Source organism: Bufo gargarizans, chromosome 2, assembly GCF_014858855.1.
Source record: "Bufo gargarizans isolate SCDJY-AF-19 chromosome 2, ASM1485885v1, whole genome shotgun sequence".
Classification (NCBI taxonomy): Eukaryota; Metazoa; Chordata; class Amphibia; order Anura; family Bufonidae; genus Bufo; species Bufo gargarizans.
The window spans coordinates 140,644,727-140,933,084 of NC_058081.1; the positions used below are offsets into that span (position 1 = coordinate 140,644,727).

The following is a 288,358-nucleotide window of genomic DNA, read 5'->3' on the forward strand; positions in this document are numbered from 1 at the left end:
GAATGAGGGGCTGGAACCTCTTGGCCGTGGGATATCGTCAATACTGGTTTCCCTATCTTTCCAAGATTTGAGCAAATTCACATGGTACCCCTGCTCCTGCTTCCGCCGCCCTGGCTGGTGTACCTTGTAGTTTACTTCTCCAAACTTTTCGAGTACCTCGTGGGGTCCCTGCCACCTAGCCAGTAACCTACAGTCCACTTTCGGTACCAGAACAAAAACCCGATCTCCCGGGTTAAAGATCCGGACCCAAGCCTGCCGATTATACACCCGACTTTGAGCTCGCTGAGCTGCCTCCATATGTTCCTTTACCAGCAGCAACACTGTTTCCATACGTTCCTGCATCTGGGTAACATATTCAGTAACGCTTTTATATGGTGTGGGTTGTTGCTCCCACGCCTCTTTGTCTATATCCAACAGACCACGTGGATGTCTGCCATATGGAAGTTCGAAGGGCGAGAACCCAGTAGAGGCCTGGGGCACTTTTCGCACTGCAAACATAAGATAGGGCAGAAGAAGGTCCCAGTCCTTCCCATCCTTAGATACTACTCATTTTAACATGGTTTTAAACGTTTTATTAAACCTTTCTACTAGGCCGTTAGTTTGCGGGTGATAGACGGATGTCCGTATCTGCTTGATGTTCAGCAACTTACAGAGTTCCCACATGACCTTGGACGTAAAAGGGATCCCCTGGTCAGTCAGAACCTCTTTAGGTAGCCCCACTCTGGAGAACATCTCCATGAACTCATTTGCTATGAGTTTGGCCGATGTATGTCGCAGTACCACCGCCTCAGGGTAGTGAGGTACCAAGTGGTGTAGTCTAGGACTACCAAGATACTGTATGTTGGTGCCCTCTAGCGGACTTCAGTACTGGGCCTATGAGATCCATAGCGATTCTTTCAAATGGAGTCTCGATAATCGGGAGAGGCACTAAAGGACTGCAGAACAGGTGCTGGGGGCTAGTTGTTTGGCAGGTCAGGCAAGACTTACAAAAGTCATCCACCTCTCTAAACACACTGGGCCAGTAAAACAGTTGTAGTATGCGGTTCTGTGTCTTCTGCAGTCCCAGATGACCCCCGAGAACATGTTGGTGGGCTAACTCTAATATGAGTTTTCGATAAACCTGGGGCATCACCAACTGTTCAATGGGTTCACCCCGCAGCTGGTTTACCAGATATAGCATATTCTGGTTGACCACAAAACGGGAAAACATCGACTTGGCCCCAGGTTATTGGGGTACCCCATCAACTATTACCACATTCTCCTAAGCCCAGGATAGGGTTGGGTCTCGGCTTTGGGCTGTACTGAAATTCTCTCTGGAGACGTTGAGGTTTGCCAACTCAATTACCCCACGTCTCCCACCATTACCCTATGCAGGGTTGTCTCCCCCTCTTCCACCTAGGTGGCAGTCACCCCTACTGCTGGCCCTTTCTCGTACATCGCCAGGTAGGTTTCAATGTCGTCTGCGGGTGTCATTTTAGGGATTGCTGCACGGACTGTTTTTCCGGGCATCGTGGACGCTTGGGGTTGCTGGTGCAGCACAGAGGCAAAGTACAAGTTCTTGGTTCAAAACATCAGTGTTTATTTACTCGTGAAAGCAAAACAAAAATGCAAGTTGCTTGGTGATCCGTCAACACACATGAAAAGTTCATATACAAAACAGTCACCTTTTCTCCTGGGTGTTACTTCACACCCTGTTGGAAGTTCTGCTTTGTCAAGTCCACAGGCAGGTGTTAGGCAGCCTGTTCGCCCTTAAAACCGCGGATCCCAACACAGCCCTCAGATCCCAGCACACAGACCTTCTGAGCTCCATTGTCAGACGAAGGTAATCCTCTCCACCTGGCAGTGCTGGCTGGTTTTTATGCCTGGCAAAAACCGGCCTGGAACATAAGGAGTAGTCATCCACCCAGCACTTTGACTACTCTCAGTAAGAGCCATCCCGGATCAGCTATTACAGCCATACTAAGTATCAAGGTGTCAAACAACTGCTGCTGACTAGTGATGAGCGAGAGGTGCCATATTCGATTTCGCGATATATCGCGAATATTCGAGTGAATATTCGTGTTATATTCGTCGAAATCGAATATTCGTAATTATTTAAAGTTTTCGCATATGCGAATATTTTAATCGCGTGTTGCGATTTTTCTAGTATAATAGTATAAGGCAATGGTATTTTACGAAATTTCGTACTATTGCTCTAACTTCGTCTTTTAGAATATTACGAATATTCTAAAAGACGAAGTTAGAGCAATATTACGAAATTTCGTAAAATACACATATATATTGTAATTTAGCTAATATACTGCTATAATCATTTTTTTTTTCTTTCATTTTTTTTCCCTCTTCTGAACTTAAGCTTTGTAAAATATGTACACTGTTAAAAAAAGTTAATATAGCAGTATATTAGCTAAATTACAATATATATGTGTATTTTACGAAATTTCGTAATATTGCTCTAACTTCGTCTTTTAGAATATTCGTAATATTCTAAAAGACGAAGTTAGAACAATAGTACGAAATTTCGTAAAATACACATATATGGAATATAGCAGTGCGAAGCTGAAATTGCGATGCGATTAATATAACACGAAATAATCGCATGGTGATTTCTACTTAGTACTGCTATAGTCCATATTCGGCGAATATGGAATATAGCAGTACTATACTTCGAGTTATATTCATCGCATGGCGATTTCAAATGATGGACTATAGCAGTACTAAGTAGAAATCACCATGCGATTATTTCGTGTTATATTAATCGCATCGCAATTTCAGCTTCGCACTGCTATATTCCATATATGTGTATTTTACGAAATTTCGTACTATTGTTCTAACTTCGTCTTTTAGAATATTACGAATATTCTAAAAGACGAAGTTAGAGCAATATTACGAAATTTCGTAAAATACACATATATATTGTAATTTAGCTAATATACTGCTATATTAACTTTTTTTTAACAGTGTACATATTTTACAAAGCTTAAGTTCAGAAGAGGGAAAAGAATTGAAAGAAAAAAAAATGATTATAGCACTATATTAGCTAAATTACAATATATAAGTGTATTTTACGAAATTTCGTAATATTGCTCTAACTTCGTCTTTTAGAATATTCGTAATATTCTAAAAGACGAAGTTAGAGCAATAGTACGAAATTTCGTAAAATACACATATATGGATTATAGCAGTGCGAAGCTGAAATTGCGATGCGATTAATATAACACGAAATAATCGCATGGTGATTTCAACGTAATTCTCTAATCCGACAGTACATTCTAGTATATGGAGCGTCCCCATGGTGATGGGGACGCTCCATGAGCACGGCAACGGGCACTGAATGGAGCATTAAAAAAAAAAAAAAAAAAAAAGAATATTCGATTTCGCGAATATATAGCACTATATTCTAAATATTCGCGAAATCTCGAAATCACGATATTCGAGAAAAATATTCGCAATTCGAATATTCGCGCTCAACACTACTGCTGACACATAAAAAACAGCTCTTACTCTACAGAAGCCAGGAACCTCGGTGACACGTACCTATTATCCACAATGATTCCTTGTACCTCCTTACAGGCCTCATGCACACGGCCGTTGTATGGTCGCTCCGTGCATTGAGGACCGCAATTTGCGGTCCCCAATGCACGGGCAAGGTCCGTGTGGCGGCCCTGACTGATCGAGACCCATTCAACTTAAATGGGTCTGTGATCCGTCCGCACCGCAAAAAAATAGAACATGTTCTACTTTTTTGCGGTGTGGAGGCATGGACAGAACGGAAGCACTTGATGATGTGATCAAGGAACCTAATATTATATTTGTAGGTTTTCTTTTACTTATTTTTTAAAGGAAAACTGTCACCACATACCTGTAACTAATACCAACTGCATGTTTAGATGTGCACTTGTCAGCATATTTTAATGCTTTTCAGGGCCAGGCTTGAGTATGTCTATGCTGCCTGGCCCTGTCAGTCAAAGCGGTTGGGGCGTGATCAGCAAGAAAAATGAGCGGAGCCTCAGGTGCAACAGCAACATTGCACTAAGGGGCTAATTTGCATCAAATTAAAAGCCTATTTCTCAAAATTTGGGGCATGGGTAAGGATGGGACAAAGCATTAGATTATACTGACAAGCATACATCTGAATATTTAGCTGGTTTTAGTTACAGGTATGTGGTGACAGATTGCCTTTATGAAAGAGACAAGGACTGCTGCAGGTGGTATTGGAACTAGGGGCAAAACATCTATGCAGCAGGATGTCTCATATAAATGCCATACTCATCTAATGGAGCTCTCTTCCAAGATTTATGTCATACAAAACTGGAGTATAGGGATACTGAAGGGAAAACCGGGACAATCTCATTTAACTGCAGCAAGATGTAACATGGCTATTCTGTAAATGTAGTTACATTTTACTGCTGTTACATTTTTGCGAGGTTTAATATTTAATTAGAAGGCTGACAACACTCTGATTCTTTGGACAGTTCTCGCATTCAGGCAACAACTTGGTAGGATGGGAGAATTTATGGCATGGAAGCCCCCTTATTTTCTCATAGGACAATAAAGATGGGTGTCCATGTGATTGTGTGGATTTCAAAAGCTGCATAAACTATCGGCCTATCTATGAATTTGCTCTTTCCTTAAAGGGGTATTTTACAGGATAATGTATAGGTATTATATGGTGATCTGACTGCTGGGACCCCACAATTATGAAAGCAAGGGGTCCTGTGCCCCTAAAATGAATGGAGCGCTAGGTTGAGCAAATGCTGTGCCACTCCATTCATTCTCTATTGGACTACTTGAGATATTTAAGTACATTGCTAAGCTATATCAGGCAGATGAATGGAGCAGTAGTACACAAGCTCGACCAGCCTCTCCCTGAGGTCTCCATTCTCATGATCAGTGGGGGTCTCAGCATTTAGACTCCCACGAATCAATTCAATGCTGTAAATTGGTCCATGGATTGCAGGATAAAACTTACCAGGAAAGGTTAAAAGACCTTAATATGTATAGCTTGGAAGAAAGAAGAGACAGAGGGGATATGATAGAAACTTTTAAATACATAAAGGGAATCAACTCGGTAAAGGAGGAGAGCATATTTAAAAGAAGAAAAACTACCACAAGAGGACACAGTTTTAAATTAGAGGGGCAAAGGTTTAAAAGTAATATAAGGAAGTATTACTTTACTGAGAGAGTAGTGGATGCATGGAATAGCCTTCCTGCAGAAGTGGTAGCGGCAAATACAGTGAAGGAGTTTAAGCATGCATGGGATAGGCATAAGGCTATCCTTCATATAAGATAGGGCCAGGGACTATTCATAGGATTCAGATATATTGGGCAGACTAGATGGGCCAAATGGTTCTTATCTGCCGACACTTTCTATGTTTCTATGTTTCTATGTAAATAGGGTATAACTTCTAACTGGCACACTCTTTTAACCTCGAGCCAACAAAATGCATGGGCATGCTCTCATCATTTACTGACCACTGCAATATCCTCTTCAGTGGCCTTTGAACTAATACCCTACTATCTATCCCCAAATACATGGGCTTGCCCCTTTTTCATCTACCTCCTTTCTTCTCTGACATCCTCTTCACTGTCTAGCAAATTAATCTTATCTGTCCCCCCAGATACTGTATATCTGACTTTATCTCCAGCTATCCCCCCACACATATTCTACGGTCCTCACAAAACTCCTTTCTTTCTTCTCCTGTCTCCTCCTCACATCACCTCCAAGATACACCTTTAAAAGTCACTTAAAGACCACTCCTCTTTAGAAAGCTTTCAACGGTCATAAACCTGCCTGTATGACGCAACTACTGTATATAAGCAGCTTCAACCCTCCCCTACTGGTTCTTCCCTTTCTCTTGTACACTCTGCGTCCTTACAGACATGGCCCTCTTTCCTTCTGTGCCAGTCTGTCACTCAGTAAGATCATGTATCTTATCTTGTTTTTTTCATGTGTTAATATATAATCCATGTCAACTCCTCTGTATTTCTGTATATAGCAACCTGGATGTTAATACCCCTACAAGGTAAGTAATAATAGTAATAATAACAATCTATGGCCTCCCTAATAAAAAGGGGGTTAATCTCCATACAAATGAATGTGAGTTGTGGAAACTCTTGAGTGAAAACACTTGGTTACTGGTCCATTTTAGGATAGGATGGGGATCTAGACATTGGGATATGTTCTATTGACACAAACCATGTGTGTGTTAAACTTCAGGACCACATTGTGAAGCTTCATGCTGAACAAGTGGAGTAGGTGCTGTAATGTGTAGAAATCGTTACCAATCTCCGGGCTCTTGGTGAGAGAACATACAGTGATGCTGAGAACAAGGAGACAATGTAGCACTCCAAGAAATGGACACAAAGTAACTTTATATTTTTTAAAGTGAATGAACACATACACAGACAACAAATGCTGATACAGTCATCTCTAAATTTGCAAATAATCAAACTCCTGACTTACAAAAAGATCATCTTAAATCAACCATTCATAGTGAATCCTATACAATCACAATGAAAATGACACAACTATTCCGTCCCTGGCATTCAGGTGAATAAATAAATACAAAATATATATTTTTCTTTTCTTTCGTTTCACATGAAGTCATACGAAATATTGCATACATACAAAACACTTTACAGAACTTTTACATCTATTTCCGAAAAAGGACCAGCTATTTCGGTGCATGGATAACAAAGAGATGAGACAAGATGGTATCATAAAACACTGAGGGGAGAATGTATCAAGTTTTTACACCAGTAAAAAAGTTGCAAATTTTGGCACATGTGCTGATCTTGCCATTTACACTGCCTTCTCCACTTTTAAAAAGTGACGTAAAAAGTTTAGTACGTTAATTAGTTTCTAGATGGATTTATCATTACAACTTTTTTGAAAAGTGGCAATAAAGGTGCAAGAGTGCACCAGCACGGGGCTGGTGTAGGAAAAGTGGAGTGACATTTCTAGACAGTTTATATATGCGCCAAATTTATTATACATCATGCAACTTTCGCTAAATTTTGCGCACCTTTAGCCAAGTCAAATCAAAACTGAAAAAGTTGCACCTTGATAGATTCCCCCCTGAGACTGTGTACCAGAAAACACCATGTTACTGATCCATGTGTACTGCGGTTTGTCTATAAATCCCACTAGTAAAGCTTGTTTGGGTCAAATGAATGTGTCCACATCAACCTTTTCTACAAGTTCTAGGGAGAGCGACTAGGGCAATTTCAAGTGGTTTTAAAACTAGGAAGCGTAATGACCTAATAGTGCAAAGCATAATAGAAAATGCCATAGTCCCTTAGTGTAAGCAAAACTAGTGAGTGTGCTGTTAATAAGTATGGTATGCCAAAAGTATGGTATGATAATCACAAAGATATATTACGTAAAAGTTGACTGTTTATATTGTCTGTAATGTTGGTTTTTAACTATTTGTCTGCTAAAATGTTAGTCATTGTCATTTTTTTTTTTTATCTGTGTAGGAATTAACAAGCAGTTGTACGCTATTCTTACACAATGCATTGCATTGCATGTCGACACATCGAGGCTTATTGCAGTACTTACAGAAATAAAAGGAACCATGTGGTCTTGCCCTTAGGGTACAGCCACAGGTGGTGGGTCTTCTGCAGAATTTCCGCAGCGCAAAATCGACAGCATATATGGACTTAATACACAGCAGCAACATCCACAGCAAAACATGTGGATTTTGGTGTGGAAATGTTGCAGATTTCACCCTCTGCATTGCAACATAGTTGACACACTGAAGATTTAAAATTCACACCGCATGTCATATTATCTATTGATGTTGTTAAATATTTCTACAGTGAAAGAATGAGATTAAAAAAAAATTTCATCCATTTTTTCACTTCTGTAAACACTACATGTGGCCATACCCTTAAAGTGCAAGTTCAACTTCCTGAACTATTTTACAGCTTACATCAAGATCTTCATAAAAAGTTGAGTAACTTAGAAAAATAACTTGCTTTATTACATTTTTCTACTTTTAATGCAAGGTGATATGCTCCGTTCTAAGGGCTTAGCTGAGCTCATGTAATGCATCCCTTGTTACATTATAGAAAATTCGTTTTTCCTATGGAAGCTTAAGGTTTTAGTCACATCACTTCTTGCTGTTCTTTTCCAAAGTCTCAGCAAAAATGTGCATCAATAAACCCTACTGCAAAGTTCCAATGTAACGACTGCAGCACGAGACTCATCACCAAAACACGTTCTGTACAGACACTGAACCAGCAGCTACTCTGGGAGATTAGAGCTCAGAAACCTACAAACTGTAATTCTGAATGAAGCCATGAGAATGAGATATGAGAAAAGCTATGACTGAAAATTACATAAGCAAAGTGCTCCTCAACTCTGTATGTAGATTATACCTCAATATAAACTGTAAAATCCTGTTCAAACACTACCCAAGAGGTATTATCACATCAAGTCCTACCACATGCAGAGCTGTCAATGACATTTCTGCTTTCTGTATTGTTCTAGATGACCTTTTCCACAAATGGTGAGGTTAATTCAGTAATGTGACTCAGTTGTGCAAAAATGTTCTCATCCCTTAGCAAACAATTGCCAGGTAGAACGTGTGCTGCACCTTCAAGCCATACTAGAAACATAGCAAATACAAAAGTTAAATAATCACACTGGACTAAGATGTGTAACATAGGCTAATCATCGATGGAATCATCTGACTTTTAATGAAGTGTACCTCTAGAACTGTCATGGTAGAATTTTTATATGATCCCTAAACAAGGGATCTGACCATGTTGTCTGCAATACTCCAAATCTTAAAATTCAGTCTAGGCGTAAAATGAGAAGACATGGTGGTATTTGAGGAAAATGATGTAGTAGATTAAGTAAATCTCGGTTATCTATTCTATTTAAACACTGCTCTTTATAGTCATATATATCTAGGTTGCAATATTTGGTATAAAAGCTAGATGGCTACAGAGGGGACGTCTGTGGATCTAGACATAGGAATTCCTTTTCTTTAGTTTTCCCGCTCTAGAGTATCTTAATTTGTGTTCAGATGGGATGTTGTGAAAACATATAGATCTGTGTGGCAGAATCCTATTGGTTTATTTGTATTTTTAGGTTGTAAGGGTAACCCCCAGGTTTTTGCTAATAAGGAATCTTCTGCCAGAAGAGGAAAACTCAGATACTAACATAAATTATGTTTTTCCTTCTTTTTTTTTTACCCCTAGACTGAATTTTAAGATTTAGAACCTTGCAGATAACATGGTTGGATCGCTTATTTAGGGATGATACAAAAATGACTACTATGGCAGAATGTATGGTTTGTATTTTCCATACCCTCCCTTATATGTATATGTACAGTAGCTCTGGTGAATATTATGGTTATTTCCACTGAAAAGCTGCAGCTGTGAGGGCAAAAATGTAAATGTTCAGCTCATGCTAAATGTTCAATTTACCAAGATGCTTCAGGCAGAAGACTGGAGGAAGTCCTGCTGTCCATGCGAGCTTACAGAAATGAATTCCTACCAGATGACAGACACAACAGATCGGAAACACCACATCTTTCAGATGCTCAAGGTAAGCCTTTGGTCCCTCATCATGTATTTTAGGATATTAATATTAAAACATTTACTAGACAGACATAAAATCTTGATGTGAAAAGTTCTTTTGGCAGAAAATTGGTTAAAGTAGAGAATCCAGGTGTCACAAATAAAAATATTGAGGATTATGGCCTGTTTGATGCAAACAATTAATTTAAACCTGAACAACCCTATGGCCACCAAAAAGCAGAACTTGTGAATGAATACTGTGCAACTGCGTTACCCTGGCAGTATAGGGATGGCACTACAAGGATACATATGAATCCCCTAATTACAAATTGGAATTTGTAGGAATCATATTCTATGTGCTAACGACAAGTCCTCTTCAATGCTAGTGCGGCACTGAGCACATCGGAGCCTGGCATGGTGGGTACGAGAAGCCCATGGGCACTGATTCCTTTTGACAATACCCAGGTACAATGTGTACAACGCAAGCACACTCTGTGCCGTGTCAATGGGCGGAGAGGTTGTGCATTCTGACATGCTGTGCCAATGTCTGCAATCCTCCCCTGCCTGGGAATAAAAACAGTGGTAAAACTTCACCCGTCCATGTTCATAATTTCATTATTCTCTTCACAGGAAAAGGGACAACTTGGTAGATTTTCGAAGCCTCTGCATTTGTAACCAGCTTGGTCCAAATAGGTCTGAAATGTCCTTTAAATCCAACGAAAGCTAGTTTATCTGCAGACAACACAGGAATAGATAAGAATGCTGTAAAAAAACTTTAAAAGTTTCATAGTAGTAAAAATTTACATTTTTCTCTATATCTCTACATGATAAGCGATTTTTGGCAGGGTAGCAGTAAAATAGATGCAGTGTCATGGCACACATTCTTCATATACTTCTCATCAACATGACTGCATTTTTATATTATTCATAAGTACATCAACAAGAAGTGTATTTGATGAAATAAACAGGAAGCCATCATTTACAGAGTCACTCCAGGTGGAAGGATACGCTATAAAGCCAAAATTAGTCTTTTATTTAAAATTTTAAACTTTTTTTCCACTACAGCTTTCAGTTTATTTGCAGATTGTCAATTAGGAGAAGGCGGGAGTGTCAAGCTCGTGAATACAATGGACTTATAAGTAGGTGTCTGCTGTATCATGTCTTATAGCTTATATGCAAATGGGACAATATGTTTTGTGCTGTGTGGTATAATAAATAGCATAGCGGTCACTATAATGATGAGTAATATGCTGCCATTACATAAGGCAGCATATTATCATGATAGGTTGTGGCAGTGTTTGCTTTACTGAACCCACAAGCTTCAAGCACAATTCTAAACTTGACTTTGCCTCACCTTTCAGCTTTAGATCCCGCTCAGCTCCAAGTCTTCCCAGAACCCTGAGCCAAGGTCCTTTGTGGTAAAGTCTTCCTTTTGATACGATGACCACAATAGAGCTGTAATACAAAACTCATTGTCACCTGAAATGGTTCTCGATTTGATGAAGGGACATAAGTACAGGGGTACAGAGAATGCAGTCACACCTGGATCCTAGAGTCTGTATATTGACCACTTTGTCACATTACCTCTGAACTGTGACGTCACTGTATGCATTATTACAATACTGAGAAGTCACTGTTGGCATTTTGCTTGTATTTTGTGATTTTTATCCATGTACTGTGACATCACTGTCCTTGGCTATTAGCTGGGACATAATTAGGTTTATTATCCCTCTTATGTGACATCAGGTTTATTTCTATGACATCACTATGGCCCTCTTAGCTATCAGCTGTGACATGAATAGGTTTATTTCTATGACATCACTATGGTCCTTAGCTATTAGATGTGATAACAGTAGCTTTATTCTGTCTCTTCTATGACATCACCATGGTCCTTTGTGATTAGCTGGGACATAATTAGCTGTGCTATTATCCTTCTTCTGTGACATCACGCTATTATCCTTCTTCTGTGACATCACTATGGGCATTATTCCAATTTTTGACAACCCTGTGTGTAATAACAGTTTCCTATTACTTCTAAATGTGTTTATTATCCATATACTGTGACTCTTATATTGGATAGTATCACTGTGATGTGTTTGTACTATCCACGTGCAGAGATATTACTAGTTATTGTCTTTGCATCATGACATCATTGTTTTATCATCCCTGTATTATGGCTTCACTGTATTTTTATCCCTGTACTGTGACATCACTGCCAATGGCATACCTACCATGGAGGACCACTCAACTGCTTAGGGGGTACAGAGGGAGGGGAGGCCCAGCGTTGCTCTGTTTGTCCTGTTCCCGACATAGAGTCGCTGCATTTTCCTGCAGCTGTCACTATGGGGAGGCTAGTGCATAGTGATTTTACAGCTTCCACAAAGTAACTATAAATTCCTATGTACTAAGCTCCTCCTTGTGGTTGCAGCAGACAGCCATTTTTGTAATATGTGAGAGGAAGCAGTGATTTACCGCTAATAGGGGAGATTTATCCGTGTATTAATGCCAGTTGTCTGGTATAAATACATTGATATTCAGATTGGGCACTATATTTATTAAGCACCTGATCCACTTTTTACGACACATAAGTCCAGTAAAGTGGGTGAGGCAGAGCATACTTTTTTTTTTTAAATTAAAATCCTAAATCTGTCATAAATCTCACTGGGAAAGGCATACTAAGTGTTGCTATAGCGCCTTATGAGAACTGTTTACGCCCCTTGTCACTGCATTTATTCTGCCTGTGTTGTGACATCACTGTACTGTTGTGACTTCACCATATGTATTATTCCTGTATTGTGACATCATGGTGTTTAGTGTCCCTGTGGTGTCTTATAAATGTGTGCTTTTGTAACCATAAGAATATCAGTACTTAAAACCGCATGTAATGTTTTGCACTGGTAACCAAGAACAGATCACTTGTAAGTCGTGCACATGGTATACAGATATTGTGTGCTGAGAAAGCTACTCACTTGTCTTTGATGTTGGTCACATAGTTATCAAACTGAGCTGGGATTCCTTGTAGGATGGCAGTTTTGAAGCTAGCACTGTCTACAACTTTTCCGTGACTTCCATCAATCACAACCACTTGTATCCCATCGTCTGGCATGAAGAACTTTTTGTTATCCACCTGTTGGTGCAGAATATCCAAAACATATTTTGTGACGTTAAATCTTCATGTTGTTTGTCTTGCTAGTTGAACATGAATTCATAGACTTCAATAAAACAGCCCCCATACCCCAGTCTAAGTTTTTTGTGCAAATTATTTTGTGCCTTGAAGGTCTCTAGTATGTATTTGTCATTATGTATGGTACTCCACTACGAGGACATTTGTGTGTACTGCAATAGAGAAGGGCCTAGCTGCCACCCTAGCACAACCTGTTATAGTAACTACTTACATTCCCTATGTAATAACAATTCTGGAGCATCTATTCTTATGTCACTATATTGCCATTCCTCTCTTATTCCTTCTAGAATGCATGAATGAATTGCCAGCTGTCTGTAATAAAGGTCCAGCAGGGTGTTACCAGTTGGGAGGGTGTCCCTGCACAGTCTGACAATGGCAGCTCTGATTGGATTAAAGAGTTGTGTTTACCCCAATACCCACTGACACAAGGATGGCTGTCAATCATCCTATGTGGCCGCGGTAACCAGGACTCTGCTCCACATCATATAAACCCTACAGTATATATCACAGGACTCACATTCTCTCCCTCTATCATGTCCTGCTCTCAGATAGGGCAACAGAAATCACCTGAGAGGTTCACTTTAGGCACTAGGGAAACTACAATGTGTCTGCCATAGGGAGACTGCCTTGATGACTATAGTGTAGAAGGTACCAGTACAGTATTTAAAAGTAAAACTTTTGTCATGACATGCTTTATGTGGGACATTTGTCTATATCTCTTTCTTACCTCCATTTCTATCATAAAATAGTCCGTCTCCATTATGTGGGTTTCATATGTACCTTTAAAGGGGTTGTCCAGCCTTTGGGATTTTTTTAACTATCCCCAACAGAAACTCGTACCTGATGGGATCATGTGCACCTCTTCAGTCAAAGACTAACCTCAGCAGTGACGTTTCTCCAAGTGGCACATCACTGCTGGGTCAAGTGCCGTTTGGGTACACATCACTGCTGAGACGGTGCGCATGACCCCATCTATCCAGAAGTTTACAGGTCAGGGAATGTAAGATCTTCAAGCAGCGTCAGGTAGACAGAATGGGGTCACTTGTGGGGTAGTTATACTGCCCTGGCATTTTAGGGGCCCAACTCAGGCAAACCCCAGTGTGGACTAACCTCAGCAGTGACGTTTCTCCAAGTGGCACATCACTGCTGGGTCAAGTGCCGTTTGGGTACACATCACTGCTGAGACGGTGCGCATGAGCCCATCTATCCAGAAGTTTACAGGTCAGGGAATGTCAGATCTTCAAGCAGCGTCAGGTAGACAGAATGAAGAGGCAGGAAGTGAGTATGATTTTTTCAGCTGGTACAACATGTTGCTAGGAACAGTTAAAAAAGTTTAAAGCGGTGAACCACCCCTTTAACAACAGGGGACTGATTTATCAAGAACCGTGTGTACTATGCTGGTCTTGATGGGCGCTGTGCTGCCAGAACAGGCATTTAATATTTGATAAGGAGCAGACCTCATCATAAATGAAATGCTTTCAATAAATTGCAAAACTGGGTTTTGGATCTTTTTACCGCCATATCCAATGTGCAGGAGTATGATAAATCTCCCCCAGAGTGTTTTATTGTTTATACCTGTGAAAAGCATTTTCACATCTGTTTAATGTTCTAAGGACACAAAATGGACAGATAGTTTTTAGGTAACAGAAGAAAATAAACCAACATACAAATAAAGACTGCACCTGTGTTTGAGCTTCCATATTTTTCCTTGCTCTTGTGAATAGACATGATTTCTATAGGATCTAGTCCATGGGTTACCCATATTTTCTGTGTTTATCTAGTGACCGTATTGGGGGTCAGGAATAATTTGTCATGCTTTTTTGTGTATGTTTCGGTTCAATAGTTGTCCCAACATTTTTGATAATATTTTGTGACGTCTCTAAAAGTGTATTGCTATTCTTTGCAGAGCAGTCTCTCTTTGTACGTGGCTCTGTTTTCTACTATTGTTGATGGTATTACATGCTGACTAGGCTGATGTTTTACCACGTGGTGCCCGTCAACATCTAGTTTTTATATAGATTGCTCAATATACAGAAATAGTCAAGCGATTACTTACCTCAATGTATGCAAAGTCATCTTTCAGATGGTAGTATCTGGTGTTGTAGGACTCTACTTTGATCTCCAGTAAGTGATCATTTGTCTTCTCCTGGAACAGAAGTGAAGCAGTGTATTTAGCACAGCATCCTCCCATTATAGAACCCAAAGAGCAGCTAAAAGATCACAGAATATCCAAGCCTGAGTCACTTGGGTCTCAGCTCAAAAATCTTCAACCATATTATCTTCTGGTTTGTATTAATATTATCCCAGAAGTTCTTTAGTAAAGTGCAATGCCCTTCAATCAGCTGTACTGTATATGCTTCCAGTTTATCAAATTCTAAATGTATTGTATGTGAAATACTTAGCAATTGAACATCCTTTGTATCAATTTGGACCTTGTAATACGGCACCCACAGAATTCTATTGGCCCATGCCTTACCTCTATGTGCCTTCAATTACAATTTTTTTTATGTAACATGTTCCATCAAAGGCATATTATTTAGGCACCAGAGCACACAGAGTGCTGCACAATTCACCCATAAGGATGCTGTGTACCACCCTACAGGCTTCATACATGCAGAATTGCCATGTGAATGATCCCTTAAAGAATTGTATGAGATCAAGTGAATGGGGGTTTGCTGCAATACCTGACACACCACATAGACAAGAGGAGCACTGTTTCTGGAGGGAAAAAAAGCAGACCCTTATTTCTAATCTCATAAACCCCACTCACTAATCCTCTATGTATTTGATAATGTAATGTTTTAACGAACAGTACGGACAGCCACTCGATATACTGGCATGCCCCAGCACTGAATAGAACATTTCTGATAAGAACATCTCAGGGAATAATTGCTAGTATATTTTTAAAAGATAAGGTGGCTTCAACATTGGAGCCTCAGTTTACATTTCACGAATAGTTTTTGTTCAGAAAATGTTCCAGCCCATCACATAAAATATATCACAACATTGTGTAAGAGCTTTTTCCCTGTACACAAAGCTTAATTTTTATGATTTCTCCAATTTCTCCTCAGACAATATCATACTACATCACCACATAGCATAGAGCCCATTAAACAAAGATTGCACCCCACCCTTCATAAAACTCAACCATGGTGATTTACCGGATCATTCCCATTCAGTTTCTTTGGCAGAGGCACATCCACTATGGGCATTTGTGAATATTTGGGGTAGGCTGAAGCTTGGCAGTTGCTGACACCAGAACCTTTTGGGATCTCGGCTTTGATTTTTACTCTCTCGCAGCCCTTCACTGAGCAAAATGCTAATTTCTCTTTTTCATTTTGAGCTTTCAGCATTAAAAACAGCAGCCTGGAAGAAAATACTAAACATATTGAATCTGAAAGAGGAGAATGCGATATATTGAATAGACAATGGGAGCTATGTCATTAGTGTACGTGGCGTTCAAAAGTCACAAAATGTTATGCAAATGGTATTTTTCAGCAAAATTTGTGACTTTTTCTCCTTTTCTGCCACTCTCGCTAGTTTTACAAAAAGTGGGCAGAACATGAGCCGCAGGTGTCACACCCACGTCTTGACACATTTAACAATATATGTGACAGCAAACTGACACTTGAAATCTACAAGAACTCCATGTTGGCATAGATTTTATTTTCTGGTGAATGGAAGATTATGACTGGTCAGAATTACATCATCATACGCCGGCAGGTTTGTTATCAAAACTGGCATAAGAAACGCAAGTCTTAATACATTTCCCCATAGAATTTACACAATGCAAAAACAAATATGCACAAACGTTCATTACATTCGTAGCAACTTTATCAATAATTGACCAGTCATAATTGTTGATGAAGATTGGTTGTGCATACATAAAATGATCATCTGTCACATTTTTACACTAATCCTCTGATTAGATGTGTGTGCTTTGTTATGTTTCCTTTTTGGCTCAATACATCCCGAGATAAGTGGTGCAAGGTGACCAGCTTTAAAAAAAAAGTCCATGATTTTGTAATACTGTGAGGAGTTATTTATGCTATATGTGGCCACCCAGTAGGTGTGATATGAATTGCAACCTGTTGAGGATTTAGCTAGCATGTTGCAATAATGTACTTAATTTGTGAGCGTGTGTATTGTGAGAAATTAGAGTTCTTAAAATTCAAGGAAAGGAAATCTGGATACATCTGTACTTTGCTATGATGACTGAACTTGCGTTGGTACGTACAGTAACAGTACAGATGTAAACCTCCATCTTATGCTTATAACAATTTTGTGGATCATTAAGCTGTGGTGAATTTTAATGGCAACATGTAAAAGGCCTTGACAGCCTATAAAATCTGATTAAATAGAATAGAGATTGTTTTGGATTATGCTGGCATCCCTATTGTTAAAGGGGTTGGCCACTTTCTGATTACTTGTGACCAACTTGTAGGTACGATGATGATAGGTGACCTACTGATTTAGTCTTTGTTGATATTCTGTGCCTTTTGCTATATGGCATAAGCCATGCTCCCTTGTTAGGAAAATCTTCTGTGCTGTCCACATAGATGCCCTGTCCATAAGATGGCCGCTGATGGAGGGTCATGTGACTAGGCAAATCACCTCCATGTGATGTCTCCTTTATTAAAACACTCTGCACCTTCATTGAACTCCCACAGTGCAAATGCAGATGGCAGGTCCGGTGTATCTGAAGGGTCACATGACTCTCCATGAGCAGCCAATTTATGGACAAGACTTCTGTGAGGACAGCACAAACGACTTGGCAAACAACAAGGGGCATAGCTTGTAAAATATAGAACTTGGTGCGGAATTTCAATAAAGGCTATATTAATAAGTGCCATGTAATCATCCTTCAAAACACACTGGGCAACAGTAACCAGTGGCCAAACCCCTTAACAATTTAGTTTACCTTGTGGCAAAGTCAGCAGAAGACCTAGGCATGAGACCTAATTCATGCTGTGACACCATGAAGTGAATGTTACCAGGCATAGCCTTAAATAGAACTGTGTCCTCACATAAGAAATAAATGGAAGTATTGCCTACACTGGCCAGTCCCATGTCACCAGTCATTGTAATGCGGGTTGGAATGAATGCATAGAGCTACATGAATATATAGGAGTAAACCTCCACTTTCCTTATGTATAAAAAAGTTTTGTGTCATGGTTCATATGCACTGGAGTGATACCATTACTATGAATGAAATGCTATATCTTTTCATGGGAATTAATAGATTTGTCACCACTCCAATGAATAATGGAACATGGCGCTCTAAACCTTTACATATATGTTTGCAGATACGGCAACACTCTTTAGTGTACATTTGAAGAAAAAAGATAACCTACCCTGAATCCTCATCCCAATAATAATACCCTCTGCCAGGGTATGCCTGGTGCACTTTGTCCATTTGGAATGTGCGTACAAAGGTTCCCGTCTTGAATGTTTGCTTTGCAAGGCGATTGTGAATGTCTGAGAGGATGGAAAATGTTGTCCCTTTAGGATAACAAAATCCTACTTGAATCCAGTCATTCCTAAAATAGGAGAATCATGTGTTACCACAAGAAATAAGAACTTGGCATCAAATTTCCTAAAGAATCAAGTGGCCAAGAAAAATATTACATTTTGAGATGGCCATTTTTTCCTGGCTTGAAAGTGTATTGCACGATATTCTAGAAAAACACTTCAATTAACCCAAGGAAACCATTTTATAGTGTCGGGAATACAAATAATAACATCATAAGGAGCATTTCAGGTTAAATGTTTTATCTTTCAAATTTTGTTTTATGAATCATATCCGAAATGTGAAAATCTTCACCTCTTATTGGAGACTAATGTTCTCAGGGGGGCAATAACTTAGTAAAATAGTCATAATATTGCATGAGGGAAATGTTCGTGCTACTTAAACCATGGCTTGTTATCCTCAAACTTTGCTTTCCATTCTTGTTACTTAATAGTTCCATTAAACAGATGTGGCCATACATATTCCTTGTTGGCTATTTTAGATGATGAAGTGTTGTAACAGTTTAAGTTCAGTGAGAATTATAGACATAAATGCAAGACCTACTTTTGGAAGTTAATAAGCCAAAGAGTCAGCTCCTCAGGGGCGGTCATATCCCAGTGTACTGTGTAGCCTTTTTGCAGAGTGATGACAGGCTGATACTGTTGATAATGGTTGCTTTTTCCAAGCGCTCCTTCTAAGTGCAATGGATGCTCAGGGTACTCATCTTTAATGATTGTCATACTTGCATCGGCTGGTCTTCTTGCTTGGACATAGATCTAAAAAGAGCGTGACAAAAAGGTTTTATTCAGACAGCACCAAAGTAAAGAATGAATGCTGGGTAGTTAGTGGATAGATTGTTATTTTTTTCATTGCTAATGTTTGCTGAACTGGGAGGTACCTGGGCATAATTGCCACTGCAAATTGCTCCCTTCCAGTCTGGAACATCTAAACAATCAGGATGTCTCAATAACCAGTTGTCTTCTTTCACCAAAAATGCTCCTGGATATTCTGACACTGAGCCATCTACGTCATGAAAAACTGTGGTCTTGTCTCCATCCATGTTCATATGGCTGAACCATGGTCCAGGCTCTCCAAAGAAAACTCGTGAATGCATCTGAAATGACAGCAAATTATTAAGTATTAATGACCTAGATGACAAGACGGACACAGTAATGACCTGTACAGGCATCCAATCAGAAAACATAGCACTGAATCATCACTGGTCAACATACTGTTAAAATTTACACATGACTTACAGTAGATGGCATTGATAAGGCGATGAAGGCAAATTGTTAACAAATTGCTGCAAATTGTTAACAGTTGTCATGTCAGTAACATAGGAATGAGGATGTGCGACTTAGATTCTCTCTATATAACATGATTTGTATATGTTGTATCTTCTTTCCCCCCCCCCCCTCTGAGTCAGCACTCCTCCCCATTTGTCACAGGTACTTTTAATTAGCAGTAGTCTGCAAAGGGTCAAATAATTCCTACCCCATCTCAGTTGGAGTTCCTGAGAAGCTGTGAACAGGTGATCCCTTTGCACCAGTTCCCATGCTTCTGTGCCGTGCTGGTGGAATGATGGGATCTGAGGCCTAGGTGGCTCTGCCTCACGGTGGGGCCGCGGTGTGGCTGCTGGATCCCGTTGCCTGCTTGAGCTTTGTGGAGGCGCGGTGCTCGCCGCACGGCGTCGCGCTATGGTTAGAGTAGGTCCCCACTTAACAAGAGGCAACCTTGTCGCGGTAAGTGGGCATATGCTCTTTGATCAAACTGTATACTAATGCCTCTTAATAGTGCACAGCAAATGATTGATACTTTTGCTGTATAGCCATGTTTTATCAAAAGAAATGCTGCAAATTGTTAACAGTTGTCATGTCAGTAGCATAGGAATGAGGATGTGCGACTTAGATTCTCTCTATATAACATGTTGAAGGCAAATGAAACAGCATCTGTCACCCTTTCATTGAGTTACAATTAATATTATATTACAATATATGCACATGGGAGAATTTAAAGGGGTTGTGCCACCAATATAAAAGTTTCCCACCCTATAGATATCGCTATTATATCACTTTCCCCAAATACCACCATTTATCAAAACTGCCTTTTCTAAAACTTATTAGCCTACCAGTGCACCCTGTGGCAAATCAGTTTCAATCTTCAGTAGCTGATGGTTAAGTCCTGCTTTGTCAGGACACATCTCACTGCACTAAGGCATGATGGGACAGCAGTCATATCACAAACCAGGAGTAAGCATTTAAGCAAGGTGGATAAGAGAAAACTGCAAATAAGGCAAATTTGAAAAAAAAAAATATTCAAGGAGGAATGGGAGCTAGAATAATTGATGAAAATAAACTTTGAAGTGAAAAGTAGTTTATGGTGCAAACCCTTTAATTATATGACACATATACGTTTTGTCATATATGAGCAATTTATCAATGACTTTGACTAGGAGTGGAGTCTAAGAAATGTGTCTATTCTGAATGAGTCTATAAGTTGCAGCTTCAGAGGAGGTTTTGACCAATTCTGTCTAAGTTCCCTATCAGAATGTCTTTAAAGTGTCGGAGGAAACCAGAGTACCTGGAGGAAACCGACGCAAACACGGGGAGAACATACAAACTCCATTAGGACCCCAGCTCTGCAAGGCACCAGTGCTAACCACTGAGCCTCCATAAAATGGAGCCTAATTATATATTATTAGAGGGCTATACAGTGTTGAAACCTCTAATGAATGTCCACAAGAAACAGTTTTGATTAAAGGGTTCCTGTGACCAGATTTAACCCTATTAAGCTAGCTGACATTAGTGATGGCTAATGTCAGCTAAACCTATCTAGCCTATTCCTACTTTCATCTATGCCCCCGTTACGGCAGAAATCTAACTTGTATAATATGCTAATTAGCCTCTAGGAACAGGTGGGAGCGTTGTTCCTGCTCCTAGAGGCTCCGTTCTCCCACCTCCTTCCAAGTCCTGATTGACAGGGCCAGGCAGCGCTCCCATCCGTCTGCCAGCCCTGTGCTCTGGTGAAATCCTGCACCGTTCAGCATTCCGCGCAGGCGCGGTGAGGGAAAGACGCTCGCAGGCTGCCAGCTTCCTCACGCGCCTGCATCGAATACTTAATAGGTGGGAGAACGGAGCCTCTAGCAGCAGGAACAACTAATTAGCATATTATAAAAGTTTGATTTCGGGAGTAACGGGGGCACAGATAAAAGTAGGGATAGGCTAGTTAGGTTCAGCTGACATTAGCACATCGCTAATGTCAGCTTGCTTAATAGGGTTAAATCTGGTGACAGAAACCCTTTAAGAATCACTTATGACATTCTGGAAGATCATTATATAAGTTATATGAAGAAAATACATTACAGTACAAAAATATGTATTACATCATCCTAAAAAGGGTACGAGCAAAACATAGACTAAGAGCAGTCTGAAGACAGATGCTTTTTTAAAGCCTTCTGATTACTGATCTAGACCTGCAGGTCATCACAGATTCACGGAAAGCTTTCCACACAGTATACTTGTAGAAATGTATGAAGGAACCAATGAATCATCCTAGAGCTGATCTATCTGTGATTGGTATTCCATTTTCCTTCATAAACACGGATTAATAAAGATAACCAGATGACATCAGTAATTTATACAGATAATGTGAGCGTGAGTCAGAAAGCAGTGCGTGCTGTTTATCTCTGTGTTTGGAACGATCCACCATCAGCCATTATTACATACTGTACAGCCTTAGCTGTATAACCTTGTGTTGATTTCTGATGGATCTGTACAGGAGACATGTAGGAGTGATGGTCACAGCCCATGGCACTGACAGTCTCTATAACGGTCTAGAATTTGGGGACTAGGCTTAGTGTTTTTATGGTTAATAAGATTTGACCACAGTTTATTGATTAGTATGTATCATGAGAATGGAAAACTACATTTTTGTGATATCTCATGTAAAATTTAGGTTTGATCCCATTATCCTTACAATGATGGGGCGTCCTTTGTTTTTCCGTGCACAGCAATATTCCCAGCAACCCACATTTGGGAAGTACAACACAAACCCATTAACTTGCATGTGCTATAGCTGTGTTGTAAGTCCCTGCACATCAGGTAGCCGGGACCGCTGCAGTGCAGGAAGAAGGGCAATATACTTCTGTCCCTTTTCCACCATGGAGATCGGCAATAATACTAAATGATGAGAATCCTCCTCCAAGCTGGCCATTCACATGCTGGATAGTTCTGCACTCAAATTATGTAAATGTTGCGCCTAAATACAGAGCTATTATTCTATGTGTCAATAATGTATGTTGCATATTAAAGGGGTTCTGCACTTTGTTTTAGCTGATGATCTATCCTCTGGATATAGATCATCAGCTTCTGATCGGCAGGGGTCCGACACCCGGGGCCCCACAGATCAGCTGTTTGAGAAGGCAATAGCGTTCCAGTAGCGCTGCGGCCTTCTCACTGTTTACCGCCGGCCCACTGACGTCACGACTAGTATCAACTAGCGTGGGCGGGGCTAAGCTCCATTCAAGGGAACCGAGCTTAGCCACTAGTCGTGACATCAGTGGGCTGGCGGTAAACAGTGAGAAGGCTGCGGCGCTGCTGGAGCGCTACTGCCTTCTCAAACAGCTGATTGGTGGGGGTCCCGGGGGTCAGACCCCCGCCGATCAGAAGCTGATGATCTATCCAGAGGATAGATCATCAGTTAAAACAAAGTGCAGAACCCCTTTAACAAGATGAATATACTTTCGTGAATCAATCTCCACGCCTTGTCTGATAAGTATCACGTAATATTTTGGTTGTAATAAGTAGTTAATAAAGTAACATTATAAAATAGAATTCGGTGGCACTTTCTATGACTTCTTGGCATGTCATCAGACGCTTGTGTAATTTCTTTCAGACTTGGCCTTAGGATCTGGCTGCAATACTAGTCTCTCTATCAGATAATTACTGTATGTCTCTCACTGGAATGATCAGTCGCAAATGTGACAGATTGCTTCATAACAGAAAAGGTTGAGCTGTAAAATAATAACAGTAGGGCATAGGTTACTGTGAAATCTCTAAAAACCAGGGGCTGAGGTCTAGCATTGGGAAAGGAGGCCTTATGTCTACATATGCAACTCAAAACTGACCTGTGCCACTGCAAATGGCAACAGTTTAATAATTACAACTTCAGGTTAATGGTTTGTCTGGTTAATGTCTGTCTGCTGAATACCCCTGATCCTATTTTATTATTTTAGCTTTTTAGAATAACTCACCGGCACATCTTCAAATGTAATTTTGGTCACATTGTTGTTTGGACAGCTTTGCCAGGAGTTATTAAGACGGAATCCAATTGCACTGGTGTGACGTCCATCTAGGGAAACATATTTGCGAAAAGTACAGTTTTCCACATTGATTGGTCCATCATAGATCTGTATGCCACGGACTGGAAAGTTCCTAAAGGTAGACAAGGCAATAAAGGTTAATACAGCTCCAAAGCCCAGATTATAACATAAAGAGAATAGTACAAAATGAGTAAATATTTTAGTACATACACTCCTCTTGGTAGCGTCCTCCCATTGTGATCAAATCCTCCAGGACCCCAAACAAGGTTGTCTGCCATTTCCGTTCCCACATTGTTACTTTCTCCAACAAATATGCTGTTTTTGACTTCTTGCTTGGATCCATCATCATCTGGAAAGGTCCCTCCACTGCATAAACAACATATTACATTAAGAGACAGCATTTAGAAGTTGAGAAGCATTTGAAGAGGTGTTTGTGTTTTATGTACATACATCTTAATCACTGCATAATGCAAATGATATATTGTGCTTGCATTCCTCACTATTGTCTAGATTTCTGTGTGCTCTGTGTTCAGGGGTGCACCATCAATGAGGCCAGGCAGCACCAGGTAGGGGCAAGAGAGGGGCAGCCGAGAGGGGCAGCCGAAGGGCCATGGGCTGAAGGGAAGGGGTTAGGCTAAGAAATTGGCATTGGGGAGGGAGGGGTGCCATTTCAGTTTTCCCCTCAGGCAGCAGAAAGGCTAGGTGCACCTCCGTCTGTGTTTATGCTTACATTCAGAAGCTGAAACCTATCCTTATCAAGTCCATCTGACTTAAAGAGAATCTGTCACCAGAAAATGAACTATTGTTTAAATCATATTTTTCTGTTCAACACATTTTTTAAAGAATTTTTGATTATCTTCTTTTTAATTTCCCATGTCAATATTTATATTTAAACATAAAATCCTGCATTTTTCACACTTGCCACTAGGCCTAAAAATAGGCCTGAGGTCTGTACAGATTACTTTATTGCAGTTATCTTACTATCATTATAGGTAGGTTCAGAATGACAGATAGCACCTCTGTATCTAGATAAGACAGGATCCACCATTCACAATAGGTGATGGTCAGAGCTTATCTATTCTTTCCTTGTACAATGAGCCCTACACAGGTCACAGAGCATGTCTAGAGAACTCTACCATAGAAGTCAATGAGCTCCCCTCGGCTGTTGTGTCTATGGCCTATATGGCCCATGGGGCTGCCATGAAGGAATTTTTTAATGCTGTGAAAATGCTGTTAAGAAAAGCCCAGGCAATATGGCCGCCGCATAATCATGTTCAGAAAACAGAATAAATAAATCCCCAATCAGAATATAAAAACAGATTAGAAAAAAAGAGGTGTGCCGCTATATGGTTTTAACTGGCAGAAAAAAATTGATGAACGTGTATAGCTGGCTTCATTTTGATACAAGAAAGAATGTGTTACACTTAACAAGCCATGTCCCTATGTTAAGTTGTTATTGTCTGTATGCAAAAAAGAATACTTCCAATCACTGACAGTAAGCTGTGATCTTCAAAATGGTGAAAAATTGAAGCGCAAAGTAAATGAGAAATTTGCATAGCGTTTTATAGTACATTAAATAAACAAAATTTACATAAAACCAGAAAGCACTGTTAAATAATAAAAGTTAACTAATAACTACCTGGCCAGGGTTAAACCAATTCCATTGTCAGAAAACCTGAAGAAAAAAAAAAAAAAAAGTTTATAGATATATTGTACTAGATATACTATACTATGCTTTTCAGTATATAATAGATATGGCAGAACTGAAAGGCTACCACATCCTTCACACTGCCTCAAATTTTATGGGATTTGTGTGTTTTTTCCTGTTAATCATTATCATCACATTTTAGTATTAAGTTTAATGAAATACCAATCCTTTATCAAATTTACAAGTGAATGCCAGTCCTCTGGAAAGCAGATGAGACTGTTGTCTATTTAGTTATAAGATTTAGCTTAGATATGTACATGTACAATATGTAAAAACATTCCAGAGGGAAAGGGAGTAGATCCAGTCACGTTTCTCAGGTAGAAGCCAAATAGATACTGTAGTCTGATGAAGACATTAATCCAGCTAGCTAGGCTTTCTTTCCCCCGGGGGCAAAGGGAAAAAGTTATTCACCGCCCTCAACCTTTATCTAAATACGGTGGCCCAAGTAGCTTGTAGCACATACCCCAGTTGCCCCCTACAGCGAGGCTCCTGATTAAGCAAATATACCCCCAACTCCCCACCTACAGTATTAACCAAATTGGAGGGTCTATAGCTCTGGAGGACCTGACAGAACTGCTTAATTTTTGCAAGACAAAGAGTATTATGCAATTGTACTATTTATAATAGTAATTTACTTTTATTATTTTAGTTATACGGGAAAAAGTAGTTTATTTTTCCACTTTTTTATTACTATGCATGTTATTCTGCTCTAAAGTATGGTCAAATAGGGACTTTATGGCAGTCCTGGAGGACTTTTTATCTTAGTAATTGGTACAAAAGGTTAGAGGGTCTTGCACTGTAATCTAAAAGTGAAGTGGACGGAGACTTAAGGCAGGTTTACATGGAACAGCCGATTTTTGGGAAGGAAGCGTTCCTTCTTGACAGTCGGCTGGTCTATCAGTGAAGGAGGCTGTTGCATCTACATGCAGCGATCACCTCCACAGTATGAGGACGAGTGGTCACTATTGCAATCCCTTGTCCCCATACAGAATCATTGTTTCTGGGCAGCAGATTGCTGCTTAGACCACACGATCTGCTGCCCAGAAGCCATAATCGGTGGTACCTGCATGAACGACAGGATCCCCGATGAATGAGGGTTTAGCTCGTTCATCAGCTGATTGGTGGCTGATGGCCAGACTATCGGGAGCGAGCATTCGCAGGAATGGTGGTTCCCGATAAGCTAGACGATTATTTGTACGTGTAAATCCACTTTTACAGTCAGGGCAGAAGCTGCTATTACTGTAGTATAGTCAAGGGCATAACATGTAACCATAGTAAAAGCTGTAATGTAGCCGCTCTCCACCATGACAGACTTCGGCAGAAAGTTCAAAATAAACTTGTGATTAGTTTAGTCTCCCTAGTAGTGCACAGACATAATGCACACAGTCACGTCCATGGTGAAATGCACACAATAATGTCATATGACAAGTATAAAGCTCACAGTTACAGAACGTGGACACAATAGAGGTCACCATGTACAGTGTGACATCACAGCAAATAGAAAAAAATGAGGTAGAACACACACATATCTCAGCACGTGATTAATGCAAGAAAGGCATATAGCAGGGGTAACTATGGGGCACCATGATACAACTTAGAATGGGGCCACAATACATGTTTTCCACCCTGTGTCATTGACCAGTCATCACTAATTGCATCTTATGTCTGAGTCTAAATTCCCCCCCACCACCACCTTAATTGTTGGGCCCCATAGCAGTTGATATGCCTGCTACCCTGATAGTTACGCCTGTAAGTATAGTGATGGCCAGGTGTTGTAGGTTGTAAGGTTTTCTGATGAGGTGGGTTTTCAGGTTGCTTTGGATGATAGGAGACGGCCTGCAAATGGACTAGATGCAAAGAGGACTGGTCCACCGAGGAGAAATACATGGCATCTGGATTTTGCATGTTTGCACTTACGCCAAACAATGACAATTATTTCATTCTCACTCCACAATATTTGGTACATCTTGAATTTCATGGCTGCCAGAGACCATTTACATCCTGATAGCTCACTCATAAAAAGAACAAACACCTACATTGAAAACACCCGCGGTTTTATGCATTTCTCACTGTTAACCCATTATAGATGAAACAATAAAATCTAAAATTTGCTTCTGGTTTATGTCACATTCTTTATTTTATTAAAAATACCATCTGCCAAGGGTTACTGTATCAGCTTATCTGAAATACTCATACAATAAACAAGAAGCTTGACATTGCAGGCTGTAAAAATTGTGAACTTACTGGCAGCCATCCAGCCAAACGTCTCCTCCCCGCAGCCAAGCTCCATGGTCCTGGTTCTTGTAAGCAATAAAATGCTGGATTATTGCAGGTACTCTTGGCTTGAAAGGATCAGCATCCTGATGCGGCCCATACCTGTTCAACCATTGAAGATACAAAAAACAGACTTCAGAGCCTGGGGATATTAACAACTGGGTGCTGCATGCATTTTAATAAACCACTTTATTGTTTTATTGCAAAGCAAGAATCCAGACGAGGTTTTTGATTATTATAATGATATCGTGCAAGTACTGGATTTGAAAGGACTACTTTTTGGCCTTTATGGAATTTCCTTCATTCCATGAGGCATACATTTAGATAACAGATAAAAGACACATACATATATAATAATAAAGTAGTAGTGAGTAGCAAATATACATTACAGCCAACTTAATAGTATTATAAGATTTGTTTGATACGTCCTAACTATATGTCTGCGTCGAATTAGCGTGCACAATGTAGACAGCTATACATTCATAAAGCTGTCGGACGAACATTTGTAACGTTTAGTTTTTCCTAAGCTCCAGTTAAGTCAGCCACACGTGAGATAACTTTTGACCGAACTGTCGGCTCCTTCAGCTGTCAACTATTCCCCCCGACTCCTCCATCCACTGCCAGATACCTCTAGAGGCTGTTAATCTTCTATCAGAACAAAAGGATCAGGCATTAAAATTTAACTTGCCAGATCCTTCTTTCCCTCAACAAGTCCCCCCATTCACATAAGATTTCAGTAAATATGACCTATGTTTGGGGCCTTTACACTGGATGATTACTGCAATAATGTGTTCATTTCAGAACCATCAGAATAAAGGATAATTGCTTAGAAATACACAGACAGTTCATTGTATTTAGATCGTACTAGCGCTGGTTGGATCAGTAAATGTAAATTCTGCTCGTAGCTACTTATACAACCATTTTATTCATCCTATTGCTCGCTGTATACTAATGATCCTCCACAGTCTACTCGGATGGAATTCCTACCCATGGGTTGCAAGGGTTTTATGATGGAAATGTCCATCAGGTCCTAGCAAACATTTTAAACCACTGGTAAAGAGACCTTTAGAGTGAAGCTGGCTTTATTTATACTTTTTAAAGATAAGTAGAGTATCTTAAATAAGAAGATTTATTATTTATTATTTAAATTGGATTGCACTATATTAACTGTCGGCTCCTTCAGCTGTCAACTATGTCTCCCGACGCCCCCATTCGCTGCCAGATACCTCTAGAGGCTGTTAATCTAGAGGTTTTAAAGGGAATCTGTCAGCATCTTTCACCATGCTTTGAAGTTATAGTGTCATTTGGAATTTTGTGTATAATACATATTTTAATAAACATAAGAACAGGAATCTTTCCTCAAAGCGGATATCATTAATTGGGATGTAATAAAAATTAATTGGGATGTAATAAAAATGCCACTTATATTTAGTATGGAATAAATTAGAACAAGCAATTACCGTGATCCAATCAGTGTAAAAATTGGTCTCTTATCCTTGGCTGTGGCTTCAGTGGTTTTGACACCATTATCAATGATCATTCCAGCCTAGATGTACAAATGAGAGATGTGAGAGGTGCTAAGGTCATGGAAAACTATTTACAGTCAAGCATCTGCACTTTAGAAATAATACTGACCTTTGAGATTTGCGCAAGTCAGATTAAGGCCATGGTGTTGGCTTTATATTCCTCAGTGCACCCATTGCCAAGAAAACTGTTGTTTTATAATATGCAAATCAGCCCCTAGATGCAATAAAAAATGTTGCTGTTGCACCTAAGTGCTCCGAGAGGGTCTCCTCGCTGTCCTTCGTGCTGCACCCCCACAGCTAAGACTGACAGGCCAGGCAGAATGATATTCTCTTCAGAATGTGTTCTGCATATGCGCAGTAAAGGGATGAATATTGCCCATCATTCTCCATCCCTTTACTGTGCATGTGCTGAATGCGTGCCAGCAAGGTGTGAACATGTTCCATGTCAGTCTTAACGATGGGGGTGCAGCATGAAGAGCAGTGAGCAGAGCCTCTGGGAGCAATGAGGTGCAAAAGCACCACCCTCTTTGCTCCCAGGGGTTCATTTGAATATTATCAGACAGCAGATTTCTTGGCAATGCGGGCACCATCATCGTAGCTGACTTATGCGCATCTCAAAGGTCAGCCAGTGTTAATGTTATATCATTTATATAGTGGTACATTCATCATTCCATGTTAATGATTTGTTGTAAATTCTAATTAAACAGTGTATATATATTATTATTATTATTATTTATTATTAAAGCGCCATTCATTCCATAGCGCTGTACATATGATAAGCGGTGCACATACATAATACAGACAATTGCACTAATCATAAACAAAATGAGTTACAAACTGGTACAGAAGGAGAGAGGGCCCTGCCCGTGAGGGCTTACAATCTACATGGTATGGGAGAAGGACACAGTAGGTGCGGGTTAAGTTGGTCATGGCGGTATAGAGGCAGCAGGGTCATTGGTTGTAGGCTTGTCTGAAGAGGTGGGTTTTCAGGTTTCTTTTGAAGGATTCCACTGTAGGTGAGAGTCTGATATGTTGGGGTAGCGAGTTCCAGAGTATGGGGGATGCACGGGAGAAATCCTGGAGTCGGTTGTGGGAAGAGGCAATAAGAGGAGAAGAGAGAAGGAGGTCTTGTGAGGATCGGAGAGTGCGTGTGGGGGTGTATCGGGAAATTAGCTCAGAGATGTAGGGAGGGGAGAGGTTATGGACGGCCTTGTATGTATTTGTAAGTACTTTGAAGTGAATTCGTTGGGCAATGGGGAGCCATTGAAGGGATTGGCAAAGGGGAGAGGCAGAGGAATAATAGGGTGAGAGGTGGATTAGTCGGGCAGTAGAGTTGAGGATAGATTGGAGGGGTGTGAGAGTGCTAGATGGAAGGCCACAGAGGAGAATGTTGCAGTAGTCTAGGCGGGAGATAATGAGGGCATGTATAAGTATTTTCGCAGATTCAAAGTTAAGAAAAGCGCGGATGCGGGAGATGTTTTTGAGTTGGAGACGGCAGGTGGTGGAAAGGGCTTGGATGTGCGGTCGGAAGGAAAGGGCAGAATCCAAGATCACTCCAAGGCAGCGGGCTTTGTTGACTGGGGAGAGTGTGCAACCATTGATCCTGATAGATAGGTCTGTTGGGGGGGTTGAACAAGATGGGGGAAAGATTATGAATTCTGTCTTATCCATGTTAAGTTTAAGAAAGCGAGAGGCGAAGAAGGATGATATAGAAGATAGACATTGTGGGATTCTAGATAGTAAGGTGGTGATGTCTGGACCAGAGAGGTAGATTTGTGTGTCGTCAGCGTAGGAGTGATACTGAAAGCCATAGGACTCTATGAGCTGTCCCAGGCCAAAAGTGTAGATAGAGAAGAGCAGGGGTCCTAGGACAGAGCCTTGCGGGACACCAACAGAAAAGGAATGAGACGAGGAGGTGGTGCGGGAGTGGGAGACGCTAAACGTCCGGTCTGTGAGGTATGATGTGATCCAGGAGAGGGCCAGGTCAGTGATGCCAAGAGATGAGAGAGTTTGCAACAGAAGGGAGTGGTCAACAGTGTCGAAGGCAGAGGACAGGTCAAGGAGAAGGAGGACAGAGTATTGTTTCTTGGTTTTGGCTGTGAGTAGGTCATTGGTGACTTTGGTAAGGGCAGTCTCGGTCGAGTGGTGGGGTCGGAAGCCAGATTGTAAGCGGTCGAAGAGGGAGCAGGAGGAGAGGTGGGAGGACAGTTCTGAATGGACATGTTGTTCAAGTAGCTTTGAGGCATACGGAAGAAGTGATATGGGGAGCGATAACTGGACAAGGAAGATGGGTCAAGTGAAGGCTTTTTGAGGATGGGTGTAATGGTAGCATGTTTAAAAGCAGAGGGGAAGACACCAGAGTTTAGTGATAGGTTGAAGAGATGAGTTAGGGCTGGGATAAACACTGCGGTGAGGTTAAGGATGAGGTGGGATGGGATTGGGTCAAGTGCACAGGTGGTCAGATGAGATTTGGAGAGTAGAGTGGAGAGTTTTCCTTCTGTAATGGTAGAGAAGTGGGTTTTGGGAGAAGAGGACCGAGCAGTTGTGTAGAGGGTCTGTGGGGACTGTGTAGTAAAGCTTTCTCTGATGTGGACTATCTTTTGTTTGAAATATTTGGCAAAGTCCTCAGCTGAGAAGAGAGGAGAGGGTGGGGGCGCTGGGGGACGGAGAAGGGAATTAAAAGTGCTAAAAAGTTGTTTAGGGCTGTGTGACAAGGAAGATATGAGAGATGAGAAGTAAGCCTGTTTTGCATCAGCGAGTGAGGATTTGAATATGAGGAGGGATTGCTTGTATGCGGTGAAATGATCTTTAGAATGGGATTTCTTCCATCGCCGCTCAGCAGCCCTGAAAGCTTGTCTGAGTTTTTTGGTCAGGTTGGTGTGCCAGGGTTGTCTGTTGATTTTCCGGATTTTGTTGTGTGTAAGGGGGGCAACAGTGTCCAGAGCTGTACTTAATGTGGTGTTATATAGGGTGGTAGCAGCTTCTGGGTCTTGGAGGCAACAGATGGTAGAGAGTGGGAGAAGAGAGTCAGAAAGCAAGCAAAAGTCAAGATTTTTGAGGTTCCTGCGGGGGTGTGCTAGTGTGTGGACTGGGGTAGCTGCAGAAGAGACCAATGAAGAGAAGGTGAGTAGCTTGTGGTCGGATAGGGGGAGAGGCAAATTAGAAAGGTTAGATAGGGAGCAGAGGCGGGAAAAGATCAGATCCAGAGTGTGACCATCTCTGTGGGTGGGAGCTGAAGACCACTGTGATAAGCCGAAGAAGGAAGAGAGCGACAGGAGTTTAGAGGCGGCCGAGTGGCATGTGTCAATAGGGATGTTGAAGTCACTCATGATGATAGTGGGGATGTCGGCAGAAAGAAAGTGTAGTAGCCAGGTGTTAAAGTGGTCAAGAAAGATGGTGGCTGGGCCTGGAGGGCGGTAAATGACTGCTACTTGAAGGTTGGAGGGAGAGTAGATGCGAACAGAGTGTACTTCAAATGAGGTGAGCGTAATGGAGGGTGGCAGTGGAGTTGGGCTGTAGGAGCAGGTGTCTAATAGGAGAAGACCAACTCCTCCACCATGTTTGCAGCCGGGGCGGGGGGGTGTGAGTGAATTGAAATCCACTATAAGAGAGTGCAGCAGGGGAGGTGGTGTCTGAGGGTGTCAGCCATGTTTCTGTGAGACCCAGAAAGGAAAGGTTTTGAGAGATGAACAGTTCATGAATGTACGAAAGTTTGTTACAGACGGAGCACGCGTTCCATAATGCTCCTGCAAGAGGAACCAAAGGGGCAGGGGTCAGAGGAATAGTAATTAGGTTTAAGGGGTTGTAGAAATTTGTAGAAGGAGATTTGTAGTGGGACATGGAGGTGATAGTGGGGATTTGCTGAGGGGGTCCTGGATTTGGAGAGATATCACCAGCAGTAAGGAGAAGCAGAGAAAGTGTTAATATATATATGTATATTTATGTTTTGTGACACAAAACTGATTTAAAGTGGAGGTGTCTTCTAAAACTGTGCCTTCTAAGAATATTACAGAGACAGTTTCTTCTTCTATTAGTCAAAATGGCATGCAAATATTGTCCTATTTGGCTAATAGGTGTGGTCACACAATAAGGGTCCATTCATATGTCCGCAAAATGGGTCGGCATCCATTCCGCAATTTTGCGGAACAGGTGTGGACCCATTCATTTTCAATGGGGCCGAAATGTGCTGTCCGCATCCGCATTTGCAGATCCACACTTCCGTTCCACAAAAAAATAGAACATGACCTATTCTTTGTCCGCAATTGTGGACAATAAAAGGCATTTTCTATGAGATTGCCAGTGATGTGCAGTCCGCAAAATGCGGAACGCACATTGCCGGTGTCCGTGTTTTGAGGATCTAGAAAAAACACATACGGACGTGTGAATGGACCCTAAAGCATAGACTCCAGATTCCACTGTGTACAAGAGGCGCCCGGCACTTCTCTCTGCCCCTTCCTGCACCTCACAATGGTGACTGACAGGCTGCTGTGTATTTAATGATACATAGCAGCCTGTCCATCCCTTTGGAAGGTGCGGGAGTGCTTTCTTCATGAATACAGTAGACTAATAACTATTTTATACATTTCTGTGGCGTTTCGGTTAATAGGCAAAGGACCTGTCCCTGTAATATGCTGCTATTACACAGGGCAGTATATTTAGATGACAACACTGTGCCACTTGATCTTTCCTTGCAATGTTAGACTCACCCTGTAGTTGGAGTGTGCACGATTATTGTGGAACTTTCCTAAGGGAGTGAGTTCAGATTTTCCAGGTGCATACAATCCCTCAGAAGGACCAGTAGGTATGTGATGAAATATGAACCAAAATCCAGTTTCCTGGAAACAAAATCATAATGTCAAGTAATGTAAAATATATCATTATTACTTCTGTTTTTTAACTGAAGGATATGATTATATGAAATCTGTAATAAAACATTAGAAGACTTTCTGCTAGGATTCTCCACTGGTATGGATTTTATACAAAGTACTTGTGGATTATGGTGCTGGAGCTATTTCATGCTTTTATGTCCCGTAGAGCTATGTAAACCATTTATATCTCCTCAATGGTCATAAAGCAGAGCTGTCCTGGCCAGAACATCAAGGTGAAAATTAGGAAGGTTAACAGAGCCTCTAATTATTTAGCATGCTTCAGTGAGCCACATTCAGCGGGAGATTGTAGCGGACTCCAAATGCAAGGTAACAACTAAACTATTCCAGATGGACCTCTAATTTATGACGGACTTTGCTTCTGTTGTATGATTAGGCTAGGCTAGGAGTCTTAAAGTTATACTTACTTCTGAGCCAGCTGCTGAGCAGTTGATGAGGTTGTTATTGGGATTGGCGATCCAGAAGGTGGAAACAGCACTGAAGGCAAACAGAAAACACAAGAGGTGGAAAATAAGTGTCTTACTTATGCCGTAAGAAAAAACGTGAAGTGAAAAACGGCTCTACAAGTGGTAATATCTAAGAAATAGTTAAAAAGAGGATAAAATATAAATTGTAGCTATAAAATCAAATATTGTTACACCATACGTGTAAGATAGTGGATAAGGTACACTAAGATTATTCTCTTTCTTGGGAGATATCTCTTTGTATATTTGTTTCCTATGGAGCATTGCAAATAAGTCACCATACCATGGTGTACTTCCAGTAAGTCTCCATACAGGACCGGACTCTTTAAGGAGATTCAGTGCCCTGACTATTTTTTAGGTGCTGAAACTGACCTGCTGCGTGGATTTTGAAATCTGCAGCATGTTTGTTGTTGTATGTTTTTTGTCCAGATTTCACCCTTTTCAATGGAAGAGTGAGATCTGCGGCAAAAAGGTATCAAATCCGTATCCAAAAACCGCACAGATTTCTTGCAGATTTTCTGCACACAAATCTGCACTGCGTCCAGGCACCGTAAAAGGCTAATATATGGTCGTTATTAACAAAACTGTTTTTCATTATTAATCATAATTCTAATATATAATAATGCATGCACATTGTGCTATAGATTCACTGTGGATTCCACCCCTACACAACAGAGGGTAGAAATCCGCTGTAAAAATCTGTGGCATTTCTGGATCATAATGAGCATGGTGCAAACGCAAAAATCTGCAGCATGTGTCTTTTACACTACGTTTGGATGGAGTTTCAAAACCCCATTCATATGTTTTGTACTGCAATTTGCTGCAGATTTATGGCGTAGAATTGCAGCAAATACACCACCTATGGGTATAAAACCATTTTTCTAGCAAGTTATCTGAAACAGTCAATTATTTTCGCTGACTTTTAATATATGACAAGTCTGAGCAATAGCTCAAATAACAGTGACGATAAGACTAGTTGCATCTAACCAGGTTCTGCATACTTACTTGCAGTCCTGCCTGGGTTTTGCCACATATCCTGGATAAGCTCCTTCGGTTATAGTCTTGCACATTTTATTATCTCTGTCAGAAGGCAGTAGGGTCCCAGATTTGACCAGAACACCTAGACAGTGGTCAAATGTATTGCGTTCCTCTGGACCATCTTCCGTGAAAAAACAGTGTCCTAGAGTGTCATAGCCCACAACGTCCTTTACCTAGACAAGAAGAGTAATGATATATTATAATACACTCATTGACAAAACAAATACCGCACTCAGATAGAAATGTCAATATCATGGCAGGGCTCCCAACTGGCATTTTTCAGCAGGACAACGCTCGTCCACCCACAGAGTAAAATCTTCCTCGGCCTGCCCAATCACATGATTTATTGCCAATTGAGCATTTATGAAACCTGCTGGGATCTGCAACCTACAAGTGTACAGGATCAACAGGACCAGCTGCAACATATGTGGACAGATATCCCGCAGGATACCATACCGAACCTGTATGTCTTCATGCTAAACTGTCATTTTGTATCCAGGCTAGAGGAGGCCCAACAAGGTACTAGAGCCTCCTTTCAATTGTACAGTTTTCCTTTCATATCCTTTCTCTCTAATGTTGTAATTCCTTACATGTATCATTAAATTCACACATATAGGGGGAGATTTACCAAGACTTGTGTAAAGGAAAAGTGGCTTCCCATAGCAACCAATCGGATCTCCTCTTCCCGAAGCTCCTCTGCAGCAATTAAGCCAGTTTTCCTTTACACAGTTTTGATAAATCTCCCCCATAAATTTTAAATTTGATTCCAAAATCTCCTTTTTGGTGCTTGTTTGTCAATGAGTGTATTTACAAGGCTATGTATGATAGTTATGATTTTTTAAAAAAATTAAAGAACCCCAACTTATAATGCACCTCAGCAGGTGCTCCTACCATATATTTTCAATGAACGTGCAACTCAAATTGATTAATGTACAATTATTGTTCTAAGGTCAAAAACACGTAACCGTGCAAGTCTGAAACAAGTCAATCAAATAGCAGACTCTTCATCTTAAGTATTCAGTTAGGGTTTACATACAGGTGAAACTTGAAAAATAATATCGTGCAAAAGTTTATTTATTTCAGTAATAAAACTTAAAAGGAATTGCATTAATGCAGCTTAAAATTAGAATTTTGTGAAAAGGTTCAATATGCTAGGCTCAAAGTGTCACACTCTAGTCAGCTAATTAATCCATACCCCCTGAGCAAAGGGGACCTGAGATTGTGACTTTGGGGTTTCATAAGCTGTAAACCATAATCATCCAGATTATAACAAATAAAGGCCTGAAATATCTCGCTTTGCATGTAATGAGTCTCATATGTTAGTTTCACCTTTTAAGTTGCATTACTGAAATAAATGAACTTTGCACAATATTCAAATTTTTCGCGTTTCACCTGTATATCAGTTGTGTATAGTCAGTTGCAAATAGTAATAGTATAGTCATAAATGATGACAAAAGTTGTGCACTTGGTGTACTTGTTTGGTGCCCATAGTTGGACAGATAAATATTGCACGACCGTACAAAAAAACTATGGGATCTGTCTACTCCTCAGCATCCCTGTGCATTTTTATTTTGCAGGAGGGGAAAAAGACTGGAGGGCCAGACATATGCGAGCCATATGGAAAATCAACAAAAATATAAATTTTACCTTTCGCTGACCCCAGTGATAGATTAGCAGTAAACACAAAACATAAGGCCTCCTTTATAGATAGGCAATCTACTGTCAGTTTACTGCTGCTATGAAGGGAAGATGTTATGTAAAGGATAGTCCTGATGATAATAGTCAGTGTAGAATTGGTATAACAGTATGACAGTGCTAGTGATCTCTTGATAGGACTGGTTGAAAATGCCCACAGAAGAGCATTTGCATTGTGTAATAAGTGATGTTCTGATTGAGACACAGAGATGGTCTGACTGAAAAACTTAAGTGAGACTGTCTGCCCTACTAACAGTCCAAACAAAGAAGGAAGTTAATGATCCAAAACAGGGAGTAGAATTCATAGAGTGACTTCAAAAAATGATATCTAGAAAACCATCCACCTATATTTTTACATAAAGGTTGTTAATATGTGATAAAACGTTTTGATGGAAGTGTCCCTTTAACACTTTTTCTTGTTTGCTGAGCTTTGATGGACTGAAGATACCTACCAGCAAACCATTGGTGCCATGAACAGTAACACAGCGAGAAAATGCATGATGTATGGAGAGATCTTTCACATAAGTGGGAGGGTTATAACCTCCTTTTTCATCCACATCACCAGCCGTGTGGAAGTGAACGGGGTAATGTCCCATTGATTGTTGTCCCATGTGTTTCAGTTCTATGCCTTCCAAGTGAACTGCCCTGAAGCCTTGGGCAATCTGAAATCAACAACATGAGCCTTAATACACATTATTTACAATGCAAGAGTTATACTAGACCACAATTGTGTATCATTTTTAAAATGCTCTGCTTATTTTCACACATACTATCTTATCTTCCACCATATAAGTATGAAGAGTTTATTAATCACATACCTTAACATGGCCTCCAAAAGTATCAAAGTCAAAGAATTTACACACAGCGCTGTTGTAACAACTATCTTCCATTTCTCCAAATATGACAATATTCCTACTGAGAAGCCCAACTTCTGCTCTCATATCAACCCCATCTATTTCTTCTCCAATATGGAGATACTTAGCTTGTCCTAAAGAATGAAAAGGGGATTTCCATTAGTTAAAAAAACACATTTCTTCTACAGAAATCTTCTCACCTCTGAATTGGCAAAAACATATTTGTAATCTGGCTAACAGAATCTCTTTGTAAATCCAATAACAACAGATGGTCTAATATTAACTTCAAGCTCGGCATTCACTTCAACAAATTCCAAAAATTTAACTTCTTCTAATATAACAAATATTGAGTTTAACAGATCTACAACAATAGCAAAAGGTCTTTCCTTTCACAGAGATGTTGCCATTCTGATTCATAGGTTGTGCCTGGTATTACAGCTCTGTGAATAAGGCCTCATGCACACGAACGTGTGCCGCATGGGCCTGTGCTGCAGCTTCACTTGAATGGGGTCCGCAATCCGCATCTGAAGGTCTGCGCCACAAAAAAGTAGTGCATGTACTTCTTTTTTGCATTGCGAAGGCAAGGACAGAAACCCCATGGAAGCACTCCGTGGTGCTTCCACGCCTCTGTTCCTCACCGACCATCCAGATTGCGGACCCATTCAAGTGCATGGTTCTGCCATTCCCATAGGGCAGTTGCCCAGTTTAAACAGAGCGCGGAACAGGGCCACAGAGCCCAGCATAACAGGACCACTTTTGGTTCCTCTATTCCAATTGCCAAAGGCTGCAGGATTTTTACCCCTTTTTACTCCTCTTGCATTTCCTTTATCTAGTGCGGCTCATCCAGAGTTCTGAAGAAGGCTAAATGCCGAAAACTTTTTATATTTTTGAACTGGAAATCCGCTTGCTTATAAAATACAACAATTAAAGCAATTCAGTGGAGTCCAGGAGTCTTAATCTCTATTTTATTAAAGAGTTATATTATAGTATTTTTGATTATTAGCAAAAGAAAGCATAATTGTATGATGGTATTAATGGAAAAAGTCACAAAATCGTCTTGTGTATGTCTGCCTCTAAAATGAATTTGGGAAAATATTAAATTCTAGATGTTGGCGGATGAAGTTTACAGGAAAAAGGTACATGTTTGGGTATTTGTAATTTTGAGGAATGCTGAAAGACACAGCAGGCAGGTACCGTAAGAGTCAGGACCTGTCTAGCCATTTCAGTTCTCTACCTGCTTTCAAGCTACATATCACATATGGTCCCTATTTTGCTCTCTCCTGCTAAAATTCCATTGTAAAATTCCATCGTCTATTAGAATCAGAGGATTACAAGACACAACATTCTTAGCCTGGTTGCGTGCAATGCTTGAACCGTCATGTCTGGGGAACACATAAATCCCTAGACTCTGCTCAGCACACAGAACACCTTTTATTACACACAGTAAAATCTTCAATTGAACAATGGTAAACTATTTAATGCAGACGCCAATAAAGTGCAAGTCTAGGTAACTGTATAAAAGAACCTACACATATCCAACGTGTCAGCAGAAACAAAGAATGCATGACTTAGGTTAATATTATACGTTTCCTATCCTTTGTAAATGCTGCTTGGTATTGTTCTTTTTTCAATCAATGGATTACAAGTTTTCTTTTCCTATCCAGATGCATGATATGAAAAGTGTGCACCCTATGTCTACAAGACTTAGCTAGGAACAGATGCCTTTTTATCCATCACCTAGATTCCGCATCCATCTTATCAAATCAGAATTCCATCTTCTTGTCAAATGTCATGAGGTGGAGGCTGCATATACAGAATATAAGGCATTTCTGGAATAACACTTACTGGGTATATTCACTGGCTTGTGGCAGAATATACTCAGACTGCCAAGAGCGCTACATTTTACAACTCCTAATGCCAAAATAATTAACATTTCTTTCACTTGGAGCTCTTTCTATCTTCAACTGCTAGACACATCTGACACAGAAATCTAGAGTCTAATTAGGCATAACGCATAGCTTCTCAATGAAATGCAGATGCCACACAGATTACACAGTGCTACATAGGCACGCTCCAGTTTAATACATTCATGGTGGCATGAATGTGTTTACATACATGAGGAAGGAGTGCAATTATCATTTATCTAAGGCTTCATGCACAATGCCGTGTCCACATTGTGATCTGCAAAAGATGGATCTGCAAAATACATATACCTTCAGTGTGCATTTCCCATCAGTAGAAGGAGCTATTCTTAGGGTACTTTCACACTAGCGTTAAAGTTTTCCGGTATTGAGTTCCGTCCTAGGGGCTCAATACCAGGAAAAAACGCATCAGTTTTATCCCCATGCATTCTGAATGGAAAGCATTCTGTTCAGTATGCATCAGGATGTCTATAGTTCAGTCCCTCTTACGGTATTTGGCCGGAGAAAATACCACAGCATGCTGCAGCATTTTCTCCGGCCAAAATTCCAGAAAACTTGTGGAATGCCGTTTTCGGCATTAATTTCCATTGAAATGTATTAATGCCGGATCCGGTACCAAGTGTTCCGGAAAACCGGATCCGATTTCACGGTCTGCGCATGCGTAGACCTTTAAAAATGTGAAAAAAATAAATACAGGATCCGTTTTTCTGGATGACACCTGAAAGACTTTTCCGGTATTTTAATGCATTTGTCAGACGGACCCGCATCCGGAAACAAATGCTATCAATTTGCATATAGATTTCCAGATCCAGCAGGCAGTTCCAGCAACGGAACTGCGTGCTGGAATCCTCTAACGCAAGTGTGAAAGTACCCTTTGTCTGCAATACAGGCAAAAGAGGATATGTTCTATAATTTGCAGAATGGCCACACAGAGTGCATGACAATATACATGGCAATCAGTGTGCGCTCCACAATAAACTGGGGGGATGTCAACTATATAATAAACCAGGAATCATTATTTAACAAGAACATGACAAAAAAGTGCCAGCGTGCCTAAAGCTATAACGGAGGCGATAACCAATACATAAGGTATACAGTATGCACTTATGTAATTATACAAGCAGAGCTAGACAGATGCCAGGGACAATTAAACTTGGGGGAACGCCCGTTGTAAGCTTGGAAAGCACGCTCAACAAGGCAGAAGACCCACTGTGCTTCTGTCACCCAAGGGCTATGCGAATATATGCATTTATGTATTCACATGGAAACCAGATACCATTAACATGACATCTATGGTACAGGCTTATGTTTATCCGCCAATTTTGGACAAGCAGAAAGCTAAGCACTGATATGGCACAACCGTGATTGGTACTTCCCAGCAAAGTAAGAAATGGGAGCATCGGATCAGTAGTGGAACATAGCAATTCTGCGTCAGATAATTTGCTGAGATTTTGAGAATCATGTTCATATGTCCTGAGATTGTCAGAGATTTAGCTAACATGCCAGCCACATCAACATACCAGGAGAAAGGTTTTACAGCAGCCATCACTGTACATATAGCAAACCATTTTTCCAGTAAAATAATTTAAGACTTTCCATTCTGGTCTCTATATACCTAGACATATGGCCTAACTATCGCACTTCATCTAAAACAGACTCCGGGAGAATTCACCATAGCTTTACATTCGCAGACAATAATACTCCAGGAAGAGTTTAAGATAAAATTAGCTCTTAGTTTCCTTGCATGAAATCTGAGTGAAGCTGAGCAGAATGACTCTCCTACTTGTATCATTTAATCATAATGCAGGCCATGCTAAGCTGTAATCACCCGAAAAAATGCCAAACATGCACAGTGGGCTATCTATATATAACCTAGCTCTGCAGACTTGGCTCAGCCCACAATGCTAAAGATATTTTGGAACATTCAATTTACAAAAAAAAAACTATTTTAATGATTCACTTAAAATAAGGAATGCCTTTCATTTAGAGCCTGAAAAAAACACACGCCTATACTAGCAATAGCAAGAACAGAGAGTTTCCATGAGCCTTCCTGCCAGAGCCGAACAGGGCTAGTATGGGAAAATTAGAGGTGCGACAAGAAAGAGTTGTATATTGAATCAGTGTAGAATAAAGAAAAAAAAGAGAAATTTACAAAAACGTATACAGTTTTCCATTGTTTCATACCTAGATCCACACATTATCAAGCTTTGGAAATACATAAGTGGACCTGTCACCTCTCCTGACATGTCGGTTTTAGTAGATATTGATTATGGAGCTTTTTTTTTTTTTTTTTGTGATGCCGGTTATTCCTCCTGAATATTTAAGAATATATTGACAACTAAGCATCACCATTCTACTTGTGAAAGAGGCCTGTTCCTACACAGTCAGACTGCAGCAATGCTTGGATGGTGTCAGAGTGTACAAGGAACATACGGTACTTCCACCTGGCAATTCATTCAATTATTTCTAGGAAGAATAACAGAGGCATAGCACAACTCAGTCCTAAGAAAAAGATGCTCCAGAATTTTTTTATGAGGAATGCACATAGTTACCTAAGGAGACATGTCAAGGATGGCGGGTTTTCTTTAACAAATACTCCCTGTGTGCTGAGTAATCCAAATTGGTATAGAAATAATAATGAGACAATGGGTTAATTTAAAGTATCTATAATGTAAAAATGTATTAGATGAGTTGTCATATTTTTCATCCCTAAGCTATTGTATGGGATGGAGTGTGCTGTAGGGGGACTTTTTTTTATTTCTACACATACTTAGCAATACGTGTGGGATTTATCTATAGGCATCTGCAGAGTCCACCTAAAATTACACATATTAGTAAATTAAGAAAGTTTGATAATTGTGTTTATTTAGTTACAGAGATACTGGAATTGTGTATTCAGTTGTGGTGGCCATATATACAAAAGTGACAACAGCAGGTGCAGCCATATTGCTTGTCACTTTTGAGGAAGCTGATGGCAAAAGTGTCAAAATCACAGATAACGTGTAGACGCTAAAATAAAATAATAAATCTTTATTAGGTAATCTAAATTAAAATGGGTGAACGGACCCCTATCAGACCCAAAAACTATATTAAAAGACCCTCGTGATGCCTGATAGTAGTGCCGAATGCGCTACCACAAAGAGAGGTGGTGTGCGCGTGTGCGTGTTTGTCTGTTTAATTCAAGGTGGCAACAATGTATGGGTGTGAAGCATATGGCTCCTGATGAGGATACAAAATATCCAGAAACGCGTTGAGCCATATTATAGCTTTATACTTAAAGCCACAGTAACACAGGGCACAGTTTACAGCTAAGATAGGGGCTTATACTTTGAATGTGTGTTGCTCTAAGTCTTGAGCACACATTGATAGGATAGTTGGAGGCACGCCATTAAGCAGGCGGGGTGTCAGCATTTTGAGGACTATCCTTGGTTAAGCCTCCATGGCTTAATCGTGTACTTTTGGACAAGAATATAGGCCTCTTCCGATGTCAGGGATTTTGAGGCATTGGTCCTTGTTCATTATGACCATGGTCCTTGGATGCTTGATCATTCTCTCCATATGACTAGCAAGGGGACGCCCACTGTTGAGGGGATTTGAGGTATCAGGCATCACAAGGGTCTTTTAATATAGTTTTTGGCTCTTCACCCATTTTAATTTAGATTACCTATTAAAGATGTATTATTTTCTTTTGGTGTCGACAAGTTATCTGTGATTTAGATCTAATCTGTGACGTATACCAGCATAGAGATATCGGTGATTGTTGGTAAAAGTGTCACATTACAATTCATAGACATAATGACAGTAGATGGTCAGTTTCTGAGGAGCTATTTCAAAGTTGACAATAAATATGGCTGTTTCTATGATTCTTCTTGCCAGAGTTGAGGATATATGTATTCCTTGCTACCTTTCAATAAAAATATAAAGAGGTAGTCCAAGACCTGAAAAAAATCGTGGATGGCCAAGCAAATCCACTTCCTTGGTGAACTCGTCCTGGTTCCTGTGGTGTGCTCCCGTCCCCACCTACATTCAATGTATCATGTTATCTTTATTTCAATGACTAGGGGAAGACTTATCATAACTGGTGAAAAGGAAAACTGGCTTAGTTGCCGACAGCAACCAATCAGATTCCACCTTACATATTTCAGAGCTCCTTTGCAAAAAAATAGGTGCACTTTGGTTTCTATGGGCGACTAAGCCATTTTGCTTTACACCAGTTTTGATAAATCCACCTCAAAGTTAGTCAATTCTGGACTAAGCTTTTTCTTCATTTTGATAACATGTCTTTCTTCTCCAATAGGTCCTATAATTCCTTAGACATGCGTGCCTCCAGTCTCTTCAGACTACACACCCCTACTGGCAAAGCATGTTGGGAACTTTGGTTTTGAAGCTGATAAAGAATAAAACTTCAAAGTTCAGTTCTCCTAAACGTCAATGCAAATTGAATATATTGTTTTAAGTTTCCAGATATTGCCACTCTCAGATGAAAAAGCTACACAAGACAAGTCCATTATCTGGTTCAATAACATCCAGTTCTACCAAGCCCTTCCTTATCCGCCCTTACTGTTATTTTAAGATTAAAAACAATCTAATCTTACACTGAAGTAACACTATATTATCCTAAGCTATATAAATACAGAGGACAGGAGGATACTTTGAGGAATTTTTCATGGACACAGCAAGTGTCATGTTTATATGAAACAAAATGTTCTTGCTACATAGGAGCAACATTGAGACAGTACACAATGGAATCATTTGCCATGTACATCCAGTACATGAAGTAATTTTTTATCAGTTCCTCTATATTTGACAATTTTGACGATGGAATGCATGGTTCATTAGTAATAAGAATTCTATAATAAGAATTTTCATTAACCCACTAGCTGACACGCTTCTTTTCAAATAGATTTTACATCAACCATTTTTTTCTTCTTAATTACTATATTTAATCTGATTCTAAATATCAACTAATTCTCCTTACCAGTTGCTGAATGGGTCTATTATACCTTTGTTCTGGTTCTTCTGAACAGAAGATTATCGTTTGCATACAGACAAAAGAATAGAAATCGTGGATCGCAAACGCAGGCATTCCCCAACCTGTGTACCTACAAGGTGCCTTGCATACTGCTCTCCAGCTGCAGATGCAATTGTGCACCACGAATGTTGAAGTGTTACTGAAGCTTGGCACTAGGGTCATCAACCATTTCACTGACAGTTCACACTAAGGTAAGACCAAAGACTTGGTTGTATCTTGGATAGATTTCTCTCTCAACCAGTTCGGCTCTACATCATTTGTAATATCTGAAGTTGGCCCATAAGCAAGAAAAGGTAGTGATAATAAACTGTTATCTATTATGGGCAGGATTAATGCTCTCAGAATGATGATCTTACTACATATATTGTATTATTTAGGTGTTTTTGCTATTACAGTAATTAGGAAAGATTTAGATCTACTTCAAAGGGACTTTTTAAGTTCATATAGAACAATAAAAGGCCAAGAGTGTCTAGGAAGGTAATGCTGATTAATAGAAGGAAGGGAGGGGGGAGGGGCTGGTCAGTTCCAACAACTATTATAAAGTGAACCAGGTAGCACAGCTCATGAGGACAAGTACAGTGACAGTAGGGTTGAAGTCATTGTGGGTGGATTTGGAGGAAGACTTGAATTATCCTTTGAGGTGTGAGACAGTGTTATGGGCATGGTAGAAACCTTAAAAAAAGAGTTTAAAAGAGAGTCCCAGTGGTGGAATGTCTTTAAATTTATGGGGAGAAATGAATAAGAGAAGAAAATTGAGGGCAGTAGTGTCTTAAGTAATATTTTTGGGAAATCATTTGTTTAAAACAAGGTTAAAGGAAGAGAATTGTAACTGGATGATAGGGAAGGGTATTGTGAGGCCAAAATGTTTATTGTTAGATGGGAAATTTAGATAGCTATTTTTCAAAGACGGATGTTCAGTTTAGAGATGTTTGGCTTTGTGAACAAGGTTTATGATGAAAGGGAAAGGCAAAAGAAACATGGCTTGAGAAATTATATATGCAGGGTTCTTTGGGTAAAGGTATGATTGCCAGGTTGTACTCTGATATCAATGAATTATAGAATGATAAGTGGAAGAATTTGTTCAAGTGAAAGCAGGATTTAGGAATTTACTAGACAAGGGAGAAATGGAATGATATAAGTGAGAAGTTGAGCAGAGGCCGTCAGCAAATGTCAGTGGTAGAAACAGCTTTAACACTGTATCATAGAGCTTATTTAACTCCAGATAGCTAGGGGATGTGGTGAGAAAGGAACATTAAAGCATATGTGTTGGGATTGTTTGATAGCTGGGGGATTTTGGGAGGAAGTAAGATGTTCGATAAGGTAATGGGAAGAGATGTGACAATGTCCCCTGAGAGTTGTCTTTTGAGAATGCATTGAGATAGAGTTTCCAAGAGGAGGAATATTCTGATTTAACATGTTTATGTAGCTAGTAAAGTGTGTCTTGCAAAAAATTGAAGAGTTCTGAGGGTGAGTTAGGAGGAGTGATAGAAAGAATAAACTTAGCTAAATGTGAAGAAAGATTAGATGCAATTAGATTGGATAAAATGTCAAAATTTTAGGTGATATGGGAAAGGTGGGATGTGTTTCTAGAAAGTAGATGAGATTCATGATGGGATGGATGGAGAAATGGGAAGAGGGAGTGAGAGGAATTTTTTAGCTTTATTTCCTCTTTTTTTCTTTTCTTTTTTGGAGGAGTGATGTACCATTCTTTTACTATATTTGTCTTTATTGAAGATGTGAAGTGGAGATTAGGAATTTTAAAAATAAAAACTTTAAAAAGTTGCAAACACCACGATGACAGCAATCTATGGCAGTTCCAAGCTGCCGTAGATTTCATACTGGTGCGCAGTCTGCTGGATGATGCTTACTAATCACTTACTAATATATGACATAAATAAGGCTTTAAAAATAAGGCACATGGGCCAGCAGTGCAGAAAAAAGCCAGTCTTTGATAATTCTCCCCCTAAGTCTTTCTAGCTGGTCTAGGTGTAGATCACATCAACCCTGCATATGTATATCAAGGAGGGATAAATCACTACAGATCTATGGATGGAAAATTGCATTTCCTCTTAGACCATCATCACCGATGGATGCATATACACATACATTACAAAACTGTAAATGCGATCTAGCCTGAGCAGTCTCTGACACTATTTTACTTTCCTGGATAACTCTGTGGTTCCGATTGTAGGGGATGACATTTAGCTTTAGATGGAGTCACTTTTAATCATTACTTCAAAATGTTAAAAAAAAATGGAGAAAAAAATATATAAATGCATAGTACTATACACTGTTATAGTTCTGATTTAATTTTGTTTTAATTTTGATCATTTCTGCAAAAAATATATGCATTATTTCTTAATATATTCTCTGTTAGCTCCTCAAACCTGTTTATTCAGCACAGGTGAGTGGCCACTTAATATCACTTTACGCCAGCTCTTGTGTTAGAACAACATATCTGTGGTAATCCTTCATGTTTCCTGTGGCCCCAAGTATCCCATTATGGTGAAGAACATGCAGAAGAATTGTCAGAGGGGTTTGAGTTGCAATTAGCAGTGGATTAGATATGTTTTTGGGAATCAAGGTCCTGACTCATGGCATAAAGATTCCATAAACCCACGCAGGCTTTTTATAACATCATTACAAATATTATTCTTTAAAGTTTCTTATTGCTAAGTGACAAGTGATTGAAGATGAGGTTATGGAGCTTGGACATGGGTTATTAGAGGTGCCAAAGTTTTTGCTCCATGTAATAAAGAACAGAGCCAGGTCAAACTAAATTTAGTTTTTGGGATATTCTAACAGATGTTTGCGAAAATGAATAGAAAAACTGGAAATATAGTTTATCCGAATGGCACACCATTAACTCATTCCTGTAGCCGAGTCTCAGTCCCTCAGGGAAGGATTCTTCTGAACTTGGTTAATGGTTTTTCAATAACACTTTATTATGATATCACTTTCAACATTCTTACCTCCTCGCATGCCCATAGCGACTGAAAAATAACACTAAATCTCTCATCACGTCACCCAGTATATCAATCTCTAAATCCATACCTAGTCTTTACATAACACATCACCTGGAATTACTAAATTATGTTAGGTAATTAAACTGTGAAAAGTAGTAAGAACAGTTTAAAGAGAATTTGTCAGCTCCAAAACCAAAAACTATAGTTAGTTATAAGGTAAGTGGTTCTGAGGTTATGTAATTTTTATCTTCATACTCACTTCCATTCTGATGCTGTGCTCCAACAAACCAGCAGTAAAATGCATTGAGGGGACTCCTGAGCTCCTGCACATAATGGAGAGAACTCAAAGAGGAGTCCCCTTAATGCATTTTACTGCTGATATGTAGGAGCACAGCATCAGAACCAAGTGAGTATGAAGATAAAAATTACATAATTGGAATCAGCATCACTTACACTATTCACTGCTTCCTCTAGTTTAGGGGTGTGTCAGATTCCCTTTAAAGGGGACTATCCACCACAAATTGCAGCGCAGTCTAGAGGCAGCAGGTTACAGAGCGGGAGGAGCTGAGCAGATTTGTAAAAAGTTCAGGAAAACCTGTAATTTATACATCTATAACTGTCCTCTGACTTTAGTTGTACATGGGGGAGATGTTATCAGTGATTGATAGGATTCCCTGTAAGTGTGTATACAGAGATATCTGTCAATCACTGATAGCTGTGCACAGGGGAGGTGTTATCAGTGATAATAGCATTCTCTGTGTAAGTGTGTATACATAGATAGCTGTCAGTCACTGATACTTGTACACAGGGGAGGTGCTATCAGTGATTGATAGTATTCTCTGTGTAAGTATGTATACATAGATAGCTGGCAGTCACTGATAGTTGTACACGGGGGAGGTGTTATCAGCGATTCATAACATTCTCTGTGTAAGTATGCATACATACGGTATATAGCTATCAGTTACTGATAAGACGGCAGTGATTTAGGGCTGTATTATACCAACAGGATATCAATTTCTGTTTAATCAGACCAATAGTTGGTAAGTATAACAGAAGATCTTTCCGTGTAAACAGCCATCTGACCAATGATTGGTCAGAAAATGGCCATAAACATAAGATGAATGCCGGACAAACCAGATTTTGGCTGGACCAGACGATGACTATCTACTATGTATAAGGGTATCCTGGGGAAAAGTAAAATTGGGCATGTTGGACTTCAAAATTCCCAATCTTTTGTTCTCTCAGGAAATAAGCTGCACCCGAGGTGTCAGAAAGCAGCTTATTCCCCTCTGTCCACTGAGAACACAAGCATGCTTGGCTGAGCTGAGAGGGCATGAGTATCGGGGGATCGAGTATTTGTCCGACAGCTACTGTATATATGCTATATGGCAATCTTAGTTCTTATCTGAGACATTATCTGAGTAGATAATAATGATGTAGTAAGATTAATTGATTTCACTGTAGAAAAACAAAAAAAATCAATACTTAAAATATAAAAAAACCTGATTAAATTCATTATATAATTCTATATATGGTATAAATCTACTTTTACAGCCATCCTTTATAGTGATTAATACGTTTCTAGCTTCCTGCTAGGGGAATTTAGGAGCCTCCTGCATACTGATTCATACATTCAACCCAATAATCAATCTATATGCACTAAGCTAGCAGCCCCAAGTAGCAGCTTCAGACAGTCAGAATCTTATGAACCTGACGACTGTGTGAAGCAGCAGTGTGTTTCTCAGAAAAAAATTACATCCTACTTCTATAAATATAATTTATGAAATTAATTCACTTAGAATTTTGGATCTAAAGACAAAAAATGTGGCACATTCTGACAACATCCCATTATGCTGGCTAAGAGAACTTAAGGGGATTAATCATAGATGATTTTATTATTATTTAACTATTCCAGTAATTACCAGATACCGAATATGACTGATTGCAACTTTTAAACAAGTTCACTTATATTTTATTCCTGTATCTACACAAAATCCCTAAACCAGATGTTTAAATCCACTTAAATCTCTTATTTCAACACAGCACTGCATAACCATTTGTTAGCAATCCTTCGACATGAAAAAATAAAGAAAGTATAACATACACAACATCTGTCTTGCTGTGATCATGGAGAAGTTTCTGTTCGTCATTGAAAACATTTTTCAAGAAATCGTGGGAGGATTAGTGTTAAAGATAGCCCATGCATAGATTATTACAAGACCCTGACATGAAAAGCTTGGCTGCTGACATCTCTCTGTGCCAGAACCTGTCTCAACAGCACAGACTGCTAGCGATCAATGGCCTGCACTGAGACACAACGGAATGGTACCGTAAATTTGCAGTTTACAGGCTCATCATTAATGAATACTATGGGAATGTTAACCCCTTACCGCTGCAGTCAATCTTAGCCTTTATGACGTGGCAATTTTTTTGTTTTCTAATCGCCATTTTGTGAGAGACATAACTTGTTTTCTTTTTTATCAACATGAAGGTTGATAAAAGAAGATCTCATAGGGCCCCCACAGCAAAACATAGTATAAGCCGCCGTGCACGACCATGTTTCCCAGTACGGGTGCGTCAAACACTCCGAGGCAACATGAAACACATAGTACAATATCTAAATTTTTTACAAATTTACATGTTTTATTAGGAGTCAATTTTAACTAAAAGAAATTGTAATAAAAAAGAGCAGCCCTCTAAATATGTCTTGGCTTCTATGTCCTAGTCTTATGTCTACAAATTCTATGTTGGAAAAAAGTGGAACAGGTGCTTCCAAAATACGGCGATCATTCTATGCCGATCTCCACCAGAAAAATTACATAAATGCACATTGATATCTTCCCTTCACATAATATATTATAAAACTACCTTCCTGCAGCCACCACTAGGGAATTTATACAGTTACCAATGAATGCAATGGAAGCTGTAATAATCTCTTTGCACTGAGCTCCCTAGTGGTTACTTCCTAGAAAATGCATGTTAAGAATAGAAGAAGGGATTTCTGGCCCAGTCCCCGTAGCAGACGCATTGTCTGCTTCCATGGAAGGTACCCCACTGGTCAGATGCTATTTTATTTGTTGTTTTAGCCATTGCAGTAATGTGTGGGGTTTATCTTATCAAATCAAAGCGTGGTACTTAGCGGCTACACAGACAGAACTTAGCGGTGGAGGACTGCCTCAGGTAGAAACCTATGTCCTACTTGAATTCTATTTCTCAAGATTCAGGAGTCTATAAAAGTAAATAGGTAAGTATTGCAATGATCGGTCTATACTGTTAACCAAATATGTTCAATATGCACTCTGTGTGTGCAGCTTGTGTGCACTATGTGCCTATTGCATTAAAGGGGTTGTGCAGCCAGTACATATTGATGACCTATCCTTTTGCCAAAGCTACTTGCTTTTCAAGATTACACTGCACAGTAATTACATGTGCTCGTCCCATTCAATCGTCCTATTCTGAGGACATCAATATGCACCGGCTGCACAACCCCTTTAATGGTATTTTTGTGGGGAGAATGTTCCATGTGTAAGCAGCTTGTGTCTCATGTGTCCAGCTTTGTGTACCATTTTTGGCATTGTATAACCTGGGAGACAGACATACTTCTTGCACAAAGGTCCTTTGATATCAGAATCCAGCACTGTTACTAACAGCATTGGATACTGGCACAGGTTCATTTATGATTCCCTAATGGGAATTAACTAGATAAGGATGTGACTGACTTTTGAGAATCCATTTTCCCACATTGAGACCCAGATTGAGTTTTTTTTACGAGATCTGGATCAATTATTTGGCCACCACTCATTTAAAACCATTGCTTAAAGTGGTTGTCACAGTTAAAAATAAAGCTTGCTACATGACTGGGAAGGATGTGGTTAAAGTAATAAAAACTTATATTTATTGGTTCAAACCCCCCCTCAGCTCCAGTGGTGCCTATCCAATCCTCCCTGCTGGTGTATCCATGATATCATCTTCTTGGATGCAGCAATGATGTTGTGCATCCTGTTGCAGCCAATCACTGTCCTCAGTGGTATCGGGCATGAGACTGCTGCGGTCACATGTGGTATACAGGCACATTGCCACTGCAGTCATATAAACAAGGTCTGGCTGAGAGGACCAGAGTTGTTTTATTATTTTAACCTCTTCCCTGCAATGTAGTAATTTTTATTTAAACTCAGACAACCCTTTTAATACCTAAACCCTCTCTGATTCCTTTACAAGATATACAGGTGAAACTCGAAAAATTAGAATATGAAACCCCAAAGTAAAAATTTTGAGGTACCCTTTGCTTACAGCCTTTGGGGTGTGCGAGCTGGGCGCCATGGCAACAGGGGCACTCAGTGGCTAAGTTGTGCCGACAACGAGGACTGCCTCAAACACCACACACTGTAACAACATGCAGGACGGCAGCAGCCTTTTCTCACCTCCCAGCAGCACCCTCACTACTTTATAGACGCCCTGCCTGTGGCACACTTCTCATTTATGAGATTCAAATCCAAGGCATAGTCATCTGTATTGTCATCCTCAGAAGAGGGAGTCTGCTGGGATTTGAACCCACAACCTTCTGTTTTAGAGGCAAAGCACTTACCCACACAGCTATAAGAGCTGCTTAGCCACTGACTAAAAATATATGAGACTTCTACTGTAGACTCATTTATAGCTTTGATAGCTAGTGTACATCCATACACATGACAGCTGCCCCAGTGCACTTAGCCTGGTATATCTCTATATATGATAGCTGCCCCAGCACACCCAGCTCTGCTACATCTATACACCTGACAGCTGTCCCAGCACACCCAGCTCTGCTACATCTATACACATGACAGCTGCCCCAGCACACTCAGCTCTAATATATCTCTATATATGACAGCTGCCCCAGCACACCCAGCATTGCTACATCTATACACATGACAGCTGCCCCTGCACACTCAGCTCTGCTATATCTATATATCTCTAAGTATTACTATACAGTAGATATATATATAGAGATATAGCAGAGCTGAGTGTGCTGGGGCAGCTGTCATGTGTATAGATGTAGGGGAGCTGGGTGTGCTGGGGCAGCTGTCATGTGTATAGATGTAGCAGAGCTGGGTGTGCTGGGGCAGCTATCATATATAGAGATATGGCAGGCTGAGTGCGCTGGGGCAGCTGTCATGTGTATGGATGTACACTAGCTATCATAGCTATAAACGAGTCTACAGTAGAAGTCTCATATTTTTTCAGTCAGTGGCTATGCAGCTCTTATAGCTGTGTGGTTAAGTGCTTTACCTCTGATACAGAAGGTCGTGGGTTCGAGTCCCAGCAGAAACTTTTCTGAAATACAGGCTAAATTAGAATACACAAGCACTGACTCCATATATGGACATAGAGGCCAGAAGAGGCCTGCATCGCATCGCTGACACGGAGGTAAGTATAAGTGTTTTTTTTCTTTTTTAAATACCCGACTGTTACTGCCACATGGGGGGAGCGGGAGGCACTTGATACTGGCACATGGGGGGAGGGGGGTTGGCACCTGATACTGGCATGGGGGGGTTTGGCACTATGATACTGGCACATGGAGGACAAGGAGAGAGGCACTTGATACTGGCACATGGTGGGGTTGGCACTATGATACTGGTACATGTGGGGGTGGGAAGGAGAGAGGCACTTGATACTGGCACATTGGGAGGGGGGAGATGGCACTATGATACTGGCAAATATGGGGTGTGAGGAGAGAGGCACTTGATACTGGCACATTGGGGGGGAGATGGCACTATGATACTGGAACATGGGGGGGAAGGAGAGAGGCACTTGATACTGGCACTTTTTTTTGGGGGGGGGAGATGGCACTATGATACTGGGACATGGGGGGGAGGCATTTGATACTGGCACTTTGTGGGGTGGCACTATGATACTTAGACATAGGGAGGAGGAGAGAGGCACTTGATACTGGCACATGGGGGGGTTGGCACTTGATACTGGCACATGGGGGGTTTAGCACTATGATACTGGCACATGGGGAGTGGAAAGGAGAGAGGCACTTGATACTGGCACATTGGGGGAGATGGCACTATGAAACTGGCACTTTGGGGGGGCGAGATGGCACTATGATACTGGGACATGAGAGGGGAGAGGCACTTGATACTGGCACTGTGGGGGGGGGGAGATGGCACTATGATACTGGGACATGGAGAGGGAGGAGAGAGGCACTTGATACTGGCACATGGGGGGGCTTTGGCACTTGATACTGGCACATGGGGGGGGGTTGGCACTATGATACTAGCACATGGGGGTGGGAAGGAGAGAGGCACTTGATACTGGCACATTGGGGGGGAGATGGCACTATGATACTGGCACATTGGGGGGAGAGATGGCACTATGATACTGGCAATTTGGGGGGAGCGAGATGGCACTTGATACTGGCACATTGGGGGGAGATGGCACTATGATACTGGCACATTGGGGGGAGAGAGGCACTTGATACTGACACATGATGGGGGGGCATCTATGGGGACACTTACTGGCACATTATTGGGGAGCATTATGGGGGTCTCTTTTTACTGGCACATTATAAGGCCCTTAATCATACCCAGTGTCACCCATAGCCAGTCTGCTGCCCCCCTTAATCATACCCTGTCACCATTGCCCAGTCCCCTGCCCCCCTTAATCATACCCAGTATCACCCAGAGCCAGTCCCCTGCCCCTTAATCATACCCAGTGTCACCCTTATCCAGTCCCCTGCCCCCATAATCATACCCAGTGTCTGTCATCCTTAATTTAAGGGGGCGCCACAAAATTAGCTCGCACAGGGCACCTGAACACGTGAGGCCAGCCCTGGGTATGGATTAATTAGCTGACTAGAGTGAGCCTAGAATATTGAACCTTTTCACAAAATTCTAATTTTAACCAGCATTACTGCAACTCCTTTCAATTTACATTACTGAAATAAATGGACTTTTGCGCAATATTCTAATTTTTCGAGTTTCACCTGTATACACTCCCCAGAAACTAACTTGTCATTTTTTTGGTTACTTGCAGATGTTACAAAGTTTGTGCTCTGATTTCACGGTGTATATGGAATTCTTATGAAATGATGATATTTGCCTCAGGAAAAAGGATGTCATCTGCAAGTGAAGCAACGGAGCACTGAACTGTCTTGACATGTAGTCCCTACCAACAAGAGACCATGCTTATCAGATTAAAGGGGACAGCATGTATATGTACCATAAATCAGACAAAATGAGTTTGAAATAAGAAAACACAGATGTTTAGGACCTAGCAAGGACAGCTTTAGGACTGAATCACAGGATGGTGAAATATAAGCTGCTCTTATACTAAAAAGCCTATTTGTAGCTGAATACTCATATGCATACGTTTCCATCTCTTTTAAGAGAGTAAAGGAAATGTGGTTGAAATAACTTATTGGTTTGCAGAATATTACACTACCGTATATATATAATGTGAGTACCCCGCTCCCTGACCCCTTATACACTAAAAGTTTATGCCCCTCTGGCTGAACTCTGCCTTTCGCTGAACTGCTTGCTTTTTATCCCCTCTCTGTTACATTTTCCTGACCGCTTCTATTTTCTTTGAAAAATGTCCAACCTTTCCCTTGGCAAAGCAACCCAAGTCACACCGAGTGGATACAATTATCCTGATACAACTTTCCACAAAGTGCAATACCCCCTGCAGTCTAGATACAGAAGATAAAGGTGACAAAGTCAATGGAGAGGAATGTTCCACTACTTATCAGTTTTGCCCATCTTTCTACAGGAAATATTTAGAAATGCAACAAGGTTTCTAAAGATGCAGATAAATAACAAAAAACAAATAAAAAACTCATGGAGCTGTCTGACACTGACTACGAGGAAATCACAGAGGTAATGCTTAACGGGTCACCAAAACACTCATTAGTAAAAGAAAGATTATTAGAGGTCAAGTGCCATTTCCCATTGTATGAAATGAAATAGATTCTATTAGTCCCTGAAGCACAAATATCCAATCCAATAATCCAGTACTATACATTTCCATAATACATCAGCATTAAAATATGTGATGCATTGGTCCTTGTGTCGTACTGTATCAGCATTCACTTTCTTGTCATTCTGCTTGTCTAATACAAATATGATATAATGTGTGCATGTAGAGGTACGTTAGCTTGTATAATGTATACACTTTTGAGTTAGGCTACTTTCACACTAGCGCTTGATCGGATCCGTTCTGAACGGATCCGATCATATTAATGCAGACGGAGGCTCCGTTCAGTACGGATCCGTCTGCATTAATAACTTAGAAAATTTTCTAAGTCTGAAAGTAGCCTGAGCGGATCCGTTCAGACTTTCAATGTAAAGTCAATGGGGGACGGATCCGCTTGAAGATTGAGCCATATGGTGACCTCTTCAAGCGGATCCGTTCCCATTGACTTACATTGTAAGTCTGAACGGATCCGCTCGCCTCCGCACGGCCAGGCGGACAGCTGAACGCTGCAAGCAGCGTTCAGCTGTCCGCCTGTCCGTGCGGAGGCGAGCGGAGCGGAGGCTGAACGCCGCCAGACTGATGCAGTCTAAGCGGATCCGCTCCATTCAGACTGCATCAGGGCTGGACGGAGGCGTTCGGGTCCGCTCGTGAGCTCCTTCAAACGGAGCTCACGAGCGGACCGACGAACGCTAGTGTGAAACTAGCCTTACTCTTAAGAGATCTAGACTAGAGCTGAAATATCCCCCATAATGTCATCCCCCTTCACCAGTTGATCGCTGTAAGGTTTTCTACTGGTTAGAGTGTTTATTGGACATGTCACAAAATGTTTCTTGGTCTATATATGTCAAATATACCACTGTAAAGCATTTTGAGCCCCATTATCTGATAATTAGCATTAATGCATATGGACAATATTTCTGGGGCTGGCTGCAGGAGAATGCAGGCCCCTGGAAGGAAAAATCATGGTGGATCCTTCACATCTTTGGTCTGTTTAATGGACAGCCACGGGCCCTCCAAGCGGAGTACACTCAGGCATAGGTACATGTTTGCCTGGTGCTGCTAACAGCATTGAATATTTTACATGATGAGAACTTCTATTATTATGGCAGAGACATTCCCCACCTATGCACTGACAATGAAAAGAACCAGAGACCTTGCAGGATCCTAGGATGGAGGTGGTTGTCAGGTGTTTTCTTTATGTCTAGTGTCAGTTGTATAGTGGTATATCACAGATTGACTTATAACAGATAAATACTATTTACTTGATTGCTTAAAGCTATAAATCAAATTCGTACCTGTGAGCAATTCAAGCTATAAATTACAGTCGCACCTGTGAGCAATGTAAAAGAGGTTTTTTTTACCTTCCACTTTGACTTGATTGGGAGCACAAGCCCTACAGGGTAGTACTTTGAACTCTTCTGCTTGATACATGCTATAGTCTGTGCTGGTCACCACAATAATATCGCCAGCTCTCCATGACCGGGCATTATCTGCCAAATGCAGGATGGTACTGTTCGCGTTGGTGTCAACAGTCACTGTCAGTCGGGGCTTCACTGTAAAACACAGAATAGGATAATTTCTCATTTTACTATGACCGGGAGACATTTTCTTTACCACTTGTCTGATACACTGTAGAAGTGGGCTTTTGTTCCTACAAAGCTACTCAACAAATCTTAAAATAACTTTTTGTTCCATAGGTATTCGAATGCAAGAAAAAAGCTGTCCCAGGGGCTGCATATGCTGTAAAAAGTTACTGAACTCATACTCACCGATTCCCCACCACTGCCGATACAACCGGCTTGGGTCCCCACAACACTCCACTCCAACTCTCTTGTTCTCAAGACAGTAGGAAATAGCTGTGAATGCTGTTCAGTCAATCATTGACTGGGGACAGTTTTTTCTTGTGCTAGAATACCCATTTAAGTTTTTATGGAGAAAACCCTTGAATAGACATTTATTGCACTGGAAGCTGCACTTTTTTTTTCGAGATTTCATTGTGATGGATTCATTGTAACTTGGTACTTCATGAGAAAATCTTCAGAATTTCAGCATAGCAGACACGATAATTATCTTAGTTTATATTATGACTACATATTGTAAGTTTTATTTTTTTACATACGGAGCTTACACTCTAATATGGAATATCCCAGCAAAGGTCAATAGTTGTATTACAGAAACATGGGAATATACTGGGCACATGGCTTGTTGTTACATAAAAAGTGGAACAGAATACTCATCTTAATAGAAACATGGACACAGAATTCCATGTGGGATATTCTAACACCCGTAACTAATAAATTTTCAGAGGGGAAAAAACATGATTTTACATTTAGCATGTGGTGAGGATGATGCAGTTGACAATTGTGTAAGAATGCCAATTTTAATGAAAACATATTTTCCAAAATACATGGAGTTAACTCATTCGGGCTTTGCCGCACGTGTTACAGTCGCTCTAATACCACAGTTGATAAACTTTTAGACTGTGCATATTTTAACCCTTCTTCTGTAACAAATGGAGGTGGACTGTGATACAGATGTATTTGGAGTCAACTGTTAAGATGATCCAAGAATATCCTTGGCGGGAAATAAAATGGGGTGGGGGTCTTGGAGGAGGGCATACTACATGTGCAGTTTCTACAGTTTGTAGGACATTGGGGTCTGCACAGGGGAGTGAGTGACATAATAGCAGTAACATAGCAGCCCCAGAGAAACCGCTTACGTGATTCGAATGCAAACTGCGTTCTTAGTCACTGCAAGTGGGATCAGCAACTACTTACTATTTAACACAAACCCAACACCTCACACCACGTAACTACGATGGACTAAAGCTATGGTCTATTTTCTTTTATTCAAGTGATGGATTGGCTTACTTTTTGCATCTACTAGGATCCGTGCATGGGAGGACACTGGGCCTGCAAAAGAGTCCTAAGATGGTATGTATTTGATATCTGTGCTAGTCTGCTAGACAGACTATGTAGGATTTGGTGGCTTTGTGAGCCTTGAAAGGGATCAGATGACATAATACAGTTGTATAATAGCCCTGTTTTTTACAGTATGTCCCCTCCTGGTGAATCTACATCTAATTCTAGTATAGATAGTAGATTATTGGTCTGAATTGATCAATCGGTATCTATTTCACTGTAAAAGTTAAAATTAAAGTACTTGCTGTACTTTTCTGATAGCACTTCTTTGTATAATGTGCTCATAACCCTGCCCATCCAGTCATCCAGGCTTTTCTTCATTCTTACTAGTTGAGGTTGTGTGGAATAAGTAATGCATATTGTTGTGAATATCAAAAAAAGGTGAAAATAAGAAACACTTTTGCTATGAAGATAACCACCTGGCTCTCCGCAGAGGAAACGAACTTTGTAGTTTGGGCACTGTGCATGAACTTTGTTGTTCTGACGACATTCAAACCTATAATCATGGCCTCCTTTGTAGAAGACCTGTGTTGGTATGTTTGTCCCATCAACTGTAGTGACCTGTAAGTGAAAGAACGGCAACAATATATCAAATGTTTAGCATAAAATGGTAACATACAGTAGGTAGCAGGACAAAGAGTAAGAAGTGTGAGCATGTGAAGTGACTATATTGGTTATTAAAACGTAGGTTTAGGGCTCTTTCACACCTGTGTTCTTTTCTTCCGGCATAGAGTTCCGTCGTCGGGGCTCTATGCCGGAAGAATCCTGATCAGGATTATCCCCATGCATTCTGAATGGAGTGAAATCCGTTCAGGATGCATCAGGATGTCTTCAGTTCCGGAAAGGAAAGTTTTTTGGCCGGAGAAAATACTGCAGCATGCTGCGCTTTTTGCTCCGGCCAAAAATCCTGAAGACTTGCCGCAAGGCCGGATCCGGAATTAATGCCCATTGAAAGGCATTGATCCGGATCCGACCTTAAGCTAAACGTCCTGGCTGCCATAGTAACACTGAACGCATTTTGAAGACGGATCCGTCTTCAAATGCTTTCAGTACACTTGCGTTTTTCCGGATCCGGCGTGTAATTCCGGCAAGTGGAGTACACGCCGGATCCGGACAACGCAAGTGTGAAAGAGGCCTAAGCTACTGCTTCCACTAAGCTACAGTTTCCACTGACAGGTGCTACAGAATACATGGGGGGGGGGGGGGGGGGTGCAGGGAACTGTCTTGCCATGTGCCCCAGATAAGCAGACATGCCCCTACACCTACCAGCACAGACAAGCCTGCAAACACTAATAGACCTGTCCAATTTCCCATGTACTCTGTACCTCTCTCATAAGTGATATATATTACACTGTAACTTTGTAACCTGCAGCATAAGCAGGCCATATACGACTAATGCAACAGATTTAACCAATATTTGCAAATACCCCAAAATGTTCTTGATCTGCCCATAATATATATTGAAAACCATATATATAATGAAATCCATTTATCTCATCTCATAATTTCCATCATATGCCACCAGTATAAGATCATAAAGAGTCAATCCCACAGTTCACCACTAGGTGTGCACTGGAGCTGTATAAACTAATCAACTGACCTCGTTTAATCTGTTCCAAGATAATATTTTTGTGAACTATACAATGTATGTGATTTTTCTTTTTCATTTACTCATAGTGTGGGCTTTGTCTGACGGTTTATGATATTAGCTGGTATTTTGCTCCCCTGGTGTTAAATGAAACAGCCTCAGAAATCCTCTCTGTGTGAGGTTGTTTGATGACATTCCATCTAATCCCCTACCTTGTGAGAAGTGAATGTAGAGGCTTATGCCACCTCTGTGGGGCTGTTTGCATTACATGCCAAATTTTACCTTTTGTAACAAACCCAGACGTTCAAAATGAGCTTAAGAAGCCGACTGTGATCACAGAAAAGCTTATAACTGTATATGGAGCATGTGGTTGTATTTATGCTCAGTAATGAGACGCTAGTGGTCTCGAGTGTCAAACCTGTTTTCTTAACTACAGAGATGGGCAGCAAAACTGCGTGTATGGTAGGAAACACAGTGCAACCTCTATGAGACAGTAACCAAAATTTTGCGGAACGGGTGCGGACCCATTCATTTCAATGGGGCCGCAAAAGATGAGGCCAGCGGCCCCGCAAAAAATATAGAGCATGTCCTATTCTTGTCCGCAAGTGCTGGCAAGAACAGGCTTAAAGAATAGGCATTTTCTATATAGTGCCGGCCCTGCGCTTTCCACAAAATGCATCCATGTTTTGCGGATCTGCAATTTGTGGACCGCAAAACACGGCATGGTCATGTGAATGCATCCTAAGGGGTGATCATCTCAAACAGGTGGCCTTTTTGATACCCTTTAATATATATATACCGGGTGGTACATGAAAAAGTAGCCTGCCTTCAATATCTCCAAATCAAACTGTTTAATAGTAAATATGTCTTAGTTGTCCATAGCAACAGCTCAGCTTTCATTTTTTTAGAGCCCTGTAGGAACTAAAAGCTGAGCTCTGATTGGTTGCTATGGACAACTAAGACATATTTACTTTAAGGCAGTTTGATTTGAAGATATTTGAGGCGAGATACGTTTCCATGGGCCACCATGTATTTAAAGGGGTTTCGCAGTTTTTTTAAACTGATGATCTATCCTCTGGACAGATCATCAGTATCTTATCGGCGGAGGGTCTGACACCCGGGGCCCCTGCCGATCAGCTGTTTGAGAAGGCAGTGGCACTGGCAGTAGCGCCGTGGCCTTCTCGCTGTTTACCACAGGCCCAGTAACGTCACGACTAGGTCTGGGCGGGGCTAAGCTCTGTTCACTGATCGGCGGGGGTCCCGGGTGTCAGACCCCCTCCGATCAGATGCTGATGATCTATCCAGAGGACAGATCATCAGTTTAAAAGAACTGCAGAACCCCATTTAAGGCATCTGATACATTTAGCTACAGTTTAAGGTCTGAAAGAACATAGTAAGTAACCCAATCACCTTTAGCTTAAAAAATACCCAAATATTCAAAAAGATTGAAAATAAAAGAACTATTATGCTCAATATATTGCTCAAATCCTTCCATCTAACGGCTCCTTTACAATGCCCGGTTTTCGGGCCGATTATCATAAACGAACGTTCGTATAAATGCTGGTTCTCGATATTTGGCAGATTTAAAGATTACCGCCGATCACTGGATAAAGGAATGAAATGCACATTCATCAGGTAATACAATAGTTTGTGCTAATACCTAAACTATTATTTCTGGGCAGCAGATCGTGCTCTCTAAACAACACTCTGCTGCCCAGAAACAATGCAGCTGTACACATACTGTAGATGGGGACCGCTGTATGTAAATCCAGAGCTTCACCCCCACAGACAAGCAGGCAATTGTTGGGAAGGAACGATCCCTTCCAGACAATTGCCTGTTCCATTGAGTGGCATAAAGGGGCCTTAAAGGGGTTACCCAACCCCTATAGTGACCCCCTTAATGCTGGAGAACCTCATACAGGTTATACTTACCCCGCTTCCCAGCCCCCGCGGTCACTCGTGATCCCCACCCGGCCACCGCTGCATCTTCCCATCACGCGGATCAAATCATCCAGTGATGGGGGGATGCAGAAAAATAGCAGGCCGCTACGGGGACGAGCCTCCCTAGCATCACGGGTGACGCTACAGAGGATGGTCACCGTTGCAGCCTGCCATTGTCTGCAATGCTCCCCCCCTCTGTATTTTTCGATCCCTGCGATGGGGAGATGCAGCGGTGGCCGTGCAGGGAGCAGGAGCAGGAGCGACGCGGGTGCCGGTAAGTGGGGTAAGTATAACCTTATATGAGGGGCCCAGGTATTATAGGGGTTTGATAACCCCTTTAAGATATCAGGTATTTAGCAACCATGACAGATAAAGGATCTTCACTTGTCATTAAACTCTACCCAACTCTGCAGCCTTTGATCTGCAGCCATCAAGGACAGTTTTTTACAACGCAATAACACTGCTTTATGTAACAGGACTATAGCTGACCAATGTAAATCCAGATTTGTTTGGTCATTAGCTTACACATACGTTTTCACTTCATTTAATGAAAGGTGACATCACAAATATATAATAATACCTGGATATCAATGGGATGGGTGCAGATTTTTCCTGGATAGGCAGCCTGAAATTCAGACAACTTTTCCCAGTCTCTGGGCCGAGTGCTTTCATATTTGTCAAACCACTGCGTCCACTCCACATCTGGAATGTAGACAGAGAAATTCACATCACATGCAAGACAGATTACTTGTGCAAGTAGTATAACAGGCGAAGGCATGATAGAATGTCACAGGGATTTCCAGCAGGATGACAACACTGAAATATCGGCCAGTTTCCAGTAGCATATAGAAAACAGCTGTATATCTCACACTCTCTGATACATATCAAGACGTTATAGTCGGTAAAACTGGATATAAAATTATGCTACTGTCTACTGTCCCACAGCAAAACAGGACTAACTGTGGGTTTGGAAGCATAGTAGCTATAGGCAGTTGGATTTCTGTAGGTTACAGTTGTACAAAGGACCAGGTGCTTAATGGCAAAGGTTTAAAGGCCCTTCTTCCACATAAGGCTACTTTCACACTAGCGTTCGGGCGGATCCGTTCTGAACGGATCCGCTCATAATAATGCAGACGGAGGCTCCGTTCAGAACGGATCCGTCTGCATTATTTTAGCATATAAAAGCTAAGTGTGAAAATAGCCTCGTACGGATCCGTCCAGACTTTCAATGTAAAGTCAATGGGGGACGGATCCGCCTGAAGATTGAGCCACAGGGTGACATCTTCAAACGGATCCGTCCCCATTGACTTACATTGTAAGTCTGGACGGATCCGCACGGATCCGCACGCCTCCGCACGGCCAGGCGGACACCCGAACGCTGCAAGCAGCGTTCAGCTGTCCGCCTGTCCGTGCGGAGGCGAGCGGAGCGGAGGCTGAACGCCGCCAGACTGATGCAGTCTGAGCGGATCCGCATCCATTCAGACTGCATCAGGGCTGGACGGCTGCGTTCGGGTCCGCTCGTGAGCCCCTTCAAACGGAGCTCACGAGCGGACCAGCGAACGCTAGTGTGAAAGGAGCCTACTAGTACATATCCTATACAGTGTGAAATCATTACTCGCAATCAGGTTATGAGGTTACCCATGAGCCTCAGGCTAAAGATGGGCATATACATTAGAGTTTAACCTGATTCAGGCAAGACAGACATGTCCCCCAGTGGAAGATAGATGCCAAGAAGGATTGCGCATACTGGCTTTCTGTGAGCCTGATCCTGGACAAACAGGAGATAGGTTGCGGCTAGAGGTATTTTGTACAGGTTTTTTTTTTCTTTCCCTTAGGGCTCATGCACACGAACGTGCCGATTTTTGCGGTCCGCAAAAAACAGATGCCGCCCATGTGTCTTCCGCAATTTGAGGAACGGAACAGGAGGCCCATTATAGAACGCAAAACGGACAAAAATTTTGGGGGGTCACGGAACGGAACAACGGATGCGGACAGCACACAGAGTGCTGTCTGCATCTTTTGCGGACCCATTGAAATGAATGGTTCCGAATACAGACCGTATACGGAATCAAAATACGTTCCGTTTACAGAACGCAAAATACTGCCGTGTGTATGAGCCCTTATTGAAATAAACATGTACTCTCAAGGCATGCATGTTTATAGGGAGTTCAGCTGACTGCATGGCTGGCATAAGTACCTGTTTGCATCTGTGCTCCTATTTTTGGAACGTTTATTGCTTTATACTGTTTGGTATGGCCAAAGACTTATATCCATAAGGCCTCATGAACACAACCATATTTTTGTTCCGCATCCAGAAGCAGAACCATTAATTTCAATAGGGCCGCAAAAAATGCAGACAATACATTGTGTTGTGTCCGTATCCATATGTCCATTCCACCGGCCCACAAAAAAATCTCCTATTCTTGTCTGTTTTTCAGACAGGGAATGATTCTCAAAATTAGGGTTATTCACTCTAGAAAAAAGACGACTGAGGGGAGATCTAATTACTATATATACATATATCAGGGGTCAGTACAGAGATCTCTCCCATCATCTATTTATCCCCAGGACGGTGACTGTGACGAGGGGACATCCTCTGCGTCTGGAGGAAAGAAGGTTTGTACACAAACATAGAAGAGGATTCTTTACGGTAAGAGCAGTGAGAATATGGAACTCTCTGCCTGAGGAGGTGGTGATGGTGAGTACAATAAAGGAATTCAAGAGGGCCCTGGATGTATTTCTGGAGTGTAATAATATTACAGGCTATAGCTACTAGAGAGGGGTCGTTGATCCAGGGAGTTATTCTGATTGACAAAATTTATTTATTTTTTGAGAAAAATTGGCTTCTACCTCACATTTTATTTTTTTTTTTGCCTTCCTCTGGATCAACTTGCAGATAACAGACTGAACTGGATGGACAGATGTCTTTTTCCAGCAAACTATGTTATTCACACGGCTGGTCTCCCTGTCTTGCAGATCTGTGGTTTGTGGACTGAAAATACGAATAGGTTTCATGAGGTTGCAGAAAAAAGCCACCTGTTAGACGGTGCTATTGCGATGTGTATTATGACACAAGTCCCAGATTCAGTAGCGTCGTTTAAGGAGATTGTTTATGCAAATCCAGATTACTGTTCAATCTCTAATTCGGGAATATTAATTAGAAAAGTAATCCTGGTGCCAAGGAAAGCACCAATTTTCTTTTCAATCAAAAATAGCAAGTGACAGTTTCAGGTTGTGCTAGAAATGTAGAAACCATTCCCATATGAAATTTGGACAGTACTTGTGCTGTTGCCGTCCAGCTAAGGCCAAAACCTCAGTAAGCCAAGATCAGCAAACAGAGCAAGGGAGTTAAAAGGGAGGCCTGTGCCTGCCATCTAGAAGCTCATACATTTCTCATGCGCAGACCTGTCTGAAGGAACTGCACGGCTGCCTGGCCTTTCCGCAGATATACAACGGTTCCTAAATAAATGATCCGTGTGTTCCAAACAAGACGGCTCTAACACCAACAGTTATGAGCCAATGGCGAACGAGGAAAAGCAAATAGGGGAAGTTTATGTGAAAATTGTGGTTTGACTGACCTGAAATGCGCAGGAGAGCTGTCAGACAGAAGATGTCAGATTATTATGAATGAGCCATTACATTTCTGTAAGGAAGTCCTGTGTTGTTCTCAAACACTCTGTGACAGGTTGGTGGGGTTGTTACTTACCCTGGACCCACTCGCTGGCCAAAGAAACATTAAAGTGTTCGCCATTTTCAGCTTGGAAAAGTTTATGCACTCGAGCCACGGCGGACCTTCTGCTTCCTGTCAAACATATAAATAGCTGAGGAAGCGAGTTAAGCAAACAGACTGCAGCAGGTAACAGATGAAATCATAGAAAAGTCTGCAGGGAGGGGGCAGGAGAACCTACTCCAAAATGTATTTCTATTTATATAGAAAGAGCTATGCATAAAAAGACTGACAACAATTAACTTTAGGAAGCGGTTACTGTAAACCGGTGATCACGTCATGAAAGAAGCCTCAATGTCGTGACATTTTAACCATACAGGAGACAGAAAGGATGTAGAAAATCATTGAGAATCCAGCCGTCACTAACTACTTGTCTTCATTTTCTATGATTAACAATATTATCTAGATTTTCAGCGAACTTTCCCAATTTAATATAATCCTCTTTTATTATACCTGACAACTATGTCTGACTATTAAAGGGGCTATTCCATGATTAATGTAAAAAATGAAAATCCGACATCACATATATAGTGACAGACTCCCCATTCATTGCTTCCAACTGCTCTGCTAAATTTATTTCAAGCTGGAAGTTGAGGGGTGTGCACTTTTTATTTATTTATTTATTTATTTATTTGGGGGGGGGGGGTAGTCTTTCTATTGCAGTTGAAGGATGGAACTGAGCATGTGTTTCCATCTCAGTGAGCAGGACAGAGGAATTAGAAAAAGAGCAAACAGCAGGTGGCGCTGTACCGATAGATTCCAGTGAATAACAGTGGATATACAACATTTTTAATTACATGCAATTACAAAAGTATTCAGACCCAGGTGCTGGTTTAAAAAAAGTAGAATGTTTTTTATTGGACAACCCCTGTTAAAATTTTCTTGCTTTATTCAGTCAGATTTTTGGTAGCCTAGGTAGCCACACATAATTTTATAGCTGTCTCTACACTGAAGATGACTGGCAACTTGTCTTTAGATGTTGAAACATTGTTGCCAATGTACGTTAAAAAAATAAATAAATGGAACAGTACAAAAAGATACAATGTTTTCAAAACAAGCAAAATTATCCCAAATTTTTTGCCAATATATCATATTGTAAAGTAATAGCATATTACAAGGGTATGTCACTACTTTCTGTTCAGTGGGGACCTGACTGCTGGGACCACACTGATTTTGACAATAAATAAGCTGCAACTTCACTGGTGGCACTTCTGGGTACTGGCTATGAGGGTATTGCAGAGTGGTGCCATTTACCTTATTTTATTAACTATAAGGTGCAGTTTTTCTAGACCAAAGGTGGGGGGAAAATGTCAGTTCATCTTATAGAGCAAATGCTAAGGACTGCCTCCATTACGGATGCGGTCATTAGTATGCAGGTGGCGTGGGGAGTAATGAATACAGCGCTGCGCTGGCAGTGCTAATCTCTCCCTGGTCTTCCAGGCACCGTGCTGCGCATGTCCTGACTGCATACAGCGTCAGGACGTAGTGCACATAGGCACACACTATGACCTGACACTGTGCAACATCAAGATGACCAGGGAGCGGTGGGTGGATATATAATATTTTAATATTTTATTATTATTATTTTTTATGTCTGATTTGAGGCTGATGAGGGTCTGATCTGAGGCTGATGAGGGTCTGATCTGAGGCTGATGAGGGTCTGATCTGAGGCTGATGAGGGTCTGATCTGAGGCTGATGGGGGTCTGATCTGAGGCTGATGAGGGTCTGATCTGAGGCTGATGAGGGTCTGATCTGAGGCTGATGGGGGTCTGATCTGAGGTTGACGTGGGACTGATCTGAGGCTGATGGAGGCAAGAGGGTCGGATCTGAGGCTGATGGAAGGTCTGAATTAGAGGTTGATGGAGCTTGGGGGTCTGATATGAGGTCTGATTGAGCTTGGGGGTCTGATGAGAGTCTGATCTGAGGTCTGATGAGGAATGGTGGTCTGATTTTGGGTCTGATTTGTGTTCTCATGAAAAATATTTATTTTCTTTTAGATGTGTCTTATAGTTTGAAAAACAGCAGCCCTGTGTAGGGAAGGACTATGACAGATCCAAGCAGCATTGAGGCCCCTTAGGTCTTCCTGTTCTTGTATACTATAAAAGCTATACTTGTTTAGACAGGCTGGCTTTATATTGCTCATACTTTATATTGCAATTTATGAGCAAGCCTAGAAAGTTTTCATACCACTCAGTGTTCAGTACCTTGATAATCCACGTGGTCTTCCACGGAGCTGGATGGATCACCTTTCACAGTGATAAAACTCCAGGGGTGTCTGCAATGAACAGAACATCCTGTATTTTAGAACCAGGAACCGGTCTCGTCACATACTAAAGCTCTGTAAGAGAACTGAGCAGGCTTCTGTACTCTTGCTTAGAAAAGTTCTCTGTGTGCTATATAAAGTAACATGCTACCATTTAAAGAAAGCCTACATCAATCATGTATGAATAGTGGATGGTTAAACTTAGGGTAAAGATAACGCAAACTATAAAACTCAACAGTAATAACCCATTGTACGAAAGACAATGTACTTACCGAAACCCCAAGTGCAGAAAGTGTCTACTCCCTAGTTTTGTCATCACTTTCTTAGCAGAATCATCCAAATGTCTGGATCCTTCATCATTCACAGCCACTGACAATATTGTACCCTCCGGGACGGATTTAATGTACTGAGCAAGGCGGGTGCTCTCATCTTTAGATTTGTATGTATCAAACCTAAAAATAAAAAAATTATGAATTTAGACTGAAAAGAATATTTTTATAACGAAACCTACATATTGTATAGTACACTTCATAATGCAATGTTTTCTAAATTTTATTCTTAGGGTACTTTTACACTAGTGTTATTCTTTTCCGGTATTGAGTTTCGTCACAGGAGCTCAATACTGGAAAAAAACTGATCAGTTTTATCCTAATGCATTCTGAATGGAGAGCAATCCATTCAGGATACATCAGTTCAGTCCCTCTTATGTTTTTTGGAAGGAGAAAATACCGCAGCATGCTGCAGTTTTCTCTCTGGCCAAAAATACTGATCACTTGCCGGAATGCCAGATCTGGCATTAATTTACATTGAAGTGTATTAGTGCCGGATCTGGCATTAAGTGTTCCGGCAAAACGGATCCGGCTTTCCGGTCTGCGCATACGCAGACCTTTAGAAATGCAAAAAAAATTAATACTGGATCCTTTTTTACCGGATGACACCGGAGAGACGGATCCGGTATTTCAATGCATTTGTCAGACGGATCCGCATCCGGATCCGTCTGATAAATGCCATAAATTTGCGTCCAGATTGCCGGATCCGGCAGGCAGTTCCGACAATGGAACTGCCTGCCAGAATCCTCTGCCGCAACTGTGAAAGTACCCTTAAAATTGCACTGTAGCTTCAGTAAACTTTTGATATGTCATAGGAACTCCCACTGATCTCTAGAACGAGGTGAGAAGAAGACCTCACTTAGCTGCAGAACAGGAAGTGAGACAGACTCAATAGAAAGTCTACGGGCCCGTCTTGTTCCCATTTTGTGCAGCAAGGAGAGAGCTAACTGAGTGCTTCTTCTCATCTCCTTCTAGAGATTGGTGGGGGGCTCAGCACTCAGACCCCCACCAATCTAAACTTTTCATATGCCTCTATGAGATATCAAAAGTTTACTGATGGCATAATGCGACTTTAAGTTTTTCTAGTGTGCCGAATTCTAAAATGCAGGTTCTGAAGTAGCAAATTATCTCGTCTATACAGTGGTTCCTCAAGATACAATGGCCTCAGGATACCATATTATTTGACAATCTGCATGTAATGCTTTCATCTGCTTTTCACATTACATAAAGACAGCAGTAGGGTCATGGAGGAGAAGGGGTGGAAAGTATTACAGCTCCAGTGCTTCCGCATGACTGCGGGCAGGAGTGGCCCTGTCCTTCTGTCCCCACCTCTACCTTTATGAAAGAAATCCATTAGAGATCATACAGTATGTATGCATATGTCTTTCACAGAGTGTGTGCATGCATGTTTGTGTATATACCCACACACGTGTTATGCAAGTGTGTCCATACGTATATATTCTGATGTTGTTGCTGTGCATCCTCCACTTTATTAAAATCCTGCCTATGCCCCATAACCCATTGCTTTAAAATGGTTTCATGTTTTACATCTGCGTTTAGTTCCACTATTTGAAACACCAAGAAACAAAACATCATATAAAAGTACCTATCTGCATGAATCACGTCTCCAGTTTTGGGGTCAATAGCATGAACAATGATCCCACGATGTCCCCAACCCTTTTGAAAGAAGTGGCCTCCTTCACTCAAACCACCAGGATGCAGGGTCTTGCCCAGAAATGTCCAGGACATCTTCTTCTCTCCATGAATCTCAAGAGTTCCTTCTTTACCCACGCCAATATATTTATGACCAAAATAATCATGGGGAAGCTCGCCACCATCAGACCTGCAGAGAAGGATAGAAAATGCTATTTCTACCAATGACCAAATGAAAATATATCAGTATGCACACCAGTAATAGCAAAAATGACAATGTGTGGCCCACAATAGGTTGGAATGAAAACCAATGCCCTAAGGAATATTTGTTGTTATAATATTTAGCACTGGATGTAGGGGAAGTAGTTGAAATTGTAGGACATCTGAGTTGCTGAAATTCACAGTAAAGTTTTCACTGCGGCCATTGAAACCAAACATATGAGTAATCTAATAAAGATGACATTTTGTTACCTTTACTGTCCAGCCATGTACTGCTGGTCTTAATAAAATTACTATGTGTTCCCAACACCCCTACCATATTTTTACCCATTTCAGGATGGTAAAGGTTGAGTCTTTGTAAATGCATACTGAAAATCAGTTATTTCTCATCTCACTTTGTTCTGTGACTCACAGAATAATGTTCTTTTCCTATAACTGAGTCTGATTTTCTAACCTTCTCTTTGGTTGTCTCCCCCTCTGTTTATATTTCCACATCCAAACTGCTAACCACAAATATTAGCTTTCCCAGCTTTCTGGAAGAAAATGGTTCTGTCTTGCATTTATTTCATCTCCATGAGTCCAAAAACACAGTAATCCACAGTTGCTAACTAGTTTACCTTCCATAAAGGATGATGGTGAGATGGCCGTGGAATGGACAGTCTTCGCTCCCTATGTGTAGCTCTCCCCCATGTTCGATCAGTATGTATCTTGTTCGGAGTATGATGGCATTATTGCTGGGTCTGATGACAAGCTTTCCTGTAACATAAGAGACAACGATGCCTATGACAATAATACAGTCACTGACTTGTACAGACACAGCCAAAGAACTGAATTTTCATGTTATCACTTCTTGTCTTGATTACTGCAACTCATTAATAATTGGCCTTTCGCTAATCAAATTCTTCCCTCTCCAATCTATTCTGAATTAAGCTGACAGGCTAATCTTTCTATTCAGCCACTATACCAATGACCCTGCCATGCACCATTCACTACCGGTTGTCCACCCACTATAGAATACAACGTCAACTCGCCCACAAAGGTCTCCATGTGCTGCACCACCTTACAGTATATCACTTCCCTCATCTCTTTCTACACCCTACCCAATCTAAGATTAATCCCCCTCTGCTGACGGTGCAGCCATCCTTCCATGATTCCTCCTTCATTCCACCACAGTTTACTGCCATGATCAAAACACTGGCAGACTATTACATAATTTCACTAAAACAGAATATGAGTGATACCGCGCACTTGCCTCCCTAGTTACAGTATGGGTAATACCTAATTACAGATATACACGTGAAATAATGGCCTCGGTTTACCTTTATGATGCAGGGTATTCGTTGCCCACGTGTGTCCCCTCTGTAGGTATTTTCCAAAATGTTGGCACCTGCAACCATCCGTAATTGCAGGAGTGACGTCACTAGGTGCTCATAACTCATCGAGCTTATAACTTCTTAGTTATTTTGCACAGCATCCCCCTACTGGCCGGGGCGAGAACTGATGTCCGTAACATCTGATCTGCAATAGTGCGAGCTGGAAAATTCCTACAGAGGGGACACACGTGGGGAACGAGGACCCTGCTTCATAAAGGTAAACCGAGGCCATCATCATTTCACGTGTATATCTGTAATTTGGTATTACCCATACTGTAACTAGGGAGGCAAGTGCGCGGTATCACTCATATTATGTTTTAGTGCATTTATTTAACGCAGCAGTGTGAGCGGTCCGCTGCCATACTTAAGTGGAATCTAGGGCTTTTGTGACTTTTTTAATAAGATGCAATCTCACTCCAGGAGGAGTATTATTTTTAAGGACAAACCAAATTCATCAAACAACCTGAAACATTTTATAAAGTGCTCCAATACACATTCAAGCAAAACTGACTTCAAATATTCTCCCCATGATAAATTCCCCTCATTGTGTTACGGTAGGTGTACCACATTCCCTCATTTGACCAGTTTCGCTTTACCCCTGCACAAACCTCCCTTCCTGACTTCATAACTATACATGCACAGTTACTGACTTGGTTATGCAGCTGTACAGTGTATGTGTACATCAAAAATACAGTTTGGAATAAAAGATGGCTGCACCATCCTTCAAATCAAGCACTTATAGCTGTTGTGTCATCCCTGTCTCCATGTAGATTGGAAGCCATCAGGAGCAGGGCTCTTACTCCTCTTCTTGGAATCATTAACTCATTTGTTACCGTGTAAAGTCTGATTTTCTTTATACACGTACCCTCTAAATTGTCAAGTATTGCAGAATATGTTCATACTATATAAATAAAATTATACATTTTTTGATGGATTCATATGGAGACATATATGCCTCCATATACAAATTAGAGAGATATGGAGCAGCAATAGCCCAATAAAAGTCCATGGGCGAGGAATACAGAGATAGCATGGTGCAGGAGGCCTGAACCTGTAGTTCGTTACCCTGCATTAACTTCTTTAAATCTGCATAATCCACATTGCAGTCTCTTCACACTTATTTTGAGAGTATGGTGGATATTAATCTACATAAAAAATGCAGCAGGTAGATAATTGCCAATTTCTACTGTGTTTTAGACATGCATAACTGTAAGACTAAGGGTACTTTCACACTAGCGTTAGAAGAATCCGGCAGGCAGTTCCGTTGCTGGAACTGCCTGCCGGATCCGGAAATCCATATGCAAATGGATATCATATGTTTCCAGATCTGGATGCGGATCTGTCTGACAAATGCATTGCAATACCAGATCAGTCTTTCCGGTGTCTTCCGGAAAAAAAGATCCAGTATTTATTATCTTTTCACAGATTTAAAGGTCTGCACATGCGCAGACCGGGAAACCGGATCAGTTTTTCCAGAAAACACTTACCGGAGGTACTGGATCCGGCATTAATACATTTAATTTGAAATTAATGCCAGATCCGGCAAGTGTTCCAGAATTTTGGCCGGAGAAAATACTGCAGCGTGCTGCGGTATTTTCTCCGGCCAAATAACGTAAAAGGGACTGAACTGAAGACATCCTGATGCATACTGAAAGGATTGCTTTCCATTCAGAATGCATTGGGACAAAACTGAAGCGTTTTTTCTCCGGTATTGAGTCCCTATGACAGAACTCAATACCAGAAAACTTTAACGCTAGTGTCAAAGTAGCCTAAGTGGTGCGGCTGGCCACATGTGGCCAAGCTACACCCACATGAGGTGGCGACTGGTTTACAATCAGAATCATGCCTTCATTTCCTGACGCATGCGGGTTTGCCTGTGCGCCCCCAACCACAATGTGTGGTCTGACCCTAATGGTTGACATGCTTGGACTGACCTTGTTTTGGATGGGGTGACAGGACAGTGTCTAGCATGTTGGTAAAAGAATGATTCACCCGGACTGAATGGCGAGATGTCCTCTAATCCTACTGAGACCTCTTAGCAATCAAATGTTGGCACATACAGATCTCATAGTCCATTTTCAGCCATTTTATAAAAGTATGCATGCGTCCACTATTAATTACAGCCCGTCAGAACACATATTTGACAGGTACTTGGAATGGGGTAAAGTTCATTGTACACTTGCTGATTATTGTCTTTAGCCTAACCCTGTGTGTACAGCTGAATCTGATTTGGCTCAGGACTTAGAGAATCTGATTATGAATTTACCAGCTGTCACATCTTCTGGTCCAGCTGATCAACAACATAATTTGTTTAAACAAATACATAAAAAAATGGACACTTTCTGCTGAAATATATGCCTTTTGGGTTGTGTTTCTAGAATATACAGTTAAGAAGAAATATGGCTTACCCCCGCTGGTGATATGTATGGAGTGTACAGTTACAGAAGACATCAGAAGGAACTTTCTGCCTCCATTAATAGTCACGTGATTTTCTTCACTATGTTCTGGGCTCCACGGCTGGAGTTCAGGGTCTTCATGCGGGCAAATTCCTAGTATTAAATGAAATAAAACAACCATTACCATTGAAATAGCATTTATTTTTATGTACTAACATGTAATGTAATGCATTATGTCAGTTTATCGTATGTCTTTACACTCAGAGAATATAACCTATTTTTTTGCAAAATGAATGTGAATCATCTTCATCATACAGTAGCCAAAAATGACAACAAGGTTAACAATGTAACAATTGGCTATGTAACCAATGTAAATAATACGTGTCGTCCAAGTGCTAAAATGTTTTATTGTAAAAAATATATTTATTTCTAATACAAAATATATTAGGAGCCAAATAAAATACATATTTTTCTAGATTCCATTAATTATCCACTTTGATTAAATGATAAGAAAGTATGGTAAAAGCAGATGACTAAGAGCAAGGGCGGACCATGCAACTGCTATGAGGACAGTACGATGTGGGCTCAGCCCTGCTTGCCTGCTTGCCTCTTGTTACTGGGTGTCAAAAAACTGTTTAGGAACCCAATCTTTAAAAGAACTGAATTTCCTGGAAACATGATGGTAAAGAACTGGCTGAAAGGCCACGGAAAGCATGTGAAGGGGAAAACACACACCAGGCCCCTCTATCACGCATGGAATAGTCCAGCACCATAATGTGGGGCCCATCGGATCTTTACCATGGGGTCCCCTCTCCTCTAACAGATAGAATCATAATGAAATGGCAGTCACTTCTTACTGGATAACAATGACTGTAAGTTCTTGACACTTCAGGCCTATTAAGACTACCTGTACTGAACAGTAAGGGTAAATTCACAAATTCCAGATTTCAAATTCCAATCTGCATGAGTAAATCTATTTGTAAAAAGTCTGCGGCATGTAGATGACGACTGGAACATTCCAGAGATTTGTATTGTGCTGTGCTTTTCTGCAGATTCCTCACTGCAAATCCACAACATGTGAACTTAGCTTCAGGGCATGGCCACACTGTGTGGCTCTTCCACAGTGGAATTTCCACAATTACGGTATATTGTTGCAGATTTTGTTGCGTATTTGCTGCAGATTCCCCCCCCCCTTATGCATAGCAAGGCGTGAAACCCACAGTGGAATTGCGCAGCCTAAATTGATACAAGGTGGATGTCAGGGTCAGATTGGCCATAGACATTACAGGGAAATTTCCCGGTGGGCCGAGGCCCAGGGGGCCATCTGGGCCCTGCTCACAGCCGGACAGTGGAAGTTTTTGGGGATGTATTTTGTGCTGTGGGCAGTATTTTGTGATAGACTGTGGTATTTAGCTCTGTTGGGGTGGTATAATGTGCCACAATATGGTATTGCTGGCCCTGCCTTCCATCAATTTGGACCCAACAGGGCAACTTTTAGTATTTTTCCAGGGCCACTTTAAGTTCCCAGTCCGCCCCTGGTGGATGTAAAATACGCACTGTAGGTCCATGTGTGCTTTTGATTTTTTATGCAGTGTGTGGGGGAGACTTACTCCTTTCACTGCTACTTTACAATCCTGCAGATTTTCCAGACACAATTTTGATGTATAAAATCCACTCATCATTTTTCATCTGTATGCAGTATAGAATAGCACTGTCGTATCCAGTACCACAAAATAAACCAGAACCTTATTTGTGAGTTACTCATCTTAATGATCGAAATGGTCTCCCATGGTGTTTGTTCAAACCAATATGTTGCATCTACAAAACCTCCAAAACTATAGTGTCTGCCACCCTCCCATCCTTTAGCTGACATTGTGGGGACAGTCAAAAAGGTGGTGTCCTATGCAGTCGTCATCTGACTTGTGTCTGATAGTTTTTTGATACTCACTTTTTCAACTTTATTGTAAAGCTCTATAGAATATGTTGGCATTATAAATGATTATTACTATTATTCTAGCACAAATAATTACTGTGACCTTTTGTCATGATTCCCGCCAATGCATTAAACCATGAGAAATGTGGTTATGATGACCACTAAAACCCAGACAACTTCATGTGGCCCCAATATTTCCCATACTTTTGTGCAACACAGTCTAGAATGTCTGACAATGGCCACAGAGCCGTCACATTATGCAATGACTGCAATCAGTTTATTTTGGCCAACGCTTCACAGTTCGTGTGGACAGACATAACCAGATACTTCACTAAAATGAATCTGTAGTCAAGAATATACTGAAAATGTTGCAAAATGTCTGAATTGTTCAATGTCCTACAGAGAATGTGCTCTCTGTGACCAAGTCCAACACAAATAAAAAGTGATGATATTCAAACGCATCCAATAAAGATCTAACACCTAATACTACATATTGGTTGCAGTTCAATTTCCACAGCAGGAAAATGTAGCAGTGCAACTATTTCCAAGCGTAATTTATTTTTTCTAAACGTGAATGCTGAGGTAGGTACAAGTGAATGAAAACCATATAATGTTTATACATGTAATCACAGGTTGTATATTCAGTGCATACACACAGTGGGTTAGAAAATAACATGAAAACATAAAATTAATAATAACATAATATTTAGAAATGATTCCGTATAATAAAGCATAATATCCTCAGGCTGTTCAACAGATGTGTTAGAAATGCAATTGTACATATTTTATACATGTTTCTGAAATAGTGGTTTCCTGCCTTGACATGCATATTATTAAATCCACTTTTATTACTAAATTAGCTTTTTTTCCGAATACATAAGTCATTCTGCTATGTACAGCAAACTGTATTGTATTAGTCTCTAGAACACAGACTGGTGTGAATGAGGGTTAAAGGTGTTGTTTCACCTAAAACACTGGTGTCATATCAGTAGGATAGGCACCAGTCCCACCTCTGGGACCCCCATGCATCTCTAGAACAGAGCACCCAATGTTTAGTAGAGCTTACCACTATTCATTTCTATGGAAGTGCTGAAAATAGCCAAGTGGCGCACTTCGCTATTTTCGGAAGTCCCAAAGGAATGAATAGAGAGGGCACTGTGCAAGCGCAGCCAATGCTCCGTTTACCTCTATGGAGCTGCCGACCAGTGCTTGGCTATTTTTGGCATTTACACAGAAATGAATGGAGGACGGCCGCATGTGTGCAGTGTGCTCTCATTCTCTTTGGTTAGTTTCGTTCTAGAGGTGGGACCTATACCTATCTGACATTGGTGGCATATCCTAGCGATATGCCACCAATGTTCGAGGTCAGACAACCCCTTTAATACAGTGCTGAGTTCAATGACCCTCTATGACAGCCAAGGACAGGATCGTACCAAAGTACACAATAATTGACCCCCTAATAAAATAGGGCCTCTAAGGGCTGCAGTAGCAGAAGATAATACGAATGAGTCCTGAAGCAGCATTTCCTGACAAATCTGCAAGGCAACTGGAATTGTAAAAATAATCTAACTACCAGCTACAATTATTACTATGGATATGAAGGTAAAGGTAGACAAGAGCAAGTTTAATAATGGAAAAAAGCTTTCACGTTATCTGTACAAAACTCTTTTGATAGTGTAAACTTACCTGAAGCCCTGGATGTAAATATTGCTGCAAGCAACAGTAGGGGCAACACCAACCCAACTCTGCCCACACTCATGGTCCTTGAACTTCTAATTTCCTACAAAACACAAGAAATTGTTAATTGATTAGGATATTTGTTTAGATGCTCTCATGTGAGTAGCAATCAGCTTTCATATTACCTAATGGCCTGGCTGTTGCTATCTTATAGTCTCCTATTGTTTTAGACAGACAGCTCTGTATGTTGAGCGGCCAAGGCTTGTGTTTTATAATGTCTCCTTCAGCTCTTTGCCAAGTACATTTAACTTCCAGCTTACACCCATCCTGACATGCTGATCACAGGCACTAACTGACACAACAAGATAACACTAGAAGCTTGAACTGTATTCTTCCACCATCCCGCTGTAGTCATAGACAAGTGCTTCTCCTGGTCAGTCAGCATGACAGCAACACAGATTAGGACCCTTTTATGTTCACACGATACATTCATTTTTATCCTTAACACTTTGCAAATAAGGATTCTGATGCCAAATTTTGTGACTTTCATGCAAACTTGTGTTTGCTTAGCTACCGCAGCATGTAGCTTGTGTTTCTTATCTCTTCAAAAGTATACAAACTACATGAACTTTACTGAACAGCAAAACAGCAAGGCGAACCAATATCTATTATATATATATATATATATATATGTATATATATACACACACACACGCACAGTTGAAACCAGAAGTTTACAAACACTATATAAAAAGACACATATGCATGTTTTTCTCAATATCGGACAAAAGCAAAAGACCTTGTGAAGATGATGGCGGAAGCTGGTAAGATTGTGTCAACATCCACAGTGAAACGAGTACTGTATCAACATGGGCTGAAAGGCCACTCTGCCAGGAAGAAGCCATTACTTCAAAAGAAACGTAAAAAATCCAGATTAAAGTTTGCAAATGCACACAGGAACAAAGAGCTACATTTTTGGAGACATGTCCTGTGGTCTGACTAAACTAAAATGTAACTTTTTGGCCATAATGACCATGGTTACATTTGGAGGAAAAAGGGAGAAGCTTGGAAGCCTAAGAACACCATCCCAACTGTGAAACACGGGGTGGCAGCATTATGTTGTGGGGTTGTTTTGCTGCAGGAGGGACTGGTGCACTTCACAAAATAGATGGCATCATGAGGAAAGAAGATGATGTGGAAATACTGAAGCAACATCTCAAGACATCAGCCAGGAAGTTAAATCTTGGGCGGAAATGGGTCTTCCAAAAAACCCGAAGCATACTGCCAAACTGGTTACAAAGTGGCTTAAGGATAACAAAGTCAATGTTTTGGAGTGGCCCTCACAAAGCCCTGATCTCAATCCTATTGAAAATTTATAGGCAAAGCTGAAAAGGCAGGTGCGAGCAAGGCAACCAACTAACATGACTCAGTTACACCAGTTTTGTCAGGAGGAATGGGCCTAAATTCCGGCCATCTATTGTGAGAAGCTTGTGGAAGGAGATCCAAAAGTTTGACCCAAGTCATCCAGTTTAAGGGCAATGGTACGAAATATTAATAAATAGTATGTAAACTTTTGACTTTGCAGAAAGTAATAAAATGCTTTAAAACGTTCTCTCTCCCTCATTATTCTGACATTTGGCAATTAATAATAATTATAGTAATCCTAATTGACCAAAAACAGGAAAGGTTTATTCTGATTTCATGTCAGATATTGAGATAAACATGCATATGTGTCTTTTTATATAGTGTATGCAAACTTCTGGTTTCAACTGTATATATACAGTGGGATGCGAAAGTTTGGGCAACCTTGTTAATCGTCATGATTTTCCTGTATAAATCGTTGGTTGTTACGATAAAAAATGTCAGTTAAATATATCATATAGGAGACACACACAGTGATATTTGAGAAGTGAAATGAAGTTTATTGGATTTACAGAAAGTGTGCTATAATTGTTTAAACAAATTTAGGCAGGTGCATAAATTTGGGCACTGTTGTCATTTTATTGATTCTAAAACCTTTAGAACTAATTATTGGAACTCAAATGTGTTTGGTAAGCTCAGTGACCCCTGCCCTACATACACAGGTGAATCCAATTATGAGAAAGAGCATTTAAGGGGGTCAATTGTAAGTTTCCCTCCTCTTTTAATTTTCTCTGAAGAGTAGCAACATGGGGGTCTTAAAACAACTCTCAAATGACCTGAAGACAAAGATTGTTCACCATCATGGTTTAGGGGAAGGATACAGAAAGCTGTATCAGAGATTTCAGCTGTCTGTTTCTACAGTTAGGAACATATTGAGGAAATGGAAGACCACAGGCTCAGTTCATGTTAAGGCTCAAAGTGGCAGACCAAGAAAAATCTCGGATAGACAGAAGCGACGAATGGTGAGAACAGTCAGAGTCAACCCACAGACCAGCACCAAAGACCTACAAAATCCTCTTGCTGCAGATGGAGTCACTGTGCATCGTTCAACCATTCTGCGCACTTTACACAAGGAGATGCTGTTTGCGAGAGTGATGCAGAGGAAGCCATTTCTCCGCCCACAGCACAAAAAGTGCAGCATGAGGTGGGCTAAAGCACATTTCGACAAGCCAGCTTCATTTTGGAATAAGGTGCTGTGGACTGATGAAACTAAAATTGAGTTATTTGGACCATAACAAGGGGTGTTATGCATGGAGGAAAAAGAACACAGCATTCCAAGAAAAACACCTGCTACCTACAGTAAAATATGGTGGTGGTTCTATCATGCTGTGGGGCTGTGCGGCCAGTGCAGGGACTGGGAATATTGTCAAAGTTGAGGGACGCATGGATTCCACTCAGTATCAGCAGATTCTGGAGACCAATGTCCAGGAATCAGTGACAAAGCTGAAGCTGCGCCGGGTCTAGATCTTTCAACAAGACAACAACCCTAAACAAACTGCTCAAAATCCAGTAAGGCATTTATGCAGAGGAACAAGTACAACGTTCTGGAATGGTCATCTCAGTCCCCAGACCTGAATATAATTGAAAATCTGTGGGGTGACTTAAAGAGAGCAGTCCATGCTCGGAAGCCATCAAACCTGAATGAACTAAAGATGTTTTGTAAAGAGGAATGGTCCAAAATACCTTCAATCAGAATCCAGACTCTCATTGGAACCTACAGGAAGCGTTTAGAGGCTGTAATTTCTGCAAAAGGAGGATCTACTAAATATTGATTTAATTTCTTTTTTGTGGTGCCCAAATTTATGCACCTGCCAAATTTTGTTTAAACAATTATAGCACACTTTCTGTAAATCCAATAAACTTCATTTGACTTCTCAAATATCACTGTGTGTGTCTCCTATATGATATATTTAACTGACATTTTTTATCGTAACAACCAACTATTTATACATGAAAATCATGACGATTAACAAGGTTGCCCAAACTTTTGCATCCCACTGTATATATATATATATATATATATATATAGGAAACGAAAAAAGGACAGCACTCCAAGCAAAAGTGATGATGATTTAATCACCCATGTGCAGGCAACGTTTCAGCCCACACAAGAGCCCTTGTCAAGCTTGACAAGGGCTCTTGTGTGGGCTGAAACGTTGCCTGCACATGGGTGATTAAATCATCATCACTTTTGCTTGGAGTGCTGTCCTTTTTTCGTTTCCTGTTGATGGGGTGAGCTGCTACATCCCTGGACATAGCACCCTTTTTGTATTCCGGTGCCGCCATTGTTTTCCTTTTTTATATATATATATATATATATATATATATATATAAAGCTCCTGAGATGCATAACTAAGAATGACCAAGAGAAAGTTAAATGGATTATGCCATGATTGATGTAAAAAATTAAAACCAGACATCATATAGAACATGATAATATCTTCCTAACAAATCTAGAACCAGCCCTGAACCTCACATGGGTCCAGAGATTTCCACATTCTTTGCTCCAATTATTATGCCAGATTCTATTCAGGCTGGTAACTCAGGGGGCATGTTCTTTCTGCTGTGGCTCTTTCCCTGCAACTGCCATGGCTTCCAACAGAGGATATGGCTGGTGGCAGTTGAAGATTTAAAATAAGTGCATGCAACCTCTTTAGGGAGGTGGACTAAGAAATAGGGAAAATAACAAACAGCAGGTGGCGCTATACAGATACAATTGAATAGCTCACTGGCAACACTAAATTCTTAATTACATGCAATCATAAAGGTATTCATATCCGGGTGCTGGTTTGAAAAATGTAAAATATTTTTCATGGCCCAAATCTTTTAAGTATATGTCTAATATATTGTATTTATTGTTTCAGTTCCTACCAATTTCTAATGTATTCAAATATAGCTTAGCACTATCAAACTGAAGTCCAGGCAGTTTCTACCTGCATTAGACAATAGACTCTTGTTCCACCGTAAATTCTGTACCAAAAATCTGCAGCTAGTCTGGTGTTTAGGCACATTGGCTCACATTTACTATTGCGAGTGCATCTCGTTTTAAAAAAACTTATCTGTGCCTAGACTAGAAAGGGTGTGCCTTACGAGAAAGGGGTTGCGATGTCAAGGGAAAGGGGGCAAGGCCTAAGATATAGCATTTTGCATCAAAACTGTGCCACAATTCTTGCACAAAATTCGGTCTCATAAGCCAGACAATAGTATAGAAATTGACAAAAATGTCTGTCCCGGCACCACATTTATCATCCAGCCTGAGCCCCGGTGATAAACCTGGTGAAGGACTAGAAAGCCAGGTTCATATTCACTAAAACTGGTCTAATTAGTATGTGCATGAAAAGGTTGCACAAATGAGCTGAAAGTAGGCACATGACTCCATGAAAGTGCGACTTTTTAGGCAACTCACCACTCAAAACAGATGAAGAAAAGTATGCCAGCCCTGGAGTGGAGTAGAATTTAGACTATTTTTGTTAGTAAATCATGTGCAAAATAAGGCAAACTTACATAAAAAGTTCAGAAAATAGGCGCAAAAGTTAGTCTAAAAAATCAAAATATGTCAACGAGACGCAAAAGCCTCCAAAAGAGGTGCATTTTTAGTAGTAAATCCTATTAAAAAATACATTTTATTGCCCACAAACAGGCAAAGACACTATAGTAAATGTGCCCTATGTTTTCCTGCAAACCAACTGCAGAGATTTGCACACTATTGAGTATTTAAAGCTTCTGCATCCCTTTATAGAAATATTTCAGATAGTTGCATGATATACAGAATATATCTAAATAAAATACCTTCTATAGATCCATGCAGGATGTCTGGTGTATCTGCTCAGGGAGTCATAAATGGAAAACGGCTACCTGCACTCATCTCTACAGTGCTCACATTATTTATTTTTTAATGCTAGCCCTTTCTGTGCAATCTATTCTTAGCTAGAAATCTGTTTGCTAAATTGACACTTTCAGGAATGTTCACTGTTCTGGTTTCAAGTTATACTTTGATTCGGCCACATAATCCATTGCAGCAACATATTTACGGAGACCGGTATTAATTTGCTCCGTGGATAAAACCCAGCACTCAATCTTCCAGCAGTCCAATAGCAATGCTTTCTTAAAAGTGCATATCACCGGGTTCTAGCAAACAATAATGCCAGCTGGGTCAGGATATAACTGGATGAGTCCTGCTAAAGCATTTACTAAATCCATCTGTATATTCCCTCATGGATAGGATGCTTTAAGCAGTCCGCCTTGGAAAGACGCCTGGCAGCAACCACTGGATATATATTCGGATTCCTGGCAAGGCCGGTGCTGTCAAATTACTTCCAGCTGTAGATTTGCAACGTCTCATCAGCAAGGCTTCATACCAGCACAATGGAGCAGAGCCTTTGCTCCATGTGAGACTTTGAGGGCAGCACAAAATACAGGGTGTGTTTGAGACAGGTTACTACGGGTGAGTAGCCCAAACTTAAATTTAGAAATGAAATTCATGAATGCCAGGCATAATAAGGATACTGCAACACATTTAATTATATACTGAGGAAAAAAGTCAAGTGGACTGATCCAAAAAGGCCTCAGAAGATCTTTCAAGGGAATCCGTCACCAACTGGTTGCATAGACGCATTTCTGTGTTCCACCTGATTAAAGTGATGTTTTTCTTTTGTTGATCCAAGGCTCCGTTCCCGAGTTATGATGCTTTTTCTAAATATGCAAATTAGGCACATGGTGCAACCATTGCTCTTGTTGCACCCTAGCTGCGCTCATTTCTGTGACCAGCGCCTTCCTGGCTGCTTTGCCGCTGCTTTGCCCTGTCAATTAAACCAGCCAGGGAGAGGTGTTGAATGTTTTCGCGTGTTGCAGTTGCAGCAAATGTGTGAGTTGCGCTGCGACCCCATTCATTCCTATGACAGCCACGCTACACTGCGAATCTTGGGTGTGCAACATGTGTTGCACCCAAAATCTCTGTCTAGCCCTAGCCTAAGACAGAAATTGTCTACATTTAGCAGAACTGTCAATGAGCTCTTATGAATATCTCTCTAGATACTTCATTTGCCCCTAGACACATCTGAATGTGACCTGTGCAATCATTTCACCTCACACAGTAGTGTTTGGAATCATGATGTCCATTTTCTGCTGGGGTCAATGATAATAACATATGGTGTGTCTCACAGGGTTAGTGTAACACATCCATTAGCATCATTACTGCACATATAATTCAGTAAAAGTGCAGGACCTGCTATTTATCATTCAGCTGTGTTACTCCTATACAGTAGGGGATTGTGATAAGTAAAGCAATGTGCATGTTCTATGAAAATGTGAAAATAAAAATTATATATATATATATATATATATATATATATACACACACACACAAATTATTTAAAGTTAAAGGGGTTGTCTCACTTGAGCAAATGGCATTTATCAGGTAGAGAAAGTTAATACAAGGCACTTACTAATGTATTGTTACTATCCATATTGTTCCTTTGCTGGCTGGATTTATTTTTTCATCACATTATACACTGCTTGTTTCCATGGTTACGACCACCCTGTAATCCATCAGTGGTGGTCGTGCTTGCCCACTATAGGAAGGAAAAAGTGCCGTTCTCTCCGGTGGCCGGGACCGCAGGAGTGCACATAGGCTGGTGCCTTTTACTGCCGGATTGCACGGTCGTCATGACCATAGAAACAAGCAGCGTATAATGTGATAGAAAAATTAATGAAGCCAAAGGAGGCAATTTGGACAATTATAATATATTAGTAAGTGCATTGTGTTAACTTTCTCTACAGGGTCAAAGCCATTTGTAGACAATCCCATTAAGCATATGTTTAAGCACAAAGTTACATAATCCATTAAGTCCAACCTATAATCCCACTATGTTGATCCACAAGAAGGTAAATTAATAAATAATCTATTTGATGCGGATGCCACTTGCACCATATTAGTGTGAAAAGTCCTTCTGGACCCCAAATATGTAATAATAATAAGTAATTTCAGAATAAATTCCCGCATCTCCAGAAATCCATTACTTAGTCGTAGTAATCTAGTCTTGACCAGCTAGGCAACCCCTGGTTTTCTTTTAAGGACTACATACAGTAGTTTTAATGATTATAAATGAACTCATCTATATGCAAATTCATGGTATCTGTTACAAAACGAAGATCTACAATCTATTGGAAATTTATGGAGACCAGGCTGGCATAAATATGTTGATATATCTGCCCCAATGTGATCAATACAATGAGCCTAATTTATCATATAGTTTCACAAGTATTTGTGTCTTTTTCAACACCACTTGTGCAAAACTTTTTGTGCAAGTGGCGTTTCTCTGCTGCCTTCGGCACTTTCACAAAAAGGGGGTATGGTGAGGCTTTCCTAATATATGATGCAGTGCACAGGGTTATCATAGAACGGTATATATGCCGCCGGTCTATGATATATTAGGGCCAATATGTTTGCTGGTTCTATAGAAATTATATGTATTTTAAGTCAACATTACAAAAAATATATACACACTTGAGTAGTAGCCAGAACAGAAACTGTCTATACTGATAAATGGCCCACTCAGCACTAAGTGTCAGGCACACGTGTCCTCGGCAATTATCACATTTCATTCTACCCTCACTTGCAAAAATAACTGCAATGATAGAGGTGGAGTGTCACTGATGTAAAAGGAAAGTGCATGTTTACAAGATGGAGCTGCTGAACCATCAAGTTTTTGTTCTTTAAAAGAGAAATGCATTAATCAAATCGGCATAAAACCTTGAGCTATATTCTGGCATTGGCAAGGTCCAATAAACAGCAGGAATGTAATACAATAAACAAGCTGGGTGATCTCTGTATATATTGAACAGACAAGTGAGAGAAAACACAGTACCGTACACTATACACAAATCACATACCTGTGTTCTGTATTATATGGGTCTGCAGAAAATGCCAGTCTAGGCCAAGCTGGCACAGGTCAGGCAGAGATCATGGTGATCTTACTGCCTGGAAGTATAAAGTGCTTTGTGTTCCAAGAAGGTTCATGCTCAAAACTATTTAAGTTGTAAGCCAAGATAACACCCATCTCTGACTGTGTGCCACTCTTGCCAGTGCCATCAGGTCTAATCACAGGACTGGGCAGCTCCCCTCTGTCTGTAATTACTGTCACAGCCTATAATTTCATGCAATTTCCTGCTGTGTCTTCCCTTATCCTCAGCATGGATCCATAGGTGATGTTGGTATGCAAGCTGCCAAGCTCACGATACCACATAGCCTATAAGCACCTTGCTGTGTTTAAGTCTGTCGTGGTGAGTGAATACCTCAAATATGTAGATTAACCACAGGATGAAACATGATATCAAACACATGTAATGCTGATGTGTTATTAGAATTGGCAGGAATCAAATCTGCAAGAACATGTACAGAGCAGCAAAATTAGGACTAATCTCATAGAAGAATGCAAAAGGATCTACACAACAAATACCTTCCTCAGATATAAAGTAACAAAAAAGACACAAACAACACACACAGGGAGGTCACGCCAGTCTTAGCAAAAGCCTTGGCAAAAGATGCAATCAGTTTATGAAGAAGTGCAGGCCACATCCGTAATGTCCATATACCAGAAGTTGAAACCTATGCCTAAATTCTTACACGTGTAAGGCTGCAGTGGGCCTGACCCCTTATACTAATCTCAACCTACTTTACAAAAGTGGCAAGAGTGGCCTAAAAATTCAAAATGCCAGTTTACTCAAAATTGTATACTTTTATATGCATAAATGTTTAGTAAATGATCCTCAAAGTGCTTCAAGTAACAACAAACAACAAAAAGTAGACAGCAGACTGATGGAGGCTAATGAGCCAGAAGCACTATAAATAGTGTACTGGGTCTCCTTAAAGTGACCAGTTTTGTATGGGGACTGACTGGAAGTTCTTCATGTTATGAAGACTTATTGTCAATGCTTCGTGGGAAAACAATATGCAAAGAGGTGTCTCCTGAGAAAAAAGAACCAACTTGCTGGTGCTACCTCTTGCAAGTGGCTCCCAATTAGTCAAAATCTAACTTTTTACCAAACATTGTAATATGACCAGGGAATATTGCCAGGCCAGACAGCTTTTTTGGGGTACTTGCCCATAATCAGCACGGAGTAGGATTCAGGCTGGCTGGATGTGATGCCAACCCAAAGTAGGAGACTTGCTGGAAATGCTCCATGTTATAGAGACTTTTTGGCAATGTTCCATGGGAAAAGAGAACCATCTTGCTAGCGCCACTTCTTGGAAGTGGGTCCCAGGCAGCCAGAATCGTATTCCGGAGTAGGATAAGACCCCAAAACAGCTGTCTATGGATGGATAATTGGCCTGGCTATTTTCCTTTGTCATGTTCCAAGGCTTGCTAAAATGTTGGATGTTTACTCAAAGGATGTGACTTCCAAGAGATAGTTCTCTTTTCTCAGGAGACACTTCTTTGCATGAGGCAGAAGCAGCAAATGGTCAGGTAATTAAGTAGAGAGTCTTAATAGCAGGATTCTTAACCCAGAAACCCATATGAATACTCAGTAGTTAATGGGGTTGTGACCCAGAACTAGTCATCTCCAGTTTGAAAAGTAGAGCAGGTCAGAGAAAACTAAGACTTAACTTTATTACATCTAAAACGCAAAACACACAATACTAGATACAATACAGCCACAATGGAGCAGAATTGTAGGATATATTAACAAGTAATGTCCTATATATACATCCGAGGCATGTACCGCAGGTTGCACTTAACTAGACAGCATCTTGCGGTGGATACTAGGCCACCGTCTCCAGTGCAGTAGCCAACGCTATAGGATCTCACTCCCTCACTGAAGACGGTAGTATAGGATGCTGCCTAGATAAGGGTAGTCTGCAGCACAGATCTCAGCCGCTCCATGCTGCGGGTTAGCCTTTGGTGGACCAACATACTGAAAACATGGCTATGGAAGAAGACATAAGAAGTAACCCAAGACTATAAATCTAATTATTGTGATGGAAAATAATGTACAAAAACAATGTAATCATCAATATTCATATGAATACTTCTGAGAAGTTTAACTATAGCAGCAGAACCCAAATCTGTCTTACCTGACTTGATCATAGACATCACTTACCATGTAAGATGTGCTCCTTAACAACTTCTCAGTCCTGATGCAAATGACACATAACACACATTTCCTACCAAACAAGCAGGTGCACAGTATTATTTCACGTGACACATATATAGTCAAATAGAAGTTATTGAATAACTAGTGGCAGATTGACCCATCTACAAGAGGCAGGTGCAGGCTTCAGACTTGGCTATGCATAATATTACAGATCCACCAATGTAACATTTATAGGAAGAAAATACATTTATTTAATGGACAATATAAACACATGGCTGTATAAAAAAGGCATCATGTCTCTTCTATAGATCTTCACATTTTCGTGAGCTAAAAAGAATGGAGCAGTCAGAAGGACATATACCGGTCATGAGGGTAAAGGTTAGGTGGACAACTGTAGTCTCTGGAGGCCACAGAGAATACAGTGTGAGGGGGCACCAGATGAATAGTCTTTTCATCCCTAAGTTTTTAGAACTGGGCATCTGTATTCAGTCAACATCAATGGCAAGTAAAGTTGTATGGATGCCGCTCTTTTATCAGGACTGTTATTAATGATTTTGATCCAGGATGGGGTGGAGAGTCCCTTATATCCCACCATGGCAAAGCTACCTGTAAAACAGTACAAATAATACAGTAGATCACATTCCTGTATAGATATTTCTACCATTCTTGTGTGTAATACTACAAGTTTCTACCATAAATCACAAAGTTTACAGACAGAAAAAGGAATATACACTATCTTCATATACCTGCATGTTCTTGAAACAAACTTCATAAAAATCTACTGCTTGGAGCCAAAGAATTTCTGCCTATGGCTAAATTCTACTGTACATCCCATCATTCATTTTAACTTCTATGTAAATCTAATCCTAATGTTGCATGTTGTCATACATAGGCCTCTTTTTGCTTTTTCCAGGGACATTACCTTTCTCATAAAGTGCTATAGGTTTTGCAGATCCTGCTTTGGTAAAAACAGACATTTCAGAACCTGGGGGAGTATCCAAAATATCTCTGGAGCAAATGAGAACCACAGATCTAGAACATAAGAAATATATGGTAAGGACTAAGCCAATCTACCGTTGTTTTATACAGGTTCCTGGCAATGGTGAGGGTGTGTACATACCTCTGTTTCATCGATACTTGAATGTAACTTGAGATTGCCTTAGTTGTCATTACATCATTGATCATTTCAAAATGTCTCTTGCCAACAATTTCTCCTGAACAAGCATCCAACACCAAGAAGAAAAGACCCCTCCTTTTAAATAGGAAAAGTTCCTCATCAACCTAGAAAAATAAGTACAATGTGGATAAATGCCTTATGCAGGACTCTTAACAATGTTCTTGATTCCATATAATATAAAGGGGTTGTCTGGTAGGTAATTTTTTTATTAGTGCATTATACTCATTATGAGCGGGAGAAAAAATCTATTGGTCTTTATTAAGAATATGGAATCCTTTTTTCTGTACATAGCTGAGATGCTCTAATAGAGGGATCTGGGCTTTCTCTCTTTTCTAACACTTGGGGAGCTGACAGGCTCCTTATCTCTGTTCTCTGACCTTATAAACACTCATCAAAGCTCAATCCTTATCTTACTGGTAAGAATGTGGCTTAACTAAGTGTTTATGACCTCTTAGTAATTTAGAGATAAGGGTTTTTAGATGACTGGCACAAAGTGAAAGTAGGATGCAGACAGCTAGAAAAACTGTTAACCCTTTGTGACAGAACGTCTCAATATTTTTAATAAAGGCCAATTGAAAAAAAAAATATTTTTTTTAAGCCACAAATGAGTAAAATGCAATAATTAAAAAGAAATGTCCCCAAAGGTGTCCATAGCCTTTAAGGCATTTTCTGTGTTTCATGAGAGGTGTAGAAAGTAGAGACCAGCAGGAACCAAGGGAGAACTAGAACAGGAGCTATAGTTGATTAGTGAGGGTATCATTATCATTATGCCACTTTTAATCCTTTCTTAATAATTTTCACCCCCAAATTATCTCTTCAAATACTGTATCTAAAATAAATTACAAGTGAAAGTGGAGGAAGTGATACTGGACCTAAATCTAGAAATCCGACATAAAACCTAAATAAACAGTCATAATTTGTTCAGTTCTTGACCACTTAGAGTCAGATGAACATTATAAACTCACAGCATGTTCTAACATATATACATTTTTATCAGTAGTGTTCCAGAAGAATGGTGATAATCAAAATGGATCATTACGGTGTCAGGTCTTACTACCCAGGACATATGGACCAGGTGTTTATTTTTCCTGTGCACATCCATTAATGACCCTTGGGACCCAAATTCTTGAACAGGTACTAGCTACTCAGTATAAAATGACCAGGATATGGATACTTCCTCTCCAATGTCCCCATGGCCTTTCTCAATGGTATGTTTTATAGATGAGGACTCGATTCTAATGAATCGATTCGTCTTATCAGCAGAACTTCTTTACCTCTGCTTAGGCTTTGGAGCTTTGGTATCCTGAAGCAGAGTTTCTGCAGGCAATTGTCAGGGCTGAGCAAAACCTCCTGCCCTGTCAATCTAGGGGCAGGTGGGCATCTCTTCCCCTTCTCTCATCTCTACTACGTTTCCATCTACAGGTTAGATCTAAGGGATTTTCAGCAAAAAAAAACTTTTTACAGTAAGCATGTTTCATTGGGAACGTAGAGGTGTTTGAATGGTATACCCTTTAATTGGAGCAGTGGCGACTCTAGGAACAATATATAGGGGGGGCACAAAGATACCACAGTCAAAAATGGGGGGGCAAAAACAAAATAAGATTACAAAATACGAGAGAGTTGCGGTCTGCAGGGATACAGTTATAATAAAACAATTTACTTACAAAAGAAGCTATTCAGTCGTCTGCTGTGCTGTCCTCTGCTTGCTTCCACGGATTCTTTCCCCTTCTTTCTGTCTCTCGTCAGTGCACAGGCGCACTGTTATGGTGGATCTGTGGAAGACACACTGTTATGGGGGATCTGTGGATGACACATTATGCCTCTCATTAGCCCTCATTATGCCTCTCATCACTCCCATATCAGCCCCCATATAAGCCCTTATGCCTCATTAGCCCCCATTATTCTTCTTATTAGCCCCATTGGCCCCCATTATGCCTCATTAGCCCACATTATGCCTCTAATTAGCCCCCATTATGCCTCTTATTAGCCCCCATATGCCTCCAATTAGCTCCATATGCCTCCAATTAGCCCCCATATGCCTTCAATTAGCCCCCATATGCCTCCTATTAGCCCCCATATGCCTCCTATTAGCCCCCATATGCCTCCTATTAGCCCCCAATTAGCCCCCATATGCCTCCAATTAACCCCATATGCCTCCAATTAGCCCCATAGACCCCATATGCCTCCAATTAGCCCCCATATGCCTCCAATTAGCCCCCATATGCCTCCAATTAGCCCCCATATGCCTCCTATTAGCCCCCATATGCCTCCTATTAGCCCCCAATTAGCCCCTATATGCCTCCAATTAGCCCCTATATGCCTCCAATTAGCCCCCATATGCCTCCTATTAGCCCCATATGCCTCCTATTAGCCCCATAGACCCCATATGCCTCCAATTAGCCCCCATATGCCTCCAATTAGCCCCCATATGCCTCCAATTAGCCCCCATATGCCTCCAATTAGCCCCCAATTAGCCCCCATATGCCTCCAATTAGCCCCATAGACCCCATATGCCTCCAATTAGCCCCCATATGCCTCCAATTAGCCCCCATATGCCTCCTATTAGCCCCATATGCCTATTAGCCCCATATGCCTATTAGCCCCATATGCCTATTAGCCCCCATATGCCTCCAATTAGCCCCATATGCCTCCTATTAGCCCCATATGCCTCCTATTAGCCCCATATGCCTCCTATTAGCCCCCAAATATGCCTCCAATTAGCCCCCAAATATGCCTCCAAATGCCCCCATACATCTCCAATTAGCCCCCAAATATGCCTCCAATTAGCCCCCAAATATGCTTCCAATTAGCCCCATATGCCTCCTATTAGCCCCCATAATGCCCCCAGCAGCCACATTTTTTATAAAATTAAAAAAAAAAAACACTTACCTCTCCTGCTCCTGGACGGACTCCGCCTGCCATTTTCTCCCTCCTCAGTCGACTGTGCGTGCTCTAAACTGGCGCGCACAGCGTGAGGTCACAGAGCGACCTCACGCTGTGCGCAGCCCTGCACAGCCGACAGCCGAGGACCAGGAAGTGGTGAGTACAGAGCGTTCACCACTTCCTGGTCCTTCTGTACTAATGAGCGCTTCCTTAATGGAAGCGCTCATTAGTATTCACTCGGGGGAATCAGCGGGGGGGCACCTGGGGGGGCAAGGAACAACATAGGGGGGGCAATTGCCCCCCCTCGCCCCCCTCTAGCGACGCCACTAAATTGGAGTATTGATTTTATCTTATATTTGTCTATTCCTTTAAAAAAAAAAATGCACAAAACACTAAAAGTTTCTCTGGAGATGGCAGTTGGTGACATAAATCCTTGCAGCATTTATTATTACCTTGATGAAAGCCGTTTGCATTCCATTTAAAAGATCCTCCCGGCGGATGGATTGCACCTGTACCTTTGTGTATTTAAGTGATGGGCTGCTGCTGATAGCAATCTGTAAGAAGATTTATTAGCCAGCATTACAAACATTTCATGGATAATTTAAAAAAGTAAATTACAGTAACATAAAAGCTACATTTCAGTGCAGAGTTTATTGATCAAAACTATAATCCTATTTCATCTGAAATTGTGACCCACCCCCCTCCAGGATAGCATGGTGTCCTATGCCTTTTTATTGCATCTTTCAGTATCTTTGCTGCACTGCCCAAGTATTTATATAAAAAGGAATAGTTCTGAGCTGTGACTATATTTTTACACTAAGAAGTGATGGGTGTCTGTCTGTGTTTTTAGCCAACTTGTCCTTAAAAAGCCTTGGATGACAACTAAACCACCAGCTGCCAATCCCGGTCGTGTGCAAAGCCACATTCACCTAAAAATCATGTTATCCAAAGCCCAGATATTACTGTACTAGAATTATCAAGACGGCATACTAAAGTAATGACCATCCATTCAAAAAATACACAACCTTTATGTTCACACATAGAATTCATCCCTAAATCCTTACAGAATCTGCTGATTTTATACCCCACTCATAAGCAACATAAAAAATGAGAGCAGAATAATGAAAACACTGTGGATTTTAGAAATCACAGCATGTTTATTAATTGTATTCACTTCTATAGCGCTTACATATTCTGCTGCACTGTACAGAGACACATCAGTCCCTGTTCCCACTGGAGCTTGTAATATATATTTTCTGAAAAATCCATGACTCGTGCAAACATTGCCTTATGCTGAACATAATTTTCTTCTCACCTGTGGAGCTCCACATTGCCTACAAGGCAAGGCTAGTCGTTGCGACACATGTAACTTGGTAAACTGGTCATTGTTTTCTCTGCCAGGGAATGGTCTAGGGGGGCACTCTGTGTAATCAGATGAACGAAAATGGGCAGTGATCTTAATTCTCTCACAACCATGCTGAGAACAGTAGCTATGCCCAATACGATCTTCATGGGCTTGAAGATGAAGGAAGAGATATCTGATGGAAGAAAGACATAAAGACATTACAAGATAACCATCGTCTGTTTCCAGTAGGAAGAGCCTGTAGACTTCTTTACAGCCATCAACCCTATCCAACAAACTGGAAAATCTTGGACAAACCATTTAAATAAAAAAATGGTCCATTCAAAGCAGTAGTAGTTTGTTTCTAGAGTGTAAGGTCACATATTTTCATTGATAAGTTCTGGCAAAGAGGTTTGAATACCACTGGCGTTAGGTCGGGACACCCGGAGCATCTGTAGTGCAAGGTCTGTTGTCCAGTGACCTATGTGTCCCAGCATCACTTTCAATTGTATCTACATCCTAGGCCTACACCACCTGTTGCTGGAAACTGGAAATCAACAAAAATTGAGGCCTACTGGATGCATCTACTAGGCTAATTGACATGGCAACCACTGTTTACACTGCACAGATGGGACTGAAATGCAATGTAGGAAATAGTGAAAAGTCCAAGGCACATAATAATATCACTAAATCAAATAGAAATTGTGAGCGTGCATGGCAGGAATTAAATATAGCACAGCATGTAACATGAGCACTGTTATTGAGCCCATTGTGCTGACAGAATGCTGCAGGTGCGATACTTAACTGCACTGTGACCTTCATGTCTGGGAGTCTCTAGGGATACAAGATAACATATGCCTCCAGGGAGCTCATTTTGTGGGATAACATGTTCTAGCATGCAGATAGGGAAATAAACGTACTTTATTTATCCTCATCTTATAATAGGTAAACTGAACAATAATCAACATGTTGATGGCTTTAGAAGTAGCCATTCTATAGAGTCAGTAAAAAAATACACCTAATGTAATAGAATGTATACCTATGAAAGGCAGGGACCGGCAGACCACTCACCCAGACTCCTTACTGAAATGATACAGTCTATTGGCTGACTTATTCAGTGCCTGATGGATAGAGGATGCCATGGAATAATGCTGTACGCTGTGTACACGTCCGGTGTTACGTTCATAGATGTCCGCCATGACTTGGAATACTGCACTTTTAGGGTAGCACAAAGCAATCTGCAGCCAATCTCCTCTGTAAGAGACAAAGATAGAGGTTTAAAGCGTACCTCAGATTTAAAAAAAAAAGTTTGCATAATGGCTGTGCTTCTTTGTACAGTCATAACTGTGAAGGAAGTGTTTTTTTGGGCCTTCACTAATGTCTTTTTCAGCCATATTATTCCCTGTTTCAGCTGCACAGCTAGATGTATTTGACTCAGAAGTAAGGGGTGTCTCCCTTCTGCCAGCCCTGTTCTGCTGTGACATCCTTTCCCTTACTTACCACTATATTTGTTTTCAGCTCCAGAACTCACAGAACGGATAAGGAGGGCGAGATCACACTTACAGAAAGGTAGCTTTTTTAAGGTCAATGCAGGCATTTTTTTTTTTTATGAAGTGATTTGGAAATTTGCTGTTTGCACCATTCTCTAGTAAATGAAACAAAATTGTGTGAAAGTATAGTGACTCTTTCAAGTAGTTTTATTTTTTTTCTGGCTACTGGTATGATTTCTATCATATTAGCATTGGTATTAAAATGGGTGAACCAGTTGTAAATAAAAAGACTATATGCAGCAAATGCAGAGTCATAAACCTGCATCCAGTTTAATATTAACCAATTGGCAAGGCTTTCAGAATAATATATTATGTAAAAGCAATGATTTCTATGATTTTACCATTTTGCTAAATTTTCTTAAACTTGTGATAGGTATGAATTTTCTTCTTGAAAGACTCCACACAAGTAAAGATGAAAATCTCCACATTTGTTTCAGTTTTTTATGGACTTTGGCATTGGTAACCATTATGACGGTATTGCGCCTTAAGCCATCATGTAATACGTGATCCACAGACATGAAAAACATATCTGCAAGCCGTGTGTATCAAGTAAGGATATACTGTACTCTGTTAATGTGGAAAAAGTTTTATCTGCAAGGCATCAAAATGATGATGAACACATATCCAGGTGACAGCTAAGTGGACTTGAGAACTCAACATTTAGGACATTTCCCAGAGGGAGCTTCTTGGGGCTATATTACTGCAGTAGTCTCCGCTCGGGAGCAATCCAGGATAACGATCAGCTCCATGCACAGCCAAGAAAATTCCAAAATCTGGAAGATATTCCTGTGTTGAACAGCAGCCAGACCTCAAGCGTTCGCCACTCTCTTGCTGGGTTTTAATTACTATTATGTATCTCTGTTAAGAAAGGATTTATTAGATCAAAAACTGAAAAGCTTTATGTGCTAAGCCCTGTCCCTGGAGCGCTGTCAGTGCCGTCAGCCTGTATGTAATCCGCATGAACAGGATCCTCGTCCCTTCTGTTCCTTGCTGACTGTAATCATTAGATACCTCCTGGATTGCTCACCAGGGTTTACCCCAAGAAAAGTTCACAGGGGTCATAGAGTAAATAGCTGTGCTCTTGTTTTTTGGGGTTTTCTTTGGAAGGGGGGGGGGGGGGTGAATGCTTTTATCACTTTCTGGGAATAAACAAAAATCTTCCAATACTAATTATACGTGATTGGAAACAGAAGTACCAGATAAACTTAGCTGACTGCCTCGGACATTCTTTTCTCAAGGCTGTGTGTTTTATTACTTGGGAAAGATACATGCACGTTGCTCCTTTTTAGGTTATTATATCTAAAATTCGTATCCCCATAATACTGTAGAGGATGCTCACATTTACTTCATGGGAGCAATGAACTATGCCAGAATGGTGGATTATTTATAACTTAGTTATTATCCAATTTATAAAATGAGCTATTTTCTTCTTTCTGAATGTAGTCTCCAGATTCTTGTATTGTTTTGTGACTATTATTATAAAGTATTCCATTGCCTAGGAACGATGGTGGGATATGGGAATGCTCCTATACACGAACACCTGACTATTATTGCGTAGATTCCCCTCACAGGGAATCTACATCTCTAATCCAACCATCCTTGGAATCTACATGACCTCTGAAGGTGTCCAACATTTCGTTTTTCAGTGATGTGCCCTACAGTAGGTTTTCAGTGGGATTGGAGCAGACAGGCAAATCCACTTCCCATACACATTAATGAGTCTTGGGCAACCATGACCCTGTTTGTTAGTTCACCGGTTGTCCTTCCTAGGACCACTTTTGGTACAGCAGGTACTAAACACTGCATACCATGAGGAAGGATGTTTTTATACATCCGAAACACCTAACATTTTTATCTGTTTTTTGTTGTTTTAATGCAATTTGAATAAAGCAAATGTGGAGCTTTAAAAGACTACGAGTGACAGAGGATTATTCCGGAGCTAGGTGGATGACTAAACACTGCATACCAGGAATACTCTAGAAGACGTGCCATTTTGAAAAAGCTCTGATGCAATTGTCTAGCCATCACAATCTGGTGCTTGCCAAGTTGGTCAGATCCCTACACCTGCCGATTTTTTCTACTTTTAAAACATCAACTTTAAGAACCAACTGTTCACTTGTTACCCAGTATATGCTACCCTTTAATAAGTGCTATGGTAATGAGATTATTGTTATTCACTTCACCTGTGATTTTAATTCTATAGCTGGATGGTGTATACTCGGTACTCCAAAGAGCTGGGCTTCTTTCTAGCATAACCATCCTAATGTATACAGACCACCAACTTCCATTCCATCCATGATTCTATCCTTGGCCTAGCTGCCCATTCATGAAGATCTCCAGACCAAAGTCCCTTTCTCCAACCAACAGCTTGCTCAAATATCTTAACTTCTATTCTTTTTTTTTCCTTCAAATTAGCTGTTCATCTCTGGCTAATTTATTACAATGCATCCGTTCTATTAATGAGAAGATGCAGCTTGATATCATATACTGATGGATGAGGAATAAAATAATAGATTTGATGACTGCTTTTTTGCCTTGAAGTAAAGCTCAGCGGACAGAGAAGTCTGCCAAGTTCTGAGTTTCCTGAGCACAAATAAACAGCAATATTAATAATAATAAAAAACTTGCAGACAGAAAGCAAATTCCTTCCCTGGACATCGCCAGGGTGCTTACATGCATCCAGAGCCGAGTCCAAGCTCCATGTTCCTCGCAGATATAACTCATCTGCTCTGGCAAAACTAACTGAGATGCTTCTATAAGTTCAGCCCTACGTGTCTTTCTGCCTCTATTACCGCGCTGTTACTGCTACCATACGCTCCTGTCTAGAAATGAGTTTGGTGAAATGTGTTGGCACCCGGAGTGCACATTTAGAAGCTGCGCTAGAGAAGGGAGTTCTGGCAGATATCAGCACTGACAGAGAACAAAGAATCATCGCCTGGAAGCCAGTCAGACACACAGCCTCTCTGACAAGCCTGATTGAAATGCGCAGAATGCATGTAATTAATTGTGAAGGCAGAACGGGGACAACTTATGTCTAAATCACACGTGTCACTGGTGACAGCCACATGCCGCCAGACACACATAGCTTGTGAGACAGACGCATACTGTACAGTACACGTGACACCAATAATTATTTGCATACTGTATAAATGACGACCTTGTAATTACAATGTGCATTCCTTCATAAATAAAATCATGCATACCACTTTATATTTGCAAATATCAGTGGTATACTCCCTTCTACACAGCCGTATGTTTTGCAGTCCATGAACCATGGATCCTCAAAACACGGATACCAAAATGCTGCCATTTTCTTTCACCCTTCTGTAGACATGTCCTAACCTTGTCTGCAAAATAGACAAGAAGAGGACATTTGTTCTATTTTTTTTGGGGGGGGGGGCAGAGGAATGGACATACAGTGTGCTGTTCACATATTTGTGGCCCAATTGAAATGAATGGGCCTGCATCTGATCCGCAAAAATGCAGATTGGATGCAGAAAAAAATATGCGGTCGTGTGCATGGGGCCTAAAAACAACCGCAGTATGCCTGGTTTAATAGGGTTGAACATGCTGACAAGTGCTCTGTAAGGCACTGCCAGGCCCCTGATAGCAGGCTATAAGACGCAGGGACTTTTCAGCAAACTTTTTATGATAAAAAGCATGCTTATAGTAGAAAAATACTGTACTTACGATAAAAGAGATTCTGTGTACAAATCTGCACAAATAGAAAACTGTAATGAATCTAAGAAGATAGCGGTCCTATGCAAGGATTAGGTATTTATATTACGTGAACTCTTAGAATTTGACACAAGAGATGAACTGAAATGTTTTTGGTACCTGTTGAAATTGATTGGATGCAATATAATTTCTCTAGGTGACTGTCCCTCCCATAGGATTGTGTAGGCTTGCTGTAGCATCACCACTGGCTGGTATTGCTGATATGGTGCTCCTTTATTAACACCCGCAAGCCTCAATGGGTGTGAAGGATAAGCAGCTCTGGCCACCAATATTGTCAGGTTCTCGGGGCGCCGGGCCTGGATATACAGCTGTAGTGTAAAAGAGGGCAGAAGGCAGAGTCAAGCAATGAATACAATTAGAGAAAACAGCTTAAAACACTAGATATGACAATTTGTGTTAAAATGTGCCAATATAGACAGCATCGAGGTGTAGAGTCAATAGTGAATCTCGATAACTGCATTTTATGGTTATTGTATAAAGCAAAGAAATAAGAATTGTAAAATGAACATAATAAGAGCATCATTTGCAACAGTGTTTTATAATATTTTTTTCATGTTAAAAGAGAGCATTCTACATAAACTTACCATTGGGGATCTGCGCCTTTTAAATATTGTGACACAGTAAAGGGTATGGTCTGGGAAAACAGTATTTTCCTCCCAGCGTGTGCTGCTGGGCTGATTTGCAGCCAGGTAGGGGTCAAACACCGGACTGGATTTTAAGTGCCGGTCCGGGTTTTGACAGCACCTAGCTATCCTTAAAAGACAGCTGGGCTAAGCAGCAAAGTGTGTGTGTGCTGGGATCTGAGGCTTGTGCTGTGCTGGAGGGCTGAGACCCTTGTTTAGGGGAAACAGGCCCCCTAAAAGCCTGCTGTGGACTGCTGGAAATAGAATTGCCAACAAGATGATTTAAGAACTGGTAATTTGCCTCTGTACTGCGTCCGCATACCCTGTCTACCAGAGCGAATCCCCACAATATATATAAATTGCTGTATTCCTCGCCAAAAATGTAATTCCCATAAGACAGCACAACTAGGGACTTCTTGCTTTTTAGAACTGTAGGAAACACGAGTGACAACCACTGTGCGAGTTGTAATGGTGGCTATATTGCTTGTCACCGACTAACAGCTAGTTCACATGACCATATTTTTTATCTGTGTGCCATCTGTGTTCACAACTGACTGCACACGGATAGCACAAGGACCCATGGAAGTAAGTAGTGCTATTCATATAACCGTGTTGAGCATGTCCTATTTTGGACCCCGTCTCATGGAACACGGGTCTGGAGATCATTGGAGACAACTGCCTTCAGTGGTTACCAGGTCTGTGTCCTACATAGACAAATGGACCTCACTGCCATATTCAAAATAATCTGTATGCTTCAGTCACAATAAGGATAAGCCCTTATAGAAAGATTAGGACTGTACAGAATGAGCCTACATGACAAATCACACATCACTGGTCCATTAAATGGAAATGATGCCCATCTATTTCCATATCTTCAACAGTCTGCTGTCTGCTGGATAGGATGCTTGGTAATGTGGCCCTCAGATGAATTTTGACTAAATCATAGGGTATATGGGTAAAACAGATGCAGTTTTACATGAAGGGTTAAAAAAGGTGTCAAAAGATCTGGACACCTTGATAGAGGTATTTTATCCTGTCTACAAATTCATGGAAAGACCTGTCAAGAAAATGATAATTACTCTGGGTGTAACGGCAAGTTATGTAAGAGAATACTGTAGTCTGAGATCAAACCTAATGAAACAAAGGTACAAAGCAAATGTGAAAGGCTCAGGTATGGGAAAAACACATATTCTACACCCCGGAGAGGAATTCAACTTGTTGTTGTTGTCAGAGAAACAGAACAAAACAGATTTACAATGTATCAGCAAAAGGCACACATGTGTAATGTTCCATGACATAGCCTGGATCCTCCCTCGCGCTCACCTGTGATGCACAGCATTACTAAGAGCACGCTGTCCTGGTAAGGTTTTTTATTAGTACATGGCTGGGAGCCTGATTCTACAATCTACGATCTTTCTGTTCTGTAATTACAACTGGTAACCCACGTGACTCTAGAAAACAACTCAGCACTAATAATGACAAACCCTATATGTGTATTAAAGAAACTAGATGATCCTAGCAGTATGCCCGTCTGTCTTTATATATATATGTGTGTGTATACATAGGCAGATTCCGCTCCCTATGGATATATACATGAGATATATGTTAGTTGTACTGCCATCTCTTTGGACACATATTCCTACAGATTTGGCTTGCCAGAGGGTGCATGTGTTCTGGATAGGAGAAAATGCCACTGCCAGGCTCCTTAGATCACAGAGAATGGAAGGATCAGCATGTTGAGATCCAAAGCTGACCATACACTTTAGATGAACGTCAGACGAACCTCTGATTCAGCTAGGACTAGCCGACCATCTGATTAGTGATGAGCGGCAGGGGTAATATTCGAATTCGCAATATTTCGCAAATATTTGGGCGAATATTCGTCATATATTTTCTTGATTATTTTCTTTATTGCGAGAATCGGCAATGTAATATGCGCATATTGCTTGTGCAAAACAGGCGTGGGTCACTGTTGCTACATTTTTCAAGCTGCTAGAAGTGTCCTGAGACTGGAAAAAATGGTTGGCACGGCAGAACATTACAATAGCTTTATATGCAGATAGAGTGCTCCAATATATTCGCAATTGCGCAAATTGGCAATTAATGATGCTCATATTTTGGTGCAATACGTCTGACTACATATTATTTATTGTTGTGAACTTGTGACATCACAGCACTATGTATGTAGCATGTATGTATGGACAGCAGCTACACTATATCAGGATCTAACCTACACTGACTATCTGTATTATATATATAAACTAACTAACTAACAAATGTAATTAAACAGTAAAGCACAGAGCAAAGTAATGACACTGCTGTCTCTCAGAACTGCAAAAAACTACAGAAAATGGCTGCTAGGGAGTTTCTTATATAGTAAGGGGTAGGCTTACTATAATGCGTTCACCTGTAATGCTGTGCATTACAGGTGAACGCGAGGGAGGATCCAGGCTATGTCATGGAACATTACACACGTGTGCCTTTTGCTGATACATTGTAAATCTGTTTTGTTCTGTTTCTCTAATATAGTTAGGGATGTTGCTAAGCTCAGACAAAGACATTGCAGCCTTCTCATTGGCCTACAAGCAAGAAGGGAGGTTACTGATAAAAACAAAATCTAGAATATTCGCAAATACGAATATATGGCACTATATTCTAAATCTTTGCTAATTCTCGAAGTGGCTATATTTGCGATTAAAATTCGCAATACGAATATTCGCGCCCAACACTACATCTTGGCCGAGCATGCATGTGTATGGCGGAGGGGGGGATCTGGTTGGTAACGTTTCGTCCAACAGTATGGCCAGCTTTATCTCACCTAAAATCTCCCACTGGGGGGAGAATTGGGAAGCTGCCATATACATTAGATGGTTGGTTGATCAGAGGGTTCAGCCCACATACATCTAACGTGTATGACCAGCTTTAGCCTGGGAGCAGTGCAATGGTGTGATGCGTGAGAGGTGAGATAAGATAATAGGGTGGAACCTGCTGTACAAGTCTTCAGATTTGGGAAGGTGTTTAAACCTGTGAACTTATTATGATCACTGCACTGAGAAGACATGTAACCTTCTGCATCATCCTAATTAGAGATGAGCAAATTTATTTTGAAATTCGTTCACGCTTCGTTTGCTGGTAAAAGCAGAATTACGTTATGGATTCCGTTACCACGGACCATAACGCAGTTCTATGACGGAATGTCTTTAGAGTCATTCCGTTATTCATTCCGTCATAATAGAAGTCTATGGGCTGCAAAACGGATCCGTCCCATTTCCGTTATGCAGGGTAGTCCTCTCATGAAATTCGCTCATCTCTAATCCTAATGACTCTGTGTACAAAGTGATTTCTTCAGCTGTAGTTCTTGGACATCTTTTGCATGATTTTTTGAATAATTGTGGAAAAAAGCAATGCGAAAATGTGTGTATACATTCTGAAGATGACCAGATGAGGGATATATTGAAAAGAACACCAATGAATCCTAATGGATCCCACTGAATTACAATACTGCTTACAACGTTATATTGTCAGTCTACCTAGCCACCCTTCACTCATGAATGGATGAACTTTACAATTACTAAAAGGTAATTGTAAGAAGGATATGCTGTATTCTGCAGACTGGTGGTGGTTTCCTCCACAAAGACGTACAGTAACCTGTCTATAAGGCAAGTAAATATCTGAAGACTGTGATGTGAGAAACATATGGCAGGTTATGTCTGGATAATGTTTTATCGTTTCTGCCCTGGGATGTGCCTCCACTAGTGAGCCAGCACACTGAAGAATTATCTCGAGATTCCTTTATACTACAGCCATTACAGTCTATTCTGCAATATGGATATTCCCACAAGCCAACTCCTAGCACTAAAGAAAATGTTAATAATGGTAAAAAACTGTGACCTGCTGGCACTAACTGGGCAGAGAAAGTCAAATAAGACACATGAGCCAAGCTTAAAATGACTGTGGGAACGTGCACGAGACATTTCTAATAAGGCAATGTTTGATGGAATGGCTTTGGAGATATAAATAGAGAAATGACACAGCACTGCTTGAAAATGTGTTATTTTCTGTTTCTGCACTGGGCTTTGTGGTGGAGACAAACCAGTAATAACACTAAATGCATTAAAGTGGAATTCCTAATATAGACATTTATGACATATCCATAGGATATCCCATAAGTGTCTGATAGATGCAGGTCTCTCCTTTAAGACCTCATTTATCCAGGTCATGGTATATATCTGTAAAGAATAAATCAAGGCAACTGGACGTACTGTAGATTTCTTGAAAACGTTTCACTCGTTCTTCCAACAAGCTTTCTCAATTCTGAGTGACTGTACAAAAATTCTGGGAATAAATATGTAACTGAATCAACATCTGGTAATTATACCCAGCATTGGGTCAAAGGTGTTGATTCCATTATCCTAATTGAAGTCTGATTTTTGTACAGTCACTCAGAATTGAGAAAGCTCGTTGGAAGAACGAGAGAAACGTTTTCAAGAAATCTACAGTAAGTCCAGTTGCCTTGATTTATTCTTTACAGATATTCCTGACAATCGTTTGGTCAATCGGCCTGTGTAATACAGGCTTTACTGTTGGGAAGATGCTGGGACGTAATGGAAGTAATATGAATTATGATCTAAAATGACTTCTGTATAGTAAATGTTTACTGCTAGCGAAGATGATAAAAAGTACCAAATAACATACATAGTGACAAGTGGTTCGATACCCAAATCCTTTGGACCAACCTGTGCATATCTGCCAGTGCATATGACGCCATTCCACTGTGGCACTGTCAAACATCCCGGATGCCGCAGAAGATAGTTGTCTGCTCGTCCAACAAAGGTATCAGGATACCCGGTGATGGAACCATCCAAGTCATGGAAAATTGAGACCTTGTCACCATCATAGTCATTATTTCCAAACCACTGCCCTGGGCGACCGAAAAACACTTTACGGCCAACCTGCATGTGAAAGGGAAAAAGTTAAACACGGGCAGTGCCGGAACATATTATCACCCGGACATTCCAAGTGTCTGCTGACCTAGTGCAGGCTGTCTTCAACATCTAATAAAACTATCCGCATCGTGTGCAGTGGTTACTATATGGATTAGGAGAAATGTCTATCATCTGCTAAGATCACAGCAGCACATCTGCAGCAAATAAGTAGGGTAATAGCTCACAACAACATTCGTTTTGCAGATGTTATAATGCTATCCATTCTGGAAGCCAGAGGAATCCAATAAGTAATTTGGACTAATGAATAAAGTAGCGAAGGTAATTAAGATGCACTGTCATCAGATCCTTCACTTGGTGCATGCCTTCTGTAGTTCTAAAACCACGTAACACAGCCTTGCCATCTATGACTAAATAAGAGTCATTCTATTCCTTCTTTGTACATGACACGTGTAAACACTGCTGCTGCCAGGAAAGTGAGAATCTATTACTGCACCCGGACTGACTTCTGAACCGTCTGGTACAATCCAGTAGATTCCAGTAATATCAAGCAGAGAGAAAACATGTGAGTGGCCCCGGAACATAGGTAACATCTGATGTACTGGAGAAAAGAAGAGGGAATCTTCAAAACTACAATGCATTCGGAAAGTTCAGAAACTTTTAATTATTTCACATTTTGCTATGTTGTGGCCTTGTGCTAAAATTAAAAAACTTCAAATTCTTCTCCATAATTCTGCACCCAATATCTCATAATGAAAAAGTTAAAACAAAATGAGGGACATTTACTAAGCCCTGTGGCGTTATAAAGCTTCAAGTTATGGGGCAAGCCATAATTTGTAACTTTAGGATTCTTGCTACTTCAGAACAAACAAGGTAGGGTTTAGAGGAGGGGGCAGGGGTTCACACTGCCCATCACATTCACTCTAACTTATGTCATTTATGTTTTCATAAACCTGGTCATTTGGTCTCAACTATCTATCAGTAAAATTGTACGTGTTGCCCATAGCAACTAATCGCAGCACAGCGTTCTATATTGCAAAGCAGGTTTAATGGGTATTCCCACAAGGAACACTTATCCCCTAAGCAAAGGAAACAGTGTAAATGGCGGAGTAGTGTGAAGGTCCTTCTATCTTCATTCAGCAGGACCTGCGCTGATGTCACCTCGCTCACCACGTGGTGAGCGTGATGACATCAGCAAAGGTCCTTTTGCAGGTCCTTCAAGAAGAACAAAGATGAGAATCCCGGCTACGCAATCAAGTGGATGAGGTGAGTAATGGTTTTATTATTTTTTAACCCTCAATTGACATTATACTTAGCATTCTGTATTAAAGAATGCTATTATTTTCCATTATAACCATGTTACAATGAAAAATAATTAAGTAAATGGGGTCCCGGGTCATACATCCCTTGTCTCCTTAGCAACCATGCGTGAAAATCGCACCGCATCCGCACTTGCTTGCGAATGCGATGCGATTTTAACGCAGACCCATTTTTTTCTATGGGGCCTGCGTTGCGTGAAAAACGCAGAATATAGAACGTGCTGTGATTTTCACGCAACGCACAAGTGATGCGTGAAAAACATTGCTCATGTACACAGCCCCATCGAAATAAATGGGTCAGGATTCAGTGCGGGTGCAATGCGTTCACCTCACGTATTGCACCCGCGTGGAATACTCGCCCGTGTGAAAGGAGCCTAAGTGTTCTTTGTGGGGAAACCCATTTAAGAGAGGAAAACTGAGTTCTAATTGGCTGTCAAGCTCAGAGTGTTTTTGGTGTGTTTTATTTGTGTTTTGTTGCTGTGTTTTTTATGCAGAGTCTATGGAAATAGTTCAATGCGGTACAGAAAATCAGATAGTAGCACATCTCTTTTCTTTTCTGATTGCTGAGTCATTTATTCTATTTCCTGAACATGATTATGGAGGTGGCCATCTTCGCTGAGCTGTTCTTAACAGCATTTAGAAAGCATTAAGAAAACTGCTTTACGGTAACCCCATGGTCCATAGACACAGTGGTTAGGAGGGGACCTCATTGACTTCTAGGCTTAGTGGAGAGTGTGAAAACTGCAGGATTTTTATCTTTTTTGTATAAATATATGGAATACGTGGCAAATTAAAAACAAAGTCAAAAATTCTTTTTAAAAAAAAGTGATTTAAACAGCAGGTCATTTTCTGACGACACATTCCCTTTAGGACCTCTTTCACACGTCAGAGAATTGTACATGTGTGCCGTCCGTGTTCTCCACGGACAGCACATATACCCACTGAGCTTAATTTGTACATTCACACATCAGTGGTTTTCCACAGACTGTGGGTCCATAGTGACACCACAAAAGCATGTCCTATTTTGTCCATGATTATGGATCTCGGACCCTCACGTATATTATAGTCTATGGCTCCATGAAAACTAAGGACACAATACAGATTCTAGTTTGGGCTGTGGTTTCATGGACCACTGGTAGGAGATTCTCTGGAAATTGATTTTCAAGCTGGCAGTATCTATGGAATACAGATGACACATGGAGAGCAAAAAATGGACAACCGGATTCATCATGGATGAACCAGTGACTATCTTGTCCCAGATGTCATCACGGACACGTGAAAAGGGCCTAATATATACAAGGGCACTGTGGAAATTCAAATTACTTGAGGTCAGGCGAGATGGCAAACGTAGGGTCTTTTCTGTCAGTCTGCACTCCGAACCCCCTCCAGTCTGGTTGGTTTATGCTGTATGAGTGTAACACTCCCATTTCTAAAGACTGATCCTAATTGTGAGCTACTGTCTCTTATGACTTTGGTGTCAGTAACATAGCATGAGATCGAGATCAATACTTTTGTCCTTGGAAAACAGTTTCCTACATGAGTATCACACCAAGAAAAGAAGTATCAAGGTAAAATCAAAAAATACTGGCGACACTAGCAATGCTATAATGTTAGTAAATGAGATCCAAATCCCTGTATCATGATATAACTCAGCTGATACTTGCAAAGGACGCACAGAAACAGCCACGGATCATATTACACAATCCTTCCCTCAGCTTCAAGCTCATAAAATAAATCATCTTGTTTATTACGTGTCCAAAGAGGCCGAAGGACTAGAAATAATAGGAAACAATCGGATAAGTTTTGGGAACTGTACATGCTGTTCACTGTGATGAGCGAAATGACACAACCAAATGCAATGGTACTGCCCTAGACTTTATCCGAAATTGATAAATGGATGTGTGCCACATCTGAAATCATGCCTACTGTACGGTAAGGGATGCGGAGCAGTGAGTGACCCCATACTCATGTGTACAAAATGTTATCAACTCCAAAGAAATTGGGAAATGAATACATACCGTAATTATTTTTTTTAGAGAAGATTGAATGCAAATTATTGTGGAATATCAATCATGTTCTATACTATACTATGATGTGATATTTCCATTAATATACATATTTTTTTTATTTTTTTTGCATTTCCTCTACAGTTTGAGGTCAGTAAGTATGTAAAGGCCCTTATACACAGGCAGAGAATTAGCACAGTTATCAGAAAGAAGTATTCCTAGGAAAGCTCAGTCCCGATAATCACCCCCTGTAGACATTGATCGGGGGTCTCCCCTTTAATGTAGTAGTACCAAAAATCATTGTTTCCTGGGAGCAGATTGCCCTGTGCCTCCCGGAAAACAATCTCTATGGGGAAAAGCGATCACAGTAGCCAATGCTCCCACATGGCTTTGGTTTTGTCAGTTGGCCCTTGAACAGAGAATAGAAGAACAGTCCAATTCAAGTGAAAATGACAGAACTGCAGCTCCTGTGCACAGCTGGATATGAGGTAGAGCTATCGTCCATTTGTTGTAAGGATTGGTGGAGGTCCTATCAGACCAGCCCCACTGATAAGATGGGGATGGCGTGACCCAGACATACTGATTATAGCGTATGATATTCTGTACCAAGTCTGTATAGTAAAAATGCTCTCAGCTGATGAGTGCAGAGAAAGTATTTTCTACATGCATCAGAATGCTGCTCTGGAGGTCTGAATACTGACATTAGAGACATCCAGAAATGGCAGGAACCAGGCAAGTAGAACTTTGGGGGGAATATGCAGCTACATAACTCCAGGTAAAAGCTGAGCTTTCACGTTTGACTACATAAGACCTTTAAATGAGGTAAATGTTGGCAATGTAGATACTGGAAAATGTAATATTTGATTGCTGCCTCCAATTATTTAGAAGTAATGAGATGGCTGTGGTAGAAATAGGACAACTGGCACACAATACAAGGCTTGGTTGTGCATCACACTACAGTCTGTGCTGCCAGCATAGTACAAATATGAAGCTAACATGTTTGGTCCTGAACATTTGGCACATGGCCGTAGAATAATATGTATTTTCTGATTCTTCTCTCCACACTAATTGCCACTCAATCCTTACAGTGAAAGATCTGTGTGCTATCTACGTGGGGAACCTAATCTCATGCCAGCATCTTACAACAGCATTCGGGTCATTTGGGTAAGGTGAGGAAATGTGGACATAGCTTTCTCTCCATACCTACATTATCTCTGAATAGTTTTCTTAAGATTTATGTTTGCCTTTAGTTTTATGGATCTTAACTATCTGATAGCCTGCTGGTGCATGTTTAAAAATACTCAATCCATGATGGCTGGTCCTTCAGAAACATCTTCTCTGGAACCATTTGGTTAATCACCTTTCCACTTAAGGTCTTTCTCCTACAAGACTCATCGGGTTTGGCATTTCAGGGTTCAGCCCTGAACTGGTTCAAACAATACCTCTATTTTATGATGGATAATGAAAAGCATATCCCCTCAGCTGAAGACAAGCTTAGGAGACCGGTCAGGGCAACCTGCAAAACACACGCAGCTACCAAATACACTTCTAGAAGAGTCAAGCTGCCAACACAAATAACTATTCAGACTGGATCTCAGCAAAAATCACAGATTCCTCAGCATGTTATCCCTCTGCTAACTGCCTGGTTCTGGCCTACATAAACCTAGAGGCTCTACTGAAAACAGCCAGGCTGCTTCATGTAATGATGGCCACATGATTAACTCTTTCTACACCAATCAATCACATAGGAATTGCATACACATTTTAGTCACATTTTACTTACACTTCTCTCCATCTTGACCTGAGAAATGTTATTCTGAGGTGTGATTTGCCAGGAATTCTTCAAAGAAAATCCAATAGCACTGGAAGGTCGGTCTGCAGTTGGGACAAAGTTCTTAAATGTGCATCTGAGAAGTCGGACTGGCCCATCATATATCTGAAATCCACGAATTGGGAATGTCCTAGGACATCATGCATGCATGTATTATTTTCAAACAGGACCAATTTACTATTAGTCAAATCCTTGCCCTAACTAATTGCCATGAATTTGTATTATACGGTTTACAATGTAAATCATATGAACCATTTGGGTAAATCATGGTGTATGAATATAAAATAATAGTATAAAAAGTTGCAAGACACTGTAGTAGGATAAGGCTATGGTTAAATGGCTATGCATCATAAGATCACAATGTTGCACTGCTAAATGCATCAATAATGATAGCTAATGTGGTACTGCTGATTCGGATTTCTGACATCTTTTGTGTTGTGGTAACTTGTGGATCCCAAATTTGACCACATTTATTATCATTAGTTGCGATGTAGCAACACAACATTGAAATTATGTTCCATGCGGCTACAAGTTGCTGTGTAGCCCTAGTCTACAATGTTCTTGACACATTCTACTAAAATATTTTTTTATCAAAATTTACTCAATCATGTTTATTTAAAGGTTATGACCATTTTAGCAAAAAGTTTTTTATCGTGCCAATAAATCCATAATTCAAAATGTAGCTTAGACCTTACGCACACAACCGTATTTTTTTCCACATCTGATCCGCATTTTATTGTGGATCAGATGCAGATTCCTTTCAACGAGGCCGCAAAATATGCGGACAGCTCACCGTGTGCTATCCGCATGGGCATGTCCGTGTTGCAGCCCTGCAAAAAATTTTGCACTGCTCTATATCTGTCCATTTTTCAGACATTCTGTAGAAGAGAAAAAGTGGCAGCATGCACGTGGCCGGTATCCGTATTTTGCGGAACCACCATTTGCCGATGATAAAACAAATATGGTTGTGTGAATGAGGCCTGATGCAAATGATGCATTCCTGGTAACAGACAGAAAAACTAATTCTGTGTACTATAACCCTGCAGCTTTGCAGTCTCATACTTTCCATTTGTTCCCCAACTTTGTGCTAACATACATTTGGTAGGTTAGCCAGAAATAGTAGACAGGTATGCATTATGCATTATGACTGTAGGTTCAGACTACACAGAGTTAGTTTGTTGTCTGTTACCATGGAGATGTGTACTCTGCATAGGAACTGTAGAAACAAAACTAGCCGGACATTTTTAATTAACACTTACTGCAAAGTTGCTTAATTTTTCATTTTATGTGTATAGAGAATGTACAGCCAGGTCCATAAATATTGGGACATCGACACAATTCTAATATTTTTGGCTCTATGCACCACCACGATAGATTTGAAATGATACGAACAAGATGTGCTTCAACTGCAGACTGTCAGCTTTAATTTGAGGGTATTTACATCCAAATCAGGTGAACGGTGTGGGAATTACAACCGTTTGCATATGTGCCTCCCACTTGTTAAGTGACCAAAAGTAATGGGACATAATAATAATCATAAATCAAACTTTCACTTTTTAATACTTGGATGCAAATCATTTGCAGTCAATTACAGCCTAAAGTCTGGAACGCATAGACATCACCAGACGCTGGGTTTCATCCCTGGTGATGCTCTGCCAGGCCTCTACTGCAACTGTCTTCAGTTCCTGCTTGTTCTTGGGGTATTTTCCCTTCAGTTTTGTCTTCAGCAAGTGAAATGCATGCTCAATCAGATTCAGGTCAGGTGATTGACTTGGCCATTGCATAACATTTCACTTCTTTCCCTTAAAAAACTCTTCTGGTTGCTTTTGCAGTATGCTTTGGGTCATTGTCCATCTGCACTGTGAAGCGCCATCCAATGAGTTCTGAAGTATTTGGCTGAATATGAGCAGATAATATTGCCCGAAACACTTCACAATTCATCCTGCTGCTTTTGTCAGCAGTCACATCATCAATAAATACAAGAGAACCAGTTATATTGGCAGCCATACATGCCCACGCCATGACACTACCACCACCATGCTTCACTGATGAGGTGGTATGCTTAGGATTATGAGCAGTTCCTTTCCTTTTCCATACTCTTCTCTTCCCATCACTCTGGTACAAGTTGATCTTGTCTCATCTGTCCATAGGATGTTGTTCCAGAACTGTTAAGGCTTTTTTAGATGTCGTTTGGCAAACTCTAATTTGGCCTTCCTGTTTTTGAGGCTCACCAATGGTTTACATCTTGTGGTGAACCCACTGTATTCACTCTGGTGAAGTCTTCTCTTGATTGTTGACTTTGACACACATACACCTACCTCCTGGAGAGTTTTCTTGATCTGGCCAACTGTTGTGAAGGGTGTTTCTTCATCAGGGAAACAATTATTCGCTCATCTACCACAGTTGTTGGCCGTGGTCCTCTGGATCTTTTCGTGTTCCTGAGCTCACCGATGCGTTCCTTCTTTTTAAGAATGTTCCAAACAGTTGTTTTGGCTACGCCTAATTTTTTGCTATCTCTCTGATGTGTTTGTTTTGTTTTTTCAGCCTAATGATGGCTTGATTCACAGATAGTGACAGCTCTTTGGATCTCATCTTGAGAGTTGACAGCAACAGATTCCAAATGCAAATAGCACACTTGAAATGAACTCTGGACCGTTTATCTGGGCATTGTAATTGGGATAATGAGGGAATAACACACACCTGGCCATGGAACAGCTGAGAAACCAATTGTCCCATTACTTTTGGTCCCTTAACAAGTGGGAGGCACATATGCAAACTGTTGTAATTCCTACACCGTTCACCTGATTTGGATCTAAATACCCTCAAATTAAAGCTGACAGTCTGCAGTTAAAGTACATCTTGTTTGTTTCATTTCAAATCCATTGCGGTGGTGTATAGAGCCAAAATGCTAGAATTGTGTTGATGTCCCAATATTTATGGACCTTACTGTAAATTAAAGTAGTGGTGATAATTTTATCAGTCTAACATACTTGTTCCGTGGCAGCGACCTCTGTTCACCTGACCCTCCGCGTCCCCAGTAGCTGTTCTGTCCACCAGAGGAGCCTACATTGTCACTTTCCCCTACAAAGATGGAATCTGTTATCTCGAGACTTGATCCTTCATCAGTTGGAAATGTCCCATCACTGGAAATAAAATATATATCCTTAAGGAAGTAGATTAAACATTACCAATACACACAGGCAGACTCCTCCACACTCCTCCTTCAGGAGAAACTAGTGAAACTGACAGCCCTCTATTAAGTCATGATAGACATTACAACGCTACCAACGGAATCCCATGTCTCCTTCCCAAACATTACATTTCTAGGAATTTAATTATGAGGTGTGAAAATGACTGGTTTATTGCCAGGTATTACTGAGAAGGGAGAAGGCTAGGCTGCAGGAAAGAGAAGCCTAGTACAAGATGTGCATACATTTACTGGTGATTCATAGCCTTGAGCAGACCTATGTATGTTCATGTCTTGGTAGCTGGAACACGAGGGGAGTTGACAAGAATGTGACTGTGAATGTGAAGTGACAGAATGAGAGGGAAGTGGCATGCCTGTAATGAGAGAAGGGGTCATTTCCCTGAGAAAACACTTTTGAAAGTTCTAGGTGGCAGAACTGGAGTAGGGAAATTAAAATAAAGTGTAAAAATGCTAACATATTAGCCTTATTACAAAAATGGGAGAACACAAAGTAACTTTCCCATGTCTGTTACATGTGCTACATAACAGATTAACTCATGATAAATGGCTTATTACCTGGCTAGTGTAAGTCCAATTCCACTGTCTGAAAACCTAGAAGAGCAGAAAGGTCATAACATTAGAGCAAGGAAATTCACTAACAAAATGCTTGTGTGTGTGGGTCGAAAAGGTAAAAGTAAGGTTTTATTATAATTACACATGTACTTTACAGATAGATACTGTAGATAATAAAAAAAATGTTAAAAAAAATGTTAAAAAAAATCCACGGCACAACGTCGCTTTCTGGTGAATAAACACACTTTTTTGGGGATGTGCCATGGAGTTATTTTTTTTTTTTATCTTATATAGTTGGTGGATCGCCTCTTCAGCCACTGGCACTCCACTCTTACTGAAAATACTGCGGTGCTGCCCGCTACAATTTTTTCTAGATAGATATTAGACTGAAAAGAGCCAACATATAATAATTATTTGGTCAATGAAACAAACAAGTGAAAACAAGTAATAACTTTTAATCAGCCATTCACGTCACAGACTTCAGATTATAACTGATTATTAGCCAAAAAAAATTAACAGAAAAGCCAAAATATTGTGTCCTGTGATTTGGCAAAGTGGAGTGAAAAATTCTCAGCATATATCCCTTAGCCAATAATTCTGTGTGGTCCTTAACAGGAGAGGCAGTCACACTGCATAATGTCCCTTAAAGATGGAAAAAGTGTCTGGTGGTTTAAGGCATGTACGCCTGTTTTTATTTATTTATTTTTTGCATTTCTTGCATTTTCAATAAATCTACACCACTATCTACATTTTGGTATAATTTGGTCCTCAGACCAATGCAGATTGTGCTACATATCTTTGGACTGTACTACATACCTTTGGAAATCTTGCCTGTTTCTTTGCACTACAATCGTTAACCCTTCCTCATTACGTTAACAGGGTTCTCTGCTTTGGACAACCATTACTTGTTAGAAAGGTACATTGACAATAAGCAGATCACAAAAGTGTCTCTCTGCTCGAACCCCCAGCAATCCACTATAATCTGTTAGGAAACTTTGCAGTAAATGTTTCATTTCTTTGCAGCACCACCACAGGTGGAATTAAAGGGGTTTTCCGAGACTTCTATACTTATATCCACTGGAAAGGTCATCACTATCTGATCGGTGGGGGTCCAACACCCAGGACCCCAGCTGAGCAGCTGTTTGGGAAGGCTTTTCCTAGACCATGTGACAACATGTTCATTGGTCACATGGCCTGGGCGCAGCTCAGCCCCATTGAAGTGAATGGGACTGAACTGCGATACCAAGCACAGCCGCTATACAATGTATGGCTTTGCACTTGGTGAGCAGGGAGAAAGCCATGCCACTGACAGGAGCACCAGTGTCTTTTCAAACAGCTGATCGGCGGGGGTCCAAGCCCCATCAATCAGATACTGATGACCTGTCCAGAGTAAAGGGTCAGTATATAAGTCTCAGAAAACCCTTTTAAGTATTGCATAGTCTCCATTCACATCAATAGATTATCTCTTTAATGTAGGACAGACAGTCCAGAGCAAATGACGCTCTATGTAACTGCTCTCTACTCTGGCAAGAGATGAGGATCACAATAACTCAGAATTCACTAATAGAGCATATGAAAATGGATTTTCTAAACCGGAGAACTTCTTTAATATCTATTGACAGGCCAACAAATAAATGAATTACCCTGAGTTCCGGAAGATGATGTCACCACCCCTGGCCCATGCACCGTGATCGTTGTTCTTAAAGGCTATGAGTCTATCAATGAGAGCAGGCACTCGAGGCTTGGCTGGGTCTGAATCCTGGTGAGGACGGAAACTTAAAAGCAAACGAAACATATGTACAATGTAAAAGACAATTGATATCAATAGGCTTGTTATCTGGAACCAGCAGGTGAGAAATCAGTAGTATGTCAGATTTATACATATTTATGGGACATTTACACATATGTTAAAGCTAGTTTTGGCAAATACCTCCATTCAATTAAAGGGGTTAACTCATTTAACATATTGGTGGCATATAGCTAGGATAGGTCACCGATGTCAGATAAGTGCAGTTTTCACACCTATCTCTAGAATAGGGCCCTCAAAGCGAAGGAGAGTGCACCGCGCAAGCATTGCTGCCCTCCATTTACTTCTAATGGAGTGCCAAGAGAATGTAGAAGTTGCTGGGCTTAACTTCTATGGAAAAAGACAAGTGTGCTCACTTGGCTCTTTTGGAAAGCTTTCCTTTGCTTTTGGAGGTCCATTCTGGAGACAGGTGTGGGTCCTAGAGGTGGGACCGCCACCTATCTGACATTGATGGCATATCCTAATGATATGCCACCAAGGTGCGAGATGGGCCAACCCCTTTAAGGAGCAGCCATCTGAGTCATCCTGGAAGAGTGCCCCTTAACGAAACAGTAACTCCCTTGGACTTTAGCTCCTTGCTGCACCAGCCAGAGTTAGACGTAAAAAATGAATCAAGCCAGCAAAAGAGGCAAGATAAACAATAAAAATGTGCACTTAGATGGGCCAACCCCTTTAATAAATACTGTATCTCTTAGGAAAGTACATTTATGAAAAGAATGCTCCACGATTCTGAACAGTACAAAAGCCATTTGCAATGTAATGGCTGAATACTCACCGAGCATTGTCTACTGTTAGATATTCCCTAGGGTTTTCTGCACTTGCCACTGTTGTCTTCACACCTTTCCCAATAAATAAACCAGCCTACAGAAAAGAAACAATTTATGACCAAAGTTATATGACATTTACAAAGGTACTATATGTAAGGGTATACTATCTGCAGACTTGCCTTAAAGTTAGAATGAACTCTGTTGTTGAGGAATATTCCCAGGGGAGTAAATTCTGAATGCCCTTCTGGATACAGGCCCTCCGAAAGACCGGACGGTACTCGATGAAATATATACCATATACCAACATCCTGGAGACCCAACAAATAAGAATTCTAAAAACATGTATACCAGGGCTAGAAAAGTATGAGCATCACTGAACTCAGACTTCTTATAAATTATCTCACTGGACTTCATTTATTCTGTAAACTTGCCTCTACTTACCTGAGCTCCACCTGCAGCATTCCCAATTAGGTTGTTATTAGGGTTCGAAATCCAAAATGTACTGACAGCCCTACGAATAGTAACATATATTATTACAAACAGTCCACACGGGAAGGCCTGTACACAGTCTGATACTCTCATTTTGCCAGATTACATGATACACCCAAATTATTTATTTTATGCACACTAACATCAAACCAGTACATTTTTGACAACTTACATGCAGTCTGTACTGGGCACTGGGATATAATCTCCATAAACATGTTCCCGCATTTCCAGACACATGGCCTCATTGCGATCAGTAGGCAGAATGGTGCCAGCCTTTGTGACTAGCCCAAGATTATGATAGAAGGTGTTCTTTTGCTCCACTCCATCTTCCAAAAAGAAGCAATGGCCAAGTGTGTCATAGCCTATTGTATCTCTTATCTGAAGCACAGAAGAAAAGAAAGGCATTGAAACGGAGCATTCAGATTAGAAAAAAAAATAATCCCATTATTGTGTCAATTGTACACGCTAATCATCAAAAATCAGTAATGCTAATCAGCAATAGTCAGTGTGCATGGTTAGGACTCATACCAAGAGACCATGAGTTCCATGAATGGCGACACATCTGGAAAAGCAGTGATGGATGGCAAGATTATCAATGTATGTTGAGGGGTTGTATCCACCTTCTTCATCCACGGCTCCAGCCATATGAAAATGTACTGGGTAACTTCCTAATATCTGCTGCCCCATGTTGGTGAGCTCTATTCCTGACAGGTGAACTGAAGTGAAGTGTCTTTGAATCTACAGTAAAAAGGACATAAAAATATTATAAAAAAAAAAAAAACTATGATTGACAAAGGTAGAGCAATTAAAAGAAAAAACAAAATACGTGATAGTGTACCTATGATTCCAGTATTCAGACTGGTATAATCCTGTTTCATAGTGATTTAATGCATTTCATTTATGTCAAAAGACTTGAGATTTATGTCACTGATCCAATTATAGCCTATGGTGTTCAATGGGTGTGAGCAATATATGTACCTTAATTTGGCCCCCAAAGGTGTCATAACTGAAGAACTGGCAATGGTTGTGACCATAACAAGAGGCTTCCATTTCCCCCTTGATAACAATATTCCGAGTGAGAAGTCCAACCTCTGCTCTCATATCAATGCCATCAATTACTTCTCCAACATGTAGATACAGGGGGTACCCTGGAGAACAAATTTCACATCTGTGTTGTAAGTAAGAAATCACCCAATATTACTTTACTTTGATCGTATAACTTAAAGGGAATCTGTCACTAGCAATTTAGCTTTTTTTTTTCATGAATCCATGTTTAATAAAGTACCTTTTTTCCATATGTCTTGTTCTTTTTATTGTGGGTCTTGTCATTTCTTCAAAAAAACGAGTCTTATGATATGCAAATGAAGCTGTAAGAAGCCCAGAGGGGCGTTATTCTTTCTCCACGGTGCCCAGGAACGCCCCTCTGAAGTGCCGTGCCCGCCTAAATTTGAAAACTAACAACTCCTCCAAGTTCAGCTAAATCGCATCCCAGAGGCGCGGCTAAGTGCTCAACACCCCCTTTCCCCGCCCCGATCCTCCTCTCGCCCGCCCGCATCCGAAATCCCGCGCAGGTGCAGTGCCGGCGATTGCCTGCGCGATGATAAGACGACTGAGGGCAACAGCGAACACGTCACTGGGATCGGCGCATGCCCAGTGACGCTGTTAAAGCTGTTGCCCTCAGTCGTCTTATCATAGCGCAGGTGCAGGCAATCGGCGGCACTGCGCCTGCGCAGCACTGGGCGGGGGGGGGGGGGGGGTTGAGAACTTAGCCGCGCCTCTGGGAGGCAATTTAGCTGAACTTGGAGGAGTTCTTAGTTTTAAAATTTAGGCGGGCACTTCAGAGGGGCGTTCCTGGGCACCGTGGAGAAGAAAAACGCCCCTCTGGGCTCCTTACAGCTTCATTTGCATATCATAAGAATCGTTTTTTTTAAGAAATGACAAGACTCACAATAAAAAGAACAAGACATATGGAAAAAAGGTACTTTATTAAAAATGGATTCATGAAAAAAAAAATTGCTAAGTTGCTAGTGACAGATTCCGTTTAAAGGGTCAAAAAGAAAGGCAAAAACAAGCTCACCAAACAGAGCACACTACTGGGGAGATTTATCAAACCTGTTGTAAAGGAAAACTGCCCAGAGCAACCAATGAAATTCCATTTTTGATTTTCCAAAGAGCTCTGAAAAATGAAAGGTGGTTGCTACGGGGAACTGAGCCAGTTTACCTTTACACCAGTTTTGATAAATCTCACCCTATGCACATATACTTTGTGATACTGTACCAGGTATTTGTCTCTGGGATCAAGACTCTAGAGCCATTACGGTCACACAGCAAACATGAAACATGGTCTGCAGGCAACAAACACTGCAATTTTAACACGGCCAGATAACCCTAAATCGGAGCTTAGGTTCACTATACCATTTTAGGGAAATTACACAATTTCTCTATTCTACAGAGGCAGACTCCTTAAATGGTGTTTTAAAGTGTTCCATTACTTCTTCTATAGTGACCGCGCATATTTTTTCTACATCGCTTTTCTAGAGCTATAACTTTTTAGTTTTTTCATCAATGTATGAGAGCTTATTTTTTGCAGGACAAGTTATAGTTTTTCATGCACCATTTTAGGTACATATAACCATTGATTAAAGCCAGCGGTCTAGCCTAAACCCCTTTGTTTACATCAGTAAAAAGGCGTATTTGTGGTCACTAAGGGGCTAAAACATGTACAGACAGTAGTAGTATGTCATAGATTTCTACATACTTAAAACTATCATGCTCTATACTTTCAGCAGAACAATATGTGTCCCTATCCACTCCTATGCATTGGTGACATTCAGTCTTCACGCCAGGATGAAAAGAGAGGTGGGCCTTAGTCAACGGTGTATGTCTCCTGCAATGACATCTAGTGGTCAACATGAAACTGCACTATTTCATAACTTATTTTACAGACATAGCCATAAAAGAATAATATTAAACAATGCTATGAAAAAGTAGATTCAAGAAATAACATTTCTGTAATTTTGTTGCATTACTGGGAGTGAAACTCCATAGAAGTGCTTGTTTATAATGAATATATGCATATGATGCATGTTATATACATGTGATGCGAATACATGTGAAATGAAGAACACAGTGGAGCAAATTTACAAATGTAATGATGCTAGACCTTGTAAAATGCACCAAAATTTGATGCACTTCTGTCACATAATGTTGTGTCAAGTTTAAGGAAGCACTCCCACATTTTCTATTCGCTGGCCTGTTAGAAGTGTACATGATATAAATTGTAGTGAAGATAATCTTCTTACTGATGACTCTAGTTGTGAGTTATCCACTTTCTTCTGGTCCTCAGCTGTGTCGTGTGACCAGGATTCTGACTCTCCAACTGACACAGAATCCTATGTGTGGACAGGAAGTCAGTTTTTCTATACAATCCTATTATACTCACAACGAGGCTCTCATAGGAATGGATAGAGAAACGGACTTCCCGTCCACACATAAGATGCTGTGTCAGTTGGAGAGTCAGAGTGTTGGTCACATGACACAGCTGAGAAGCAGAAGGGAGGGGATAACTCACCACTACAGTCACCTGTAAAAAGATTACATTCACTACAGTTTACATCATGTACTTTTCTAATGAGCCAGAGAATAAACATTTTTGTGGGAGTGCTTCTTTAACCCCTTAAGGACCCATGACGTACATGTACATCATCTCTGACCGTGACTTTCGGACCAGAGAAGTACATGTACGTCATGATGATCGGGCGGGGGCAGAAGCTGCCCCCGCCCAATACGCGTCAAGTGTCTGGCAGTCACTGATAGCCGGGCCCCTGCTGCATGCGTATTGTCATGCATTGTAAAGGGGATCAGACCCCCAAAAGTTGAAGTCCCAGAGTGGGACAAAAAATTAAGTTAAAAAAAAAGTTTAAAAAAGTAAAGTTTCAAGTAAAAAAGAAAAAAAATAATATCCTTTTGCCAAAATAAAGGGGGAAAAAATTGTCAAAAATAGGGAAAAAAAGAAAAGTTGACATATTAGGTATCGCCGCGTCCTAATCGACCGGCTCTATAAAAATATTACATGAAATAACCCCTTAGGTGAACACCGTAAAAATTTTTAATAAAAACTGTACTAAATAAAAAAAAAATTTGTCACCCTACATCACTAAAAGTGCAACACCAAGCGAGCAAAAAGGAGTATACCCCCAAAATAGTACCAATCTAACCGTCACCTCATCCCTCATAAAATGAGCCCCTACCTAAGACAATCGCCCCCCAAAAAAAATTGGGTTTAAAAAATGCTGTTATTGTGTGAAACTTAAGTAAATAAAAAAAAGTATTTTGGGGTGCATATGACTTTTTGATCGCTTGCTATTTACACTTTTTGTGATGTAAGGTGACAAAAAATGGCTTTTTTGACAACGTTTTTATTTTTATTTTTTACGGTGGTCACATGAGGGGCTAGGTAATGTGGTATTTTTATAGAGCAGGTTGTTACGGACACGGCAATACATATTAGGTAATACATATTAGCAAGCGATCAAAAAGTCATATGCACCCCAAACCATCATCTCATCCTGCAAAAATTATACCCTACTTAGGACAATCGCCAAAAAACTGAAAAAACAATGGCTGGCAGAATATGGAGACACTAAAACATGATTTTTTTTGTTTCAAAAATGATATTATTGTGTGAAACTTACATAAATAAAAAAAGTTGACATATGTTGTATCGCCACATCCGTAATAACCTGCTATATAAAAATATCGCATGACCTAACCCCTCAGGTGAACGCCATAAAAAAATGGTGTCAAAAAAGCTATTTTTTGTCACCTTACATCACAAAAAGTGTAATAGCAAGTGATCAAAAAGTCATATGCACCCTATAACAGTACCTACGAAACTGTCATCTCATCCCCCAAAAAATGAGCCCCTACGCAAGACAGTCACCCCCCAAAAAAATAAACTATGGCTTTCAGAATGTGGAGACACAAAAAAAATCATTTTTGTTTTTCAAAAATGCTTTGTCATGTAAAACTGAAACAAACAACCCAAAAAAGTAGTCATAGTTGGTATTTTTGCGTCCGTAACAACCTGCTCTATAAAAATACCACATGATCTAACCTGTCAGATAAATTTTGTAAATAACAAAATATAAAAACTGTGCCAAAACAGCTATTTTTTGTTGTCTTGGCTCACAAAAAGTGTAATATAGTAATATAATATGTAATATGTGATATAGTAATATATAATATGTAAATTATCCCAGTGAAATCTGCTTTCCAAAAACCATATGGAGTTCCTTTCCTTCTGCGCAATGCCGTGTGCACGTACAGCAATTTACGACCACAGATGGGGTGTTTTTTGTAAACTACAGAATCAGGGCCATAAATATTGAGTTTTGCTTGGCTGTTAACCCTTGCTTTGTTACTGGAAAAAATGGACAAAAATGGAAAATCTCCTAAAAAAGTGAAATTCTGAAATTTCATCTCTATTTTTCTTGTGGATCACCTAAAGGGTTAACAAAGTTAGTAAAATCTGTTTTGTATACCTTGAGGGGTGTAGTTTCTAAAATGGGGTCATTTTTGGGTGGTTTCTATTATGTAAGCCTCACAAAGTGACTTCAGACCTGAACTGGTCCTTAAAAAGTGGGTTTGGGAAATTTTCTGAAAACTTTAAAGATTTGCTTCTAAGCCTTCTAACGTCCCCAAAAAATAAAATGGCATTCACAAAATAAACCAAACATGTAGTAGACATATGGGGAATGTAAAGTAATAGCTATTTTTGGAGGTACTACTATCTATTATAAAAGTAGAGAAATTGAAATTTGCAAAATTTTTGGTAAATTTGGTATTTTTTTTATAAATAAAAATTATTTTCTTTGACTCAATTTTACCACTGTCATAAAGTACAATATGTGACGAGAAAACAATCTCAGAATGGCCTGGATAAGTAAAAGCGCTTTAAAGTTATCACTACATAAAGTGACACATGTCAGATTTGCAAAAAATGGCCTGGTGCTTAAGGTGAAATATGGCAGGGTCCTTAAGGGGTTAAGATTAATTCATGCAACAAAGGCACCAGAAAAAATCATCCACTACATCTAGCCCACCTGTTTTGGTTTTCCACCCTCGCAAGGGCAATGTGGTGGCTTAATCTGCATGAATATGTACCACAATTGCGCCAAGATTTCTGAAAAATTAACCAACCAAGTTTATCATCCTGTGATAAATTTGACGCATCCCGTGACTGCCTACGTTTATATTTACTGCATTTCAAACAGGATTAGTAAATCTGCCCCACGAGGCAATAATTGTCTTGATGTGAATACATTTCTAGTTTATTTCCAGATGAACATTCCTCTAGTACTAATCCTACTATGCAGAGGCAGATCATTCTCCAGTAAACTGACTTGTGACATTATGGATGACTAATGATAGCAAACGGAGACTTTACAAAGTACTTTCTTACCATCAATTTTGACCTGATTGTTTTTACATTCGGGGCAGTGAAGCAGAGTGAATTCTTCGGCTTGGTGCATTGAGTAATCAGTGCTGGCGATGACGATCCTGTTACCAGGCAACCAGCTTGTAACATCATCCGCTAATGTCAGGATGATGCCCCTGGACACTGCCACTCGGAACCCATTCCGCGGAACTCCTGATAGGTGACAGTAGAAGTGTTATAACCCAGGGTGACTAGATCACACATCCCCATCAGTACTGCAACAAAGAGCACAATGACTGAGGGAGAATGACATCTTACTTTTATTTTGGACTGTGCCAGGAAAAGTATTTATCACTAATTAAAAGGACAATTGCATAGAGCATGCAGATTTGAGGATCTACAATTATTGTATGAATATGTAAATCTGTCCTCAAATAAATATAGAAATGAATAATTATCTTTATGTAATGCCAACATACCCTACAGAACTTTAGTATTCTGCCTCTTCTAAGAGGCCAATAAATGGCTACGTTCATTAGTATTACATGTTATGTGTTGAGATATTATGTACTTATATAGCACTGACATATTCCGCAGCGCTTTACAGACATTAGCATCCAACTGTCCCCAATAGGGCTCACAATCTAAGGTCCCTATCAGTATGTCTTTGGAGTGTGGGAGGAAAACTGAGTACCTGGAGGAAACCCACGCAAACATGGGGAGAACATACAAACCCCATGCAGATGGAGCCCTTTATGACAGTATCATTTATACATACCTTTAATCCAACCACTATAGGCAGTAACTGTAAAATGCATGCCTCCGTAAGTCTGAAATTCTCTGCTTGCAATTGCTAGTCCAGTGGTCCCATTGCTCTCATAGTGTTTTCTGTCCTCGTTTACTTTTAATGGCCCTTTTCCTAGGGTACCAACCAGTGCCCATGGCTGTCTGAAAAAGACGCGAAGAAATGAGCATGCCACTATAGAACAATTTTACGTAAAAAAAGATTGTCATATTGATTAAAAATGGAATATTAGATGCCACCATTGACTTCCACCGTCTCCATATATTCTATTAGCATACCATCTGTATGCAGACAGATTGTTTCTTTCAAACACCACCATTTACGAACTGTATATTATATAAAATAGATAATTTCATAAGAACCCCCCTCCCATAGGATTAGTCTGTCAGAGGCACACATACCATGAAATTCCCTGCATGTCTCAGGTCCACTGATCCCTGTAATTCATCTAATGCTAAGTAAATATTTATAGCAAAATACATTTGTGTGTAATTGTGTGATAAGTGGAGGTGGGATGCAAGCCCTGGCAGTGTGAATAGACCCTGTGCAGGTATTTTGGTAGACTAGTCTGCACCCTGACTCCCTTCTTACATTCCTTACATTGCTGTCATTTTTCCAGACACAGAAATGATGTCCAGGTAAGTTGGTCTTTACAGTGTCTATCCATTCCTGATATCTTATCAGCAGCCCAGGAGCTGTCCATGGTAGCCTTCCCCAGCTCCTACGGGTTCTGCTTGAGAACTTCTAGAGGAGCTATTAGAGCCTCCAGCAGACACACAAGCACTTATGCTTCAGCTCTGGAAGACTCTTCATTAATAGCTTCAATTAACACATGCTTAGACATGAGGATAATTAGACAAGAATATTATCTAATGAACCAACCTGAAATAGTCCCTATAGTACACCACCATGACATAGCATTTAGGTAGATATCAACAAGGCTTTTATCTATTTAATCTGTCTCTAGTATATATACAGTAAAGTCATGACAGATAACTTATTAGGGCTGAATCGCTATATTCAGCCCTGGCATCCATTCTCATATACAGTGGGTATGGGCCAGCAGTAAAAAGCCACTGTGCAAACCCAGCAGTAGATATATGATGGTTGATGACCTGGAGGCTACCTCTCCTCATCAGTGGCAATGTAGTCTGAGACTATGCTGATACCTGTAATTAGACGTCAGTGTAGTCTATTAAATTGAGAGAGGGATGTCACTTTCCAGCATCCCTTCTACGGTGACTGTCTGGTGGGATGGAATAATTATTTAACACATCCAAAAATGTTATTTTTTACCCTATGGCAGAAGGTCCAGGATGACAGTGCACCAGACACTCACCGTAAGGCTGTCTTTATATGTACTAAACATGTTTCTGATCAGTCTGTTCACACTGGTTTTTATATATGAATTTCTCTGCTGTCATATTAATATATATATATATATATATATATATATATATATCTGTTGATTTCAATGAGTTTTTGACCCATCATCAGCTTCAGTTAGTTTCTGTTCCATCCAACTTTGAAAGTCAGAATGATGTGGTCTGCTACACTATTCTGACCACAGTTTTTTTTTAGATCCGACAGGTACATGATCTGTTATGCCTTACAAAACTGATACATCAGGAAGATAAGCTTGATGAAAGTATGAAAAGAGCCTAAACAGTTAATACAAGCTAAAATATTCAGTTACTGATATCAGAATTAGTAAACCCATCCTAAGTCAAACAACCCCTGTGCAAACCCACCATGCTTAGTAAACTAGTTCATTTCCAGTTATTTAGATTGCAAATGATAACTTGATAAAACCTGGTATAACCAGGTTGTTATAAGTGACCTATCATAGTCTGAGACAACAGGTGGCATGCATATATTTTATACATCTACAGTACATCTATGGTCATATAAGGTTACCTGTAGCCCAGATGATAGATGTATCTGCTGCTTAGGACTTCTCTCAGGTATCTTCTCACATCTGGACTTAAACTCTTTGCAGCTGAGTCTCCCACTGCTGCCGCCACCACCTTACCAGGACTCTGTCTGGACAAAAATTCTTCCAGTCTCCTTCCTTCTTCCAGAAACATGTGGGTATCAAACCTTTCAGCAGCTTCAACCTGACCAGTCTCTGGATCAATAATCCTTACATTGATACCACGGCTTCCCCAGTGTTTCTCCCATTTGTATGATCCATAAGGGAGGCCACCAGGATGCAGATTTGCGTCTAGCTGTGTCCAAGATAAAGGTCTTCTTCCATGTAGTTCCAGTATTCCTCCTTTATCTACACCAATAAATTTCTTCCCAAAGTCACCTATGTCATCCCCCTCGGTGGACTTTCCATACAGAGATATGGTTGCATCAGAGCTATAGGGACATTTGGCTGAGCCAATGTGTAGAGACCCACCATTTTTAATTAAGATATACTGAGCTCTTAGAGTTATTGGTATATGGTCATCTGCAAAGACTAAAGATCCTGAAACATAAAAATCAGTGCTATAAAACCTGGATAATGCCTAAAGTCAAGTCATAGGGATATTGAGTTATTTACATCTTACATCGTTTGTTTCTTCCATTTTTATTATGCTGGGTTAAAAAGAACGTTCTGAATCTGGTATGAACATACTACTTGACATTTGACAGATAGTAAAAAGTTATTTTGGCAAAAGTTCATCTCAAGAGACCGTTGAGAAAAGTAGATTCTAACAGAAGTCAACCAGAAATGGCCAAAGTGCAAACATTATATCACATTGATGAAAGAACTCAAGGTCAGATACTTACCAAACAAGATAAGGACATTTTCCAGAGAACCACCCTAACCCTACATACACCTATCTCCCCCGAGCAGAGATCATGACCCCCACATTTACCTCCGTCCTGAATTAACAGAGAGTGGAAGGTGGCTGAAGATTCAAGCCTTAGGGCAACACCATGTCCTATAACAGCTGACCTTCGTCCATCATGGCCAGGATGCCAAGGGATGAGATAAGGCTTCTTATCAGGACACCTGTCTGCAATACATTCTTAGATCATACTTTAGCACACTTAAATCACTGACACATTGCTGGCATGGAGGACAGATCAGGGGATGCATGCTGGAGAAACATAGGACATAGGGTTTGAATTGGAAGATTTGCACCTAGTCTGGGAACAAACACACAGACAGTATAGCTGTGAGACACAAGAGCTGAATGCAGATAAAGCAGCTTGCACAGGAGATCAGCCAAGAGAAAGCAGCTCCCAGTCCACCCACCTGTTGCTTCTGCTTTCTTCTCTGTGCCGAAGACTATCCTCCTGGGCAGCTCCAAAGTCACCCAGGAAAGTCAGACTTGAAATAAACGGAACAGGTGAGTGATGGCAGAAATGACCAAAAAAGAGCAATGTTGGGAGAGCCAAGTATCACACGAAGTCCTGCACCTGCTTCTGGGGTCACCTGCCACTACTCTGCACTTGCTTGTTTGCTTAAACTTAGTAAATCCCAAAGTACAAAAGCTTACAATCAGTATCCATACCTGGATGATGAGAGTTGTAGCTGGTGCTAGTCGTGGTCCTCAGCGCTGCTGTGTGCTGCTGGGGATGGAAACTCTTTCTTATATATAGTGTGTGGTGCTGAGGGCTGCCTCCCTCCTAGGTTACCACCTTTCCTCTGTCTCCATCCCTCCTCTCATGTTTTAATCTAGCCCTCCGTTTCATGTCCCCCCCTTTGTTGCTGCCTCTTCCCCTCCCTCTGTACACTTTGCAGTGTCTCCGGTAAGCTCAGCAGTGAAGTGTGAGGGCACCCCCATCCTCCTCCTCCTCCTCCTCCTGCCAGTGACGCCAGCACATGCTGCACATACCAGCACCGGGGAAGCTGCCGGCCACTTGTTGCTGCGTACACACGGTGCGGCAGGTAGGGTGACGCATGGGACACCTGCCCTGGCTCAGGGGCAAGCCTCCACTGACAGGCTCAGCCTGCTGCAGAACTACAAGTGACAGCAAGAGTTCTGCTGATGGCCACAACAGTGCTTTCTGATTGCACGTGCTGTAGAGGGCTTCTAAGGGTACACTTTTGGAAGACTTCTCATTTCTGAACTCACTCCTGTTTTTTTCTTACAAAACTGCATCAAGAAATTTGGCTATGAGCCCATACCCTTATTCAGCAGTTTCTTATCTCCAGTTACAGTAGATAGATAGATAGATAGATAGATAGATAGATAGATAGGAGATAGATAGATAGATGATAGGAGATAGATAGATGATACGAGATAGATAGATGATACGAGATAGATAGATAGATAGATAGATAGATAGATAGGCGATAGATAGATAGATAGGCAGATAGATAGATAGATAGATAGGAGATAGATAGATAGATATAGATAGATGATAGGAGATAGATAGATAGGCGATAGATAGATAGGCAGATAGATAGATAGATAGATAGATAGGAGATAGATAGATAGATAGATAGATAGATATATAGATAGGAGATAGATAGATAGATAGATAGATTATAGGAGATAGATAGATAGATGATAGGAGATAGATAGATGATAGGAGATAGATAGATGATAGGAGATAGATAGATAGATAGATGATAGATAGATAGATGATAGGAGATAGATAGATGATAGGAGATAGATAGATGATAGGAGATAGATAGATAGATAGATGATAGGAGATAGATAGATAGATAGATAGATGATAGGAGATAGATAGATAAATAGATAGATGATAGGAGATAGATAGATAGATAGATGATAGGAGATAGATAGATAGATGATAGTAGATAGATAGATAGATAGATAGATAGATAGATAGATAGGAGATAGATAGATAGATAGATGATAGGAGATAGATAGATGATAGGAGATAGATAGATAATAGGAGATAGATAGATAGTAGATAGATAGGAGACAGATAGATAGATGATAGACAGATACATAGGAGATAGATAGATATAGATAGACATGTATTTTACTAGTTTCATTAATACTAGAAAGAATAAATAGGCATCAGTGTGGGCAATTTAATGGGTTAAATGGCTTTGCCCATTGATCACAAGGCCAACACACAATTAGCCTCATGCACTGGACTGTAGTTTTGGTCAATGTCCGAGCTGCATATTTTGAGGACCATACACAGACCCATTCATTTCCAACAGCACATGGATGTCAGCCGTGAGCTGTGCACATCCGTGTGGCCGTTCCACAAATTATAGAACGTCTCCCATTCTTGTCCGTTTTGTGGACAAGAGCCAGTTCTAGTACAAAAATGGGGCAAGCACATGGCTGGTATGTGTATTTTGCTCATCCTCGGTTTGCAGACTGCAGAAGGAATACGGTCATGTGCATGAGGCCTTAGGGACATTGCACATTAAATTCAGTTGAGTCCAAGCTGGCCCAGAGTGGTTCTGGGCATAATACTGGCATTAAGATGGACAGATGGTCGGTCAAATCTGCCCAGGCTGGCCCAAAGTGTTTCTGGCCATAACAATGGGTATCAAAGTGAGCAGATGATCTACTTATTTGCATTCAAGGGGTTAAATGACTTTTCACCCCGATATCATACTACCAGGGAGGTTGCATATTCAATTAAAGGGGTTCTCCAGGAATTAAGAAAATGGAGATACTTAATATTACTTTATTATAAATATTTTCCCAAATACCTTTCATTAGTTATAATGGCTTGTTTTATCTGGGAAGCAATCATAAGGAGAAAGAAAATGGCCGCCATCCTGTTAGTACACACAGAACCTGTCTTAATCACATAGGAGGACAAGTAATTTAAAATGGCCACTAGCAACCTGTCTTAAAATGTGAGCAGGACTGTTGCCTCAACTTGCAGAGCTGCCTAGGGGGTAAGGGGTCACTAAATACAATGGTCTGGCACTTGCATATACTACATATTGATGAGGTTTCCTGACAGGCTGCTCAGCCAGGCTGGCATATGGCAGGCAGGATCACATCAATATCATCTATTGTATAGCAGTGTGGTCAGCTCCTGCTCCTTCACCTCCCTAGGCAGCTCTACAAGTGGTGGCAACCGGTCCTGTCCACATTTTAGGCGTCCAGTCACCCAAATACCATCTTTGTAATGTACTCACAAAAACTGCTGTGAGCTCTGACTGGCGGTCACGCCATGAGCTGCACTGATGTCATCTGGCTGTGATCACGTCACATCGTTAAGAGACTACTAATCACTGCCGTTTTAACAGGACAGCAATCACATGCCATCTTGGGGCGGTGTATTGTGGTGTGGGCAATGTTCACGACTTTGGGCCACTGACATCACACTGCAAACATACAGAGAGGCTTGCTCCAAAAGAACAGATCGCACCGTGATCTCATCCTGGACCATCGCTCGGACCAATTCTCAAACAATGGTCAGATAAAATGGTCCAAACGACCTTTACTTAAAAGAAATCCAACCCCAACATCATCCACACAAACATATTTGTGAATAATTGTAGCTTCATTACGCGCTGCGCTTTTACAAGCTGTGGATTTTATTAAGGAGCATGTTGTAATGTCCTGCCAGTCCCAGTTACTATATGAGCTGCCAGTATGAGGCAAGTCCGCATCCCTCACCCCTGGCTCCTACATTCCTAGCCCCTCCATCTTCAGTGTTGTGTCATGATGCTGTTTACTACAAGCACGTTTTATTGAGAAAGCGTTTCATAAACCTTGAAGCAGGATGCGCTGCTGCCCACAGATACACGTAAATAGGAGCTTTCGCAAATATGTAATTGGACATTGCAAAAGAAATAAAACATTGCAGAAAGTCCAGCATGAATCAACAACACATTTATCAATAGTCATTGTCCCGGATGTATCACAGGGGTCTCTGCTGAATAGAGATCTAGTATATCAACGCTTCTGTTCATATCCAGACAAGTAGGCTAGTTTCACACTAGCGATAAAGAGATCTGGCAGGGAACAGCTTGCCGGAGCTCTCTGGATCTGGCATTGCCGGACGCTACCTGAATGCCCGCCGGCCCCATTAACTATAATGGGATAATGAGATCTGGCCACAACCCAGCAAATATGCTGAGAATCAACTGGTCAAAAACCACTAGTGTGAAACTAGCCTTAGGCCTCTTTCACACGGGCGTCGCGTGTGAGGGCCGGATAGGATGCGGGTGGGTTGTGGGAAAATACGCGATTTTTCAGCGCGAGTGCAAAACGTTTTAATGCGTTTTGCACGCGCGTGAGAAAAATCGGCATGTTTGGTACCCAGATCCGAACCCGGACTTCTTCACAGAAGTTCGGGTTTGGGATCGGTGTTGTGTGAATGTTATTATTTTCCCTTATAACATGGTTAAAAGGGAAAAAAATAGCATTCTTCATACAGAATGCTTAGTAAAATAGAGCTGGAGGGGTTAAAAAAAAAAAAAATGTAACTCACCTCGTCCACTTGTTCGCGCAGCCCGGCTTCTCTTCTTTTTTCTTCTTTGAGGACTGTGAGGAGCGCAGTGACGTCACCAAAGGTCCTTTTCCTCCCAGGTCATCAAAGAAGAAGACAGAAGACGAGCCGGGCAGCGCAAACACGTGGATAGGGTGAGTTTAATATATATTTTTTTAACCCCTCCATCCCTAATTTACTTAGCATTCTGTATTAAGAATGCTATTATCTTCCCTTATAACCATGTTATATGGGAAAATAATAATGATCGGGACCCCAACCCGATCGTCTCCTAGCAACCGTGCGTGGAAATCGCACCACATCCGCACTTGCTTGCGGATGCTTGCGATTTTCACGCAGCCCCATTCACTTCTATGGGGCCTGCGTTGCGTGAAAAACGCACAATATAGAGCATGCTATTTTCTCTCTGCTCCTTCAGGCTCCTTATTTCTGATCATTGACCTTTTAAACACTCATTATAGCTCAATTCTTATCTTACTGATAAGGATGAGGCTTAAATAAGTGTTTATGACCTTTTAGTAATTTACAGGGAAGGGTTATTAGATGACTGGCACAAAGTGAAAGTACCATTCACAAGCTAGAAAAAAATGTTAACCCTTTGTGACAGAACGGCTCAATATTTTTAATAAAGGGCAATTGAAAATATATTTTTTTAGCCCAAAATGAGTAAAATGCAATCATAAAAAAAATTGCCCCGAAGGTATACATTGCCTTTAATAGACTATTATAAAAGGAGTTGTGTGATTGCTGCCAAACCCTTCAATATAAGAGCCACTGTGGTGTTATCAACTGATTGCCATATGTCCGGCTCCCAAGTGCCACATAGTTGTTAGCTGCTCATTTTCCTTGCAGTGGCTGCTACAGGGGAAATGTAGCCATTCAGATATATGGATGTCTATGTAAGGCCTCATGCACACAAACTTATTTTCTTTCCATGTCCGTTCCATTTTTTTTTAGGACCATATACAGAACCTTTCATTTCAATAGGTTCGCCCAAAAAACTGAAGTTACTCCGTGTGCATTCCGTTTCCATATGTCCATATTTCCATTCTGCAAAAAAATAGAACATCTCCTATTATTGAGCGCATTACGGACAAGGATAGAACTGTTTAGGGGCCAGCTGTTCCATTCCGCAAAATACGGAATGCACACGGACGTCATCCATATTTTTTTCTGAACCGTTTTTTGCGGACCGCAAAATACATACGGTCATGTGTATGATGCCTAATACACAGATGCACCAGGTCTGAGATCCACAAGAAGAACCATTGTAGTTCAGAATTAAACCTGCTGCTGTCTTTTTATCACAATGGGTGCCGTTGTACTTCCCAAAGAGTTAGGCCTCATGCACACGGCTGTAGTTTCATCTCAATGAAAAAAAAAAATGAATATCTTATTTTGTGGAAAAAAGGCGGCATGCTTACAGCTGGGATCTGTGTTTTGCGAATCCGCGATTGGCGGACCGCAAAACACGGCTTGGTGCATGAGGCCTTATGGTGAAATAACAGCTGAATAGAGTGCTTAATATATGACCTACCAGAGCATACAGATATCAAAAAGGGAGGCTCCACTTACTGCCTCTCAGCCAGGGCAGAGAGCTGCAAACAGGTGGCCATCTGCAGCTTCCCAGGCAATAACATGGAAATTCTGGGATTTCTAAAGCCTCATGCAGACGTCCGTGGAACACTGTCCGTGAGATACTGGACTGGCGTCATTGGTTGCTATGACGCCATGTGCTTCGTGCCGCTGAGTGTATTACTGAACAGCAGCGGCGGCATGAAGCGCACAGCGTCATAGCAACCAAAGACACTGTGCGCTCCTGCACAGTGGAGGATTCCAGTCCGGTATGTCACGGACCGTGTTCCACAGACGTCTGCATGAGGCTTAACCTGGCAATCAGTTCAACTCTGGGGCAGCGTGCTACAGAGAAAGGGTTGTACAGATACTTAAACATGCTGAACACAAAATGATTTTCTGCTGGGACCCCCAGCGGTCAGTTGTAGTTTGTGTGGAAACCTGGCAGTAAGTGTTCAATTTCCCTACAGCGCCACCACAGGGGAAATTGAGTATTAGGCTAGTTTCACACCAGCGATGGAGATCCGGCAGGCGGTTCTGGCAGGGAACAGTTGTCCAGCATTGCCAGACGTTTGTAAGGCTCCGTCCGAGAATCGGCTGGAAGAAAACCACTGCGTGCCGCCAGGGTGAAACAGGGCTTACAGAATGCTCATACAGTGCAATGGTTGTATGTGTAATATAGGACAGAAGAGCTGCTCTATACTTTGGCCAAGAGATGAGAATCCTGGACATGGGGCCCCCTCTATTTATTCAGAACTCACTAAGGCCTCATGCACACGGCCGTTCACTTGAATGTAATTCCGGAGATGCAGAACGGAGTCACGTGACGGAACCCTGGAAGCACTACTTCTGCAGTGTTTCTTTCCGTTGTTCCGCACCGCAAATAAATATGACATGTCATATTTTTTTGCAGTGCGGACAGACCACGGACCCATTCAAGTTGAATGGGTCCGGCCCGCTGCACGGATGTTGCCCGTGCATTGGGGACCGCAAAATGCACGGAACAGCCGCACAACGGCTGTGTGCATGAGGCCTAATAGGGTATATGAAAATGTTTTTTTTTGTAAAATGAATCACGCCTTTAGCATCTGGAGGGAAGTTTTACTAAGACATTTTAATACAATTACCAGCTTGGAGCCACATCAGCACATGTATCAGCCATGTCAGATGAATTAAACAATACAGGCATATGACACGCTCTAATATTACACTACAATGTGCAATATCTGCCTTTATACATCCATTCCCAGGTTATTACGAACCTGATAAAACCAGGGGACATTCTTCAGATCAAGTGACACAACATATTTGACACAAGTACATTGTTTAAGTTCAGTCATATTCTCTTGTTCCCTCCACTATTGGGAAAGCAGCCGTGAAGCATTAGCCTCTGGCATAGTATGAGCTTGGTTTTATTTGTCCTCGGATGCCCTCCAGTCTCTGTACATGGAGTTCAGAGTGCGAGTGGACAATGAGTGTATATGTGGCATGAGTCTGTGGCTTTTCTCATGATTGCACATTCCCTGCTGGCAAGAGGCAGAGGCTGTCCGCAATGATAACACAATTACAGCCGTAAACTGAACAAATTGGATACTGAAGAACTACAAGCCTCAGCATTACCAGACAACTGGCAGTAGTCATTTCTACATCAGTGAGCTGATATTATCCAGGAAATCAAGGTGGCAAAACCAAACCCTCTGGATATGAACAATGGGAGTAAGGTTGGGTTCACATATAGTTTTTTATGGCTTTTTTTGTCAACTTTACACATGTTCCTTATGGCAAAAAATGCTAACCCCAGATGTTAGCTAAATGCTTTTTTGATAATGGCATTTTTTTTCCAATTGTAGTGCACTTTTGTGTCATGTCGTTTTTTTTTTTTAAATGCAGCATGTTGTAGCAAGAACATTTTTTAAGGAGTTTTTCAATACCATTCTTTATTTATCCCCCCACCACCATACACACGTACACTTGCATATGCTCTGGATGGGGAGTGTTGTCCGGTTTTAGGAGGCAACCCTCGGGAGCCACCTGCAATAAGGAACTGGTAAGTACCTACCTGACTCTCCACTGGTAAGTACCTACCTAATTCTCCACCGCCGATCCCATACACATTAGATGATTAGCTGGATCTGTCTAAAAAGGTTTGTTTGGTCAACATTCATCTAATGTGTATGGCTCAAACTGTCCTGTCACCTTCTGGGACATCTACAGCTGAGAATCACGCTCCCAGTAAGTTCAACTTGTTCTAAAACCACAGATAACACTATGGGAAGTAACGCAGGTCATGGAAACATCAAACTCATTGGCCATGGCATTATATTCTGTCAGAACATTACTGTCACCGCCAGACATTTGAGAAGCTCTGACAGACGTTCTTCGGAACCTCCTGCCTGAGGTTCTTTTGTTTTGCTTTTGTTTTATCATCTCATTTCCCTCTCTCAGCTGTCATCTAGTTACACTGATTGCATCCCTTTAAATCCCCTCCCATACTGCATCACTTTGCGGTTTATACAACTTCCTGGAGTGTGCTGATGCTAAAAGCTGTTACTATTGCATCCACAAGATAAGTCTGTTTTCTTTATTTCTGTTTGCCTGTGGGCTTGATCCTAGGTGACCCTGACTCCCTCCGTATTAAGTGTAGGGAGCCGGTGGTCGTGTCCCCTCACTATTATAGGGCGTTCAGGTGCATACAGTCGAGGAACGAGGGTATGCAATTTTCCACCATTGAGATTTTTGCATAGGCTGAGCAGTAAGGGAGAGAACTAGGGCTCTTACAGGGCTTACCCTCCTGTTCCTTAGTTTTGGATCAAGTCAGTCGGATCTTCTTTTGTGTCTTATAGTTTTCTGTAACACCATCCGTGACATTTACCTTCAGCATTTTCAGTTTATGTCTAACCTTGCCAAAATAAGACATGGTAGAAATCATTTCTGTGGCGTTGTAGATTTTGATTATATCATTGTGCCAACATGATGTAACGTTAACAAATTTGTATCTGGCTGAATACCATTCACTTAAACAGACCTTCATGAAAAGACGAGAGTTTTCCATATAAAGTATTCAGACAACTCCATAATAAAGCATTTTTAGTAGCGCTGGATCCAGAGACAGTCCAAAGGATAGAAGTGACTACCATGCTGGACATCCAAACTATTGTGGAGATTCTGTATTGTCAATGACATTCAGAAAAAGTATTGCCCCAGCCATCAGACAGAAGAAGATGGCAGGCAGCACACAGTGCTGGGCGGTAGTGGGCATTTATATTTTTAGCAGTGAAGTTATAAGGAAACTGGAGCAGTGGGCAGTTGTAGTGGTGCTGTAATTTACAGTGCAATTGGAAAGTCTTCAGCCCCTTTAATTTTTTTCACATTTAGTTATGTTGCAGCCTTGTGCTAAAAAACTATGAATTCAAGTTTTCCCATCATAACGCATTCAATCTCCCATAATGAGAAAGGAAAAACTGAATTTTAGAAATTTTTGCCAATTTAATAAAAATGAAATATTTTGCATGGACAGAAGTATTGAGACCCTTTGCTGTGACCCTTAACATTTAGCTCTGGGGACTCCCATTTCTCTGGATCATCTTTGAGATATTTCTACACATTGCTTGGCGTCTACCTGTGGCAAATTCAGTTGTTTGGACATGATTTGGGAAGATACTGCCCTGTCTATATAAGGTCTCACATCTGACAAAGCATATCAGAGCAAACACCAAGCCATGAGGAGGTAAGAACTGCCTGTAGAGCTCAGAGACACAACTATGTGGCGACACAGATGTGGAGAACAGTATACTGTTTCCAAGAGCACAGTGACCATAATTTTTAAATGGAATATTTGGAACTACCAGGACTCTCCCTAGAGCTGGCAGCCAGAACCAAACTAAGTAATTGGAGGAGAATTGCTTTGGTAAGAGAGGTGATCAAGAACCCAATGTTCACTCAGGTTGATCACCAAAGATCCTGTGTGCAGATGGGAGAAACTTCCAGAAGGTGAACCATCATTGCAGCACTCAACCAATTGGGGCTTTATGGCAAAGTGGCCAGAAAGAAGACTCTCCTCAGTGAAAGACACATAAAAGCCCACCTGAAGTTTGCAAAAAGGATTCAGACTGTGAGAAACAAGAATCTCTCATCTGATGAAACCTAAATTGAACTTTTGGCCTCAATTCTAAGCTTCAGGTCTGGAGGAAATCAGGTACTGCTCATCACCTGCCCAATACCATCCCTATTGTGAAGCATGGTGGTGGCAGCATCCTGCTGTGTTTTTCAGTGGCTGGTATAGGGGGACTGGTCAGGGTTAAGAGAAATCTGAATGGAGCAAAGTACAGAGATATTTATAAAAACCTGATCCAGAGTACTCTGGATCTCAGACTGGGCTGAAAGTTCACCATCCAACAAGACAATGACCCTAAACAGACAACCAATACAACACAGGAGTGTCTTAGGGACAACTCTGTGAATGTCCTTGAATGGCCCAGCTAGAGCCCTTATTTGAACCCAATCAAACATCTCTGGAGAGACTAGAAAATGGCTGTCCACCGATGGTCCTCATCCAACCTGCCAGAGCTTGAGAAAATCTGCAGAGAAGAATGACAAGAAAATCACCAAATCTAAGTGTGGAACTTATGTGACATCATACCCAAGAAGACTGGATGCTGTAATCGCTGCCAACGGTGCTTCAACTAAGTCCTGAGTAAAGCGTCTCAATACTTAGGTCAATGCAATATTTTAGCTTTCACTTTTCAATAATTAGCAAAGATTTCAACCATTCCGTTTTCACTTTCTCATTATGGGGTATAGAGTGCAGAATGATGGGGAAGAAGTTGATTTTTTTTTAACCAGATTTACCACTTCTACTCCAGTCCCTTGGTGATGTAGAAACTGACAGATCCTTAATAATAAATGTGACTAGCAAAAAACTGAGCTTCAAAATAGAACTTGTGTGCGACATTTGTCACAAAAACAATGACACAGCCAACAGCAGGCAGTCCACAAAAATTACTTCAAATGTTACCTTCATAATAAATCACCCCTTTCTATGATTTGCCCGGTAGGAGAGTTCTGTATTACTGGAGAGCGGGCATGGCCTACCAGAAAGGAGAGTGTCTTTAGATACGACAACCACATTTTAGTACAAACCTCTAATGTGGAGTAAGCCAACTAATAGGGGGTATAGACTTAGGGGGACATTTCTCAACTGCCTTTTAAATGCCAATCTTGATGTAGATTGCAATGCAGTGAGATAAGCCTAATCAAGTAATTATTTTGCCACATCTTCTGGCTGTCAGAAAATAAGACTCCTTGAGCTACAATTTATGCTAGTTTCTGGTGTAATTTACTGTAAATTTGTCGGCCTGTGGAAGGCTAAGCCAACCCCACTTCTATGAAAAGTGGCAAGTGCAGGGTAAAAGCGTATAAAGTCACAATTTTGTGTGCAATTTGGCGTTCAACTTTTTTTTTTAGACTTTTTACCAACACAAAAATGGCAAAAAGCATTTGTTAGACTAGACAGTAGAAGGTGTGCTAAATGTATCATCTTGTCCCATGCAAACATACAAAGTAATATCTGTAGCCCCAGTCCCTGAAATTGACTGTGTCAACCACGAACAGTTAACTTGTTTGTTTCAGAGAATCCTTCAAATTCTGCAAAATCCTCCAAAGATAGTATTCATCAATATTATATGACTTATCAGATGTATTTCATGCAGAATGTAGTAAATTTATCAATTTGACATCATTCTTGAATTTTCAAACCTTCTGGGGATCTGTCTGTGCCAGTCTGCTGTATGGAGGCGACTATGCTATGATGAGACACATATTTGGCAGCTCAGCCTCTCTGGAGGGTTCGGATATTTCCTGTAGGGTACCTCCCATAGCTGCATCTGTATCCTTGTGGATGCACTAGCAATGGGCAGTTATCAGTCTCTCAGCACCTCTGCCCAATCAGTGGGTGTGATCCCAGAAACTTTCCGCTTAGGTACAATGAGTTTGTCATTTCAGTAATATAAACCAGACACTGGCTTAACCTGGTCTTTGCCACATTCCACCTCTATCTGCCGTTTCCTGCATTTCTTTGAGCTGATGATAAGTGTACAGCCAAGATAAAACCCATTTTTGATGAGAATTTATTCTTTCACTGCAGGCACTTGCACAGTGTAGAAGCAGTATGCAGTGAATTATGACTGATCCCTGACTCCACCACAGGGGGCAGCAGAGTATCTCATTTACAAAGACCAGAGCCCTAATAATACGCCGTACATGGGATGTAACATTGCAACCAAGCCAGACCTGTCTATATAAATATCATTAACCTAATGAGAATATACGCAAGTCCTCTGCATACATATTCATATGATTTTTTACTTCACGTCACGTGGTCTGAGATATATACGTTTTTGCAGCTGTAAAACTTAAGTTCAAGGTTATTACTGGAGCCTCTATTCTTCTGTGTGTGTTACATTTTTACTAAAGTCTTTCAGGAAAGAAATATATGGCATTTGTTTTCCCCATCACCACATAGACAATAACAAGCGTAAATATATGAAATATGAAGAGCTGGGTCCTGCCATCAGACATCTACATAGGGGGACAGTGGTGCATGACAGGTCATATTTTCTGCACCAAAAATCTCTTGGACAGTCTACACCGGGTCAGATAGTATTAGATAGTTTAGGGCGCATCTAATATACAAATAAACCTGTGATAATTAAGTAAATACAATCAAGTCTACGCCATTTTTAATGACAGAAAACTTTTCATACATGCAACAGTGCCTTTATTGCAACAAAAAAGCATATATTTACCTACCTAATAGGCAAATCCTAATTGCAGACCTCAATGCCATATTAGACCCCCTGCTGCCATAGTAATGCATTGAGCCACCAACTTAAAGGGGTTGTCCCACGAATAATATTCTACAGTTTTCAAACCAGCATCGGAATCTGTGCAATTCTGTAATTGCATGCAATTAAAAATGTATTATGACTACTGAAATCTACCCGTATAGCGCCACCTGCTGTGTGCTGTTTTTCTAATTTCTCTGACATCAGGATTGCAGCTTGCATAGTGCTGCGATCTTCCTCTGAAGTGCCTCTGTAAATAGGAGTGCCTTAAATGGCATAAAAAGATTATATAGAGCATCTGTCAGCAGATTTGTACCTATGACACTGGCTGACCTGTTACATGTGCACTTGGCAGCTGAAGGCATCTGTGTTGGTCCCATGTTCATATGTGCCCGCATTGCTGAGTAAAATTATGGTTTCATGTATGCAAATGAGCCTCTAGGAGCAACGGGGGTGTTGCCATTACACCTAGAGGCTCTGCCCTCTGTACTTTGACAGGGCAGGGTGTGATGCCGTTTTCACTGCCTGGCTCCAGGGTTGGACCTAGCCTTTCTGCTGCCTGAGGCGAAAACCGAAACGGCGCAACCCCCCAATGCCAATTTCTTAACCTAACCCCTTACTTCCAGAGCCCTACTGTTAAAGACATACTTGGAAAGCATTGCATACAGCGCTACAAAACATACAGGGTAATATAGTGCCATATACCTCTTACATCCAGTGATGTGTCCTCTGATGTAGATGTTCTTTTTCTTTATCTTCACCATTCATACCAGACCACCATGATGATTTATTTCAGTCATCTCTTGTCTCTGCACAGTTTGACAACTACTTTTCCATCCTTCTCACCACCTTCTGAACACCCCATCCTGCTACCTCTAATACTATGCCCACTGTGCTTCCCAATACGATTCTAGAAACAGATAATCCCCCTGAAAGTGCTAATACCACACAGATAATTCCCACATGTGCCAGTACAAAAAAAATTTTTTTAGTGTCCAGTGTAGAACAATGTCCCAATAGTGGCCCCTTTATAATGTGTGCCAGTAAAAAACTGCTCCTTTTTACAGCCACAATGTCCCTTCTCCAGTTACAAAATAAGGACCCTCCTACCCCATTGTGGCCCAACACCATGCTGCCATATAAAAATTATAAACTCAAATACCTACCTCCAGTCTGCTGTCAGCGATGCAGTGCAAGACACAAAACTCTTCTAGTCTGTGACCTGAGCTCTATGCAGCCCGGCTCAGGCAGCGCGATAATGATGACCACGGCCTCTGATAGACTACAGGAACTCGGATTAAAGCCTATTAGAGGAAACTGGGCCAGAGAGACATCGCTCCCGTGCCCCATCACAGCATTCAACTGTATTGCTGTCCTGAGTACAGCGAGCGTTTTCACATTGGAAGCGCTCATTGCCCATGTCCCTTCCGCTGCCCCCTCTTGCCCCTACCTGGTGCTGCCTGAGGCAACCGCCTCACATCGCCTCATTGGTGGCGTTTTTAACCGTTGAGAAAGTTATAAAATAATAAAAATGGCGATACCCTACTGATCCCCCACTGCTCACTTTCCAATCATTGGCCGCAGTGGTCACCTGTCCAAGTCACGAGGAACTTGGAATTATAGAAACCAGCAAGGACATATGAAGCAGTGGAAGGAGAGCGACAGGGGATCAGAAAGGTTTCACGACTTTTAATGTTTTATCACATTCTAAGACCCCCTTCACATATATTAGGCAATCCGTCATGCAGAAAACGTTTTCTGCACGACGCCGAAGGGGAATTGAAGCCAGTACTTATCCCATAATTTTCTTTGGGATTGTGCACATACATCTGGTGCATCACTTATGACCCCAAAATTAATACAGACCCCTCAAGACCAAAATTATACAAATGCCCAGACAGACCCCAATGAATACAAACTCCCAGACCCCAAAATTAACAGCCCTTCAGACCTCACAATTAAGAGACCTCCAGACCCCAAACTTAATAAAGACCTCAAGACAGACCCAAAAAATGAACATACCCCAAAATAAATACCTCCAGCTCGAACCCCAAAACGAATACAGACCTCAAATCAGCCCCCAAATTTATACAGACCCCAGATCAGATTCCAATACAGAAATATCAGTATTTCTCCAAGGCACACTATTCAGACCACAGTTTACATGAGGCCTTGGGAAATAAATGTATCAAGATGTTAACCTGTCAGATGTATGCCGAGGACACAGTATTATCATAAACAGGAACATTACAGAATACAGCTCGATACTTTGCTTCCAACATTGAAATTGTAACACCAAGAAGGACAAGCCGTAAGGTTATGCAAATTAATTAACAGGTGTCACTAGGATCTGCAGATGACATTTTCAAGCACATAGCTCCAATTTGTGGCATGTGGGAGGGGTATAAAAGACTGACCGAAAGCAACGTTTTTTTAGCTTCATGAACCCTCAAAAATTGGATCAGGTTGAGTGGGGTAATTGTGCGATGCCTCCTGTTACTAGATGTGCCACTTGTTTCAAACTGAGAGGAACAGAAACCTTTAGCTGAGAGACCTTGTCCTTCTTAGGCCTCTTTCACACGGGGGCGTCACGTGTGAGGGCCCGACAAGATGCGGGTGCGTTGCGGAAAAATACGCAATTTTTCCGCTCGAGTGCAAAGCATTTTAATGCGTTTTGCACGCGCGTGAGAAAAATCGGCACGTTTTGTACCCTGACCCAGACTTTTTCACAGAAGTTCGGTTTTGGGTTAGGTGTTGTCTAGATTTTATTATTTCCCCTTATAACATTGTTATAAGGGAAAATAATGGCATTCTTAATACAGAATGCTAAGTAAATTAGTGATAGAGGGGTTAAAAAATAAATGTTTTCCCTTATAACCATGTTATAAGGGAAAATAATAAACATCGGGTCCCCATCCCGATCGTCTTCTAGCAACCATGCGTGAAAATCGCACCGCATCCGCACTTGCTTGCGATTTTCACGCAACCCCATTCATTTCTATGGGGCCTGCGTTACGTGAAAAACGCACAAAATAGAGCATGCTGCGATTTTCACGCAACGCACAAGTGATGCGTAAAAATCACCGCTCATGTGAACAGCCCCATAGAAATGAATGGGTCGGTATTCAGTGCTGGTGCAATGCGTTCAACTCACGCATCGCATCCGCGCAGAAATCTCGTCCGTGTGAAAGGGGCCTTAACCCTAAGTTCACACCTGAGCGTTTTACAGCGCGTTCCTACGCGCTGTAAAACGCTCAACAAGGAGAAACCTATGCTTCCCTATGGGAATGGTTCTCACCTGGGCGTTTTACAGCGCGTCGCGCTGTAAAACGCCCGACGCTCAAAAAAGTTCTTGAGCTTCTATGGGGCGTTTTGTCGCGCGTTCCCGTACATAGACTTTCGGGAACGCGCGACAATGGGCGTTCGCTTGTCTCTGTATGCGCGATTGTAAACGCCCGTACAATCGCGCATACAGAGCGCTCCATCGCGAACGCTCAGGTGTGAACCCAGGGTAAAGGGAACCTGCCCCCATGAAATGCAGTGCAATATGCAAGCAGCATGTCATAGAGCAGGAGAAGCTGACAGTCCAAACTGAATGAAAGGTGCTATGGTCATCTCCTGCAAAAATTGACTCTCCACCCTTGGAGGGTTTGTAAAATTTAAATAAAGCAAAGTTAGGACTGTTTTGTCCTTTTGGCCTCCTCCACCAATGCTTTTTAAATGTGCTTTAAAAATCCACACAAAAAACTGCTCCAAAAAACAGCACAGGTCACACAGTTACAGCTCTTGGTGCTGATTGGGTGAACGGGTGAATAGATGAAAACCGCCTTCAAAAAAATACCACATCTTAGAGCATGCTGCATTATAGAAAAAACACCACCCAGAACACAAACATGATGGTCCACATTTACCAGGCTAAGGGCGGCATTTTGGTGATGCTGTTTACACCACAATAATGACGCATCTCAATTGAGACATGTATTAATCAGATATGGCAAAAAAATTACTTTTTCTGACATCGTCAACATTTCCCATAGTTAAACTAGAATGTGGGCATGGACAGTGTTTGTCCGTCTTTTAGATACATATATGGGATTGAAAGCCACGATTCTTGTGCAAAAAATGGCACAGAAAAGTACCACATTTTGGTCCTGTTTTGTGTCAAAATGTGTGACCTTTTGCCACTTTGGTAAAAGGGGGTGAGAAAGGGGGCATGGTTAGTTACATAAGGCTACTTTCACACTGGCGTTTTGGCTTTCCGTTTGTGAGATCCGTTCAGGGCTCTCACAAGCGGTCCAAAACGGATCATTTTTGCCCGAATGCATTCTGAATGCAAAAGGATCCGCTCAGAATGCATCAGTTTGCCTCCGTTCCGTCTCCATTCCGCTTTGGAGGTGGACACCAAAACGCTGCCTGCAGCATTTTGGTGCTCGTCTGACGAAACTGAGCCAAACGGATCCATTCTGACACACAATGTAAGTCAATGGGGACGGATCCGTTTTCTATGACACAATCTGATACAATAGAAAACTGATTCGTCCTCCATTGACTTTTATTGGTGTTCAAGACGGATCCATCTTGGCTATGTTACAGATAATACTAACGGATCTGTTCTGAACGGATGCAGATGTTTGTATTATCTGAATGGATCTGTCTGTGCAGATCCATGATGGATCCGCACCAAATGTGAGTGTGAAAGTAGCCTAAAAAAGTTGCAAAAAAGTCACAGTCACTCCAGTAGAGAGGTGCCATAAAAAACGTAAAGTAGCTTTTTTAGACAAACGTGTTAAGTTAAAGATGCCCCAAATTAAACAATGTAATAAATTTGGCACAAGGTACACCACCACAGACTCAAGCACAAATGCACTTCAAATATTACCCTACTGATAAATACCCCCCTTAGGCCTCTTTCACATGGGCTGGAAAAGATGCGGGTGCGTTGCTGGAAAATGAGCGATTTTTCTGCACGAGTGCAAAGCGTTTTACTACGTTTTGCACGCGTGTGAGAAAAATCTGCATGTTTGGTACCCAGACCCGAACCCAGACTTCTTCACAGAAGTTCAGGTTTGGGTTAGGTGTTCTGTAGATTTTATTATTTTCCCTTATAACATGGTTATAATAAAAAATAACAGCATTCTTAATACAGAATGCTAAGTAAAATGTTAATTGAGGGGTTAAAAATAATAAACAAATTTAACTCACCCCATCCACTTGGTCGCGTAGCGGATCTCCTCTTCTTTCTACTTTCTTCAGGACTTGGCTAAAGGGCCTTTGATGACGTCACTGCGCTCATCACATGGTCCATCGCAGTGATGTCATCAAAGGTCCTTTAGCCAGGTCCTGAAGAAAGTAGAAAGAAGAGGAGATCCGCTACGCGACCAAGTGGATGGGTGAGCTAAACTTGTTTATTATTTTTAACCCCTCAATGGACATTTTACTAAGCATCCTGTATTAAGAATGCTATTATTTTCTCTTATAACCATGTTATAAGGGAAAATAATAAAGATCGGGTCCCCATGCCGATCGTCTCCTAGCAACCATGTGTGAAAATTGCACCACATCCGCACTTGCTTGTTCTTGAGGGTCATTTATTAAACTGGTGTAGAACTGGCTTAGTTGCCCATAGCAACCAACGCAGATTCCACCTTTTATTTTCCAAAGGAGCTGTCAAAAATGAAAGGTGAAATCTGATTTGATAAATGACCCCCCATATATGTGCTATCCGCAGTCATACTGACCCATAGAATGAAAGTATCAGGTCACCTTTACCGCATAGGAAACTGTCATGCCCTGCTCAGGCTACGTGCGGAGGTGTGCCAGATTAGCAGCACGTGTCTAATCTTTTGTTTTGTTTTGGAGTCGAGCTAGATCCGCCTCCCTTCAGGTGCACTGGGTGGGGTTGTTGGTTTAAATTACACCCACTCCCAGTGTTCCGTGCGGGTTATAGCTTCTGTCTGGCTCTGTGGAAGTAAGGAAGGAAGGATTGGCTTTTCCTGCTCAGAAAAGATAAGTTGGTTATTGTTTTCTTTTTGTTTGCTGTCTAGGCTGCTAGAGAGACGCCCTAGGCTGGCTCTATTCCCCTTCACCATCTTAGGGATTTTAGGGTATTTGCAGCCCAGGCACGAGGACACGTTATTCCCACCTTAAGGGTCTGAACGTGGGCATAGCAGTATAGGGAGAGCTGGTAGGGAAGTGCCAGGAGGTGACCCTGATCCCCAGCTTCTTGCCTAGATACTTGTTTGTTTATTTTTCTGTGTATCTGATGTCTTGTCCGCCGTGACAGAAACGCTATAAAATCTAATTCCTTTTATGTATAAAATGGAGTAAAAAACTAAAATGTAAAAAAATGAGTCATAATGATCACATCCTTTTTCAAACCACTGATCATTCATTGGTGAGTGAACAAAAAAATTCTGCCAGATTTACTAAGGACTGCACCTTGCATTTTCAGTGTCTTGCTAGATAAACAGGTGTGGCTTACCAGTGTGGCTAACCAGGGAAAGGTGTGGCTTACCAGTGTGGCTAACCAGGGAAAGGTGTGGCATACCAGTGTGGCTAACCAGGGAAAGGTGTGGCTTAGGCTACTTTCACACTAGCGTTCGGGGCTCCGCTTGTGAGTTCCGTTCAAAGGCTCTCACAAGCGGCCCCGAACGCTTCCGTCCAGCCCTAATGCATTCTGAGTGGATCCGCTCAGAATGCATCAGTCTGGCAGCGTTTGGCCTCCGCTCCGCTTAGCAGGCGGACACCTGAACTCTGCTTGCAGCGTTCGGGTGTCCGCCTGGCCGTACGGAGGCAAACGGATCCGTCCAGACTTACAATGTAAGTCAATGGGGACGGATCCGTTTGAATATGACACACTATGGCTCAATTTTCAAACGGATCCGTCCCCCATTGACTTTCAATGTAATGTCTGGACGGATCCGTCTGAGGCTACTTTGACACTTAGAATTTTTTTTACAATATAATGCAGACGGATCCGTTCTGAACGGATCCACCGTCTGCATTATATGAGCGGATCCGTCTCAGACGGATCCGCTCTGAACGCAAGTGTGAAAGTAGCCTTACCGGTGTGGCTAACCAGGGAAGGAAGAGGCTTAATATGCATCAATGTGCGTCAAAATTAAGCCAATATGTGACAAAAGGTTAAACTATACATTTTAAAGGTGGCCAGATTCATCACACAGTATCAGCCACTGTGATAAATCTGGGGCATCTTTAGATTGTCTGGTCGAAGGGGTTAATGCGGGGATGGCCAACCTGTGGCTCTCCAGCTGTTGCAAAACTACAACTCCCAGCATGCCCAGACAGCCTACAGTTATCAGCCTAGAGCAGGTAGGGCTGCAACGATTACTCAATGTAATCGATGTAATCGAGTCAAAAAAATCCTCAATGCAATTTCCCTGCATCGAGGATTCATTTAAATCACGTGACCACCGCTCCGTGGCCTTCCTGGAGCCTCTGCTGGAGTGTCTGTTGCGGCAGTACCGAGGCTCGGTTGTGGTGCGGGAAGCACAGTGTGTGCTGCGGTGCCCCCGCTGGGGGGGGTTCCTGCCGGACCCGGTCACTGTGCTGTGCGAGCACACGTACTGCTTGCCCTGTCTGCGGGGAGATCCCAGGAAGAGCTGCCGGCTGTGCCAGGGGGACATGGGGCACCCGCCCCGCCGGACCTGTGTGCAGCTCAGGCAGCTGGCCGACAAGTGTGTACCCAGGAAGAGCTGGCAGCACTGGGATATCGCCGAGCTGCTGGAGGCCGGGGAGCACCAGGAGGCGTTGGCCAGGATCCGCTCTGCCATAGTCACAGGTAGGAAGCCTGCTGCCCATAGAGATCTGTGCCTGGGACAGCTGGGTGGCAGCAGCACTAGGCTCTCCAAGGCTCCTGAATGCCAACACTATGGTACTACTGCTGTGACTACAGGGGGAGCAGTGGGGTGACTACAGGGGAGCAGTGGGGTGACCAGTAACTACAGGGGGGACATGACAATGGATGGCATGGAGGCACTGGGGAAGGGGGACATGGCAATGGATGGCATGGAGGGGCAGATGGCACTGGGGGAGTGGGGGACATGGCATCTGATGGCTCTGGGGGAGTGGAGCTGATGGCACTGGGTGGGGAGCGCTGAAGGCACTGGGGTAGGGGAAAGCTGATGGCACTGGGGTGGGGGAGAGCTGATGGCATTGGGTGGGGGAGAGCTGATGGCACTGGGGGAGTGGAGCTGATGGCACGGGGGGGCTAATGGCACTGGGCGATAGTGGAGCTGATGGCACTGGGGGGAACGAAGGTTGTTGGGGACTGATGGCAGGGGGTCTAATGAGTTTTTATAAAGGAAAACCGTCCATTAATTCATTTTTTCTTATTAGAGTACTCAATTAATCGTAAAAATAGTCGGTAGAATGCTCGATTACTAAAATAATCGTTTACTGCAGCTCTAACAGCAGGGCATGGTGGGAATTGTAGTTTTATAACAGATGGAGAGCTGCAGGTTGGCCAGGCCTGGGTTAATGTATCAATAGGCACATTTTTGCTAGTTTTTTTTAAGTGTCGAAATACCTATGGAGTTTTCAGTTTCAAGTATTATCATCTTTATTACAAAGGCTCCATCAGTTTGTATGTCACCAGGTGACTGGAGGACACTTGCAACTTTTTGGAGATTTTTTTAAGAACATTGCAGTGATAAGTTCAGCTAAGGGTACTTTCACACTTGCGTTTTTCTTTTCCGGTATTGAGTTCCGTCCTCGGGGGGAGTTTTATCCTAATGCATTCTAAATGGAGAGCAATCCATTCAGTATGCATTAGGATGTCTTCAGTTTAGTCCCTCTTACGTTTTCTTGACGAAGAAAATACCGCAGCATGCTGCAGTTTTCTCTCCAGCCAAAAATACTGATCACTTGCCGGCATTCATTTACATTGAAGTGTATTAGTGCCATATCCAGCATTAAGTGTTCCGGCAAAACAGATCCGGTTTTGCGGTCTGCACATGCGCAGACCTTTAAAAATGCAAAGAAATTTAATACCAGATCCGTTTTTCTGGATGACACCGGAGAGACGGATCCGGTATCGCAATCCAATCTGTCTCAAAATGCATCCGTTTGCATCCGGATTGCCGAATCCAGAAGGCAGTTCCGGCGACGGAACTGGCTGCCGCTATCCTCTGCCGCAAGTGTGAAAGTACCCCAAAAATGTAGCTCCATCCACAAAATGTGGTTAACCAGGGGCATACATAGAAACCATTGGGTCCCATAGAACAAATCTAAATTTTCCCAGTCCCTGGCTCATCCCTGACCAGCCCCCTTTTCAGCTACAAAGAAAAAAATGTTTTATTCAATCTTCTATTCAACCACCACCCAGCCATTCATGCACTGAAAGTCCAAATTCTTATCGGCAGACTGCCCACACCCCATCATGGACAGGTACAAACTTACCACCCCCTTCCCCTCACCCACCATCATCTACTGCCATCTTATCATGTTCCACTATGGACTGATTCTGTCGGCCATGAGGTGCGCTGCGGGACCCATAGTACCCGCTTAGGCTACGTGCACATCTGCTGCAGGTTTCAGCAGGAGCCTCCATCACAGATTCCAGAAAAGTAAAGGGCCAAAGAACGCCTCATGCAGTGGTATTTCGTCCAGCAAAATGCCTGTACTCGTACCAGATCCCAATAGACCCCATTATTGATTTTAGTATTGTGGTTCTATGCTGGAACAGAATACTCAAATGTCATTGCAAGTGTACACCCGGTGAACTGTTCCCGCTGCTGCCTTTTATATAGTGTGCCACACTTCTCCCCATGGACTGTGCCTGCTGCTGTTTTACCCTCTCCACCCTTTCTCCCCCCAGTACAGACTTACTTCATGTGTCTCTTTAGCTCTGTGACAGAGCGCAGTCAGGGCCTGAGGCAGATCTGCACAGCGCTGGTCTGGAGTCTGGACTGGTCAGGTCTGGACCAGTCAGTCAGGTTACAGTGTGATGCATGCTGGCAGAAGAACAGTGCCGGGACAAGGTACTTTGGTGCCCCAGGCAAATTAGGCAAATGGCGCCCTATTTGTAGAATTAATTAAAAACTACCTTACTTGCTAATAAAATAACTTTTAAAACATTTTACAAGGTGCAGACACAGAATAATAAAATATTTAATCCAGTCACTTACAACTGATGTTTCTCTGACTGCTGTTGTTCCTTTTTTTATTTCTTCTCCATTCACCCCAGACCGCCATGAAAAGTTCTCCCAAAGACTGCAAAGTCTTTTTGACCAGTTGCGTAGCTATAAGTGGGTAAGAGGTAGCAGTCACATCTGGGCCTGTGGGCCCAAAGACCCCTCCGCCATACAAGAGGACACCAGTTTTATAATAGTGTCTTGGGGGCCTGTTACAAATTTTGCATTGGGGCAAAATCAGCTGCTGCAGAACTTCATAACATACACCTCAGCTGCTGCAGAACCTCATAATATACACCTGAGCTACTGCAGAACTTCATAATATACACCTGAGCTGCTGCAGAACTTCATAATATACACCTCAGTTGCTGCAGAACTTCATAAAATACACCTTAGCTGAGGCAGAACTTCATAATACACCCCTCAGCTGCTGCAGAACCTCATAATACAAACCTTAGCTGCTGCAGAGCCTCGTAATACAACCCTCAGCTGCTGCAGAATCTCATAATACACCCCTCAGCTGCTGCAGAACTTCATAATACACCCCTCAGCTGCTGCAGAACCTCATAATACACACCTTCAGCTGCAGCAGAGCCTTATAATACACACATCAACTGCTGCAGAACTTCATAATATTGACCTCAGGTGCTGCAGAACATCATAACACACATCTCTGCTGCTGCAGAACATCATAACACAAATCTCTGCTGCTGCAGAACATCATAATACACCCGTCAGCTTTTTGAATAGGCCAGGATGTTTGGGAAAGAGCCCCGTCGTCAGTCTTGGTCTGTAATGTCACGTCCATTAGTCACCTAGTCTTTGTGCAGCTCAGTCCCATACAAGTGAATGAGATTCAGCTGCAGTAGCAGTGCTGTACTTGGCATTATGTCAAGAGGCTATAAGGCTCATCCAAGCACTGAAGCCTCTTCAGACAGCTGATTTAACAGTTTTCTACAAATTTTTGTGCAATATTTTCTTCAGTTATATACCTCTTAGACCAGCTTGATTGACAGTGCCAAGTGACTATGGAGGACCCTGGCCCAGTCAGTCAAGGGGGCAGCAGGCCACGGGTGGGTGGCAGATGGTGGGGGGGAACCACAGGCCTTGAGCAGGATCTGGGGAGGGAGGAGAGCGGAGGAGCTTCCTGGCTGTAGCCTGCTGTTGTCTATTGTATAATGTGAAGCAGGCAGGTCCTCCTCTCTCTGTATGATGTACAGACAGGCCTCAACAATAGAATTTCAGCTGTACAGTGTGTGTTGGGAGTGGCCTATTATATGTAGGAGGGGCTTTTAATAATGGGCGGGGATAAAATGGACAACTTGACTGGATTTGCCCCCCAGGACTAAGGCTGCCAGCCCTCCCCTGCACTAGTGCAATGGCCAACTGGATATATTGAGCTTCTATCCAGGCCTCGAAAAGGCACTGGAGAAAATGTTTACATTTATTGGAAAGAACTGAAACCAGGTTCATAAGATGTGCAACATCCTTGTTGCTACCAAAGAACACATTTGTACACAGCTGACAGTAAATTTTGCAAGCTATACCAGGGAATGTAGTTAGGTAATATCTGTGGGAAAGGCACCATGTGTGACCTGCAGTTACTCCTCACAAGCAGAGGCAGCTTGAAATATTGTTCTAATGTTACACGTGTTCCTGGGTATCATCATTACAAACACATATGTATCTAGGTATATAAGGAACTCCTCGGATCCTCAGAGAGCTATGACCGCTATCTGGCAGAAGGGTCTTTTTTGCGATGCAACAGGTAATTCATGTAGAGAAGCAGCATGCAACAGAGAGCGAAAAACAGGAGGAAAAGAGGAAGATAGGAGACTTCATGCATTATCCATTCACGTCACATACCAAGCATGCTGGGATCCTTCAATGGTTTTCCTGACTTGTACATTTTCTTCTTAAGCAGAGATAGCGCTTTACTTTGTTGTGTCTCCACTAGAAATCCCAGATCTCCTAGGAATCGGAGCACTCTGTGGAGCAGCATTGGTTTTACATTGACTTGCAAGAGTTTCAAAGGGCTAATAAGAGTATCTGTGGGCATCAAATCCTGGTCACAGCTGTCATAAGGAAAAATACTCCATGCTAGGTTGGGTCCTAAAGCAGATATTAAAACATGTCGAGACAGTTTGAGTAGTACGTCACAGGGCCAGATCTTCCCTTTCCATTGCATGTTTAAGTGGTGGCCGCCATTCAGACTGTCTCTCAATCCTTGGAGGTCAGTTGGGATCTCCCGTGTGGTACGTCTCATAGCAGAGAAATCCAGGTTTTTCAATCTGATGATGTCATCAAAAGTGCTGTTTGAAAATACTAAATGCAGAATAAAGTAGGAGTTAATTATTGTCTTTTTAAACCACTGGTGCACTATAGTAGAAGTAAAAAAAAGTATGGCAATGTCACTGGGCCTCATTTCTCTGTCCAACAGAAAAACTTGTCGTGAGGTGTTTAACAGGCAACGAGAGGTCAGTATTTGGTCACTGGAGGCCCACGGCCTCAGTAACCCCTGCACAGTACCAATATAATTCTTCAGTAACTGTGCCCCTGTTCACACCCTGTCCGTGTCCTGCAGTCAGGCCAATATTTCCTGACGTCCATGTGATGTTGAAGCTCGTAACTGTGACCAGCAGCTTATAGAAGGGCCATACTTTCAGAACAAGGTATATTAGAAAGGTGTTTTATACTCTGCTTCACAATGGATTACTGTACCACTAAGATACTCACTAACTAACTAACCACTAATCACTAACTAACCACTAATCACTAACTAACTAACCACTAATCACTAACTAACCATGATTTAGTGACCAGAGTAAAAATACATGAAGATGCAGAGAGGATCTGATTAGTTTGGTTCTTTAAAAGCCACTTCCATCCAAATGCTAACAAACAGCGCCTGTTAGGAAAAAAGTCAATCAGATCTGCCTATATGGGTTATTGTTTTTGCATTAAAGAGATACTCTGCCTAAATTAAAGGGGTTTGCCAAGACATCAACAGTGATGACCTATCCTGTGGCCACAGCTCTTGCCGGCAGTGCCATGTGTTGGACCCCCATCCGCTGATATTAATGACCTATCCTAAGGATAGGCCATCAATATTGAACCCCTTCAAACTCTAGAAAAATCTGATTAAAACCTCATTGCACATGGAAGACAATTCTGCATAAACTAGTAGCAAACAGCCTTCCCCTGGCTACCGAGCACTCGCCTCTATACATCCCCATCTGATTCTCTCTAGCTGCTAAAGGGGTTGTTGCATCACAAGAACTTATCCCTTCATAGGATCGGGGATAAGTATCTGATCAGTGGAGATCCAACTACTAGTATCTCACCGATCACAAGAATGAGGTTCCCCTAAGTGAACTGAGCGGGGATCATGCATGCTGTCACGCCATTTATTCTGCATGGGACTGCATGCCTGCGTGACTGCCACTCCATGTACTTTGAAGACTCCAACACCTCATTCTGATATTAGTTGGGGTCTCAGCAGTCGTATCCCCATCAATCAGATACTTATACCCTATAATGTGACTAGGGAATACGTTGTTATAGTGAAACAACCATTTTAATGGCTTCCTGTGTTAGTGACCACATTGTAATACACAAAGCGAAGCATTCATCAAAGTGGCATTAAATGATCGAATTAGACAAAAAAAAGACTTTAAGATGTCTAGGAGAAGTGGAAGCTCCTCAGGCTGGTTGTGGTGTTACTGGGGATGTATGGAAACACAGCTGTCACTATTGACACATCAGGTACATATGTAACACACTACGTCTCCATCTGTTACTGAATCACAGGGCACAGCGCAGCAGCAGATGGCGGCTACCAGGGAATTCAATGACAATATTTCTTTGGTGAGCCGAGATGAACACTGTGTATAATAGAAGAGAAATTGCACAACGTGCTCTTACATGAATTTCTCTATTTACATGTGGGGGCATTCTAGTGATAAGGTGGCAAGGCATCGAGGATTTCACATTAGGCACAGGTGTCATAGGAACCCATCAGAATGCAGGCTCCCTTTGAACCAGCATAAACAGGCATTCATAAAACTGCTTTTATCAGCTAATTTGTGGACATGGGTAGAATATCAACATGGTGGACTGGGAAGATCCCATAGTGCCCACAGCAGGGGCACATAGGAGGTCTGCAACCATCTCTGGTAGGGTTAATATGGGCAGCACTGGTTGTGTGTCCCGAGCAGACGGAGGACCTGGACACATAGCAGCTTATGTCTGCATGTAAAGGTGAAGATGTAGGAGTTGTCCACCAGTCCAGCCAAGCAGAAAAAACAACAGGTGGCTTTGTTGGCGAGAACTGTCACCTAAAGAAGAAAACTTAGGCTACTTTCACACTAGCGCTTGATCGGATCCGTTCTGAACGGATCCGATCATATTAATGCAGACGGAGGCTCCGTTCAGTACGGATCCGTCTGCATTAATAACTTAGAAAATTTTCTAAGTCTGAAAGTAGCCTGAGCGGATCCGTTCAGACTTTCAATGTAAAGTCAATGGGGGACGGATCCGCTTGAAGATTGAGCCATATGGTGTCATCTTCAAGCGGATCCGTTCCCATTGACTTACATTGTCTGAACGGATCCGCTCGCCTCCGCACGGCCAGGCTGCAAGCAGCGTTCAGCTGTCCGCCTGGCCGTGCGGAGGCGAGCGGAGCGGAGGCTGAACGCCGCCAGACTGATGCAGTCTGAGCGGATCCGCATCCATTCAGACTGCATCAGGGCTGGACGGAAGCGTTCGGGTCCGCTCGTGAGCTCCTTCACGAGCGGACCGACGAACGCTAGTGTGAAAGGAGCCATAGTTGAAGGCTATCCTCCGTTATGGCAAACCCCCCTCAGAGCTGCGAACAGAGGCATACTTACCTGCTTCCCGGTGCTGCCTCCCCAATCCTACTCTGCCAATCCCTTGCGTCGAGACACACATTTGACATGACACAAGGGGACAGGACACTGCTGTAGACAGCCATTGGCAGCAGTGGTGTCAAAACAGAAATTTACATCCTGGGGGAGCAGTGGAGGCCGGGGAGCAAAGGAGCCAGGAGGTAAGTACAGTCATGTGAAAAAATTAGGACACCCTTTGAAAGCATGTGGTTTTTTGTAACATTTTTAATAAAAGGTTATTTCATCTCCGTTTCAACAATACAGAGAGATTAAAGTAATCCAACTAAACAAAGAAAACTGAAGAAAAGTCTTTTCAAGATCTTCTGTAAATGTCATTCTACAAAAATGCCTATTCTAACTGAGGAAAAAGATAGGACACCCTCACATGTATTCCCTCTTAAATTGGCTCAGATCTCACACAGGTATATCACACCAGGTGCACATAATTAGTAGATCGTTACTCTGCATGTTGAATGAGGCTTGCCCTATTTAAACCTCAGACATTTAGTTTGGTGTGCTCCTGACTGTTGAAGTGAGAGTGAGCACCATGGTGAGAGCAAAAGAGCTGTCAGAGGACTTCAGAAAAAAGATTGTAGCAGCCTATGAGTCTGGGAAGGGATTTAAAAAGATCTCAAAAGATTTTGAAATCAGCCATTCCACTGTCCGGAAGATAGTCTACAAGTGGAGGGCTTTCAAAACAACTGCCAACATGCCCAGGACTGGTCGCCCCAGCAAGTTCACCCCAAGAGCAGACCGCAAGATGCTAAAAGAGGTCTCCAAAAACCCTAAAGTGTCATCTCGAGAACTACAGCAGGCTCTGGCTACTGTTGATGTAGAAGTACATGCCTCTACAATCAGAAAGAGACTGTACAAGTTTAACTTGCATGGGAGGTGTGCAAGGAGGAAACCTTTGCTTTCCAAGAGAAACATCGAGGCCAGACTGACATTTGCCAGAGATAAAGTTGACAAAGACCAGGACTTCTGGAATAATGTTCTTTGGACAGATGAGTCCAAAATTGAATTATTTGGACACAACAGCAGAGCACATGTTTGGCGTAAACCAAACACAGCATTCCAAGAAAAGAACCTCATACCAACTGTGAAGCATGGAGGTGGAAGTGTCATGGTTTGGGGCTGCTTTGCTGCAGCAGGACCTGGTCAGCTCACCATCATAGAATCCACGATGAATTCTACTGTGTATCAGAAGGTGCTTGAAGAACATGTGAGACCATCAGTTAGAAAATTAAAGCTGAAGCGGAACTGGACCATGCAACATGACAATGACCCAAAACATACTAGTAAATCAACCAAAGATTGGCTGAAAAAGAAGAAATGGAGAGTCCTGGAATGGCCAAGTCAAAGTCCAGATTTGAATCCCATTGAGATGCTGTGGGGTGACTTGAAAAGGGCTGTACGTGCAAGAAACCCCTCAAACATCTCACAGCTGAAAAAGTTCTGCATTGAGGAGTGGGGTAAAATTTCCTCAGACCGATGTCGAAGACTGGTAGATGGCTACAAGAACCGTCTCACTGCAGTTATTTCAGCCAAAGGAGGTAACACTCGCTATTAGGGGCAAGGGTGTCCTATCTTTTTCCTCAGTTAGAATAGGCATTTTTGTAGAATGACATTTACAGAAGATCTTGAAAAGACTTTTCTTCAGTTTTCTTTGTTTAGTTGGATTACTTTAATCTCTCTGTATTGTTGAAACGGAGATGAAATAACCTTTTATTAAAAATGTTACAAAAAACCACATGCTTTCAAAGGGTGTCCTAATTTTTTCACATGACTGTATGCTTGTATGGTTCCCTTTGCAGGTCTGCCTAAGAGGGCCAAACCAAGGTGCTCAACTCCTTTACAGCCCCTTTACATAGGGTTGATGACTGGGGTAATTATCCGTAAGGAGCCCCAAGGAACGCTCCTTTTCCGATGATTGACCTGTGTAAAGGTGCCGCTGAACATGAATGGGGAAACACTCCCTCATCAGGTGAAAGCATCATTGATGCGGACACTAAAATGATCATTTCTGGGCTGCAGATCATCCTGTGTAAACGGTGACCTGTGAATCAGTATGGGGACGAGTGATTGCAGTCCCCATACAGCAAGGGTGTAAATGTATCTCTCATCACCTCTGACAAGCAGGTAATTATCAGGAAGTAATGGTTTGTTCCCGATAAGTGCCGGCTGAGTCAGCCTGTGTAAACGGACCTTTAGATATATTTACTGCTTTGCAGAGCATCATAAGCAGGCTGAAATCCGTTTGCTTGTTGCATGGAGCAGCACATTTCAGCACTCGAGGTGTTGTGAAAAGATAACTCCCAGCAGGCACACCTGCTCACTTCCATAGAGGTGAACAGAGCATTCTGGGAGTTGTAGTTTCAGAATAGCTGGAGTGCCGGAGGTTGATGATCCCTGGCCTATTGTAAAGGTGACAGATCTTGTTGTTGCAGTGTACTGGGATGTGCCTGCAGTCCTATGTAATAGTTCCGATGTATAATATTAGTGTATAGATGTATATAATGTATAGAAGTGAGCAGAGCATTCTGGGAGTTGTAGTTTCAGAACAGCTGGAGTGCCGGAGGTTGATGATCCCTGGCCTATTGTAAAGGTGACAGGTCTTGTTGTTGCAGTGTACTGGGATGTGCCTGCAGTCCTATGTAATAGTTCCTATGTATAATATTAGTGTATAGATGTATATAATGTATAGAAGTGAGCAGAGCATTCTGGGAGTTGTAGTTTCAGAACAGCTGGAGTGCCGGAGGTTGATGATCCCTGGCCTATTGTGAAGGTGACAGATCTTGTTGTTGCAGTGTACTGGGATGTGCCTGCAGTCCTATGTAATAGTCCTGATGTATAATATTAGTGTATAGATGTATATAATGTATAGAAGTGAGCAGAGCATTCTGGGAGTTGTAGTTTCAAAACAGCTGATCCCTGGCCTATTTTAAAAGTGACAGGTTTTGTTGTTGCAGTGTTCTGGGGGGGTGCGTGGAGTCCTATGTATAATACTAGTGTATATATGTATATAATGTATAGAAGTGATTAGAATGTACTAATATCTTGAATATTGTGATTGGTACACTACAGTTACTGTACTGGTTTGTTTTGCTGGGAGACCTGAGCTGCTACCAGTAAGTCCAGGACATGTATGCAGCTGTTGACTCCCCCAGGGATTCTGCTCATCTGGATTTCTCTGTCATTATAAGAGGCCTTAGAAGAATGCCAGTATTGCTGACTAAGACATCCCCCTGGTCTGACATGATTCCTACTGTACAGTAGACCAGTGGTTTTCCCCAGGGACGGGTCATATTACACAACCTCTGACTACTACTCCTTCCAGCGTAAACTAAAACCAGGCGTTGTGCTCAGTATGTTGCCCCCCTGGTATACCCAGATGCTGCTTACTAACAGTTTAGGTCTCCGGCTTCACATGTCTTCCAGGACAGCAGCATCAGCATGACGAGGACAGCAACCAGGGGAGAGCTGGGCACGGACCTGAAGGGCACAACCATTCTTCTTTTCAGGAACTGTCCTAATAGAGATGGCTGCCCCCAGCAGATGCCCACATCCCGCACACGGGTCCGGTTTTCCTGCGGATGACATGATGTGTCCATATCCTGATGCCATGCTGTGCCAGGCTGAAGCCATCTGTGGGCTGTGGAGGGTAGTCTGTGGTCTTTAGAGGCGCAGCATCTCATAGTGACTCTCCAGTCTGATCCGGCGGCGCATGGACTGGAGGCTGAGCACTCGGCCGGTCTGTGAATGAGATCCAGAAGAGAATGAGTCGTGGTGTAAGATACAGATGAATGTACACGCTGCAGAGATGAACCTACAGGTGACCCCCCTCCAACCCTTTTGCAGACAGCAACTACAAAGCCATCTGAAAGACGTATCAAACAGCACGGCCTGTAGTCAGCAATACTTCAGATGCATACAAGACACATAAAAGGATTCCTGTCGTATAAAGACGGGACCCCGGCCCTTACTAATGGGGGTGGAATGAAATTGAATTTTTGCAAGATTTATCAATGACTCTAATAAACGCACAAACGTCATATTTATGCAGCCAAAGGGTGTGTGCCGCTTCACAGCTAACTCAACCTTTACAAAAACATGGCAGCGGGTATACTAATCTAAAATACGTGTCCTCCTTCTGTATTGTGCAGCTAGAGGAGAGGTGGCAAAGCTGTTAAGGAAGGAAAAGCAGAGAGAGAAGGTGCCCACAGCAACCAATCAGATCCCAGCTCTCATTTCCCAGCCACTCTTAGGAATATAAAAGCTTAAATCTGATTGGTTGCTATGGGCGTTACTGGGGAGAATACAGCTTCACTGTGCTAGTATTGGGGTGGGTTCACATCACGTTTTCGCTATCCGTTATATTGTAAAATTATTGGTATTATTATATTGTAGCGGATACGTTGTATAAAAAAAAGGATACAAAAGCGCAGCACACCACACTTTTTTTTATTGCAGAGTCCGGTAGTGTATAGGTTAACGTATACATTTTTACAATGGAACTCTATGGTGAACAGATGCCACTGTATGGCATCAGTCTGCTGGCAAAAACATGATGTGAACCCAGCCTTAGGCCTAGTTCACACGAACGTATGGCTTTTATAGTTTTTTTCGGTCCGTTTTTCACGGATCCATTGTTCCGTTTTTGAGTTCCGTTGTGTTTCCGTTTCCTTTCCGTTTTTCCGTATGCCATGTACAGCATACAGTAATTACATAGAAAAAATTGGGCTGGCCATAACATTTTCAATAGATGGTTCAGAAAAAACGGAACGGAAACGGAAGACATACGGATGCATTTCCGTATATGTTAAATTTTTTTTGCGGACCCATTGACTTAAATGGAGCCACGGAACGTGATTTGCGGGCAGTAATAGGACATGTTCTATCTTTCAATGGAACGGAAATACGGAAACAGAATGCATACGGAGTACATTCAGTTTTTTTGCGGAACCATTGAAATGAATGGTTCCGTATACGTACCGTATACGGAACACAAAAAAACGGCCTTCACACTTACAAAAAAAACGTTCGTGTGAAGTAGGCCTTAGTGGCGGAAAACATTATAAAATGGCGCCATGAGACTGCGCTATGTATATATATTATTTTACTTATTTTTTCCAGGGTATACATAGACGCACATTCAATCAGGACTACTTTATTATAGCGCCAAATACATGTTCTCTTCCCCCACATATCGTATGACAAACATGTCTTATAATGTCTGTCAGACTGGTAGTGAGTGCTCTCAGGAGACATTTTCCCGTGAAGTCCGAGACTTTTATTAAGTTGCTCCCACATTTCTGAAGTAAACTTTTCCAAAGCCTCAGTCACCGACAATATTTTCCCACTTCAGACGCAGTTCTCACGTGAGAGACATTTCCCTCAGATGCGTTTACATGTCGCAGGGCTGAGACATTACTGGCAGAAAGCCCCCCTTGCATACAGTACGAGGGGGACGCGCCGGGCAGGGGACAGACACGGGGCAGGGAGGAGCCGCAGGAGGCGGGACGCTGCAGGCACAGGGAGAGAGAGACGGCAACCCTGTGTCCCTGTGCACCCCCCGGACCGAACCCTTTCCCCCATGCCTCTCACCTCCCCTCCGCAGGAGTCAGGAGCTCCGGGTCCGGCTGGAATCCTCCTCCATCCCTCTTGCTTGGGTCTGCGGCCAGGATGAGCAGCCCCCTGCTGGACCGTGGGGCCCAGGGCTCTTCTTCCACCTCACAGAGTGACGGCTGAGGCAGCTCTGCAGCCCCGGAGCTCACACAGGGGCTGACAGCTCTGGCTGGATGGGGCTGGGAGCTCCGAGCCGCTCTCCAACCAGGGAGGCTGAGGGAAAAGCAAACAGGGATGCTACCTGACAGGACAGAGAGGGAGGAGGAGGGGCAGCAGGCACCAGGCCGGTCCTGTGGCCTCCTGCAGAGTCCTAGGGACCAGTGGGAAGTCCTGGTACTGTGTGCGCTCTAGAAAACTGCCACAAAGGTAAACTAAATGTAATAGTTCTAGACTATGAGGCCAACTAAAGAAAACTCCTATTATCCAGGGACTGAAATGGGAGGATACCTTCCTTTTTGGAGGCGCCGTACGGTATGCTTAGGACCGTAGAGACGCCATGCACTTGTCATGTCCATGAGCCCCTTGGAGTCATGCACATGGCCATATCACGGAGCTATACGTCAGCCACCACAGACTCCATACTGGTACCTCCGTACAGAAAAACGTGCCGTGCTGCAGCGGATAATGTATGATGGGGCTATTGGCCCCTAGAGCATTACTCTTAGGGGAGAGTAGCTCCATAATACAGAGCCACATACGGCGGCTGTGCCTACACCTCGTAGTAGATAGCAGCTATAGCGCGACAGTTTCTTAGGGTACTTGCACTCGGCAGTGTAGTTTATGCAGATTTTTGTGCAGATTTAACTGTGTCTCCACACCAAATCTGCACCAAAATCAACATGTGTTTCTTGGTGATTTTGACATGGATTTGCCCCAGATCCCACAATCCGTATATGGCCCGGATTATGTACCGCAATCCTCTGCTGATGTTAATGAATAGAGCTATTCACAGGGACGTATCATTTCCGGCAGTATTTGAAGTCCACAGCTTGTCCGAGTTTTATGCACATTTGTTTCCAAATCCGCACATTACAGTCTATGGGAGTGCATCAAGTATGCAGGAGGAAGGAACACGCGTGGAAATCCTGAAGCAATACTGAAGGTATATCATCAGGAATCTGTGCGTCATCCAGAGCCAGAATAAGGACAGATGTCAATACAATCGTGTGAAAGCAGCCTTTGTATTGCAAAGGAAGAAATCTGCATTGAAATCGGCACAACAGTCGGCGAACAATTGACATGCTGCAGTTCTCAAAATCTACACCACAGGTCAAGGCCTCATGCACACGACAGTGTTTTTTCACTGTCAGTGATTTGGCTTCAGTTGTGTTTCCTTGTGTCTTCTTTTTTTTTTTGTCTGACAGGGGAAAAAAAAACTAAGGTTAATGAAAAGTGTAATTTTATTGCACCAAGGTCTTGTAGAAAAAAACGGACGCGGACACGGATGACAGTTGTGCATCACTTCTTTTTACGGACCCATTGACTTGAATGGGTCCATGGGTCTGCCCTCCGTTTTCCACTGACAAGAATAGGACAGGTTATATTTTTTTGACGGACTGGAACCACAGACACGGAGAAAAAACTGAGGACTATCAGTTTTTTTTCACAGCTCCATAGAAATGAATGGGACCTCCTCTAAACTGTGAAAAATGACGGAACGGATGCGGATGCACACAACGGTTGTGTGCATGAGGCCTAAAGGACATCTGTCAGCAGATTTGTACCTATAAAGCAGCCTTAGGTCCCTTTCACACGAGCGAGTTTTCCGCGCGGGTGCAATGTGTGACGTGAACGCATAGCACCCGCACTGACTCCTGACCCATTCATTTCAATGGGTCTGTGCACATGAGCGTTGTTTTTCACACATCAGTTCTGCGTTGCGTGAAAATCGCAGCATGTTCTATATTCTGCGTTTTTCACGCAACCCTGGCCCCATAGAAGTGAATGGGGCTGCGTGAAAAACGCATTGCATTCGCAAGCATGTGCGGGTGCGATGCGTTTTTCACTGATGGTTGCTAAGAGATGTTGTTTGTAAACCTTCAGTTTTTTATCACGCGCGTGAAAAACGCATCAAAACGCATTGCACCCGCGCGGAAAAAACTGAACAACTGAACGCAATCGCAGACAAAACTGACTGAACTTGCTTGCAAAGTAGTGCGAGTTTCACTGAATGCACCCTGAACGCATCCGGACCTAATCCGTCACGCTCGTGTGAAAGAGGCCTTACCTTTTACATGTGCACTTGGCAGCGGAAGACATCTGTGTTGGTCCCATGTTCATATGTGCCTACACTGCTGAGAAAAATGATGTTTTAATATATGCAACTGAGCCTCTAGGAGCAATGGGGGCGTTACCATTACACCTAGAGACTCTGCTCTCTCTCTGCCACTGCTGTGCCCTCTGCACTTTGATTGACAGGGCCTGGCACTGAAAACTTAGGCTAGGTCTACACGACGACATTTGTTGCGCGACAAAAAGTCGCGCGACAAATAGGGCGCAACATTTGTCGCGCGACATTTTGTTGCACTAATGTCGCGCGACAATTTTTATAATGGCAGTCTATGGTGTCGCACTGCAACATGCGACATGCTGCGACTGCGACGCGACAGTCGCAGAAAAATCCAACTCGAATGGATTTTCTGCGACTGCCATTATAAAAATTGTCGCGCAACATTAGTGCAACAAAATGTCGCGCGACAAATGTCGTCGTGTAGACCTAGCCTAAATCACGCCTGGTCCTGTCAATCAAAGACGAGAGGGCGCAGCAGTTGCAAAGAGAGCAGAGTCTCTAGGTGTAATGGTAACGCCCCCATTGCTCCTAGAGGCTCATTTGCATATAATAAAGCTTATTTTTTCTTAGCAATACGGGCACAAATGAACATGGGACCAACACAGATGTCTTCAGCTGCCATGTGCATGAAAATCCGAGTGGAAAGTAAGCAAAATTTTCTTTGCGGCAAAAAATCAGTTCCATTCACTTGAATGGGGTTTGTAGAAATCCATGTGCTTCCCGCCAAAACAACCTCATTCACATGAATGGGACAGATTTTCAGTTGCAGAAATTTTTGGGCCATAAAATCTGCGACCTGAATAGAACTAAAAAATGTCAGCAAAAACACATAGAAATTGTCAAATAAAAAAGGACAAAAAACACGTACAAAAATGGCAATACATACAAGTTCAAATGTCTATATGGGACATGAAGTTGGGGCAAGGGGTAGCAGATTAGTCCCAAATGTGCAACATTTTTTACAAAGGTCTTAGCCTAGTTCACACTACAGCATGGAAGCAGTTATTTTCATCCTTTAGCCAAAATTAGCCATCAAGGCTCTTTCATTCAGTAAGGCTACGTTCACATTACAATATCTCACAAAAGTGAGTACACCCTTCACATTTTTGTAAATATTTTATTATATCTTTTCATGGGACAACACTGAAGATCTGACCCTTTGATAAAATGTAAAGTATTCAGTGTACAGCTTGTATAACAGTGTAATACTGGTGTGTGCTCAAAATAACTCCACACACAGCCATTAATGTCTAAACCGCTGGCAACAAAAGTGAGTACACCCCTAAGTGAAAATGGCCAAATTATGCCCAAAATGTCAATATTTTGTGTCGCCACCATTATTTTTCAGCACTGCCTTAACTCTCTTGGGCATGGAGTTCACTAGAGCAGTGGCGTAGGGATCGCCATAGCAGCCATAGTAATGGCTATGGGGCCCTACGCCACTGGGGGCCCGCTGGCCCAGGCCGCCGACTGAGGATTTTAAAAAAATATAAATAAATCATGTGGCGAGTGGGCCGTGGCGCTGTGATAGGGGGCGGTCGGAGCCGGAGGCAGAGAGGGAGTGGTCCCGCAGTCTGGGCGGCAGTTCTTCTGACAAGTCCTGGCCGGAAGTGGAGGAGGCGGACTTAGAGCCTGCCATACAGCGAAGCTGCAAGCTATTGGAGTGTGGGCCGCTGGCTTGGCGCGCAGACGTACGGTACAGTTCGGTATCAAGTGGCTGAGGTGAGGGCTGGCTCTGGTCTAGCTGGGGAGTGGGGAGGGGGACTGTCACTGTAGCGGTATGTGTCTGACCAAAGCAGCAGCATCAGTGGCGTACTGGAGTTAATGGCATTGGCGAAGACACAGCCACCTAATCCTGTATTTGATACCCATTCCTCTGGAGATCTGTGCTTGATGTCCCTCTCCCTTAGAAATCTGTGCCTAATACCCCCATCCCTTGGAGATCTGTACTTATGCACTCATGCAGCCCCAAACCATGACACTCTGACCACCATGCTTGAAAAGCTAGAAGAATTTGGGAATAGAAATTTATAATACTGCTTGACACTTTGAATACTGGACTGAATTTGTCTCCGGGATTTATGACACACTACAAGATCTAAAGAGTCTTCTATAGACATAGTCGGGGCATCAGGTCTCTGAGATAACATCAATTTAGAGACCATAAAACTTTCACACCCCTTATCTGTAAGATAATTAAGGACTCATTCTCAAGATCTTTAATATGTAGTTCTGTTTTGTTTTTTTCAAATGTCCATTCATTCCCCCATGTCTCTGTTCTTATTGTATATATTGCTGCTTCTTCATATATTCTTGTAGTACGCCTGATGAAAGGACTGGTGATGTCTCGAAAGCTCGCTATATAACATCATTACTTCTATTTTTGTTAGCCATTAAAAGGTATCAAACCTGCAATACTCTTATTTTGTTTCTCTTAATGAGAGCACTAAACTATTTGACTGTAGGAAAGACACTTGTCTTTGTGCTCTTCACCTGGTTGCTGCCACAGACGCTTAACACCATCTGAACCAAATAAGTTTATTTTGGTCTCATCAGACCACAGGACATGGTTCCAGTAATCCATGTCCTTAGTCTGATTGTCTTTCTTTTACATCATCTTTAGAAGAGGCTTTCTTCTGGCACGACAGCCATGCAGACCAATTTGATGCAGTGTGCGGCATATGGTCTGAGCACTGGCGAGGCCTGATCTGAGTGGAACCTGTCTTGTTAAACTGCTGTATGGTCTTGGCCACCGTGCTGCAGCTCAGTTCCATGGTGTTGGCAATCCTCTTATATCCTAGGCCTTGTTTATGTAGAGCAACAATTCTTTTTTTCAGATCCTCAGAGAGTTCTTTGCCATGAGGTGCTATGTTGAACTTCTAGTGAGTGTGACCAGTATGAGAGAGTGTGAGAGCTATTACACCAAATTTAACATACCTGCTTCTCATTCACACCTGAGACATTCTAACACTAATGACACCGGGGAGGGAAAATGGCAAATTGTGCACAATTTTTGCCATTTTCACTTAGGGATGTACTCACTTTTGTTGCCAGCGGTTTAGACATTAACCCCATAAGGACCCATGACGTACATGTACGTCATATTTGGCCGGGACTTAAGGACCAGTGACGTACATGTACTGCATGGTGATCGGGCAGGTGCAGCTCCTGCGGCAGGGGTCCGGTAGTCACTCATAGCCAGACCCCTGCTGTATGCGCCGGCATAGATGAAAACACAGATGCCGGCGCATTAACCCTCGCACTGCCATGGCACGTGCTATGTATGGGGGTGGAGGGAGCTGCCATCGGGTCCCAGCGCTGCTGTGACGGGGACCCGATGGCATGGAAGGCAGCACAATGCCTTCCTTAGGCATCGTGGCTGCTTTCCGTGACAGCCTGTGAGATCCAGCCCCCTGGATCTCACAGGCAGGAAGCTGTAAGTGTATTACACTGTGTAATACACTTACAGCCAATGCATTACAATACAGAAGTATTGTAATGCATTGTAAAGGGGATCAGTTGAAGTCCCAGAGTGGTATAAAAAAAAATAAAGTTTTACGCGTCCGTATCAACCAGCTGTATACAAATATCACATGATCTAACCCCTCAGGTAAACACCATAAAAAAAAAAAATTCAAACTGCTAAAAAAACTTTTTTTGAGTCACCTTACATCACTAAAAGTGCAACACCAAGCGATCAAAAAGGCGTATGCCCCCCAAAATAGTACCAATCTAACAGTCACCTCGTCTCGCAAAAAATGAGCCCCTACCTAAGACAATCGCCCAAAAAATAAAAAAGGTATGGCTCTCCGACTATGGAGACACTAAGGCTACTTTCACACTAGCGGCAAGGAACTCCGGCAGGCTGTTTCGGCGGGTGAACAGCCTGTTGGATCCGTGCTGTCGCTAGTGCACGCGTGCCCCCGGACTACCGCTCTGGCCCTATTGACTATAATGGGGGCGGTCCGGAGTTCCGTCAGCAGCACGGAAAACATGCCGAGAGGCGGCCAAATAAAACTACGACATGTTTGCCGTGCTAACTACGGACTGCCCCCACTATAGTGAATGGGGCCAGAGCGGTAGTCCGGGGGCATGTGTGCACTAGCTGCAGCACGGATCCGACAGGCTATTCACCCTCCAGAACAGCCTGCCGGAGTTCATTGCCGCTAGTGTGAAACTAGCCTTAAACATAATTTTTTTTGTTTCAAAAATGATATTATTGTGTAAAACTTAAATTAAAAAAAGTATACATATTAGGTATTGCCACGTCCGTAATGACGGAAATTTGTTTTTATATTGGCTCCTCTGTATAGGATGTTTCTGTGGTACATGTGGTCCGCTGCCGGCATCCTCCTGTCACGATCATTGTGGGGGGAAAACTCCACACTAAACACAGGAGGGAAGGGGAACAGTAACTGGGCCTGTAAACTAGGCAAGGAACAGGTCACCTCCTAAACAACCCTAATCCGGGCCCTAACTACCTATCAATATGAATAGACCTTCAAGGTAGGAATATTCATATGCTGTATACCTAGGCCCTTATTTCCCTATAAGGCCCTGGAATAAGTTGAGGACCAGAGACAACCCATTCCTCCCCAGATGGATGAATGGAAGTCTCTGTCTCAGGCTCAGATACAAACAACAGGGAATATAACAAACACAATACAATAAGAAAAAAACAAGACTTAGCTTAAAGTAGAAAACTGGCAACTCCAGAAGCACCACAGAGTACAACGAACCAGCTAGTAAGAAGACAGGAAGAAAATCTATAAACTGCACCTCCAAGAGTGAGAAGCGGCTACTTATGGGGAAGGTAAATTACCAACAAGGAACACCTGAAGCAGGGGGTGAGGCATTCACCAAAACAGAGAAACAATAAGATCCACAAGGAACTTATAAATTATTTAACCCACGTGTTGCCAGTCTCTCTGATCTCCTGGTACCTGCCACGGGAACGTCCGTGACAGTACCCCCCTTTCTACAGGTGACTCCGGGCACCTAGGACCGACCTTATCCGGGTGAGATCTATGAAAGGCATTCACTAAACGATTGGAATTAACATGCCGGCACCCACATCCTCTCCTCCGGTCCATAACCTCTCCAGTGGACAAGATATTGAAGGGATACACAGAGAACTCGAGAGTCAACTATTTTTGCGATCTCAAATTCCAAATTACCGTCCACCATGACCGAAGCGGGTGGCAAGAAAGATGGCTGTAAAGGTTCCACATATTTTTTCAACAAAGACCTATGGAACACATCATGAACTTTCAGGGCCTGAGGAAGCTCAAGACGAAAAACTACAGGATTAATAATGGCCGTGATTTTATATGGGCCGATAAACCTTGGACCCAACTTCCAGGAAGGTACCTTCAACTTAATGTTTCTTGTGGACAGCCACACAGAATCACCCACACTTAGGTCCGGACCATTCATACGTTTCCTGTCAGCCACACGTTTATATTTGTTGCCCATATTTTTCAAGTTATTTAGAATTTTTTGCTATATCGATGACAATGATTACGAAAAATGTTCTTCCTCAGGGATACTAGAAGTATTAGAACCAGAAAATGTGCCAAACTGCAGGTGAAACCCATAGGCCCCAAAAATGGCGACTCACCAGTGGACTGCTTACTACGATTGATTATTGGAAACTCTGCCAAAGACAAAAAGGAAGACCACTCCTCCTGGTCCTGAGATACAAAACATCTCAAGTAAGTCTCCAGACTCTGATTAGTGCACTCCGTCCTTCCGTTTGACTGAGGATCAGGGCCGTCTTTACCAAGGGGCAAAAGGGGCAGCTGCCCTGGGCCCAGTTGCTCCTGGGGGGCCCAAGGCAGCTGCCTTTTGAGCCCCGCTAGCTATTGCCCCGGGTGTCAGGCTGTCGGCTACACAGGCATCATGATCGTACTGTGTTAATGATCTTAATTCTAGGACCTTAATGAGTTTTGCTCTAGGACCTTAATGACATCATTACCACGTGACCAGTAACCTAGCAATTACTGGTCACATGGCTATGAGGTCATCACAGGTCCTACTGAGTGTTGCAGAAGTTAACTGTGGAGCTTTTTTGTGTAAAGATTACATCAGAATGTTAATATACTGTAAACTACTGTATAGTGGGGTGCTGTATATTGTGTGGTGGGCTGTATATTGTGTGGTGGGCTATATATTGTGTAATGGGCTGTATATTGTGTAATGGGCTGTATATTGTGTGGTGGGCTGTATACTGTGGGGGGGGGGGGGGTGGCCTGTATACTGTGTGGTGGGCTGTATACTGTGTGGTGGGCTGTATACTGTGGGGGGCCTGTATAGTGTGGGGGGGCCTGTATAGTGGGGGGGGGAGTGCTATACTGCTGTACTGTATAGTGTGGGGGGCTGTATCATGTATAGTTTGGGGTGCTGTATACAGTGAGGTGTTGTATACCGTGAGGTGCTGTATACTGTGGGCTGCTATACTGCTCTACCATATACTGTGGGGTACTGTATAGTGTGGGGTGCTAAACTGCATACTATGTGGTGCTGTATACTATAGGGTGCTATACTGCATACTGTGGGGGGCTGGGGTGCACTGTAACACTAGGGTGAGCCGAGCCCTGGTCTCCTTCCTGCAGAGCTGTGCCCACTTCCAGCCTGAGCCCAGCTGCCCAGAGCACTGATCCTGAGCCGCTGGAGTCTTCAGAACTGGAAGTATTTACAGTCATTCACTGGACTCTACCAGATGTGTGGATTTTTTGTGTGTGTGTTGTGGTGGAGGGCGTGATTGCCTGCTAAGGTGTGGGAAGGCGGGATCCAGGGGGCCCAAGTAAATTTTTGCCCAGGGTCCAATCAATATTAAAGACGGCCCTGCTGAGGATGAAAAGCCGAAGAAAAGGACAGTTGAATTCCCAGACGAGTACAGAACCCTTCCAGAATCTGGAAACAAACTGAGTGCTGCGATCCAAGACCACGTCAGAGGGAATTCCATGGAAGCGAGTCCAGTGCGTCTCCCTGAGCCTCTAACACCTTTACTTCAAGTTCAGGGTAGAGGGCGGATATCACCACCCCCTTAGACTGTATGGGACTCGGGTTTTCAAAATTACCACCTCCAGGGAAACTACATGACAAGGCGTCCGCCTTGACGTTCTTAATCCCAGGACGATAGGTGACAGTGAAATTGAATCTGGTAAAAAACAGAGCCCATCTGGCTTGTCTTGGGTTCAGTCGTTTCGCCGATTCCAGATAAGCCAGATTTTTGTGATCAGTGAATACCGTGATTGGATGAATCGCCCTTTCAACCAATGACGCCATTCCTCAAAAGCCAATTTAATGGCCAGCAACTCTCTGTTACCCACATCATAATTTTTCTCAGCAGGGGATAGTTTTTTCGAGAAAAATGCACATGGTCGCCATTTACCAGGCGATGGGCCCTGTGGCAAAACTGCTCCTACCTGTACCTCAGATGCGTCCACTTCCACAATAAATGGTTGTGACACATCTGGCTGCACCAATATGGGAGCAGAAGAGAAGCATTCCTTAATCGCAGAAAAGGCTTGTGACGCTGAATTAGACCATACAGAGACATCCATCCCTTTCTTAGTCATGTCCGTTAAGGGTTTTACTATTGTCGAATAATTCTTAATACATTTTCGGTAATAGTTGGTGAACCCTAAAAACCGCATAAAAGCCTTCAGATTTTCAGGTCTGTCCCAGTCCTATACAGCACAGACTTTCTCAGGATCCATTCGAAAACCCGAAGATGACAGCAGGCAGCCCAAAAACTGCAACTTGTGTACTGCAAAAACACACTTCTCTAATTTAGTGAACACTTTATTATCCCTTAGGATCTGTAACACCTGTCTCACATGATTCTGATGTGTCTCCATGTCTGGAGAATAAATAAGAATGTCATCCAAATACACGACCACAAACCTTCCCACCAGGTGATGAAAGATGTCATTCACAAAATGTTGGAAGATCGCCGGGGCATTGGTCAACCCGAAAGGCATGACCAGGTTCTCAAAGTGCCCCTCAGGAGTATTAAAAGCCGTCTTCCATTCTTCCCCTTCCTTGATCCTAACCAGATTGGAGAACACCTTGGCACCAATAATATGGTTAAAACAAATCGGGAATCAAAGTAAGAGGGTAAGGATCACAGATAGGGATGAGCGAACTCGAACTGTATAGTTCGGGTTCGTACCGAATTTTGGGGTGTCCGTGACACGGACCCGAACCCGGACATTTTCGTAAAAGTCCGGGTTCGGGTTCGGTGTTCGTCGCTTTCTTCGCGCTTTTGTGACGCTTTCTTGGCGCTTTTTGAAAGGCTGCAAAGCAGCCAATCAACAAGCGTCATACTACTTGCCCCAAGAGGCCATCACAGCCATGCCTACTATTGGCATGGCTGTGATTGGCCAGAGCACCATGTGACCCAGCCTCTATTTAAGCTGGAGTCACATAGCGCCGCCCGTCACTCTGCTCTGATTAGCGTAGGGAGAGGTTGCGGCTGCGACAGTAGGGCGAGATTAGGCAGATTAACTCCTCCAAAGGACTTGATTAACTGATCGATCTGCAGCTGTGGATCATTGAGCTGCTGATCCTCAATTGCTCACTGTTTTTAGGCTGCACAGACCGTTTGTCAGTCACATTTTTCTGGGGTGATCGGCGGCCATTTTGTGTCTTGTGGTGCGCCAGCACAAGCTGCGACCAAGTGCATTTAACCCTCAATGGTGTGGTTGTTTTTTGGCTAAAGCCTACATCAGGGTGAAGCTGTCACACCAAGTGCATTTAACCAGCAATAGTCTGTTCATTTTTTGGCCATATACAAAATCAGGGGCAAGCTGCGCCTGTCACCAAGTGCATTTAACCCTCAATGGTGTGGTTGTTTTTTGGCTAAAGCCTACATCAGGGTGAAGCTGTCACACCAAGTGCATTTAACCAGCAATAGTCTGTTCATTTTTTGTCCATATACTAAATCAAGGGCAAGCTGCGCCTGTCACCAAGTGCATTTAACCCTCAATGGTGTGGTTGTTTTTTGGCTAAAGCCTACATCAGGGTAAAGCTGTCACACCAAGTGCATTTAACCAGCAATAGTCTGTTTATTTTTTGGCCATATCCCAGTCTAATTCTGTCACTAAATCCATACCGGTCACCCAGCGCCTAAATACTAGGCCTCAAATTTATATCCAGCTAAATCTGTCCCTAGTGCTGTAGCTGGGCGAGTTATTTAGTGTCCGTTCAAGCACATTTCTTGTTCTGGGTTGAAATACAATTCCCAATTTAGCAATTTCATAATTTAGTGGTTTCTGCTATATCAGAGCTATTTGAAATCTATCCCTAAAAGGGTATATAATATTCAAGGTGCACATTGGGTCATTCAGAATAACTTCACACACACCCGCTACTGTGTATTTCCAAGTCTAATTCTGTCACTAAACCCATACCTGTCACGCAGCGCCTAAATACTAGGCCTCAAATTTATATCCAGCTAAATCTGTCCCTAGTGCTGTAGCTGGGCGAGTTATTTAGTGTCCGTTCAAGCACATTTCTTGTTCTGGGTTGAAATACAATTCCCAATTTAGCAATTTCATAATTTAGTGGTTTCTGCTATATCAGAGCTATTTGAAATCTATCCCTAAAAGGGTATATAATATTCAAGGTGCACATTGGGTCATTCAGAATAACTTCACACACACCCGCTACTGTGTATTTCTAAGTCTAATTCTGTCACTAAACCCATACCTGTCACCCAGCGCCTAAATACTAGGCCTCAAATTTATATCCTGCTAAATCTCTCGTTAACGCTGTCCTGTTGTGGCTGGGAAAGTTATTTAGTGTCCGTCAAAGCACATTTTTTGTTCTGGGTTTAAATACAATTCCCAATTTAACAATTTCATAATTTAGTGGTTTCTGCTATATCAGAGCTATTTGAAATCTATCCCTAAAAGGGTATATAATATTCAAGGTGCACATTGGGTCATTCAGAATAACTTCACACACACCCGCTACTGTGTATTTCTAAGTCTAATTCTGTCACTAAACCCATACCTGTCACCCAGCGCCTAAATACTAGGCCTCAAATTTATATCCTGCTAAATCTCTCGTTAACGCTGTCCTGTTGTGGCTGGGAAAGTTATTTAGTGTCCGTCAAAGCACATTTTTTGTTCTGGGTTTAAATACAATTCCCAATTTAACAATTTCATAATTTAGTGGTTTCTGCTATATCAGAGCTATTTGAAATCTATCCCTAAAAGGGTATATAATATTCAAGGTGCACATTGGGTCATTCAGAATAACTTCACACACACACGCTTCTGTGCATTTCCAAGTCTAATTCTGTCACTAAATCCATACCGGTCACCCAGCGCCTAAATACTAGGCCTCAAATTTATATCCCGCTGAATTTGAATACAATACATTGGGCCAAATAATATATTTGTTGTTGTGGTGAACCATAACAATGAGAAAAACATCTAGTAAGGGACGCGGACGTGGACATGGTCGTGGTGGTGTTAGTGGACCCTCTGGTGCTGGGAGAGGACGTGGCCGTTCTGCCACATCCACACGTCCTAGTGTACCAACTACCTCAGGTCCCAGTAGCCGCCAGAATTTACAGCGATATATGGTGGGGCCCAATGCCGTTCTAAGGATGGTAAGGCCTGAGCAGGTACAGGCATTAGTCAATTGGGTGGCCGACAGTGGATCCAGCACGTTCACATTATCTCCCACCCAGTCTTCTGCAGAAAGCGCACAGATGGCGCCTGAAAACCAACCCCATCAGTCTGTCACATCACCCCCATGCATACCAGGGAAACTGTCTCAGCCTCAAGTTATGCAGCAGTCTCTTATGCTGTTTGAAGACTCCGCTGGCAGGGTTTCCCAAGGGCATCCACCTAGCCCTTCCCCAGCGGTGAAAGACATAGAATGCACTGACGCACAACCACTTATGTTTCCTGATGATGAGGACATGGGAATACCACCTCAGCATGTCTCTGATGATGACGAAACACAGGTGCCAACTGCTGCGTCTTTCTGCAGTGTGCAGACTGAACAGGAGGTCAGGGATCAAGACTGGGTGGAAGACGATGCAGGGGACGATGAGGTCCTAGACCCCACATGGAATGAAGGTCGTGCCACTGACTTTCACAGTTCGGAGGAAGAGGCAGTGGTGAGACCGAGCCAACAGCGTAGCAAAAGAGGGAGCAGTGGGCAAAAGCAGAACACCCGCCGCCAAGAGACTCCGCCTGCTACTGACCGCCGCCATCTGGGACCGAGCACCCCAAAGGCAGCTTCAAGGAGTTCCCTGGCATGGCACTTCTTCAAACAATGTGCTGACGACAAGACCCGAGTGGTTTGCACGCTGTGCCATCAGAGCCTGAAGCGAGGCATTAACGTTCTGAACCTGAGCACAACCTGCATGACCAGGCACCTGCATGCAAAGCATGAACTGCAGTGGAGTAAACACCTTAAAACCAAGGAAGTCACTCAGGCTCCCCCTGCTACCTCTTCTGCTGCTGCCGCCTCGGCCTATTCTGCTGCTGCCGCCTCGGCCTCTTCCTCCGCCTCTGGAGGAACGTTGGCACCTGCCGCCCAGCAAACAGGGGATGTACCACCAACACCACCACCACCACCTCCGTCACCAAGCGTCTCAACCATGTCACACGCCAGCGTTCAGCTCTCCATCTCACAAACATTTGATAGAAAGCGTAAATTCCCACCTAGCCACCCTCGATCCCTGGCCCTGAATGCCAGCATTTCTAAACTACTGGCCTATGAAATGCTGTCATTTAGGCTGGTGGACACAGACAGCTTCAAACAGCTCATGTCGCTTGCTGTCCCACAGTATGTTGTTCCCAGCCGGCACTACTTCTCCAAGAGAGCCGTGCCTTCCCTGCACAACCAAGTATCCGATAAAATCAAGTGTGCACTGCGCAACGCCATCTGTGGCAAGGTCCACCTAACCACAGATACGTGGACCAGTAAGCACGGCCAGGGACGCTATATCTCCCTAACTGCACACTGGGTAAATGTAGTGGCAGCTGGGCCCCAGGCGGAGAGCTGTTTGGCGCACGTCCTTCCGCCGCCAAGGATCGCAGGGCAACATTCTTTGCCTCCTGTTGCCACCTCCTCCTTCTCGGCTTCCTCCTCCTCTTCTTCCACCTGCTCATCCAGTCAGCCACACACCTTCACCACCAACTTCAGCACAGCCCGGGGTAAACGTCAGCAGGCCATTCTGAAACTCATATGTTTGGGGGACAGGCCCCACACCGCACAGGAGTTGTGGCGGGGTATAGAACAACAGACCGACGAGTGGTTGCTGCCGGTGAGCCTCAAGCCCGGCCTGGTGGTGTGTGATAATGGGCGAAATCTCGTTGCAGCTCTGGGACTAGCCAATTTGACGCACATCCCTTGCTTGGCGCATGTGCTGAATTTGGTGGTGCAGAAGTTCATTCACAACTACCCCGACATGTCAGAGCTGCTGCATAAAGTGCGGGCCGTCTGTTCGCGCTTCCGGCGTTCACATCCTGCTGCTGCTCGCCTGTCTGCGCTACAGCGTAACTTCGGCCTTCCCGCTCACCGCCTCATATGCGACGTGCCCACCAGGTGGAACTCCACCTTGCACATGCTGGACAGACTGTGCGAGCAGCAGCAGGCCATAGTGGAGTTTCAGCTGCAGCACGCACGGGTCAGTCGCACTACAGAACAGCACCACTTCACCACCAATGACTGGGCCTCCATGCGAGACCTGTGTGCCCTGTTGCGCTGTTTCGAGTACTCCACCAACATGGCCAGTGGCGATGACACCGTTATCAGCGTTACAATACCACTTCTATGTCTCCTTGAGAAAACACTTAGGGCGATGATGGAAGAGGAGGTGGCCCAGGAGGAGGAGGAGGAGGAGGAAGAGGGGTCATTTTTAGCACTTTCAGGCCAGTCTCTTCGAAGTGACTCAGAGGGAGGTTTTTGGCAACAGCAGAGGCCAGGTACAAATGTGGCCAGCCAGGGCCCACTACTGGAGGACGAGGAGGACGAGGATGAGGAGGAGGTGGAGGAGGATGAGGATGAAGCATGGTCACAGCGGGGTGGCACCCAACGCAGCTCGGGTCCATCACTGGTGCGTGGCTGGGGGGAAAGGCAGGACGATGACGATACGCCTCCCACAGAGGACAGCTTGTCCTTATCCCTGGGCAGCCTGGCACACATGAGCGACTACATGCTGCAGTGCCTGCGCAACGACAGCAGAGTTGCCCACATTTTAACCTGTGCGGACTACTGGGTTGCCACCCTGCTGGATCCACGCTACAAAGACAATGTGCCCACCTTACTTCCTGCACTGGAGCGTGATAGGAAGATGCGCGAGTACAAGCGCACGTTGGTAGACGCGCTACTGAGAGCATTCCCAAATGTCACAGGGGAACAAGTGGAAGCCCAAGGCCAAGGCAGAGGAGGAGCAAGAGGTCGCCAAGGCAGCTGTGTCACGGCCAGCTCCTCTGAGGGCAGGGTTAGCATGGCAGAGATGTGGAAAACTTTTGTCAACACGCCACAGCTAACTGCACCACCACCTGATACGCAACGTGTTAGCAGGAGGCAACATTTCACTAACATGGTGGAACAGTACGTGTGCACACCCCTCCACGTACTGACTGATGGTTCGGCCCCATTCAACTTCTGGGTCTCTAAATTGTCCACGTGGCCAGAGCTAGCCTTTTATGCCTTGGAGGTGCTGGCCTGCCCGGCAGCCAGCGTTTTGTCTGAACGTGTATTCAGCACGGCAGGGGGCGTCATTACAGACAAACGCAGCCGCCTGTCTACAGCCAATGTGGACAAGCTGACGTTCATAAAAATGAACCAGGCATGGATCCCACAGGACCTGTCCGTCCCTTGTCCAGATTAGACATTAACTACCTCCCCATAACCATATATTATTGGACTCCAGGGCACTTCCTCATTCAATCCTATTTTTATTTTCATTTTACCATTATATTGCGATGCTACCCAAAGTTGAATGAACCTCTCCTCTGCCTGTGTGCTAGGCCTAAATATATGCCAATGGACTGTTGCAGTGGTGGCTGACATGAAGCCTGATTCTCTGCTATGACATGCAGACTAATTCTCTGCTGACATGAAGACAGATTCTCTGTTACGGGACCTCCCTCCTCTGCCTGGGTGCTGGGCCTAAATATATGCCAATGGACTGTTGCAGTGGTGGGTGACGTGAAGCCTGATTCTCTGCTATGACATGCAGACTAATTCTCTGCTGACATGAAGACAGATTCTCTGTTACGGGACCTCTCTCCTCTGCCTGTGTGTGCTGGGCCTAAATATATGCCAATGGACTGTTGCAGTGGTGGCTGACGTGAAGCCTCATTCTCTGCTATGACATGCAGACTAATTCTCTGCTGACATGAAGACAGATTCTCTGTTACGGGACCTCCCTCCTCTGCCTGGGTGCTGGGCCTAAATATATGCCAATGGACTGTTGCAGTGGTGGCTGACGTGAAGCCTCATTCTCTGCTATGACATGCAGACTGATTCTCTGCTGACATGAAGCCAGATCGTCTGTTACGGGACCTCTCTGCTCTGCCTGTGTGCTAGGCCTAAATATATGCCAATGGACTGTTGCAGTGGTGGGTGACGTGAAGCCTCATTCTCTGCTATGACATGCAGACTGATTCTCTGCTGTCATGAAGCCAGATTGTCTGTTACGGGACCTCTCTGCTCTGCCTGTGTGCTAGGCCTAAATATATGCCAATGGACTGTTGCAGTGGTGGGTGACGTGAAGCCTCATTCTCTGCTATGACATGCAGACTAATTCTCTGCTGACATGAAGACAGATTCTCTGTTACGGGACCTCTCTCCTCTGCCTGTGTGTGTGCTGGGCCTAAATATATGCCAATGGACTGTTGCAGTGGTGGCTGACGTGAAGCCTCATTCTCTGCTATGACATGCAGACTAATTCTCTGCTGACATGAAGACAGATTCTCTGTTACGGGACCTCCCTCCTCTGCCTGGGTGCTGGGCCTAAATATATGCCAATGGACTGTTGCAGTGGTGGCTGACGTGAAGCCTCATTCTCTGCTATGACATGCAGACTGATTCTCTGCTGACATGAAGCCAGATCGTCTGTTACGGGACCTCTCTGCTCTGCCTGTGTGCTAGGCCTAAATATATGCCAATGGACTGTTGCAGTGGTGGGTGACGTGAAGCCTCATTCTCTGCTATGACATGCAGACTGATTCTCTGCTGTCATGAAGCCAGATTGTCTGTTACGGGACCTCTCTGCTCTGCCTGTGTGCTAGGCCTAAATATATGCCAATGGACTGTTGCAGTGGTGGGTGACGTGAAGCCTCATTCTCTGCTATGACATGCAGACTGATTCTCTGCTGTCATGAAGCCAGATTGTCTGTTACGGGACCTCTCTGCTCTGCCTGTGTGCTAGGCCTAAATATATGCCAATGGACTGTTGCAGTGGTGGGTGACGTGAAGCCTCATTCTCTGCTATGACATGCAGACTGATTCTCTGCTGACATGAAGCCAGATTGTCTGTTACGGGACCTCTCTCCTCTGCCTGTGTGCTAGGCCTAAATATATGCCAATGGACTGTTGCAGTGGTGGCTGACGTGAAGCCTCATTCTCTGCTATGACATGCAGACTAATTCTCTGCTGACATGAAGCCAGATTGTCTGTTACGGGACCTCTCTCCTCTGCCTGGGTGCTGGGCCTAAATTTATGACAATGGACTGTTGCAGTGGTGGCTGACGTGAAGCCTGATTCTCTGCTATGACATGCAGACTGATTCTCTGCTGACATGAAGCCAGATCCTCTGTTACGGGACCTCTCTCCTCTGCCTGTGTGTGTGCTGGGCCTAAATATATGCCAATGGACTGTTGCAGTGGTGGCTGACGTGAAGCCTCATTCTCTGCTATGACATGCAGACTGATTCTCTGCTGACATGAAGCCAGATTCTCTGTTACGGGACCTCTCTCCTCTGCCTGTGTGTGTGCTGGGCCTAAATATATGCCAATGGACTGTTGCAGTGGTGGCTGACGTGAAGCCTCATTCTCTGCTATGACATGCAGACTAATTCTCTGCTGACATGAAGACAGATTCTCTGTTACGGGACCTCCCTCCTCTGCCTGGGTGCTGGGCCTAAATATATGCCAATGGACTGTTGCAGTGGTGGCTGACGTGAAGCCTCATTCTCTGCTATGACATGCAGACTAATTCTCTGCTGACATGAAGACAGATTCTCTGTTACGGGACCTCTCTCCTCTGCCTGGGTGCCGGGGCCTAAATATCTGAGAATGGACTGTTCCAGTGGTGGGTGACGGGAAGCCAGATTCTCTGCTATGGAACCTCTCTCCAATTGATTTTGGTTAATTTTTATTTATTTAATTTTTAATTTAATTCATTTCCCTATCCACATTTGTTTGCAGGGGATTTACCTACATGTTGCTGCCTTTTGCAGCCCTCTAGCTCTTTCCTGGGCTGTTTTACAGCCTTTTTAGTGCCGAAAAGTTCGGGTCCCCATTGACTTCAATGGGGTTCGGGTTCGGGACGAAGTTCGGATCGGGTTCGGATCCCGAACCCGAACATTTCCGGGATGTTCGGCCGAACTTCTCGAACCCGAACATCCAGGTGTTCGCTCAACTCTAATCACAGATAGTAATCTGATTGAGTTCACGGAAATTCAGACATGGCCGAAGACCTCCATCCTTTTTGTTTACAAAAAAGAACCCTGCAGCCACTGGAGACTTGGAAGGTCTTATGTGCCCTTTCTACAAACTCTTGACAATATATTCTCTCATGGCCTGCCTTTCAGGTTTAGAAAAATTATACAACCTAAATTTAGGCAATTTAGTCCCGGGAATAAGATTGACAGGACAATCATATTCCCGATGGGGAGGTAAATCCTGACATCCACTCTTAGAAAACACATCAGCAAACTCAGATATAAAAGAGGGTACAGCCTTAGTAGTAACCACAGAAAAGGATGTATTGAGACAATTATCAATGCAATAGTCCCCCCAATCCAGAATCTGCCTAGCTTGCCAATCATTAGTTGGATTATGCTTGGTAAGCCACGGTAAACTCAGAACCATAGGTGCAGGGAGACCTTCCAAGACAAAACATGAGATAACTTCTTGATTAAAGTCACCCACTCTTAGTCCCCATAGCTCCCTGTGCTTTTATTGTGTAAAAAAACAGATTTGACACATATGCAAATTAAAGGGTTTCTACCACCTCATTTGGACCTAATTAGCTGTCAGACACTAGCGCTCTACCTAAGCATGCTATTCTAAGACCTTTGTGTGAAACCGTTACACTAAAAAAACAACTTTTATTGCTATGCAAATGAGCCTCTAGGTGCTATGGGGGCGTCTTTTCAGCACCTAGAGGCTCCGTCTACTCACCCTGTATTCCGCCCCGCTCGTCCGTCCATCTCCTCTAGATTGCCAGCCTCCATCTCATCCATCGGCCGAATTCTCGCGCCTGCGCCGTGTGCGTCTGTATTCGGCGCAGTCAGGCGCAGTGATTGTCTGACCGCTCCCTGCGCTGGCATCTCCACTGCGCCTGCGCCGATTACGTCAGAGGAACAGACGATGCCCGGCCGGTCAGACAGTCACTGCGCCTGCGCCGAATACAGACGCACACGGCGCAGGCGCGAGAATTCGGCCAATGGATGAGATGGAGACTGGCAATCTAGAGATGGGCGGGGTTGATGGACGAGTGGGGCGAAATACAGGGTGAGTAGATGGAGCCTCTAGGTACTGAAAAGTCCCCATAGCACCTAGAGGCTTGTTTTTTTAGTGTAACGGCTGCACACAAAGGTGTTAGAATAGTATGGTTAGGTAGAGAAGACACTAGCAGATGTAGACTAATATTCTTCACGAGGATACAATCCTGACTGAAAAGGTGAAGCACTAAACACATTCACAGAAAAAACTGATTGAACTTGGTGCAAAACCATACGTTTTTCCCTGAACAGATCCTGACACAATCTGTATCGCCCATATGAAAGAGGCCTAAAAGTATGTTGTCATGTGGCATATGTTTTGCAAAAATCCTTTCCATATATATGATTGGGGTTGTGTGCAATATCGGGAACGGGTGCGGACCCATTAATTCTCAAAGAGGCAAAACGGGATACGGAGAGCACACTATGTGCTCTCCGCATCCGCATTTCAGGAGCGCAGCCCTGAACTTCTGGGCCTCAGCTCCGTAAAAAAATAGAACATGTCCTATTCTTGTCTGCAATTGCGGACAAGAATAGTCAGTTCTATGGGGGGTGCCGGCCGGGTGTTTTGCGGTTCTGCAATACACCACGGACATGTTAATGGACCCTTAAATAGAGTGTGGGTGTGTGTATGCCCGCCAGGTGAGAGCCTCTGCCTGCTTTATCAGTGTGTAGGGTGACCACATTTAAACAAGGCTCTGTATACACTGCCACTGAGCACTATGGTCAGTATATCCATCCACCAGAAAAAGCTCCTGGCATAGACTTTAAAGGAATTTCCAAGATTAGCAAGGATAGTGGATAATGTCAAATAACAATGTACCTGTTTTATTTCCCACTGTTTCGGCATCATTGTTGAAGCCATTGATTGGCTGCAGTGGTCACGTGTTGTAGATGTGACGTCAGCTATACATGGATGCAAACAGAGACCAGAACGGACAACCAGAATGGTGGTGCTGGAATGATGCTTAGCTTACACCATCCCCTCCCTGCTTGTGTCCCAGATTTTGGTAATATTGGATAACCTCTTGAAACACATCTACAGGCTCCATTCACCCAATGGATACCAAAAGCATGTCCTTGTGGCCTCTCTCAGTGTAGTATATGTCAGTATAGTCTTTTTTTAACTCTATGGACGCTTTCAGACTAGCGTATTTGCAATGCGTATATAGTCCGGATTTAATGGGGTTCTCCGGGAATTAAGAAAATGAAAATACCTAAATATTACTTTATTATAAATATATTCCCAAATACCTTTCATTAGTTATAATGGCTCGTTTTGCCTGGGGAGCAATCACTAGGAGTAATAAAATGGCCACTGTCCTATTAGTACACACAAAACCTGTCCTAATCACACAGGAGGACAAGTTACTTCAGAGCACTGAGGTATAGAGCTGCTTCATCCTCCTCTCTGCTTGTCAGGGATTATGATCTGGAATTTAGTTTAATACGAACTTCAACTGAATCTCTGTAGGAATGGAATTCATGAGGAGATATGAGGTACAGAGAGGAGGTGGGGGTAATGGGCAGCAGCACTTGTATGCAGCTTCCATTACCACAGCTCCACATTACCACAGCCCCACATTACCACAGCCTGTCCTGTCCATCCTCTCTGTACCTCATGTCTCCTCATGAACTCCATTCCTACAGATTCAGCTTAAGATCTTATTAAACTGTATTCAGGATCATAATCCCTGACAAGCAGAAGAGGAGGATGAGGCAGCTCTTTAGCTCAGGGTTCTGAAGTAACTTGTCCTGCTGTGTGATTAGGACAGGTTCTGTGAGCACTAATAGGACAGGGGCCATTTTATTTCTCCTAATGATTGCTCCCCAGTGAAAACGAGCCATTATAACTAATGAAAGGTATTTGGAAATGTATGTATAATAAAGTAATATTTATGTATTTTAATTTTCTTAATTCCTGGAGAACCCCTTTAATATACCAGAATCCACTGCTAATCTTAATGAACGGAGCTATTCACGTGGGCGATTAAGTTCCGTCAGTATTCGAATTCCACAGCTTGTCCGAGTTTTCTGCAGATTTGTTCTGAATACACACATTACAGTCTGTGCATAAATAATGAAGGAAGGAAGAAATACGGACGTAAATCCTGATGACAATACTGATGGTATATCATCAGGATCCTGAGACAGAATACTGACGGATTTCAATGCGCTTATCTGAAAGCGGCCTATAGCAATTCCAGCAGATAGAGGAGACCACCACAAAAAACCTATAGAGTGCTGTATAGGTATTTTTTCTTTAGAATGGGACCCAACGGGCAACATACTGTATGATTAGACAGTGTCATATACTGGAGCTTTCTGCCAGAGGTATACATAAGGCTTGAACCTTGTGTGCACAGAGCCTGAGATTCATTTCACAATGCTATTAGTGATAGCCCTGCCTCTTTATACCTCCAGGTTGTGTATGGCTCCATAGCGAGACTGTAAACTTGGCAGGCATGTTTAGAAGAGAAATCCTTAGGGTATGACCGCACGGTCAGGTTTCTGCCTGCAGTTTTGGAAGCCAAAATGAGGAGTGAATTAAAAAGAGCGGAGAAGTGGTATCTGTCCTGTGTACTCTATCTCCTTTTGTGATCCACTCCTGATATTGGCTAACAAAACGTCATGCAGAAACCTGACTTACACGTACTGGAGACTATAGAAGAAAAGACTGCAGCGTTTTTCTTTTTTGTTGGTTATGCTGCAAAAAAAACGCAACAGTAACCATAATGTACTACATGCAGTTTTCACTGCAGGAAACCCAGCAGATTTCACCCTCTCCATTGTAAAGGGTAAAATCCGCTAGGGATTTCAAATCCACACTGCATGTCAATTTGCACTGGGGGTTGCGCAGCGTGTGGATGAGATGTCTCAAAATATCATCCACTCCGCAGGTAATGTTCACGAAAATCCGCAACTGCAAAGCCGCAGCTGTGCAATCACGTGTGAACCTATGAAGCTTCCATACAGAAGGAAAATGTATACTTTTTCCTTTGTTTTTGGGAGCAATACGGTGAAACTAAAAAGAATAAACTTACCTCTGTAATGTTTTCCCAGCAAGCTCAGAGTGCCTCCAACTACAGGAGTAATGTGCAGTGTCGAGAGCTGCTCAGAGTAAGAATACTGACACTTTCTCCTAAATAATCCATTGTACCCCCCTCATTATGGCTTTGAGCGCACTCCAAGACCACATATAAAGAGAAACAGCTGCTACAAATAAGGCAAAGATGTGATCTCTCAAGACCCTGGGACATGATGGTAAACCCATTAATATCTGCTGTCCTGCGCTCTCATCTGCTTTTACAAGTATTACCACACAGTAAGATGGATTTTATTATGGCATGACCCAAATTTTATTAACTAGGCATGGAAGGGATCGCAGCGCAGGGGAGAAGGGAAAGAGTCCCAGAAAAGCTTGGAAACATTTCCTTTCTCCCCTGTACTGGGATCCCTTCCCATTCTTGGTGAATAATGACAGAGGGGAAACAGTTCTCCTGCATGTCAGTGGGAATTCTGCATGATATTGTGAGTTTCTTAGTGACTTGGAAGCTTTTTTTAAATTTCTGCTTTGAGGCCCATTTACCGTGCATCTATTCTGAGCAATCACTATGACAATTGTGTTGCGTAAATGATCAATGGGTCACATTTACTGAGGTGATATCCCCTTCAATGTTAGTGCGCCATTTGCTGCATTGAATAGCGGATCAAGTTTTAGACATATTTATGTATCAAATGTGGCAAAATTAATAATCTACTGCTCTTCGCTCAGTGATGGGGATGAGTCTTAGCTAACAGGGGCATGGTCTAAGATGATAAATTGCACCAAAATTTTGGCACAACATTTTCCAGCTTTTGCCTGTACCTTCAAGGCTAGTCCGATCCATTTGCTTCTTAATAGGTCATAGAACATGTGATCATGGATACAATACAAATTGTGTAAGAGATAGGGATCGTTAATCAGTGAAATAGGAGACAGGAGCAGTGTGGATCCATAGGTTTCAATGGAAGCCATATGATGTGATAATGCCAAGTGTACTAGCTCTTAAAAGGGTTGTCCTAGACTTAATTAGTGATGGTGTATCCTCAGTATAGGTCATGCATATCTGATCAATAGGGGTGGACTCCTGGCACCCCTTCCCATCAGTTTTTGGAAGTGGTTGTGGCCACTACCTTGGCCTGTGACATCCCATCTATCGGTCTCAAGACCTTCATGAGGCTCATTATCATTAAAGTGAATGGGACTGAGCAGCTATACCAAGAACAGCTGCTATACAATATACAGTGCTGTGCTTGGTATGCTACAGAGAGGGAGCCCCTTCAAACAGCCAATTGTGGGGGTGCTGAGAATCAGGACCGCCATCAATCTGATGTTGATGACCTAATCCATGGGTAAGGCATTAGTGATTAAAGGAGTTGGCTGCTTTTATAATATTGATGGCCTATCATCAGGATAGGTCATCAATATCAGATTGCCGGGTCCGCACCTCCGCTGGTCATCTGTATGAAGAGAATACAGCATTTGTGCGAGCACTGTGTTCTCCTCACTGTTTACTTCTCACTATATAGTGAATAGTACGGAGCCGAAGTGAATGGGATGGGGGAGTTGTAATTACGCTGCTCACCGCTGCTCGTACTAGAGCTTCATTCTCCATACAGCAAATTGCCGGGGTGCTGTAAATCTGGGCCATTGTGCGATATTATTTTTCCTCCCTCTGTAGATGCAGATACTAGTTGTCCAGAGACTAGCACATCTGGCCTAGAAGCTGTCACGAACCAGCGGGTGTGAACCCACTGTGCAACATATCCTACCTCCTCTAAGAGTGTTGTCTAAGTGAACCCCTCGATCTTCACAGTACCCCTAATGGTGGGGATAGACTTTGCCGAGGGGAACACCAGGTCGCTACCTCTTGAGGAGGATAGGCACATGAGGCAGCTGGTCCAGGAGGACCAGGAGGTACCTGAGAAAGGTACCAGAGGTACAGGCGTTGTCAGCAGGCTGAGTCATTACCAGAAGCAACAGTGCAAGACCAAAGGATGAGGCAGAGGCGAAGTCAGACAGGCAATAGGTCAGGGCAGGCAGCAAAGGTACAGGTCAGGCAAGCCGGATCGACAACAGGAGAGTCAAGGCAAGCAGGCAGGAATTAAACAGGTAGTAGAATCCAGGAACACAAGTACGAGTCAGGAACACAGGCACACAAGCGTATATCAGGAACCTTAGCAGGACACAAGGACCTTGATACTGAGGTATTTGGGAAGGGGGCTGAGCCACTTATATACGTGCAGGAGGGCTAGGATTGGTCAGCGAGGTCACATGACCTAACCCATAAAGCCCAGGAAGTGACGCGCGCTGGCCCTTAAGGAAGTTCTGCAGGAAACAAGCAGAAAGCATGCTGTGGCCAGGGCTGAGAGGAAACTGTGGAGTGGACTCCAGAACAACAGTACCTACACAGACAGAGCTCAGGACTGCAGCGGTGAATGGGAAGCACTAGCTGCAGATCACCGCTGAACACGGCGCACGGGACTGCGGCGGTAAGCAGGTGAACAGCCGCGCACAGCAGCCGCTGTTACAGAAACATTTCCCTACCACAGGCTTTACCAAATTTTACTAATCTTCTATTGGACATCAGTTAAGATGGCCGTACTAGGTTATTTGTTCAGAAGCTCTACTGTAAAGTGCACAATTATCAACCGTTGAACTGTAATCTTTCAGAAAGATTGCTCGGTTTATGGACATTTTAGGTCTTAGGTTATGTTTACATGTTCAGTATTTGACAAAATCTATATATCCCTGTTAAAAACAATGAAATACACAGGTATGTGGTCTCTCTCTCTCTAAATAACATCAAAATCTCTTAAAAAGACCCAGAAAATACATAAAACATAACTTTTACTATTTATAGTTAAAATTAATACATGATGTGCTCATAAGATACAGGGAAATATATTGTGAATGATAAAAAACATACCATATGCACCTACTAACAAATGAATCCAGGAGGAAAAAATTGAATAATCTTACCAAACCTAGGGTTTCAGGCTTTAGTCTTCACCAGTATCGTCCCTAGATGGCTGTAGAAAGGCAGATGCTCGTATGTCCATAGTTTTCGTGGGGACTGGAACTACAAAACCCTAGATAACGTCCCTACCTAAATACGGGTAGGGGGCTAGTAGTCCCTGCCTAACAAAATACAGAGCACCTGCCCCTCGTCCTTTATCTTTAGTGGCGGTGAGATCAGGTAAAGGGGGTGACACTTCCCCCCACCTACTAAGGCACAGACCACTGTCCTTTTTGTGCCTAGGATTGGACATGGACTATTGTCCTCTGTGCACCATTGCTTTTTTTGTTGGGAGATGTGTAATTGCTCACACACTCCTAATCTATATTCTTTTGGCTCTTTAGGAGAAAAACTGATGAGTACTGTATTTTCCTGCGTATAAGACTACTTTTTAACACATGAAAATCTTCTCAAAAGTCAAGGGTTGTCTTATACGCCAGGTGTCGTCTTATATGCCGGTATACGGCGTGCTGAAACTTACTTCCTAGCTGGACTGGAGGCTAGCTGAGCCACTGTGCGCTGAATCCCGGCTAGCCGCTCTGGAAGCAGCCCCCTGTCTCTGCTCTCATTAGTTTTCTCATGCCGGCAGTATCAGATTGCGTACTACCGCTCAGATCGTCTTGAAGACAGGGAGGGCTGGGCAGGCAGGGAGAGCTGACCCACCCAATCCAAGCAGGTTTGTATGCAGTGTGCACAGAAAATACCGGTACATCACTTGCCGTGATTGGCTGGTTGTTGTATACTGGGTTGGATTGGCGATTCTGAGGGAAGGCAGGGGGAAGCAGGAGCATCTGCACTTCAGCCAATTCTAATGTTGGAACGGCGGATCTCTAATGAAGTTTGGTGTGCATCTTATCTGTGGTGAAAAAACTGTCTATCTGGGGAGCAGATACATGTGGTGAATACAGTACAGCACCAGTATCTGTACATACAGTACAGCACCAGTATCTGTACCGGTTCATACAGTACAGCACCAGTACATACAGTACAGTATACAAATGACTAACAGTCAAGACCCCATCATGGGTCTACCAGCAAGAAGAAAGAACTATGAAACCAGTTTCAAACTTAAAGAGGACCTTTCATCTGTCCAAATATTGTGAACTAAGTATCATGACATATAGAGCGGTGCCCAGGGATCTCACTGCACTTACTATTATCCCTGGGCACCGCTCCGTTCTCCCGTTATGCCCAGCCTAGGAGAAGGAGACGCCCAGCAGAACAAGATCAGACTCCGCCTACTATAACCAAGTCCCCTAAGTCTCCGCCTACTATAACCAAGTCCCCGAACATACCGGAGGACCTAACGGGAGAACGGAGCGGCGCCCAGGGATAATAGTAAGTGCAGTGAGATCCCTGGGCGCCGCTGTATATGTCATGATACTTAGTTCACAATGTTTGGACCGATGAAAGGTCCTCTTTAAAGTTGTAAACTTTGCCATGGAGCATAATAACTGCGCTGCTGCAAGACAATATGGAGTAACAGAAAAGATGGTTCGGGACTGAAAAGCAAATGAAAAAGCATTGAAGAGTATGCCAAGGGGTAAGTGTGCATTAAGAAGAGGCACCCCACATTGGCCAGAACTAAAAAAACATGTAGCAGACATGGTGAATGACCATCGCCAAAACGGTTATGTAGTGACACAAAATAAAATATGTTTGTTTGCACTTCAGTGGCCAAATCTAACCCAGATCACAGCAACAGATTTAAGGCCACTGCATCCTGGTGTACTAGATTCTTGGATTAGCATAATATGGTACTTAGGCAAAAGGCGAAAATTGCACAACAATTACCTGCAGATCTTGATGCCAAAGTAAATAGCGTTGGAGGGGTAGTCTTATATGGCGAGTATAGAGCAAACCCTATATTTTAACTGGAAAAGTTGGGGGTCGTCTTAAACGCCCAGTCGTCTTATACACCGGAAAATACAGTATTAATTTTTTCCTATTAGGGCACGTGTAAACTATTTTTTGTTTTTGCTTTACTTTTTGTCCTTTTTGAAATATAAGCTTCACTTTTATATCCCCTGTAGAGTCCCTTTTAGGGATGAAACATGGCATGTCGGGACATAAGTGAGGGACAGATTTAGGGTTTAGGCCCCAGATAGGGACAGGTTTCTTCCTATCGGGCGGGTGCTCTGTATTTTGTTGGGCAGGGTCTACTAGCCCCCTACCCGTATTTAGGTAGGGACGTTATCTATGGACATATGAGCATCTGCCTTTCTACAGCCATCTAGGGACGATACTGGCGAAGACACAAACTACAGCCTGAAACCCTAGGTTTGGTAAGATTATTAAAAAAAATTTCCTCCTGGATTCATTTGTTAGTAGGCGCATATGGTATTTTTTTTTATTATTCAATATATTTCCCCGTATCTTATGAGCACATCATGTATTCATTTTAACTATAACTAGTAAAAGTTATGTTTTATGTATTTTCCAGGTCTTTTTGAGAGATTTTTATGTTCAGGATTTGCTATAGACAAATCCATTGTATATACAGTAGCAAGAAAAAGTATGTGAACCCTTTGGAATTATATGGATTTCTGCACAAATTGGTCATCTAAGTCACAACAATAGACAATCACAGTCTGCTTAAACTAATAAACACACAAATAATTAAATGTTACCATGTTTTTATTGAACACACCATGTAAACATTCACAGTGCAGGTGGAAAAAGTATGTGAACCCCTAGACTAATGACATCTCCAAGAGCTAATTGGAGTGAGGTGTCAGCCATCTGGAGTCCAATCAATGAGATGAGATTGGAGGTGCCCTGCCCTATAAAAAATACACACCAGTTCTGGGTTTTCTTTTCACAAGAAGCATTGCCTGATGTGAATGATGCCTCGCACAAAAGAGCTCTCAGAAGACCTACGATTAAGAATTGTTGACTTGCATAAAGCTGGAAAGGGTTATAAATGTATCTCCAAAAGCCTTGCTGTTCATCAGTCCACCATAAGACAAATTGTCTATAAATGGAGAAAGTTCAGCACTGCTGCTACTCTCTCTAGGAGTGGCCGTCCTGTAAAGATGACTGCAAGAGCACAGTGCAGACTGCTCAATGAGGTGAAGAAGAAACCTAGAGTCTCTGGCATATGCTAACATCCTTGTTAGCGAATCTACGATACGTAAAACACTAAACAAGAATGGATTTCATGGGAGGATACCACAGAGGAAGCCACTGCTGTCCAAAAAAAACATTGCTGCACGTTTACAGTTTGCACAAGAGCACCTGGATGTTCCACAGCAGTACTGGCAAAATATTCTGTGGACAGATGAAACCAAAGTTAAGTTGTTTGGAAGAAACACACAACACTATATGTGGAGAAAAAGAGGCACAGCACACCAACATCAAAACCTCATCCCAACTGTGAAGTATGGTGGTGGGGGCATCATGGTTTGGGGCTGCTTTGCTGCATCAGGGCCTGGACGGATTGCTATAATCGAAGGAAAAATGAATTCCCAAGTTTATCAAGACATTTTGCAGGAGAACTTAAGGCCATCTGTCCACCAGCTGAAGTTCAACAGAAGATAGGTGTTGCAACAGGACAACGACCCAAAGCATAGAAGTAAATCAACAACAGAATGGCTTAAACAAAGAAAATACGCCTTCTGGAGTGGCCCAGTCAGAGTCCTGACCTCAACCCGATTGAGATGCTGTGGCATGACCTCAAGAAAGCGATTCACACCAGACGTCCTAAGAATATTGCTGAACTGAAACAGTTCTGTAAAGATGAATGGTCAAGAATTACTCCTGACCGTTGTGCACATCTGATTTGCAACTACAGGAAACGTTTGGTTAAAGTTATTGCTGCCAAAGGAGGTTCAACCAGTTATTGAATCCAAGGGTTTACATACTTTTCCACCTGCACTGTGAATGTTCACATGGTGTGTTCAATAAAAACATGGTAACATTTCATTCTTTGTGTTATTAGTTTAAGCAGACTGTGATTGTCTATTGTCGTGACTTAGATGAAGAGCAGATCACATTTTATGACCAATTTGTGCAGAAATCCATATAATTCCAAAGGGTTCACATACTTTTTCTTGCAACTGTATATTTTTTTTTAATATACTGATAGTTGCATTTCTACCACAGATCTACTATGGGGCTAATCTGCAGCTTTTCTGTGTAGAATACACATTAATAGTGAGCAAGCTGTTTGTGGTTTTTGCCCGCTAAATGTAAATTGGTTATGAATGTGTTAACTAGTCCCATAAATCAGGGCTGTCAAATATCAACCTTCAATATATGCTGAGAGATGGACACTAACCTCAAGTCTGGTGCTGAGAAGATGGCCATGTAGACCCAATGAAACTGTTCTTGGAAACCCTGTCAGGAGTAGTATGAGCCTTGGAGAGTTTACATCTCCCTTGAGTGATATCAATCACTTCTCATCGTGATCACATTGGGTAGAATTTAGTCAGCTTTAGAAGTAAATATGCAAGAAAATTGTACACAATGAGGGACATTTATCAAATGTGGCGTACCCTGTCCTGATCTCCCTTTGCTGGTGTGAGATGTGTCTAATTTATTAAGTAGCAGATGCTGCCTAATAAATTAGGTGCTTCTCCACCCTACTGTGCACCAGAAACTGTGGTCTAGGCCAGCCCCTGGCCGGCATAGACTTCAGCTATAACTTACAACAGTTTCTGACAAAGGAATATAAAAATATAAGGGGCTCACACTCGGATGTATGGATATTGAGGGTTCAACACCTAACTGGGTCACCCAATCCCAGTAGAAATAATAAATGCAAATAAAGAAAAACAAGGTATGCACTCCTTCTTCTAGTTTTGCATATAGGATAACTTATTTAATAAAAAAAATATAAAATAAAATGTATAGAAAATATTAAACAATCTCCCCAAAAAAAAAAAATTCATATACAATCAATTATGGCACATGATACTATAACATAAATGGATATATACCAGTTTCAACACACAATGAGATAAAATAAATGTGAGTATCTCTATTCAATTCCCACAAAACACTGAGAGTATAGAGAATCCAACTGAAATGGATGAGGCTGCAGCAATATTATCTCTCAATATTTAGTGGTATTTAGCATAGATTAATAACTAAAATATTTAGCAATTATAAACAGATGCCGCAAATTGGAAGACTCATAATCAAGTTAATATTTGCTGACATTCATCAACATCATCCCACAACATTCCATACAGGCATTGACTGTCTATAGTGGGTAGCGCTGAGTTAGATAGCAAGTCCAGCGTGCGTGTTATGCCTGGTTTGTAGGACAAAATTCATTGTTGCCAACAACGTTAAATATTAGTTTCCTGCTACAGTCACTGTATGGACATTGACTAGTTGAAATATAGCAGCGATAGAGACAATTGGCAGACCAAGTACACGTGTCAAACAGGATGCATATTCATCGTTACCATCACTTTGAAAGTCTATTGCAGTCACTGTATAATAATGATAGAATTGTATCGCCAAATTGGTTAATAAGTATCTATGGTAATGTCTCCAAAAGACGCTTACTTGGAGCGCAGTATCTCAGTCCTGAGGGTACGCCGTTGGATTTATGCACTTAGGGCTCTTTCACACCTGCGTTCTTTTCTTCCGGCATAGAGTTCCGTCGTCGGGGCTCTATGCCGGAAGAATCCTGATCAGTTTTATCCTAATGCATTCTGAATGGAGTGAAATCCGTTCAGGATGCATCAGGATGTCTTCAGTTCCGGACCGGAACGTTTTTTGGCCGGAGAAAATACCGCAGCATGCTGCACTTTTTGCTCCGGCCAAAAATCCTGAAGACTTGCCGCAAGGCCGGATCCGGAATTAATGCCCATTGAAAGGCATTGATCCGGATCCGGCCTTAAGCTAAACGTCGGATCCGACGTTTAGCTTTTTCTGAATGGTTACCATGGCTGCCGGGAAGCTAAAGTCCTGGCACCCATTGGAAAGTGTAGTGGGGAGCGGGGGAGCAGTATACTTACCGTTTGTGCGGCTCCCAGGGCGCTCCAGAGTCACGTCAGGGCGCCCCAAGCGCATGAATCATGGCACGTCATCCATGCGCATGGGGCGCTCTGACATCATTCTGGAGCGCCCCGGGAGCCGCACGGACTGTAAGTATACCGCTCCCCCGCTCCCCACTACTACTATGGCAACCAGGACTTTAATAGCGTCCTGGATGCCATAGTAACACTGAACGCATTTTGAAGACGGATCCGTCTTCAAATGCTTTCAGTTCACTTGCGTTCTTCCGGATCCGGCGTGTAATTCCGGCAAGTGGAGTACACGCCGGATCCGGACAATGCAAGTGTGAAAGAGGCCTTACCCATCCTCCTCTAACATCAGCGCTAGATAATTTGACACCTTGTGGAGTTCGCTAGAGTAGTAGCCGGATTCTAAGGTGCAGATCCCCAAGCAGTAATCAGTATTAGGTTGTGATGTGCTGCCTCCTCCCACCGTAGCGAGTTCACTTCAAATGGAATACTGCTGTATATACCTTCGGTCTGAACCATATATAAGTATAGTATAAGTATAGATAGGTATATTGTAGATAGTAACCAAATGCGTTTCGGGGCAATAGCTCCTTCTTCAGTGGCATATATTTGTGGATATGGGGATACCATCTTATTTATAGTGTTATGAGAAAGTTGTAAAGCTGAAGTGGGTTAAATCACAAATTAAGTCCAAAGTAAAACCGTATATAGAATCTTTTTATATCCAGCTGTCCTTGCAATAACAAGCTCTCTTTTATTGCGGTATTCATATATTTTACCTCATCATATCTCTATAGTGCATCATCTGTACCCATATCAACAGATCTTTCCACATTATAATTCTATATTTCAACAGTTTAAAACCATGCAGTTATACATGCGGTTTTCATGCGTTTTATTTCTTCATGATGCGTTTTGTATCAAAAACTTTGCTTTAGCCCTTAATATACAGTCCTGATCAAAAGTTTAAGACCACTTGAAAAATGGCAAAAAATCATATTTTACATTGTTGGATCTTAACAAGGTTCCAAGTAGAGCTTCAACATGCAACAAGAAGAAACGAGAGTAAGACAAAACATTTTTTGAGCATTCAATTAATTGAAAATAACGATTAAACTGAAACAGGGGGGCGTGTCCTGACTATGGCGGAGTGAACACGTGTCTCTGAGAGCTCCTGTCCTGAGAGTGCTTTAGCAGGCGTTCCTAGCCCACCAGCATCTAAATTTCAAGCTCCGATGGTTCGGACAAGAAGGGGTTCGTCAGCCGGTTCCGTCAGTACCCCCACGGACGTGAAGCACAAAGATATCCAGCAGTTTTTTGCTTCGGAGGGTCAGAAGGTAACGGGCCGCGACCCAGGCGCAACGGCTCTCCCACAAGCAGCGCGCGACCTTAACATCGCTGCACCCCCGTACAAACCCTTGCAAACCTCGAAGCCTGCAGAAAAAGCTGGGGTCACCCGTCATAAAATGATCCAATCCCAGTCGCCTGTCACGAATCAGAAGAGGGACCTCACTCGGCCCATGCTGTGAATGGCGGAGACGCGCCAACGGCCGCCATCTTGCCAGGCCGCACGAGATTCCATGCCGCCGGCTCAAACCGCACTGACCCTGCAGCCGCAAGCCTCATCCTAGCCTACCCATACGACAGAAGCAGATGATCCGTCTTGGGACTGGAGAGCTCATGTTCGGCAGTTGCCGACCAGGCAAGAGATGGAACAATTTATCGCACGCCTGGAATCCTCCTATAAGCAAGTGCTCCATACCCTGTCTACCAGTTTACAGATGGTTGAGGAGAGGGTAGATGATGTTTCCTCCCACCAGGCTGAATTGTCCTCCCGTTTGGACATGTTAGAAGATAAAGGCTTACAAAGGGAACAACATATCGGTCAGCTGTATCGGCTACACGAAGATGTAGAAAATCGTAGTAGGCGTAACAATATCAGGCTGCGGGGCCTACCTGAATCTATCCCTACAGCAGACCTTATTCATACCCTGCAAGATCTTTTTAAGATGATACTGAACAGGCCGGTTTCCGATGATCTGGAAATAGACAGAGCACATAGGACACTTGGCCTGCCGAATCCTGATCCTGCTAGACCCAGGGATGTGATATGTCGTCTACATTACTACTCCATTAAGGAAGAGATCATGCGCAAGGCGCGCAACACGGCTACGATCGAATTCCGGGGAGTCCATATTTCATTGCTACAAGATCTGGCTCGCTCTACCCTGCAACAAAGAAGAGCCCTTCGCCCCCCTTCTCGAGTGCCTCCGTGAAAGAGACGTTCCCTATATGTGGGGTTATCCGTTCCAGCTGGTGTTCAGAAAGGGTGGTAAAAGTTATGAACTGCGTGACCCATCTGAACTAGCTGATTTTCTGGCAGCGCTAGGTCTCCCTGATATAGAATTACCTGAGTGGAGCATCACTCCTCCGATCCCATCGAAATTCTCAGTTTGGAAGTCTAACTCGCTGGGACGCAATAAGGGGTTGGATAATAGGAGACTGCCTTCTTGATCACTCCTCTCACTTATAATATGAAGTACATGTAGTATCTCTCTACTTAGCTCTTGTCTCAGGGTCTATATTGCATGTGGTTTAGGCCTTGTGAGACAGATCACTCTATTTGATCTAATGTCATGGTTTCCTTTTCTTTGGAAGGGGCGAAACCATTTTATTAGGCTTCTCTACCTTACTGTTTAGACTCCTGTTGCAGGGTCACATGTTTGTTTATTGAAGGTTAGCCCTTTTTACAGGTCACCCTTTTTCGCCTGACATTCCTCTCAGGGCGCTCATATATTAGCGGTGGTTACACATACTCTCTGACAGGTCTCCACACCTGCTATTGGAAGACAGTCCCCTGTTAACTTTATTCGTTACCCGCCTCAGTTCCGAGGTTATACTGATACCTTTGGGTGTCCTCCCCAATTAGGGGTCGACGTCTTTTCTTCCTCCTTTTTTTTTTCTTCTGTGGTCTTGTATTGTTCTCCTACTCCCTTTTCGTTTAGTCTTCTACGTCTTTGGTGGTTCTAGGTCACTTGTGTTCCTTTGTTGTCTTGTCTTCCCCATCTTGTGTTTCCCTCATCCCTATACCTATCCCTGACCCTGCCAGGGTCACACTTAGTAGTTAGTGGATATGGTGCCACCAATGAACCGGCGGGCTGAGATCAAACTGGTCTCGTTGAATGTTAGGGGTTTCAATATCCCTGATAAAAGAGCTAAGATCCTTGCGGGGTTGCAGAAAGAAAACGCTCAGATCTTACTTCTCCAGGAAACACATTTTAAGACACATCATGTTCCAAACTTTAGATCCAAGATGTATACCACATGGTTTCACAGCACAAATCCAGAAACTAAGGCAAAAGGTGTCTCAATAGCTTTGCATAAAAACTTACCCTGTTCTATTTTAGATTCTAGATCCTGCAGCAAGGGACGATACGTCTTTGTCAAGTTGGTCATACATGGGAGAGTGTACACCGTAGGTAATATATACCTGCCAAATTCGGGTCAAGGTAAGTCATTTGCAGCTATCATGTCGAAGTTGGAATCTTTCATGGATGGTATTGTACTGCTAGGGGGTGACTTTAACTTGCCCCTCAATCCGTCGTTAGACACTTCCCTTGGGAGATCTTTGGTTCCTAACTCGACTCTCTCTAGGGTCCGCTCTGTCTTGCAGAACAATAGGTTGGTAGATGTCTGGAGGGTATTAAATCCGACAAGTCAAGATAACACTTATTTCTCCCCGGCCCATAACTCTTATAGCAGGATTGATTTATTTGCTATCTCTCATTTTGCATTATCCTACCACCCTAGGGCTGACATTGGTTCGGTGTTGTGGTCGGATCACGCCCCTGTTTCCCTTACTCTGGCTTTACCTGACTTAGTGGCCAAAGAATGGACGTGGCGGCTTAATGCACATTTATTGAAGGACATGGTTTGTAGGCAGGTAATAGAGAAGTCCATTTCAGACTTTATGGACACTCATGCTACTGATTCTACAGCCCCTCCTATGCAGTGGGAGGCGCTCAAATGTGTCTGACGAGGGGTGTTTATCCAGCACGGCTCGAGATTGAAAAAGGAGAGGGAGGACCGTATTAGGAGCTTGTCTGAGGAATTACTCCGCCTAGAATCCCTTCATAAGGGATCTCTTACCCCTGCCTTGTTGACAGAACTGACCTCGGTGAGGGACAAACTAAGGGAAGAGATTAATAAGAAGCACGCTAATGCCAGGGAAAGATACCAGGGCTTCCTGTTCGAAAATGCCAATAAGTGTGCGTCGGCCCTAGCCAAACTCCTCCATCCTAGATTGACTCGATCTTATTTCCCTGAGATTAAGGATTCACAGGGTAAGACCTTACATCACCCTCTCCACATAGCTGAAGCTTTCAGAGAGTATTATGCATCACTGTACAATATCAAAGGCCAATTTGCGGACATGCGGCCCTCCGACTTGGATAGCTGAATTTCATCTTAAACGAGACGGCCCTGCCCGCAATTTCGCCAGATCAGAAGGCCGAATTAGACCAACCCCTCTCTGAAGCTGAAGTAAGACTGGTGATTAAGTCTCTTAAGGGCCACAAGAGCCCGGGGCCGGACGGGTTTACTGGCGTTTTCTATAACAAATTTCTTGATCTGCTTAGCCCCTTGATGACAAAAATGTTCAATAGCATCTCTCCTACTTGTCCCTTTCCCAAACAATCCCTGGAGGCCTATATTGTTGTCATACCTAAGCCTAATAAGGACAACACAGCTTGTGGTAATTATAGGCCGATATCACTGATAAACTGTGACATTAAAATTTACTCAAAGATCCTGGCAAATAGGTTGCGGCTGATTTTACCGCAATGTATCAGCCTGGATCAGGTTGGGTTTGTCCCGGGCAGAGAAGCCAGAGACAATACCATCCGCACTATCACGCTGATCCATCATGTGCAAGAAAGACAAATTCCCGTTGGCCTGATGTCTGTGGATGCCGAGAAGGCGTTTGACAGGGTCCACTGGCGATTTTTGTTAGCTTCCTTGCATCATCTTGGATTGGGGTGCAGATTCATAGAATACGTTTCAGCTTTATACACCCACCCCACTTCCAGGGTTAGAATTAATGGTATCCTAGCGCCTCCTTTCGAGATCCGTAATGGAACACGCAAGGGGTGCCCATTATCTCCTCTCCTATATGTGTTGCAAATGGAACATCTCGCACAGGCCATCTGCCTTAATTCGGACATTAGAGGTATCTCCATCAGGAACAAACAGCAGAAATTGGCATTATACGCTGATGACTTGCTCCTATACGTGTCAACCCCCCACATCGCTATTCCATCTCTACTCCGTGAGTATGATAGATTCGGACATCTGAGTAATTTCAAGGTGAACCTTTCAAAAACGGAGCTACTAAACGTCTCTCTGGCTGCTGCAGATGTAAATTCCCTCCGGGATAATTTTTCTTTCAAATGGAAAGAACAAAGTTTGGTGTACTTGGGCGTCCAGATCCCTGCGCAGTTACATTTGCTCTTTCCACTTAACTACTTGCCACTGCAGAAGAGGACTCTGGAGGATATGCAGAAGTGTTCCCTGAGAAACTTTATCTTGGTTCGGCCGTATGTCCGCCTTTAAGATGGACATCCTGCCGAGGTTTCTCTACCTTTTTCAAACTGTCCCAGTATATGTGCCGAGGTCGTACTTCCAAGAGTTACAAAAAGGAATGAATACGTTTATATGGCAGGCAAGCAAACCCAGATTGCAAAGGCAGGTCCTGACTAAGCAGAAATCCTTGGGTGGTTTCGGCCTCCCAGATATGTCAATCTATCATAGCGCTACGGTGCTCACCAGATTAAGGGACTGGCTTCATAAAGACTCTCAGAAATTGTGGGTGGGTTTAGAACAGGCTTTGTCTCCTCTGTCCCTTCAGGCACTAGCCTGGATTGAGCAAGATAAACGACCAGCCTCTGAGGAGTGGCCATATTTGGTGAGGCATGCCCTGTCTATTTGGGATCATTAGATTTCCTCGTCAAGGGCGTCAGCTAGACCCGGCCCCATGACCCCGTTGCATAGTAACCCGGCATTTGCACCAGTCCTTAGGCCCTCCGCTTTTCTCATTAAAACTACAGGGGATGGTCTTCTGAGAGTTAAAGATGTGATCACCTCTGGGGAACTTTCCTCTATTGAGAATCTCCGTCAGAATGTAGCTTTCTCACAGGTTTCATGGCTGGGGTATGCTCAAGTTAGGTCATTCTTGGGTTCTTTTGTTTTCTGGTGAAGTGATAGATCAGTTGACAGACTTTGATAAGCTCTACCTGGCCTCCGTGGTACAATATCATCCATGTATCAGGTCTTGCTACGACTCCAAAATGGGGAAAGAGCCCCATTCTTTGCAAAATGGGAGAGAGATCTGCAAATCACCTTCCCAGCGGATGAAGTGGAGAAGTTGTGTACACTCTCCCATGGGATGTCAATGGCGACTCAAGTTAAAGAAAAGAATTATAAAATTGTCTCTAGGTGGTATTATTGTCCTACTAAGCTACATCAGATGTTTCCGTCGGTCCCTGATCACTGTTGGCGATGTGAACGGGAGAAAGGCTCCATGCTGCACATTTGGTGGGAGTGCCAGTTGTTAAAGCCTTTCTGGGAGAAGGTTTTACAGATATATTCTAGTTATTCGAATCAGTCTATACCTAACACTCCTCAAATTACGTTGCTGTCACTTTTCCCGGGATCTATCTCACATGTCAAGAAAGGGGCATTGCGTCTTTTCCTAGCCGCTGCACGCATGGTGATCCCACGGCACTGGAAAACCACTACTCCCCCTACACTGACTGAGTGGGCCAAGGAACTGAAGCACATTCTTAGAATGGAAGAATTGATAGCAGATAGTCAAGAAAGGGGTATGATATTTCAGAACAGATACAACTCTCTGACTTTCTTTCTAGAATCTCAAGGATTTGGGGATTTAGTAGGTTCTTAGACTTACTCCAATAGTGTTCTTGGCGAGCGCACCCTAGCATTAGATATCTCTCCCTCCTTTCCTAACCCTCTTTCCTTCTGTGTCTTATTTGTTTTGTGTGATTCAGGAACTTCCATTTCACAAAATATGCCTAGTTTCTGCTTAGGTACCCGAGGGCTCAGGTTGAATCTGATTCTCCTCCATGATGATAGTCCTCCCTGATTGGGGTTCCCTGTTATACTTGGGACATCTGAGTCCCTTAGACATATTACTTTGTTAATGATATTATGGCTGTATTCTACTGGTCCTGCGTGACCCTTTGTTGGGCTGCGCCCGCATTATTTGTTACATTGCCTTCTGATGTAAAATGTCACTTGAATATGAAAATCAAAAAAGTAAATAAAATTAAGATTACACATAAACTGAAACAGGCTGTTTTTCAGCTGATCATTTTAGGGCCACATGCCTTTAAAAGGCGAAATCTGTGCAAAGATGTGGATTCATTGTCATTTTCTGTCAGGTAGTCACATGTTGTGATGGCAAAGGCAAAAAAAACTCTCCCTTTTTGAACGTGGTTGGGTTGTTGAACTGCATAAGCAGGGTCTCTCACAGAGCGCCATCGCTGCTGAGGTGGGACACAGTAAGACAGTAATTTGGAATTTCTTAAATGATCCTGAGGGTTATGGAACTAAAAAGTCAAGTGGAAGACCCCAAAAAATTTAATCAGCACTGAGCCGGAGGATCCAATTGGCTCTCCGTCAAGACACTGGATGATCCTCGACCCAAATTAAGGCCCTTACTGTTGCTGACTGCAGCCCCATAACCATCAGACAGCATCTGAGACTGAAGGGCTTCAAAAACAGAAAACGTCTTCAAAGACCTCGTCTCCTTGAACGCCACAGAACTGCTCGTTTGGACTTTGCAAAAGAGCACCAAACATGGGACATTCAAAGGTGGAAGAAAGTTTTATTCTCTGATGAGAAAAAATTTAACCTTGATAGTCCTGATGGTTTCCAACATTACTGGCATGACAAGCAGATCCCACCTGAGTGGAGGGGGCGCCATAATGGTCTGGGTGCTTTTTCCTTCAGTGCAACAATGGAGCTTCAGGAAGTGCAGGAGCGTCAAACGGCCGCTGACTATGTCCAGATGTTGCAGAGAGCATTCCTCATGACTGAGGGCCCTCGTCTGTGTGGTATCGACTGGGTTTTTTAACAGGACAACGCTACAGTACACAATGCCCGCAGGACAAGGGACTTTTTCCAGGAGAATAACATCACTCTTTTGGCCCATCCTGCGTGTTCCCCTGATCTAAATCCAATTGAGAACCTTTAGGGATGGATGGCAAGGGAAGTTTACAAAAATGGACAACAGTTCCAGACAGTAGATGGCCTTCGTGCAGCCGTCTTCACCACTTGGAGAAATGTTCCCACTCACCTCATGGAAACGCTTGCATCAAGCATGCCGAAACTAATTTTTGAAGTGATAAACAATAACGGCGGAGCTGCTCATTACTGAGTTCTTGTTTGGAAGTTGGATTTCTCTTTTGAGCGGGGTTTAGTTTTTTTTTTGGAGGTGTGGTCCTAAACTTTTGATCAACTGAAAAACAGCCTGTTTTGGTTTATTCGTTGTTTTCATTAAATTGAATGCTCAAAAAATGTTTTGTCTCACTCCCATTTCTTCTTGTTGCATGTTGAAGCTCTACTTGGAACCTTGCTAAGATCCAGCTATGCTAAATATGATTTTTTGCCATTTTTCAAGTGGTCTTAAACTTTTGATCAGGACTGTATGTATATATATATATATATATATATATATATATATATATATTTATTAATATTCAGAAGCAAAAAGAAATATCAAAAAATAAAAAAACAGTATTTTTCTATAGACTCCATCTCCTCTCTCAAAACCATATTAGTTTCTGACAAAAGTCATAGTAAATCTGATAGGCCACACAAAGCGTAGGCCCCATTTCTCTCCAGTTTAGAAAAGAGGTGAGGAGCCTAAAAAGTCACAAATTATGGCGCACATATACTGTGCACCATAATTTGAGACTTTTTACACCACAATAATGGCATAAAGCCCTTTGTAAGTGTCCCTCGATGTGGGGAATTTTTCATGACTTTTTGGGCCACATTTATCATCACTTTAGTGGTGTGAAAAAGTCACAAACTGCAAGTTCCGTTTCTCTATCGGCCTTACCACTTTCCCCAAAAAGGACAGTGGTGAGGGCGGGGTTGTCAGACCCACCACATTAATCATCTTCGTCAGTTTTCTGGCCAAGAAGAACACTGAGCTCTACGCCAGCCAGGGCTTCAGACGCAAGACAGTCGGATGCTGCGCCTAATTTATGATTAGGTGCATGCCTCGTCATAAATCAGGCAAAGCATCTGGCAGCACACCTGGTTATCATGGCCTGGTGTACACCTTTGTGTTTTTAAAACGTTCGCATAATTTTTTTAAATTTAAAGTCGGAAGGTCTTAGTTTGAGGTTGCATGATCTCCCACTGCCAAAAATGTACTATCATTTATGCCAGAAACTGGAGTCAATTATTGTACAACACGACGCCAGCTCATAACTGGAGTAAATTTGCTTTTCTGATACACAAACAGTCAGAAAGATGCACCAAATTTATTTAGAGGCCTGCTCCACTTATTAAATTTGGAATATCTGACTCCAGGGAATTTTTTTTATTACGACTAGCATAAGACATCCCCCAGAGTCTGGGTATGCTTTCTCATTGCTAGTCATGTATGTTATTTATGGCAACTGAAGATATTAAAAAAGAGGAGAGAAATTAAATCATTTTTAAAGTTCATGTTACAAACTTTATTCCTGGAAATCTGTTACTAGGAATGCTGCTGATAACACAGTGGGGACATTTGCTGATGGTCTCGGCTCCTCTTACCTCCCTCCCCTATTTTTACAGAATATTAGATTTATTTTGGGGCTATAAGGGTCTAGTTATAAACCATTTTAAGGCCAAAGCTTTATATGTGACTATTTTTGTTCCTATAGTGAAGCAAATCAGGGGGCCTCATGCTGAGGTTGTATAGCAGTATATGGTCATTGTGAATGGGCTCTGTTGAGTACATACAGATGCCACATTTATTTTCGGGGGGATTTATAATGTATCTGACAAAGGGAACCTCCATATGTCTCCATCTGAAATAGAGGTACTGTAGAGGCCACATGTGCTACAATGCTGGTCTATTACAGCATAGTTCAGCAGAGCCATTCCACGGTGTGTGCATCAGGTCAAGACTGAACTTAGTTTTTTTTCCTGTAAAACATATATCATCCTTTATTTGCCAATTTACTGCACCGTATCCGTCCAGATCCAATTTAATCCATTAGAGGAATTTTTACACAATTGACCTTTATGAATGTTACTGATCACTGATGGGGCCACTCTGGTCCAGTGCCAAGGGTGCAGCCTGGCTCCTTTCTTCCCATGGAAGGTAAACATCTAGACGGGTTCACATGCACTGCTGCGGCCAATCACTAGCCTCAGCGGTGACGTGTCCCTAAGCAGCATGTGAGCCAGCAGGGACATTTTGTATGTTAGGTACAGTGCTGTCAAGGCTCTATTTATTTGTTTTGAAGCTGGACAACAGTTTTTTGCTCCCTGCTTCCATAACTTTTTTATTTTTCCATTCACATACACGTTTCGTGACTTGTTTTTTTGCAGGACAAGTTGTGACACCAATTACTATTGCAAATGATGAAGTGGGAAGCAGAAATTAATATTCTAAATGAGGTGGGGGAAAAACACGCAATTGTGCCCTGATTTTATGAGTTTCATTTTTTGGGAAATCCCTAAAAATCATGCATTATCTTTATTCTCCAGGTCAGTATGAATATAGTTATACCACATTTTTTTTCAGTATTTCTTGTGTTTTAATCCTTAAAAATGCAGGACGATCTGTATCATTTTGGAATGTGTATAACGTTTTCATCACTGTTTATTCCTTTTTTGGGAGGTAAAACAACCAAAAATGGCAAATTGTCCATTGTGATTTTTTCCATTACACCGTTCACAGAATAAATATGGAATAAATACTTGTATATTTTAATAGTTCAGGCATTTTGGGATGTGTCAATACCTATTACTTTTATTACTTTATTGTTTATTTTTATTTAGAAAAATGGCTGAAGGGGGTGATTTGATTTTTATATACCGGTATTTAAAAAAAAAACTTGTTTTAAACATTTTTATTTACACTTATTATTAGTTCCCCTAGGGGTCTATAATATGTGATTTGATCGCTTCTCCCATAGACTGAAATGATTTACCATTGTAAGTCTATGGGAGAATTATTACCTTACTATAGGAACTTCTCTATGGCAGGCCACGAAGCGCCGTTCCTAGTATTTGACCTCTCAGATGTCATAGACCTCTCCATAGTTTTCTTCACATCTTCCTGTAAAAACTCCATATTAAGCAGCATTATATCAAATGCATATTTATTTGAAATCTGTAAGAGTTTCTGATGGAAAAATTCATTATGTGGAAGGTTTAGGGCCAAATGTGAATGCATCTCCCCTGGTATTGTTTATGCTTTATAATATTATCTTAAAGTTGATATAGTATCTCAACAAAAGTGAGTACACTTCTCACTTTATTTTATTATATCTTTTCATTGGACGGCACTGAAGATCTGACACTTTGATACAACTTAAAGTATTCAGTGTACAGCTTGAATTTTGGTGTGTCCTCAAAATAACTCAACACACAGCCATTAATGTCTAAACAGCTGGCAACAAAAGTGAGTACACCCCTAAGTGAAAATGGGGGGTCCTCATGTCAGTGCTCAGACCATTCGCCACACACTGCATCAAATTGATCTGCATTGCTGTCGTCCCAGAAGGAAGCCTCTTCTAAAGATGATGCCCACAAACTGTTTGCTGAGGACAAGCAGACTAAGGACTTGGATTACTGGAACCATGTCCCGTGGTCTGATGAGACCAAGATAAACTTATATGGTTCAGATGGTGTCAAGCGTGTGGCGGCAACCAGATGAGGAGTACAAAGACAAGTGTTCCTTGCCTACAGTCAAGCACAGTGTCCTGGTTTGGGGCTGCATGAAGGCTGCCGGCTGTGGGGAGCTACAGTTCATTCAGGGAACCATGAATGCCAACATGTAATGTGACATACTGAAGCAGAGCATGATCCCCTTTCTTCAGAAACTAGGCCACGGGTGAGTATTCCAACATGATAACGACCCCAAACACACCTCCAAGATGACCACTGGCTTGCTAAAGAAACTGAGGGTAAAGGTACTGGACTGGCCAAGCATGTCTCCATACCTAAACCCTATTGGGCATCTGTGGGGTATCCTCAAACTGAAGTTGGAGGAGTGCAAGGTGTCTAACATTTCCCAGCCCAAGAGAGTTAAGGCAGTGCTGGGAAATAATGGTGGCCACACAAAATATTGACACTTTGGGCACAATTTGGCCATTTTCACTTAGGGGTGTACTCACTTTTCTGTTGCTAGTGGTTTAGACACTAATGGTTGTGTGTTTGAGTTATTTTGAGGGCACGCAAAATTTACGCTGTTATATAAGCTGTACACTGATGACTTTACACTGTATCAAAGTGTCATATCTTCAGTGTTGTCCCAGGAAAAGATATAATAAAATATTTACAAAAATGTGATGGGTGTACTCATTTTTGTGAGATACTGTAAATGAAGTTCCAGGACAATACATTTCCTCAAATCACCTCAAATTTTTTCCTCAAGCTGTTACAAAATGGCGTACTGAAGAAAGAGGCTTTATTATTGATAGTCCCCAAGATTCTATGGGCAACCCGTTCTGAGTCCCAGTAATAGGGGTACCTGCCAATGTATAAAGGTCCTTGCACGACTCAGACTATAGTACTGACATCCAATGAGTATGGAGGTGAACAAATGGTCCCTTAATCTGCTGTGCATGTGGTCACCAGGACAACAGCCAAAGAAATATCTAAAATAGGCAGGTTATTTGATAGTTTTCATCCAAGGCCTATGGTTAGATCACTCTCTTGGAGCCAGATGTTGCATGTCAAGAGCATTGTGTCTAATCCCCGACATCTGGATTTGGAGTTGAAAAACATGGCTGAAAATGTTACCGAGGATACCCCAAATCTTTGTTGAGGAAATATCAACAACAAATTACATAACTCAATGGTGTATCCACAAGGAGGGGGAAACTGGAAGATACTGTAGGTCTGTATGTTTCCGTATGTTTCTACTTACAACATACTTAGTGGTAAGATTGGGAGGATCATAAAAGAAACTGGAATGTGGTTAGGAGAACAACCAGTATTGGCCTATAGGAGAGGAAAGAATTTTAGGGACAATCTAATGAAGTCAGATATAGGCACTAGGACAAGTGAAACACAGACAGATTTACAACCGCCTACATTAGGTAATTTTCCTTTTCTGGAATGTAGTCACTAATAATAATTTAATGAAAGGAAATTTATTTTAACATCCACATACAGGTAAAAAAAATACAAGATTAAATATAGCTTTATGTGTCACTCAGATTGTGTTTATTAATTTGATACAGGGAAACAGGGACATAATAATATCACCCAGTTGAGATTTAGGATAATTGATTGTGTACCTCCTATCCCCCCACCCACCCCCGCCATGCAGAGGAGGAGACGGAGAGAAATTATTGAAACAGAGGGAATTATGGTGGATACATGAATTGGGGACTATAGTTTGAAACCCTTCTGGTGGTTGTATAAAATATCTTTACATCTTTTATGTATTTATGATGTCCCTTACAGTCATAATAATGGGTTTATATCCCTATTGTGTATGTATTTGTTTTTTAATCAAATTCTTTCCCTTTTTTTTTTTTTATAGTTTCCCTGATGCCCAGTGGAGAGAGAGTTCACATATCGGATCTGACCTCAGCATTAGAAAATATGTATGAAGAGAAATATATTCCCAAAATACTGTAAAGCTGGCACTCTCACTACCTGACAATAAGGTGTAATGTTTTAATGGGTAATATACCGAAGGATATGAACTAGGGAAATTTACGCAGGATCTTAGTGTAGCTCCTTATTGCATACAGGAGAGATATGGAAATTGTCGCCTATCCAATTGCGTATAAAATGTTATAATTAAAATAAACGTGAAATAAATGAAAATAGTTATAGCAGACATGCAATGTACAGGTCTCTTTATAATTCTATTCGCTTATCCGCGGGTCCCTGGTGGTGTTGAATCTAGTAATTAAGAACTTTTATGAAAAATAAAAAATATTGAGAAATAGTCCCAAATAATGCCATTATTAAAAGATGCAGTAATTTGAAGAGGATCAGTGCAGGAGACATGTAGAACCGCTGAATAGTCACTATTTGAATAATAGCAATAAATCCTCAAAAAGCTGCGGCTTATTAGATAGTGTCAGATCAATACAGAGCCACTGAAGACCCGGTATTCGTTATGCACTGTAATTAAGAATGCAGGAGCGTAGTATATACAGTACAGACCAAAAGTTTGGACACGCCTTCTCATTTAAAGAGTTTTCTTTATTTGCATGACTATGAAAATTGTAGATTCACACTGAAGGCATCAAAACTATGAATTAACACATGTGGAATTATATACATAACAAAAAAGTGTGAAACAACTGAAAATATGTCATATTCTAGGTTCTTCAAAGTAGCCACCTTTTGCTTTGATTACTGCTTTGCACACTCTTGGCATTCTCTTGATAAGCTTCAAGAGGTAGTCACCTGAAATGGTCTTCCAACAGTCTTGAAGGAGTTCCCAGAGATGCTTAGCACTTGTTGGCCCTTTTGCCTTCACTCTACGGTCCAGCTCACCCCAAACCATCTCGATTGGGTTCAGGTCCGGTGACTGTGGAGGCCAGGTCATCTGGCGCAGCACCCCATCACTCTACTTCATGGTCAAATAGCCCTTACACAGCCTGGAGGTGTGTTTGGGGTCATTGTCCTGTTGAAAAATAAATGATGGTCCAAAGAAAAGCAAACCGGATGGAATAGCATGCCACTGCAAGATGCTGTGGTAGCCATGCTGGTTCAGTATGCCTTCAATTTTGAATAAATCCCCAACAGTGTCACCAGCAAAGCACCCCCACACCATCACACCTCCTCCTCCATGCTTCACGGTGGGAACCAGGCATGTAGAGTCCATCCGTTCACCTTTTCTGCGTCGCACAAAGACACGGTGGTTGGAACCAAAGATCTCAAATTTGGACTCATCAGACCAAAGCACAGATTTCCACTGGTCTAATGTCCATTCCTTGTGTTCTTTAGCCCAAACAAGTCTCTTCTGCTTGTTGCCTGTCCTTAGCAGTGGTTTCCTGGCAGATATTCTACCATGAAGCCCTGATTCACGCAGTCTCCTCTTAACAGTTGTTCTAGAGATGTGTCTGCTGCTAGAACTCTGTGTGGCATTGACCTGGTCTCTAATCTGAGCTGCTGTTAACCTGCGATTTCTGAGGCTGGTGACTCGGATGAACTTATCCTCCGCAGCAGAGGTGACTCTTGGTCTTCCTTTCCTGGGGCAGTCTGCATGTGAGCCAGTTTCTTTGTAGTGCTTGATGGTTTGTGTGACTGCACTTGGGGACACTTTCAAAGTTTTCCCAATTTTTCGGACTGACTGACCTTCATTTCTTAAAGTAATGATGGCCACTTGTTTTTCTTTACTTAGCTGCTTTTTTCTTGCCATAATACAAATTCTAACAGTCTATTCAGTAGGACTATCAGCTGTGTATCCACCTGACTTCTCCACAACGCAACTGATGGTCCCAACCCCATTTATAAGGCAAGAAATCCCACTTATTAAACCTGACAGGGCACACCTGTGAAGTGAAAACCATTTCAGGTGACTACCTCTTGAAGCTCATCAAGAGAATGCCAAGAGTGTGCAAAGCAGTAATCAAAGCAAAAGGTGGCTACTTTGAAGAACCTAGAATATGACATATTTTCAGTTGTTTCACACATTTTTGTTATGTATATAATTCCACGTGTTAATTCATAGTTTTGATGCCTTCAGTGGGAATCTACAATTTTCATAGTCATGAAAATAAAGAAAACTCTTTGAATGAGAAGGTGTGTCCAAACTTTTGGTCTGTACTGTATATTTTGATGACATTTGGGACACGTTTGTGATGATGCTGGTGGCACGTCATTGACGCATACACCGACCCTTTTACGACAGATACATTTATAACTATTTTACAACGATCATGGATACCTTGGGGAAGATAGGTGACTATAAATCAGTATTTGAACTCACCCTGTAAACTGATATTATAATGCATTTGGGGAAATTTATTGCATATGGGGAACACTGGTGTAATGACCAATGGAGTTGTGGGTAGGGGTATATATATGCGTAATACACACTGTTTTGTATAGTTGACAAAGGTGGTTGTGACTGCCAAAATGTAGCATTTTTGTAATTGGAGGATGTACCTGCTTTAAACAAATAAAAAATGTATATATATTGTAGGAAGGCACAAGGGTCCATCGTTGATGGAAGGTATGTGTCACCGAGGTTCCTGGCCTCGGTGGACTAAGGGCCAGTTTTCATGTGTCAGCAGCAGTTGCTGTTTGACACCTAGCTATATAGTATAGCTGTATAGCTGATCCGGGACGGCTCTTACTGGGAGTAGTCAAAGTGCTGGGTGGGTGACTACTCCCCACGTTCCAGGCCGGGTCTTGACTGGCCTATAAAAAACCCTCTCTCTGACAGAGGATTACCTTCTCTGACATAGGAGCTCTGGCAATCGCTGGATTGGAATCTGAGCCGTGTGCTAGACTGGAGGCCTGAGTTTGGGAGGTCTGCTCTGTCCTGAGTAATGCCGATCGGGTGTGAACTAACACCTAGGATAACAGGTGACTGTGTTGCTGTATGAACTCTCTTCCTCAAAGGCTCTAGCACTGAGCCGAAATGTTGCATTGCCTTATGGGTGAATAAGTGTAAGGCAAGGTATTGCCGGATTTGTGGGAGGGGAGGCTCCCTCTCACTGTGTATAAAATCTCACCCCCTCAGCTCACCCAGCACGGCTCGTTGCTTTCGGCTCATCGCTTGCAGTCTCTTCAGCGCAGCTCGTCACTTCCGGCAACGTCACTTCCGGGTCGGCGCCTTCGGCCGCGGTCAGGATCGTCACACCGCAGGCTCCCTCCACCGCTAGCTCCGGGTCCCAAGCTCCCAGCATCGGCCATAAGGTGATAAGGTTCAAGGGGGTGGGTAGGAGGGGACGCTTCGTTACATGTGCATTTCAGCTTCATACTGGCTTAACGTTCGGTCACAGGCTAATCCACTTACCCGGCAGCGTGCAGCCACAGCCAGTGCTCCTGCGTTTCCCGTCTGTACGCACAGTACAGGCGCCTGTGATATCGGCGGCATGTCCTAATGTCAGTACTGTGACATGCCTCACCAGGCACCGCATACTCGCACGGAGGGCTCCTGGGCAGGCCATGACCTCAGGGGTCCCAGCAGGGGCTTCAGTGCTCATGGCCAGGTCCAGGCTGGGCAGTGGCACTCAACCAGCCCGCAGTTCAGCACAGGCAGTGTCCACACGGCAAACACCCAGTGGCTTCTCGTCACCACTGGGGCTTTGCAGTCAGCACCAGGGTCGCATGATGGCCGCACACCTAGTTCTAGTCCACGGCTCATAGGATCCAGGTCATCAGGGTTGAGCAAGGTGGTAACAGCAATAACTATTCTTACAGGTCGGTAGGAACATCATCCCACGGCACACATCGCGACACATCTCCCGTTACTTGTTCCAGCAGGTAAAAAAAAAAAAAAAAAAAAAGGGGGAACTGGTTCATTGTCATGTATTTTTTTTTTTTTTTTTTCCCTTCCCCTTCTTGGTGGGTCCATCATTATCTCCCTTTCTCTCCTTCCCTTTCCACACAGTGCAGTAGGGCATACCCACATTGGTACAGGTAGGTGACACAGGATCCTTCTTGGTGCAGGAGTTAGTGTCACGTTCCAGTCGCACGGGGTGAAACACATCATGTAGGGCATTATACTCCTGTAGGGAAATGTAAAAAAAAAATATATATATATAAAGGGGGTTCCTCTATCCGTCGTGGATGTGGTCCCGTCACGTAGGCCCTGGCGGTTTGGCAGCTCTCGGGTCGTCCTTGCAAGTACTGACATTCGTGGTTTGTCACCAGGACGGACGCTCGCGGCCTGTTACTTGTAGGCATGCGGAGTTTGTCACTGGTGTCGACGCAAGGTCTGTCTTGTCTACGGACACACAGGGGCTGTCACGACCACAGGGGCCTGCTGTCGTACACGCTCAAATCTGTCACAGCCTCAGACGTTCTAGTCTGTCACGACTACAGTCGCTCAAAGTCTGTCACGACTACAGACGCTCAAAGTCTGTCACGACTACAGACGCTCGAAGTCTGTCACGACTACAGACGCTCGAAGTCTGTCACGACTACAGACGCTCTTCTGTCACGACTACAGACGCTACGAAGTCTGTCACGACTACAGACGCTCGAAGTCTGTCACGACTACAGACGCTCGAAGTCTGTCACGACTACAGACGCTCGAAGTCTGTCACGACTACAGACGCTCGAAGTCTGTCACGACTACAGACGCTCGAAGTCTGTCACGACTACAGACGCTCGAAGTCTGTCACGACTACAGACTCGTTATAAATCCTGTCACGACTACAGGTCACGAATAAACCATATCCTTTTCAGTAGCTGAGGGCTCATTCTTGTGTTCAGGAGTACAGTGCCCACTTCACGGGGCAAGGTAACGGCATGGTAAGCAGGGTCATGTTTCACGTTTTCGGTGGCACTGGGCGTCGAACGCACGAGTTGGTACTCGTAGGTAACCACAGTTTCTTTTAGTTAGGATGTCCCAGCAGTCCCACATGGAAGGCAGTTTGGCATCTCACAGCAATGAAGACTCCCAATCCGAGAGAGAGGCAGTCCCAGCCATCAGGTCCTGGACCGTGCCGAGGCTCACGGCAGAACTGACTAGGAGAGGAATTCCTTATCCAGCGACCGCCAGGAAAGCTGAACTGTACAGATTATTGTTTTCAGAGCCCCCTGCTTCAGGGGAGGACTCGGTATCCATGAACTCGATCCAAACCTCCTTGACACAGCTTCACCTGGTAGTCAATACGATGGTGTCTTCTCTGTCCCAATTTCAGACAAGATTGGAGGCAGTAGAAAGTACGGCCTCTACCTCTAATGTTGTCAGTCCCAGTCCGGTCATGCAGTCACTCACTCAGTCCTCGATCGCTGGCTCCCATGTCAACTCTCCCAACATAGCGCCATCTCATTTCATTCCGGCGAACGTGCGTCAAGACATATTAGATGGTAAGGACGTCAACTTAGCTTCCTTGCTGATAGCCACGCACGAAATACCGGACAATAAGACCATAGCATGTGGGGAGGTTTCTGTGATTTTAAAATCCAGGGATGTCAGGCTCAATAGGAAACTCTCTGTAGCAGAGTTTGTGCTGGCTTTCAGCTTGTTTAGAGACGTGATTTGTTCAGTGAGTCCCAGTAGAAGAGAGGAGTTGGATCTCTATCTATACAAAGTGGTGGACTTAGCCAATAAATATGGCGGTACAGCATTCTATGAATATCATAGGTCGTTTTCAGCAAAAGCAGCAGCTGCGCAGAGACAATTTCAGCACACCGTTGATTGGTCCGTAGTCGATACCGAGCTGTTTTGCCGGCATTTTGCAGGTCTCAAAGCTCCGGCATGTAGTAACTGCGGCTCTTATTCTCATGCCACAGATTGGTGCGCCAGTGCTGGGTCAGAACGAGCGCAAACCAGCCATACCTCCCAACCTCCCCTTGCCAGGCTTTCTGCAGGCGTAGACAAATTAGGGCGCCCAATCAAATACCTCGGCAAATCACAGATATGCAACAACTTTAACACCACTGGTTGCTATTACAATCAATGCAGGCTGCTGCACTTGTGTACACTTTGTTTCAGGGCTCATTCCGTCACTGTATGCCCTCAGAAAGGACAGCGTCCAGCATGACTAAGCGTTGTAGACACAGACTTGCTGGCCATTTATTTACTAGGTCACCCAGATCAGAATTGGGTGCAATTTCTGCTTGACGGCCTTCGGCATGGCTTCCATACCGGCTTGGTGGCACTGCCGCAGGTCACATACGAGTGCAAGAACCTGTTATCAGCCATCAGAGACCCGGTCTCTATTTCACAGTTACTAGCCGTCGAGTTAGACAAGGGCTACTTGATAGGCCCAATGGCACAATCCCCATTTGAGTGTTGGAGGGTTAACCCCATAGGGGTTGTCACGGGGAAATTTTCCAATAAAAAAAGGGTAATCTACGACTTGTCAGCTCCTCATTCTATCTCCATTCCTAGTTTAAATTCTCTGATACCTTCTGAAGAAGTGTCCATGAAATATTCTTCCATAGATGAAGCCATACAGGTCATTCTTTCGTTAGGCAAAGGGACTTGGTTGTCAAAAGCCGATATCACGGATGCATTTTAGTTGCTACCCCTCAAACCCCAGTTATGGCAATGGCATGGCATTAAGTGGCAAGGGCAGTATTATTTTGCAAACAAACTGACATTTGGCGCTAAGTCGAGTCCCTGGTTGTTTGATCAGTTCGCTCAAGGCTTGCATTGGATACTGTCAAACGTGTTTCGGGTTCACCACGTAATCCACTACTTGGATGATTTCCTATTAATTGAGCCTCCCACACAGGTGCCACAAGACCTCACGGTGTTAAGAGCAGTCTTCGAAGACCTTAGAGTCCCCGTAGCCCCCAATAAAGTAGAGGGTCCAGGTAATATCATCACCTTTTTAGGCATCCGCCTAGACACCAGTAGCATGGAAGCTAGTCTACCCCACGACAAGTTAATCAGAATTAGAGAGGTAGTCCACGAACTTGCACGTGTCAGAGTCACCACCAAAACAGGCCTCCAGAGTCTACTTGGCATGTTAAATTTTGCAATGAGAATTATCCCACAAGGTAGATCCTTCATATCCAGGTTGCTGAAACTTCTGCCCGTAGCCCCGGATCAGGATAGCATAGTTAGATTAGATCAGAATGCGTTATCAGATCTCTTAATGTGGGATGAATTCTTAGCGCAATGGAACGGTGTGTCATTCTTTATTCCCTCTGTATCCAGTCGTTCCCCAGTTATCCACACGGATGCAGCCTCTTCCACAGGGTTCGCGGCTATCTACGGTAGACACTGGATGGCCAGTCCTTGGCCACCTGAGGTTTTAGCTATTCCGGGCTTTCTACAGTCATCCCCCCTGTTCGAAATATATCCCATAGTGGCAGCAGCTCAGACATGGGGTAGTCTGTGGGGGAATCAGACCGTGTTGTTCTTAACAGATAATGCAGCGCTGGTAGACATCCTCATGAAGGGCAGGTCTGGGTCCATAGAAGTTATGGCATTCCTTAGGAAACTCGTATGGTTGTCATTACAGCATAGTTTCAATTTCGTCTGCACACATATTCAAGGACAGAGGAATCTTGCGGCAGATGCTCTATCCAGACTTAACGTTCCGTTCTTTTTACAGGTTTCCCCAGGGGCGGATCTACTACCAACGACGGTGCCACAGCACAACCTGCTAGTCATGCATTAGCACCACTTCTGGTTACTGCCAGGTCCCTGATCGAACAATCCCTCTCCAAAAATACATTGAAGGTGTACAAGACAGCCTGGTTGTTGTTCAACAAATTCCAAGTTTCACATCCACCACTAGACATGGGTCACATAACTTACCTAATGGCTTTTATCGGGTTTTGCCACTCAAACCTGAAGTTAGCTTTTAACACTATCAAGCTATATCTAGCAGGAATTCAACATTACTGTTATCTGGCTCACCCTGAGCAGCCTTCCTTGTTTTCCGCTTATCCCATCAAAGCCATGCTACGGGGTATACAGAAGTCCACCTTCCAGAAGTCCACGAGCCGTCAGCCTTTCACAGGTCCCATGTTTAGGTCAGTCATTGACATGCTACACGGCTCCCCCTTCGGTCTCGAGACCAGTAGACTAGTGGAAACGGCGTTATACCTGTCTTTTTTCGGGTTCCTAAGACCCGGGGAATTTACGTGTGCAGCCACTTCCACGAAGTTCCTTCGCAAGAAGGATCTAGTTTGCGACAGTTCCGGTTACTTGCTAAACCTAGATCAATCCAAAGCCGCTCGACCAGGGGAGGTGGTACGTATCAGATATTTTCCCACTGGTAACCAATGGTGTCCAGTCAAAGTTATAAACCAATGGTCACTACACATTTGTGCCTCACCACCAGACTCGCCATTGCTGCCTCACAATGGCGCGCCTCTCAGCATTCAAATTTTCCTCAAGTATGTTAGAGCACTTCTTGTCAATATCAATGTTAACCCGGCCAGCATCACGGGCCACTCATTTCGCATCGGTGCCGCCTCAGCCGCCTCTAAGAACAATGTCCCGGTACACGTTATCAAGAAATTAGGTAGATGGAAGTCCTCGTCATACCTCACGTATATTCCAGACCCATGTCTAGAGATGTCTGTTGCTTTTCGTAATTTGTTGTCCTAATGCGTTTATCAATAAAGGATAATTACTCCTACACTTGTAAACTTTTTGGCCACTTTAGGCTACTTTTACGGCGGCAGTTATGGCATAATTCTACTGCTTATTTCCTATAGGGGGGTTAGCATAGGGCACGCTTCTGATAGCCTATCCGAACACAAGTGTAAGGCAAGGTATTGCCGGATTTGTGGGAGGGGAGGCTCCCTCTCACTGTGTATAAAATCTCACCCCCTCAGCTCACCCAGCACGGCTCGTTGCTTTCACCCACCCGCCCATTCCCCCTTTTTCAACTCAGACTACTAAGGTGGCCCACTTTAGGCTACTTTTACGGCGGCAGTTATGGCATAATTCTACTGCTTATTTCCTATAGGGGGGTTAGCATAGGGCACGCTTCTGATAGCCTATCCGAACACAAATAGCTTTTTTACTTTATTTTCTGGAGTGCTGCCCATTTTTCTGTTTTTTATATATGGGGTTTGCTTATCCCCAATTGGGCTTTTTGCACCCACCTGCTTTTTGCTTTGACGGTGCTGCCACCCCTTTTCTCTCTCTCTCTCTCTCTCTATATCATGGCTGGCCAACCTGCGGCTCTCCAGCTGTTGTAAAACTACAATTCCCACGATGCCCTGCTGTAGGCTGATAGTTGTAGGATGTCTGGGCATGCTGGGAGTTGTAGTTTTGCAACAGCAGGAGAGCCACAGGTTATTCAACAGCTTTTTTACCTTTACATTTAGTCCCCTTGAGGGACTTGAACCTGCGATTATTTTATCACTTGTACTATACACTGTAATACTTCTGTGATTTTCCTGGCTTTTTACAGGCACTTTATTACATCTTGCGAGAGGCAGGATGTAATAGAGGCCAGAACATGGCAGGCCCCCAGTTGCCATAAAAAAAATTACTTGGCACCCTGCAATTATGTTCACAGAGTATTGATCAGAGGACAGACGTAGCTCCCCTCCCTCTGCATAACCACTCAGATCACTATTAACTGTGGTGTCTAAAAAGTCAAACTTCCTGAACCAGAGTTATCGCTGATCCCGGCAGAGTGGCAGCTATATAATACAGCTGGCACCCGGAAACAATGTTGCAGGCCCAGCATGTCACTATCCATGTTACCTCACCATCTTCAGTGTATGTCTGTGCCGGCACGCGAATGCGCCGTATGATACCCACTGTGATCAGCTGCATTGTTTAACCTAATGTGCATGCACCGCTTACTGGCCTATCGCACAAGCATGAAAACCAACCAAGAGGAGTGGGTCAATAAAAAACACTTATAATACTGAGGTAATCAAAAAATAACATGATTTTATTTGAGAATCACAACAAGACATAATTGGCACAGATCACAAAAAAACATTTAACACAGGTCACAATACATAACAGTATTAAAAACCAAGAGGACCGATGGTGGAATGGTGGTATATATTTATAAAGTGCAAGTGCAATAATCCTGATTGGTCATTAGTAGAGAGGTATATTACACCAAACCACTATGGCTAAAACTGCATAATATAAAAGAACCCATATGCATATTTGTACAACAGATACCAAAATTGGGGATGAAAATACACACCCCAACGGCTAACTGAGGCAATAGGGCAACCAAAAATGTAATAGGCACATAGAAAATACTGACCAACCAACCTAGTATACCACACAGGAGCACGACCGGTCCACTCCCCAATGCACGTTTTGTGTTTAGCTTTTTCAACGTGCGTTGGGGAGTGGACCGGTGATGCTCCTGTGTGGTATACTAGATTGGTTGGTCCAGTGGCGTAGGGATCGCCATAGCAACCATAGCAGTGGCTATGGGGCCCTACGCCACTGGGGGCCCGCCCGTCCGGACCGCATCATTTTTTTTTTATTTTTTTTTTTATACATCACAGCACTCACAGGCAGCCAGGGGGCCGACCACCCGCCCAGTGTAGTGGGCGGGGCGCGGGCGGTCCAACATGAGGTAGGCCGTCGGATGCGGTGGAGGGGGCCGGAACGGGGGCGTAGCGGAGGCGGAGCCAGGCTGGCACCAGCGCCGCCCGCAGACCGCAGTGCAGGAAAGGAATGAATTTCCCCGCCCCCTCCACCGCCTGAGTCCGCCTCCTGAGTCCTCCCACCCAGTCCCTCTAGTTAGTAGGAGGCGGACTCAGGCGGTGGAGGGGGCGGGGAAATTCATTCCTTTCCTGCACTGCGGTCTGCGGGCGGCGCTGGTGCCAGCCTGGCTCCGCATCCGCTACGCCCCCGTTCCGGCCCCCTCCACCGCATCCGACGGCCTACCTCATGTTGGACCGCCCGCGCCCCGCCCACTACACTGGGCGCTTAGTGGCCCCCACTCCTCAGCAATGCCATGATCTCACCTAGTAATGACACAGTGTGAGCCCTACAGCTGTCCTCCGCCCGTCCCCAGCATTGTCATCACCGTGCACACACCATTTCCCGCCTACTAACTTGAATTGTAAAGCTCCTATCACAAAGCAGCTCGACTTCCGGCAGACGTCACATGACAGGAATGACATAACGTGAAACTGCTCTATTAGATTCCTATGGTTCACACTCCTGCTGAGATATGAGGTGTGTATGTACAAGCAGGACTGTGCAGACTGCAGTGATCAGCATGCATGACTCCATCTATCTATCTATCTATCTATCTATCTATCATATATCTAATCTACAACCCCCTCCGCTCATATTTAGTATTTTGTTTAAACAATTTTTTTCATGTTTTTCATGTTTTATTAAATGGGGGGGGGGGGGTGTTACCTGTCCTGCTGTGGGGAGGAGGGACTGGGAGTGGGACTATGGAGGGAGACTGGTCCCGCCTAAAACCTACTACTGCTGTCACTGGATGGCACAGAGGGGTGATGGCACCTACTTCTCCAGGCTGCCTGTGAGGACCAGACATCAGCTGTCTACAGGAAAGGTAAGTGTCTGTCTGTAGAAATAGTGTCTGTCTGTAGAAATAGGTGTATAACTACTTGTAAGTTCATGTGTATGTAATGTGTGTGTGTGTGTATATATATATATATATATATATACACAGTATATATGTCCATATATGTGGTGAGTGCGTATGTGAGTCTGTCCATGTATATGGTGAGTGCCTGTATGAGTGCGTCCATGTATGTAGTGAGTGCCTGTATGAGTGCGTCCATGTATGTAGTGAGTGCCTGTATGAGTGCGTCCATGTATGTAGTGAGTGCCTGTATTAGAGCGTCCATGTATGTGGTGAGTGTATGAGTGCCTTTATGTATGTGGTAAGTGCCTGTATACGTGCGTCCATGTATGTAGTGAGTTCCTGTATGAGTGCGTCCATTTATGTGGTGAGTGCGTGTATGAGTGCGTCCATGTATGTGGTGAGTGTATGAGTGCATCCATGTATGTGGTGAGTGCCTGTATGAGTGCGTCCATGTATGTGGTGAGTGCCTTTATGAGTGCGTCCATGTATGTGGTGAGTGCCTGTATGAGTGCGTCCATGTATGTGGTGAGTGCCTTTATGAGTGCGTCCATGTATGTGGTGAGTGCCTGTATGAGTGTGTCCATGTATGTGGTGAATGCGTGTATGAGTGCGTCCATGTATATGGTGAGTGCCTGTATGAGTGCGTCCATGTATATGGTGAGTACGTGTATGAGTGCGTCCATGTATGTGGTGAATGCGTGTATGAGTGCGTCCATGTATGTGGTGAGTGTATGAGTGCATCCATGTATGTGGTGAGTGCCTGTATGAGTGAGTCCATGTATGTGGTGAGTGCCTGTATGAGTGAGTCCATGTATGTGGTGAGTGCCTGTATGAGTGAGTCCATGTATGTTGTGAGTGCCTTTATGAGTGCGTCCATGTATGTGGTGAGTGCCTGTATGAGTGCGTCCATATATGTGGTGAATGCGTGTATGAGTGCGTCCATGTATATGGTGAGTACGTGTATGAGTGCATCCATGTATGTGGTGAATGCGTGTATGAGTGCGTCCATGTATATGGTGAGTGCCTGTATGAGTGCGTCCATGTATATGGTGAGTGCCTGTATGAGTGCATCCATGTATGTGGTGAATGCGTGTATGAGTGCGTCCATGTATGTGGCGAGTGTGTGTATGAGTGCGTCCATTAAGTTTGGGAGGGGCCCAGTACAAAAATTTGCTGTGGGGCCCAGTCAGTTCTAGCTACGCCCCTGGGTTGGTCATTATTTTCTATGTGCCTGTTACATTTTTGGTTGCCCTATTGCCTCAGTTAGCCGTTGGGGTGTGTATTTTCACCCCAATTTTGGTATCTGTTGTACAAATATGCATATGGGTTCTTTTATATTATGTAGTTTGGAGCCACAGAAATGGCAAAATAAGGTATTGTATATTATCTGTGTGTGTGACCTACAATGTAGTATATTTTACATGACTGAAGTTGCTGACAGACTACCTTTAAAATAGTCCCTCAGTCTGGTTCAGTATGCTACACCACAATCATGGGGAAGACTGGAGACTTGACAGTTGTCCAGAAGACAATCATTGACACCCTCGACAAGGAGGGTAACCACAAAAGGTCATTGCTAAAGAAGCTGGCTGTATCCAAGCATATTAATGGAATGTTGAGTTTGATTGTCAAGAAAAGGCCATTCAATAATTTGGGAGAGATTCATAAAGAGTGGACTGCGGCTGGAGTCAGTGCTTCAAGAGCCACCACACATAGACATATCCAGCACTTGGCCTACAACTGTCACATTCCATGTGTCAAACCACTCATGACCCAGAGACAACATCAGAGGCATCTCACCTGGGCTAAGGAGAAAAAGGACTGGACAGTGTGGTCCAAAGCCTTGTTTTTAGATTAAAGTAAATTTTGCATTTCTTTTGGAAATCAAGGTCCCAGAGTCTGGAGGAAGATTGGAGAGGCACACAATTCAAGTTGCTTGAGGTCCAGTGTGAACTTTCCACAGTCAGTAATGGTTTGGGGAGCCATGGCATCTGCTGGTGTTGGTCCACTGTGTTATATAAAGTCCAAAGTCAGGGCAGCCATCTAGCAGGAAAGTTTAGAGCACTTAAAGCTTTATGGAGATGCTGATTTCATTTTCCAGCAGGACTTGGCACCTGCCCACACTGCCAAAAGTACCAATACCTGGATTAATAACCATGTTATCACTGTGCTTGATTGGCCAGCAAACTCATGTGACCTAAACCCCATAGAGAACTTATGGGGTATTATCAAGAGGAAGATGAGACACTAGACACAATACAAACGAGCTGAAAGCCGCTATCAAAGCAACCTGGGCTTCCATAACACCTCAGCAGTACCACAGGCTGACCACCTCCATGCTACACCACACCGATGCAGTAATTCATGTAAAATGAGCCCCGACCAAGTATTGAGTGCATATACTGTACATACGTTTTTAGTAGGCCATTTCTGTATTAAAATCATTTTTTAATTGGTCTTATAAATATAATATTCTAATTTTCTGAGATACTGATTGGTTTTCAATAGCTGTAAGCCATAATCATCGAAATTAAAATAAATAAATGCTTGAAATAGATCACTCTGTGTAGTGAATCTATATAATATAAATGTATATTAGTTTCACTTTTGAATTGAATTACTGAAATAAATTACCTTTTCAATATTCTGAATATTTAAGATGCATCTGAACAGGTTGTAGCATCCTGCGCCACATTTGACCACAGATGTTGCAGCATGTAAAAATTCTGCACACTCATAGGTTGCTGAAGCTGGCGTCTCAACTGGTCCCATAAATGCTCAAATGGTGGTAAATCTGGTGACCGGACAGGCCCAGGAAGTGTTGCACTCTGGCAGAGACGTTCCTGGGAAAACCCTTGCTGTGTGTGGGCGAGCCTGCTTAAAAACGCCAGTTGGAAGCCCCGCCACGAGAGGCAACACATGTAGCTGCGGGATGTCCTGCACATATCATTGAACTGCTAATGACCTTTGTATCACTACTAGGGGTGACTGACTGCTCACAATGAGGCCTCCATACACCCGAGTGTTGTGGGATGTCCTTTCTGCTGCAACTAGTGGCAGTTGAACAATGGAACTGAGCATGTGCTTCCATCTCAGTGAGCAGGACAGAGATATTAGAAAATGAGCAAACAGCAGGTGGTGCTATACAGATACACTTTATTGAATAACTCAATAGCTATAATAAATTTTTAATTACATGCAATTACAAAAGTATTCGCATCCAGGTGCTGGTTTGAAAACTGTACAATATTATTCGTGAGAAAACCCCTTTAAATTTAGTGTATGCCGATTCACCTAATTAACCGCGATGACTTTCCCACCAACTTTTCAATAATTAGGACACCAACAAAAAGAATCTGAGAAAGTTGCACATTTTTGCACTGAATTTCGTGAAAACTGACTTACAGAGCTTTACAAATCCTCCGCCAATATATTAAAAGGGTAGTGCAGTTCAAGCTTTCCTTTCTGTATTAATCCCTCACATTTTCCTTAAGATCTCTGCTTACTGTCATAAGGAACCTTCGTTGTTTGCTACTTCTAAGGGTTAAACACCTGGTCCTGAACCCATTTCTATCCACCAGGAGGAAACGGTGATGTTTTTTGTTCTTGAAGTAGTGAGTAATTGACATATTAGTGTAATGCATTTTATAACCTTCATTTGAGTAAATCAGAATACCCCTTAAGTTTATAGTTTAAATATTTCTAACACAACTTTTGGCCACAGCTACTCGCATCTAGAGTGTATAAGACAGTGCTGTTCATCAGTGACAGTGGGTTCATGTAGGGGCAGAGTTGTGTAGGGTGACCTGACTTTTCAAAGTCCTTCTAGAGTACATTCTCTTACTTATGATGTGCTTTATAGTAATAACTGCATATTGCTATGCAATTACAACTCACATTATGTGATGACATCGTCACTTTATAGCCTATTATAAAAAGGGTTAATTGGGCCCATAACAGCCCAAGTGCTAATTATCTAAAAAAGCTGAACTAAAAGGATGTGATTATAGGCAGAAGCAGATAGGACCTCTGGCCCAGAACATTTTCAACCAATTCTAATTGAATTCCAGGTGATCTATATGTGGGAGTGAGGTCACAGTAAATTTAATAAAGGTCTGGCAGCAAGTAACCTGCCGTGACTTTTCTGCAAATCAGCTATGCTTAAAATGACAGTAAATTATCTGTGTGAACGGTTCTTTAGAAACGTTGCTAAGAAATACTAGGTACGGGCTGTACTTCTGGATTCAGCTAGGTTTCTAAAGGAAATTAGTAGGAAGGCATTGCATCAGTATTCTTATTCAAATTGCTAGTCATATCCACAGGCACCAAACAGTTCTGGAACAGCCTCCAAGATGGAGGGTTACGGAGTATGTTTAAATGTATACTCATAAAATAAGATACAAGATTTCCTAAGTGACCTCATGATTTCATACTGTATTGCTTGATAGCATGTGACCTATCATGTATCCAACCATATAGGCAAGCCTAGAGGAAGGGGCCTGCTGATGTGAAAAGTTCTACCTGTAAATTATCTGTAGGTGTTTACGAAAGTGAGAAGGGGACACCTAGGAAGGGTCCCGGGAAGGCCGCATAGGCATAGTTTGCTTTAATGGGGTTCTCCAGGCTTTGGTGGAAATCCTCCTGTGTGCTGAGCTGTGGACGAAAGATAAGTCTGCTCAGTACTTACCCCTCTGTCAGGCCTTCGATTCCGCCATCTCTGCTACACTCAAGTGATCATGACTGGATGCAGGTTCTTCCTGTCAGGACCTGACTGGACGTGTTCCTTAGTCTTCCTGTTCAGCTGCATACTGTAAATGCGGCTGAACAGGAAGACTCAGAAATACATCCAGTCAGGACCTGAGAGGAAGAGCCCACATCCAGTTCTAGAGGTCACATGAGCGCAGTGGAGACGGCAGTGCCACAGAGAGTTAAGGAGGCTCTGTCAGCATGATCAACACTATTAAACTAGGTGTACTGCATGGTTGGGCTCATCATCATGCTGCTTAAAACAATACCTTTGTATGCTAAACATCTGCAGAGATATCTGTGTTTTATTCATATGCATATTAGCAGGTTGGAGCACCGGGGGCAGAGCTGAATCCTTAGAGCACTGTTCTGGACCCCCTCCCCTTCATTGACAGGGCTAGACATCAGCATTATAACAGAAGAACAGTGTACTAGCATGTACACATCATATACACTACATACTATAGCCTTACCATAGCGAGAGGAGTGGATTTCTATGTTTATAAAACTAATACACATATTACTGCTTTATTAACTAGCACAATATGTGATTATAAAGAAGCCAGTAATATGTGTTATCTTTCTAAGTATAGAAAAAACACAGTCCTCAATATAATAAGCTGTATCCTGGAGGTAAGCGGTCAGCCTTGCATGCAAAGATCCTAAGTTCAAGTCTTAGGAGAGACTTATAGATTTTATGATAATGTTTCTTTCTCTCTCATTTATCCCATAATAAAAAGCTATAGCCTTACAATATTGAGGATAGTGTATTTTATGCTTAGAAACAATACATAATTATAATAAATAATACATATCACTAGTTTATTCACAGGCACCATATATGATCATTATATTATCCCCTTCAAGCAAAAGCCAGTTTGGACCAAATGCCAAAGCCCCATTTTTCAAATCTGACATATGTCACGTTATGTGAACTTTGGAGACCTTTTACTTATCCAAGCCATTCTGAGATAGTTTTCTCATGACACATTGTACTTCATGTTTGTGGTAAATTTGACTTGATTTGCTATACAGTATCTTTATTCATAAAACAATCCAAAATTCTCAATTTGAATTTCTGTGCCTTTAAGGCTGCATACACATGAACGTTGTTTGTTTCTGTGTCCATTCAGTTTTTTTTGCAGATAGGATACGGACCCATTCAGCGGGCAATATGCGGGCACCAGCCATGTGCTCCCTGCATCACGGATGAGGACCCATTCACTTGAACGGGTCCACAATCCAGAGCTGCGGTGTGGAATAGAGGCACGGAACCCCACAAAGGCACTACGGAGTGCTTCCGTGCCTCTGCCCTGCAAAAAAAATAGAACATGTTCTATTTTTTGGCGGTGCGGACGGATCACGGACCCATTCAAGTTAAATGGGTCTCGATCCGTCCCGGCTGCACGGAACAGCCGTGTGCATGAGGCCTAACAGCTAGAACCAGCCCTGTACCTTCACATGGATCCAGAGATCTCCCCATTCATTGCTCCAATTGTTCTGCTAGATTTACTTTAAGCTGTCAAGTTAGAGGGTGCGTCCTATCTGCTGCAGCTGGTGGCGACTGAAGGCTGGAACTGAGCATATGTTTCCATCTCAGTGAAGAGGACAGAGAAATTAGAAAAAGAGCATACAGCAGGTGGCGCTATACGGATAGATTTAATTGAATAACTCAGTAGCCATAATACATTTTTAATTACATGCAATTACAAAAGTATTCAGATCCAGGTGTTGGTTTGAAAACTGTACAATATTTTTTGTGGGACAACTCCTTTAACTACATATGCATGCTCGGCCAAGCATGTATATGTATATGTATGGGGAAATTTTGAGACGTTTGGCCAAAAGCTATTGCATGTGTATGGCCAGTTTTGGTAAAGCTCAGTCCCCTCAGTATGTGTTTGTTAATTACCTGATAGTCTTTTTATCACTAGTGGCTTAGTAGTCTATACTTTATGATCATTCTACCCTTGCTCTACAGGAAGTCAGATTTCCATGCAATGACTTCCTAAGCCTGTGAAATAATCGTGTTTCAATACATCAGAGCTGCTGGGAGGTGGGAGAAAGCAGTTGCTTGGTCCAATGACGAAAGAAGTTCTGTCTCTCAGACTACTTTAGACTAGCTGTAGGCACTGTACCTAAGCTGTGGTCACAGATGCACACTCCTTCCTAATGGATCTAAGAAATAAAAATATCATCCCCTTGTGTTACCTACTGCATGAGCCTCAGGCTTTCGCCTAGCTGATTGTTTAAAAGATATCATGTTTGGATTTCAATATTTTTTTTCCTGATTTTTCAGCATAGCAATTCGTGACAACAGGTTGAGACTGCTGTAAGCCCTGAAGGGTGATAAGCAGCAGAACAAGAACAGCCACCACCAAAAACGAGTCCTGAGTCAAGTTTCACCGTTTATTACGAAGGCTGCCTAGTTTCCAGAATGTATGAACCGGCAAATGATCCACACCCTTTTTACAGCAATTACCTCTTAGATTTGGGCTGTGCTCATCTGCTCCAGTGAAACGCTCAGGACGAGCAGCATATTTTTCTAAGTCTGCTACCTTTTCTGACACTTAAAAACTTTCCGTATCGAGAGGGAGGTTCGCCTTGCAAGCCACGCAGTGTGCCTCGGATTTACTAAAGATATCTGCCTTTCAACAACATGCCTCACGTTATATGGTGATCCCTACACCCCCATTCCATACACACAGGAGAAGTAAATATGCTCCTATGAGTTTTAGAACCATGGAACACAGCTTATAGCAACACCACATAAACGTTCTAAGCTACAGGAGAACAAGTAGCAGAGGTCACGTGCCGTAGGTCTCAGTGATCACGTACCATAGCCACCGTTTTGGTTAGAGTAGTGCCCACTAAGGTACAATATCTCAAAGGAATGGCAATACATGATCGTTCGAGACATTACCTTCCATAAACTGCTGATCCTGCGGTATTTCCCAACATACGGCCACTTCATAATACATCATACCAGAAAAATACTAGTAGACTTTTTTTTATTTTTTATGATGGAGCTCTAGATTTCTAAACTACAAAATGCAGAGTCCTGTCATCCTACGCCTGCTACTACAGAGAGGATGCTGGTCAGGTGCGCGAGCAAAATGGTCTAAGTCCCATTGAAAGCAGGATCAGAAGTTGATATGATTATTTAATGAGGAAAAGGTATATATATATATATATATAAAGTCATAACTCTTTTGATGGTGGCTGAGAATGAGTGTGGGGGAGCTTCTATGAGCTTCCATTAACATGCGGCTGCACCACGAAAAGATAGACCTCTTGCAGATCGCGGACCCATTGAAGTCAATGGGTCCACACAAGGTTGGTGTCCATGTTTTTTAGATCCACGGTTTATGGGCCACAAAATGGAGACTGTTGTGTGAATGGGACCTGACTCAGGCACAGTCAATTGATCATTTAGAGAAATCAAGTTCAGCATGTTTGGATTTCCATATAACGTCAAAGCTTTTCACCAGAATTGAATAAAAGATTTACCTCTACAATCTATAAATGTGTGTGATTGTGTGTATGTATAGATGTAGACAAATGCATTTACCATCTGGTTTATGAAGGTGGAGCTCCTCTTTCTTGCACACATATTGTACAGGCTTGAATCTGCATGCAATACAAATGGTGGTCAAATAGTAAATGAGCAGCTAAAATGTTTGCACACACTACTAGGAAAGCATGTAACTGCGAGACACGATATATTGCATTATGAAAGAACCCTGCTTGCCTGTTCATCAGTGACTGCAGGCCCTTACCATGTCAGCCTGAAGCTTTCACGGTGAGTCTGGCTTTATAGGTGTAGGAAGATCTGGTTGGTCATACATTCATATGAATAGCCATACATGTTAGACCTGCACAGGACAGTGTCCGTTTTGAGAAACGCAAACCGCAGATCTGCAAACACGAATACGGTCGTGTGTCAACTGCATTATTATAATTTTTTACTTCAATAGGTTCATGGTCCGCACATATTAGTGTGCTTTCCGTATCTGTATGTCCATTCTGCAAAAAGATAGAACATGTACTATACTTGGCCGCATAATACAGACTATGGACCCATTGAAGTCAATAGATCATCAAAAAATGCGGATGCAACACAGACTGCATCTGTATTTTGCGGATTGCAATATACAGTGCTGCCCATAATTATTCATACCCCTGGCAAATTTTGACTTAAAGTTACTTTTATTCAACCAGCAAGTAGTTTTTTGACGGGAAATAACATAGGCGTCTCCCAAAAGATAATAAGACGACGTACAAGAGGCATTATTGCGGGGGGAAAAAAAACATATTTCTCAGCTTTTATTTACATTTGAGCAAAAAGTGTCCAGTCCAAAATTATTCATACCCTTCTCAATAATCAATAGAAAAGCCTTTATTGGCTATTACAGCAATCAAACGCTTCCTATAATTGCAGACCAGCTTTTTGCATGTCTCCACAGGTATTTTTGGCCATTCATCTTTAGCAATGAGGTCCAAATCTTTCAGGTTGGAGGGTCTTCTTGCCATCACCCTGATCTTTAGCTCCCTCCACAGATTCTCAATTGGATTCAAGTCTGGACTCTCCAAAACGTTAATGTTGTCGTCTGCTAACCATTTCTTCACCACTTTTGCTGTGTGTTTTGGGTCATTGTCATGCCGAAATGTCCACTGGTGCCCAAGGCCAAGTTTCTCTGGAGACTGCCTGATGTTGTCGTCGAGAATCCTCATGTATTGTTTTTTTTTCATGGTGCCGTTTACTGTGATTAGGTTCCCTCGTCCATTGGCTGAAAAACACCCCCAAAGCATTAGGTTCCCACCACCATGTTTGACAGTGGGGATGGTGTTCTTTGGGTTGAAGGCTTCTCCTTTTTTTTTTTTTTTACACCAAATGAAGGAAATATCATTGTGACCAAACAATTCAATTTTTGTTTCATCTGATCATAACACAGAAGACAAGAAGTCTTCTTCTTTGTCCAGATGAGCTTTTGAAAAGGTCAAGCAAGCTTTTGTGTGCCTTACCTGGAGAAGTGGCGTCCTCCTTGGTCTGCATTGTGCAGTGTCCGTTGGATTGTCTGCCTTGAGACATTGCCACCAGCAGAGCCCAGATTCACCAGGATGGCCTTGGTGGTGATCCTTGGATTCTTTTTCACCTCTCTAACCATCCTCCTGGCCAGCACAGGTGTCACTTTTGTCTTTCGACCACGTCCTCTGAGATTTTCCACAGTGCGGAACATCTTTAATTTGTTTGCTCAAATGTAAATAAAAGCTGAGAAAAAGTTTTTTTTTCCACAATAATGCCTCTTGTACATAGTCTTATCTTTTGGGAGACACCCATGTCATTTCCCGTCAAAAAATTACTTGCTGGTTGAATAAAAGTAGCTTTAAGTCAAAATTTGCCAGGGGTATGAATAATTATGGGCAGCACTGTACATGTGGTCGTGTGCATGAGGCCTAATGGATACTAGTCCCATACCATTTGCAGCTGTTCAGCCTGTTAAAATGACAGGGAGACAACCCTTTAAAGAATAAACTAGGAGAAAAATCCTAAAATATGGTAATAATACTTCTTTGCTATGGTGCTTTTTAGCTGCAAAATTTAAATCAACAATGGTATATAGGTAAATGATATACAGGCATGTAATTATTCATCCAAGCAGTCTGCGCTACTGTCGTTTGAGGGCTTTATTGATTCCATAATGGACACAGGGGAGCAGCAGTAATATCCATCAGCCCAACTGATTCTCAATGAAAAATGGTGAATGTGGCATGTTTGGCACATCTCACTAGTCACATCAGCCCTGCCTGCGCTTCAGCAGCATATTTGCTATGACTTCCCAAGCAGCACAGAGACACTGTGCCATGGCGCAGGTGGGAGAAGACAAGGCGAGATGAGATGTCAATCCAGGTGAAGGGAGGAGTGGACATAATAGAGGGATGTTACAAAACGGGTGCTCTAACCGGCCCTTTGGTGCTCAAACTTTTTAATTTGCATAATTATAAAAATAGTGATTTCTAGACAAACATAATGAACGTAAGATTTTAATCAGCATGATCAAACCTACCAGGCAGTACGCCTGGTGTAGTAGTGTTGATTATGGTGACAGATGCCCTTTAACCTCCTCACGACCACCGTACGCAGGATTGCGTCTTCTCGGCGGTCGTGCTGCTCTGGGTGGACGCGCCGGTGCGTCCTCTCGCGAGACGCGAGATTTCCGGGTATGCCGGCCCGCGCATGCGCATCGCGGGCCGGCAAAATTCAAAGAAGAAGTTCGTCATCAACCTGCCGGCCACGATCATTGGCTGGCAGGCTGCTGATTTTCAAAAAAATCCAATCAGCAGCCATTTAACCCCACATATTAGTAAATATGATGGGGTTATATGGCTGCTGTGCTCCTCTGCTCCTTCTTTTGGTCGGTTGGTTCCAGGAGAGGAGCAGAGGAGCACACATCACTGCGAGTACCCACTACACTACACTTAGCCCCCAGATCACCTCCCAGCACCCAATTAACCCTTTGATCACCCCTTCTTGCCCCTGTCAATCACTAGTGAAAAGGAAAAAAGTGATCAGTGCAAACTGTCACTTTTTTTTTTCACTGTTATTGACCGTTAGGTTTTAGGTATAGTTTAGGTCCCATGGTTAGGTAGTTAGCGATCAGTTAGCGCCCAGCCCACCGCACCGCAGTCCGTTATTCGCTGATTAGCGTATCGCTAATCAGCATTTGTACTTTTATAGTATCTGGAAGTGATCAAAACTGATCACGGTCAGATCTATAATAGTACTAGTGTCACTTTAGTTCACCCTCCACCCAAAACGCAGTGTTTGCCCAATCAGGCCTGATCGGTCGCCCACACGTGCGTTCGCCCACACCCGCCCCACCGCAGTGACAAAAAAATTATTTTTTTTTGATCACTGCACATTCACTTTACACGCACTGCAGCGATAAAAAAAAAATCAGTTTTGATATTTTTTATCAACCGCAGCGGCCTCCGGTACTTCGCTAGCCTCCCCTTTGTAAGACAGGCTTGCTTTTTTTTTCTTGGGTAGTCTCAGGGAATACCCCTAAATTTAGTTGCCCACATGTCTAACAGGGGGTATTCTTCTGAAGAGGCCTACAGGCTTCTGACCCAGTCGGATGAGGAGTGGGAACCCTCATCTGATGAATCCAGCGGGTCAGAATACGAACCTGTAGAAAGCAGTGGCTCTCTGACCCAAAGTTCGGACGAGGAGGTTGAGGTCCCTGATAGCAGCAGGTGTACCCGGCCCCGTGTCGCTAGACCGCAGGTTGCGCAGGATCCGCTTCAAGAGCAGCAGAGTGGGGCTGGTGCTGTCGGATTACGTGGTGAGGCATACACCAGCAGCCCAGCCCTTCCTGGACCTAGTACCAGCACTGCCGTACAACCTGGTGAAGTAGCGAGCACCAGAAGGGCAGTTGAAGCTGGTACGGTGGCACGTGCAGTAGTGACCCCGTCGCAGCCACCGCAAAGACGTGCCCGTAGAGCCCCTAGAATCCCAGAGGTGCTGGCAAACCCTGATTGGCAGTCCCCAACTTCAGCCGCACCTGTAGTTTTCCCTTTCACTGCCCAGTCTGGAGTTCGGGTTGAGACAGCTCAGATCGGTTCGGCCCTGGGATTTTTTGAGCTGTTCTTGACTGCGGAGCTTTTAGACTTAGTTGTGGCCGAAACAAACAGATATGCCACACAATTTATAACCGCTAACCCGGGAAGCTCTTATGCCCAGTCTTTCCGGTGGAAACCAGTCCAAGTTTCCGAAATTAAAACTTTTCTGGGCCGCCTCCTCAACATGGGCCTGACAAAAAAGCATGAATTGCGGTCATATTGGTCCACGAACCCAATTCATCACATGCCCATGTTCTCTGCTGCTATGTCCAGGACACGATTTGAGACCATCCTGCGTTTCCTGCACTTTAGTGATAACAGCACCTCCCGTCCCAGAGGCCACCCTGCTTTTGACCGGCTCCACAAAATTCGGCCCCTCATAGACCATTTCAACCTGAAATTTGCAGATATTTATACCCCAGAGCAAAACATCTGCATAGACGAGTCCCTAATACATTTTACCGGGCGCCTTGGCTTCAAACAATACATCCCAAGCAAGCGCGCCCGGTATGGGGTCAAATTGTATAAGCTCTGTGAAAGGGCCACAGGCTATACCCACAAATTTCGGATCTATGAGGGAAAAGATCAGACCCTGGAGCCGGTCGGTTGCCCTGACTACCTGGGGAGCAGTGGGAAGACAGTTTGGGACTTGGTGTCACCCTTATTCGGCAAGGGGTACCATCTTTATGTGGACAATTTTTACACAAGTGTGGCCCTCTTTAGGCATTTGTTTCTAGAACGGATTGGCGCCTGTGGTACCGCGCGAACTAGTTGCGCGGGCTTCCCCCAACGGCTCGTTACCACCCGTCTTGCAAGGGGGCAGAGGGCCGCACTGTGTAACGAAGAACTGCTCGCGGTGAAATGGAGAGACAAGCGTGACGTTTACATGCTCTCCTCCATTCACGCAGACACGACAATCCAAATTGAGCGAGCAACCCGTGTCATTGAAAAGACCCTCTCAGTCCACGACTATAACCTCCACATGGGAGGGGTGGACTTCAATGACCAGATGTTGGCTCCGTATTTAGTGTCCCGCAGAACCAGACGCTGGTATAAGAAGGTGTCTGTATATTTAATTCAATTGGCTCTGTACAATAGTTTTGTTCTCTACAGTAAGGCTGGGAGAACTGGATCCTTCCTCAAATTTCAGGAAGAGATCATCGCGAACCTCCTGTACCCAGGAGGTTCCGTGGCCCCATCCACCAGTGTAGTTAGCCGTCTACACGAGCGACATTTCCCCAGTGTCGTTCCTGGTACCTCAAACCGACCGCCACCCCGAAAAAAATGTCATGTCTGTAGCAGGAGTGGAATAAGGCGTGACACACGCCATTTCTGTCCTGACCACCCTGCCCTATGCTTTGGAGAGTGTTTCCGGAAGTACCACTCACAGGTACACTATTAGCATAGGGATCATCTCACCAGGATAGGCACACAGGGCTATTGGGGCCCATTCACTCACAGCTGCTGCAAACGTCTCCTTTCACATGGACAAAGTGCATAACGCACTTCGCCACATCTTTGGGCGATTTGCGCTTTGCACATTGACCCATGGGGAAGGAGAGGTTTGTTCTATAAAGGTAAAAAAAAAAAAAAAAAAAAAAACACCAGTAAGCAAACACGTTAATGTTTAGTTCAAAAAGTTAAAGTTACATGTTCTGTTCCAAAGTTAATAAAATTATTGCGTTGCGGCCTGGTTTTTTCTTTTTTTTGTCTTTTTACCTTCCAGGTGGACCAACCGATCTACTAGCTGCAGCACCGATGTGCATTCTGACAGAAGCATTGCGCTGCTGTCAGATTACACGCAAGTCGGTGTATGCGGCGCTGCAAGACGGGATTTTCTCCTCTGCAGTGACAGATACGTTTGCCGAGGCATACGAGCTGAGGAGGAGGCGGCGTTCCTATGCTTTGGCAAACACTTTGTATATATATATAAAAAAAAATAAAAAATCCCGGCAATGATTTATTCATCCACATCGATTGATACGAATGGAGAAATCTGGTTTGCCAGGGCATACGAGCTAAGTGGGTATGGATGTAGGGCGGAGCTCCTATGTCCTGGCAGACGCCTTTCCCCTCCATTTTTTTTTTTTGGGAAGAGATTTTTTCATCCACATTGATCGATGCGAATGAAGAAATCTGTGCCGTTCATTTTTTTCTTTCAGCCCAGAGGCTGAACGGAAAAAAAAATCTCATTACCTGTATGCTCAATATAAGGAGAATAGCAGAAACTCCTAATGCTGGCCATACATGTAATGATTGCGGAGACCCTCAAATGCCAGGGCAGTACAAACATCCCACAACTGACCCCATTTTGGAAAGAAGACACCCCAAGGTATTTGCTGAGGGGCATATTGAGTCCATGAAAGATTTTAATTTTTGTCCTAAGTTAGCGGAAAGTGAGACTTTGTGAGAAAAAAATAAATAAATCAATTTCCGCTAACTTATGCGAAAAAAAAATAAAAAAATTCTATGAACTTGCCAGGCCCCTCATTGGATACCTTGGGGTGTCTTCTTTCCAAAGTGGGGTCACATGTGGGGTATTTATACTGCCCTGGCTTTTTAGGGGCCCTAAAGCGTGAGAAGAAGTCTGGGATCCAAATGTCTAAAAATGCCCTCCTAAAAGGAATTTGGGCACCTTTGCGCATCTAGGCTGCAAAAAAGTGTGACACATCTGGTATCGCCGTACTCAGGAGAAGTTGGGGAATGTGTTTTGGGGTGTCATTTTACATATACCCATGCTGGGTGAGATAAATATCTTGGTCAAATGCCAACTTTGTATAAAAAAAAAAATGGGAAAAGTTGTCTTTTGCCAAGATATTTCTCTCACCCAGCATGGGTATATGTAAAATGACACCCCAAAACACATTCCTCAACTTCTCCCTAGTACAGCGATACCAGATGTGTGACACTTTTTTGATGCCAAGGTGGGCAAAGGGGCACATATTCCAAAGTGCACCTTTCGGATTTCACCGGTCATTTTTTACACATTTTGATTGCAAAGTTGTGAGGGGCATGGTGAGTTCCTAGAATTTATTTTTTGTCGCAAGTTAGTGGAATATGAGACTTTGTAAGAAAAAAATAAAATAAAAAATCATCATCATTTTCCGCTAACTTGTGACAAAAAATAAAAAGTTCTATGAACTCCCTATGCCCATCAGCAAATACCTTAGGGTGTCTACTTTCCGAAATGGGGTCATTTGTGGGGTTTTTCTACTGTTTGGGCATTGTAGAACCTCAGGAATCATGACAGGTGCTCAGAAAGTCAGAGCTGTTTCAAAAAGCGGAAATTCACATTTTTGTACCATAGTTTGTAAACGCTATAACTTTTACCCAAACCATTTTTTTTTTTGCCCAAACATTTTTTTTTTTATCAAAGACATGTAGAACAATAAATTTGGCAAAAAATTTATATATGGATGTCGTTTTTTTTGCAAAATTTTACAGCTGAAAGTGAAAAATGTCATTTTTTCGCAAAAAAATCGTTACATTTTGATTAATAACAAAAAAAGTAAAAATGTCAGCAGCAATAAAATACCACCAAATGAAAGCTCCATTAGTGAGAAGAAAAGGAGGTAAAATTCATTTGGGTGGTAAGTTGCATGACCGAGCGATAAACGGTGAAAGTAGTGTAGTGCCGAAGTGTAAAAAGTACTCTGGTCATGAAGGGGGTTTCAGCTAGGGGGGCTGAAGTGGTTAAGAAACAATACTGTCCTTTCTAGAATTTCATTTTTATTTTACTTACAAAATATTTCACAATGGAGGAAGAACTAAAGAAGCACATTCTTGCCATCAAGGAATCTCAGAAAATCATAAGAGAACCACCCTCCATCCAAATCTTTCATCACCCTACATCTTGGATGTTGAAAGTTAGGCAATCCTTTAACGTAAGGAATCTCATTACTATTCAACTTTACTTTTGTTTTACTTTTAGACATTGCACACATATATGTATCGTGCTGTGAACAGCAGTTCAGACATTTGCTTTACAGCAGCTACTATACCTGGATATAAGATATTGAAGTGTAGAGATGACTGACTTCTATGGGAGGGGGTTGTGGTCATGCTCGGTGACCTGTGTACACACACTTGTAACACTGTAAAGCAAACAATGTACCCATCACTTAAACCAGGGGTGCACAACGTTCTCTGGTTGGCAGCCACATTGCCAGACTGAACAGATGATGAGGGCAGAAAATAAAATTTAAAGGGGTATTAAAAACGGAAATACTATATTTATCTAGTTACACTTCCAGAACATCTAATGAAGGAAATATATGAAAAATGCAGCCACAAGACATACATGACCATTACCAGATGGTTGGGGGTTGCCAAGAATGGTATCAAGGGCCACATGTGGCCCCCGGGCCGCAGGTTGTGCACCCCTGATTTAAACAAACTTCTGACAAGTAACCCTCCCAGTGACTGCTAATATGAAGGGGCAGAAGCTTTCATCAGAGCACTCTGTCCCTTCATTTTAGGTCTCCTCAAATAAACAAGGTTGTAACGTTCAGATTTGTAGGAAGTTTATGGACTTTATGGATGCTTCTTTGTTTTAGTGATTAATGAGAGTCTTAAAACCTGCTTTTCTTCCGTGATTAAAATTTCTGACATGAGACGTTTGTTAAAATTAAAAAAACTTATCCTTTAAAGGGGTTGTCTGGGCTACAGACCTCAGGAAAGGTCATCAATATCAGATCAGCAGAGGGGCCAACACCCAGCACCAATCAAGTATTTTGGAAGGGGCTGTGGTGCGCTTCAATGTTTACCCATCTACTTTGTAGTGGTAGCGCGAAGCAATTATAGCTTTTGTCCCATTCAAGCCATAGCTACATTGCACCACTGCTACAATGGAGACGGAGTGCAGGTAAGCAATGAAGAAGTAGTGGTGCCCACACACAAGCACCAAAACCCCTTCTAATAGCTGATCAGCCTGGAGGGCCGGGAGTCAGACCCCCAACAATCAGATATTCACGAGCTATCCTAAGGATAGGTAATCAATATCTGTAGCCTGGACAACCCCTTTAAGCCTCATTCACACATCAGTGTTTTGGTCAGTGACTGCGAGCCAAAACCAGGACTGGAGCCTCCACAGACATAAGGTATAAGGGAAAGATCTGCACCTGTTCTGCGTTTAGAGCCACCCGGTTTTGGCTCGAAATCACTGACCAAACACTGACGTGTGAATGAGGCATTAAACAAAGACTTCAAACAGTAGGTAACTTTGACATGTTCCATTTGACCCGAAATGAAGACAACGGCAGACTTGAGATATCCTTTCCATGCAGTCTTTATTCCAACACAATTTAGTACGGTCCTCAAGCAACAAACAAATCAGAGCATATTCTGTTAACAAAACTATTTCTTAGACTCACAGTATAATTCAGGTCTACAATCCCTTTAATGCCAGAAATCAATGAAAAGGGACGTTCACCCGTTCACCCACAGGGATAGAGAACCGAGTCGAGCCTACATCTCTCCAGCAAGGGGACATATTCAGACCCAAACATGTAGTGTTACACTCAAGAGTTTGTGCCTTTCCAGTGTCAAAAAAAGGGGAAAATATTCTACAAACTGAAGTCGGGTTTTTGTATTCTTAGAGTTTCTCTCACAAATCCTTATAAAAAACCACTTAATAGAAAAAGAAAACAAATCCAGGGATAAAAAGTTAACAAAACCCTTGGAGTAGTTTAAAAAAAAAATGGGCCAGTCATTTCTCAGGACAAGAAGTCAACAGAACGGCAAGACTTTAGTGTCGATAACAGATATGGAATGCATTAGTACGGGAACAGAAACAAAAAAGGCAAAAAGGAGTTACAGTTTTCTACCAAGAAAGGTTCACATTAAAATTTTTACATCACATTCTGCTTATGCGAATGTCCCATGAGCCCAGGTTAAGAATTTATCAAAAGATTATTAATGACCTATGGACTATCCGTTTACTCATCGTACATGATATCAAATGGAAATAATTTACCCAGAGATAAATACTTGATTAATCAACTTCCTATCGGGAATAACAAATCTGCCAGGAAATGCCCCACCACAATACCACGGTGTATAATTTACCAAACAAGCAAAAAACTCCTCTTGATTCAGTTAAAAAAGATCATCCATTGAAGTAGAATATATGTGTAGTATCAGCTAAAATTCGGCATCAGATCCAAAAAGAAAGCCAGCGGCCCCAGAGCTTTTTATTTTATTACAGGAACAGTCAGCTTAATGATGTCCTCCAAAATGTCGTCGTGTAAACAGGTTCTATAAACTGTGCTCTAGAAAATGAGGCTCCGGATCCTTGTTTGTGGACTCCTCTAAAAGGCTGAGATTTTAGTTACAGCAGCTGACAGCACATGAACAAGAAAAATGAAAACTAAAGAAGAAAAGACGGGTGCCACTGGATGCTTGATCTGAATAATCCAGCCCCAGTGTGGGCATATTTGGGCATTGGTATGGTTGCCCAGCACCATAGTGGACACGTCTTTATAGACTCGTCGCTCCTGCCGTTCACAGTAAATGAGGTAAGACCGGAGGAAGCTCTCAAGAGTTGGGTAACTCATGAGATATGAACTGCTTTAGTCTTTCTAGATACTGCGCATACAGCTCTATGTCATTGTGCCCTGCTCCTTCCACCCACAGAGGCTCAACAGCCCGTGGGCAGCGCTCATACATTGCCAGGCCATGGGAGAAATCAATCACTTCATCTTCTGTTCCATGGATTATTAGTACTGGGGACGTCACCTTGGAAATTTTGTCAATGCTGCAAGAAACAAAACAATTTTTTATTAGAAAACTTAGTCTTAACTGTAAGTCTGCGCATATATCTACACTAAAATAGATCATCTTAAAGGGGTTGTCTCCCGTCACAAAATAGCATTTATTATGTAGCAGAAGTTAATACAAGGCACTTACTAATGTATTGTTACTATCCATATTGCTTTGTTTGCTGGCTTGATTCATTTTTCCATCACATTATTCACAACTTGTTTCTATGGTTACGACCACCCTGCAACCCAGCAGCGGTGGTCGTGCTTGCACGATGTAGGAGAAAGCACTAGCCTGTGTGTCGGTCCAACGGTCCTGGCTAACATAGGAGCGAACGCTTTTTCCTATATAGTGTGCAAGCATGACCACCACTGATGGATTACAGGTGGTCGGAACCACGGAAACAAGCAGTGCCTAATGTGATTGAAAAATGAATCCAGCCAGGAAAGGAAGCAATACGGACAATCATAATACATTAGTAACTGCCTTGTATTAACTTTCTCTACATGATAAATGCCATTTGTTGAAGTGAGACAACCCATTTAAGACAAGCACTGATGGCATATTGCTAGTCGGGGTCTGACCACTGAGAGCCCCATCAAATAGCCAAAACAAAGGGGCAGGGTCACTAGCAATGCTAAGGACTGCTTTGTCTCCAAAGACCACATGTGGTTCGCTGACTATACCAGGCTGAACAGGGGTCATCTGGAGAAGGATGAAATGGCACTTTCTTATCGCTGCTGCCATGTCTGTAGTTAGCAGGTGTTGCACTGGTCCGTGAGACAGAGGCCGCATTCTGCAGACCAACCGCAGCTCGGCTGAACCTGAACTCACTGCATCATAATTATCTACGATGCCATGAGTGCCAGCTCCACTGCCCGTCCTCTTGGCATCATGGCGTGGACGGTGCAGGAAATGTGAACCTCACATGGACTGGTTTTCCCTTTCTGTTTGCTAGAACTGTAAATGCAATCTCCTGTAAGCGACAAAACGGTGCGCTCACGGCCCATAAAGCTTTACCTAGACCGGTACACTTCACTGCTGTGCAGAATAAGACCAATACCTTGAAAAGAGTGACAAACCCAGAGTATAATGGGAAGTTGCAGAACGTTTCATTGCACAATGATTATGTTTTATTCATGTTAATACTGGAAACCCCTTTAATTTGATTACAAGGACTGAATATTTCATAAGACAGGGTGTAAACACAGGATTCACATTTACCTTTGCTCAGGTTACATCAGCAGTGACATTTCTGCCGCTGGTTTTTCCTTTGCTCCAGTTAAACAGTATTTGCATTTTGCAGAAACTGGAATGGTTCCCTTGGCCAACTACTCTTCCGACTAGCGGAGAAGGCAATGTTTAAACAGCACAGTGTGTGGATAGTTCCTCCACAGCTGAAACTTTCCTCCCTGAAATGTCAGGGTAATCGAATGCTGACAGTGAGCTGTCATCTCAGAAAATAGAGGGATTATATTTACGACGCCAAGAAGATGGGACCAATTAGGAGCGCTCGGTATACCAATACGGAGCAGACGGCACAATAATAAGGGGAGTCTGGCAAGAAAAGAAAGCAGGATTTATAATATAAGGGGGCAGATTACCCAGAAGATGGCGGCCTCTACGTCCCAGATACAGCTTGCCAAAAAAAAAAAAAAATGGGTTGAATCAAGGAAAAATTCATAGCACCTGCTTACCGCCAGTACTGTGATAGTGTCTACCGCTACAAAACAAAGACCCAGATGTCTCCTTTGGTAGCCATAGGTGTGTATTACATGCAGTACATATATAACCTGCCTGTGCCGAGTAGGCAGGTTATTCCTGATGTCACAACTGTGCTGTGTGCCCTGACCAACCAGATGTCTCCACTCTGCAGTTTCCCACCCCTAAAGGCCCCAATTACACTGCCTGATGTTTGGGCAGATTATCGCTAACTAGCGTTCATACAGATAATCTGCCTGTGTAAAGGTGCTGCCGATTACCCACTGAACAAGTGAAACACTTGTTTATCGGGTAATGATCGCTGGTGCAGACACCTAAAGTCCTAAAGCATCGCTTGTTGGCAGCAGATTGTGTCATTTAAACAGCACTCTGCTGCCGGCAAATAATGATTCTGTATGGAAACGAGCGATGGGATTAGCGATCGCTCCTCCCCATACTGTGGAGGAGATCGCTGCATGTAAATGCAGCAGTCACCTCCACTGACAGGCAGATGATTGTCAGGAAGGAATGCTTCCTTCCCAACAATCGTCTATTCCATTGAGCAGTGTAAAGGAGTTGTCTCACTTCAGCAAATGGCCTTTATCGTGTAGACAACATGAATACAAGGCACTTACTAATGTATTGTGATTGTCCATATTGCCGCCTTTGATTCGTTTTTCCAAACACATTATACATTGCTTGCATCCAGGAGTTATGACCACCCTGAAGTCCAGCAGTGGTGGTCGTGCTTGCACACTAAAGGGAAAAGTGCCGGCCACTCTGGTGACCGGGACTGCAGGAGTGCACATAGGCTGGCGCTTTTTCCTATAGTGAGCAAGCACGACCACCAGTGCTGGATTGCAGGGTGGTCATAACCATGGATACAAGGAGTATATAATGCGATTAAAAAATGAATCAATGGCGGCAATATGGACATACATTAGTAAGTGCCTTGTATGAACGTTGTCTACATGATAAACTCCATTTGCTGACGTGAGACAACCCCTTTAAGAGCATGTAATATGATCCCCTCTGACAGAACATACACTGAGGGTGAAATACTGTCGCTGTACGTGGGGATATCTTCCTCAGTGTGTAACTGTAGTATAAACTACCCCATCTACATGCATTGCCAGTGAAATCCTGTGAACGGGGCCTTACGATTTAAAGGGGTTGCCCCATGAAAAATATTCTACAGTTTTCAAACCAGCACCTGGATCTGAATACTTTTGTAATAGCATATAATAATATTTGCACAGCCACTCAGCTATTAAATAAAATATATCTGTATAGCACCACCTACTGTTTGTTCTTTTCTTATTTCTTTGACCTGCTCACTGAGATGGCCGCACATGCTCAGTTTCATCCTTCACCTGCCTCCTGAGCTGTGATAGGGAGAGCAGAGACACGCCCCCTGAGCTGCAGCAGAAGAGACACTCCCCTTGAGCTTGATATAAATCTAGCAGAGCAATGAATGGGGAGATCTCTGGATCCATGCGAGGTACAGGGCTGGTTCTAGCTTTGTTAGAAAGAGATTTTCATGTACTATATGATATCAGATTTTCATTTTTTAGATTAGTCATGGGATAACCCCTTCAGAATTTTTTTTTTGAGATGACTGAATACATTTCCGAACATTTATAGGAGAACCACAGCCAACTGTACTACTGATGTATAGACGGGGAGTGGGTGTGAATATAATGAATGCAATACTTCCCGACTACTATCTGAGCAATCAACTTACCTGGGGAAGGCGTCAAAACAGTAGGTCTTCCTTGTGTCGGGAAAAGCAACCCTCAGCCCCGACATAAGGGGGGAATGTAAAATGACAGCTGCACATTCATAACGTGATGCTAGGTCTACCGTAGGGACAGTGCCAATGCTTTGGCCATAGAGGATAATGTTCTCAGGGCTGACTCCATATCTGTAGGGAAAAAAAAGTTGGAAATTTAGGCATCCGATTCAGGTTCATATTTCATATGGTAGCATTCTGTCATAATAAAGCAATCACATAGGCACAAGGCCTAGATCAGCCAATTAACACTATTTCAGATTCTTGACAAGTAGCTGAATAGCAACACCTTGAAGAAAAAAAATAATAACCAAAACAAATTTGGCAAGTAGAAGCAAAACAGGAACATACATGAAGAATGATGGTATGGGGATGAGTAATACCACAGCAATGTAGTGAAGCTGCTGACAGCTCAGTGGTAGCCGCTGCAGTAATGCTCTCTCCGAGACGCTAGCTCCAGACAGTAAGCAGGCAGAAGTCATCTGTCTGGTCAGCAAACAACATGACTGGGGAGGAGGAATTTCACGGTTGGGGTATCAAATGTAGGGGCCTCCGAGGGCTATTCACAGTGGGTAGCTGTGAGCCTCACTAATGAGCGAGAGCTCCATGGTCAGGAAGGATAGACGAAGAATAGAGCGTGACTGCAGGTGTTCACCACATGACGGTCAGGGGAACCGAAAAATCCGCTTAAAGATTTCAGCACCTTTTCTAAAGCCAACACTTCACACTGGCTGCAGAGAAGACGTTTGATCAGATTTGGTTTCGGAAATGGATTAAACTTAAAGTTAACTAGTACAGCAGGGGATTAAAGGGTCAGTCAACTTTTTACTGTTGCACAAAGTTTCCACCCAAAGTAAGGTGATCACGCCTTGGTAGTAGATGGGACCCCCAGCAATCAGCTGTAATCTGCGGAGTAGCCACCAGCTTGTGTTCATTTCTCCTGCAGCGCCACCACAGGGGAAATTAAGCACTGCACAGTTTCTATTGAAATCAATAAGCTGTCCATGGACATCCTGGATCCTGCATTGTAGCTGCTCTCTGCTCTGGGTAATAGATGATGGTGTTGAAGGTGGACCCAAGTATTAACACATGGATTTTTATAAACCAGACAATCCCTTTAATAAAGACAACTCAATCCAACTAGGGTGGCTCTACTAACTTTTCCCAATGTCTCTAATAGTACTCAGATGTTACTGATTACAGTTACTCTAATTATTATGTTGCAGCAAAAAGACACGTAACACAACTCATGGGGAACAGCGTTGTGGTGTCATGACAAACAGGAGAAAAAATAAAAATAAATAACAGAGCACTGCAAGCATTGACCTGGCTGTTTAATACAGTCAACACTGGTACAAACAATTTAAAGAAAGCAACCACTGGCACTCCAGCTGTGGCAAAACTATAACTCCCAGCATGACCCATTCATATCTAGTAGTTTCACCAGAGATGGAGTGCTGGACGTTGCTGATCGCTGATTTAAAGGTATGCTACAGGATAAGGAAAAACATTGCTGTTTTTTTTCCAGAAACAGAGCCATGCTGGGCTACTGGTTAAACGTAGTATTGCAGATCAGCTCCATGGCTGCATCATCTCACTGAACTGTTACTGGAGGCAGGCAGTCATGTGTTTTATATCCTGTGTAACCCCTTCAGCCTAGTAACATTCCAGATAGTAAATTATACAACAATTCAGGCTTCACATTGCAGCACAATAGCTTATATCCTCATCAAATAACATTCACGTCGCTTTCTGCTCCTCTCAAGATGCCATTAACTTCAATTTCTTGGAAGTATGTTACACATTGTGATGGTAATGCATCACATCTCCAGCCTGGGGAAGCCTGCCGTATTAGTTACAGGCTGTCCAGTAAAAGTCTGCATATAGCCCTCCATGTAAATGCTAACCTACAGCACACCTCGCCATCAGCAGTGTGTTGTCTGCTAACACATATTATATGGTTCTGTTCACATCTGCACGTCATTATACAAGGAGAACAATAAAAACAGCAGGATGTAGTTTATGACACAAAAAGACCCCATCGACTATAACGGGGTCCATCAGGGAGCCTGGCATTTTACTGGACAGTATTTGGTGCCATTTTGACCGAATCTGCGGTAGAGGCTTCATTACAAATAAAGATAGTTATATGAGTGCCCATCAGAACTGTAGCACATGATCAGGAAGTCCTGCAGGGTACGGCACCAAATCTACTGCGGCTATCATATAGGGTACATTTGATATAGTGTATAGTAACTGAAAAGGATTATAGGCCTTCATTTATAAAGAAGTTCCTTCCAACTACATGGCAAGACACATTCATGGAGCCTGTCAACCACATCCATCTCACAAGCTTCTTGGGCATAAGAACTTGGTGGACTGGAGAAGCCACTTTTTCTGCTATACAGTGAAGATGGATGACAGCAATCGTCCTGAAATGAGGTTCCATAAGAATAGCAAGTGCTGGTAACCAGAGATAGGCCTCCTGCACACGAACGTTTTTTTACACGGTCCGCAAAAACGGGGTCCGTAGGTCCGTGATCCGTGACCGTTTTTCCGTCCGTGGGTCTTCCTTGATTTTTGGAGGATCCACGGACATGAAAAAAAAGTCATTTTGGTGTCCGCCTGGCCTTGCGGAGCCAAACGGATCCGTCCTGAATTACAATGCAAGTCAATGGGGACGGATCCGTTTGATGTTGACACAATATGGTGCCATTTCAAACGGATCCGTCCCCATTGACTTTCAATGTAAAGTCTGGAGTTCTGTTATACCATCGGATTGGAGTTTTCTCCAATCCGATGGTATATTTTAACTTGTAGCGTCCCCATCACCATGGGAACGCCTCTATGTTAGAATATACTGTCGGATATGAGCTACATCGTGAAACTCATTTCCGACAGTATATTCTAACACAGGCGTTCCCATGGTGATGGAGACGCTTCAGGTTAGAATATACAAAAAAACTGTGTACATGACTGCCCCCTGCTGCCTGGCAGGTGCTGCCAGGCAGCAGGGGGCAGACCCCCCCCCCCTGTTTTTAACTCATTGGTGGCCAGTGGGCCCCCCCTCCCCTATTGTTAACTCGTTGGTGGCCAGTGTGCGCACCCCCCTCCCTCCCTCTATTGTAATAATAGCATTGGGGCCAGTGTGCGCGCCCCCCCCCCCCTCCCTCCCTCTATTGTAATAATAGCATTGGGGCCAGTGTGCGATCATCGGTGGCAGCGGAGTAGAAGATTCATACTTACCTGGCTGCTGCGATCTCTGTGTCCGGCCGGGAGCTCCTCCTACTGGTAAGTGACAGGTCTGTGCGGCGCATTGCTGTCACTTACCAGTAGGAGGAGCTCCCGGCCGGACGCAGACATCGCAGCAGCCAGCAGCCAGGTAAGTATGAAAATCTTCTACTCCGCTGCCACCGATGATCGGGGGGGGGGGGGGGGGGTTGTGCGCACACTGGCCCCAATGCTATTATTACAATAGAGGGAGGGGGGGGGGGGGGGGGGGTTGGGGGGTGCGCACACTGGCCCCAATGTATTAAAACAATAGAGGGAGGGAGGGGGGGGGGTTGGGGGCGCGCGCACACTGGCCCCAATGTATTAAAACAATAGAGGGAGGGAGGGAGGGGGGTGCGCACACTGGCCACCAACGAGTTAACAACAGGGGAGGGGGGGGCCGCACAATGATATTCAAACTGGGGAGGGGGGGGGGGGGTCTGCCCCCTGCTGCCTGGCAGCCCTGATCTCTTACAGGGGGATATGATAGTACAATTAACCCCTTCAGGTGCCGCACTATCATATCCCCCTGTAAGAGATCGGGTGCTGCCAGGCAGCAGGGGGCAGTCTTGTACACAGTTTGTAGTGTATTCTAACTAGAAGCGTCCCATCACCATGGGAACGCTTCTGTGTTAGAATATACTGTCGGATCTGAGTTTTCACGAAGTGAAAACTCAGCTCTGAAAAAGCTTTTATGCAGACGGATCTTCGGATCCGTCTGAATGAAACTAACCTACGGCCACGGATCACGGACACGGATGCCAATCTTGTGTGCATCCGTGTTCTTTCACGGACCCATTGACTTGAATGGGCCCATGAACCGTTGGCCGTGAAAAAAATAGGACAGGTCATATTTTTTTCACGGCCAGGAAACACGGCTCACGGATGCGGCTGCCAAACGGTGCATTTTCCGATTTTTCCACGGACCCATTGAAAGTCAATGGGTCCGTGAAAAAAAACGGAAAACGGCACAACGGCCACGGATGCACACAACGTTCGTGTGCAGGAGGCCATACTAGTATGCGCAGCAAACCAAGAGGTGGACTGTGCCCGACACAATGTAATCAGTGCTACTTACTATGTACCAACAGTACCATTACATTTTTCTACTGAAGCAAGACCTGAAAACACCCTGAAAATTGCTGTAATCCTCCTCCTCCAAACATCGTAGGAGTGAATAAAACACTAAGGAGTAGTGTCAGAACATGCAAGGCTCAAGCTCCTGCTTCAAATTAGCAGCCTGAACGCTGGATAAGTTCCCCCGAAAACCAAAATGAAACCCTTGACTGTTCCAATGAAGCTGTGGTTAATTAGCACTGGGTTTTTGTGTCTAGTAGCATGGAGGAGACGTCATGTTCGGACTCTCTGACTGCGATGTTCCACATACTTAGAGGACGGAGAGGAGATGAACGTTTAATAGAGACAGGCTGGAGCCACCGTCATCTGGAGCTGCCACAAAAGTTATTTCCTTTTCCTCAGCCTCAATTCTGAATCTTATCAGAGAGGCAATGAAGAGCAATGTGTGCCAGGCCAGGAGAAGCACAGATACCAAGCACAACGCATGGGGAGAATAGGCACGGAGCTACCATGGAAGGCTCCTGACAATCATTTACACAACACGTGCTATAGGAACAATAATTATGAATCAATGCAGCCCACCGCATGCATACACTGTATGGGCAAACCACACAGGCTGCCATAAAACAGCATGCACTTCCCAAAAGGCAGTACCTAGAGAATTTGTGTTCAGCTCAGCTTTCCTGCTCTATAATCAGAATCTATCCGGCTCATAAAATGAGGAGATTCTGTTCTATAATTTATATCAGAAAATTTTTGTATATGTTGTTTCCTCATGCCTCAAGTTCGTTAACATTTTATCAAATGCATACAATGATTGTCTGGGGTCATGGCCACCTTCTGTGCATAATTACTCTTAAAGGGCCAGTTAAGCAACTTTCGGTATGTAACTTTACAGAATGGTTTGTTGTACTGCATGAACAACAAGAGGGGCTTTTGGTTTTTAGGACTTTCCAACTCTAGTTAAATGAATCAAGCTTTGACCAAGCCTGACAATTTTGGTGGGTGGCCGACCATCTATTGCAGTGTTCCCCAACTCCAGTCCTCAGGGCCCACCTACTGGTCATGATTTGCGAATACGCCAGAATGAATACCTGTGGTAAGTCCTGATGCATTGACACTAATTATATCACCTGCTCAATACTAAGGAGATCCTGAAAACATGGCCTGCAGGTGGGCCCTGAGGTCCGGAGGTGAGGACCACTAATGTATGTAGAAAGGCTCATTATGGGCTGAACATGGCATTAGGTCAATAAAGGATCATCACTGGAGTGCTGCCTGTATCTACGGAGCACTGGACCTGGATCATAGCGATGAGTACACCAAACCCAATGCCTGGCTATGCCTATGTGGGTGGCAATACATTACTCCTCATGCCCTGCACTAGATATAACACAGTGTACTTGAATAGTTCAGGTGTTCTTTTAATGGAAAAAAAGGGCGCAATTACAAAGGCATGACTAAGAAATAGAATTAGGTTCTCCGGTCTAAAAAGGACCCGGTATAGTTAATCAAGCTTGTAAATGCAGTACAGCAAGTCATAACGTACTGTTAGGGGGAAAGTGTAGGTAGAGAAAGAAGCTCAGCTCCTGTGAAGACCAGGATATAGCCCACTTGTCCTAGAGAAAGCAGAAGAATATATGGGGGAGATTTATCAAACTGGTGTAAAGTAGAACTGGCTTAGTTGCCCATAGCAACCAATTAGATTCCACATTTCATTTTTCAGAGCTCCTTTAGAAAATGAAAGGAGGAATCTGATTGGTTGCTATGGGCAACTAAGCCAGTTCTACTTTACACCAGTTTGATAAAGCTCCCCCGGTATCTTTCATAAATTGTCATAAGAGTCATCAAGTCTGCTCCCCATTATTCACTACAGGTGCAACAGCCAAAAACCAACAGGATAAACAACCACCAAGGAGTAAAAGAACAGATTCTTAACAGTGCTGGCTGTGCTAAGCAATATGCCCCTGGTGATATGGAATAGAAAATCGAGACATTCCTAAATCAACCACAAACTAAACCCTGGGAGCCTCGGGGAGCACACGAGTTAAGCACAATTAGCAAATTAATCAGGAATTAAGCTCATTTGTATTTGTTAACAGGCTGCAGCAACGTAAGTACATGGAGAGCGGTTCGGCTGTTGGCGCTGCCGTTTAGCGGGTGACATACACCAAAACTTTTTAGAATACTACAAGATAACAACTTGGGGCTTATATAACTGGCAATCTAAAAAAATGCCCTAAAACATTTCCTGCATAAGGCCTCATGCACACAAACGTATTTTGTTTCAGTGTCTGTTCAGTTTTTTTTTTTTCGGATAGGATGCGGACCCATTCATTTCAATGTGTCCGCAGATAACGCGGACGCCACACCGTGTGCTATCCGCAGCCGTATGTCCGTTCCGTAGCCCCGCAAAAAAATAGAACATGTCCTATTCTTGTCTTGTTTTAGGCATTTTTTTTTTTTTTTTTTCCTAATCCATTGTAACAAAGAAGAAAAAAATAATGGCATACAGAAGAGGGAAATGACCAGCCCCATTGTGTGGATTTATCTTGAAACTCTACATGGTGGGTGGTCAACACAGCCACTTGGAGCGCTGAGTAGTGTTGAGCCAATCCATAACTGAATTCTTAGATAACCTGAACCTTTTACGCCAAACTTGAAAACACAAGTTCGCTCGTCCCTAGTGCTGAGGCCCCGGGGGTTTAAGGGTGCCTTCACACAACTGTGTCTGTTTTGCAGACCGCAGATCTGAAAAACACGGACGCCAGCCGTATGCACCCCGCATCGGCCTTGGAAAAGTCACTAATATTTGCGCCATGGCTGCTTTTCTAAAGAAAGGGGGGGGGGGGGGAAAACAAAAAACGGAGTTGTGTCTTGTACTGTAGCTCAACTCCACTGAAGTAAATAAGGGAAGAGCTGCAATGAAGCACAACCTGTAGGAAGGCGTGGTGCTGTTTTTGGAAGACAGCAGCCATGCTTTTCTAATCCTGGACAATAATCCTTTTAACCCAATAATTGTGATTAAAGAAGAAGAAGTTGGCTCATCAGAATATCAGACTGATGTATGAACAATATCAGATCACTTATTTGATGTACATGAACGCCACTTTGTAAGACACTGATCTATACTGTACACGAGCACAGAGATCTGGCTGCACCTCCAATGTATGAGCATGTAGCGCTGCGCAGGCACATTCCAGACAACCCATTAACATAAGGAGAATTAGCCATTTCCATTTTCCTAATACACATGCAGCGCTAGAGAAATAGTAAGACCTCGGTCACACAAGTGTGTTTTCTGTCCGGATGCGACGCGCGTTGTGAACAGATAGCATCCGGACCTGCACCCCCAGATCTTCTGGCGGAGTTTTCCACCACATGCGAGGGCGCCCTAAGGCTTCTATCATAGAAGCGATACGGATGTTTTGCAAGCAAATTCAATCCGTTTTTTTTCCTGCAATTGCATTGTGTGGGTTTTTTCCCCATCAGGACTATATCTGGATTGCATGCGTTTTTCACGCACGTGAAAACAAACTGGAAAATAACAGTCTACATCTAGCAACCATCAGTGAAAAATGCATTGCATCCGGATGCCTTCTGTTTTTTACGCAAGCCCCATTCACATCCATGGAACCAGGGCTGCGTGAAAAACACTGAATATAGAACATGCTGCGATTTTCCCTGAAAGCAGGGACGATGCGTGGAAAACACTCATGTGCTCAGACCCACTGAAACGAATGGGTCAGGATTCAGTCCACATACTATGGGTTTGCTTCACACCCTGATGGAAATCTCGTTAGTGTGAAAGAGGCTCAATATGGCTCTTTTATAGAATAAACTGACTGCCCAAGCCGCTAAATGAACAGGATAACATAATGAGCACTCTTCGCCAGGAGACACTTCAGTAATGTCTTAGTTGTGTTTGTCATGTGGTTTTATATCAGACTGCAAAACCATCAATGAAAGTGCAGACGGCAAGTGGAGAATTACCGCCTAAGGAGACTTTCACACTGGCGTTTTGGCCTTCCGTTTGTGAGATCCGTTCGGGGCTCTCATAAGCGGTCCAAAACTGATCCGTTTTGTCCTAATGCATTCTGAATAGAAAAGGATCCGCTCAGAATGCATCAGTTTGCCTCTGATCAGTCTCCATTCCACTTTGGCGGCGGACACCAAAACGCTGCTTAACACAGCGGAGCCCTGCAGTGCACCAGTCACACATTACACTGGCAGGATTATATTTTTTTTTTTGGCTAAAAGTTTAATTTAAAATTTCTATAAATCTATACTTTTAAAAAAATATTTTTTTTGATTCACTCCCGGCTTTGGGAATAAAAACTTCATCAAAATGCAAAAAGTGTGAAGAGTGACTTAAGGTGGGACCTCGTGCAACGTGGACATCAGTAATGGCCACATGGACTGGCAAACTATGAACTGCAGGGAATAGAAGAGAGTGGCTGATGATCTAATAATACGTATAGGGAACGAACATGGGGAAAGAGGGGCTGGTGCGTTGAACGGTCTGCATTCAGCTACCACATTCTGACACACAGGAAAGTTCTAATTCATTATCCGCAATCTGCCAAGAAGCATGACATTATCTGCAGAAGCCCTGAAATGCTGTGCCTTTATCCTGCAATGTTAATAAGTAATAATAAAACTATAGAATTTAGTTGATGTATAAATATAAAAATAGCCGTTGTAAAAGGAAAACTCGCTACTTTGCAGCCGAAAAATCTGCCACGTTCTATTTTCCTGCTGTCTAAAGGTCTAACTGCAATTATACGATTACTGTAACTCCGTGATCACATCAGACAGTCCACTCCATGGAAAACTAAAACTGTTTAAAGAGTACAGGGAAAGGCTTAGAATCAGCACCCGCTGTTTGCTACTCAAATCGCCAAAGAGGGTACATTACATGTCGCATGCAGAAAATACATTTGGGATTTTCTATGAATATCTTTAAAGCGGTTGGCCACTTTTTGGCCATTTGTGACAATATGCATGTATAGCTATAGTTCATAAAACATGCCCCCCTAGTTAGTGAAATCTTCTGTGCTCTATACATTGAGGTTCTGTCCATAAGATGGCCGCTGATGGAGGGTCATGTGACCAGATACATCATTCAACCTTCTCCAATCAATCAAATACACTATACCTGCACTACAACTCCCAACAGAACAAGTACAGGTGATAGGTGCAGTGTATCTAAACAGAGGGGACATCACATGGAGGTTATTTGCCTGGTCACATGACCCAGCAGCCATTTTATGGACAGAACCTCTGTATGGACAGCACCAAAGACTTATGAAATATAGAAAAATGGAGCAGAATTTCAACTAAGGCTATAATAGCAAGTACCATATAATCATCTCACAAACACATTGGTCAACAGTAACCAGAAAGCAGCCAACCCCTTTAAGCTGGCCTATCAGTCATTTGCATTGAATGAATGCAGGTCGAAGATACTTCTATCTTAAAAAAAAAAATCCCATGACTAATGGCATAATTGGAGCAGTAAAACCAGATCTGTCCCTGTCTGGGAGAGCTGGGTGAAGACCTAGATATGAGTGGTTTGGATAAATCTCCTTCAATAACTTTTAGGTGGAGACACTGTAGGAAACAAAGGGCTTGGTTTAGATGTAGAGATTACTTCAAACCAAGAATGTCAAGATAATTGCTACATAAAATGAGCAGAATGATTAAATCTGATTATCCGCCCTGCACAGAAGTACAGATCATGATAGTGAAGGCCCGATTACAACATGCTGCGGCCCCCGCTTGACACAGACCCTGGGGAAAGCTCCCAACTTTAGTGGTATCTCCCTATGGAATAGTGTAGTTATCATATACCGGCCCCAAAGGGATGCTCTTCTGGCTTCAGTCGGGTGAACAGAAGCCTCTGGATATGCTTGGCACATACACCTGGAGTGTGAACATGTCCCAAGTCGTATATGACGGTCAGAGGGGGCTTTTCATTATGTGAAATTACAAGGCGATACGAGACATGTTGCTATGAGCAATATAACAGAGCTCACCCCAAGGTCTATTAAGAAATGAGGATGATGGCAATTACATACTGTAGCTGCAAGAAAACCCAACGCCGTTGTCAGTATATCATTTTTCACAGTTTTGGTCAATATCAGGAATGTTATGACGGAGACTGAATCACTTCTGGAACAGCTTTACCGCACGTTATTTAGGGCTCTTTCACACCTGTGTTCTTTTCTTCCGGCATAGAGTTCCGTCGTCGGGGCTCTATGCCGGAAGAATCCTGATCAGGATTATCCCCATGCATTCTGAATGGAGTGAAATCCGTTCAGGATGCATCCTGATGTCTTCAGTTCCGGAACGGAACGTTTTTTGGCCGGAGAAAATATTGCAGCATGCTGCGCTTTTTGCTCTGGCCAAAAATCCTGAAGACTTGCCGCAAGGCCGGATCCGGAATGAATGCCCATTGAAAGGCATTGATCCGGATCCGGCCCTAAGCTAAACGTCGTTTCGGCGCATTGCCGGATCCGACGTTTAGCTTTTTTAGAGTGGTTACCATGGCTGCCGGGACGCTAAAGTCCTGGCAGCCATGGTAAAGTGTAGTGGGGAGCGGGGGAGCAGTATACTTACCATCCGTGCGGCTCCCGGGGCGCTCCAGAGTGACGTCAGGGCGCCCCACGCACATGGATGATGTGATCGCATGGCACGTCATCTATGCGAATGGGGCGCTCCGACGTCATTCTGGAGCGCCCCGGGAGCCGCGCGGACTGTAAGTATACCGCTCCCCCGCTCCTACTATGGCAACCAGGACTTTAATAGCGTCCTGGGTGCCATAGTAACACTGAAAGCATTTTGAAGACGGATCCGTCTTCAAATGCTTTCAGTACACTTGCGTTTTTCCGGATCCGGCGTGTAATTCCGGCAAGTGGAGTACACGCCGGATCCGGACAACGCAAGTGTGAAAGAGGCCTTAGGAGCAGTGTAACCTAATCAGGCGGTATTACAGCCATGACTGGGGGTGGCGGCAGCTAGGTCAGCTCATTATCTTCCAGAAAAGGTATTAGTCACCAGCGCCCATATTAACAGTGCATATGATAAGCTGCATTACGTTAGAGTGGGCCACGTGGACGGACTTACCACTATATAAACGGGTACACAAAAGGTGGCATCTTGTATCACATGACCGATATAACAATACATATAATTCTATTATTATCGGTCTTCACCTACAATTGTTGCAGGTGTTAGGGGTACAGTCTTGTTTTTATGTACCCAAATCATGTCCAGACAGGTGGGACGGGGGTATCTAGAGGGCACGGATGTTCATTTCAATGGAAAAGTGAGTGCGGTAGGTGTACGCCACAATAATCATAGCAAAGACACACGCAAAATTCCCCCCCAACTTTTTGTAGGTAGATTTTTTTTCATGGCTTTGCTCATAACTTTCCTTGTGACATATTCGTCATGTGACAGTTTACTGAAGATCAGTAAAGGGAACTATCAGGATACAAAGTCTGTATGTGGCCCCAGGTACACACAAACGCAGCAATGCTGCTCATTAGGTGTATATGAATTATACATTAAAATCACTAAGATAACCTAGTAATCAGACGCAGGGTGCTGCCTCATAGGCGTCGCAGGGAGTAACACAGCAAGGTTACAACATTCGCTTCCAGCATGGGCATAATCCCTGCAAAAGAGGCGCTGGGCTGCATTGATCAGAGTGTGCAGCAAGGTCACAATGTGCTTTTTGTTTTTCTCCCAGTGGGTGACGAGAAAAAAATATCTGCAAAAATGTCACATCAATGAACCAGATTTGAAAAAAAAATAATTGGGACTGCAACGGGCCTAGGACACAAAACTCAAGAGGGTTTTATAAGGGTACTTTCACACTTGCGGCAGAGGAATCCGGGAGGCAGTTCCGTTGCCGGAACTGCCTGCCGGATCCGTCAAAACGTATACCAAGTGATGGCATTTATAAAACAAGGTTTTGCGCTTTTTTTAAATTCCACAAACTGGTTTAGCGCCCATCCTAAATGACCCCCGTTGTCTGGGGATTTGCCGCAAATTTTTCCCACTGACTTAACCGGGGGAGGGGTGGGCACAATTTGGTGCAGATTTGTCCTGTGTATTTCCCTAATAAACACCAATCATATATTGTGGGCTGAACCACTGCTCCGGCACATGCCCTAATATAAACACCAAAAATAGCTGCCAGAGTCTCAAAGTCAAATACACAAAATTCTTTATTATGATACAATATTAAAATATACATAAAACACAATAGTTAATGGTGGGGAAGAAAATAAAGGATGGCCTGACAGGTCACATGGATCAGTTATAAGTGTAATCACATATTACAGGGTACACATATTGAAATACATAGCGTATATACATATATACTGAATATAAAGTGTGTAGTACAAACAGATAATAACCCCAATGGCTATGTCATCCCAGCAGCAGCCGTATCAGTATATAAGCGTATCATACCAGCCATGTATCCTGTGCCCCGACGCACGTTTCGCTCAAAGCTTCTTCAGGCCCTGCTGTTACTCTTGTTACTGATACGGCTGCTGCTGGGATGACATAGCCATTGGGGTTATTATCTGTTTGCACTAAGCACTTTATATTCAGTATATATGTATATACGCTATGTATTTCAATATGTGATTACACTTATAACTGATCCATGTGACCTGTCAGGGCATCTTATCCTTTATTTTTTTCCCCACCATTAACTATTGTGTTTTATGTATATTTTAATATTGTATCATAATAAAGAATTTTGTGTATATGACAGACTCTGGCAGCTATTTTTGGTGTTTCTGTGTATTTCCCTGCAGGTTGATGGAAGATTTGTTCTAGAAATTATCCACAGCAAACCCACGTGATAAGAGTACTGACTGTTTCTGTGGGTAGATTAACGTGGTACAACATATCTGACATGTGTGAAACACCCCACAGCCTTAGTTCACACCTAGGTTATTAAAAAGGCTTTCCAACAGTTTTAGGGCTCATGCACAAAACCATTGGATGTTTTCCGAACCACAAAACACAGACACTGACGGTGTGCATTCTGTATTTTAAAGAACAGAAGGGCTGGTTCCTAATAGAACAGTCCTATCCTTGTCCATAATGCAGACAATAATAGGACATGTAGACACAAAACACACAAAGAGTCGTTTCCGTTTTTTGCGGCCAAAAATATTCATATGCTTGAGCCCTTATACTGATGACCTATCCATGACCTATCCCAGTGATGGTGAACCTCTTACAGACTGAGTGCCCAAACTGCAACCCAAAACCCACTTATTTATCGCAAAGTGCCAACACGGCAATTTAACCTGAACACCAATTTCATATATCTTCCATGTACTTTATCATTTAGCTATAATAACCTGCCTACATTCAGTGCGCTGCCTGTGCTGTTCATAGCATGTCCTGCACTGATGAATGGCAGGAAAAGTCATATTGGTACACCATAGACTTTCTCCAGGGTGCAGGTGCCCACAGAGAGGGCTCTGAGTGCCGCCGCTGGCACCCGTGCCGTAGGTTCGCAATCACTGACTTATCCTCAGAGTAGATCATCAATATCGGATTGGGAGTCCGTAACTTACACTAGACCTGTGAAGTCCCATTCATCAGTCACATGGCCGAGTCCTATTCAAGTGAATGGGGCAGCGCTGCGATACCGAGCACAGCCACTATACAATGTACAGTAGTGAGCTGCGGCACTCAGCAGAGCGCAGCGGCCTTCTCAAAAGGCTGATCAGTGGTGTTGGACCCCCACCGATCAGATACTGATGACCTATGCTGAGGACAGGTCATTAGTATAAAACAGTTGGAAAATCCCTTTAATGTTTTTTTTTGTGTGCGATTTTGAGTTTATGGTGCCAGTTTCGATTTTTTTTTTTGTTCTAAAAAATGCAGTATGAAACTATGAAAAAATAAATGCGGGCAGTTTTAATGGCGTTTTTAGAATGCTAGAAATAATAGGTGTGTGAAAGGGCCCTTTTACACAGGCTGAGACTCAGGCTAGTTATAAGCTATGAACAGCTGTACCATCAACTGCTCCAAATCATTGCCGCTGATCATCAAGAAAACGGCTAGTCCGATGGGTGATCGCAGGCCACCAAAATCCTTGTTTGCCGCACATTGCCCTGTGTTAACAGGGATGTGCTGCCAACAATACGCAAAGTGAATGGGGGATGAACAATCGTAAGAACAATGCAAACGACGCTGCATCGGGTCATATGAAAGGAACTTTAACACTGATCGGCTGGTATTTAGTCGCTAGAAGCTCATTACTGGCCAGTGTTATGGGACTCCGAAACGACAGGCTTAGAGTTTATATAACTATTCATGAGGCGCTACCTGCTCAAAACCAGTCCATCTGACAGGATACGTGAAACAACCCCACTTTCTTGCCTAATAGACAATATCCTAAAACACACACAATGTAGAAAAGACTGCACCAATCCCAGGTCTTCAAGCAACTCTGATTTATTCACCAAGTAGTGCAACGTTTCGACCTTACATGGTCTTTTTCAAGCATCAAGGATGCTTAAACGTCACACTATTTGGTGAATAAATCAGAGTTGCTTGAAGACCTGTGAGTGCTGCAGTCTTTTCTACGTTTATGAAGTTTGGGGGTACTGTGGACTGGTACCCATCACCGCTGGCACCACCACAATACTGGCTGAAGGAACAGACTCGTAAGTGCTGCTACAAACCCCCTTCGTTTTATTATATAAACCCACTCGCAATAGGTTTGTGATTTGTTATAACTTGTATCTATACCCCCTGCTTCCACCACGCATACTGTCCTCTGGATGTTATACAGTCAGGTCCATAAATATTGGGACACGGACATTCCTTCACCGTTCACCTGATTTGGATGTAAATCCCCTCAAATTAAAGCACATCTTGTTAGTTTCATTTCAAATCCATTGTGGTGGTGTATAGAGCCAAAAATGTTACAATTGTGTTGATGTCCCAATATTTATGGACCTGACTGTATATGTGTAAAAGCATTTTCTAAGAAGTCCTTCAATATTGGCGCTTGACAAACAAAGTAGGAGACAATGAGCAGCGGCCGTAATCTTCAGTCAATATTACAAGAACACATATTTGCTCTGCGGTATCAGCAGTCCCTTTTCTAGCTTATGAAAATACAAACTTCTTCCTCAAAGATGAAAGTTATCGTGATAAACACTGAAGACCAAGCAAGACACTTCTTTAACCCAAGCGAGAACTTCCTATTACGTACCCATTCCTACTGCCTCATGGCACTGGATGAAATATAATTCTGAAGCCCATCATACAGACAAGACCACCAGCTAGACCCTGGACAAACTAATCACCGCTGAAAGCATCCAGGCCTTCTACATGATACTACTTCAGCCTAATCTAAGCGCTCATGCACACGGCCGTCCGCAAATTGCAGATCCCAGCCCAGTGCATGCCGCCATTTATTTACTTCTGTAGAAATGGCCTATCCTTGTCTGAAAAACAGACAAATGAATAGGACATGTTCTATTTTTTTTTTTTGTGGGGTTGTGGAACATACAGATGTGGACACAGGTGTGCTGCCCACATCTTTCATGGCCTTCTCACCATTTACCGCCGGCCCACTCATGTCACGACTAGTATCAACTAGTGTGGGCGGGGCTAAGCTCTGTTCACTTGAATGGAGCTTGGCCCCACCCACGCTAGTTGATACTAGTCGTGACATCAGTGGGCCGGCGGTAAACAAAGAAGGCCGCGCCGCTGCTGGAGCGCCGGTGCCTTCTCAAACAGCTGATTGGCGGGGGTCCCGGGTGTCGGACCCCCGCCGATCAGAAGCTGATCTATCCAGAGGATCAGTTAAATAAAAGTGCAGAACCCTTTAAGGTTTTGATATAGGATACTGTAGTAAACACATACGCCGTTTGTGGGCGCCCCTCCTTTGGGCATTTACCCTCATTTATTTAGAGGGGTGTAATCCCCTGATGGCTCCAGTAGCGATGTCGATGAAGCTGGAAGGAGCAGACTTTCGATTTGGTGAAGTGTGGCAGATGCTTTTAAACAAAGCTTAGACAAGAACATGGCAGAAACCCAAGCTTGTCACAAGACCGCCAGCCAGGTCAACTAACAGCAAACTAGCATCCATACCCAATCAATAAACCTCAGCTATTCATTACATGTAGAAGGCAAAAACATGCATTTCATAATAGCAGGGCGATGTCAATGCTATAAGCTCTAACACTTACAGAACCTCTCAGATATGTCCTCTGGAAAGATAGAAAAAAAAAAAAAAAAAAAAACACCCACAGTGTGCAAACATACTGAACTATGGCACCATAGAAAAGCTGCAAGAAGGTCATCACGGCTGTATATTATCAGCTAGAAAATGTCATAAAAAAGGAGAAAACACACGTCGCACAGGGGCGATATACTGCAGATGGCGAAGACCGCTCTCCTTCACTTTCGGGGGCCATTCTGGAGCTAGTCGTGGGTCCTGCACCTATCGGACATTGGGGGCATATCCTAGCGATGGCACAGCATTGCATTCTAAGAAGAAGAAAAAAATGCTCATGGGGAATACAATTATGCTCTAAAAACAGGCACGTCAGGAGTGGTGACAGGACCCGGGGCAGGATAGTATGCATACAGGGCCGCTCTCCTATTTGCCTAAAAGGAACAAAAAAAATGTATGGGCTGACATGTACACACCAATACATATTAAATACATAAGTTCATCACCTGAGGGGTCAGTAAGAGATCAGTGCAAAGAGGTTGGTAAAGTAAGAGAATGCCAGTAAATTTCCAGTAGTGCCATCTGGGACTACATAGATTTCATGACCCCACCAGAAATCCACAACATGGAATAGGGCAATGGTGGCAAACCTATGGCACGGGTGCAAGAGGTGGCACTCAGAGCCCACTCTGTGGGCACCCATGCCCTGGAATAAGCCTATGGTGTACTAACGTGCCTTAGTCTACTTTCACACTCGCATTTTGGCCTTCCGTTCAGGGGTCTCACATCAGTTTGCCTCCGTACAGTCTCCATCTCGCTGCAAGCAGCGTTTTGGTGCTCGTCTGACGAAACTGGGCCAAACGGATCCGTTCTGACACACAATGTAATGTAAGTCAATAGGGACGGATCCGTTTTCTATGACACAATCTGGCACAATAGAAAACGGATCCGTCCTCCATTGACAATGGTGTTAAAGACGGATCCGTCTTAGCTATGTTAAAGATAATACAAAACGGATCCAGACTGTTGTATTAGGCTACTTTCACACTAGCGTTCGGGGCTCCGCTTGTGAGTTCCGTTCAAAGGCTCTCACAAGCGGCCCCGAACGCTTCCGTCCAGCACTAATGCATTCTGAGTGGATGCGGATCCGCTCAGAATGCATCAGTCTGGCAGCGTTTGGCCTCCGCTCAGCAGGCGGACACCTGAACGCCGCTTGCAGCGTTCGGGTGTCCGCCTGGCCGTGCGGAGGCAAACGGATCCGTCCAGACTTACAATGTAAGTCAATGGGGACGGATCCGTTAGAATATGACACACTATGGCTCAATTTTCAAACTGATCCGTCCCCCATTGACTTTCAATGTAAAGTCTGGACGGATCCGTCTGAGGCTACTTTGACACTTAGAATTTTTTTTACAATATAATGCAGACGGATCCGTTCTGAACGGAGCCACCGTCTGCATTATATGAGTGGATCTGTCTCAAGACGGATCTGCTCTGAACGCAAGTGTGAAAGTAGCCTTATCTGAACGGATCTTGAGCTGCCAGCTTGATATAAATCTAGCAGAGCAGTGAATGGGGAGATTTCTGGATCCATGTGAGATTCAGGGCTGGTTCTAGCTTTGTTAGAAAGAGATTGTCAGGTACTATATGACCTGTGAGTCTGAATTTTGACATTAGTCATGGGATAACCCCTTTAACCACTTCAACCCCCCTAGCTGAAACACCCTAAGGCTGGGTTCACACCTGAGCGTTTTACAGCACGTTCCTACGCGCTGTAAAACGCTCAACAAGGAGAAACCAATGCTTCCCTATGGGAATGGTTCTCACCTGGGCGTTTTACAGCGCGTACGATCGCGCTGTAAAACGCCCGACGCCCCAAGAAGTACATGAGCTTCTTTGGGGCGTCTTGTCGCGCGTTCCCGTACATAGACTTTCGGGAACGCGCGACAATGGGCGTTCGCTTGTCTCTGTATGCGCGATTGCAAACGCCGGTACAATCGCGCATACAGAGCGCTCCTTTCAGAACGCTCAGGTGTGAACCCAGGGTTAATGACCAGGCCACTTTTTACACTTCTGCACTACACTACTTTCACCGTTTATCGCTCGGTCATGCAACTTACCACCCAAATGAATTTTACCTCCTTTTCTTCTCACTAATAGAGCTTTCATTTGGTGGCATTTCATTGCTGCTGACATTTTTACTTTTTTTAGTTATTAATCGAAATTTAACGATTTTTTTGCAAAAAAAAAAAAAAAAAAAGACATTTTTCATGTTGTAAAATTTTGCAAAAAAAACTACATCCATATATACATTTTTCGCTAAATTTATTGTTCTACATGTCTTTGATAAAAAAAAATGGTTTGGGTAAAAGTTATAGCGTTTACAAACTATGGTACAAAAATGTGAATTTCTGCTTTTTGAGCAGCTCTGACTTTCTGAGCACCTGTCATGTTTCCTGAGGTTCTACAATGCCCAAACAGTAGAAAAACCCCACAAATGACCCCATTTCAGAAAGTAGACACCCTAAGGTGATGGGCATAGTGAGTTCACAGAACTTTAAATTTTTTGTCACAAGTTAGCGGAAAATGAATTTTTTTAAATGTTTTTTATTTCCTTACAAAGTCTCATATTCCACTAACTTGTGACAAAAAATAAAAACTTCCATGAACTCACCATGCCCATCATGAAATACCTTGAGGTGTCTTCTTTCCAAAATGGGGTCACTTGTGGGGTAGTTATTTGAAATCAAAATCTGTAAGAAATGCCCTGTGAAATCCGAAAGGTGCTCTTTGGAATGTGGGCCCCTTTGCCAACCTAGGCTGCAAAAAAGTGTCACACATCTGGTATCGCCATACTCAGAAGAAGTTGGGGAATGTGTTTTGGGGTGTCTTTTTACATATACCCATGTTGGGTGAGAGAAATATCTCGGCAAAAGGGCAAAAGACAACTTTTCCCTTTTTTTTTTTTTTTATACAAAGTTGGCACCCAGCATGAGTATATGTAAAATGACACCCCAAAACACATTGCCCAACTTCTCCTGAGTACGGCAATACCACATGTGTGACACTTTTTTTGCAGCCTAGATGCGCAAAGGGGCCCAAATTCCTTTTAGGAGGGCATTTTTAGACATTTGGATCCCAGACTTCTTCTCACGCTTTCGGGCCCCTAAAATGCCAGGGCAATATAAATAGCCCACATGTGACCCCATTTTGGAAAGAAGACACCCCAAGGTATTCAATGAGGGGCATGGCGAGTTCATAGAAATTATATTTTTGGGGCACAAGTTAGCGGAAATTGTTTTTTTTTTTTTTTCTCACAATGTCTCCCTTTCCGCTAACTTGGGACAAAAATTTAAATCTTTCATGGACTCAATATGCCCCTCAGCGAATACCTTGGGGTGTCTTCTTTCCGAAATGGGGTCACATGTGGGGTATTTATACTGCCCTGGCATTTTAGAGGCCCTAAAGCGTGAGAAGAAGTCTGGAATATAAATGTCTAAAAAAATTTACGCATTTGGATTCCGTGAGGGGTATGGTGAGTTCATGTGAGATTTTATTTTTTGACACAAGTTAGTGGAATATGAGACTTTGTAAGAAAAAAAAAGAAAAAATAAAATAATCAATTTCCGCTAACTTGTGCCAAAAAAAAAAAATGTCTGAATGGAGCCTTACAGGGGGGGGTGATCAGCGAGTCTATATGGGGGCTCCATTCAGACGTCTGTATGTGTTTTGCGGATCCACGGTGTCGTGTTTTGCGGATCCACGAATCCGCAAAACACATTCGGACGTCTGAATGGAGCCTTACAGGGGGGTGATCAATGACAGGGGGGTGGGTGTAGTGTAGTGGTGTTTGGTGCTACTTGTGTCCTCTGGTGGTCGATCCAAGCAAAAGGGACCACCAGAGGACCAGGAAGCAGGTATATTAGACGCTGTTATCAAAAAATCTCATCTACAGCCTGCCAGCGAACGATTGCCGCTGGCAGGCTGTAGATCCTGTCTCTTACCAGCCGATCCTGTGAACACACGTGCCTGTGTGCACGCGTCCACAGGAAACCACGCGTCTCGCGAGATGACGCGTGACTCTGCCTGGGACAGCCGCCTCCGGACCGCGATCCTGCGTTAGGCGGTCCGGAGGCGGTTAAGACTTATTACAGACAATGAAGAGGGAAAACATCTAAGGACACAAGCCATTTAGAGTTAGACCCCTTTCACACAAGCGAGTATTCCACGCGGGTGCAATGCACGATTGCACCCGCACGGAATCCGGACACGTTCATTTCAATGGGCCTGTGTACATGAGCGTTGGTTTTTACGCATCACTTGTGCGTTGCGTGAAAATCGCAGCATGTTCTATATTCAGCAATTTTCACGCAACGCTGGTCCCCATAGACTTGAATGGGGCTGCGTAAAAGATCGCATCCACAAGCAAGTGCGGATGCGATGCGTTTTTCACTGATAGTTGCTAAGAGAGGTTTGTAAACATTCAGTTTTTTATCACACGCGTGCAAAACGCATTAAATCGCATTGCACCCGTGCGATAAAAACTGAACGCGATCGCAGACAAAACTGAATGAACTTGCTTGCGAAATCGCGCAGTTCTCACTGAACGCATCCGCAACGCATCTGGACCTAATTCGCTCACGCTCGTCTGCAAGGGGCCTAAAGCAGAACGCAAAGACGACTGAAGTGCAGTAAATCCCGTGTAATTACAAGTGAAGGAGTGAGGGCTGAGAAGCAGGATCATTAGTATCACCGCACAATATACAAGAACATCATAAAGACTGCAGAAAACCACTCTCCAGCCTTTTGGCTTCTTAAGACTGCACAGAGCCTCAGGCTACAGGAGAGGTCAACAAGCCATGAAATGTTATTAGCACATACCCCAACGGGCAGCCACTTAGGACGCGGCTGGAGGATGAAATGAGCCCATGGCCTCGTCTGCTCCTCTCACCTCACCTGCCCTGCAACTAGAACTACCAGAGCCCAGGTTTCCAGTGTTTGGGCACATAATATGATGATTCGGTAATTATTAACCATTCAGCCCGGGGAAATAACAGCGTGACAAGTACAATAGGCAGGCTGAGGAGAACCTTGGCAATGCTGGGCCTGGGACAAGCCGGAGCCAAGAACGCGTTACCTACCATGGAAGTGAAAAACACAAACAGTTAAGTGACTGTAATAAGGACAACAGATGACATCATAGATTATATTGATGGGTATATACCAGTGATGCCCAACCTACGGTCCGTGGGCTAAATCCGGCCCGCGAAGCTGTGTCATGCGGCCCGTGCAGTGACCCACATTCATCAGCGCAGTGAGCGCTGCCTGTGCCTGAAATGACCAATATCAAAGCTCCTTACAGCAAGGAGCCTTGTTATTGGTTGGTATGGGCGCGCGCCGGAGCCATACAGGTCCTGCAGCAGGGGAAGTCGGCGGTAGCTGGAAGGAGGGGCCGGCTACCAGGGTGGCTGTTGTAAGGAGAGCGGGGCGTGCTGCTGGAGGACCTTGGGAAACATGACAGGGCCGCTGGAGAGGTAAGGAGCCGTAGACTCATGCGACACACTATGGCTCAATTTTCAAACGGATCCGTCCCCCATTGACTTTCAATGTAAAGTCTGGACGGATCCGTCTAAGGCTACTTTAACACTTAGAATTTTTTTTACAATATAATGCAGACGGATCTGTTCTGAACGGATCCACCGTCTGCATTATATGAGTGGTATGGTTTGTATGGTTAACGTCTGCAATGGTTTAGTAGCTCATTATAGTCATCTCTGGGCTACACCATGCCCAGTACTATCTTATCTAAGACCATTCTTCCCATTCTACCACAAATTATATAATTACAATGAATCCTCATGAACATGGCAAAGCCTGCATAGAGGCACATGGCGTCCCCCGAGCTCCCGTACTCCGTAATTATTCAAACGCTTCTGTAATAAAAGCATGTGATGAAATCTCACCTTGATATTCATGATCCCCAGTGAAAAATCTCAAATTGCTGTTGCTGAGATTGAAGCATTACTTGTAACTGTCTTCACCTCTTGTAAAGCGTTACTACCCTCCTCCCGTCACCCCACTAGTGATCCTGCTCCCCCCTCTTCCTCCTGTCACCCCACTAGTGATCCTGCTCCCCCCCCTTCCTCCTGTCACCCCACTAGTGATCCTGCTCCCCCCTCTTCCTCCTGTCACCCCACTAGTGATCCTGCTCCCCCCTCTTCCTCCTGTCACCCCACTAGTGATCCTGCTCCCCCCTCTTCCTCCTGTCACCCCACTAGTGATCCTGCTCCCCCCTCTTCCTCCTGTCACCCCACTAGTGATCCTGCTCCCCCCTCTTCCTCCTGTCACCCCACTAGTGATCCTGCTCCCCCCTCTTCCTCCTGTCACCCCACTAGTGATCCTGCTCCCCCCTCTTCCTCCTGTCACCCCACTAGTGACCCTGCTCCCCCCTCTTCCTCCTGTCACCCCACTAGTGACCCTGCTCCCCCCTAGTGATCCTGCTCCCCCCTCCTCCTATCACCCCACTAGTGATCCTGCTCCCCCCTCTTCCTCCTGTCACTCCACAGGGAAGATGCTGAACAGACTCCACCGACTAAAACTGATGCATTTTTTTTCCGGTATTGATCTCCTATGACGGAACTCAATACCGGAAAACTAACGCTAGTGTGAAAGTACCCTTAGGGAGCAGTTAGACACTGCCCCTACACGATCCCTACTGCACCCCAACTTCTTGTGTTCTTTTCTGTGGAATCACACATGCTGTTTTCAACCCTTTTTTTTAGCCAAACCCAGAGGAGGATCCGGCCGGGAGAAGTGTAAGTTTTTCCTTTATATTTCCCATATCTGTCAAATCCATTTCTAGACAGGATTGTACCAGCACGGCCCGGCCAGCAGCAGTATATTACCATGCACCAGTGACTCCAGGGAAGGCAGTGCTGAAATGTTCCACTTCGTTATCTTATTTCATTGCATTGCTGTCTAATTGATAAATAAATGTAGCATTTATATAATGGATCCTAAATGGCATCTGTCAGCAGTTTTGATCATGCTAAACTGCTCACTGAACTAGCTAGTAGCTGGGGAGAGCTGTACAAGTAAACCTTTTGTGGAGTTTTTATTATTAGGAGTAATCTGAAGATGAACTTTTATTCTGCCAGGTTCTGCTCCTGCAAGTGGTCTTCTGGTTGGATGCTACAGCTGTCACTCAGAGCAGAGTGCTCTGCCCTGCACCTATCTAGTGCTGTCAGCAGTTTAGAATGGGCAAAACTGCAGGCAGAAGGCTGGGTTCACACATGACTGATTAGCTGTGGAATTTCTGCAGCAGCAGCAGCAAAAAAAAAAAAAAAAAACACACAACACACGCATCAAAGGCGAATGCACACGCTGCAGATTCTTGTTGCAGTAAAGCTGCATATTAGACTCAGTGTCATTCTTTGCTTTGAAAAAGGGTAAAATCTGCAATGAAAACTGCAGGATAAATTGACATGCTGATTGCTGTGGATTTCAAATCAGCAATTTTCTGCTACTTTTTTTTACACAGCATGTGGATGAGAATTCTCAAATTCTTATCCACTGTGCTAGCTCTGTACAATGCTGCGGATTGGCCGCAGATTGTGACTAAAGGGGTTTTCCAGGAATCCAATATCGATCAAATACCAATCAATCAGCTGCTGGCTCTGGCCTCTTCATCAGTCACATGGCCTGTGTGCAGCTTAGGGATGACTTTTTTGTTGTTGTTTTTTTTTAAACACATTTCTAGATCCGTAACTTTTTCCTGTTGATGTAGCTGTATGAAGGCTTGTATTTTTCAGGTTGAGGTGTAAGTTTGTATTGGCCCAATTTTACATATAATTTACCTTATTTGAGGAGGGATGGAAAACATCCCGACACCATGAATCATACGGTTTAAATAATGTATTACTCGCTTTTACAATTTAAAAATATATATATATTTTTTCCCCCCCATCTGTCAAACACCTTCAATGCAGCAGTTGCTAAATACCATGTCATCTAAGGGGTTAAGTAGCTTGGATGGGAGATGATTCCGAGCCCTGGCACAGCTATATATTCCAAATGGCACCACAGCTCCCACGTGCCATTCCTTAGACTCATTACTGCAGTCAGAACACTGCAACTGGGGCGTAAGAGTACCTTTTGGTCCAGGAAAGGGTTAAGATAGCCTTTCTAGATGAAGTGGTTGGTCTCCAGCAGTATTATGGGAGGCTCTGTATATACATAGGGGTGAATGTGACTTGATGGTGTACATGACAGTATACAGCGCTGTGCATGTGTCATCACCATCCTATGTTACATCCCCCAGTATAGCACATGACATACCGGTGAATCCCTATTCAGGGCTGGAAGAATGGAAATGTGGTCAGCGGGAAAAGGAGGGGGGGGGGGGGCACGAATCATTCACAAACAAGAGGGATACAAGAATAACCGAGCTTCCTTCCATGAAAAGCCAAGCACATCCTATTAACGTCAGTGAAACAATTACTCATACCTATGGGACCTGAAGACAAAGTCATGGGAATGCTGCGCTACTAATCACCTCCCGGCACCTAAATGCACGTGGCATCGATGGGCACGTGGCTTTAAAACTTGCCAGATGGGAACGTAAAATGTTATTCAAAAACTGCCTCATCTTTTCTTAAGGGGGTTCTCCGGGCTTTTACGGCAACCCAGCTTGCTTCAAGAGGACCTGTCACCGCTCCTGACATGCCTGCTTTAATAGCTTCATGCATTCCCATGTAATACCAATTCTGGAGCCTCTATTCTTATGGCTCTATGATGTGCCCTTCCCTTATTATTCCTGCTAGAAGTTATAAATGAATTGTTAGCAGTCTGCACGTCAGGACTGGTGACAGGTCCTCTTTAATGCTTACCCATCCCTTGCGCTGCCAATGCCACCGTCTGTGACCTGCTGGCCCTTTCACCAGGGTCCTGACCGGAAGTGTACCCTTGTTCACCTGTAGAATAGTAAATTAAGTTGATCACACTTTTGGTCCCAGGTGAAGAACCTGCAGCCCATGTAGCGCAGGGCAGGCGGTGGCATTGGCAGCACGACGGACAGACAAGTATTAGCCGAGTTGTCTTTATTTCGCAGGGCTGAAGAAGGCATCAGGTTCTTGAACAGCCTGGAGAAACCCGGTTAACCACCTGACTGCTTTGCCCGAGTCCAGCTCCGGCAGTGGGAGAAGTAGCTAACTGGAGGGGGGAGGGCTGCTTCCGATGCTGCTATGTCATGCAACTGGTCTTGTTTGATAGCTGACAGTCCAAGCTTTCAGACAATACAAGAACAGCACCAATATGTCCAGCACAGGGGAAGATATCACTGATGGAAATCGGGATACTGTGAATGCAGCTGAAAGTATACATTCACACAACCATATGCGTTTTGCGGTCCACAAATTGCAGAACCAAAAAAAAAAAGACATGGATGACGTCCCGTATGGCATACGTTTTTTTTGGGGGGCTGATCCATTGTAACAATGCCTATCGTTGTTAGCAAGATGGACAAGAATAGGACATGTTCTATCTTTTTTGCGGGGCTACGGAACGGACATACAGATAGCACACCGTGTGCTGTCTGCATTTTTTTTTTTGCAGACCTACTGAAATGAACGGGTCCGCATCCTATCCGCAAAAAATTGGAATGGACACTGAAACAAAATACGTTTGTGTGAATGCACCCATAGGTGGTTAAAACTGCTTTCACCGATTCCTGGGTTCTTAGCAGCATGTGCTGACCGTCTAATGTGAATGGGTTCCAGAGTTCCACTCTCCACTGATTCCCATGGTGCCAACCTGCCCTATTCTTACCCCTGCAGAGAAAGAGCACACATTCCCATACCTCAATGTTATATCTGCAGGCCTGCCCTTATCTAATGTCAATATTTGCTTTAAGGAATACAACCAATGGACGCCAAGTAAACAGAATGGATTAACCAAATCATGTGACCCATAGGACGTTCCCCAAGAACATAAGGCAGCCCCCTTGGCATCACCCTAGTATGGCTCTGAACACAAGGACAACGGTCAGTATTATTATATTTGCCAACTTATTCGTTTGTCCTTTTAGGGCAGGCATGTGGACATTATAGAGGGGGTCCCCTCCCAGGACCCTCCGCTATAATGCCAAAACGGAGGGTTGCTCAGTACGAGTAGCTCCTGTTCTGGGGGACACTACCTGTCCTTGTAGTAGAACAATGGCAACATTCATCTGAATGGCCGCCAAGTAATACTGGGGAGAAATGTCTGGCTTTTCCTTGAGAGGGGGACCTGGGGCGATCACCTGGCTGCTGCATTTTTAAAGGGTTTTCTCTAATAAGACAACCCATTAAGAAGTTTTGCTAGAGCATGCTAAATCATTACAAAATGCTGTACATTAGGTTTTCTGTAAGCTGGCAGCCACATTTTGGCAGATGTAATATACCACACCATTTTTTTCAGTTTGTTATATAGAGATGCCTGGAGGTGTATAAACCCCAATTTAAATGAGCCTGGTTTCCATCCACGGGCTACATGTAGGTGCGAGGCCTGGGCCATATCAGCCAGTCTTGAGTGGGACTGGCAGACTCCTCCTATTGCAAGCATGGTTACATGCTGGAGGTAACTGGTGAGTTGTCTGTCAGTCGGACCTCACGCTCCTGTAATTTGCCCACTGGCCCCTGGTATTGACCACATGGCTCAGGTAGGCGAGTGTTAGGACCCGAGCTACTTGAGAAACCTTGGAGCGGTGCTCGGGCTCAGACATGTCCTCCACAGTAGGATATGTTGGCTAATCTCTCAATTTTAACATCAGTTTGAGGATTTAATAAGTCTGCAGAGTGCACCTGTCTTTGCTATAATTATATTAAAGGGAACCTGTCACCGGGATTTTGTGTATAGAGCTGAGGACATGGGCTGCTAGATGGCCGCTGGCAGATCCGCAATACCCAGTCCCCATAGCTCTGTGTGCTTTTATTGTGTAAAAAAACCGTTTTGATACATATGCAAATTAACCTGAGATGAGTCCTGTCCCTGACTCATCTCACGTACAGGACTCTGTTAATTTGCATATGTATCAAATCGATTTTTTTACAGAATAAAAGCACACAGAGCTATGGGGACTGGGTATTGCGGATGTGCTAGGGGCCATCTAGCAACCCATGTCCTTAGCTCTATACACAAAATCCCGGTGACAGGTTCCCTTTAAGATGTAATATACACAGCACATACCGCCCTCTCCATAAAGCCTGCTACCTGCGCACGGGTGCGCGCTGTCTGGCAGAAAATCTGCACACATTTTCAGGCGGATATCTGTGGTTCATGATCACGTTATTTGCAGTTTTGTGGCAGATTTGATGCGATTTTGCCACAGATGTCACCCTTGCATTGAGAAGGGTAAAATCCACACGAAAGAACGGCACAAAGAATTGACATGCAGCAGATCAACTTCCGCATGGAACGAAAAAGCAAAGTCTACACGAGAGGTCTAATCCCCTGCACTGGTCCGTGATGAGGTCCAAACACCACCCTTCAAATCTAAGGGTCCATGAAAAACACTGACGGCAACCACAGGCTGTGTGCAGGAGGAGGATTGAGGGAACCTTAGGGGGCCTGCTCACAATGCAGATTATGTCTGGAAAACCCTCAGTTCAGTACCAGTAAAATGTATGAGATTGGATAAATCTCACGTACACTGCGCTTGTTTTCTTCTACTACTTTCACACTTGCGGCAGAGTGACCCGGCAAGCAGTCCCGCCGCCGGGATCCGGCAATCTGCATGCAAACGGACAGCATTTGTAAATGGATCCGGATCACAAATGCATTGCAAGAACTGATCCGTCTCTCCGTTTGTCATACGGACAAATGGATCAGTTTCTATTGCTTTTTTTCACATCTTTACCGGTCTGCGCATGCGCAGACCAGAAGGACGAATCTGGCATTGCAGTATTTTTAATGCCGGATCTGGCACTAATACATTTCAATGTAAATTAAAGCCTGATCCGGCATTCCAGCAACCGATTCGGAATTTAGGACGGAGATAATACTGCAGCATTTCCTCCATTCAAAACGCTGTTTAGCGATTGAACTCATCAGTTCTTTTCCGGTATTGAGCCCCTAGGATGGAACGCTATGCCGGAAAAGAAAAAACGCTAGTGTGAAAGTGCCCTTAGATTCAGCAATTCACCTGCGTGCAGAATGCCAACTGTTGTGTTTTCTTGGGTGGATTTCACAAATAAAAATGCAATAAATAGTGTGAATTTAGGGATGAGCCATAACAAGGTGGTGAACAAAAATATAATCTTAGTAATGGACATTAACAGCGCCTCTCTTATCTGCTGTCATCGGACCCGACACGGCCCTGTGGTATCAGAGCATGCCAATATTACAAACCTGAGCTGCTACGCATGCAGTCCTGTTATGTGCCCACAGAGTGCCAGTCACCCAACCGTCGTAATATGTAAGGCCCTGCTCACACTGTGCAGCTTTGGGGGGACACCTGCAGCATGAGACGGTAGTGACACCAGGGCTCATACGCATCATACGCATTAGGCTACTTTCACACTAGCGTTCAGAGCGGATCCGTTCTGAACGGATCCGTCTGCATTATATTGTATAAAATTTTCTAAGTGTGAAAGTAGCCTGAGCGGATCCGTCCAGACTTTTACATTGAAAGTCAATGGTGGACGGATCCGTTTGAAGATTGAGCCACAGTGTGTCATATTCAAACGGATCCGTCCCCATTGACTTACATTGTAAGTCTGGACGGATCCGCACGCCTCCGCACGGCCAGGCGGACACTCGAACGCTGCAAGCAGCGCTCAGGTGTCCGCCTGCTGAGCGGAGCGGAGGCCGAACGCTGCCAGACTGATGCATTCTGAGCGGATCCGCGTCCACTCAGAATGCATTAGGGCTGGACGGAAGCGTTCAGGTCCGCTTGTGAGCCCCTTCAAACAGAACTCACAAGCGGAGCCCCGAACGCAAGTGTGAAAGTAGCCTAATGCGATCTGCAAATCACAGACACCGTTCGTGTTGCATCTGTTTTGTTTTTTTTGGCACACCCCTTGATTTCAATGGGTCTGAAGTGCGCGTGTTGCAGTGAAGTATAGAACATGTCCTATCTTTACCGGAGAGGCCGCATGGTACCATCGCCTCTGAGTGGCCACGCCACAAGAGATAGGACATCCTATACTTTGACACAACATGCAGACCACGGACTCCTTGAAGTCAACGGGTCCGCACCATGATGTAGCCTGCACGTGGCTTGTATCCATGTTTTGCAAAGCACTTACTTATAGTCGTGTGAATGCACCCTTAGGGAGGAGTGGAGAAAAACCGGTTAGCATTAAACTAGAGGCGCTGCGGACTAGAGAGCAGACTATGGGGATACCATTATTACTCTGTAGGGTGCAGTGTGGCCAGCAGTAACGTGAATATTATACGATCTGAGAAGACACAGATATCCCCTAGGCCTGGGGTCCACAACTTTCAGCCATCCAGCTGTGCAACTACAACTCCCAGCACACACACTTACTAAGCTGCCCTTGTTAATCCTGTAAAAGTGAAAGGAGGATTCTGGGGATTGTAGTTTCAGAAAGCTGAAGGTTGCTGATCCCTGACCTAGAACAGGGCGGTCTGTGGTGACAAGACAAGGAATTCCCTCTTGAGGAACGTGGCCTGTGGTATCCTGTCATTACAACCCAGCATCCTCCAGACCAGTGATGTTTGTGATGACATCACTATGGGCTGGAGGACTCATCAGTATCCCAGCGAGGCCTGTGGTGATGACCCGATTATTGGGAGAGGGGCTACTAGTATGCCAGAACCAGTGAGGTCTTTAATGACATGACTATTGGGGGAAGTCTACCAGTATCCCTGGACTGGTGCCGCCTGTGATTACACGGCTATTAGGAAAGCTAACATCTTCGAAGTGTTTCCTGGGCCTTGATGAAGCGTGGCCTGAGGGGACATTAGCACTAGTCCCTGGGACCATCAGTATCCCAGGACCAGTGAGAAATGTGATGAAATTACTACCAGGAGGTCTACCACTATCCCTGGAGCAGTGAGGCCTGTGGTGATGACATGACTATGGGGAGAGGGCCTACCAGCATCTCAGGACCAATTATGTCTGATGACATGACTACTGGGAGGGGGAAGGGTTTACCAGTGTCCCAGTACCATCAATGCCTGTGAAGACATCACTATTTGGGGGGGATGGGGGGTGTCTACCAGTATACCCGAACCAGTGAGGCCTTTGTTGACATGACTATTGGTGAAGTCTTCCACTATCCCAGGACTAAAGAGGCCTATGATGAGGTGACATTACCACCGGTGCCCTACCATCATCCCAGGAGCAGTGCCATTACTACGTACCGTGTCCTCAGGGCGTGCCAGGCCGCCTCGATGTCCGCGTACAGGTTCTTCTCGCTGGGCTTGCCGCTGCTCACGCCGTAGCCGGAGTAGTCGTAGGAGAAGACGTTGCAGTTGATCCTGGAGCCCAGGCCGATGTAGAAGCTGCACATCTGGCCCAGGTCCACGGCGTTCCCGTGAGAGAAGAGCAGCGTGTACCGGCTCCCGGGGGCGCAGCGCACGAACATGCAGCCCAGGCAGCTGCCCCGGTCCGTCCTCCAGCGGAACACCTCCACCGCGTCCAGCTCCCGCTGCGAGTACTGCCAGTCCGCCCTCTCCGTCAGGTGCAGGCTGCAGGGCGGAGGAGGACAGGCCGCAGGCTCGCTCTGCTCGTCCCCCTGCGCCGCGGCCTGGCTCGGGGCCCCCTCTGTCTCCCGTACCGTGTATGTGGGCTCCGGGGGCAGGAAGGCCAGCTTGGCAGCGATCCGGCTCGGGCATGGCGGGCAGCAGAAGAGCCAGCATAGCTCCCCAAGAGAGAAGCCGTTCATCCTCGGTCCCTGCTCTGGCATTGGGGCGACCCGGGCCTGCGGGTGATGAGCGAGTACCTGAGGACGGAGCACCCGAGCACGGCACCGGGCCTGCAGCGCCTAGTAACTAGCGGCTCATCTGCCTGCTACTCGAGCCCGGCCTAGCAGCTGCTTCCGGGAGAGCACGGGAAAACCGAGGCCGAGGAGCGATGGAGGAGTGCTGCCCCCTAGCATGGCGGAGAGAGAAGGGCAGGCAGGGGGAGGGGCAGGCGGAGACGTCACTGCAGTGCTGCAGGTGGTCGTACTGTGTGGTCTCCATGACAGACCCCGGCATCTGATGTGTATGGGAAAGTGTCAGGACTCTCACCATTGGGAGGCGATGTATTATCCCAAACAGCACAATACTCCTCCCGCCCTGGATATGTATGAGCACTGGGGTCCGACCCAGTATATGTATGAGCACTGGGGTCCGACCCAGTATATGTATGAGCACTGGGGTCCGACCCAATATATGTATGTGTACTGGGGTCCGACCCAGTATATGTATGTGCACTGGGGTCCGACCCAGTATATGTATGAGCACTGGGGTCCGACCCAGTATATGTATGAGCACTGGGGTCCGACCCAGTATATGTATGAGCACTGGGGTCCGACCCAGTATATGTATGAGCACTGGGGTCCGACCCAATATATGTATGTGTACTGGGGTCCGACCCAGTATATGTATGTGCACTGGGGTCCGACCCAGTATATGTATGAGCACTGGGGTCCGACCCAGTGTATGTATGAGCACTGGGGTCCGACCCAGTATATGTATGTGCACTGGGGTCCGACCCAGTATATGTATGTGCCTGGGGTCCGACCCAGTATATGTATGTGCACTGGGGTCCGACCCAGTATATGTATGTGCACTGGGGTCCGACCCAGTATATGTATGAGCACTGGGGTCCGACCCAGTATATATATGAGCACTGGGGTCCGACCCAGTATATGTATGTGCACTGGGGTCCGACCCAGTATATGTATGTGCACTGGGGTCCGACCCAGTATATGTATGAACACTGGGGTCCGACCCAGTATATGTATGAGCACTGGGGTCCGACCCAGTATATGTATGTGCACTGGGGTCCGACCCAGTATATGTATGTGCACTGGGGTCCGACCCAGTATATGTATGAGCACTGGGGTCCGACCCAGTATATGTATGTGCACTGGGGTCCGACCCAGTATATGTATGAGCACTGGGGTCCGACCCAGTATATGTATGAGCACTGGGGTCCGACCCAGTATATGTATGAGCACTGGGGTCCGACCCAGTATATGTATGAGCACTGGGGTCCGACCCAGTATATGTATGTGCACTGGGGTCCGACCCAGTATATGTATGTGCACTGGGGTCCGACCCAGTATATGTATGAGCACTGGGGTCCGACCCAGTATATGTATGTGCACTGGGGTCCGACCCAGTATATGTATGTGCACTGGGGTCCGACCCAGTATATGTATGTGCACTGGGGTCCGACCCAGTATATGTATGAGCACTGGGGTCCGACCCAGTATATGTATGTGCACTGGGGTCCGACCCAGTATATGTATGAGCACTGGGGTCCGACCCAGTATATGTATGAGCACTGGGGTCCGACCCAGTATATGTATGAGCACTGGGGTCCGACCCAGTATATGTATGAGCACTGGGGTCCGACCCAGTATATGTATGAGCACTGGGGTCCGACCCAGTATATGTATGTGCACTGGGGTCCGACCCAGTATATGTATGTGCACTGGGGTCCGACCCAGTATATGTATGTGCACTGGGCAGGGCCGGATTAAGAGCATCATGGGCCTGGTGCCGAAGATTTTAATGGGCCTTTTTTTTAAAAAACTTTTGAAAACGCAACGCAGAGCAATTTTTTATAACACAAATAAAGTGCATCTGTCATATGTTTTATGCATATTCAATCACCAGCATAGCTGAATAGATGTTGATGTAGCGATTCCTTGCATACTTTTTTTGAATCTGTTATTTAGTCTTTACTTAGCTTAAAAAAAATAAAAAAAAATACATTTTAGGTAAAACACTTATGGGGGCCCAGAGTGTCAAAAGAGGTGTGGTAGGGGGTCCTCTGTGCCCTCCAGACCGTAACACCAACGGCTCACTTGACAGCAACGTGTTGAGATCCTGTGCATGTGCCCCAGTAGATGCCCTCAGTGTCCCCCATAAATTGCCAGAATAAAATACCCCTTCTTAGTGCCCCCCGTAGATGACCCCATAGTTCTCCTCTCCCCCCACAGTACCCACTATAATGTGTCCCAGTATAAAATGCTACTGTACAGAGCCCCCCATATAAAATACCTCTTCTTTGTGGCCTCAGTAGATGCCCCTATAGTGCCCACCAATAATGTGCCAGTAAAAAGTGCCCCCAAGAATGTGCCAGTAATAAGTGCCCCCAATAATGTGCCAGTAATAAGTTCCCCCATAGATGCCCCCTAATAATGTGCCCCCTAATAATGTGCCCCCATAGATGCCCCCCATTCATGTGCCAGTAACAAGAGCCCCGCAATCATGTGCCAGTATTAAGAGCCCCCCAATCATGTGCCAGTATCAAGAGCCCCCCAATCATGTGCCAGTATTAAGAGCCCCCCCAATCATGTGCCAGTAACAAGAGCTCCCCTATTATGTGCCAGTAACAAGAGGACCCCTAATCATGTGCCAGTAACAAGAGGACCCCTAATCATGTGCCAGTAACAAGAGCCCCCCCATCATGTGCCAGTAACAAGAGCCCCCCCAATCATGTGCCAGTATCAAGAGCCCCCCAATCATGTGCCAGTATCAAGAGCCGCCCCAATCATGTGCCAGTAATAAGAGCCCCCATCATGTGTTAGCTCTTGTTGGAATGGAAAAGAACTGTACAAGAAAGATGGTTTGCATCTTTCTCTCAAGGGAACGAATGTCCTCGGTGAACAGTTCCAAGTATTTGCTAAGAAGCATTTAAACTAGGAAAGGGGGGCAAAAGAGTGATAATCCAGCAGTCCAACTGCCCCCCGGAACAATGCCAGAAGAGGCCAGTAGCGCAAAGGTTAAGAAATGACAAGCTCGGAGTCTTGTCTACAAATGCTCGCAGTCTAGGGAATAAGATCAATGAACTTGAGGCTATAATGGCATCTGAGAATATAGTTGTAGTGGCTGTTACTGAGACGTGGTTCAAGGGGAGTAATGACTGGGATATATCAATACCAGGGTTCTCTCTATACAGGAAAGACAGAGAAGGCAAGAAGGGGGGAGAGGTGGCCCTGTATGTGAAAGATAGCATAAAATCTAATTTGATACAAGTTAGTGAGAACAATTTAGAGTCAGTTTGGGATACCTTGCAGCTTGATAATCATAAGGTAACTCGTGTAGGTGTGATATATAGACCACCTAGCTAAGTCAAAGAATTAGATGATCTACTAGTTGAGGAAATGGCTAAAATGACATTGAAGGGGGAAGTTATCATTATGGGAGACTTCAATCTTCCAGATGTAAACTGGAAAACCAAAATAGCTAGTTCTGACAGGAGTACAGATATTCTAAATTCCCTACTGGGATTATCTCTACAGCAAGTAGTGGAGGAGCCAACACGGAAGGAGGGCATTTTTGATTTAGTATTCACAAATGGGAATTTGGTATCTGATATTACTGTAGGGGAAAGCTTGGGATCTAGTGATCACCAGTCAGTGTGGTTTACTATAAGTACAGTGACTGAGTCACACCACACAAAAACAAAAGTTTTAGATTTTAGAAAAACTGACTTTTCTAAAATTAGATTAGTGGTATACGAGTCCCTATCAGACTGGAACAGTTTCATTGGAGTCCAGGAGAATGATAAGTGCAAGATAATGCACCTTGGACGTAAAAACCGAAGAGCAGAATATAAAATCAGTGATACAGTCCTAACCTCAGTATCTGAGGAAAGGGATTTAGGGATCATTATTTCAGAAGACTTAAAGGTAGGCAGACAATGTCACAGAGCAGCAGGAAATGCTAGCAGAATGCTTGGGTGTATAGGGAGAGGCATTACCAGTAGGAAGAGGGAGGTGCTCATGCCGCTCTACAGAGCACTAGTGAGACCTCATTTGGAGTATTGTGCTCAGTACTGGAGACCATATCTCCAGAAGGATATTGATACTTTGGAGACAGTTCAGAGAAGAGCTACTAAACTGGTACATGGATTGCAGGATAAAACTTACCGGGAAAGATTAAAAGACCTTAACATGTATAGCTTGGAAGAAAGACGAGACAGAGGGGATATGATAGAAACTTTTAAATACATAAAGGGAATCAACAAGGTAAAAGAGGAGAGAATATTTAAAAGAAGAAAAACTGCTACAAGAGGACATAGTTTTAAATTAGAGGGGCAAAGGTTTAAAAGTAATATCAGGAAGTATTACTTTACTGAGAGAGTAGTGGATGCATGGAATAGCCTTCCTACAGAAGTGGTAGCTGCAAATACAGTGGAGGAGTTTAAGCATGGATGGGATAGGCATAAGGCCATCCTTCATATAAGATAGGGCCAGGGGCTATCCATAGTATTTAGTATATTGGGCAGACTAGATGGGCCAAATGGTTCTTATCTGCCGACACATTCTATGTGCCGGTAACAAGAGCCCCCCCAATGTGGCAGTAACAAGAGGCCCCCCATTATGTGCCAGTAATAAGAGCCCCCATCATGTGCCAGTAATAAGAGCCCCCATCATGTGTCAGTAATAAGCACCCCCCATCATGTGCCAGTAACAAACTGCCCCCCATCATGCGTCAGTAACAAGAGGCCCCCCATCATGCGCCAGTAACAAGAGCCCCCCCCATCATGTGCCAGTAACAAGAGGCCCCCCATCATGTGCCAGTAACAAGAGGCCCCCCATCATGTGCCAGTAACAAGAGGCCCCTCATCATGTGCCAGTAACAAGAGGCCCCCATCATGTGCCAGTAACAAGAGACCCCCATCATGTGCCAGTAAGAAGAGCACCCCCCAATCATGTGCCAGTAACAAGAACCCCCTCAACCCCCCAATCATGTGCCAGTAACAAGAGCCCCCCATCATGTGCCAGTATCAAGAGCCCCCCAATCATGTGCCAGTATCAAGAGTTGCCCCAATCATGTGCCAGTAATAAGAGCCCCCCATCATGTGCCGGTAACAAGAGCCCCCCCAATGTGGCAGTAACAAGAGGCCCCCCATCATGTGCCAGTAATAAGAGCCCCCATCATGTGCCAGTAATAAGAGCCCCCATCATGTGTCAGTAATAAGCACCCCCTATCATGTGCCAGTAACAAACTGCCCCCCATCATGTGTCAGTAACAAGAGGCCCCCCATCATGTGCCAGTAACAAGAGCCCCTATCATGTGCCAGTAACAAGAGGCCCCCCCATCATGTGCCAGTAACAAGAGCCCCCCATCATGTGCCAGCAACAAGAGGCCCCCCATCATGTGCCAGTAACAAGAGCCCCCCCATCATGTGCCAGTAACAAGAGGCCCTCCCATCATGTGCCAGTAAAAGTATTGTAATTGTACATATAAAAAAAACAAAAAAAAAAAACACTTATACTTACCTCCATGTCAGCTATGCGATGCAGGCCTCTTCCGGCCTGTGTCCCGAGAGACTTCTACCCAAGTGCCTCAGAGTCAAGGTACTATTCTGTGCAATTGAGCTTGCTGCCACTTGTGTTCCTGATTATGTGCCCTTTTCCTACACTATGCTCTTTGTCTGATCCCTGCTTGCATCACTCTTCCTGTTGCCGACCCGGATTGTCTGACTTCGTGCCTGTGCCGCCTGCCCTGACCCATTTCTTGTCTCGACTACGTCTCTGCCTTGTCCACCGGTCCTGTCTGGTCGCTCCTGGTAACGACCCTGCCTGTCTAACTATGTCTGTACTGTCCCTGGAGTTTTACCTGGCAGATACCCTAATGGCCCAAGTCTGTCCTCACCACCAGAGGCTCTAGTGAAAACCAGGTAGCTGCTTAGTCACGCCCCTCCAGTGTACAGCCAGTCTGTAGCACAGTGGGTCCACTTCCACTGATTCGTGACACAGGCATGGATCCCACAGAACTAGGGTTTACAGTTCGGGTTTGTACCAAGCTTTAGGATTTTTGGACCCCGAACCCAAACTTTTCAGTAAAACTTCAAGTTCAGGGAGTTAATGGCGCTTTTTGAAAGTCTGCAGAGCAGCCAATCAACAAGCGTTTAACTCGTGTGCCCTAAAAAGCCATCACAGCCATTCCTACTAATGGCATGGCTGTGATTGGCCAGTGCAGCATGTGACCCAGGCTCTATATAAGCTGGAGTCACGTAGCGCTGCATGTCACACTGCTCTTACTAGTGTAGGGATAGGATGCTGCTGCTGTGAGGGAGAGAATAGGAAAGAATCTTTTATCTGCTTGTTAACTCAGCGATCTACAGCAATTTTGTTTTGTGGGTGCTTTTTTTACCCTGCTGAGCCCAGTGACACAGAAAAACAACTGTTATCCGTCTGTTAGTAAGTTGGGCGGCAGTGGCCATTTTATGCAAGCTCAGTGCACCAGCACTTGTGACAGTCAAGTGCAAGCTTGAAATACTGCAATTAGATTCTGGGTTTAAAAAAAATCACCTATTTTATGCAATACCCTACACCTGGTGCCTTTGCTGCATTTGTCACAGTGAAATACAAGTGTTAAATAGTGCTATTATATTCTGGTATTAAAAAAACACCCATTTTGGGAAAGATAATACATTTACGGCCTATGTTGCATTTGTGATAGTCAAATACATGCGTTATATACTGCTGTTATATTCTGGGTTTAAAAAAATACCAATTATTTGCAAGACACTACATTTGGGGCCTTTACTGCATTTGTCAGTCAACTACAACCAGTCATTACTGCAGTTACATTGTTGGCTGACAAATTTACATTTTTTTTGGACAGTGAAGTAATTGTAAAAAAAATTCGCCTGTCACACTATTGTGTGACCTCAAGAGATTTTTCCTCTTTATGACACCGGCACTGCCTTACTCTCAGTGAACTTAATTGTTGACTATTGGCGGTTACATTATCACCTGACATAAACCATCTGTTAGTTTGGTGGGTGAATGCAAAGAATGAGGTGACGTGGCCCCCGTCGTGGTGCTGCTGGTGGAGGGAGAGGACGTGGTTGCAGGGAGAGGACGTGGTCCATCTGTGCCAGCAACACGCACAAGTGAAACACCTTCCTCAGGTGCGAGTAGGCCACAGAACCTTCAGCTTTATTTGGTTGGGCCGAATGCGGCTCTACTAATGGTGAGGCCAGAACAAGTACAGACGATAGTAGATTGGGTTGCTGACAGTGCCTCCAGTTCCTTCACATTGTCTCCCACCCAGTCTCCTGCTGAAAGATCAGAGTTGGCACCTGCAGCCCATGTCCATCAGTCCTTCACCTCAGCAGCTTGCAAATCAGCCAAGCAGTCTGAGCCCCAAGTCATGCAGCAGTCTCTTCAGATTTTTGATGACTCTGCTAGCAGGGTTTTCCAGGGCCATCCACATAGCCCTGCCCCAGAAGTGGAAGAGATTGAGTGCACCGATGCCCAACCACTTATGTTTCAGGATGAGTACATGGGAGGACCACCGCAGCACGTCTGATGATGATGATGATGAAACAGGTGCCAACTGCTGTGGCTTTTTGCAGTGTGTAGACCGCCAAGGAGGGCAGGGGTGAAGACTGAGTTGAAGATGATGTGGAGGACGATGAGGTCCTCGACCCCACATGGAATCAAGGTCATGCGAGTGACCTGTGTAGTTCGGAGGAAGAGGCGGTGGTTGCACAGAGCCACCAGCAGAAGAGGGAGCAGGGTGCAAAAGCGGAGCAGCCGTCCCTAGACAGTACGCCTGCTACTGCCCATCGCACCAAGGGACCGAGCATACCAAAGCCAACTCCAAGGAGTTCCCTGGCGTGGCAGTTCTTAAGACAATGTGCTGACGACAAGACACGAGTGGTTTGCATGCTGTGCAATCAGAGCCTGAAGCGAGGCATAAACATTCACAACCTGCACGACCAGGCATCTAAGTGCAAAGCACGAGCTGCAGTGGAGTAGACACCTCAAAAACGAAGAAAGGTCTCTGGCTCCTCCTGCTTCCTCTTCTGCTTCCATCTCTGCTTTTTCATCCACCTCTGGAGTGACAGTGGCACCTGCCACCCCGAAAACAGAGGATCTGCCAGCAACGCCACCACCTGCGTCACCAAGCATATCCAGAATGTCCTATGGAAGCGTTCAACTCTCTATATCACAAACACTGGACCGAAAGAGGAAGTACCCTCCTACCCACCCGCGATCCCTGGCCCTGAATGCCAGCATTTTAAATTTACTGGCCTTTGAAATGCTGTCATTCCGTCTGGTGGAGACGGAGAGTTTTAAAAGCCTTATCGCGGTGGCTGTCCCACAGTACGTCGTGCCCAGCCGCCACTACTTTTCCAGGCGAGCTATCCCTTCCCTGCACAATCAAGTGTGGGACAAAATCAGGTGTGCACTGCACAACGCCATCTGTGGCAAGGTGCACCTAACTACGGATACATCAACCAGTAAGCACGGTCAGGGCCGTTATATCTCCCTAACAGCACACTGGGTAAATGCAGTGGTGGCTGGGCCTGAGGCGGATAGCAGTTTGGCGCATGTCCTTCCACCACCGAGGATTGCAGGGCGCTTCAGTTTGCCTCCTGTTGCTTCCTCCTCCTACTCCTCTTCCTTATTCTCTACCGCCTCCTCATCCGGTCAGCGTAACACCTTCACTACCAACTTCAACACAGCCAGGGGTAAACGATAGCAGTATCTGTTTGGTGGACAAACCAATGGGACAACAGACCGATGAGTGGTTGGTGCCAGTGAGCCTCAAGCCCAGCCTGGTGGGGTGCGATAATGGGCAAAATTCTTTAAAAATTACCCTAATATCGCAGAGCTGCTGCAGAAAGTGCGGGTCGTCTGTGCGCGCTTTTGGCGTTCTCACCCTGCTGCTGCTTTCCTGTCAGCGCTGCAGCATAACTTCGGCCTTCCCGCTTACCGCTTCATATGCGACGTGCCCACAAGGTGGAACCTTATTTATAGAAAACATTTTAAATGTGAAAGAACATCTCAAATCCCAAAGGGATACAACTGAACAACAAATCCAAATTCCAGTACTCATACAAAGATCACTGGTCGGGAAAAACAGCAGTGTAAAACAATGACTTTGTGTTGATAAACCATTGAGCAGTCCCGTTATAGTTAAGGCATATTGACGAGTACAAGACTAGACAACCATCCACACACACATTCATACAACCTGGAGTTCCGAATTCCCGCACATAAAATCAGATAGTACCCTGTGCACATAGCCACAGTCCCCAAATCTGTTCAAACCTATCAGGAGTTCCCCTTGCTGCAAAAGTGAGTTTGTACAACTGCAGGTCAGAATTTATCAGTTAAATCCACGCACCTAGGCTAGGGGTCTTTGGTGGTTTCCAATTCAAAAGGATTGTTTTCCTCCCATAGAACATGAGTAGGCGGAGTAGCTTTCTTCCATATTTGGTAGGTACTATTTCCGAAACCAATCACAACAGGCAGACTATAGGGGTGAGTATCCCCGGGAGCCCCAACTTTGAGGAGACAAAATCACAAATCTCACTCCAGTACCGCCGCACCGCAGGACAAGACCATACCATATGATATAAGGATCCTCTCGGCTCTCCACACCTGGTGCAAGAAGGCTCTGGGAGTCTATGCATATGATACAGACGGACTGGAGTAAGATAAACCCTGTGTAACCACTTAAGCTGGATGAGCTGATCACAAGCACTTATCACCGTGTTCTTCCAGGTGAGACGCCTCCAGGTCTGGCATATCAACCCTCCAATGCTCGAAGGAGCAACAGAGCAGTGAACCTGCTTTTTTATAATTTTAACATAAAACGATGAAATAGGTTTATACGGTTGCTTCAACCAAGCCACCGATTCAATGGGGCCACATTTCAAAGACAAGGAGAAGGATTTAAATTGGGTCTCATAGGCGTGCCTCAGCTGGAGATACCGATAGAAACATGCATGAGGCAATTTGTAGTCCCTGCGAAGGCTCTCAAATGAGCAGAAGACCCCATCCACATATAATTGAGTAAGGTACTTCACACCCCTTTGAGGCCAAAATTAATATTCAGATAAGTGAATCAGTTCTTGCAACTGCTTGTTGCGCCACAATGGAATATATGGGGACCAGGTATCGCCCCACTCTCCCTCGATGTGTGTCACCACGAATTGTTTCCAAGCCATCACCACCACTGCCATAGCTTCAGTGTAGTGCAGGGCTGTATCCCCCCCCCCCCCCAGTATACCAAGTTGGCTAATGCCTCATAAGAGCCCACAAGAGCCGCTTCTAATACCACTGCAGGATTATTGGCATCTGCCCATATCCACCAAGAGGCATACACTAGTTGGGCAGCGATGTAGTACACATACATGTCTGGTAGTCTCAACCCCCCCTGGTTATATAGAGCTTTCAAAGATTTCCTAGCAATGCGCGGGGACTAATGGTTCCGCAAAAAGGGGGAAAAAATCTTATCTAGAGAATCAAAATGCGTGCAGGGATCTTTATGGGAGCTGCTCTGTAAAGATAAAGAAGTTTCGGTTGTAAGGCCATTTTGATCGTATTCGTTCTACCTATTAACGTCAGCAGTAAATTTTCCCAAGCTTCCAGTTTACGAGTAATATACTCCATAGTGGGGACTACATTAAGCCGATAGAACTGTCTAGGGTCTCTGTGTATCTTAATCCCCAAATAGACCAGGCACTCCGTAGTGGGGACTACATTAAGCCAATAGAACTGTCTAGGGTCTCTGTGTATCTTAATCCCTAAATAGACAAAGCAATCTACTACCTTTAGACGCGACAAGGCCGTTATATCTGCAGGATCTATCTCGTCTATTAAGCAGAGGCTGGATTTACTCCAATTGACCTTGAGGCCCGAGTATTTCCCAAAGCCATCTATTGTATCCAAAAGTGCTTCCAAGGATGGGCCTGCATCTGCTAAATACACCAGTAGGTCATCAGCGTAGAGCGAAATTTTTCCCTGAATTCCCACTATAGACCCTCCCTCAATCAGTCTCGATCCATTAACTAGTTGAGTCAGGGGTTCCATAACTAGGGCAAATAACATAGGTGACAAGGGACACCCCTGCCTAGTACTTCTATTCAGACCAAAGGAGCGCGACAGGTACCCATTAACCCTGACCCTTGCCATGGGGGCCTTGTACATTAATTGCACCCACCTTGTGAAAGATTAGGGGAAGCCCAGACAGCGCAGCGCCTCCCACATAAAGTTCCATTCAACTGAGTCGAATGCCTTTTCATTATCGAGGGATGCGATCGCTCGGGATCCCGCATTATTGTGTGAGACCAGTAAGTTGGTAAACAATCTTCTAAGATTAATATCAGTTGTCTTACCCGGCATAAAACCCGATTGGTCAGGATCGATCACAGACAAGATTACATCCCTGAGTCGTCTAGCGAGAGGTTTAGCTAGGATTTTCGCATCCAGAGCTGCACTGGTCCGGAGTAGTGATGAGCGGGAGGTGTCATATTCGATTTTGACGAAATTCGCGAATATTCGCTAGAATATTCATCGAATATTCGTCATTTTTATAGTTTTCGTGATTAATATGCGATTTAAATAATCGCGTATTGCGATTGTAACTTAAGGCTACTTTCCTATTGGTTTGATATCTAGAATTAGCGAATATGTCGAATGTATTCGTCATATTCCTCAAAACGAAGATAACAAAGTATTCTCCATCTTTGCTTTAGCTCCAAGCCAACCATAGTAAACCAGGTCCAAGTTGAAATCGCAATTCGATTATTATAACTTGAATTAATCGAATTGCGATTTCAACTTAGCACTGCTATATTCCATATTAGGCTAGAATTAATGAATATGGAATATAGCAGTGCTAATTTGAAATCGCAATTCGATTATTATAACTTGAATTAATCGAATTGCGATTTCAAGACGTTCCCATGGTGATGGGGATGCTCTATGAGCACGGAAGTCGGCATAAGTGGCAACGGGCACTGACTGGAGCAGCCAGGAATCCAGGAATCCTAAGGACAGGTAAGAACAACTTTAGGGAAGTGGGAAAGAAAAAAATATATTAAAAAAAAAAGAATATTTGAAATATCGAATTTATAGCACTATATTTGAAATATTCGCAAATTAGCGAAGTGCCGATATTCGCTAAAAAAATTCGATATTCGAATATTTGCACTCAACACTAGTCCGGAGGTTTCCCAGGTTTGTGAATTACCACAATGGTCGCCTGCATGAATGACGGGGGCAGTCTGTTACACTCAAACGCATAGTTGAAAAGTTTCAACAATCGCTTGCTTTGCCTATCCACATCCGCCTTGTACCATTCTAGCGGGAAACCATCCAGACTAGGAGACTTCCCAACTATCATACTTTCTATCGCTGCCCTAACTTCCCCCACCTCAATGGGCGCGTCCAGAAAAGATCTGTCCGAGGGGGAAAGAGGCGTAAGCTGGACGTTCTTCATATCACTAGCTGTATACGGTGTTTTAGAGGTATATAGGTCAGAGTAGTAACAGGCAAATTGAGCACAAATATCCTCCGGCTGGGAAAACTGGACCCCCCAGAGCCCTCCCGTTTTTGTCCCCCTCCGAGAACACCACTTGCTTCTGATACAATAGCTTCTTCTGAGTATATTCCAATAAATGAAGGTGATATTTCCTCTGGGCCTCCTCCCACATCTCACAGGATTCTGGGCCAGGGTTCCGAGTATATCCACCCTCCTTATTGGCTACTTCTTCCTCTAGTTTAGTCCTAGTACTCACTAATTCTTTCCTGTGCGATGCAATGGCATGTATAAGAGTACCACGTTGCACCGCTTTAAAGGCCTCCCATTCAACAGCAGGATTAGCTGACCCCTCATTAGAAGCCCAATAATCCGCTGCCCCCTCCAAAGCTGCACAAGCCACAGGTAAGACCTCCAGCCATCTAGCATTGAGACACCAATGCCTATCCGGGGGTGCCAGCGGCATTGTTAAAATCACAAGTAGCGGGGCATGATCTGAGATACCCCTTGGGAGGTATTCCACCCTAGACAGCCACGGCAATAGCTTCCTATTAACAAACAGCAAATCTATACGGGACAAGGTATCAAAAGAAGCCCAGTGACAGGAGTATTGGCGGTCACGTGGGTGAAGAAATCTCCAGCCTTCAGTCAGGTCATGTGCATCAGCCCAATTTACAAGAGACCTATTATGCGAGACCTGAGGACGAAGTCTATCTGCAATTGGATCCAGCACTGCATTATAATCTCCCATCATAATTAGTGGGTCAGTCGGTAAAGTTGATACCTTCCCCATTATGTCATCTAGTACTCCTCTTTGAAAGGGGGGGGGGGATGTATATGTCTACCACTATGTAGTCCCTTCCCCCTATAGCAGCGTGTACAATTGCATAACGCCCAGACAAGTCTGTCTGCATGGAATGCAGTTGAAAAGGGATTGATTTGGACACCAGGACAGAGACCCCCCTAGCGTAGTTACTATATACAGCGTGAAATGATGATCCTATCCAAGGACGCTTCAACGCCAACAACTTTTGGCCTCTCAAGTGAGTCTCCTGCAAAAGAACCACATCTGGGGAGAATTTCTTCAAGTAATTAAATACAAGAGATCTTTTCACTTTGTCATTAAGCCCCCTGACGTTCCAGGAGATAAAATTACAGGTTGCCATCATGTTACAAAGCCGACCACATAAGTCGCAAAAATCCCAGGACATCCAGGCCAGACACTCCCAACACAAGACAACATGCCAACACATAAAACAAATATGAAGCAGGGGAAACAAGTCCCGTAAATAAGTCCCCCCTCCCTGCCCAGACCACCCAACCTATCTGAACCCAGTAACCCAAACTAAGACTAATAGCTTTCCAGCCAGATAAGGGATCAGGAACAGTTAACGGTTCCCAACTTTAACACATTGGTCATAGCAATGCAGGGATAGTGAAGAAGTTCAGTGCATCTTCAGCCCCCGAAGATATAGCAGACATCCGTGGAATATAAAGAGGTCCCGTGACCTGGGGACCCACATAGACTCAGCCTCTCCTGGCGAGCCAGTCCGCAGCATCCTCCGGAGTGGAAAATAATCTAGAAGTCTCTCCATCTTGAACCCGAAGACGTGCAGGGTACAACATTGCATATTGGAGGCCCTTCTCGCGTAGGCGGGCCCTCACAGCTTTAAACTGGCGAAGTTGCTTTTGAACCTCCGAGGAGAAATCCGGATAAAATGAGATCTTTGAGTTCCCAAACGTAATCTCCTGTATCTGCCGAGCTGCCGCCAGAATAGTATCACGGTCCCGGTAATTCAGGACTTTCAGTATAAATGGGCGTGCAGGTGTCCCCGGCAGTAGGGTTTTAGTAGGTATCCTGTGTGCTCTCTCAACAACGAAGGTAGTGGAAAGGCTAATGGGATCCAAACATTCTTTGATAAGCTGTTCCGCAAAAACTTCAGGTGATGAACCCTCATCCCTCTCAGGAAGGCCCATGATACGTATATTATTCCGCCTGTTCCGGTTTTCAGCATTATCAACTTTCGCCTGCAGGAGTTTTACTTGTTGTTGTAGGGCCCTGACCTGGTTTCCCCCTGAGTGGGCTACATCCTCCACCTCTCCCAGTCTTCTCTCCACCTCTGTGGTCCTGTCACGAATTTTATCAATGTCATGCCTGAGACAGGTGAGGTCAGACTGCAGGTGGTCTATTTTGACTGTAAGCGCCGATTGGCATTGTGTAATTGTTGACATTATTTTACTCAAATCTACTCCTTCCGGATCAGAGGGGTCACTGACCTCCTTGTCTTCAGTTTGACTCATGGCGTCGACAACTCATTTGGAGGGAACTGGGCCACCGGAACCTACTATTTTGTGGCCCATGTACAGTACAGACCAAAAGTTTGGACACTTTCTCATTCAAAGAGTTTTCTTTATTTTCATGACTATGTAGGCATCAAAACTATGAATTAACACATGTGGAATTATATACATAACAAACAAGTGTGAAACAACTGAAAATATGTCATATTCTAGGTTCTTCAAAGTTGCCACCTTTTGCTTTGATTACTTCTTTGCACACTCTTGGCCTTCTCTTGATGAGCTTCAAGAGGTAGTCACCTGAAATGGTCTTCCAACAGTTTTGAAGGAGTTCCGAGAGATGCTTAGCACTTGTTGGCCCTTTTGCCTTCACTCTGCTGTCCAGCGCACCCAAAACCATCTCGATTTGGTTCAGGTCTGGTGACTGTGGAGGCCAGGTCATCTGGCGCAGCACCCCATCACTCTCCTTCATAGTCAAATAGCCCTTACTTTCAAAGTTTTCCCAATTTTTCGGCTGACTGACTGACCTTCATTTCTTAAAGTAATGATGGCCACTCGTTTTTCTTTACTTAGCTGCTTTTTTCTTGCCATAATACAAATTCTAACAGTCTATTCAGTAGGACTATCAGCTGTGTATCCACCTTACTTCTCCTCAACGCAACTGATGGTCCAAACCCCATTTATAAGGCAAGAAATCCCACTTATTAAACCTGACAGGGCACACCTGTGAAGTGAAAACCATTTCAGATGACTACCTCTTGAAGCTCATCAAGAGAATGCCAAGAGTGTGCAAAGCAGTAATCAAAGCAAAAGGTGGCTACTTTGAAGAACCTAGAATATGACATATTTTCTGTTGTTTCACACTTGTTTGCTATGTATATAATTCCATAAGTGTTAATTCATAGTTTTAATGCCTTCAGTGTGAATCTACAATTTTCATAGCCATGAAAATAAAGAAAACTCTTTGAATGAGAAGGTGTGTCCAAACTTTTGGTCTGTACTGTATATAGAGGAGCAGCACCTGGCCACCAGAGCAGACAGTTAGTCCAGGGGAAACCACTGAGGGCCAGAAACTCTTACCCCAGCATAGGAGATGGCTGCAGCAGACACCAAATTAGTAGGGAGGCGCTACAAGCACCTGAAGAGGAGCCGCACCACAAGCCAGGCCTCCAGACACGTGGATCTCCAGGGCAAGAGACAGGAGACCATCCAGAGCGGGTCCAATCCAGCAGGTGGCCAGATATCAGGGCAGACTGTCACTCCGCCTCAGCGCTGGCAGGACGTCAGGTCAGGGGACTGCAAAGAAGAAGCGTCGGCCTCCCCACAGAAAAAGGCCCAAGTGGTGAGCGCAGCCGGCCGGAGACACAGAAGGTCCGCGAGGAGAGAGCAGGAGGAATCGGGTCTCACCAGTCAACTCGTCAGGGCGGACCCCGCACGCACCGAGCACCAGGCGGAGGAGAGTAGAGTTGGGCTCAAAGATGGCGACCGGCGGCCCAGGCGCAGGGTACTTAGTAGGCCACACCGGAACGCAATCACCGGTAGTAAGAATG

At 43.3% G+C, this 288,358-nt stretch overlaps 3 protein-coding genes across 10 annotated transcripts; all 3 read right to left on the minus strand.

The window, feature by feature from the left end:
• Nucleotides 1-6,355: 6,355 nt before the first annotated feature.
• LOC122927572 (cell migration inducing hyaluronidase 1) lies at nucleotides 6,356-127,568 on the minus strand. 5 transcript variants are annotated; one of them, XM_044279521.1, is made up of 30 exons: nucleotides 127,387-127,568; nucleotides 88,405-88,468; nucleotides 77,893-77,986; nucleotides 74,286-74,426; nucleotides 71,122-71,260; nucleotides 70,239-70,475; nucleotides 68,576-68,755; nucleotides 68,245-68,315; nucleotides 66,019-66,114; nucleotides 62,893-63,014; nucleotides 59,203-59,344; nucleotides 57,224-57,415; nucleotides 37,954-38,123; nucleotides 37,588-37,797; nucleotides 35,408-35,613; nucleotides 34,346-34,415; nucleotides 33,759-33,887; nucleotides 28,987-29,072; nucleotides 27,497-27,628; nucleotides 25,184-25,219; nucleotides 23,755-23,910; nucleotides 23,476-23,656; nucleotides 19,123-19,338; nucleotides 18,789-19,000; nucleotides 18,070-18,255; nucleotides 15,877-16,081; nucleotides 14,772-14,861; nucleotides 12,501-12,658; nucleotides 10,886-10,986; nucleotides 6,356-10,263 (listed from the first exon to the last, which is right to left on the minus strand). In XM_044279521.1, exons 2-30 carry the CDS (start codon nucleotides 88,405-88,407, stop codon nucleotides 10,136-10,138), a joined length of 4,089 nt encoding a protein of 1,362 aa, XP_044135456.1. In that variant the 5' UTR covers nucleotides 88,408-88,468; nucleotides 127,387-127,568; the 3' UTR covers nucleotides 6,356-10,135. The 5 variants fall into 5 exon arrangements, with proteins under 5 accessions (XP_044135456.1, XP_044135457.1, XP_044135455.1 ...); XM_044279522.1 differs by lacking the exon at nucleotides 88,405-88,468; XM_044279520.1 differs by lacking the exon at nucleotides 127,387-127,568 and having other exon boundaries at nucleotides 88,405-88,492.
• Nucleotides 88,630-183,544, minus strand: LOC122927570 (cell surface hyaluronidase-like). Of its 4 annotated transcripts, none has more exons than XM_044279517.1 (25): nucleotides 183,429-183,544; nucleotides 158,163-158,509; nucleotides 151,716-152,174; nucleotides 126,745-126,885; nucleotides 125,795-126,350; nucleotides 123,851-124,020; nucleotides 123,097-123,285; nucleotides 117,612-117,781; nucleotides 117,162-117,371; nucleotides 116,806-117,011; nucleotides 116,586-116,655; nucleotides 116,324-116,452; nucleotides 116,153-116,238; nucleotides 115,214-115,345; nucleotides 113,574-113,609; nucleotides 112,801-112,953; nucleotides 109,763-109,940; nucleotides 104,448-104,663; nucleotides 99,188-99,396; nucleotides 94,872-95,054; nucleotides 93,774-93,996; nucleotides 92,911-93,012; nucleotides 89,519-89,679; nucleotides 89,321-89,430; nucleotides 88,630-89,004 (listed from the first exon to the last, which is right to left on the minus strand). In XM_044279517.1, exons 2-25 carry the CDS (start codon nucleotides 158,449-158,451, stop codon nucleotides 88,856-88,858), a joined length of 4,527 nt encoding a protein of 1,508 aa, XP_044135452.1. In that variant the 5' UTR covers nucleotides 158,452-158,509; nucleotides 183,429-183,544; the 3' UTR covers nucleotides 88,630-88,855. The 4 variants fall into 4 exon arrangements, with proteins under 4 accessions (XP_044135452.1, XP_044135451.1, XP_044135454.1 ...); XM_044279516.1 differs by lacking the exon at nucleotides 183,429-183,544 and adding an exon at nucleotides 160,361-160,591; XM_044279519.1 differs by lacking the exon at nucleotides 158,163-158,509 and having other exon boundaries at nucleotides 183,429-183,458.
• Nucleotides 183,545-235,491: 51,947 nt separating this feature from the next.
• Nucleotides 235,492-272,166, minus strand: ABHD17C (abhydrolase domain containing 17C, depalmitoylase). The gene is made up of 3 exons (XM_044279526.1): nucleotides 271,416-272,166; nucleotides 240,425-240,604; nucleotides 235,492-236,974 (listed from the first exon to the last, which is right to left on the minus strand). The coding sequence occupies exons 1-3, from the start codon at nucleotides 271,958-271,960 to the stop codon at nucleotides 236,755-236,757; spliced, it is 945 nt and encodes a 314-aa protein (XP_044135461.1). The 5' UTR covers nucleotides 271,961-272,166; the 3' UTR covers nucleotides 235,492-236,754.
• Between the last annotated feature and the right edge of the window lie 16,192 nt (nucleotides 272,167-288,358).

Coding starts and splice junctions, on each gene's coding strand:
- LOC122927570 (XM_044279517.1), bottom strand. CDS start 158,451: ATGAGATGCTGCGCCTCTAAAGACCACAGACTACCCTCCACAGCCCAC. Junction 123,286..123,850: donor CTATAGTGGTTGGATTAAAG/GTATGTATAAAT, acceptor GTCACCTATCAG/GAGTTCCGCGGAATGGGTTC. Junction 89,005..89,320: donor TATAGCACTTTATGAGAAAG/GTAATGTCCCTG, acceptor ACTGTTTTACAG/GTAGCTTTGCCATGGTGGGA.
- ABHD17C (XM_044279526.1), bottom strand. CDS start 271,960: ATGCCAGAGCAGGGACCGAGGATGAACGGCTTCTCTCTTGGGGAGCTA. Junction 240,605..271,415: donor TGGCACGCCCTGAGGACACG/GTACGTAGTAAT, acceptor TTTTCCCTACAG/ATATGGAGTCAGCCCTGAGA. Junction 236,975..240,424: donor TGTTTTGACGCCTTCCCCAG/GTAAGTTGATTG, acceptor TGTTTCTTGCAG/CATTGACAAAATTTCCAAGG.
- LOC122927572 (XM_044279521.1), bottom strand. Junction 70,476..71,121: donor ACCATCATCCTTTATGGAAG/GTAAACTAGTTA, acceptor CCTTCTCTGCAG/GTCTGATGGTGGCGAGCTTC. Junction 23,657..23,754: donor AGGACGCTACCAAGAGGAGT/GTATGTACTAAA, acceptor GTCTACCTTTAG/GAACTTTCCAGTCCGTGGCA.